Source organism: Caretta caretta, chromosome 5 (genome assembly GCF_965140235.1).
Source record: "Caretta caretta isolate rCarCar2 chromosome 5, rCarCar1.hap1, whole genome shotgun sequence".
Classification (NCBI taxonomy): domain Eukaryota; kingdom Metazoa; phylum Chordata; order Testudines; family Cheloniidae; genus Caretta; species Caretta caretta.
The window spans coordinates 125,960,993-126,188,101 of record NC_134210.1 but is presented as its reverse complement, the minus strand read 5'-3'; the positions used below and the strand labels follow the sequence as shown (position 1 = coordinate 126,188,101).

Genomic DNA, 227,109 nt, shown 5'->3' with positions numbered 1-227,109 from the left:
TAACCCGGTTTGCCATCCTTTGGTCTGTGAGCTGTAAATCTTCCACTACGGTTCATTTCAAGAGCACAATTTATATCTAGGAGTTCTGCCACCCAAACACAGATAACAGCAGATTCCTGTTCCTCTGTAAACTGTTTTTTTTAAATATAAAGCCTAATCTAAAAACTGTTTCCAAATTAGAGAGACAGTCTCCACAGGAGTTTAACTTCTTTGCAGATCAGAAGCTTGCATCCTGGTCATGCACAGTAGTACATTGGGTATTTAATGTAATTTGTAGTCCCTTGCATCATAAAGAAGGAAAATACCTTGAAAGCAGACCTACCCTCATTCAACAAATCCAAATTGACTGAGAATTAAATTTTCAGACTATTGAACAGTACAAAATAGATACATAACAAAGGCAGGTGAAGACTGAAGGGATTTTTCATTTCAATAATTTGCATTTTGGACAAGTCATTTTATAGGATGAGTAAAACTGGCATGTAGGACCATGTGTCCCACTACAGCCACTCAATCCCCTTTATTTTTCTTTGAGAAAAAACAAGTAAACTTATTTGACTTGATCATTCTGCTTTATGCTGAAAATGGTTTATTTCTAGTGCATATTCTTCTGAGTGGTGTCAAAGTGAATGATTTTGCTCCCACAGCCTAGTATATTTGTTTTAAAACAAGCTTTTAATGCCAAGAGAATACATAATTTGATCACTTACTTGTACATCTCCCATCACTGCTGTTCTGAGCTCCTGGTAGTAGCGCCAGTGATAAAAGAGCTCATGTAGTACCCAGTTTTCACTTCAATAACACACTGAATCTAAGGCATGTCCTTTCATTTTGGGCATAAGTACCTGAGTACATCAGTTGCTGTAAGACGACGAAGGGATAGCCCTAGACTTTGCTCCATTAAACGTAAAAGTATGACTAGGTTAAGAGCCACTGCCCCCTCAAAACGCAAGGCTATTATACAGAGAGTTCATTTAATACAGGAGAAATGGGGGTGGGTAGGGAAGGATTCAACAACTCCGGCTTATTTTGTGCGGAAATAGGGAATTTCGTTTCTCAGTTGCTGCATGTTCAGTCACTTGAACTCAATCCTCAAACAATTAGTTGCTATGGAGTTAAATATAATTTCAAACAGGAGATGACACAGGAGTAGATTAACCTTCCTCCAAAAGCAACAACAATCCAATCTTCATGCAAATACCCTCAGTAGCAAAAAGCAGCTGGGTTCCTAAATCAATTTCTCCAAAGCTTTCCCATGAGGCACCAGCCACTCAGAGTGAGTTCCACTGATCCATTCTGGTACACACACACAGGGCATGACTCATGGAGTGATCCAGTCCATTGGCAGGATTCCAGATCTTCATCTACTGGACCTAATCAGCATTTAATTTTCCACCCTGGACCTGTAGTGCCTTCTGCAGACTGTTTTTTGTTCAAGAGTCAATCTACATTAAAGTATATTTTGTTTAAAATCCCTTCAGATACCACTGCGGACTAAAATCTATATTCTTTCAGGCAAAATTCTCCCATTTCACTGGGTCCAAATCAGGTCAAGTCCCCAGGAGTGTTTCACTTACTAAAGCCTCAGGGATAAGCTAAGTACAATTTAGGTTAGGAAGTCTTTTACTGGCAATTTCTAGTGTAAAGTCTCATTCCTATATATTTAAACTGACTGTGGGTTTTAAAAAAACTTTTTAACCTAGTTAGTACTGTAGCTGAGCAAGTGTCCCTACTAAGAGCATGTAGAAAGGTTTGCTGCCTCCAGAAGGGGACTAGGAGGAAGCCACGTTCATCTCCTCCTTAACGATAGTCTGTGCACTTGTCAAGTCTGGAAAAGTTTAGTTCCTAGTTTCATGCAATAGGAATTCCAAATTTTAAATATGATTAAATTCATTTGCTTTCTACCCATACTATGAAATTATACCTACATCCACTTGCACACTGTTGGGTTTTGAGCCACTAGAGGACAATCTTTTTTTCTGCAGATAAAAATGATATTCAGAACATTATGTTCTTGTGATTACTAGTGAAGCAACTATGTTCAGAAGGGTAAACAGCACTGAGGATAAGTGAAACTGAGTAATTATATCCGTGCATTCTTGCTGCTGAAAAATCCAGTTGAATCCAGATAATTATATATTTAGCCTGTATATACTGTGCTCTGTTCCAGACTGACTGTGGAATCTGAAGGGCTGCTTCGTTTGGCAGAATGACAACAGGCTCTCTGCAGGCTAATTCTTTTGCAAAGGTGGTGGCTAAGATCTGGGCATGTTACAAAAGGGTATTTTATTATGCAGCTCAGCCTTGGTAACACAAAGGGAAACTTAGAGTGTAGCATTTCTTACGTTTCAAAACAAAATGTGATTACGATTTTTTATTAATGTGGAAAGCTTCCTACAACAAGGGCAGCAATTAGAAACCTTAGTGTCTGGGGCACAACTTACTCCGCCGGGGGCATTTTTAACTTGTAATTTTATGTCAAAACATTCCAAACAACAACTTTGCAATGATCAACTCTGGCTTCCCTGCTCAATATGGCAATGTCTTCCTACTGAATTCACGGAGGAAATGCATCTCCACCCTGACCTTCTACCATCTTATAATAAAACACAATGTATGCACATTAAGGAAAACAAGCTAAGAGATTTAACTATAGCAAAACATTACAGAAAGGTGAAAACATTTTTCTAGTCAATCATTATATTGTGAAAGGAAAGTGTTTCTTTGTGGCTAAACTAATCTAGTGTGCAGGAGAACAGCTCCATTACCTAATTGTTGTAGAGAAAAGTTACAGCAATCGGAGGCCAAGTGAGAGTATGTCAGGAAGTCCAGCTCCTTTGTGGCAAGGAAAGATCGTACCAGCAGGAAATGTGTGGGCATTGTTTGGTGTAACAATTCCCTCAGCCCTAGCCAGACATCTTGCAGATAGTCCACCCTAAGTCACGCTGAAAGACCAACAAGTGCTACTGTGAAACCAGAAAGCCTGGAAATCAGTGGCACTGGATCATCAGAAGCAAAGGTTTGCATGGAAGGCTGAAAACAGAATGCACAGAGCCTGACTTGTAGTGTCAGAACACACACAGTGCTGGACTGAGTACTCATTTCATCGCTATGTTCACAGACCATAGTAATTATGATCTTGTCCACATTTACAAGATTTTTGTTAAAAGAACACACTTCAACCAAACTGAAGTAATTATAAAAACAAACATCTGTGAAGTTCCTGTTGATGCAAGATGTGCCTAGAACTTTGGCTGATACAAAGAAACACGTCCACTAAGGCACCCTGAGGCAATCTGACAATGTGTTGGAGAAAACTTGGTCGTCAGTACCACATCGTTGTGTGAATACAGAGAGCGAATTTCCTGCAAGGGACCAGCTTCTTTGGGCAAACAGTCGACAAGTTCACTGCACTGCATGTCAAATCCCAACAAGCGGATCCCGTAGCCATGTGGGGAGGAAATCATTCGACCATCAGGGCTGAAACAAAGTTCTTTGATGTAACCCCGGCCTACATTGGCTTCTTCAATGCAGTGAGTCAATCGGAGGGAACAACGAGGTGAGACGGGGCGCACTGGGGCTCCTTCTTGGAATTCGTACACACAGGTCCACTAGACGGGGAGAGAGAGGAAAGTTATATTTGTCCACATACACGAGGAGCAACCCAGTTATTCATTCACCCCACCTTGTAGGTGAAGGGAGTGAGACACAGGAACTAAAGCCAACACTTTACTTCTCTCCCCTTTGATACCACTGATGGCTGTGAGCTTTTTAAAACAGAACAGCCCTTAGGCCTTTAAACCGAATAGGTAAAACTGACACAGGATTTCTCTCAGTGCAGAAGCAGGTATGTTGTTGCTAAAATAAATCATTCAAAATACAACATCTGATTTAGCTGGAGGAAGTAAAATGCAGGGCTGCTCAATAGAAGAGAAGATGCACCTACTGCAGCATAGGAAACACTCAATGAAATAAGAGGCTCAACTGGAACTGCGATACAGTGACTCATGATTAGACACTGCAATTTCTGCACCCTTTGAACCGCAACACAAATTGGAAAAAACATTTAGAAGAAAACAGAGAAACCTTTTGTAGGAAGATCACTGGCAGTATGTCAATATGTACATTAGTCCCAGCCAACATTAATCCAAATGTTGGCAATCTAGAAACTGTATCCTAGGAAAAGGCATTCATTCATACTGAGTGCTTCTCAAAGTACTGCTGAACAAATAACTAGAGAGAAAACCACTCTGGCACTTTGGGGTTAAAGTTAGGGAGAGGACAAGGTCATACCTTTTGTATTTGTTGGCCTACTAAACAGGTCGTTGCAATTCACATTTAAGGCACTGATTCTGAAAAGAGGTGCACACGTGACTTTACTCACATGAGCAATCTCACTGAACTCAATGGCACTACTTGTGGTTAAAGTGAAGCATGTACTTACATTTTTGCAGGATTGGGGTTTAAATTGTGAATGTAAATCAGATGTTAATGCAAAACACTGAATTTTACCAGTGCTCTGAAATCACTATTCAAATGCAAATTTGTAGCACACAACATAGAAGTCTTTACATTTAAAATGTGAATTTCACTTTTTGCAACAATTCATTGAAGTGCTGTATGACTGGAAAACACAATGCAAGACGCTAGCTTTAGAGACTCCAATATTTGTAAAAAACCAACTATTAGCAACATTATTATGTCTTAATCTGGCAAAGTTTTGTATCCTACTCATGAAACTGTGAGGAAAAGGTTTGGCTTTAACAGAAGGTCAGAACTCGGTATCCCTCTGAAAACAACAAGAAGGGTACTCCATTCATTATCCTCAAGACTAATCTACTGAAGCACTCACAAGACCATTCACAAAGGAAGCTGGTTGTACCCTTGCAGAGAGTGTAGAAGCTGCCTTTAGTTATGTAGCCAACAGATAAGAGGAACAATTCACTATACTGAACTGACCCGAGTCATAAATCTGTCCATGCAGTCTCATTTGAGTTGTATCATTACCAGCTTCTTTTGTAACTAAGCTACCTCCTGCATCATCAAAACCTTTTATAAAAGCCTTTCCATCCTTTATGCTTATCCAATAATCATCCATTTATTTTGGATGTTTCTTTGCCCCTATATAGATGGGGAAAGGCAATCCTGTATCTAGGCACCTCTGACTGCATTGTAACGGAGCTCACTCTTGAAGTTACTAATGCTTGTCCATTATGGGCAGCTCTGTGTTCTGCTTGTCCTGACTAGCCACCAGTAGAGAATTTTAATTTGCAGCATAAGCACCTAAGGGTGGTGAGGTTTTTTGTTTTAAGCTTATGACAAGTTGGAGTTTACACCACTGTGACTTGAGCTTGGACGAATTTTCATGATTTCCAACCGTAATGAGATGTGTGGAGCAAAGCTGGGAAAGCAACCTGTAACAATTTTTCGATCTAAGTCATAATGTATGGACTGGAGTCTAATTCTTTATGTAAATGTGCACAGGAAAGAATGAGGCAGCCACGTGTCCTAGTTAGAAACTGGTTTCTTAGAAGAGAAACATTTAGGCCACTCACATTGAATTAGCCAAGGAAACTCAGTTATCTGCATTTTCGGAAAGTACTTTTTAGTGCGAAGTAACACAATGCATCTTACAATGGTTTGATTGTCAATTCATAGACTAGTCATTATCCATCTCAGTGCAAGTCTGTCAAGCTTCCAGTAATTACTTTGCAAGACACTTGCAGAACGTGGAAGTTGCTTTGGTATGGAACAAAGCCATTCCAATGCAAAACGTGTCAGATGGAGCTAAACAATGTGGTTTATCACTGGCACGTGTTATTAAAAATAAGCCTTTTTGCTCTTAGAAAGTGACCTGAATATATGCCCTTGGTCTCCTAGAGCACTACTCAGGCGAGCTCCAGCACAACTCGCAATGGCAATGAGATTTCAGGGACAATTTTATTTTCACCATTTCAAAGATGGAGAAGGTTGCTAGAGGATGGAATCGGTGGCTCACAAATGATAGCTCGGCATGTTCTGCAGCTGATTATAAACACTGGATGCATTTCTGGAAGATCTGCTTTAGCTAAAGACAAGTGATCAGGCTCAACACAGGGGTAACTGGATAAAAGTTTAATGGCCTGTGATATAATGGAGATCAGACAAGATTATCTAATGCTGCCTTTCTGGCCCTAAACTCTATGACAGTGGTTTTACACCAAGATGCTAACTTCTACCACCAAAGTCTCTCCAGAAGGGTATTCATTGATCCACAGATATTCTGCTAAGGAGCCAGCAGTGTAACATCAGATTTCTTAGAGCAGCGCACACAAGCCTCTCTTTTATAAGCAGATAATTAAACAAGATATCTTGATAACCTCCAACAGGCATATACTATGATATTTAGGAACTGCTGTTGTCAAACGCTTAGGACAGCCAACAAATTCTCTACTGGTAAAGAATCACATTTGCTGCAGACTGTTGGCTTAGCCAAGTATTGTGAATACAAAGTTGTATCACGTACATAAACGCCACACGCTATTATGAACACTCCTTGAGGCTTTAATGTCTGCACAGTTATTCAGAACAATGGTGTAATCTGATGCCTCTCATTATCTGTAGACAAGCTTCTGGATTTGCAGGAGTGGTTTTCTCCACCAAAAGCCTGAAGGCAAAACTTGCATTTAAAAAAAAACCCAAAAAACGCAACAACTTGGTCCTCCTGGTCTTTGGTGTTGAGTTCCTGGGGTCCTGCGTGAAGCACACAGGTAATGTAGGGTCAGTGATTCAACTTGCTAGCACATGCTTCTTCCCTGCAAAACACCAGGAATGGCAAAAGAGGTGGTATGCTATTCTCTGACTAAGAACACTCCATAATTCTGGATCTGCACCCTTGCTCTCTTGCCAAGGGCCACACATTTTCCCCTGGCTGCAAGTGTTTCCATAGTTCACGTTTGCCTGTCTTTAAGGAGCTCCGCTGAAGCCCTCTGGAGCGCTCAGGTGCAGCTTCTGTTTACCTACTGCACACCATGGCAGGCGAGTCAGACGGATGACAGCACAGCCTGAAGTCCTTGTTACCGTGAGAAACTGTACGCTCCTTCTGCCAGATTGTCAGAGTGACAAATTCTCAGCTCAAACGCCTCTTCCTTGATTGTGTCCTTACTGGTCACATTCAGACTGAAATGCAGGCTGCCTACCCAATCCCTGCTCTCACCTGCATGCCATGCGACAAATGGAATGGGACAAACATTCACACTGCAAATCTCCCAGAGAGAGGCATGCTATGGTGGTCAGGAAAAGCAGGTGATTCCCCACATTACTGTTCGCTTCCTATCATTCCTAAATATAGGAATGCAAAGATTAGGAAAATGGCATAAATTGAATACCAACTAGTCACCCCGTTCCTAATTCAATCCAAAACAGTGTATTGTAACCAGAAAAAGTTAATCCGCACTCAATCATGGAGATGCAAAATCCACGTTCACCTACAATTAAGGAATTTGATATGCAGTTCTAGGATTTGACACTTCTTATTCTAAGTGCTAAGTTTTTAAGTATGTGCCATGGTTTTTTTGTTTGTTTTACCTCCTGGTCATCTGTATTACTTGAGCACCGAAGAAGAGTAGCCCATCCTTTGGGATGGAGCTGCAGCGATGTAATGCAATTACCACGGTCCCTTTCTCCAGGAACTTCTGGTGTTAAAACCTCAAGGCTATTTCGTGGAGATCCACCTAGGAGGGAGATACCAACCCACAAGTCACACAGTATCACTACACAACAGTTCATCTCTTTTCACTATTGACCAACACTACATAGCAAAACACAATCAAATGAAAAATAAATTTTTGAAACTTACATCACATTGTAAGAGAGACTAACTGGATTAACACAAACTTAACCACCCTAAAAAGCATTTATACCAGTTCCACAGATAAGTAAACTGAGGCAGAGATTATGTAACTTGCTGAAGGGTACAATTAGTCAGTAGCAGAGCAGCAAGAGACCACCAGAGTCCTGATTCTGCTCTGACAACTTATCTTTTAAGAAGTCTGTGTGAACCCATCTCAGATGACATTAATACGCATGTGCAAAGATAGAGGATATCACACAAACGTTCAGCTTTTCAACATCATTGCAAGATATTTTTAAAGAGCACAGTTCCACAGTAACACTAAAATGGGCGTTGGAAGGAGTGCCTTCCTGTTTCAGCCTTGCTCAGTTCACAAGTAAACAATGTTTATATTATTGCGAGCTGTGCAAACTCACCCTGGGATCTGAATCTCAAGCTGGGTTCTTTCCTTTTTGTTGATCACCACTAAAAGGTTCTGCAGGCAGATTCTGCCCTCACATTTAGGTACTCCTATAACCAACCCTCACATCACCATAACATCTGAGCACTGCACAGTCATTAGTGACTTTATGCTCAACGCTATCCCTATTTTACAGGTGAACTGATATATGGAAAGATAATGGAACAAATTATTAAAACAATCCATTCGTAAACTCCTAAAGGATAACAGGGTAATAAGTAATAGCCAATATGAATTTATCAAAAACAAATCATGCCAAACCAATCTAATTTCCTTTTACGATAGGGTAACTGGCATAGTAGATAGGGATAAGCAGTAGACATGGTATATCTTGATTTCAGCAAGACTTCTGATACCATACCACATGACATTTTCATAAGCAAAACAGGGAAATGTGGTCTAGATGACTTTATAAGGTGCATGCATAACTGCTTGAAAGACCATACTTGACATGAGCCACTGATACCCCCCAACTTGACAGAGCAGTTATGTGTAACTCTAATGGGGTTCCAGAGAGGTCAGTCCTAGGCCTGGTACTATTCAACATTTTCATTAATGACTTGGATAACGGAGTGGAGAGTATGCCTATAAAATCTGCAGATAACGCCGAGCTGGAAGGGGTTGTAAGCACTTTGGAGGACAGGATTAGAATCCAAAACGACCTTGACAAATTCGAGAATTGGTCTGAAATCAACAAGATGAAATTCAATGAAGAAAAAAAATCAAATGCATGAATATAAAATGGGGAATAACTGGCTAGATGGCAGTATCACTGAAAGGGATCAGGGGTTACAGTGGATCACAAAGTGAACATCAGTAAACAATTGATACAGTTGTGAAAAAGGCTACTATCATTCTGGGGTGCAAAAACAGGAGTTTTGTAAGACACAGGAGATGTCCCACTCTCCCTGGCACTGGGGACGCCTCAGTCAGAATAATGCGTCCAATTCTGGGCACCACCCGTTAGGAAAGATATAGGCAAAGTGGAGATAGTTCAGAAGAGAGCAACAGAAATGATCAAAGGTTTAGAAAACCTGACCTATGAGGAAAGAGTAAAAAACAGGGCATGTTTAGTCTTGAGTCAAGAAGACCGAAGGGTGACCTGATAACATTCTTCAAACACATTAAGGGCTATTATAGAGAGAGCAGTGTCAATTGTTCTCCATGTCCACTAAAGGTCGGACAAGAAGTAATGGGTTTAACCCACAGCAAAGATGATTTAGGTTAGATACAGTTAGAAAATTTCTCCTAATACTAAGGATAGTTAAGCATTGGCATAGGTTACCAAGGGAAGCTGTGGAATCCCCATCATGGGAGGTTAAGAGCAGGCTGGACAAACACCTGTCAGGGATGGTCTAGATATACTTGGTTCTGCCTCAGTGTGGGATGGGAGTTGGGAAAGGAGGTTGGACTAGATGACCACTCAAAGCCCCTCCAGCCCTACACACAAAGATTTAGTGACTTGCCCAAGGTCACACAATGTCTCTGGCAGAGCAGTGACTCTCCTGAGTCCCAGTCCAGTCTATGAAGCATGAAGCCACCCTCCGTCTCTCTCACTTTAATAGGTTTTTAGAGGTCTACAACTTGCCCTGTAACTGGAATTTCATGGTCAATTCTGTTGATGCCCAAGGACGAATAGAATCCGTCTCACTCGCCACTGGGTTGGCTCAGAGAAGCAGTAAAATGTTTTTTTCTGTCCCTAGCAAACAGAAGAAACTGAACATATAAGCAGCGGGGAGTAGTTCTACTGAGTAAGAAGGTGTTATTTTTACACAATCACTTTTCCAAGTGTAAACTCTTTCAAAACTGCTTCCATTTACTAAAAGAAGCTGTAGGTCTTCCTCTAGCAATGGTGGCATAAATGCCCCAACTACACCTCTATCCCGATATAATGCGGTCCTCGGGAACCAAAAAAATCTTACTATCTTGTAAGTGAGAATGCATTATATCGGGGTAGGGAGAGGAACCACTCCTCGCCCCAGCTCACCTCCGCTCCACTTCTCCCCCTCCCTTCCAGGCTTCCCACACCAGGTGAGCTGGGGCAGGGAGCGGTTCCTGTGCACCACCCCCATACTTGCTGCGGCCCCCCTGCCCCACCTCACCTCTGCTACGAGCGCACCGCTTCTCTCCCCTCCCAGGCTTGCCACACCAATCAGCTGATTGGCCTGACAAGCCTGGAAGGGGAGAGAAGCGGCGCTGCAGCACGCTCGTGGGAGGAGGCAGAGCAGAGATGAGCTGGGGCGGGGGGGCAGCAAGTAAGGGGGAGGGTGCAGAGGAACCACTTGCGGTAACACGAATTCGGATATAACAAGATAAAGCAGCCCCGCTCCCCAGAGTACTGCTTTATTGTGTTATATCCGAATGCGTGTTATCTCAGACTGCATTATATTGGGGTAGAGGTGTACTCAAATGAATAAGCTGCACTGAGAAATACTACACACAAAAAAAAAACTGATTTCATCATGTGCATAAAGGTGCTTATGTCATAGAATCATAGAAGTGTAGAGCTGGAAGGGACCTTGATCTAGTCCAGTCCAGTCCCCTGCACGGAGGCAGATCATCCCTGACAGGTTTTTGCTAACCTGTTCTTAAAAATCCCCAAGGACCTGAATTCGACAACCTCCCTTGGTTCCAGTGTTTACATATCCTTAGAGTTAGGAAGTTTTTCCTAAATCTTCCTTGCTGCAGATTAAATCGATTACTTCTTGTGTTTCCTTCAGTGGAGAACAACTGATCTTTATAACAGCCTTTTACATACTTGAAGACTTATGTTCTCCCTCAGCCTTTTCTTCTCTAGGCTAAACATACCAATTCTTTCAACCTTTCCTCATACATCATGTTTTCTAAACCCCGTTTTTTTTTCCCAGTCTCTCCCCTCTGGACTCATCCATTTGTCCACATATTATACATTAATGTAAAATGTAAAACAAGTGTCTTGTTTCTTGAATTCTGAAAGCAACAACATTAGAACTCCGGACATCACCATTCTATATACTGTGATGATATATAGTATGGAATTTGTGTAAAGCCTAGTGAGATTTTTAAAATAGCCTAAGCAATAAGAGGTAGGAAAGTATATAAAACTTAAAGTACACACTATTTATTCACGTTTACATTTTGGCTACTCACTGGACCCACTTACACATAAGAACCTATGCATTTTATTCTAGTCTTAACATACCTTCTCGTTGGGAGGGTCGCGACATGTGTTTCTCAGACAACGGACCGGAATCATTTTGGTGACATGGTGAACCCACAGCTCTAGGACCAGATGAACTGGTAGCTGTCGTGTCTGAAACCAGAGTAGCAGCCATGTAAATCTGACAGATGGGATAAGCTCTTTTGCTTTGTATATAACCTCCTGTGAACGTAAACCAGCACAGCCCTAATCAAATGTGGCTCACTAATGAAGACAGTGCTTTCCCAAGAAGTGCCTTAAACCACAAACAATTGAGCACCAAACCACTCCTTCTAACCCCAAATAAGCTAGTGTTCAGTGCACTCTTTTCAATTTAAAGTGTGGCTCTGCTCTGAAAAACAACCCTAGAAGTACCATTATGGATCCATGTTTGCATCTGCTACAAGTAAACTGCCAGCACTACAAACTCAACCTAGGGTCTAAGAGTCAAGAGTTGGGTTCTCTCCTGCTCATGCTTCTGCAGTAACGGATGCCGAAAGGTAAAACGGTCTCTCATTCACACCTGTGCAACTCCATTTAGACCGAGGCTGCACAGGGGTAACTTGGGTCAGGGTCTGACCTGCAGCATCTTTGCCATGGGTGCTGATGAGTCAAACAACAAACTTCAACTTGGATTCAGGGTCTGTATGAACGGCAGACGGCAATTAGAAAAAATCTGCTCCATTCACTAGTAACTACAGAGAATTTGCTAGGAAATAACATGAAGCCCCATTATGCCATTTATAAAGTCCCTTTTCAGAGCAGCACTGCATGTTTAGTAGGTTACCTTGTATTGACCACTGGGCAGCCTATAGTAGCTCTGCTAAGACAAAAGTGACTGACACCAAACAGTAAGGGAGGCACAGAGTACATTGTTAATTTGGGGGACTATTTTGTTAAGTTCTTGCAATGTGGCAAAATGAACCACGAACCACAGAATATCCTGCTGCTGAGTTCTCTGGATCATAGAATATCAGGGTTGGAAGGGACCTCAGGAGAGCATCTAGTCCAACCCCCTGCTCAAAGGGGGACCAATCCCCAATTTTTGCCCCAGATCCCTCAAGGATTGAACTCATAACCCTGGGTTTAGCAGGCCAATGCTCAAACCACTGAGCTATCCCTCCCCCTGCTACTAAGTATCTCACAGCACCCATGTGACAGACCAACAGGAAACAGTCTCCCACATTAGTTATTTCATATTTGATCACTCTCTGGTGGTATCCTATTAAGGCTTATCTACACTTAAAATGCTAGCAAAGCTTCAGAGTAGACATTACCTACACCAACGGGAGGGATTCCCCCGTCAGCACTGGTAGGCCACCTCCGCAAGAGGCAGTAGCTAGGTCAATGGAAGAATTTTGTTGTTTGACTCATCTAGCGCTGTCTATATGGGGACTTAGGTCAGCTTAACTACAGGCCAGAATCACTCCTGAACAAGGTAAAATAGCTATCATAGTGCCACTTTCCTGCTAGAATCTTCTTAGCCACTCCTCTAAGGGAACAGTATACATATACCTCTATCAAATGGATCACAATGTACAGATTTTTACTAACAAGAATTCACCTGAACTTGATGCAGTTCTTCTGGCTCTTAATATTGGATAGCTGCCAACCTCTAAGGACTTGGTTAAATCAAGGTCGTGCAAAATCAGAAGATACCCAGAGGAGGTGGAGATCAACATTTTTGAACAGTCTGGTGTCAGTCTCATCCGCATGAGAAAACGGGTGTGAAAAAACTTCTTGTGAGGACATCCTTCTTCGGTGCACCTGGATAGTGCAAAATGAGAGAGATGATTAGGGCCAAGATTGGCAAAAACAGGAGCCTAAAGTTAGATTCTGAAATCCACAGGTCAATTCATAAACACATGAGCTGATTTTCAAAGTGCTGAGCACTCTGTGTCCCCCACTGACTCATTCACCATTTGTACACTCTTATGGATCTCATTTAAACTGGACTTTAAATAGGGGGTGGGGATCCTCAATGTGCACACTTGTATTTCTAGATTGATACAGCACATTTTCAGCTTTGTTTCAATCTGACCTACATAGCCTCCTTTGAGTTGCTAGATCTTCATCGCAATAAGGCAATCCTAATTCTTGATCATCACCATTGGCTGATGAGCAATCCGTGACAAAATTTAAGAATGTATTAAGTTTCCATTCAGAGCAATAGAGTTTCATCCAAGATGAATGTATCTATTTTAAAAGAGCCCTGTCCCTATCACATTTCATATATTTAATGACCATACATAACCCATATTCACATACCTGTTGGTGTCCCAAATGATCACATTACCATCAAACCCTGATGTTACTAGTAGTCTGGTATTGGTGTCATATTCGATGTTCTTCACCCAGCTTGTGTGACCATGTAAAGTACACACTTTTGTGTTTAGCTTTCTCAGATCCCAAAGTGCTATCGTAGTGTCATCAGAGCAAGTTGCAAACAGTCGATTATCTAGAAACCTGTGAAGTTGACAGACAGTTAAATATTGTAAAGCAAGCACAGTCTTGTCCGCCTTGTGTGTCTAAGATGTTTCAGACTGTTACTCCTGAACTGGGAATTATGATTTATAAAAATAAAGCCACACACAAAGGATGGATAGTTTGCAGTAGCAGACAGTTTAGTGATGTGAATCTTACCACTCTTTTTGAGGCAAAAACATAAGTATCAGTTTCATATTTCATCTCCAGGGACAAACTAAAGAGAGCAGCTAACAAGATCTATGGAAATAGAGCAGGGAGGGCAATATTTTTTCATAGCATGGACACATCTTAAAAACTGTCTCAGGGATGTCCCATTGGTGGTTTTCATAGATTATGAGGCCAGAAGGGACCACTGTGATCACCTAGTCTGACCTCCTGTACAGGACACAAGCCTTTCCTGAATTAATTCCTGTTTGAACCCACCATATATTTTAGAAAAGCATCCAGACTTGATTTTAGAGATTTCCAGTGATGGAGAATCCACCACAACGCTTGATAAGTTGTTCCAATTTTTAATTGCCCTTATTGTTAAAAATGTATGCCTTATATCCAGTCTGAAGTTGTTTAGCTTCAACTTCCAGCCATTGGATCTTGTTATACACCTTTGTGTGCTAAACTGAAGAGCCCATTATCAAATTTCTGTTACCCATGTAGATACTTACAGACTAATCAAGTCACCCCTTAACCTACTCTTTATTAAGCAAAATAGATGGAGCTTTTTGAGTCTCTCACTACAAGATGTTTTCCATTCTATTAATCACTCGTGGCTCTTCTTTGAAACCTCTCCAATTTATCAACAGCCTTCTTGAATTGTGGGCACCAGACCAGGATACAGCATTCCAGTAATGGTCACACCAATGCCAAACACAGATGTATTGCCACCCCCTACTCCTATTTGAGATTGATCGGTTTATCCATCCATTAGCACTTGCGGCCATAGCGCTGTACATGTGCTTTGAATGCAATGATCCCCCCCCCCCCCCCCCGCCCCAAGTCCCTCCATTAGCAGATTGTAGAATAATGGCTGGCCTTTTAATAGATGTATGGAATGACGCCCCTGAAAGCCAAACTGCCATGGAAGATGTGCGGTAAGTGTTTATTGGATTTATAAGGCTTGCCACTAAAATAGAAAAGGGGCCCAAATGTGTCTTAGGTAGCACTGGTGACACTGATCTCCCCCACAAATACTTTTTGGGCAGGGGAATAAAACACATTTCTTAACTGATGGAGAATCAAGCAAATACTATTAAATTAGTCATTTATTTCTCTACAGATCTATATAGGCACCCAACACTGTACTATATATAGCCTGTCATCCCTGTGGCAACTAAAGCAATTGCTCATGAGGAAGATACTAGGGAAGGATTGACTGTATTTTTAACTGCCTTTTAGTACAGTTTAGCAGCTGGACGCTAGAAATTAGCATCACGTGACCAGCCAGCTTTCAGACCACCATTAGCAGAAGACTCCCTTTGGGGAGCCTCTTTATTAGAGGGATATTCTCAAGGCTGTCAGACTTCATTTAGACCTGCAGCCTTCACTTTGGTTTCAGAATCGCTCCACTCTTGTCAACAGGCAGAGTGCTGAAAGATACAGGAATCCTCATCTCCACACTTTAGATAGCACAAGGTTCTAGTAGGTTTCACTGAATTAAGATGACATGGTACTGTTCTTTACGCTTTTTTCCCCTCCCTCCTTACCACATCCTTTGACTCTTCCTCCCAAGCTGTCCCTTCCATCCCTGCTGGACAAAATCACTAGCTTCTCTCCATTCAAATCCCTCCTTTAAGAAAAACAGAACACATTTTCTGTGAAGCCTACCAATATTAGCCCATTATTAAACCCTGTCCCACTGTAAAAAGCTCTCACCTAGCTGGGTTAGCCAGTGCATCTTATGCCTGAAATATTTTCTGCTAAGTCACAAACTCCTTGGGGTTTTATACAGCTGTCACTTAAATATCCAAGGAAATTAGTAAGGGATTTTGACCCGAGCACAAGGAGACCTCACCTCATTGTGACCTATTAATATTATTGACAAAGCAGATTGTTTCAAAGTTTTGGTGACTGAAGAAAGTTAACGGTAGTCAAATTTTCAGACGTGCTGCCACACAACTAACTAAATCTGGACTGGGCCATGTTTGTACTCCACCACCCAGGGTAATTGCATTACTACCTTGAGTACAAGAATTTCTGAAAATATGGCCCCAAACTGACTGAGAAGTGTATAAAGACGCCCTTCAACAATACAGGAGAGTTAGTCCAACGAAGAGCTGACCAGGAGATAGTGAAATATGCATTTTTATCCTCCTAGCTTAGTATTTGCCTTTTTACTGCGACTCATGAAAATGTTTAAAGACACTACTGATGTTTTGGCATTGTTTCTTTTTATTTATCCAGAGCGTTCGTAATATCTCCAGAATCTCAAATGCAAACACTTCAGTCCCTACTGGTTTCGTCTGTAGTTTCCTTCACTGCCTATTGTAGGCACCAGCATGAAGACAGTAAAACTCTGGGAATATTGCTTGCTGTGGCGACAAGAGCCAGCAGAGGGAGCTCTGTACAGGATTGAACACATATCTAAAAAAGCGGTAACAGGAGTAAGACACACCTGTGCAATTTTCTCCTAGGATTTGCCATCACAGGAGGTCAGGTATACCTTCTTCCCACCTTTCTCCAATCACTAACTTCTGCTGCCAGACCTCATTCTTCTAGTTTCTTGGCCTTTCTCCTCATCTTCCTCCAACCTCTCCCTACTTGGTCCTACAGTTTTATTCCCCCCCCCCATCACTTCCCTCTACAAAAATAAATTTAAAATCTTAAATAATTCCATACTAAAAAGTCTGCACTAAAAGATTGAGTTGTGTAGTCACGCACTCAAGAGCCATGGAATGCCTGCATAGCTGGAACTCCACCCCTTTGTGCATCTGGATTATGATACCGCTTTTAATGACAACCACACACTTTTCCTATACAGGACCTCTGCCTTACTCAGTGCACACGCTGGACTGAACAGTGAACATGGCAATTCAATAATTTAGTTATTCTCAGGGTGGAATGATATAAAGTCAAGGTGACTTAAGCCACTGGATTTTTTCTAAGAAGTCACTGATTTAGATCAGGTTGAGGCTTTGTAAAACTAATTTAAAAATGTATGATACTGCAACTTTAGATTAAAATTTAAAATGAACTAATTTATAAGTAAAGGAGTTCTTGTGGCACCTTAGAGACTAAGAAATGTCACATCGATGAAGTGAGCTGTAGCTCACAAAAGCTTATGCTCAAATACATTTGTTAGTCTCTAAGGTGCCACAAGTACTCCTTTTCTTTTTGCGAATACAGACTAACACGGCTGCTACTCTGAAACCTAATTTATAAGTGCTGTTTTTCTAAATGCTACTATTGGTACAGTATCACCGCAATGTTGCAAACTGCTAGAGGCAAAAAACACAGAATATTGGAAGTGAAGGTCTGGATCCTGCAAATGCTTAAGATAACAACTTTACCCACATGATTTGTCCCAATGGCTTCAGTGGGACTATCAATGTAGTTAAAGTTAAGCATGCCCATAAGTGCCCGCAGCATCAGGGATATCATTACTGAAAGCATTAGTGTCAAAATCTGTCACTTAATAACTTTTTCACTGTTAACGTGGAGCAGTTTTTGTTTTCAACTAATACACAGGCCAAAGTTTCCAAAAGCAGGGCCTAGGCTCCTAAACCTATATTTAGGCACGTAAAAGTGGGATTTTTCCAAAAATCCTAAATCCCATTGACTTCAGGTTGCAAACCCTGATGAAAGCATTTCAGCTTTCTTGGCTTATGAAATTTCAATCTATAGGAACGTGGTGTTAGCCTGTGCTATATTTACAGCCATTTGCATATCAGTTTTATGTCTGACAGTAAATATATCAGTGACGCCCCCGATTTTTCTTTTTCAGCACGGACATGGATTTTAAGTGCAAAAGTTCTTAGAAGAAAAAAAGTCTGAAAGGATGCTCACTAAAATGAGTATACCAGCTTCAGTAATTTAAGACTACAAAACAGGAAGTAAAGAACTAACATGTAAATAAAAAAAACTAATGTAAACATATATTTAAAAAAGAAATGATTAACAAAATCTTTAAGAAAACCATGATCTTTATCCATCCTGAGTATTCTGACCGTTCAATATGCTGTCCCCTGACTTCATTCACTCCACACCGACTAACCTATGCATGAAACGAGGCAGATGTACTACACACTTGCATCAGTTTGTACACACCACCCAACGTCTGCCGCAAATGTGCATAGTGGCTCTCCACTATTTAGTGAGGAGACACACTGGGAAAAACAGAAGTCAGGCACTTTACCTTCTGCCAAGTAAGAAGACTTTGAAACGGGAATGGTGCAAGACTATGGATGGTCTAGTCAGATTATTACAGTCATCAAATGAAGCACTTCGGTATCACCTGATAGCATTCTTTATACTGATAATCTCTGGGCTTCAGACAAAAACCCTGGTTCAGACCCATGACTTGACTAGATCACAGTCTACAAGTATACACAGGGAGCCAATACCAGAAGGTTCTTTAATCTAGCAGAACAAGAGCCCGGGGTTGGAAGCTGAAGCTAGAAAAATTCAAACTGGAAATAAGGTGTGATTAAAAAAAACCGAACAGTGAGAGTAATTAGCCAATGGGACAGCTTAAAAAGGGAACTAGCAGATTCTCCATCACTGAAAGTCTTTAAATCAAGATTCTTCCTAAAAATATCCACTCTGCTTCAACCACAAGTTCGTTGGGCTCAATGGGAGAATCACTGGGTGACGTTCTATGACCTACACAATGCAAGTCCACTTAGATGATCACCTCGATCCCTTCTGGCATTAAAATCTATGAGCTTGCTTTGCTTCAGCACAGAGGAAAATGACAAGACTGTTTGTGCAGATGAAAGCGTTGTAAGGGAGGTGCTTGAAATGATTAAACAGATCCAGAATAAATAAAGACAGTGCAGCAGGGATTGGCTTTAAGGGGAGAGGTTGCAGCAAGGCAAGAACCTCAAACCACGGAAAAAGAATGGTGATAACACACCAGAGACGTTGTATTTTTCAAAATAGAAACCAGTTCTACATTGCTCAGTAACTATGTAAAAATGGCACCTTTTCACTCAAGGTGGACATGACCAAATACACTGGAGAGGACCCTGGTTAGCTCTATCGGGCCAACATAGCTAAGGGTGAGAGCTTAATTCTACCCTTCCTTGCAGATCAACTCAGTTCCAGTCAGTTATCTTTACACATTAAAAAAATTACTTCTGTAACATTGTCATCCATAGATCTCTTAGGTATCTGGGTTGTACACTGAGGGCGTACTTGGTCTGGTTTATTGTTGGTGATGCTGCGTGAAGAGGAAAGAATTCAGCTCGACTCCGAGCTCATGTTGCATTTGTAGGGCTTGCAGGTTAAATCACCGCAGGTTTAGTTGTAAACTGAGCACATTTGATAAGAAAAACATTGTGATACAGAACCCAGAACCCCATTAGCCATCTTTACTCTTTCACTTTTCAGGAGTAGAATATTTTAAGAATCCCAGGTTTGGAAATTTACAATATAAAAGAGGGCAGGGTATCAGAATGAGCATTTACAGTGAGTGGGATCTCTAAAAGCAAAAGCGGAGTTGACAATACACCAAATATCTATGAACTAGAGGCAAATAAAAAGACAAGAGTAAAGGGCTCTAGCAGGAAGGTCAATGCCATGTTGAGAAACTCAGTCCCTGCACTCTTCCCACCATATGTCATGCTGGCCTATCTTTTACAGCCACCTCTGGGTGGGAGTTGTCCCATCCCCACCTCTAGGAAGGATGGAAGAAGGTGCTTACTCACAATAAAAACAGACACAGTGTTGAAGGGGAAAAAGGCACAAAGAGGTGAAGTGACTTGCTCAAGATCACATAGTGAAGCAGTGGCAGAGCTGGGACTAGAACCCACATCTCCTAATGCACAGTGCAGGCCCTTATCCACTATACTACATTGCCTCCAGTAACATTCCTTCTTCTAGCTATACTTGCTCCAGCCTGAGACTTAAAGGGACAAAGGTGCGTTGTATGTATATGTTCAATATTGCATTGTGCGCTCTCTTATTTGTAAGATTTTCCATCAACTTTCTCCCCACACCCATACTGCAGTTTGTGAACCGGTATAGTTATACCACATTGTCTGCCGACAAGACAAAAAGCACAGGACTGATCTGTATATCACTACAGCATCATGAACATGTTAACACCTACAGTTAGGAAAAATGTTGGAGTTCTATTTACTGAAAGTTTGGTTTTGTTTCCCATGATACTAACCTGATATTATTCACACAGTCCTCATGAGCTTCAGAGAGAGTTTTGATGTGCTTTGAAGATATGGGGTCAAAAAGCAGGACCTCAGTCTGTTCACAAGCAACAGTCAGCACTGACCTGAAAAGGGAGAGAGGTATCTTGCAGTTAGTAAAGAGAAATGAAGGCTGCAAACACTGACAAGTAACCCTTACAGCTGTTGTCATTGATTCATCTCTGTTTTATTGCTAATGTGCACATTTTACAAATGGATACTGTTCTGATGGGCTTTGTACAGTTACCTTTTCTCAAACCCTTCCTACTTCATGATTGTACAGTGGAAACTGATCTACTGCTTACTCCCTTACCAAGTCAATTCCTCTACTACCTTTTCAGAAAGATTCCATCTCCTCAACAGCCTGGCCGTTGGCATACATTGATGCACAGCTGGTGTGATCACATGATCTTTTTATTCAGAGTGTTTTATAGCTATTGAACGGATGTGTTACTTCATAACATTTGATGACACAATTAGGTATATTTTAGTACAGTTTTTACAGTGATCTTTAAGGACACTTTGCCCTATCAGTGCAGTACTTTATATTCTAACCTAGGGGTTCCTAGGTGGGAAAGTGTGCACTGATTGGTTAAGGATTATTGTCTGTAATAAGGACAGGAAAAGAAGGATGAAGAGTAGTAGTGAAGATGTGGGTTCTATTCCCCACCTCTATCACGGATTTCCCATGCGACCTTGGGCATTTAACCATCTTCCTCTAGCTATACGATGGGAATACATGCCTCTCAGAAGGGTACTGTGAAGCTATATTAATTCATGTGTTGAGATCCTCAGATAGAAACCTCTAAAACACACGCAATGGACAGTAGCAGTACTTAAGTACATTTGGAACACACGTGAGAACTCTAGAATCTGGGTCATGTCTCACCACCCTGCCAGTTGTAATGTATGTGTTTGGATCATTTCAAACTAATACACATGCAGGTATTCTGTAATCAGCAACTGACCAGTAAATATAAACAAAAAAATTTGCAATTTAAAACTATTTGATGTTTACCAATACTAACCAAACCAGATAATTACTTCGTTTCAGGCAGCTGTTTCTGAAAGTCAGATTAGTTTGCACTCAGTCATAATAGCTTATCCCTTTCTTTATAATAATTTTGAGTTAGGTAGCTGCTCACTTGGGTCCTGATCCAAAGCCTACTGAAGTCAGTGGAAAGAAAACATTCAGGATACACTATTTAAAGAGTGCTCTGTCAGAAAGCAGAATTCCTTTAAACTGACTAATTTTAAAAAAATTCAAATAGAGTGCCATTTAAGGATAATCTGACCATTCGAGGAGCTCTGTTAAACTTCTCAATTATTCTGCATGTGAAAAAAAAACCCACGCTTTTGGAGCAGAATTTGGCAATCATTTAGAACTTTAAAATACGTGGCTATTTTAGGACTCAACCATTTATTGTTAAAACTTTAGAAGAAAATAAAGCTGATGTGCGTTACTAAATCTTAAAGATTTAAAACACAGGTAGAAGTAAGAGGAAAGATTTGCAAATGTGTCATTTGTCACTAGCTGTGGCTAAGGGTGTCTTCACAACCGAAAGGTAGTCATTTACAGCAGGATAAAACTAAATGTGGGTTAGCTATCTCACTGTACAATCCTAGAGGAGGTAAGACACAGGTAGCTTTTACCACAATGTACGTAAGCAAGATCAACATCCCGTTCACCTCACTGAGCCCCACCTTGCGATAAAAACTACAAAGCCTTGTCTCCACGAGGGTTTTACAGAGCAATAGCTAGCAGGTGTTAATTATCCTGCTATAAATGCAGTGAAGACTGGCCTAGGTGTACCTGTTCACTGATGTTAACAGTTGTCAAAAGTTGTTTGCAGAATCTGAGAACCTAAGATCCTTTTCGGGGCACGTTCACAGATAATACTAGGAAAGCAAATGGCAGCAAGACAATTTACAAAAATCCCAGAGAGGCACATAGGTATAAGATAGCAGTAATTTTTTGGGGAAGTCTGGTTCTGCATTAATCAAGGGTATCCCATTTCACTACCAAACAACATTTGTTTTTAAAATTAGCTGAGCATCACTGAGCCAGATGAGCAGCATTACTAAGCTCACTTTGCATCCCTAGAGCTACACAAACTGATGTTAGAGCTGCCTTAAATGGGAAGCTAAGGATTTCCCCAGCATAAGAGGATTCTTGAGTAGTGTAGAGTGATGCAATGGGGTATTTCAGCCAAGAAGAAAATGTGCTCCACCAAATCCTCAACCAGTAGAATGATCCCATGGGGAATGTTCTAGCTAGCATAAGTTACAGTAGGCCTGTGCCTGCTAACTTGCGCCAAGTGTCAATTTGGTTCCCAAATCCGCCCAGGATCATCGGATGTGTAAAGGCAGCTTAGGCCTTGTCTACAATGAGTACTTTTGTAGTGAGGTAGCTACGCTGGCACCACTGCAAGTGACTTTTTACATCCGTGCAGCACATGTACACTAGGGGTCTGAAGTGATGCTTCATTGTAGCTATGCCAGTGCAAAAGTCCCAGTGTAAGAAAACTTCTCATCACACAAAACAGCACTTGCTTAATCCTCTATAAATGCTTCCTACTATTGTTACTGCATGCTCACTGTTGGTAATATATCTTCTACTAGAGTCAATGGAAGTGGAAAAAGCAACAAGATAGTAATCAGATCTCGACTACGTAATCCCGTCATAGGACCTGCTGCAGTTATAAGCAAATACTTTATATTGCTGGACAGTGGAGATCCACAGCTTTCCAATGGCTCAAGTCATTTGTTTGTAGTCCAAGTGGGTCTCCCAAGGTACGACCTTAGAACTGACATTGGTCTCCCCCAGCCTAGCACTGTCTTTTTGGCATAAAAGTGAATACAGCAAGTCCCAGATCTTGAACTAGTTTTTGTAACCCAGAGGCCCATTGGCTCAAACATGGCGCAGGTAGTCATTAAAGCGATGGCTCAGTCGAAGAGGTTCAAAGTTGTCTCCAGTAGCTTGTGACCAGCTGTTTTACAACAGAATTGTAACCATTTACATACCATGCCACTCCCTGGGCCAAGCTGTGCTCATCTTACTTATTCTCAAGTCCCATTGACTTCAGTGGTACTATTTGCATATGTAAGGCAAACAGAATTCAGCCTTAACACAAAATCTTTGGTCCCAATACACGGTGTCATTGTATAGTTAAGCCTTGGCAGTGTAGCTTTTTTTTAAATTAACTCTTGAAAGCATTAGACAGATTTATTTCTTTACTGAATTTCCCTACCCGCAACATGAATGCACCCCACTTTATTAGTGTAAAAATCTTTTTAAAAGATTTGGTGAAATTACCACACTGAACGACAAAGACTTTGCAAGCAAGAAGTGATCAAAACTTTTTGGCCTACAAATCTCGACAGCGTCTCTTACGGCATCTGCTCGGTTCCTTATTCTCACACACACATCAATGGGCAGGAGACCTATAGATTCATTCTCTCTTCAGCCAAATAACAAAGCATACACTTTAATAATGCACTCACACACCAACATTGGATTTGTACTGGTTAAACTTTCAGAACAGCAAATGAAACTGGAATGGGTTTGTCAAATCAGGAAACTTGGTTTAACTTTTAACACCTGCCTAGGAGTAGGAATATAGCTATTGTTATTCCAAGACAGGTCAAGAGTCAGTCTTGTCCCAGTATCTACTTTACTACCCCCCGGTCTATGAGAAAGACTTTTTTCCTATCCCAAATCGTTATTAGATTATATAGGCCCTGAAAGGATACTTTGTGCTTTCTGGATATGCTATTTTAAAAGAAATGCTATTGTTTATATACATGTCTAATCACTGTTCAGTCTAATAACCTAACATAGGAAGTTCCACAGAATTAGATATATTTTAAATATATTGGTTTCAGTAGTTGATTTCATAGTTTTAATGAGCACCCTCTTGGTTCCCTTATTATCCAATTGGCCTTTCCCATTCATTGCTTTCGAGAGGTTTAGCAGAGAGACTGAATGCACTATTCAAGGTGAGGACATACCATCAAGTTTACATAATGTTTTCCGTATTATTCTTTATTTTCTCCTAAATACAGCCTAACATCTAAGCCACTTTTTTACCCACCACCGAATACTGAACTGTTTTCTATGACTTGCATCTGCCATCATGCTGCCCAGTTACTCTGTGCTGCTAGGTTGGGTAGGAATTTTTCACAACTCCTTCCTAAATCTTGACTAACAAATCATGTGTCAGCAACTTTTGCCAACTCACCATCTACTCCTCTTTAAGGTCCAGGTATTGACCACTGGTTCTCGTACCTGAGGCACACCCCATTACTAAACATTTTGTTTACAGAGAACTGGTTGTTTATTCCTACTTTTTGCAGCCTGTTAACCATTCACAGGATATCTCCTGTCATCTTGCAGTTGCCAGTTTTAGCAGCTTCTTGTTAGAGACTTTCCCCAAGGATTGTAAGTTGCATCTATCAGCACCTTTATCCTCCGTTATCATATAAGTCCAGCAGATGGGACAGAGGATTAGGAGGTGGAAAACTCAAGTTCTGTTCACAGCTTTATTGTGTGATCTTGTGCAATTCACTCTCCTTCAATTTCCCCAGCAGGGCTAGGGATAGTTACTGACCTCAGTCAAATTCCTTGAGAGCCATAGACTATTAATTGTAATTGTATTAAGCCTCCAACTAGTTAGAGAGACAGTTCAACCTTTGAAAAACATTCTAGTCATCTAAGTGCTGTTTAATGAGTGGATTTTGGCCCTCTATTTCCCCCCTCCAGGCAATTAATGTCCATCCTGTGATCATGATACCTACTGTTGCAGCTGAGTACAACAGTGTTACCCACCCTTCAGTCCTCTGCCATATAGTGTGACCTAAGCATCATCCCAAACCCAATCAGACCCACATGGGGGTGCAGAGACAGGCCCATCAGCACCCAATTCCCCACATGGCAGACACCCTCGATCCCCATCAGAGCCAAAATCCCTCTGTCCCAGGAATGAGAGTTGCATCTGATGAAGTGAGCTGTAGTTCACAAAAGCTCATGCTCAAATAAATTTGTTAGTCTCTAAGGTGCCACAAGTACTCCTTTTCTTTTTGCGAATACAGACTAACACGGCTGCTACTCTGAAACCAGGAATGAGAGTGTCTCTAGGCTTCGCCAGGGAGCAGATCATCTCCACTGGTTGCCCATGGTGGGTAGAAAGCTCTGTTGTACCCCTAGGGATTTCAGGGGGTCCCTCCCCCAGGGAATGTCAGGGTGGGAGTATCTCAGGTGGGTCCCAGCAGTCTCCTACCTGTCCAGGTGAGGGGGTGGGAAGATACTGGACTATGCCCCAGCAGGGCCACCCCTCAGTCCCCCACCTGAATGGGAAGGAGTCTTTCTGCAGAAGGGTACATATCCAGATGGGTCACAGTCTCTTACTGATCTGGAGGTGGGGGCTCCCCAGAGAGGGGAGGTGACAAGGTCCCTGTCATGGTGGAGGTCCAGGCTGGAAAGAGTGGGGGCTCAGCATAGGGAGGTGCAGGGAAGGATTGGGGCGTGGGGGGGTCCAGACTAGGGGTGGGGGAGGGATGGGGCCAGGCACAGGTGTGTGTGTGTGTGTGTGGGGAAGGGGGGGTGGTTCTGGGCAGGGGATTTGAGGATTGGGCTGGACGTGGGTCCGGGCCAGGGGGGAGGGAAAGCTGCGTGTGAAGGAGGAAGAGCTGCAATCCGTGTGTGTATGGAGGAGATGGGGGTAGGGATGGGACCAGGAGGATCGCTGTGGGGAGGGGGTATCTGGGGACGGGAGGATCGAGGCGGCGGGGTAAGGGATGTGGGCCGGGAGGCGCGGGGGGAACTGCGGGGGGGGGCCGGGCCGGGCCGGGGCCGCCGACGGGGGTGGGGGTGGGGGCCGGGCCGGGCCTTACCCGTCCGGCGAGTACTCCAGGTTGAAGACGGCGCCGTGCGTGCGGGTGCTGAGGTACACGGAGTCGGCGGGCTGGATGGAGCTGTACAGCCCGGTCATGGCCCGGAAATTGTCGCGGGCCGGGTCCACGAAGAGCCCCCGGCCCAGGCAGCGGCCCCGCAGCCACCCGAACAGGCCCCCGCCCGCCGCCGCCCCCCCCGGGGCCTGGGGGGAGGCGGGCGGCGGCTCCCCCGGCGGCTCCTTGGCGCTGGGCGGCTCCATGCCGGGCGGCGGCGGCGGGGCGGGGGACGGGCGGCGGGGCGGGCCCGAGGGGCCGGCCGCCTCCCCGCGCGCAGAGCTCATCCCGCGCCGCGCCCGGCCGCTCGCATCACAGCGCGCGGGACGCGTCGGCAGCGGGGCCCGGCCCCCGAGCGCCGCTTCCGCTGCTGCCCGCGCCGCCGGCCGGAAACCGCCCGCGCGCGCCCGGGCCCCGCCCCCCGCCGGAGGCGGGGCCACCCACAGGCCCCGCCCCTTCCTGCCCCCCTCCCCCGCCATCGCCCCGCCCACGTGCCCCCAGGGCCGGGCCCAGCCCGCGCGCGGGATCAGCCCGGCCCCCCCCCGGCATGGGGGAGTCCTGTCTACACACACACTGGAGTGAAGCTGGGGGAGGGGAAGAGGGTGTGAATGGGGTGGGGCTAGGGAGGGAAGTCAGGGATCTTGCCGCGTTACCGCCCCTTTCACCCCTTCTTCATCGATCCCTGAGCACATCCTGCCGGGGGCGGGGGGGCACGCCCTGCGCGGCTGCCCCCCGCTCCCTGGAAGCTCCCCGCCTGCTGTCAGCTGGGGAGAGGGGCGTGGGGGGCAGGGCGGTACCGGCGGGAAGAGCGGCTGCTCCTTTGGCACTCCCTGGCTTCCGTGAATTTTGGATCCAGCCGGAGGCTTCTCACTTACAAACCTTTTATCACTAAAATGGGGGGGGGGGGGGGTTCAGCTAGTCACCGAGAAAGGAGGAAAGATCACATTTCACACAGTCCAACCATTTTCAAAAAGGGCTTATATTTTTTGACCTCTGTGAGTAAAAGTTGAGTCAAGAACCTTAATGTTACAATTTACTTTAAAATACACATAAGGCAAGACAATTGCATTTCACAGACATGGTTTCGTGTTGGAAACAACTCAAGCAAGAAAATCACATTTCCTAACTACTGGGGAGTGAGTGGATGGAGTTTGTCTATGATCCATTTACGGTAGAGACATTTTAGAAAAGTTGTGAGAAACAGATTGGCTCAGGGCCAGCTCTGGCCACCAGCCAAACAAGCAGGTGTTTGGGGTGGCACATTTCTAGGGGTGGGATTCCGGCGCCGGCCATGCCGCCCCTAGAAATGTGCCCCCGGTGCCCCAGCTCCCCTCCGCCTGCTCCCCTGAGCGCGTCGCCGCCACTCCGCTTCTCCCCTCTCCCTCCCAGGCTTGCGGCACGCAAAACAGCTGTTTCGCATGGCAAGCCTGGGAGGGAGGGAAGGAGGGAGGGGGGAGAAGCCGAGGGGCAGCAGCGTTAGGGGGAGGTGGTGGTGGTGGAGCAGAGGTGAGCTGGGGCGGGGAACAGTTTCTCTACCCCCCCGTTACTTCCTGCGCTCCCCCCACCCTCGCTCACCTCCGCTCCGCCTGCTCCCCTGAACGCCCTGCCTCTCCCTCACCTGAGAGGGAGGGGGGAGAAGTGGAGCAGCGGCGTGTTCAGGGGAGCAGGCAGAGCGGAGGTGAGCAAGGATGGGGGGTTGCGGGGGGGGGGAGGCACAGGAAGCAATGGGGGGGGGGGAAATGCAGCACGCCTGGGGGAGAAGGCAGGGCCGGGGATTTGGAGAAGGGGTTGGGAAGGGGCAGAGCCGGGGAAGGGGCATGAAAAAAAAAGTGGCAGGGAAGGCCAACATTTTTTTTGCTTGGGGCGGCAAAAATCCTAGAGCCGGCCCTGGACTGGATAGAGGAAAGTTGCAATGTTGCCAATCCAAAGTGTTCAAAAATCATAGGTCAGGCAGTAAAACATAGAAATCAAGAGATTTGACAAAATAAACTGGGGGGTTCTTTGTCAGGAGGTTTTTAAGCCTTTAGGATGCACATGAGTCATGTTTTCAAGCTTTTCCCTACAATCATGAGGGCTAGAAACTTTCTTTTTTAAACAATGGACTATGAGATTCTCACCCAAATCACCTCACTCCAGCAGCTAGGGCTGCAAGCAGAACACCATATATCACAAGACCTTTGATAAAACTGCGAGAGTTGGCCACACTGTATCATGCACACAAACGCTTCATTCCTTCACCACTCAGCCCAGCAGCATTAGTCAAGAGAATTTCTTCATCTGAGCATTTGAAGAAAAAAACCAATATTTCACTGTCAGGGACTTTCTACGGGCCGTTATTACTGATACGGTACCGTGACTGAGTAAAAACTTCCCACTGTCACACCTGCACTGCACAGCTCTGCTCACTCTGGCACTAAGGACCTGATCTGACTTCCAATGAAGCCAAGCAGAGACTTTCCACTGACACCAGTGGGATGTTTTGGAATGATCGTGCTATTACACCAGCCGCATTATGCCTTCACTGCAGGATCACATAAGAGTAATTAATAGGGCTGAGAAAGCCTTCTCCCAACCCTTATTTATACATTAATCTCTGATAATTAGCAAAAGTGCGATGAGAAATTATTACAGCCCTTCCCTGTCTGACAATGGTACAATACTATACATACAAAAGCTCATCTGGTATTTACTCTGTTACAGATGTGATGACAAAGTTGCTATCAGCTTGTTTATCAATCACTATATGTTACCCAGCAAATTTATCCCAATCTAAACAAGGTTTAAGACAAATGTTTTGATCTTGCAGCTACTTTAGGAATTAAAAGCGTTATGACACTGGCCCATAGCTGAAAACCCTTTCCAGCTTTTTGCATGCTGGAGGAAAGTGTAACCCATTTCCCCATCTGATCTCTTCTGGTAACAATCTGCTATTAGCTTGTGCCTTTTATATATTCAGCAACTAGCAACATTAGCCACAGCATTAAGTGCTTGATATGTCTTCACAAAATTGTGGGCAACATTAGGGAGTTTCTGCCTTTTCCTTGTCCCGAGGTATTCTGCCCATGGTGTAGAATTCTTCGTTTGGACGCAGGTCGGTAAAGTGAGCTATACGATTAGACATGGCAAAAAAGGAGGCAATCATGCCTATGTCCCAGGCATCTTCCCGGTCAAAACCCTGCGCCTCCAGCTTTTGGAAGTGCTCTTCAGTTATGTTATCACTGTGACTGACTGCAAGAGCAAACTCCAGCATTGCCTGCTCCCGATCACTTAGATCAGCCAGTTTCCAATTGACAACAACCTGCAAGAAAGAAAAAAAAGCTACAGAAAAATGTATTCCGCGCCTATAAAACAATGCAGCTGGGTCAAAAACTTAAAAACCTTTCATTCATCAAGGCTATTGTCAAGCTGTCTGGAGTGGCTTACAACTGTGAGTGCTAATCTCAGGTCAGACTGTCAGAAAGCAGGGCAGATACCCCAAATTGATGGTATGTTCTAAAATTAGATTTCACCAAGCCAGTAACAAATGTGCCCTCCTGGTCATTGAACCAGTCTCACTATGGAGTCACAGTCAACTCTCCAGTCTATCTTGCCACCTAGACAAACTGGATTTTGTGATAAAAGGTTATGTAAACCAAAAACCACATTACATTAGGTTACTCCCAATCCCAAAGGATCAGTCACTTACCCCGGATCAATTTGGTACTCTGGATCTCACACCAAAGACAACACTGACAGGCAATTCTCTAGTAAACTAACTAAAGATTTATTAGCTAAGAAAAGAGATCCATTAATGAGAGGTTAAAACAGGTAAAATATGTTAACAGGTGAGTCAAAGTTTGTAATCCAAAATGATAGCAGAGATGTAGTAGTCTGCTAGTTTCCCAAAAGTATTTCAGGGTTACCCAGAATAACTCTGGTATCACTGTCTCCTTGTCCAGAAATTCCACCCTATTAGAATTCAAACTGTCCAGAGATGCAGGATTATTCTTTTGAATCAGTTATTTATAGTTCATGCTCACAAAAGACAATCTGATTAATGTCTTCACCCACAAAGGCCAGTGAATTTCCATTGTTGAATAAAATGGCCCTTGCTTTGAAGGTAGCACTCTTCTTAATTTACATTGCCAAGGCTCCAATCACATTTGATGGGTAATTTAATTACAGGGATATACACAATGTAAAAGGTAATGGAAGAGTAAACAATCCTTCATTAGTTTTCATGAAGTTTACACATCAAGTACATTCTCATCTTAACATTAACACACACTTTTGACCTCGGGGTAAGAAGTTACAGGGATATGCATAATGTAATGCAATAAAAATCAACAGGTTATAGATAAGTGAAGACAATACCATTAACATTTCCTTTGAACCAAACCAATACAAGTGAATTGGCCTGTGTTGCGGGGAAGATACACCCTGTCAGCCCCTTAGGGCAATATGGCTTTGCAGCCCAAGTCAACTAAGGCAGACCTGGGCTTCAGGGCAGTAAGGTCTAGTAGCCAAAGTCTAAGTAGCAACCTTTCTTCCCAGGATAGTATGGCGCAATAGCCAGAGTCTATGTAATGGCATTTGGCAGCCCGATTCACCTCCCTGCCCATTGGCAGTGTCCACAGAAGGTCAGATGGGATAGGGGGACCCGGGCCCACCCTTCTCCACCGGGTCCTGACCCAAGGCCCTAGGGAACCAATACCTCGCTGCTCAGTTTCAGTCACCTGCCCCTACCATCCCATTCTCTGGGTTGCATCCTACCCCTTCTTCCAATGCAGGGGGCCCCCGACAGTCGCTGCCTTGCCTCTGTCAGCATCAGTGGTTTGCTGGAGTTTGGTAGAGGCATCAACCTGGCTGGCATCAGCATCTGGTGGATCCAACAGTCTCCCAGCAGAAGCCTTCCGCACATATCTGCTCCCATCAGCAGCCCACCCAGACTGAGCTGCTCCCTCTTACACTGTGCTCAGCTGGGGTGAGGGGGCGTGGCTTCCTCAGCCTATAGCATGGGGTTAATCCCCTCCACCCCAGCACAGGGTAGGTACACCCCGTCACAGTCTGATTACACTACAATATCTTTTGACACTCCTTTAATTTCTATTAGCATCTGAATGAATTAGCCTGCAGCCCTGCCCTGAACTGGCACCTGGGTAGATGGCTGTTTTGTTTCATGGAAGAACTGAGAGATGTTCACTAGAAAATTTTACCTCCTAGGAGAGAGACAAGTACTGAAAAGACATATGCAATGGCAGCAAAGGAGAAATCAAGGCCAGCATTTTCCCAGACTGGCCACCGATTCTGGGTACCCCAACTTGAGAGACCAGGGGCAGCTGACTGTCAGCTGTGCAGTGTCACAACTCCAGTTGAAGTCCATGGAAGCTGTAGGTTGCTCAGCATATCTGAAAAATCTGGCCTGGCCTAGATCAGGCAAGCCCTCAGCCAGTATCAGATTTTGGGGTAGTGCAATGTGGCTTTGCCCCCTGCCCCTCCATTCTGGCACCAACTGGAGTTCTGACAGAATGGAGAATTCACCCCTGGTAGCTGGGCTGGTCAATTTCTGTGTGACTGCCCTTGGCTGTTGTGATAGAGAAGTATCTCTTTTTCTTTCAAATTCAGTGCCTCCCCCTGCATCTGGCAGGCCCTAGATGCACTGGGTCTGTAGCAGTACTGCTGAGCATATGGGAAGAAGGGAAAAGACACACAGAGGCTATGCAGAGGGGGCCAGACACAGCCAGCACGCTGGAGATCACTGCTTTGTCGCAGGTCTCTCCAAAGCAGAGGTGGGAGCAAGTTAGTGATGTTACTGGCCATTTCCTACACAAATCATCTGATGGAAACCCCCACGCAGGGTGGGAAGAGGAAGATTTAGTTTCCTCTGAACCCCTACCAGAGATGCCATGCACCCAGCCTGTTTACCTGGGCTATGCAGAGGTAATCAGGATTTGGTCCTCACAAAGCAATTTTCAGACCTTCCTGCCACTAAAAATATGAGTGCAAATAAAGTGGTGCACTATCAATTTGAGGAGTGCTTCAATGCTCCTCAGACGTCAAGGATGGGTTAAACAGTCCCCACTAAAGCTTTCTACTAAATTCTGCATTAGCTTATTGTGCTGGCTGTTAACAGAGGATAACCCAGTCATGGGCAGAGAAACAAATGGACGAGCTTGGAGAAAGAGAGCTATTGCATTAGGCCCCAATCCTGCAAACTGTTTCACGCAGTCCCAGTGGGGTCCATCTGCATGGAACAGATTGTAGGATTGGAACCTTAGACATCTTCAGCAGTCAGGAAAAGAAGAGACTTTATTTTGATTATATTTTTTCCCCATCTCAAGACAGCCTACAAAGCAGGCACAGAGTATGCCCTTTTGTTCTGATATTTTCATTACTTAGTTTAAAAACAGACAATCCCACTAACCTGATCAGCCAAAGCTGGCTTTTTAGAATATATCCGATGTAAAGCACCGTGTGCAATTACACAGTAGGGACATCTGTTAACAACGCTTGTAGCCACAACAATAAGTTCTTTGTCAGCCTTGCTGAGTCTTCCTATGGGGGAAAAATAAATAATCTAAGGGGGATTTCTTATTGAAGCTTTTCATTTTATTACAAAAAAATACACAAGGATCAATGGTACTGGGAAATAACAGATGCTGTAGAGCAATGGTTCTCAAACCGTTGTCCTGGTGACCTCTTTCACAGAGCAAGTCTCTGAGTGTGACCCCCCCCCTTATAAATTAAAAACACTTTTTTTATATATTTAACACCATTATAAATGCTGGAGGCAAAGTGGGGTTTGGGGTGGAGACTGGCAGCTCGCGACCCCCCATGTAATAACCTCACGACTCTCTGAGGGGTCCCGACCCCTAGTTTGAGAACCCCTGCTGTAGAGTCAGTAGTCGGCATGTACTGAAGCATGCAAGAAAGTACATAGGAAAGCATACAGAGGGACATCGTGACTACAGGGGTACTGGAACAGTTTGTATAGCGGGGGGCTGAGAGGCATTGAACCAAACTGTAAAGCCTGTTTATGATGGAAACCGCTTCAAGCCAGGGGGTGCTGCCGCACCCCTAGTTCCAGCACCTATGGCTGACCAGTACAGTTATGCCAGTAATTTAATAGATAGAGGGTTGAATCCTGCAGTTCTCACTCAGGCAAAATTCCTATTTAAGTTTTGATGAAATAAAGACTGCACATTTGATCCATAGATAATTAAGGCCCTAACTTTCAAACAAAAGTAATTTTACTCATGTAAGTAGTTAGTGGAGCTGCTAATTAGTCCTATCAACTTCTCACATAAGTAAAAATACTAATGTGCCTAAATGTTTGCAGTATACAGATCCTTAATCAGTACTTTTCTGCGCCTATTTCAGAGTCAAATGATTAATAAGTTTGCATCTTGTTACTTGATTCTTGAACCCTTAATTTTCAATTGGAATTTTGTTCTTATAAGCAAATGCAATGTTGCAGGCCCTATTCGCCAAGGGGATTGGGAGGTTTGCTTTTGTGCAGGAGACAAAATAGAAATAATGAAGTTCTCCTTAAATTGATGAGCTTGAGATCATGTTTTATAACCATCAGGATGGGCAAGGTCACCTAGACCAAGCTTCCAGAGAGTTTGAATTTCTCAATAATTGTTGGTAGGTGTTTGAATACCCTGAGCAGACTAAAGCCCATCATTCTACAAAGAAGTCCTAGGAATGTGACTTGAGCTGTGATAGAGTTAAGTATAAATCTAGGGATTTACATATGCAACATCAAACACCCTCAGGTTCTCAAGACAAGCCATTGATTTTCGCAGCATTTCATTTTTTTAACTTATGTTTCTTGCCCTTATGGTTGGGAAGACAGCCTTCCCCATGAAAACCTATACTATGCTGTGTTCCTGAGCCCACTTCTGCTGCTGCTGCTAGCTTTCCAAGCCTGAGCCAGATGAAATAAAACTCTGGTCAGTTTCATTTTCACTGCTGCTTTCAGAATTCTGTAGGCAGCTGTGACACTGATGAAAATCATGTCAATTTCACACTGCAGGCTTCTGGCTACTGTGCCAAGCAGCAGAGGTAGGTGTGAGGCTACTGGTTTACTTTCTTTTAAACCAGTAGCAGGCAGGCAGGCCTAGGTAAGGCTCTAGGTAGAAGCTCTACAGTGAAACAGAGAAAAGAGAGAACCTTAAGTTCAGTGTTAGAAGAAGGAAACTCTTTTTGTGATTTTTTTTTTTTACAGTAGTCACTGGAGCTGCTGACAGGAGACTTGGGGGTGGAGGGTAGAGAAGAAAGAAAAGGAAAAATCCTTCTAGAATCGAGGGAAGAGGGGCAGGGCTCAAGCTTACTAGGCAGCTACTAGCCAGCCACTTTTGCAAAATATGAAGCCACAAGCAAAGACCAGGGAGAACACCATGGTAGGAGATGCAGCGCCCTCTGAAAGGTGTGGTCACACTCCAGGGCATTGCTCTTGTATCTTAGTGACATCCCCTCCTCTGAAGACACAACTCTTCTGCATCTGCCTCTAGCTAACAGGGGGTTGGATCGTTTTTTTCAAGCCAATAGAGGTTAGGTCAAAATTTTCAAGGCGTCTTAAGAGATTCCGACTTTATGGAAATGTCCTCCAAGGTAAAATAAATGAGGGGACCTCTCCCCTATTGAAAAGGTAACGCATACAGAAATGTTCCTAATACAATGTTTTCTAAAGATTTCCATGTGATTTGAGCAGTTCTTTATGCACACCACACTTGGTCAAAACAGCTCTTCAGTACTGAAAGAGCCAACGGGCACCTCTATTTTCATTACAGAAACACTCAGAGCATATCCTGCAACCTTACTGCTTCCAGTGACTGTTGCAAAAAGCATATCACATTATTACTGCTCCCACAGGATATGAATAACTTTGCTGGCTTAGAAATCCACAAAGCAGAACACTGAGGAACTGTGCAGCCCTGCTTCGCCTGACAGCTGGTTTTGAACCCAGGACTGTCAGCGCTAAATGCATGAGCCTCAAATATTATTTCAGCTGGAAGAAGCAGCAGACTCAAGCCTCTTATGTGGACCAGCCAGACCTCACTGAGTGTGGATTACCATTGCATGCTGGAGCTTGTCGTCTCTGCTGGCCGTAACTCTCTAGGTGAAGATGAGGCTGGCTGCAGGACATACAGAACTCAGAGCCAAGTGCCACATTTTAGCAACTTTTGACCTACAAAGCTAAAGGCAGTTTCAAGGCGGCTGCATCATTTACCTCTCTCTTTGTTCATGATGGCATTGTAATATGCGAAGAACGCTCTGAACTCCGCAGGCCGATGAGACATCACACTGAACACATTGGGCAAAAATCCACTCTGTTCAAGGAGTAAAGAGAAGAGAAGTCAATGGCTGTAACCTGACTCCAGAGAGCACATGCTACAAAAGCTCAAGGTGGAAAATACATACGATGTGGCTGACTGGCCCTATGTTGGTAGTGATGTAGTTAATGAGGCAGGTATGCTCCACATCGGGGACTGGAGGATTGAGGAAAGCCCATGGACCCAGCTGATCCTGCCCACTACGCCTACAGCCAATGTCAGTCATGGAGTGGGGTGATAAAAGGAGGAGGCCTTGGCCAGCTCAGGGCTGGCCAGGGACGAGTGCAGAGTTCATCTCTTTCAAAGAGGGATGCTGGGTTCCAGCCCAAACTTGAGGCAAACTCCTACCTGGTGGAGGTGACAATGGGGCCTAGGGAGACTGTCAGAAGAAACTGGCAACACAAACCCTGAGCGGAAGGGCAGGGTCCTGCTGAGATCCCTAGCATGACCCTGAGTTTTGAGGTCACAGTTGGCCTTTGTTTTCTTGGACTCTAATACCTTGGAAAGGGTTGGACTGCAGTGTGCCCAGGCATGCTACACTGGATTGGAGCAAGGGCGTCAGCTGACTGTCAGAGACCCACAGCTGGGTGGGCTGTGCTTTGATGGGCCACAAGGGGGTACTGCTTAGACAGCCCAGTTACAATACACTTTGGCCTATGCCATGTTTTACTGATATAATGACTTCAGTTGGGGCTTCCAGCACTACTGTAATACAGATAACTACTAGCCAGTCAGGTGCACAGAGGCGGAGTTATTGCTGCTGATTCCTCCTGGCAGTCAGACCCAGTGGGTCTTGTTAGCTCCAATACAGGGGAATAAAAAGGTACACCATGGGCCTGAGGCAGAAGGAACTTGGGGGAGGGATAGAGGGATATTGCAGGGGAAGACTCTACAAACCACCAGGCTCAACAGAAAGTTGTGATGCCTGGAAAAGAGGAACAAGGCTGGCAGACTCCACAAGGGGCCACTGCCATATAACAGGATCAGGGAGCAGAGATTTTAGCCCAACAGGAAAAAGGTAGGAACTGATGGACCAAAGCTCCCAGGAAAGCCTAACCAAGATCTTCCTCGGTGAGGGTGTTCAGGATGGAGAGAGCAGAGAAGGGGGGCTCAGGGCTAGGAGGCAGCGCAGAGACGAACAGGGCAGGGAAGCAGGAAATAGTGCCCGGAGGGGGGTTCTGGGGAGTGGGACAGAAAGGAGCAGAAAGACATTCGGGGGAAGAGAAAAAGGAGACAAGGAGCCTGATTCTCCATGGCCTTGCACCTTGTGGTGTTCCTTAGAATACGTACACCCATTTGGATGCAAAAGCATCTCACACGCACTCTCGCTCTTTAGCTTTGGGAAAAGGAGAAAAAAAAGCAGCAGAAAAATCTTGCCGGCCTTTTCAATGCATCATCAGTAATGAAAAGAATGTTTCGGATCAGGTTTAACTTCATCCCCTTTTCCCCCAGTAAAACGAACAAGGAAGGTGGGGGAATGGCACTTGCTGCCCTTTTGAGCTAGAAGCCATTTGGAACCAACAGTAACCTCCTGGAACAAACAAGGCAAATAATAACCACGCTGAGTTACCCAAGTATTTCCAACAAAGGGCCTGATCCTGCAAGCTGTTCCATGTGGTTGGCCTGCATAGAACTCCAAGGGTGCCGGGGCCATCCCTAATGCTGATCCAGAAACTGTCTCTTGGTATTGGCGAAACTCAGAGGCTGGGTTGTGTCCTCTGGGAAGAGTTTTTCTCAGCAGACTCTACTTACCTTCATCTCGACTTCTTCCATGAGCTCCACTATATCGTACGGCAGGTCCTTCTGGTTGGGTATTGGATAGCGCCCAGTCGGCCTCCTGGTGCTCCCTGCCTGCGTACTGTATGCATGGCTTATGGCTGCCGTTTGCGCTCTTCCCCACAGGCTCCCTGACAGAAGGAGAGGCCAAGGCTAAAGACAGAGAGGGGGAAAGGCTTGTTTAGCCAGCAGGATGGTTATTAGCTCCCTTCTCTGCTTAACTGCTCTGATACTACTTCAGAATTCATGTAAACCACAGGCACTGCTAGATCTCACTTCACCATGACAACCTACACAACTGACCATTGGGAGACAGCATGGTCTAGTGTGCAGGGCACTGGGCCAAATGACCTGGCTTCTATTCCTGACTCTGCCACTGACCTGCTGCATGCTCTTCAGGGCCTCACTTTATGCCTCAGTTTCCCCTTCCACCCTAATTCAACTGTAAGCAGCTCAGGGCAAGGACTGTCTCTCAGGATGTGTTTGTAGAGCTCCTAGCACAATGGAGCCCTGATCTCAGCTGGGACCTCCAGGCACTGTTGCAATAATGCTGCAATGACCATGCTGGTGTATTATCTTCACCCTCTCCACTTCTACATGGTATCCTCTTAAAGCCACAAAGCTGTTTCTCAGAACTAATGCAACACAAGCCCATCACTGCAGTACCCTACAAGAAAAAATACATCAAATCAATTAACCAAAATTAATGGTATCAACAAAGGGCTAAACTTACCACTGGTATAAATGCACCAACCTCTGCTGAATTGCTCTGGGGCATAGGTTTAGCACCTCAGCTTTGGATGCCAGTGCTTGTGGGTTCAAATACTGGTCATACCCTGCCCCTGAGATGTGCATCAACAAAAATCAGTAGAACCATGCCCACTCATGCTTATGACATAGTTAGTGTATGGGCATTTAACTGACATGATGAAAAAAACAGCATTATTTCTAGAGGCTTGCTTTATAAATGTTTGTGCAATGAATTGTCCAGAAACACCTCCCTCAGTAAAGAATGATACTAGGGACTCCTGGATTCAGTTTTTTTAACAAAATCCATCCTAATTCTAAGTACTGTAAAGCGGCACCACCATCCAAAGTACAATCAATTGCTGAAACCTGAGCAATTCCTAGCCCACTGGCATGGGTTTAGTTAACTGGATCACATCCCTTACTTCAGAACTCTGCTGTCATTGGGTTAGCCTAATATGCTTAGCTGTTATGTAGCACTCTTCATCTGTACATCTGAAAGTGTTTTACACAGGAAGGTCAGTATCATTTCCCCATTCTATGAATGGGGAAACTGAAGCACGGGGTGGAAGGAAACTTGGCTAAGGTCAGATAGTGTCAGTAGCAGAGCTAGGAATAGAATTTAGGTCCCCCGACTCTTACCACCAAACATCATTTACTCTGTTCCTTCTTTCTCCCAGAAAGGTGTAATAATCCACACATATCCTGCAGCCTAGAACTTCACATATTACCATCCCAGAACTCAGAATCACTTGTGGAAATGCATTGGCTGTCATCTTACTGCCACTTTTAAATGGAAATTGTACTGCTTAGATTGTAAGCACCAGGGATCTCTTTGTTCGCTGTTTGTACCGCACCTAGCACAATGCAGTCCTGGTCTATGAGTGAGCTGCTTAGACACTGCAGTACAAATTATTGTTATTAATCAGGGAAAGAAGTCTGTCCGAATTTCTTGAAATGGTAACACAGCTATCTCCGGCAGCCAGATCCTGATGTGCAGTTAGAAACCATGCTCTAAAGTGATTTTAAAAGATACTGCAGTATATGTAAATCACAAAGTATCTAAGAAAAACTATTCTAACAATGACAGGATTCAGAGTAACAGCCGTGTTAAATAAATTGGTTAGTCTCTAAGGTGCCACAAGTACTCCTTTTCTTTTTATTCTAACAATATCTGCAGTAGTATCATTGTTAGACAAATACCATAGTCAACCAAACATGAGTATTATCACCAAGTCCAACTGCACATATATTAAAAAAATGGAATAAGCACATCTGAGGCAATAAAAATAATAAGATTTATGGGTCTAATTGCTCATTCTAAAAGGAAAATTCAAAAATCTGAAGAGATGAAAATCTAAGAAACATCCTTGACTTGTCCTGAGTGAAAGGAAGTAACAGTTAGTAAAATAAACGTGCCCTTTGTTCACCAGATTTTTGTATTTTTCTGGTGAGGGAAAAAGCAAACAAGGAAGAGAGAGAATTGCTATCTGAACAAGTTGTTTCAGAGGAACAGCCGTGTTAGTCTGTATTTGCAAAAAGAAAAGGAGTACTTGTGGCACCTTAGAGACTAACCAATTTATTTGAGCATGAGCTTTCGTGAGCTACAGCTCACTTCATCAGATGTATACCGTGGAAACTGCAGCAGACTTTATATACACACAGAGAATATGAAACAATACCTCCTCCCACCCCACTGTCCTGCTGGTAATAGCTTATCTAAAGTGATCAACAGGTGGGCCATTTCCAGCACAAATCCAGGTTTTCTCACCCTCCACCCCCCCCACACAAATTCACTCTCCTGCTGGTGATAGCCCATCCAAAGTGACAACTCTTTACAAGTTGTGTAATTCTCTAAAGGTATGGGGTTTTTTTTAAATCACTTAAATAAATCTGTAACTGAACTTGCCTTCAACCATTTCACCTTACAGAATAAAGCCAAACTAAACCATGTGAGTTACTGGGCCCAGGCTTGTAAACTTGGACACTGGTGATGGGGACACTACAGCTGTTTTAACAGTGGAGGTGCTGAAGGCAGAAACCACGTATTTGGGCTGCTATTACTATTTCAAGCCAGGAGTGCAGCAACACCCCCCCATACCGCTAGTTCCAGCACCGATGACCAGTGACAAAAAGACAAAAGTTTTGCTGACGCAAGTGGCGGTGTGAAACCCCCCCATTTACATTAATTCTGATGGAGAAACTGAATTCACTTAACATCGTTTCGCTTAAAGTAGCATTTTTCAGGAACGTTAAGTGAGGAGTTACTGTAATATCCCTGCCATATTGGAAAGGGTAAGAAACTGAATGGAAAATAAAGCATAAATTGAACAAAGTCCTTTAAAATCTAAATTTCTCATGGTGTCGGACAATATACCCGTCTTGTGTTAGTCCAACGTGCTCATCTCAGTCTCAGGCAGTGTCTGCCAGCCAGCAGCTGTGGGCCCCCTGCTCCCATCCCGCAGGAGCAGGAAGAGGCTTGGGGCGGGGGAAGCTGCACAATAGCTAAATGGGATTTCAAGTAGGGGAGGGGCAGGTGGGTGAAGGAGGGAGCAGGCCTGGCACAAAGTTGATGGGCTCTTTCTGCTCCCTCCTTCCCACTGCCCTCTGATGAACACTATCAGCTGCTCCCACCTTCCTCACCCCTCCGCTGCTGAAGTCCCTGGAGGGGAGGGGGTTACTGGAGGCACGGGAGGAGTAGGGAGCTGAATTGGGGAGGGCACCATGGCATCGGGGTAGTATTAATTGTTGGAAGTTGGGCAGCATTAACTGAATTTGGTGCCACCACACATAGGCCTCAAATGTGTCATTGTGTGTCATGCTATAATCAACACACTTAGACTCAGTGGTGACCTGGAGCCGGTTCGCACCGGTTCGCGAGAACCGGTTGTTAAATTTAGAAGCCCTTTTAGAACCGGCTGTTCCATGAGGGACAACCGGTTCTAAAAGGGCTTCTAAATTTAACAACCGGCCAAAAGTGGCACCTTAGGCACTGACTTGAAAACTTTGGTAGCTCCTCACCCCACCCCCGGCCCATGCTGACCTCCGCTCCGCCTCCTCCCCTGAACACGCCGTCCCACCCTGCTTCTCCGCCCCCTCCAGGCTTCCCGCGAATCAGCTGTTCGCGCGGGAAGCCGGGGCGGGCTGAGAAGCAGGTGGCGGCTTCGCACTCAGGCCCAGGGAGGCGGAGGTGAGCTGGGGCGGGGAGCGGGCGCAAGGAGGGCCACCCGCGCCGCAGCAGGTAACCCGGGGGGGGGGGGTGCGCAGGGGAACCGCTCCCCGCCCCAGCTCACCTCCGCCACCCTGGGCCTGAGCGGGAAGCCGCCACCCGCTTCTCAGCCCGCCCCGGCTTCCCGCCGAACAGCTGATTCATGGGAAGCGGGGGGGGGGAGGGGCGGAAGCGCAGAGAAGCAGGGCAGGGCGGTGAGTTCAGGGGAGGAGGTGGAGCGGAGGTGAGGTGAGCTGGGGCTGGGCGGGGAGCTGCCGGTGGGGGCTCTGCACCCACAAAATTTCCCTGTGGGTGCTCCAGCCCTGGCGCACCCATGGCGTCTGCCTAAGGCGCCACTTTTGATGTGATCAGTGGGGGGAGCGGCCACTCCCCCTGCTCCCCCCCAGCTACGCTCCCCCGCCCCTAGGAGCCAGAGGGACCTGCCGGATGCTTCCTGGGAGCTGGCCCAGGTAAGCACTGCCAGGACTCCCCACCTCGCCCCCTGGCGGGTGCCTCTGGCTCTTAGAGGCGGGCTGGGCACCCACTATGGTGGCCCACGAGACCCTCCTGCCCGGTTCTGGGGGCAGTCAGGGGACAGGGGAGGGGGTTGGATGGGGAAGGAGTCCCGGGGGGGGCGGGGGGGGGCAATGACCCCCTCATGGAGTGAGAAGGGAACCGGTTGTTAAGATTTTGGCAGCTCATCGCTGCTTAGAATGGTATTAAGTATACTACCTGGCGTCGACTAAATCAAATCCACTGGTGGTGTGGCATGCAGCCTACCGTGCATGCAATTAGCCTGGCACTGATTGCAAGAGACCTTGCCCGCACACTGTATCTTGGCCCGGTTGGAAGATGCGTGTTCCAGTGAGCCTGAGGGTTAGGCCAGCAGGAGGCTGAACTCCTGGTAGAGCCGTTCCTGCTGGCCAGGTCAAAGGATGGGGACTAGCCAAACAGCCCACTGCTTTGCCAGCGTGGTGGGGCTGAGCAATAGCCCAGCCCTGCCTTGCAAAGAAGTGAAGTTACGGAAACCCAGCAAAGCAGCCATTCCAGCAAACAGTGGGGCAGGCAGGGCTAGGGTCTTGCTTGTACCCTCAACGATGCCTGACTCTGGCAGCTGGGGAAAGCTTCCCATTCCCAGACGCAGATTGCAAGAGCGGTTTATTTGAGTCACACCGTGAAGACGAAATCCTTAAGAACAGCTGTATACACCACAACTCTGAGCAGTGCGCAATGCCTGAAGGCACAGGTGCCCCACAGCTGTGGCTCACACTGGCTCTCAGGGAACTGCAGACTGCTGACCCAAAGGCCCAGAGCACACCCTGTGAAGTCTGAGGCCCTGGTAGCATCGTAGGACTGGAAGGGACCTCGACAGGCCATCTAGTTCTGTTTCCTGCACTCATGGCAGGACAAAGCGTCGACCATCCCTGACCGGTGTTGTGCCAGCCGCTAAAGGCTGGATGCATAGGGCAGCCCCGAGCGGGTCTGGGGGGTGGGTCTGGCCCCACGGGGCGGAGGGGATCCGGCAGCGGGAGGGGAATCCAGCCCCATGGGGCAGAGGGGATCCAGCAGCGGGAGGAGGGGGGGTCTGGCCCCGTGGGGCGGAGGGGATCCAGCAGCAGGAGAGGGGGGGCCTGGCCCTGCGGGGCGGAGGGGATCCAGCAGCAGGAGAGGGGGGGCCTGGCCCTGCGGGGCGGAGGGGATCCGGCAGCAGGAGGAGGGGGGATCTGGCCCCGCGGGGCGGAGGGGATCCGGCAGCGGGAGGAGGGGGGGATCTGGCCCCGCAGGGCGGAGGGGATCCGGCAGTGGGAGGGGGGGGTCGGGCCCAGCGGGGCGGAGGGGATCTGGAGCGGGGGGGGGATCCGGCAGCGGGAGGAGGGGGGATCGGGCCCCGCGGGGCGGAGGGGATCCGGCAGCGGGAGGAGGGGGGGATCCGGCAGCGGGAGGAGGGGGGGTCGGGCCCCGCGGGGCGGAGGGGATCCGGCAGCGGGAGGAGGGGGGGTCGGGCCCCGCGGGGCGGAGGGGATCCGGCAGCGGGAGGGGGGGGGTCGGGCCCCGCGGGGCGGAGGGGATCCGGAGCGGGGGGGGGATCCGGCAGCGGGAGGGGGGGTCGGGCCCCGCGGGGCGGAGGGGATCCGGCAGCGGGAGGGGGGGTCGGGCCCCGCGGGGCGGAGGGGATCCGGCAGCGGGAGGGGGGGTCGGGCCCCGCGGGGCGGAGGGGATCCGGAGCGGGGGGGGGGATCCGGCAGCGAGAGGGGGGGTCGGGCCCCGCGGGGCGGAGGGGATCCGGAGCGGGGGGGGGATCCGGCAGCGGGAGGGGGGGTCGGGCCCCGCGGGGTGGAGAGGATCCGGAGCGGGGGGGGGGATCCGGCAGCGAGAGGGGGGGTCGGGCCCCGCGGGGCGGAGGGGATCCGGAGCGGGGGGGGGATCCGGCAGCGGGAGGGGGGGTCGGGCCCCGCGGGGTGGAGAGGATCCGGAGCGGGGGGGGGGATCCGGCAGCGGGAGGGGGGGTCGGGCCCCGCGGGGCGGATCCGGCAGTGGGAGGGGGAGGGTCGGGCCCCGCGGGGCGGAGGGGATCCGGAGCGGGGGGGGATCCGGCAGCGGGAGGGGGGGGTTCGGGCCCCGCGGGGCGGAGGGGATCCGGAGCGGGGGGGGGATCCGGCAGCGGGAGGGGGGGGGTCGGGCCCCGCGGGGCGGAGGGGATCTGGCAGTGGGAGAGGGGGGGTCGGGCCCAGCGGGGCGGAGGGGATCCGGAGCGGGGGGGGGATCCGGCAGCGGGAGGAGGGGGGATCGGGCCCTGCGGGGCGGGGGGGATCCGGCAGCGGGAGGAGGGGGGATCGGGCCCCGCGGGGCGGAGGGGATCCGGCAGCGGGAGGAGGGGGGGTCGGGCCCCGCGGGGCGGAGGGGATCCGGCAGCGGGAGGAGGGGGGGTCGGGCCCCGCGGGGCGGAGGGGATCCGGCAGCGGGAGGAGGGGGGATCGGGCCCCGCGGGGCGGAGGGGATCCGGCAGCGGGAGGAGGGGGGATCGGGCCCCGCGGGGCGGAGGGGATCCGGCAGCGGGAGGGGGGGGTCGGGCCCCGCGGGGCGGAGGGGATCCGGCAGCGGGGGGTGGGGGTCGGGCCCCGCGGGGCGGGGGGGATCCGGCAGCGGGAGGAGGGGGGATCGGGCCCCGCGGGGCGGAGGGGATCCGGCAGCGGGAGGAGGGGGGGTCGGGCCCCGCGGGGCGGAGGGGATCCGGCAGCGGGAGGAGGGGGGATCGGGCCCCGCGGGGCGGAGGGGATCCGGCAGCGGGGGGGGGTGTCGGGCCCCGCGGGGCGGAGGGGATCCGGCAGCGGGAGGAGGGGGTGTCGGGCCCCGCGGGGTGGAGGGGATCCGGAGCGGGGGGGGGATCCGGCAGCGGGAGGGGGTGTCGGGCCCCGCGGGGCGGAGAGGATCCGGAGCGGGGGGGGGGGATCCGGCAGCGGGAGGGGGGGTCGGGCCCCGCGGGGCGGAGGGGATCCGGCAGCGGGAGGAGGGGGGGTCGGGCCCCGCGGGGCGGAGGGGATCCGGCAGCGGGAGGAGGGGGGTGTCGGGCCCCGCGGGGTGGAGAGGATCCGGAGCGGGGGGGGGGGATCCGGCAGCGGGAGGGGGGGTCGGGCCCCGCGGGGCGGAGGGGATCCGGCAGCGGGAGGAGGGGGGGTCGGGCCCCGCGGGGCGGAGGGGATCCGGCAGCGGGAGGAGGGGGGTGTCGGGCCCCGCGGGGTGGAGAGGATCCGGAGCGGGGGGGGGGGGATCCGGCAGCGGGAGGGGGGGTCGGGCCCCGCGGGGCGGAGGGGATCCGGCAGCGGGAGGAGGGGGGGTCGGGCCCCGCGGGGCGGAGGGGATCCGGCAGCGGGAGGAGGGGGGTGTCGGGCCCCGCGGGGTGGAGAGGATCCGGAGCGGGGGGGGGGGATCCGGCAGCGGGAGGGGGGGTCGGGCCCCGCGGGGCGGAGGGGATCCGGCAGCGGGAGAGGGGGGATGCGGCCCCGCGGGGAGACCGGGCCTGCGGCGGAGCCGGGGAGACCCGGCTCCAGCCCCCCGCGGGCCCCGGCCGCGACCAGCGCAGCGCCCCGGGCCCGGCTCCCCGGCTCGGGCCGGGCCAGGCGGGTGCCCGGGGCCGCACTCACCGAGGCGCGGCGCGGCAGCAGCAGGCGCAGGAGCGGCCCCTTCATGGCGCGGGCGGGCGGGAAGTGCCCGGGCTGCCGGCAGCGGCGCTGGGCGGCGGGGGCCGGCCCGGCCTGCCCCGCCGCGCCCGGAGGGTGTGACAGCGCCGCACACAGGAGGCCCGTGTCTTCATCCGCGCTGCACGGAGGGGGGAAACTGAGGCACGGAGACTTGCCTGCCGTCAGTCACCCAGAGCCAGGAGTAGTCCCCCAGGGTGCCCAGCCCAAGGACAAGGGACTCTTCTTGCCCTGCTTTTCCTGGCTGGAGCCACAGGACGAGGGGCTAGTCGTAGCTGGGTCCCAAGGTGGCTGGCAGGATCTCCAAGCACCCTGGAAACTCTGCAGAAGAAATCAGTGAGTGGTAAACGGCCCTGCCCGGGGCAGGGTGAATGAATCGGGGCTTTAGTCTCATGGAGTTTAAGGCCAGAGGGGATCACTAGATCATCTAATCTGACCCCTCTGCCCATATATCACAGGCCACCAACATCACCCGGCACCACACACTAAACCCAACAACGGAAGTGAGACCAAAGTCAATGAGAGCCCCAGGAGGCTATTACCTGTCACAGGCAGAGAAGAGGAGGGCCCGAGGTGCACCAGTGCCAGAGGCTCCTGCAATGGCAGGGAAATGATTATATGAGATATACCCAGATGATTCTGCCAGTCACCCATACCCTGCAGAGGAAGATGACCACCCCTTCCCCCCCCCCCCCCCCCAACCCCGTCACTGCCAGTCTGACCTGGGTGAAAATGGTGGTCAGTTAGACCCTGAGCATGTGAGGAAGAAGCAGCCAGCCAACACCTAAGAGAGAGAGAATACTCAGTGCCACCTCAGAGCCCTGGCCCCCCTGTCCAGTATCCCATCTTCAGCCTTGACCATCCTGATGCTTCAAAGGAAGCATATAAACCCTCCCAGAATACAAGGGGGGGATTCCTTCCTGACCCTTGCCAGTGGCTGGCTGAAACCCTGAAGCATGAATTTTAGGAACATAAGATGTAAACTCACAGTGAGCCCCATCATCATCATGAGCAACCATGTCATATAATCTCACTCAAATTGTCCAACTCTCTCTTAAAACTAGTTAAGTCATTTGCTCCATTGGCTCCTATTGGGAGGCTGTTCTAGAACCTCACTCCTCTGATGGTTAGATACCTTTTAATTTCCAGCCTGAATTTGTTCATGGGCAGTTTATTTGTTCTTGTGTCAGCCTTGTCCTTTAGCTTCAATAGCTCTTCATCCTCATTGGTATTTATCTCCCTTCCCCCAGTGTATTTAGAGAGCATCATATCCCCCTTGGCCTTCTTTTGTGCAAGACTAAACAAGAGAACAGCATATTAGAAATACTTATCACTGCCTCTTTCCTGAAAGTTGACAAGATAGTGGGACAGCAGGAGAGTCTGGGGGCAGCCAGGGCCTAAGGAATCTCCCCTCCATCCCCCTCTAACGCCCAGAGTGCCAGAAACCACAATCAGCCTGGAGTGGCTCAGCTCCTGGAGTCTTGGGATTAGGGGAAAATTCAGCTTTCAGTTCAAACTGCTCAGTTGCTAGCCCTGCTCGTTGAGAATGTGATTGGAGTCAGCACCCAGGGCTCAGAAACCAGAGGCCAAAGAGGCCCCAGGGCACAGTTGAAATCTCACTGATTCTTTGAGGCCCTTCAGAAGAGATCACTTTATTCCAAGTCAAATAATAAGATGGTTTAGTGGCTCAGTGACTTTCCTGAGGCCATGCAGCGACTCACTAACAGATCATGATTAGAACGCAAGCGTTCCTGCTTCCCGTCTCATGGCCAGTCCAGTAGGCCAGTCGTATCCTGGTCATATCCATTTAGCACCAGGGACAGGCGGAGTGATTGGAAACCCCCCACCCTCGGTGCCTATTTTTGACCGACCCTCTCCCCTCACTGTTTCAGAACCCCAGAATTAGCCCACGCACTCTCTTGTCAGATTGAGAAGCCAAGCCCAGCAAATAGTTTGGATGAGTTTCCCAGGAGCATTTTAAAGAATCTCAAGAAATCCTGATGATCGCTTCCTTATCCTGACACAGACAATTTTAGATGCATCATTTCCAAGCCTTTGGAGAGAAAACACCCAGGATAACATCTGTTTACACTGTGTGCTAATCCAGTTAAATCCATTCCTGGTAACATACCCTACAAATCCAGATACGTCCTTTGAGATAACCCCGTTTGATGTGAGTTTGTCAAGAGGAGTGAGTTATGGGTAGAAAAGTGTACACTAAAGAGTTTCTAATGGTGTATGGGAAAATCATTGTGTATTGGCTTGTTATAATGTGTGCCGGGTAGTTAATGGGCAACGACTGTTTTTGCTTCTGTTATGGACATCAAAGAAAATGTGCTATGACCTGTAGGCTTTTATCTTAGTCAAATACATTAATTAAACAGAAGGAGTAGTTCAGTGTGGCCAGCTAGATCAATGCTTGCCTGTCCTCTCCAGAGCTGCTGTTCAAATGTACAGAAAAGGTAGGCATATCATTCGTTTGGGGGTTTTATGTAACATGGTGACTTGGGCCCAGATCCTCCAAGGAGCCAGCAATACCAGTAACTGCCATTTCACCGCTGCATGGTGTCAGCTTTTTAGTTTACTGTTTCTCTGTATTTTCCCCCCTATTTGCTTGCTGAGTCGACCTGCAGTTCACTCATCAAAGAATGCTGATGAGGATTCACAGAGCTACCTTAATAACATTTCAGAGGAAGGAATCACCCAGAAAACAATTGATTTATGACAAGAATGAGAAGGAACCTGTATGACTTCATGACATGATGTGTGTCAGGGCTCTAAAGACAGTTATGCTGACTTGTATGCATGCATATATCAGCCCATTACAGCTAAATCAATCGAATGATTGTTGTGAGATCTATTCGTAGGTAGGGCAACATCCTAAACTGCTTAGCAAAATCAGGATAGTAACCACCTGTCATCTCAGGTCCCTCTAGGCCTGTGGTTGGAGTTGCTATGTGGCTCCTACTCTGCAGACTGTCAAGCTGTTCTTCTGAGCTTGCATGAAAAGCATTCCTTGGTGGGACTTGGTGGGAGTCAGTCAGTCAGTCAGTCAGTCAGCTGCACCTGTGGAGAACCTAACTGCCTTGTCACTTAACTGCTGTCTGTCTTCAGCTTACTCGCTGTAAAATGGGTATATTTCCCTGCTGTGAAGATAACTTAACACATATTAACTTAAAAGATATGCTCCTCTTTGAAACAGAACTAGCTCAAAGCCCTCAGACAAATTTCTTAACATGTGTCAGCAGCGTGTACATGGACAGTTAGCTGCTGTGTTCTAGTTGTTTGTGTAGACAAGCCCTTATTTGCTCTGTGCCTCAGTTTCCCCATCTGTAAAATGGGGATAATAATGCTGCTTTTGTTTTGTCCCCTTAGCCTGTAGGCTCTTCAGTGACATGGACAGTCTCACGATGTGTTTGTATAATATCTAGTGCAACATGGTCCTGATCTCAGTTTAAGCCTCTATGAACCACCATAATACAAAGATGACACAGTTACATTTAAATGACCGTCTATGTTAAAAGAACACTTAGGTTACAAAGTCAAATGCTCAAAAGCTAAGAAATGCCAGAATTAAGTTTTGCCCATATAGTTCCAGGAAAAGTCCTGCTCAGCCCCTGCAGGCCCAGGATGGAACGTGCTCAGTTGCTCTGTCGGGATGGCACATGGTGTGAGTCACAGGTGCGAATTCTGTGGGGATGGAGCATGTTCGGTCCAAATGGAATCTTTGGAAAATTTAGCTCAAACAAGTCTATATTGAGCATGTGTGAACTGCAATTTTTCAGAAGCTTATAATTTGGCAAAATTTGGGCGGATTTTCATAGTGACAACAAATGGCAACTCTCTGACACTATAGGGCAAAATTTCCCTGCTAGATTTCAAGTCCTTGCTCCAAAACATGGATGCACTAGAGCTTCTCAGAGAAACAACTCTAAGAATTATTTTAATATGGGCTAAACAATGTCTTTAATCTCATTCTTGGAAACAATTGAATCAGTTTAGCTGACACTTTCCAAAAAATTCAGCATGAGGCAGACACCTGGCATGGAAGATTTCAGCACAAACATTTAAAGTTTGGCAAAGTTATAGGCAACTGAGAACAGGGGCTTACAGTGGGAAGCGTCAGACAACCTGAACTAAGGATAGATACCAAGAAATATGAACTATGGAAATAAAATGTAAGCAAAAGCCCTCTAACCCCAAGTTTCCCAAAGGAAAAGAGGGTTTAGACCATTACTAAAGGGGCGAAAGGTTTGCTTTCAGGTTAAAAAAGAAGCCAGAGAGGAGCAAGAGCAGCTCTTTCTGTCTTCTTTCACATGGCTTAAAACCAGCAATGTTAGATGTCCAAGGTGCTCGTTCTCTTAGCTATTCAGAGTAGTAGGACTACAACTCCTAGAATGCAATTGGCTCAGCAGAGGAAGTGACCTTGAGGGTGAGCCACATGACTGTGTCTAGCCATCACTCTGGAAGTTTGGTGCCTACAAGCTTCTTAAAGCTGCAGGTGCTGTTACAGCCTGGCCGTGTCCTAGGCGCTGGCCATTGTCGCTAGGGGACCAAGCGTGCCTGGTGAGTAGCAAACATGCAGACTTGTAAAGAATGAAATCGTGTGAAATATTGGTGTCCCTGCCTCCACATGGCTGGTTCTGGATAGCCTGTTACTAGAACGAAGGAATTGCTGAAGGCCAGATGTGTATTTTTATTTTAAAGCCATGGGGCCAAATTCTGATTTCCTACACCAGTGAATATGTCCAGTAACTCCCTTACTCCTTTGGCTGTGGTGGTGTTACTCTGGATTTAAACCAGTTTAGCTGAGACTGCAAAATCTATATGTAATAGAGAAGGGAATGCTGGGAATTTTATGGGCTTGTCTATGTTCAGCAGGCATTATTATTACAGCAGTGCCTAGAGGTCACACCCAGATCACAGCCCTAGGCACTGTATAGACATACAATAAAAGACAATGCTTGCCTTCAAAAGCTTAGTTTTAGGATAGCAGTAGATGGTTGAACCAAGAGAACAGGGAAGGGTGGATGGGGTAACAGTAATATGGGTTAAAAAGAACAGGAGTACTCGTGGCACCTTAGAGACTAACAAATTTATTAGCGCATAAGCATAATAAGGGTTGTTGTGTGTTTTTTTTTCTCTTCTTTTTGGCCTACAGAGTGTGTGCTGTTTGTAGTTTGCAGTGTAGTTGTAGCCGTGTTGGTCCCAGGATGTTAGCGAGACAAGGTGAATGAGTTAATAGTCCAATAAAAGGTAACTTCTGTTGGTGAAAAAGAAAATCTTTTGAGCTACACAGAGCTCTTTTTCAGGTGCAGTTTGTAGCATGGAGAGTTTGGAGTTCTTTTGCCAAATAGAGACAAGTGTAATTAAGCCATCTTCACTTTGGTTTCTGTCACAGTCCTGCCCCAAAGGGATAAGATATACCTAAGCACTAGGGAACAATCAAGTACCATCACCCTTCCAAAGAAGGGTCGGTTCAGTTTTGAAAAAGCTTTGGGGTAAAAAATGTCAGAACTTTATTTTTAATATTTTTTATGCTTTATTATAAAAATGTGGAAGATGAAGATGTAGCTGAGAAGGGTTGTGTGTGTCATGAGTTTGTCCCTCTGGATTATGGGGTGCTATATTTTATCTGCTAGTCAATTGCAATCTGCTGCCCTGCTTACTCACTTCCTCTCCAAAGAGAAATGTCCCAGTGCCAGAAGGCTGATTCCTTCCACGCCTACATTCTAATAATCCCATCCTGCTGCAGCCTGTCTGCATCTGACTCTGTCCCTTGGGAGAGCCCCACATTGTTAGTGACTCAGCAGGCTCATTAATCATGAAGTGTACAAAACCTCTTCTTGCTTTCTTCCCCGCTCAGTGGGTATTTATGTCACTGCCTGCACTTTCACCTAGCAGGGTTTAAAGATGTATGGGGCCAGATTTGCTCCAGGATCTGTGTACACCGGACCAGGGAATCCCCTAGTGGTTCAAGGTTCCTACAACCTCCCTTTTTCTGGAGGAGCCTTTGAGAGCTGGTGCAGCCTGAATGGGCTGCAGCCCCATACCCTGTTGCAGCCTTCCCTGGCAGGCTCCTGGGGGTCAAACCAAAGCTGCTTTCCCCCAGTAGAAGCCCTGGAGGAGGGCAGCAGTGGAAATGCTGCTTGATATTCTCTGCCTCCTGGTGCCGGGTGCCGTGAGCCAAGCAGGTGTGAGTTGTGCCTAGGAAGTATCGATCTGGTCCGTTGAATTAAATGTGCAAAGTCTCCATTAGACTCTGATCACCTTCCCGTTCTATGCAGTGCCACCACTCCGCACCGTGCCGGAGCACAGGGCAATGATGAAACATGCAGAGCATGACACAGAGGAGAGTGACCCTGTGGGGGGAGCAGATCGACAATGGAAATGCGACGTCCCCTGGCAGGATGATGGAGGGGACAGGGAAAGCATCTGTGAAAGCTTCCAGCTCCTGCAGATTGACACGGGCTGTGACAGCCCAAAGGACCTTCCTGTGGGGAGCGAGAAGTGGTACTCGGTACGTACAGTATAAGGTAAGGCCCCGATCCTGCCAGTGGGTCCGTATGGGCAGCCCCTTGCAGCCAGGGGGTTTGCATGGGCACACAGCACTGCCCATACAGATCCAGTGGCAGGATCGGGGCCTAACAGCATTCCACACAAGGTCAGAGCTAGATGCTGGATCTATTAAAAGTAATGACTAAAACTAGAAATTATATTCTTTAACAGACCCATGTAAACATTCCCTGCTAGTGGAACTGGGAACCCAAACACAGCTGCATCCTGCTAGAGACTGGTTCCCAGGCCGTGAAACTGACCAGTCTGTTTGCATCATCCAGGCTGAGAGACACATACAAACTAGGGGAGAAATAGCACAAATGTGGGAGAGTGGGCAAGCATAGTGGATCTTTTAAAGCTCTGTTTTAATGATCTGAGCCATTAGTGACTCAGGTAAGGAAGGTGGTTTTTTAGCTGTATGGTGTTTATTTTGACAGTGTTCCTTTGGTAAATTCATGACAGAGCTAGATGTAAACAAGAACTGTCACTCAGCAGCAATCTTGGAAAAAGAAAATATTTGTAGAGGCTTGATCTTGCAGCCTGGAAGTCAAGTGAGTTTAGTTGAAACGGGCTCTTATCAAGAGAAAGAGACTTGATTGGTGGCTTTGTTTCCTTGACTTTTATTGCGTAGTTTGAAAGACAAAAATGCTTTTCAAAACAATTTTTTTTTTAAGTCCACCCCTAAATTTTGTTGTTTAGGCCCAAACGTTTAATGGCGCTTCAGTCCAGCCTATTGATTTGCCCCCATGATTTTGCACAAGCAAAAACTAAATTTGTGCACACAAGTTGGGTAGGTAGGGATCTGCTCAACTTGTGTGCACACGTTCAGGGCTATGGCTGCACAAAGCTGCAGCCGAAAACTTGGTGTCCTTTTGTGAAAGGTGACTCAAACTTACGTCTGGGTTTTAGAAAACCTGGTTAGGTCAGCACTTTAAATCTTTTGCATCTTTATGAGCTTCTCAGATCCTTTTGCTCTCTTTGTGTTAAAAGAGGAATGTTTTGAGGAAACAGAGGCATTGGGAGAAAATAGTTACGGCAAAGAAGAAGAAGAGAAAACAGGAAAAAGAGAGGAGAAAAGCTAAACATGCTGAAGATAAAGGTACAAGCAAACTGAAAAGTATGGGGTTAGCTCTTCAGTTGGTGGACAATGGCCATCTTACAGCACCTGTGAATCTGGCTCTGTGGTTTAATGACTTTGATTCTTAGCCTATGGCATGGCCTACGCTACAGGGACTATGGGCATAGCAACAGCACTGTACTGTCGTGGTGTAGATGCAGCATACACCGATGGAAGGGGTTTTTCCACCACTATAGGAACACCACCTTCCCAAGAACACCGGGGGTGAGGTCGCAGAGCTCTGCCGCTCAGGGGTGTGGATTTTTCACACCCCTGAGGGATGTAGCTATGTCAACCTAAATTTCAAGTGTAGACCAGGGCAATGTTTTATTTTTACTGTGGAGTTAAGTCAAACGATCTACACTTGAGTTCAGTCCTCTCCAGTTAGCCTAGCTCTAGTGAAAGCGGCTACACTGCAGAATAACACTGGAGCTGCACAGAGTGACTGTGTTAACTTGACTTGTTGCCTATCCCTCTGGTCCTGCTGGCCATTGCAAATGAAAGCACCACCATGCTCACAGCTTTGTGTGTGTGGCTGAGACTTGAGATAGCCCTGCGGTGAAGACAAGCCCATCGACGCTCACAGAGAGTCCTCCTCCAAGATTCTGCTGCTTATTGACAACAGAGTATCAAGCTTTTAATACGGGGGGTGGGGGAATCCATTTTAAAACTGCTTCAAAATAAGCAGCCACCAAACACGGTGTCCAGAAATACCTCTGGAGTTTGGCATATTCATAAAGAGCCCAACCCCCTTGTAATATAGAATTAAATCCAACAATACAAAAGTGAGCAATCTACACAAGACAATGATATTGCCTTTTTACAAACCCATCTTATATGAGCTGCTAGAACATTAGCTGGTTTGATTTTTGAGGCTCGTGCTTTATTAAAACGTAAATTTTACCTGGAGTTGTTTGTTCAACGTCAGAATGAAACGTCCTGCCAGTTAAGGCCTACAAAGACTTATACACACACATTTTTAATGTTGTGCAGGCAGGTACTTCATGTTGCTGCGTTCCCATGTACATCCGTGGGAATCCTTATCTGCGTGAAGTTACTCCCACGTGTGAGTGAGTGCAGGGTAACACCTTTAATATCTTCAGGTATAAGTGTCTAGGAATGGGACACCTCGTCATGCCTTTCCCATCTGAGAAATTTCTCCTAGGGAGGAATCTGTATGTGGTCCTTCTTCAGAGGCTTCTTTCCATGCAGTTACTGCAGCAAGAATCCTCTGTGAGGCCAGCAGCTCCTCATGGAAAAACTGAAACTTACAATCATTTAGAGTGGCTGCCACCAAGAAATTGGTGTGAAAATTTACCTGCCAATGACCTAAATCTGTTTCAATCCCTGAGATCGAAGACCGAGCATGTCCGTATTGAAACCAACAAACCATCCCCTTTGTGTTTCTTTAAGGCAGCGTTTCCCGGCCTGTTCGTGGGGGGTCACAGTAGTTTGGGGGTGTGGAGCAGACATGAGAGGCAGTGAGGATAAGGAAAGCTGCTGCATATCCCTGGATCCTCTCTGTAACTGCAGCCACCACCGCCCTTTTCTGCTCCTTCCGTGGCCCTCAGTGGGAGGAGATCACGTGGTGAGGCAGCCGCTTGCCAGACAAAGCTTCTCTTCCGTTTCCATGGCACGGGGCTCAGCCCTGAGAACACAAGGACTGCAAGGGCCCTTCTGAGTCAGAGAGTCCAGGCCCCTGCTCTCGCAGGCAACCCCACGAGATAATCTTGTTCATGGACTTGTCAAGGCCCATTTTGAAAGCAGTCAGGCTGTCTGCCCCCCTGGCTTCTGCTAGGAGGCTTTTCCAGACCCTCGCCCCACTGGTGGCTAGAAACCTTCTTCTCATTTCCAGCCTGAATTTACTCCTGACCAGTTTATCCCCATTGGCTCTTGTGCCAGCCTTGTCCTTCGGCTTCAATAGCTCTTCTTCCTCCCTGGTGTGTTTAGTCAGATCCCCTCCCGGCCTTCCTTTCGCTGGACGGAGCAAGCCAAACTCTGTGAGCCTCCTCTCATGAGATCGGCCCTCCGTTCCCCTGATCACCCTAGCAGCCCTTCTCGCTACCTCTTCCAGGCTGAATTCCTCTCCCTGGACCACGGTGAGCAGAATTCAGTGTTCTACAAGAGGCCTTGCCAGTGCCTTGGGCAACGGCATTAATATGTCCCTCTCTCTACTGCAAATACCTCACCAGGGGATGTGACCAACGGGAGACCCTGCCGCCCCCCACACCAACATAGATCTGTGGGGGAGGGGCCACTGGGGAGTGAGGGGGTGGGGAACCCAAGCAGGGAAATGGGGCGGTGGGGGGGGGAAGCTCATCTGCCACTGAGGACCCCAACAAGAATGCTGGGGCCTAGGATTTAGGGCAATGTTTCAGGTGCCTGCATAATTTCAGCGATTAAATTCCCTCTCTTCCCCGCCCATCTCTCTCTCTGCTCTGCATTCCAGGTGCTGCTCACCAGCACAGCAAACGTGTTTTAAAAGAGATTGCCAAGGAGCGGCTTCTGGCGGCCAAACAGGCAGCGCCTTGGCTGTGTGTAGATCTGAGTCTGACCAGCCGCATGACGAAGAAGGTATGCTGTGCAACCGCTAACTGTCCCGAGTGCTTGGGAGCCTCTTGGGGAGGAATCTTACAATGAGGTCTGCCAGCAGAGGCATCTCCCTGAGGTCGGTGGGAGGTATTTAGCAGGGATCCGTGCCAGTGGGTCCCATTGCACAGGTCTGAGCCACTGGGTCCCATTGCAGGATTGGGGCCTGGCTGGTAAGAAAGATTCATTTACAGTAACTCCTCACTTAAAGTCGTCCCGGTTAACTTTGTTACATTGCTGATCAATTAGGGAACATGCTCGTTCCGCAATGCTCCCTTATAACGTGTCATTTGGCAGCCACTTGCTTTGTCCACTGCTTGCAGGAATAGCAGCCCGTTGCAGCGAGCTGGTGGGGGGGGCTTGGAACCAGGGTGGGCCAGCAGCCCCCCATCAGCTCCTCGCTCCCCTAAGTTTCCTGTGCGGCAGCAGGCTACCAATTGCTGTCAGTTCAGCTGTCCCTCCCCGCATGGCCATGTGCTGCTCCTGCCCTCTGCCTTGGAGCTGCTCCCAGGAGCCTCCAGCTTGCTGCGGGGGCGGGGAAAGAGGGAGGCTAATGTCAGGCTGTCCCCCTCCCCCCTGCTCCACTTACCCCATCTTCCATAGAGCAGGAAGGGACACACGACAGGGCTCAGGACGGAGGGAGCTTCCTGGCAGCAGCTACCATCTCAGCTTGCTGATTAACTTAACAAGGCAGTGTACTCAGAGTGGGGTCAGTGTACTTAAAGGGGCAATGCGCAGCTCTCTCTCACACACAGGGTGTGTGTCTCTGTCTGCCATGCTGTCTCCCCTCCCTCCATTCGTGCTGTCTTGTACGGTGTGAGGCTATATCAACAACAATGAGTTAGCCCTTGAGGGCTCAGCCAAGTGCTAGGTCATCATTTAGCAGTAAGGTATTCCCTGGGAAATATCCCACCCTCTGACTTCACCGCCTCAACCAAGCTTCACAATCATCGTTGCTGTGTACAGTATTAAATTGTTTGTTTAAAATGTGTGTGTGTGTGTGTGTGTGTGTGTATGACTATTGTTCTTGTGAAAAAAATTTCCCTGGAACCTAACCCCCCCCCCATTTACATTCATTCTTATGGGGAAATTGCATTTGCTGAACATCATTTCGCTTAAAGTCGCATATTTCAGGAACAGAACTACACCGCTAAGCGAGGAGTTACTGTCTAGGCATCCATTTTTTGACGGGTGATTCTTTTTTGTTTCCACTACTGAAGCTCGTCTGCTGCACAAACAGCGTGTTTCCTTTTAAATAACCAATGAGGTCAGAGCTAGATTGGATGGGGGATGGGAGCTGGGGGTAGGGGTGGCTGGTTGGTCCAGCAATGCCAACAATATCCCTCAGCAAGCAGGGTTGCTCTGCAAAGCTTTATCCCAGGGCTGGAATGTCAGGGGCTACTGTAAAAAAACAAAGGCTTTTACATGGGGGAAAATCCCAGCCCTCAACCACTAGCCATAGAGCTCTGCTTCCCAAGAGAGCTTGCTCTCCAATAGCTGCATGTATTTGATTGGCCTTTCTGTCCTCGGCCTGCTTTGTACCCATGCAGTGTGCCCCTGCCCTTGGCATGCTGTCTCTCCAAAACGCAGCACACAGGATGGGAACCCAAAGGCCAAGGGCAGAACAGAGCCTTAGTTACCCCACTCTCCCTGGCCAGCATAAATCTCCACTGTCCCTCATGAATGGCCTTTAAAACACCTGCTAGTCCATGTGTATAAGGTAGGAGCTCAGCCACCTCCTTGGCTTGTGCATGCTAAGCTGGGCTGTGATGGGAGATCTCCAAGCTGGGCTGTGATGGGAGATCTCCAGGCCAGTTGTGTGAAGATGTTTGTCATCTCTTGGAAGGAAATAAGTCGCCTTGCTGCTCAGATAAGGAGGCTGTATGGTTCCAACAAGAAAGCTGGAAAGCCGTTTTGGATTTGCCTTACTGGATTTGTGGCAGGCAGTCCTATTTCTGAAGAGTGCTTCCGAATGAATGATGGGTTTTCCAATTACCTCGTAAGTATCGTAAAAGTAACTGACGTGAGCGAATTCTACAAGACAGTGGCTACTACCCTTTTTTACACAGCAAAACACGTTGCTCCTTTGACTCATATCAATATAATCTAGAAGACTGTTTTTAAAACGCAGTAACACAAGCTAGAATCTTTCCCGTCTTCATTGTACCTTTTCGTATGCTCCTCCTATGAACACAGCCGCTATGTATCTTAGAAAGAAAAGGAGGACTTGTGGCACCTTAGAGACTAACCAGTTTATTTGAGCATAAGCTTTCGTGAGCTACAGCTCACGAAAGCTTATGCTCAAATAAACTGGTTAGTCTCTAAGGTGCCACAAGTCCTCCTTTTCTTTTTGCGAATACAGACTAACACGGCTGTTACTCTGAAATATGTATCTTAGCGTGATCTTCGAGACAAGTGTCTTATTCAAAGTCAATGAAACAAGAGTGAATGACACTCAGTGGGATCATAAAATTGAGTGTAGAACTGCTGCAGAAGAACGGGAAATTCTTATTATTAATTCTTTGCATTGTTGAAGTGCCTAGGACTTGACCAGGGCCCTATTGTGCTTGATGCTGTGTGAACACAGAACAAAAAAACAGCCCCTGGTGCAGTGGAGGGACACTGTTTTTTGGGCAGATGTGTGGGATTTGATGCATCTAGTGCTGGCCACTAGTAGAGACAAGATACTGTGTGAGATGGACCCTGGGTCTGACCCACTGCGTCAATTCACATGTTCCGTTTTCATTGCTAACTGAGGTTTGGCTCCTGGAGGAGGGGTGTTCCGTGATTGTTGGATCTCGGACTTCACATCAGACTTGTCCAGTTTACAAATTAAAAAGATGCTTTTCCTAACTGCCAGCCCTGCAACCTCAGCCTAGAATGGCTGAGTCAAGCTGGGTTTTTTCCTCCACGCCCATGGTCAGCCATAGTTAAGGCTTTGTAGGCCAAACTATGACCTAAGCTAAACCTGTGTAACCCTGTCTTCAGTGGCACCGGAGAAACTCTGTTGCTATCAGTGGAATTGCAGAGGAGCAGTTGATGAGAAATTTTGGCCCACATGGCTTGCCCTACAAGTGGTCGCACAGCCAATCTGTGGGAATAAAACTCAGATTCCCCCAGCCAGCATCTCCATGGGAAAAAAACAGAGTAACCGAGGAATGAATCAAGCCCACTAAGCTCTTTGGGGAAGCGCCCATCTTTTTGTCTTGTGCGTTGTACAGCACCTGGCACCATGGAGTCCTGACCCCTGGATACTATTGAGCTCTATTCCCTCCAATAAATTTCATGAGCTGGGCAGTTAAAGGGGGAAAATGCATGACTTTGTGATAACTAATCATGGAGAACATTCTAATTCTCAACAGAGGCAGTGAAATTAGGTAGGATTATTGCTAATCTCTTTCCCTCAATACATCTCCTAATTTTGCTCAGGAAATAATTTAACAAAACTTGAAAATTACCAGTGGCATTTATAGATACCGAATGTGTGTTAGTTTCTTCTGAAAAATATCATGCCCTTGTGGGTCTGAATGACCCAGCAACCTTACCAATTCTGATATGCTTCATGTCTGACAAGGGTATTCCACCCCGGCAGATGGACTCTAGCTGAAGACACTTCTTGTCTACTTCACATGCGTGTTCCCTTTGCATTTTTCAGATGGATACCACTCCAGAAAGTTATCTTGACCTATTTCCTTTAGAGACAATTGTCTACCTCACTCCTGACTCAGAGAATGGTGAGCCCTTTGCTTGTTTGGGGGAGCTGTGGCGGGAGAGAACTCATGTTGTTAAAATCTAGAATTTATTTTAAAAAACAATTGATCCAAGATTGGTTTGAAAGCCTTTCTTAAACCGTGTTTAAAACTACTTCAGACAGATCAGTTCCGAACTGGTGTAGCTGGGATCTCTATCTGGATCTGATCTACACTAATCAATGCTCAAGATGTCCCAGCAACGAATGAAGGTTTAGCCCCAGATCCTTGAAGGTATTTAGACGCCTAACTCCCATTAATATCAATGGGAATTTGGCATTTCAGTACCTTTGAATGTCTTGACCCATGTGCTGTGTGGTTAGAACCCTGCACGTTGCAGTACTCCAGGGCAGCAGGCTGGAAATTCAGTGGCTGTTTCAGATCTATCTTAAAAAAAGAGGTTTTTACTGAAGTAAACATGAAAATAAAACGGTCCCTCTTGTGGCTTGCTAGTGAATGTATTGTATGCTGCTCCTCTATTTTGAACTGACAGTCTGCTGCAGAATTTCGTAGTGGAAAGGTGCAGCGGGCCTATGGAAGCTGTTCAGGGGTGTGTGCGGCAAGCTTTGTAGATACAGTTGGAGCCTTTGGCATGTGGTGAGGCCTGGCTCTCTGGGGTTGTAGGGTAAGCACACAAGCTGCATGTCAAAATGATCAGCAGTGAAAGAGTTAACACGTGTTGTCATTGCATTGTCATTCCGATTCCGCAGTTTTCGGCCCACCTCGGAGCGGTTGTTTCAGGCTCTCTGCAGGCTCAGGCAGATGTTCAAGTTTTGACGGTTTCCTTTGTAACCATTAGGGTTAGACCCCGTCCTCCAATACAAACTTAGGGTACGCAGCACAATTCTGGGGCACGGGGTGGCTTCTGCAGCACACTGCATGGCCCCAGCTTCCTTTGTGCACGGGGCCCGGCTTGGGCAGAGAGAGCAGTTTGAGCCAACCCCTCCTCTGCAGCAGATCCGCTACTGCTAAGCGGCCTAGTGTTCTGTTTAACCATGGCACTAGCGTGGCCACGTGTGCGCTCTGTTTCCTTTCTAGCTCTGCAGGACATCGACCCCCACAGAGTGTATGTCCTCGGCGGGCTCGTGGATGAAAGCATTCAGAAGGTGAGTGCTCGGTGGAAGCTGCACCAAACACTTGGCACCTTCAGCCAGCACGAGTGGAGCCCCCGGCAGGAAACGATGCCGGCCGTCGTGCAGTTTTCTCCTCTTCACTAGCAGTGCGATCAGGTTATTGCAAACTATTCCTAATGGATGGTCACAAAACTATGTCGTGAATATAAGTTTGGTGACTTCCAACCCTGCCATCTCTCATAGAATCATAGAATCATAGAATATAAGGGTTGGAAGGGACCCCAGAAGGTCATCTAGTCCAACCCCCTGCTCGAAGCAGGACCAATTCCCAGTTAAATCATCCCAGCCAGGGCTTTGTCAAGCCTGACCTTAAAAACCTCTAAGGAAGGAGATTCTACCACCTCCCTAGGTAACGCATTCCAGTGTTTCACCACCCTCTTAGTGAAAAAGTTTTTCCTAATATCCAATCTAAACCTCCCCCACTGCAACTTGAGACCATTACTCCTCGTTCTGTCATCTGATACCATTGAGAACAGTCTAGAGCCATCCTCTTTGGAACCCCCTTTCAGGTAGTTGAAAGCAGCTATCAAATCCCCCCTCATTCTTCTCTTCTGCAGGCTAAACAATCCCAGCTCCCTCAGCCTCTCCTCATCAGTCATGTGTTCCAGACCCCTAATCATTTTTGTTGCCCTTCGCTGGACTCTCTCCAATTTATCCACATCCTTCTTGAAGTGTGGGGCCCAAAACTGGACACAGTACTCCAGATGAGGCCTCACCAATGTCGAATAGAGGGGAACGATCACGTCCCTCGATCTGCTCGCTATGCCCCTACTTATACATCCCAAAATGCCATTGGCCTTCTTGGCAACAAGGGCACACTGCTGACTCATATCCAGCTTCTCGTCCACTGTCACCCCTAGGTCCTTTTCCGCAGAACTGCTGCCTAGCCATTCGGTCCCTAGTCTGTAGCTGTGCACTGGGTTCTTCCGTCCTAAGTGCAGGACCCTGCACTTATCCTTATTGAACCTCATCAGATTTCTTTTGGCCCAATCCTCCAATTTGTCTAGGTCCTTCTGTATCCTATCCCTCCCCTCCAGCGTATCTACCACTCCTCCCAGTTTAGTATCATCTGCAAATTTGCTGAGAGTGCAATCCACACCATCCTCCAGATCATTTATGAAGATATTGAACAAAACCGGCCCCAGGACCGACCCTTGGGGCACTCCACTTGATACCGGCTGCCAACTAGACATGGAGCCATTGATAACTACCCGTTGAGCCCGACAATCTAGCCAGCTTTCTACCCACCTTGTAGTGCATTCATCCAGCCCATACTTCCTTAACTTGCTGACAAGAATACTGTGGGAGACCGTGTCAAAAGCTTTGCTAAAGTCAAGAAACAATACATCCACTGCTTTCCCTTCATCCACAGAACCAGTAATCTCATCATAGAAGGCGATTAGATTAGTCAGGCATGACCTTCCCTTGGTGAATCCATGCTGGCTGTTCCTGATCACTTTCCTCTCATGCAAGTGCTTCAGGATTGATTCTTTGAGGACCTGCTCCATGATTTTTCCAGGGACTGAAGTGAGGCTGACTGGCCTGTAGTTCCCAGGATCCTCCTTCTTCCCTTTTTTAAAGATTGGCACTACATTAGCCTTTTTCCAGTCATCCGGGACTTCCCCGGTTCGCCACGAGTTTTCAAAGATAATGGCCAATGGCTCTGCAATCACAGCCGCCAGTTCCTTCAGCACTCTCGGATGCAACTCGTCCGGCCCCATGGACTTGTGCACGTCCAGCTTTTCTAAATAGTCCCTAACCACCTCTATCTCCACAGAGGGCTGTCCATCTCTTCCCCATTTTGTGATGCCCAGCGTAGCAGTCTGGGAGCTAACCTTGTTAGTGAAAACAGAGGCAAAAAAAGCATTGAGTACATTAGCTTTTTCCACATCCTCTGTCACTAGTTTGCCTCCCTCATTCAGTAAGGGGCCCATACATTCCTTGGCTTTCTTCTTGTTGCCAACATACCTGAAGAAACCCTTCTTGTTACTCTTGACATCTCTGGCTAGCTGCAGCTCCAGGTGCGATTTGGCCCTCCTGATAACATTCCTACATGCCCGAGCAATATTTTTATACTCTTCCCTGGTCATATGTCCAACCTTCCACTTCTTGTAAGCTTCTTTTTTATGTTTAAGATCCGCTAAGATTTCACCATTAAGCCAAGCTGGTCGCCTGCCATATTTACTATTCTTTCGACTCATCGGGATGGTTTGTCCCTGTAACCTCAACAGGGATTCCTTGAAATACAGCCAGCTCTCCTGGACTCCTTTCCCCTTCAAGTTAGTCCCCCAGGGGATCCTGGCCATCCGTTCCCTGAGGGAGTCGAAGTCTGCTTTCCTGAAGTCCAGGGTCCGTATCGTGCTGCTTACCTTTCTTCCCTGTGTCAGGATCCTGAACTCAACCAACTCATGGTCACTGCCTCCCAGATTCCCATCCACTTTTGCTTCCCCCACTAATTCTACCCGGTTTGTGAGCAGCAGGTCAAGAAAAGCGCCCCCCCTAGTTGGCTCCTCTAGCACTTGCGCCAGGAAATTGTCCCCTACGCTTTCCAAAAACTTCCTGGATTGTCTATGCACCGCTGTATTGCTCTCCCAGCAGATATCAGGAAAATTAAAGTCACCCATGAGAATCAGGGCATGCGATCCAGTAGCTTCCGTGAGCTGCCGGAAGAAAGCCTCATCTACCTCACCCCCCTGGTCCGGTGGTCTATAGCAGACTCCCACCACTACATCACTCTTGTTGCTCACACTTCTAAACTTAATCCAGAGACTCTCCTGATCGCTGAGGCCCCCCTCCTGAGTCGGATGCTCTAGCATGGACCCCTGCACCGCAAAGAGTCCCAGTGGGGAACGGCACCATCCCTCTGTGGGTTTGGGGCCACACACGTCCCGCCCTCGGACATGTTTGGAGACGCAAATTACCAGAGGGCAGTTAAGTCAGTGTGTTAGAAAACCGTTGGCTCGCAGTGTTAATCAAAGCGTTTCAAGTGTGTGATGCTGTAAGCTCCATAGCATCTGGCACCAGACCCGAATAGATGTCTCACCTTGTGCCCTGGAGATTGTTAGACGTGGCGCCTTCCAAGGGGCGTGGAGGCCATAGGCAGGGAAAGCATTGCTGCTGACCTGGAGGCACTAACCTCAGGTTCTGACAGCATGAGTCCCCCAGCTGAGGGGCACCCTTGGGCCAGGGTCTGGGTGACAGATACTCGGGGTGTAGGCGACGGGCAAGCTCTTGACTAAGCACAGCCCAGACAAGTCACAATTTAAAGATCGTCAGTGAGGCCCATGCCCTCAGAGTATGGAGGCACCTAACTCCCATTGAAGGCTGTGGGCATTAGGGACTTAACTATTTTTGAGGGCCAAGCCCTGTGTAGAGTGCATGCAGCGGTCTAGCCTGGAGGCGACAAACACGCAGATGCAGGAGCCAGGCTTGGGAGGAACGTCTACAGGCTCCTGGCCTGTGGTAGATGGAGACAGGAACTGCCAGCTACTGCTGCTGTCTGGGAATCCAGGAGCAACGAGGGATCCCCTCGGCTCATGTGTCAGTGGAAAATACACCCTCACTAGCTGGTGCAGACGTCCGCGCTGTCCATTCCTCCGCTGCCGACAAGCAGCGCTTCTGGCCGACTGCCTTCCTTTCCTGTCTGCGAGGCACTGGGAGTGCCAGGAGGCTGCCGATTCCAGGGGGACCGAGGTGAATCCCCCAGCACGTGGCTGTGCAGACTGACTCAGGCTGCGCTTCTGGCTTCGTACAGGCCTTGAGCAGGAGGGCTGGCAGGTTGGGACCCTGCCTGAGGCCGTGCACGGCTGGCCCTCAGGGAGGGAATGAACTGGCTGAGGGGATTTTCCTGAGAGGAAGGAGCCAAACTGAGAGCTACTCAATCCATTCCCAGTAGGTACCACAAACAAGGCAACGGAACTTGTCCCCCCCACGCCAAACCCAGGTCTAACCTCAGCTGGAAACAGATCAAAGAAGTCTGGACTCCAGTGTCCATCTGTTTCCACTCATTCACCTTCTGCCAGGTGCGGAAGGGAGGGTAGAAACGGGCTGGGAACTGGCAGGAGACTATGTCTCGAATGGCCTTCTGGGCAGCAGCCTGCCCATTGCTTGTTACTAAGTGTGGCTGGCAGCTTCCTCACAACATTCTGGGAGGGAGATCAGTGTTCATGCTTCAGGGATGAGCTAACCTCTGCCCCTTGGGGTCTGGGAAGGAACTTCCCCCGGGGGCATGTTTTTCCAGAACTACCTGCTGCAGGCAGCTGGTGCCCCGGTCTGTTCTGGGGTGGCAGTTTCCATGGGGAATGGAGGGACAGGGACAGCTCCAGTCTGTCTTAATTGGCTTTACCCAGCCATGGAGGGCGTGGGTCTGTCTCCCACACTCCTAGCCCCTCCTAAGCAAAGGTGGGTGGGTGTGTGTGTGTGTGTTACAAGGTCATCAGACTGGAAAAGGTCAGGGTGCTGACATGTGCATGCATAATCTCTTACTTTGACTTACAGAAACTGACCTTGCAGAAGGCACAGGAGCACTCCTTGCAGACAGCTCGTCTGCCCATTGCAGAGTACATGGTGAGGAACACCAACGTGAAGAACTATCATTCAGAGACGTTAGCAATCAATCAAGGTATGGCTCCCAGGCTGGTTGTTGCCAGAATGCAGCTACAGGCCAGAGCTCTACACCCTGGTATCAATCATGGGCCAGGGGCTGGGGAGGAAAGTTCAGGCACCAGAGTTAATTGGACTAGAACACCAAAAGAAGGGGGGATATGGCAGCGTGTGTGGTAGGGCCTAGATACCAGTTTGTCTTCTGCACATGTATAGCGGGGGGGAGGGATAGCTCAGTGGTTTGAGCATTGGCCTGCTAAACCCAGGGTTGTGAGTTCAATCCTCAAGGGCGTTGTTTAGGGATCTGGGGCAAAAATTGGGGGTTGGTCCTGCTTTGAGCAGGGGGTTGGACTAGATGACCTCCTGAGGTCCCTTCCAACCCTGGTAATCTATGACGCTTTCCCGAACCTCTGCCTTAACATGGGCACGTGGCCCCTCACTCTGCTGGAAGGCTAGCTCAGTAGGCGATGCCCATTCATGTTAACATTGCCAGCAGAGGAGCCACCGATTGTGGAGGTGCCGTAGCTCGGCAAAGCAACCGCCTGTTTGCTAAGAACTAGTCCGAGGACAAGCTCTGTTAGACCTGGGCCAGCTTGTGTCTACACACTGGTTGCTGCCAATCCATGCGGTATTCTGGCTGGAGAACTGCTCCCTGACTCATGAACATCCTCTTAAGGACTGAGGGCAGTAATTGCAGCGGGGTGGGAAAATGAGTTATCATTATCCCTTGCGACTGAAACTCCACTCCCCATCTTACCAAAACACATGAATTGCTACTGTTCAGATGAGCGGGTGGGTTCAGAGCTGCCTTGTGCATCGCAGTAGGGCTGCTGTATTGGGGAACCCTGCTGGTGCTGTCCATAGAGGTCTTAATGAAGGTGTGGTGTGAGGAGGAAAGGATAATGAAGAGGAGCATTCAAAATACTGCCTAGGATAGGTGTGTGTGTGGCAGGGAGTAGTTACATTCAGCAAATACATGCAGACTCTAGCCACTTTCATGTATCAGAAGAATCAAGTCTAAGCTGCTCTAAGCAGTGAGGAGTAGACCCAGGAACGGGAAGTAGTACTCACATCAGCTTGCCTTAAATGGGAATGCCAAGGTTCTCAAACATGAGTACCAGAAGCTACGCCCACTGTAGGCACCTGCTGAAGGGGGCCTGATTGTTTTTCCTAATGCTCTGGAGTACACAGCTATCTTGAGGCACCCATGTGTGAAAAGTTGGCCCAAGTTTAATAAACGTGAAAGTGTTCACCTTAAAGTTACAAAACATGAAGAGCAGCGTTGGGAAACACAGAAGTGTGACTGGAGAAGCTGTTCTTAGTGGAGAGGCCCTGGGTATGTTCTGCTTTTCCGGGAAGCTGTAGTTGTTCCATGGTGGCTTGTCAAGAGGTCAACATGGCTGTCAGCTAGAAGGCAGAATTTCCTCATGCCATTGATCTTTAGCTACCAATACATAACCTCTGGTCACAAACGAGTTTCCTAGGTTGCCTGCCCATCAGATTGTAACCAACAGCAACGATGCCTGGCTGATGTCAGCTGTCAAATCTTCCAGACTGTGTTGTTCTAATGAGCCCAGATTTCCAGTGATCGCTGTATTTATACTGATCTTGATCACTCTTCTTGACAGTCTTTGATGCCTTATCAACTTACTATGAGACCCAGAGCTGGCCAGAAGCATTGAAAGCTGGAGTTCCTCCTGGAAAAGGCTACGTTCTCCAGGAAACAGCTATATGATGGAAAATGCATCTGCTTAGCAACACGCAAGAAGACTCTTTATTCTGTGATGTTAATGGGCTGTACGGCCAAAGGAAGCAAACTCCTCCCTCATTATTTCAAGCAGAGGCATCAGCGTAGCTTGTGTACAGTGAAATGTGGCTCAAGTGGCATAATGAGCTCATCGGTTTCATACATTCTACCTCATTGGTGTATTGCTGGAAAACAAGGGTCATCCCTGGGATTCAAATACAGACCAACTGGAATTTGTCACTTCTTGCTGATGTTTTTGTTAGTGTTTTGGAAATGTCTGCACCCTGTACTACCAGTTCCTCTTTGGGGCGGGGGAGAAGATGTACAAAAATCTCTTTAAGGTTTTTACTGTCATGTTAATTACAAGTAAGCAATGTGGGTTTATAGTAGTTAATTACACCAGTGTAGCAGTTAACTGCTAACAGTCTTTTCACAGGTAAAACACACCGCTCTTATCTAGTAAAGTTTCTCTTGTAATGCTGTACCCATATTTCTGCTACTTAGTATCTAATTAATGTTATAATAGAATATTTACTCTTGATTTCCCCCACCCCACCACTAACCCCTGATGTCTGTCCTCTTGAAACAAGCAATAGGATGAAAACAGTTCTTGCAGGGAAGATACCCCAAACTGATACTGTCACCCCACGTTACCTATTCCCCCTATACTGCCAGGATATATTCCAGGAACAAAGCATAAATGTTTCTAAGTATAAAGTGCGCATCAAGGGAAGTTCATTAGCTCACCCAGTGCTGTTGCCACCTACCTTTGTTGAACACACTTTTCCCCCCATTTAAATGGGGGAAAAAAACCCACCCAAACTGGATTTCGAAGGCTTGAGTCTCATTGGGGGAGGGCTGTGTGTGCTGCAGCTGGTGGCGTGATTTGCAGCTTGTGGCAATGTACCAGCCCGAGCTGTACTCGACCTAGCTCCTAAAATGAGAAGTGAGGATGCTCCAGCATGAGCGGCTGGGCAGGCCCCGTGTGTGTGTAGACCTGGGCAGGGGGGTGGACAGGCTGGCATGCTTCTGAAACCCACCCTGTGGCATCCTCTCGCTGCTATTTTTCTAAAGTGCAGGCTACGTGAGCGGCAAATGGCACCCACAGCTGCTCTGCAGCCACACCCTAGGACTCCTTCATGCAGCCAGAGTTGTGGATGGGGCCTTAATGTACCTGAGAGTTGGGCCCAAGGTATTTGGAGACCTAGCTAACAAACAGTACAGACCTGCTGCAGGTGCTGTGGCTGGGCTGCAATGTTTACGCCCCGGGGAATTCTGCGCAGGCGCTGCATTTATGGGCCAAGAAGAATTTTCTTTTTCCCTGCAGAAAACAACTTCTGCGGGAAAGTTGCTGAAGTTATGCCTTTTGCCCACCAGGGGCCACTGTGGCACTAGAATAGGACAGCTGCTCCAGCCCCAGCTGCTGCTAGGGCAGAGAAGGCAGCACCCTGCCTGTGGGGCCAGGTCTGGAGACAGGGGATACGGAGGGACAGACAGTGTGGGACATAGGGGTCTGCTGGGGGTTGTCACAGACAGGTTCATAAGGGATACTGAGGGAGGACAGACTGGGGCAGGGGCTGAATGGGAATGGAGGTGCAGGGCCCTGTGGGGACACAGGGGAGAGGGTGCAGGGACACATGGGGGAAGCAGGGTGTATGTGTGGCTGAGTGGGTGCATAGGGACACATGGGAATGAGGGAGGGGGGTAGGGACACATGGGGGTAAGGGGTAGCTGAGTGAGGGCACAGGGACATGGGAATGGGGGTGCAGGGAGACATGGAGGTGTTTGAGAGAGGGTGGAAGGACACATGGGAATGGGGGGTGCATGGCCATATAGGGACAGACAGATGTGCCTGATTGAATGGGAGCAGCTAGGGATCAGCCAGGGTCTGCATGGGGGAGGCTTCCTAACAATCCCCACCCCTCTAAAAAAAAAAAACATGTTCCATACATCCCCCCCCCACATCCAACAACCCTCCAAGTTCCCACTCAGGCTCTTTCCTGGCAATTACTTCCCTCAGCTCCTCTGTTACCCCTAACGCCCCCAAGCCTTTGCACTGTTTCTGGAAGCGGGGGCGGGAGGAGGGGGGGGAATACGGTTCTGTATTGCAGTTTAAATGAATTTTTACTCAGAGTTCTGTATTTATATGCCTAGTAAGGCACCTATTTGTCAAAAAACATTTCCTGAATCTTTTTTATTGTCCGTATGGTTACGGACATTCTCCCTGACAAGTATTTTGAAATAAATTACCAAAATAATTGAAACTGGTGTGTGTGTGTGTTATTTTGACAAATAAAATATGCAGAATTTTGCAGATTTTTAAAGTACTGTGTGCAGAATTTTTAAATTTTTTGGTGCAGAATTCCCCCAGGACACGCTCCTGGGCCCCTGCACCCTTGGGGTGGTTTGTAGGTAGATTATTAATCCAGGGGGAGGCTTTGCTTTTTGAAGTGGTCTCGTGGCTTAGCTTCCAGCCCTGCTGGAGGTGTCATTGCTGTGTGGAATCTGGACGGTGGGGTTGCTGTTAGAGGCTTTTGCTGCAATGTTTAAGGGCCTGAGTCATCTAACGGCGGGCAGCCTTTCAAGCAGAGGCCACAGCCGTGTTAAGTGTTGCCTAATCCTACGCCGAGCTGGTCCATATGACGCAGTGCCGAATGCCCTGTGGTCACACTCCCATTCCACCCCCGCCTAGCCCCAGGAGGCATGGCTACAGGGAGAAGGGGAGGGGATTTTCTGGAAAATGTCCTGCCTTCTACTTAGTAAGTTGCTGCCTTCAGGGGGTTCAAGGCAGCCGCTGCGTTACACTCACTGCTGAACGGGGGCTAGTCTAGCTTCGTTATGATCATGCCTTGAGGTGTGCGGCCAGACTGCTGAATGACTCACGTCGCTTTTCTGTGGGAGATATTTTATTGGGTTAATGGGTTATACAGTAAACGTTTGTTGGGTACTTTCCTGTCAGCGGTACATGAGTATGAGAGTCTGTCCAGCGGAGCGGCCGTCTTCACACCGCCGGCGCTGCCCTGAACTGCTGGGTTAGACAGAACACTGCTGCCGTGAGGGCCGTGCCCTGGCGTGCGAGCAGCGTCACACTTAGATTGTGACCGCCCTTCCCCTCGGTCTGGAGAGCAGCGCGGACAAAGTCATGGTAGGTGCAAACCACGTCCTTCAGATTGACTGTGAGCTCCTTGTGACGTCTCCCGCACAGCCCACAGGCTGTGAACTGGAAACACAGCGCCGTCAGTCGCATGAGGTCCCGGAAGGTCTCCTGCAATGCACCTGGCAGCTCTTCAGAAGGCCTGTCTGGTTGTAGGACCTTCTGGCAGCTGGCCATCAGCTTGCGGGACTCCGCGCAGAGCACGTGCTTGTGTTCAGCGTAATGTTCTGTGCACGTGTCTCGAGAGTGTTTCGTTCGGTTTCCCGAGAACTGCCTCACAAGGGCCTGGAGCTCTGCCACATTCGCCAGGAACTGAGAGAAGTCAGCCGGTGACTTCCCTGCTCTCTCTTGCAACTGACCCAGCGCTTCTGGATGAGATTCTGGCCATGGGCCGTTTTCACTCCCACTAGGCTCAGCGGCCACACAGTTACTCTCGTCCGTGGTCCTGGGAGGGGGCTGGCCTAGGAACAACAAGCTCCCAGCAGCCGGTGGGGTTGTTAAAGGCCTGGAGGAAATGCTATGTGCAGAATCAACACACTCATGATCTAGGTCATTGTCTAGCCCGCGGAAGCAGCTGGCATAAGACAAGTGACAGCTGCACTTGTCCATGCCAGCTTTGAGGAAGAGGGTCCCCTTAACACTGGTCAAACCCAAAGGACGCGTTGTGTTGTAGCTCATAGACACTGGGGCATCTTTTTCATGGGTCACACAAAGCAGCGATTGATCTGCACCAGAGTTTCCCTCTCTGTGGGCTGAGGCGCCATCACTATCTTTGGGGGAAGGAGAACGTAGCCCCGGTGATGTGATTATGTGGCAGCCCTTTCTTTGCTCCGTGGTCTCCTCTGTGAGGAGAGGAGTCAGAGCGGGCTGGGGCTGTTCGTGGCGACCATCCGCATTTAGTGCATCTTCTCTGGGTTCTCTCTCCTCTGGGCGCTGGCCACTAAGCAGCTGCGGAGGAGGGTGCGATTTTGGAGAAGCGGAGGAAAAACGCATTTCCTTCCCGAGGGCACCTGAGTTGGAATGCCCTGCTGTCCAGGGACTTGGGCCAACAGCTTGCGCAGTCTCTGCTGGGGGGGCGTCCTCCACGCCCCCCTGCTGGCAGGGCATTGCTTGGTCTGTCCTGGTTCTAAACGAAAGCCAGGAGAGGCGAGTGATTATTCCCGATGCTCTGTTAAAGCCTGAAAGCAGCTCCGTGGCATTAGAGAAACCCAAATGGTTTTTATCTTCCACTCTTCTTAAGGGTTCTCCATTCAGGTTCTTGCTGGTTCTTTCTCCAGATACCACTTCAGCATCTTGCTTCACTGCCCAGCTAGTGGGATCAACTGTTCCCCTTGCAAAGGGAGATGATGGCACAAGCTGTTCACATGCTTCTCCTTTATCAGCAGTGGACGGAGAATCCAGGTCTGAAGCTGCAGCCTGGGGCAACGGCTGGCCTCTGTAGCACCCCAATGGAGAAGGCCCGGGCTCAGCACAAGCAGGGATCCCTCCTTTGCCCTGATGTGCAGCCGTATTGAGTTCACGGCGGCCTTCCAGAGCCTCCGCGGCACTCTGTGGCATTGGCTGCTCTTGCGGCACCGTGCGGGATATACATCCATCCTCGGTTTCAGAAAACGGGCGACCACAGCCACCGGGGCTGTTCCAGGCGCCTCCTGCTTGTTCTGGGTCTCTGATGTCTCCCAAATGGGAAGATATTTCAGAAGGACTTATGCAGCCACTGTCACATGTGCATGCAGAATCAAGAGGCCCCAGGCTGTTCTCCGCACAGCTGGGCAACGGGGTTAGGTCCGAATTTTCTTTCCCTTCCTGGTCACCCTGGAGCTGACTGGCTGAAAGGGAAGGGATGACTGAGGCGGTTACTGAGTTGGTTTCTGTGGTGTCTGGCTCTGTTTCCATGAAGCTAGATGAAGGGTTTTTACTCTTGGCTTCGCTCTGAGGCTCTAGCTGGGCAAAGGTCCTGGCTTCCAGCAGCGCGGGTTCCCCGGTAGTGTTGTCCAAGGAGGATGTCATGTGAGTGAGAGAGACGGAGGGCAGCTGGGGCTCCTGTTCATAGCAGCATGCAGGATCAGTGCTCTCCAGGGAGGGGGATGGAGCCACCGGGAAGGTAACCTGCGACGTGTAATCCGTCTGTAGGAAAGATCTCCTCTTTCTCAGGCTCTTCGCATGCTTCAGCTCCTTCTCCTTTCTGTGCTTCTCCCTGGTAGCTTGTCTCGACATGCAGCTTTCCCCCAGGTTGTAGCACCTCGACTTCTTCAGGAAGCAGGAATCGCCCTTCCCCTCATGGGACAGTGCCTTAGAGCCTGCCAGGAAAGAAGAGAATACAAGGGTAAGGAGATGGTAGTGTTCCCCACACGTGTGCATAACTGGCTACACACAGAGAGCCATGGGTTGTTCACGGGGTCTCCTGGACTGATGACAAGCATGCATCGGGAACGTCTGCCATCTTGGCTGAGACACCAGGGATTGAACTGGGGAACCTTGAGCACTAAAAGCATGAGCTGCTCTAGCTTGAGCTAAGCTCTGTAAATGGGGGGCTGTGACAAACCTGTGTCCTACGTGGCTCAGCACAGAGGGTGCAGCTTATAGGATGGTTTAGGTTAAGAACCGAGCAGAAGTTAGGTTTGGGGCCTCAGCATACAAGAGTACAGGAGACAGAGAGTGTTATGGGAAAGAAAGAATTAGCAAGGACGCGACCCAGGGTTAAGTTACACTAACTGCTGACCAGGGGCTAGTCTAGCTTCGTTACAAGCTGCTGGTCGTGGTAACTGGTTTTTGCAGGGTTTTTAAGCGAGCGTTTTTGAGAACGGGTTGTTAAAATGCGCTCTACATCGATAGCCTGGGAGGGACAGCTGTTAACTTAAATAGTGTGTAATGTAAAGAGCCCATAAGGCGGTGGTAGAACTAGAATCCTGGGAAAGGGCAGTTTCATGTTAATTATAAAAGGAGCTGATTTTCTAGATGAGCATGAAGAGCGGAGGGTCAGGTTCCAGGACTGTAAGGCTGTAGCTCACTCTGTGGCCCAGGGACTTACACCATTTCATCTCTGAGCGCGAGTATAATCGCAGCGCGGTGTAAGTGCTAATTGCATGCCTGTTTGCGTAACAAATCACTTTTCTTTTGAAAACTTTTCTTCTTCTTGACTTACTCTCGGCCTTAATTGGCAGGGCTGATGGATGGATAGCGTGCCCCTAGCTATGCATTTCTGTATTGTCCAGACTTGGGCTGGTGGGTTGTAAAATGGAATGGTAATTTGTGATCTGTCCGAGGGGAAGAGAGAGGAAGCTGCAGTGTGTTCTCCTGGGGCTTTGGGGCTCAGTTTAAGTGATAAGAGTTTTTCAACTTTTAGTCTGGGGATTTCTTTAGGTTTTAAGAATGGCTAAGAATCATCGCTCGGTGTCAGGGGTCAGGCAAGCCTGGCAGGAATGGGTCCCTGTCTCCTTCCTAGCAGCCTCCCACCATTACACAGCATCCCCTCCCTCCCATTCTCTGGACTGAACCACTTAGTCCCTACACAGCTTTCCCGCTTCCTTTTCTTCTGGCCTGCTCCTGTATCTACACCCCCCGGATTCCTGCCAGCCCATGCCACCCCCGAGCACAGCGGTCAGCCTCTGGGCCAGCTGCACCCCCCACGGCATTTGTGAGGACCACACACACACTTTGCAAAGTGCATCATGTACGCAGCGAACACAACAAACTCACATGGGTACTACTGAGGCTTAAAGACCTTTAAATAACATGCATGTTCCATATATGTCCGTACTCTACTGTGCTTGTGATAGCAGGTGGGGTTTCGAGAATGCCGAACGGTCTGAGGGGCACAGATCCCATGACTTTCACTGGGACTGCTGCTCTGAACTCACCTGGGTGCTACCGACAAATCCCACCCAACCCTATAGCTACGAGATCGATGTGCTCTCTGCACAGCATTTCTGCCTGCGAGGGATTCATTCTTGGAGAAGGGACGTTTAAAATTTGTGTACAAAGCTTGTTTGCGAGTCGAAAGAGCTTCAGGAAAACCTTGGGAAATTGAACAAGGGGGACATGTTCTCGGCATTGTGGATCTGACACATGACCACCCCTAGGTTCATTATTCATCACTCGTCCAGCCGTACCACCAGAGCACCCCAGGAATGATTAGGTCCTGCCGTACTAAGTGTGCTGGGTAAGAGAGCGTCCCTGCCCTACTGAGCTGATTTACTACATAACCTCTTCTCTGAGCACACCTGTCAGGACGTCTGTTGGGGTCAGCCTGTCTGCAGCATCGTAGAATTCATCCTCGGAGCTGGTGTCCCCGTAGCCCGGAGGCGGGTGCAGGATGAGGTCATTCTCCTCCGCTGTTGGATTGACCTTGTAGAGTCCCTCCTGCTGGCCCGACTCGGCCGGCAGGTCCTTCACAGAGCCGTTCCCTGGGCTATGATTGAGGACGCTTCTCTCTCCATTGCTGGCTGGGGATATGCTGGAGCAGAGACTGTAATACTCCATCACGTTCTCCTCCGACAGCTTGGTCTTGAGAGCCGAAGCATCCGCCTCATTCTCCCCTCTTTGCTTGAGGCTTGTCTGCTCAGGCCCAGGGTGGCTTCCTTGGGAGAACTGCAAGAAACAAAGGAAATCTTCAGACTCTGCCCCACCGCTCCCCTCCTTGCTGGCCAGAGCGAAGACGCTCTTGTCTTGGCAGCTGAGTTCCTGAATAGTGGGTGTGAAAAACTGGAGGAACTCTGGCCTGCTGGAGGAGCAGGCCTCCAAGTCGTCCTCCTCCAGAGCGTCCATTGAGTCACTCGAGCCACTGGTCTTGCAGTCTCTGCTCTCGGTATTGGCCAAGTCAGAGGCTTCGGACGCACTGTCCGTCCCGTCGCTCCTCCCTCCAGGGTTTCTGCTCTCTGGCTCCAGCTCAGGCAGCTCCTCGTGCCCTGCCTCCTCCTCACACAGAGGTTGGACGCTGCCGGGGTTCAGCCAGGGGGGGTCCAAAAAGCGCTCCACAGAGGAATCCAGTTCCCAAGAGTCTTCGGAGTCGCTGCAGGCTCTCGACTCGTACCCTGCAATGTAAAGACACCGGGTGAGCACAGGCCAATGCAAACAGCTGGGTACAGCAGCCCAGTAAGCCCAGAACAAGCAGCAATTCAGTCCCCTTGCACTCTTAGAGAGAGACCCACTCCTGTGACTGCTGCTCGGATTCTGAACAAACGAGCACGGCGCACAGTCTGTCCCACAGGACCACGACCTGCAAGCTAGTGCCAGGTCCTACCCTGCGGCTGAAAGCAGAGGCCAGTGCTGGAGCTGGTCACTAATACAGTCTAATGCCTAGATTCCCAGGCCGAAGGGCCCACGGGGCCCACCTAGTCTGACCTGCCTGGTAACACAGAGCTTTCCGACAGGAATTCTGGCCTTGATTTACAAGTTGTGGTGGATTCCCCATCACGGACCACTCTCGGCGAGTTGGTCCAGCGGTTAATTACTCTCACTGTTAAAACGTTACACTCTATTTCCAGTCTGAATTTGTCTGGCTTCAACTTCCTGCCTTTGGGTCGTGTTAGACCTTTCTCTGCTAGATCGAAGAGCCTATTCTGAAATATTAGTTCTCCAGGTAGGTACTATTGACTGATCAGGTCACCCTAACTTAACCTCTTTGTTAAGCTAAATAAATTGAGCTCCTTGAGTCTATCACTATAAGGCAGGTCTTCTAATCCTTTAATCATTCTAGAAAAATTGGAAAGCGTCCAGCGGAGGGCAACAAAAATGATTAGGGGGCTGGGGAACATGACTTATGAGGAGAGGCTGAGGGAACTGGGGTTATTTAGTCTGCAGAAGAGAAGAACGAGGTGGGATTTGATAGTAGCCTTCAACAACCTGAAGGGGGACTCCAAAGAGGATGGATCTAGGCTGTTCTCAGTGGTGGCAGATGACAGAACAAGGAGCAATGGTCTCAAGTTGCAGTGGGGGAGGTTTAGGTTGGATATTAGGAAAAACCTTTTCTCTAGGAGGGTGGTGAAACACTGGAATGGGTTATCTAGGGAGGTGGTGGAATCTCCTTCCTTAGAGGTTTTTAAGGCCCGGCTTGACAAAGCTCTGGCTTGGATGATTTAGTTGGGGTTGGTCCTGCTTTGAGCAGGGGGTTGGACTAGATGACCTCCTGAGGTCCCTTCCAACCTTATCTTCTATGATTCTATGATTCTCGTGGCTATTCTTTGAACCCTCTCCTGTGTGTGGCTTATTATTATTATTATTGTTGTTATTATTATAAAAGTTACTATTATTTCTTTGTATTGCAGTAGTGCCTCGCGTAAGAGCCCTCCTTGAGCCCCCGTCATGGACCAGGTCCCACTATGCCAGGTGCTGTACAGACACCAAACAAAGGGACAGCCCCTGCCCCAAGTAGCTTCCAGTGTAAGCGGAAAGAGAACAGTCTTTCCAATGGCTTCAAGGAGTTGTGAGCCATGAGCTGGGGCTCAAGAGGGCACTAACTTCCTAGCAGAAAACTCTGCACCTGACATGCGTCTGCGGTGACAGATGCTCCTAAGTGATTAGTCAAGGTGGTTCGTCACTCGCCACCCTTTGTTGAAAAAGGCGACTAGTTCTTACCTTCTTCCGTGGAGATGCGGTGGGCCTGCTGCTTAGTCTCACCCCAGATGAATATGGAGACGCCCGAGTCTACACACAGCCTGTAGTAACCGGCAATGAGGCAGGCGAGATCTTTGGCACTGTTTGATTCTAGCATCAGCGTCAGCAACTGCAACGAAAAAAAATGCATTACTCTATTCACACTTGGCCCCCGAAGTGACCGGAAGAGATGTGCACTTAATAAAAGGACATTCCCGATCTCCCATCCTGTCCCAGGTATGGAAAGGCGTATTACAGAGTGGGCCACAAGGAGGAAAGGGAAACAGATTTTTCTTTGATGCCCAGTGTCCTACTGATGAAGGACAGCCAAATATTTTTTAAAGGAATCTCATTTTCCTTGACCGCGTTGCATCTGTTCTAATGGTTCTCCTGTCTTTGCATTAACATAACAGAAGAATGGCCCTACTGGGTCAGATCAAGGCTCCATCTAGCCCAGTGTCCTGTCTTCCGACAGTGGCCAGTGCCAGGTGCCCCAGAGGGAATGAACAGAACAGGTAATCATCAAGTGATCCATCCCATCACCCATTCCCAGCTTCTGGCAAACAGAGGCTAGGGACACTATTCCTGCCTATTCTGGCTAATAGCCATTGATGGAACTAGCCTCCATGAATTTATCTAGTTCTTTTTTGAACCCTGTTATGGTCTTGGCCTTCACAACATCCTCTGGCAAGGAGTTCCACAGGTTGATTGTGCATTGTGTGAAAAATACTTCCTTTTGTTTGATTTAAACGTGCTGCCTATTAATTTCATTTGGTGACCCATAGTTCTCCTGTTACGAAAAGGAGTAAATGACACTTCCTTATCTACTTTCTCTACATCAGTCATGATTTTATAGACCTCAATCATATCTCCCCTTAGCTGTCTCTTTTCCAAGCTGAAAAGTCTCAGTCTTATTAATCTCTCCTCATACGGAAGCTGTTCCATCCCCCTAATAATTTTTGTTGCCCTTTTCTGAACCTTTTCCAATTCCAATATATCTTTTTTGAGATGGGGCGACCACATCTGCACGCAGTATTCAAGGTGCAGGCGTACTATGGATTTATAGAGAGGCAACATGATATTTTCTCCCCTATTATCTATCCCTTTCTTAATGATTCCCAGCATTCTGTTCGTTTTTTTGACCGCCACTGCACATTGAGTGGATGTTTTCAGAGAACTATCCACAATGACTCCAAGATCTTTTCCTTGAGTGGTAACAGCTAATTTAGTCTATTTTATCCAATGCAAAATATTTTCCTTTAAAAGAATTGTCAAGTGATAGAAACTCTGATAAATACAGTCTGCTAGTGTGTCGACTGGTTAGGCACTAGGGAGACATGCTGCCTTTTGAGCACAGTGTTAATGCACATTGGTCATGATAGCCAGCGATATACTACAAAGTAACTAGGAAAAAAAAGGTCCCACCACTGCATTTATTAAAATAACAGAAACAGCAAAACAAACACATCGCTGTCTTTACTAGCATTAGGAATTCAATTAGACGGTTAGATCACTGAGAAGATCGAGGAACAACTCTCCCAACACATGCACCATCTGAAGCTGCAATTACCTTCACATCCTGAAGGTAGATCTTTACCATGCTCACTTTCTCAGACTCTTCGGTAAGCTCTAGCCTGCTGATGTTAGCAAACTCCGCCAGGGGTGTTATGATGTTGAGCTTGTTATTGATAATCTGGCTGATCCCATACTTCGCTCCGACCAGCAAGGCGACATACGATTCCCTGTCCTGTAGCTACCGGAGAAAGGTGGGTTAGAATCCAGCCTTCGTAGAAATCTAAACAGGAACCTCGTGACAAAGCGGGACGCAGAATCCAGAGTTGTGCATTACGGCTTGGCACGTTTCAATTAGGGGAAGCAGTCAACTTCTACTGGCCCCCAAATGTGAATAGTGGGTAGCTCCAGTTTGGGGACTTCAGCGACAGCAGAGCAGAGATTAAAGTGAGATGGAGGCTGCCTGCCTCACCGGGTACATCTACACGGTTGCTGGGAGGGTGCTTCCCTGCACGGCTGGACAGAGGCGAGCTAGCGTGCTAGAAAGGGCAGCGTGGCTGTGGTGGCTCAGGCTAGCTGCCCACGCACGTACCCACAGGATCAGGCAGCATTGTACTTGGGCAGCTGGCCACGCTGCTATTCCTAGCGCGCTGGCTGCCGACCCGTGCTGGGAGGCTCCTCCCAGCTGCCAGGCCGGTTCTCAGGTTCTAGGGGGGTAGGTGTTTGCATGCTCCTGGCAGTTGCTTTGCAAACAACAAGCCACCTTCCAGGAGGCCGAAGGCTCGTTCGACTCCTGGAAAATCTGGGATTTTAAGAGTTTAAACCAATAAGATGTGGCGGGTGGGTCAGTATTTTGTGGAGATTTAGAATTTCTAGAACAGACGAAGACTCTCCAAGCTCCTGTTCCACCGGCTAACTCTGGACACCTTTGCACGTAGTTTGGCCTTCCTGACAATAATTCGGGACCCCCCAAAGATCGTTTTGGGGGCAAGGGGGGAATGTCCCCTTTTCTGCCCCTCCCTCTGCCAGTGCCAGGCCTGCCCCCCTGCGGTTGAGAGAGATACGGAGCTGGTGGGAGATGGCCAGGGCTCGGGGTTGCCAGGGCCTCCATTGAGCTGAAGGAGAGTTGTTGGTCTCCCAGGAAGGGACACCTGCCTGTCACATGGAGCTCCAGCCCCACTGCCCACGCTTTGGCAGGTGTGGGGCTCTTTCATTATATTGATTGGGTTGGTGGGATGTTAGGGGTTGTTGCAAGATCATGTGTTTAACACCCTTGCTTCCTTGGCCTGCTCCTGTCCCCATCTTTTAATTTACCCCTGTCCCTCATGGGTCTAAAATGCTGGTCATCTTTCTGCAGGTCCTTCATTTACCGTATCTGTGAATTGCACTAGCCTAGCTGTCAGATGGGCTGCTCCGGATGGGCACTCAGCGCTGTGAACCCAGGGCTCACCGGCCCCAGGGTGGCACACCGAGGAGAGAGGATTAATGGGATCTCCCTTCCATGGGCATCTGGGTGCCCCCTGATGGGGCTGCATTTACATCCTTTTAAGTGACCTCCCCAGATTCTAAATGATCCATTTGTAAGACATTCCACTGCTCGAGAACCAGGACGTAGCCCCCTTCCGCCCAGCGTAGCTGCCCCGTCAATCTCATGGCAGATGCACACGCTGGGGTGATCAGTGCCCAGGCACATCGCCACACCCGCCGCTGTCCCTCGGCTGGCATCGTGGGGGGGAGGGGAACAGGAGTTCTGTGCTCTGAAACGTTTTAGCCCCACTACTGCCCAAGAAAATATATCTATATATTATGAAATATTGACCTTTCCCCTCAGAAAACAGACACTGTTCTGGAAAAAATTAATTTAATCAAAAACCCAATTTTCCCCTGACAGCCTAGAGATGGAAAATTTTCAACTAGTACTACTCAGTGTGAATAAGGCTAAGGCAATAGTAATCCACTGGTGAGCAGAGCTGTCCCTTGGGTACAGCAAATCAGGGCAGCCGCCCCAGGCCCTGCGCTTTGGGGGGCCCTGCAAGAGGCAGGTGGGGAGGTGAGGCGGGTGGGCGAGCTGGGTGAGGAGGTGGACAGGGAGGCAAGCAGCAGTCGGGCAGGCGGGGTGAGGAGGAGCAGATTAGAAACTTGGCATCTATGTCCTGGGTCACCAAAACCCCTAGGGATGGCCCTGCTGGTGAGTGTGCATTCCAGGCCCCCGTCTCTGCCTCGTCCTCAGAGGACATGAACGTCTCAGCTGCCAGCTCTAGAACCTGACTCTCTAGCATAAACTGAGACAGTTCCTGCTGTTAGCTGCAGAGGTCCTTGGTTCAATCCTATGTGTCAGCCAAGATTGTGTGATGCCTTATGTCAGGAGACCTTCTTTCAAAGGGAAAACATCATAGAAGATTAGGGTTGGAAGAGACCTCAGGAGGTCATCTAGTCCAACCCCCTGCTCAAAGCAGGACCAACCCCAACTAAATCATCCCAGCCAGGGCTTTGTCAAGTTGGGCCTTAAAAACCTCTAACGATGGAGATTCTACCACCTCCCTAGATAACCCATTCCAGTGCTTCACCACCCTCTTAGTGAAAGAGTTTTTCCTAATATCCACCCTAGACCTCTCCCAATGCAACTTGAGACTATTGCTTCTCGTTCTGTCATCTGCCACCACTGAGAACAGCTGAGCTCCATCCTCTTTGGAACCCTCTTTCAGGCAATTGAAGGCTGCTATCGAATCCCCCCTCACTCTTCTCTTTTGCAGACTAAATAATCCCAGTTCCCTCAGCCTCTCCTCATAAGTAATGTGCCCCAGCCCCCTAATCATTTTTGTTGCCCTCCGCTGGACTCTCCCCAATTTGTCCACATCTTTTCTGTGGTGGGGGGGGGGCCCAAAACTGGACGCAATACTCCAGGTGTGGCCTCACCAGTGCCGAATAGAGGGAAATAATCACGTCCCTCGATCTGCTGGCAATGCTCCTACTAATGCAGCCCAAAATGCCGTTAGCCTTCTTGGCAACAAGGGCACACTGCTGACTTAACCTCCCCTGAAAATGGATGGCTCTTGACCCAAATCAACGTCAGGGTATTTTTTTAATGGCATTTAAAATATTCTCAGATCTTTGAAGGGCATTAGAACCTGCCCATGGAACAATGGACCAATCACATCTGAAGATCCACAAGACCAACACTGAATGCCACACCTGCGCTTCTTAACAACACATAAATAAAAGGATCCTCAAAACCTGGTTTTATGATCTTGACTTCAAAGGAGCTATGCTGGTTTGCACTGGCTAAGGATTTAGAATGCGACTGCTGGAAAGGGCCAAGAGAAATGTGCCCGTTTAGTTGACGCAGCAATGCCAACACACCTGATGGTGAGCGTCCCGTAGGCAGCATGGCAGAGGGGAGGGAAGGGGAGGGATGTGAAGGAAGACACGGGAAAGCTTTACGGATTTTTCCAGGGAGCTGATCTGAGGCAGAACTGGGAGAAAGCGTGAAGGTGGTTGAGGGCAACTACGACTAATGGGTGATGAAGCTGGTGTTGCTGGCAGAACAAATCTGGGGGAAGATGCCCCAGCAGCAGGTTAACAGGTTGTTTTTGATTCTCAGCTGTTAATAAAAAAAAAAAAAAAGACATCCTGCTTCACAGAAAGTGCGCTTTAATCAAGGCGAGGCGTGGTCAGTTTCAGCGTAGTGCTAAAAATGACCCCCATTGCACGCGTTTGTTTCCCACAGCATGGTAACACAACATACGCAGAAAGGATGGCCAGAGAAAAACACAAAGATTTGCTAAAATCACAGACAAACAAATGCACATACCATTAGGGTGGCATTAAAGATTTTCCCGCTGTACATTTTCAGGTCTCCAAGTATCTGCAGGTAGCTCAGACGCACCTGTGTGGCCGAGAGGACGTGCTTGGATTTTAAAGAAAAGAAATATTTCTGAGAAAGTTACAAACCAACCACTGGGAAAAGTCGGGCGTGTGGGTAAAGGGGTTTCTAAATTTTTCATTTGGATGAAAGCAGCCGTGTACAATTCACAGGACTGGATGGATCACACGCACAAACACACGCCTCTAACTAGATGACTGCCCTCCTCCTATACACAGCAGGCAAGAAGTAAGTTCCAGGGCCCACTAAGGCAAAGGTGGCAGCCCAGGGGGTCACTGGGAATAGTCTGCTTATGAGGAGACCCAACTTTGTGACTTCTGGCTCCCATCTCTGACTGCCCTCTTGACAAGGGCTTGTCTATACCTGCAGAAGCAGCGCACAAGCAATGCTAATGCTGGGAGAAATAGCTGTACCAAAGGAGAGGGGACAGAGAGAAGAGTAAAGAGAGGTGCAATGCAGCCCCTATGAAAACAAAATAAAATGCAGTAGCAAGGCTGTGAGGACCCCAGCTGGAGAAGGCTGGTGTAGAACATGGTGCTAAAACCATCTCGGCTCAGTCCCACTGAGGCTGGGCTCAGTGGCCGAGCCGGCTGGCTTTCATTGAGCGATCTCACACACATGCATAGGTTCTACCTTTTGTCTTGGGTCCAGTAAGATTTGGTTCCTCTTCATGTGAAAGCTGATGGCTTTCTTGATGTCTTTGCCTTTCATGTTTCGGAGTAAAGTTGGAGATATAAAGTTTTCTATTCCCCAGTCCTTCCTGCCATGAAGACAGAGCAGATGGGTATAGCTCCAAGAGAAATTATGGGTTTGTTGCACAAATTCCTGGGTGAGTTTTCTCTGGCCTGTATCATACAGGAGGTCAGACTAGGTGATTATAATGGTCCCTTCTGGCCTCAACCTATGGACTGAGGATTCCGTTTGTAAAGTGCGCTTGGCTTTGCTTAAAAGAGGATATTTTGGTGACTTTTGGGTTAATGGTTCCTGCCAGTCTAAGATTATAGGCCAGTTGTTCCCATGGAGAATTTTTCTAATGTAATAAGTATTACTTGCTAATTAAGCCCATCATGGAGCTTTCTGTTGATGTGTCTGTCTATTCCTTTATTCGTTGGGGCATGGCGTATCTGACTATAAAGACTAATTCAGTGGCAGAGGTGAACACATAGCCCAGCTGGGGCTGCAGGTATTAGGCTACAAACGTCCGAACAACCCATGCAATAAGGTGCCGCACAGCGTGTCTGCCTAGGAAGGGGAGATGCGCGCTATAGATTTGCTGGGGGCCATTCCTGGGCAGTCGTAAAGGATACGGCCTTCGGCCACTGCACTCAGAACTCCCAACAAACACGCCCGCAACAGGCAGCCTTGATTTAAATAAAATCCTGCCCAGTGCAACAATAACTACCTAACACATTACAGGTGCTGCTGTAGAGACAGAGCTCAGCCCAGCCTCCGGCTGACATTTCGAGCCAGTACGCCATGCGGGCGGTTTAGAAGGGAGATAGGAGAGGGCTGGTTTTGTGCAGCCATCTCAACCTGCTGCTCCTCTCTCTCTAAAAGGATTCGCGTAACTAATATATAGACTCAGCATTAATGGATAAGGACAGAGCACGATCCAATCTACTACCACCGCCCTGACCGAGCCATCTTCCATTTCTCTGGTGCCTATCACAGCCACAGCACAAAAGATATATGGGACTTGGGTCAGCTAGAACGGCAGAGGACTTTCCACTTACTCTATATATTTGAAAGACACTTTCTGCGGCTGGGCGCAAGCATAGATCCGCTCTTGTATATGCAGTGCGGCCAGGCGCAGGGCCACGCTGCACTTCATTTCGACAGCAAATCGCTCCTGGAGCACATCGCTGCAGCTCTGGAAGGGACACAGCCAGGTTAACACACGCAGGCAGCACGGCAGAGAGGAAGAAGCCCAAATGACCCGCTATTTGTTATAGTACCTTCAGCAGCACGGGCCACGGGCCAAAGGAATGACTTTGCTTGGGCACCCCCTTTTGCCTGGCTCAACCATTTTTGATCCATATGTGAAAGGCGCCACAGGTGCCGACTTCCCCGCTTTCCCCTGGGTGCTCAATGCCCCCTCTGCCCCGTCCCCACTCCACCCCTTCCCACTCCTGCCCCAAAGTCCCCGCCCCAACGCCACCCCCTCCCTGCCCCCTCTTCCAACTCCTTCCCCAAATCCCCGCCCCGGCCCCGCCTCCTCCCCTGAGCATGCCAGGTTCCCGCTCCTCCTGCTCCCTCCCAGCGCGCTGCCAAACAGCTGTTTGGCAGCGGCGGGGGGGGGGGGGAACCACTGGGAGGTAGGCGGAGGAGCAGGGACACGGCGCGCTTGGGTTGGGGGGAAAAGAGGAGCGGGGGGGAGGGGAGCTTGGATGCCAGTGGGTGCAGAGCACCCACTAAATTTTTCCCCATGGGTGCTCCAGCCCTAGAGCACCCATGGAGTCGGCACCTATGAAGGGCATAAGTAATTAACAAATCAAGGCTCAGATTAGGAATCACTAAGCCACTCAGAGCCAGATAATATCCACTCAGCTTTTGGCCCCAGTTTAACAACACTTATTTAAATATCACACTTTAATCCTAAATGGGAGGCAAGGCCTTAGGACGGAAAGAGTTATCAATACAGTATCGGATGTTCTGTTTTCACCTGCAAATAAAGGTATTCAAAGGTAACTGGATCTTCTTGTAGGAGGTCCAATGGATCCTTCGGGATAAAGCAGATTCTGAAGAGACACCGGTAATCATGGGAATCTTTCCTTTGGACCACCTGGAACGAACAAAATAAAATAGTATCAAATAATAGAAGCTCTGCGAATTCCAGCAGGTGCAATGAATTTGCACAGGGCAGCCCTTCACACCCTGCAGAACAAAAATCACACGGCATCTGGTTTGGGGGCAAGTGGGCCACTTTCTCTAGTGACAAGGAGGCATGAGTGACTCTTTGAGAGGGAAGCAATGTGAGAATTAAAGTCAGATGAAGTGGACGCTACTTCCTTTGCAGAACTTCATTAAAGACTCCACAATCTCCGAGAAAAGCCAGGAAGATGATTGATTTGTACTGGGCTATGCCCAGAGGCCCTGTTGGGCCTGGTGCTGCACAGAGATAGGCTCTGCCCCATCGAGGTTATAGTGTAATTGGGATCCAGGTACAACAGGGGTACAACAACTAGACCAAATCCAGTCACACTATTTTAGCTGGGATGACAACAAGTTGGGGCAAAGGACCTGCACCCCGGTCTCAATGTCATAAATATAAATCTTTTGTGAATACGTAATGCTACAAACCCTACACCAGAGACTGATCACATGGCCCTACTAGGACAACAGAGGAAAGCATTTAAAAAAAAAAAAAAGACAGAAGATTGAAGTGCTGTTTGTCCTACCGAAATGTCAGTTAAACCTTCTGAAAGTCGCTGGATTATACTAGCATATTTTATTTTGGATAAATCCAGAACTGGCTCATCAACTGGATGGAAAGAGAAGTTCCCAAAGAGACACATGCCTGGTATTTAGTAATGGGACCTTAACGAGTGAGCCTCAACATCTTGCGCCTGTCTCACTGACTGGTGAGATGTCAGGGAGTGAGGAAGGGCTGCTCAGAGTCTTAGCTCAAAGTTAGGAACATAAAAGTACCCAGGAAATAAAGACAAGAATGAGAAATGTTAGGGGTGGGATTTGCAAATAGCACTCAGGGTTGGCCTAACTCTGCCGAAGCAAAACTCCCATGGACTTCAAAGGGGAGCCCAGCCAGGCCGCCCCTCGCCGACTGCTTTGGAAAACCCCAGCCTTGATTTCTTTTTATATAGTCCCAGATCAGAGGTGCCCTTTTCTGGAGGACCATTTAAGGAGCAGGAATTGGCCACAGCTGGAGAGGAGACACTGGACAGGGCAGGCCAGCGGTCAGAGGTGGTCAAGGGAATCCTCTTTCTAGATGCCCAGCTGGTGGGTCTTGCTCACATGCCCAGGGTCAAGATGATCACTGGGCCTGGGGTTGAGGAGGAATTTTCCGCCAGGTCAGATTAGCAGGGACCTTGGGGGCTTTTCACCTCCCTCTGCAGCAAGCACCATGGGCCACTTGCTGGGATCAGCTGGGCATGCCATACACAATGCATTCCCTGCCATTGCTAGCGCTTGGCCTCTCCTCTTCTCTGCCTGGGGCACGTGATGGTTTAGTCGCCTGGAGCCTGAAATTCTTTAGTCTAACTGAAGCTTTTGGGCTCAATTTAGGGGGATCTTGGTGACACTTAACAGCCTGTGATATGCAGGGGTTCAGATTAGATGGCCTCATTGCTATGAAACGAGGACAGCAGGAAGAAGCGTCGGCAAAACAAGCCGGCCACGAGCGCTACCGTCTGCAGGAAGGGAGCGAGGCGCTACGAACGTTTACGCTCTCGGTTCCGTCACAGAGCAGGAAGGCCAGGCTGCAGTGCCGTCACTAGCCAGTGTACGTGGGACAGGCAGAGCTAGGATGGCGGCGTCTCTGGGGAGGCACAGCCGCTCAGAATCCCCCCTTTGACGCGGGAGCTCGTGATCGGGTCTCGCACTCAGCTACTGAGCTCCCCCTTCCCACCAAGTCCCCATCCTGCCACCCAACACTCCCTCCTCCGTCCCCGTTTAGTCTGCACTGCACTGCACATCCCCGTTTACTCTACACTTTACTCCCTCCTCAATCCCCCTTTATTCTGGGTGTCCATGGAGATGCGCCCAGGAAAACGCCAGCAGCTGGGCAAGGGCTCTTTTCTAAGCGGCTTGCAGGACAAACGCTGCCTTGCTCAGACAGGCATGGCAGGAGCTCTGCAGGCAGCACTGACCTGCTCAATGAGCTCGTCCTCATGCAGCAGATAGAGCTTAGAAATGTTGTACTGTTCTTCCAAGGCCAGGGCGAAGTGCTCAATGCTCTGGATGGAGAGCTTCTCTTTCAAGGTGAGGATTATGTCCTGCCAATGAAAGACACAAGGGACAATCTGATTTCAGGCGTTTTGAACACAATGGTCGGGCATCACTAGGATGCTTAACGGGATTGGATGTTAACAAAGAGGCTCTAGGTTCCAGCATGCTAACGACAGTTCTGCAAGGTAATCATGGACTTTTCAGCTGGAAGGGCTGCATTTGATATCAGAGAGACACTCTTCCCAGGAGCTCCCTCACTCTTCCCGCACACTCCCTCCCCCTTCCTGGGCACTTCCTCCCCCTTCCTGGGCACAGTGGTGACGGTTTTCCCACAACCCATTATAGAGAAGATGGGGCAACAGGCTCATTTTACTACCACTGTTTGGATACTTCCTTTGACAGGCTCTTCGGGATCCTGGCATCTTCGCCAGCTCTTCAAGTCTAAGTTCTCGTGGTACCCGATCCAGGCCATTAACCCTGTCTCTTCTCTCGCTCCAAGATTCCTCATTAGTTCCTTCTGGACTTCTCGTTTCCTGACCCCTCTATACCTCCCAGACCCCTTTGCCTCTGCCCTTCCAGTCAGGCCGAGTTCAGCAACCCGCCTTCGGCTGAGGGGAGCAAGCAATACCCCTGCTGCTCAGCGGAGGACGGGATGAACTGCAGTTGGTCTCCCCTGCTTATCGCTCCATTGCCCCGCTGAAGGCGAAGTCCCAGGGTGTTCCCAGGCCTGCAGATCTTCCATACCCGCTGCACCACTAGACCTTATCATAAGCAATTTTAAAAGGTAACGGCTTCATTTGCCAACGGCGGAGCCCCTGCAGCTCCATGTCAATCTGGGTGTTGAGCTGCTCCAAAAAAATAGAGGGCTGTAGAAGCCCAGAGCCTATTGCCGTTCTCCACTCCCTGCCCCCCAAATCCGGGGAGCTTTGTATCTACCCATCTGGGGTCCACATTCACTAGATCATCTCGGACAATCAATTCCTGGTATATTTCTACCTTTTGTGAAGTAGCAGAGATTAAATGGCGGAATAAAGGTAACCACACAAGCCACAATACCTTCACTGTCGTGGTGGTGTCAAATTTGAAAGCCTTCGTCTGTCCATTTTCCAAGTATACCTTGAGAACGTTCGGCACGCACAGAAGAGCATTCCCCTGCACAACAAAACAAGCTGGGAGCTCAAGTGTCACAGCGCAGCAAGGCAAGGGTTTTTGGTATTCTGGGACTGACTCAAGGGCTCATCTTTAGTAATGCAACACATACAGATTTAAATGCAAAACTTTCTCCGCCTTTAAACAAAGCCCCTTCACGACATATTAGCATTATGTCCTGCTATGAGACAGAGGACAAAGAAGAGGCATCAAGTGACAAATTCACCCCTGATAAAAATCCCACTCAACTCAGCAGGTCCCACCAAAAATGAATTTGGTCCAGTTCCTATTGGGGGACCCAAGAATGATTATTTATTACAGAGAAAGGTAACACATTTATGCTGTTGTAATCGAGCCAAGTTCTGTTGGTCTCACATTAGTAGCCTCAAGAGACCAGACCCTTAGCTGGGTAAATCGGACCCACTGGGTTACATTTCTCCATTGATTTCAGTGAAACGATGCCAGTTTATACCAGATGAGGATCTAACCCAATGTGTCCGGTGAGGCTACTGGCATAAATAAGATGTTGCTGTTGTTTTGTAACATCAGCTCAAAAGTCATCTTGGAATCTCTATACAGAGCTTAGGGACAAATTAAAAACCACACATTGTTGCTGATGCTACATTCAACATAGGTAATGATTATGTTCCAGTCGACAATTATCGTAGGCTGTCTTTCTGCTAGTTCAGCCAAGTTGATAATTTTGCTCTTTCTTGGCAGGATCTTGTAGACTATTTAAAAATTAATTCTAAAAATGTAGGCCCAGCTCCTCAGTTGGCATAAACATAGCTCCATTGACTACAACGGCACGACACCGATTTACGGCAAATTAGGATTGGTCTACAGCTTCCAAGTATATCTAAAACATCTAATGATGTTCAGCCTGGCATGACCTGTCCCCCACACAGAGCTCTGCTCTGAGGATATAACCCAGATCTACCCTGGAAAATGAAGGCTTGAAAGCTTTTGGTCTCATCAATAATTCCTGCTCTAGAACTGGAGTTTCAGATTTCAGCGGCATTAGGGAGCGTTTGGGCTATTTCCAAATGAGGTTTAGCTCAGTTAGCAACGTTCCGTTAAGAGGACAACGGTACTGTTCCTGAAGCAGAAGGCTATGCAGTTGTTGGAATTACACTAACCATTATGGATGCTATGCTCTTTCAGCCCAGTTTCTATCAGAAAGGGGTGGCAGCTTTTGGAAACATGACATGATTTCCCTTTAACAGCCAGGAACGGCTCCCCAAGTGTTGCAGCTTGGTATCCTTTTCTGCCACGTTTCCCTGGCCTGAGCTGCAGAGAGACGGAGATGCAGACATGCTGCACACTCTGTATGTATCAAGTTGCCTGAAATTGTACAGTTACTGTACGTTGTTGTACGACTGAGCTACCCAAGTGCATTTCATATTGCAAGCCAGGATAGGACAACTGGATACTTCTGTAAATGAGAGATCAGGAAGGCAGACGTCGGAGTCCTGCAGACATCTTAGGACTGGTCCACACTGGGAACTTACTTCAGCATAGCTACACGTGCCTCGGGGGTGTGAAAAATCCACCCCCCTGAGAGATGTAGCTATACAGCCCTAACCCCAGTGTAGACAGCGCTAGGTGGATGGAAGAATTCTTCCACTGACCGACCTACCGCCTCTGGGAGATGTGGATCACGTAGGCCGATGGGAGACCCTCTCCTATAGGCGGAGGTAGCATCGACACTGAAGCCCTAGGCTGCTGTAGCAGTCTAAACATAGACATGCCCTGAGGCAAGTTACAGCAGAGAAACAAAGCACAATTCAGTTACATCAGGTCACTTAACACACCTTTAAGGAAACATATGATGCCAAATTCAATAGACAATACAACTCATTAAACTTGATTGCCATGGGAACCGGAGGAGGTACTGAGGTTACCTCCTCAGCATGGAAGAACTACAGGACTAAGCACCCGTTTCCAGTGCATTCAAGGTAGCAACATATAGCCACGTGAATCCTGGGCCTTTCCTTGGCCACTCGCTGTGTAGACAAACGACCAAACACAACAAAGGGAGTGCCAGGTCGAACGAGCTCACTCTATTCTGTAATTCAGCAGCATCTGCGCCATCCTAACTGCGTTTAATGGTATTGCTCATTTAGCTCAATATAGTTCAAGCCGGTCAGCATTGCCACTGAGCAGGCTCTTGTGAACGATTTCATACAGCACCGCACTGACCTGAGTGTGTCCATTCACCAGCACCTCCTCGGCAAACCGCACTTTGACGGGGTTGGTTTTCAGCCGTGCCCTTTTCTCGGCCGTAAGAAATGACGATTTAGGGCCACCCTGAAAAACACCAGCACTGCATTTGTAATGTGACCTGCCGCTGCTGAACGGGAGAACAAGACACATGTGCGGGAGGTCTCCATGACCTGAAATGGTGGTTCGCAGTCCTTTGGGGAACCCGGGCCAGACTAACCAGTGGAAAGACCCAGGGGTGCCAGCCACTGCCCGCCGACTCCCATGTCACTAGGCATGCTGCACCCTGCAATTGACTTTGGGCTGCCCCCTAATCCAGGCTCACCCTGCGGGGCATCCAGTGTCTCCCACTGAGGCTCATCTTTAAAGCCCTGGTGCCTGGAAGAGGGTTTTATAAGCCTAGTGTTACTGGCACACTTAGAGGTGACCGGCCACCGCTGATCTAGAAAGGTTTTGTCAAAGGTGTCACATGACCGCAAAGGTGTCCTGTTACTCGACAACAGCCAATCAGCAGACTGTAGATTTACATGGGTGTTTACATATTTGCATACATTTAGGAACACGCCCCCAGCAGTGCCTACGTTTCCATGTTCAAGATACCCCAGGGCGAGGCGATTGTTTATGCTTATGGAAAGCCTAGAGAGCTTGTTAGGTGCCACATATGATCTCTGATAAACAATTAACTTGCAGGCTGAATCACCAGTACTGACCTTATTTGCTTTCACATGGTAACAATTCCTAAGAAGACTGGGGTGTGTAGAAGGGCGGGGGGGGGCTGTTAGCATCCCCCTAACCGATCTGATCTGGCACAGCACTCTCTCAGGGTGCTGCTGTGTTCCTGTGAGACTCCCACTACATGGAAGCGCTTTACAGAATGATCTTGTTTATTGGAGAAAAGCTATTCACAGTTAGGGGAGAAAAGTCTCTTCTCCAAGCGAACACAGTACAGGTCCCATTGGGATAGAGAATTATAGCACCCTGCCAGGGAACGAGAACAGACACACTGCAGGGTGCATTTGTGGAGCCCCATCACTGAGCCATCACTTCTAGCATGCCTAGAGCAGGCGAAAGACGAGGCCCCAGCAGAGCTGTTACGTAGCTGGTGATGGGGGGCAGTACCTCTCCGCTCAGTAGGCGGCAGGGCTTTTAGGGGCAAGTGCCTGCCCCAACTAGCCAAGGCTGATCTTGGGTATTTGCAGGAGTCCTTAAAGTGACCTACAAAGGAAAAAACAAAAACAGGTTTGTGCCTGAGTTGCGTCTTTATGATGCATGAAGGCCTGCGCGACTTTCCTGTCCCTTTCTCCGCACCTCCCTCATTCAAAAGGCATTTTTTCCTCTTTGCTTGGTTTCACAAGTTAAGCGCTAAGGTCTTGTCTGCCTCACTTTTCTTGCAAGATGCTACGGCCAGTCAAAGCCCTGGAAGCATTTTAACACCCCACACAGGGGAAGCCAGATTAACGGAGAGGGGAGTGACTGTGTACTCAACCTGCTTAAAGCTGTGTTAATGCCTGTGTAATTCAACCACCTGAGAAACACTTGGGAGAAAAAAAGTCTGTTAAAAGACTCCGTCCCCGTCACATCTTCAGGAGAGGCCTGAGAAACCTCCCATTCTGAGTCCGAGCACTCTCGTGACTCCTCCAGCAAATCCGGGGAAAAGGAGACCTGACATTCTTTATACTCCTAAGATTTTTTTTAAAAACGTAACTCCCGCCTCCCCCAACGCTTCAGGCCGTCTTCATACATCACAGGAAGCCATAGAAGGCACAATCCCAATTTTGTCCTTACTTTGCAGCTCTGCTTTAGCACACCTGTCAATCCGTTCGGATAAACACATCCTGGGAGGCATTCCGGCCTTTCCAGATTTCCTCATCATAAACGAATCAGCAAAAAGCGCTAAGGTTGCATCTGATGAAGTGAGCTGTAGCTCACGAAAGCTCATGCTCAAATAAATTGGTTAGTCTCTAAGGTGCCACAAGTACTCCTTTTCTTTTTAAGGTTTTAACAGAACACTTCAGGTCTCTTCCTAAGGCCTCGGTACATACACAGCTTCAACCTTAATGGAAGGAGGACACAGTGAGTGAGAGCCAACTTCCTGATTCGGGGGGGAGGAGTGAGTCACAGAACCACCCAGTGGGAAGGGAAAACAAGGTAGGAGGTTTAGCAGCTGAAAGCAGCGAGATCTGAGATTGGCCAGACAACCAACGGCAACATACACTTCTGGAATTCACCTTTCCAAGGAGACGTCTCCTTAGGCAGCGATGGACGATCACACAGAGCCCAGACAGCAAGGATGAACCCTTAAATTGAACCAATAGGTTCAAAAAAGCAGCTTGACCACCGCAAGAGCTTTAAAGTAGCATTCGGTGACCCGGCCACAGGGTCCCCCTACGGAGCTCCCTAATTGCATAGCTGAGCACTCGCTGTAGAGGACAGCAGGACCTCCCCTGGCTACCAGGGACTGGGACATAGCAAGAAGAAGCGATCAAGTCCCAGGGAGATCTGAGTTTAGGCTTATCCCAGGTGTTAAAAAAAAAAAAAAGTAATAATCAGGCTCTTCTCAGAAGTGCCAGGATCTTCAGACAGAGGTTTTTCTCTGCCCGTTGGATGCAGGGAGATCTCGAGACCTCGGCAGCCTTTGCTGGTTCAGGAACATTATTGTGAGTGCACAAGTGCTGGCCTGCTATTCAAGACAACAAACACGGCCCCAGCTCCTAACTCCAGGACAAGCACGTGGAGCATCAGTTCTAAGGCACGCCCGTGTCCCCTGCACCAACTCTCTCCAACACACGTCTCCGTGGCTCTTGGGGGCCTGCAGCATCCCACCCCCACAAATCCATGCGACTCCCCAGTGCATGTTAACGTTGCCCTGGGACCCCCGTCACCTGCATGGGAGCTCTGGGGCAGTCTCTAGGCAGAGAGCCCATGACGTCACAGCCCCGTTGCCAAGGAGCCGGGAAGTTGGACTGCGGGGCCTCAGGGATGGGGGAGGATCCCCCGACACTGCCTCCAAACAGAAGAATTGTGAGGCAATGCTGCTGGAAAAATTCACCAAGGGCAGCGCCAGGCCCCAGAGAGATGCGTGTACAACTGTGTGCATTGGAATGAGTAACAGCTCCTTTACAGCTTCTGATGTACCACTCCACATTACACACCCAGCCTTGCTGTGCTCTGAAACGGGCCAGTCATTCTCGAGGGGCCCCTGCACAGTCTCCCACTTGTGGGCCCAGCCCTGTTACCCATCCTAGGGTTAATGTCCTGTCGCAAAGGAGCAGTTCTAGCGAAAGGGTTAGAGAAATGCAATTTACCGAAGTGCATCGCAGAACAGTAAGGAGGAGCGAGTCTTCGGGTTCCCTGTAACAGACAAATACAATTAGCCGAGCGTAGCAGTAAACACAATGTTGCCTTCTGACTAAGAACCAATTCCAGTAATGTATAGCATATGCTGCCCCCCCGGGGGTGCTTCTGTTTTACCAGCTCTTGGGGGGAGCACTGGCTTGGCAATGGTCACAGAGAAGGCTGATGGGGTTTCCACTCTGTTCCACCCAGCACAAGCTACCTTAAATAGAAAGATGTTTTCGCTGCTAGGAGTAGAGCTGGTTGACAAATGTTGGGTGGAAGACTTTTCCGTCGGATCAGAAGATGGAATTTCGCCAAAATTGAAATGCATCAACTTTGCAATCCTGGGAATGCGTCAACTTTGACAAACCTGTAACTTTCTCATTTCCTTGTGACAATTCAGAAACATTCCGTTTCAGGAAGGTAAGAACATTTCATCTCGACTTTGTTTTGATCAATTTCATTTGAACTTTGATTTATATTAAATCGAATCTATCACATATGCATTCAGTATAGTAAATTATATTTAATATTTTACATATTATAAAGTTTGGACATTGTCAAAATGAAACATTTCTATGGTCCGGAATCAATGTTTTGGGGAATTTTTGTTCCATGGGAAAGGTCAGCTCTTTGTTTCAATTTGGAACTATTTTTCACCCCTCCCCACAAATGTCAATTTCTCAGGGAATGGAAATTCTATTTTCCGACCAGCTCTGTTGAGGAGTTTGTGTTAACATTAGCTGGCATACCAGGGACATTTACCATTAACGGGGTTTTTAAAATCAAGCGTGTAATCCACGCCCGCTCAGTGTGGAGCCCTGTCCCCCTTCGTGGCGGCTGGGCCACAGGGAAAGGTTGATGAGCCTGTTTTACAGCCTTGGCTAACGTAACCGGTCCTCCAGCGCGGGCAGCAGCAGCTCATATTTTTAGAGCCAGAGGCCCCATGTTCAATCTCTGAAGCCAACGAGCCACCCAGGCAGGAGCACCAAGCAGTTTCCACAGCCAAAGGCAACTGTGACTGCGCAGGGGGCCGGGGGGGTACCTTAACACATTCCAACTTCACAGACTGATGGTGTGACTGCATGAAGCAGAACAAGGCTCGGGGTGGGGCACTCAGCACTATCATAACCCACATAACATGAGAGAGAGATTCGCAGGAAACAAGAGAGTTTCTCTTGCACATCTGTGTTCAGACTCTCAGAGAAAACAGCCCACACTTGGGTCTGATGCACTCGCTATGAAACAACCAGTGGAATTTCCACTGTGAAAAGCCAGGATTGCAACTGCAATTGCCAGGCAGCCCCGGGATTGGAATTCTAGAACTTTGCTCTTAAATCTTTATCCGCCCTTTTAGTTTCCAGGAGTGGCCAGTACCATCCACACGATCCTACCTCAACAGGTCAGCTGCCTGCTCAATAGAAATGTCCTCCACAGCTTTGTTGTTTATCATGAGGATATGATCGCCGGGCAGCAGCTTCCCATCGGCTGTGCTTCCTAGCGGAGATCAGCAGCAGGTCAGCTACTTGCTCAAAACAGCTTCCCTATGGCTTCTGCAGATCACAGCTGTAGGCACTGCTACTCAGTGAAGCATCTATATTTGGTTTTCCAGACCCAGATGGTGAGAACAAACTCTCTCTCCATCCCTCCCACAGCTGAAGACTTATGCTCCTGACTGGGTTGAGTGGTGACTCAAAACTGAGTCACCACTCAACCCAGTCAGTAGCCCCAACTACAGTTAACAGCCAGAGTTAATAACCCTAGTAAACAATTCACAATGGTCCCTTCTGGTCTCAGAGTCTATGACTGGTCGCTGAAATCAAAGGGCAGAATCCAAGGTCCACTGAGGTCAGCAGCACAGCTCCCAGTGACTTCCGGGGGCTTTGGCTCAGGCCCAGAACGTGCATGTGCATTGTACAGGAACCAGGGGAAGGGAGCTAACGTGGGTTGGTGCTGTTGGCAGGGAAGGGTGGGTGGGGCAGGAGAGAGGTCACCCAAGGAAATGGGTGGCAAAGAAGGGATTGGAGGTGTGGCATGAATTTGTGAGGGCAAGGCAGGGAGGCAGAGATGGGGCACAGGCAGAGGAGGGGAATGCAGATGGAGCGGGGAGGAGATGAGGCAGGGGTAAGTGTCATGGAGCGGCACAGCCTGGGGCATGATCAACGAGGTGGAAAGGAACGAATGCTATTAGAACAAACCCAGCCTGGTACCACTGGTGCCAAACCCAGCTCAGCTCTGCGCCCAGGGCGGTTGGACACCAGGCTCCATGAAAGCTGGGACTATGTCCCTGTGTGGCGTCCTCTGGCTTCAGGGGGGATGCTAAGGGTAGGGGCTCACTCACCCTTCCCAGCCTTGGCTGCTCCTGGCCGAGGCCTCTGGAGAAGGGGGACTCAAGGTGACAGTGACTCCAACACCCGACTTTGCTCAGTTGGACAAGCTACCCAGCCCCTGACAAAGGCTGATCCAGCACCCATGGGTCCTTCCAGCCCTGGGAGACCGTGCCTGGGATGAATGCCAGCAGGAGAAGGAGCAGGGCTGGGCTGGGGAAAACGGCGGAGGGAAGCGTTAGTGAAAAGCGGTGTTGCCGCGACAAGGCCCTTCCCCATGAACACCGGACCAGAGCAGGAAGGGTGGGAGAGGTGAAAGAAAGGACAAAGAGGGACATTCCACTGATTCACCCTCAAAGCAAACCCAGCAGGACCCAGTCTGTTTAGTTTTAAGAGGTATTTCTTACGATTGTATATGATTCACAGTTAAACTTAGGAGAACTCCAAGCTTGCTAAAGTCTGCAGTGCACCAAATAACCTTAACTCTGCCCTCTGATGACACCACACAAGGGCCACAGAATTACGACTACAGCATTTGTGTGTTTGTGGGCCCATATTAGACAAAACAGTTTTAAAGACACTGTTTGTTTCCCCCTCAGGATGGCCCTCCAGGGCAAAATTAAAGCTATGTGGGTGCCGCAACTGTGTACTTCCATCCCTTAACAAGCACAGATTTCTTTTAAGTTTTGCTTTAACTCTGAATTCATTATGCCTGTGGTTTAGGATAATTATAGTACCCTGTCAATGAATCTGCTTTAAAGTGCTGATGGTTTAAGGTGAGAAATTGCTAATTCAGCCAGTCCAAGCAGCGGATTAGCAGAACATGCTCCTGAGTCGCTGGTTTGAAGGGGGGAGAGGCCTCTTCACAGCAGCAGACCATTCCGCACTAAGCTCTGCCAAGGGGCAGAGGGTTTGGTGTGCGGGTGCTGGGTAGCGTTAGTGGTGTCTCAGAGACGGGTCAGACTGGATAATCTGGTTGTCCCTCCTGGCCTTAAACTCTCTGACTCTAGGAAGCATGGGGCTACACATTCCGGAGCTCTCCTGGGAACACCGCTTCTACCGCCATTATAAAGAGAGAAAGGCTCGAGCCAAAGCCCGCTAAGTCCTGGAAAAAAATTCAGATCCAGATCCAAGCTTCTCATCTCAGGCCGGTTCCTTGCTAGAAATGGACATAACCCGATCAGCCTTACTTGGGGGTGCGTCAGCGTGGAATCCTGCCAGCTGTTCATGGCCCCCAGGCAGCTTCCCCCAGGCACTTATGCAGGGGGGCCAGGAGGGGAAGGGGAGAGGACGATTCCTACCTGCAGCAACTGATGTGATAGCAAGAGGTGGGTTTGGTGAAATCTCAAAGCCATAGTGACCGAGAAGCAAATCCTTGTGTACGGTGACTGTGAGCTTCACCCGCGTTACTGGCTGATTAAGGCCGTCAGATGGGACGTCCACTACTGAAGATCTGCCCCTGAGCATTTGGATAGGGGGAAAGAAAAGGCTGAGGATTAGCAGACATTGACGCAGTGATGATTTCTATGAGGACATGGAACCCTGTCCATGCGGTTACCGCAGCTTTTTTAAAGGGCGGTGGGGCTTTCACAAATATTGAACCGGTACAAGACGAATTGAAAATAAAAGTCTGCGTTGCTCTGTCCACACATCATCAACCAGACTGAGAATAATGGCCCCCCACCAAAGCAGAAGCAGCCCTGTCTCAGACTGGCTCCCATCTCTCCTCCAAGGAAAGCCCAAGAAAACAGACTTGCCCAGTAGCCCATCCTACCCCTTGCTAGATCCATCTCCCTGTCAGATCAGGCTTTGTGGCTGATCACACAGCAGTGTCCTACAGAGAGAGGGGAGGCAACCATGTCTCAAACCGCGTAGGGCTATACAGGACAAAGACAACATCTGAAACTCCACCACCCCGAATCCAGCTGGAGCCAGTGTAGACTGAGTGCTGGTGTGACATGCTCTCGCCACAAAGCATCGCTTACACTAAGTGGATTCACATTCCGAAGATGTGTTAGGCCAGGTCAACACTACAAACTTCTCCAGCATACCTGCGTCTGGTGTGATGCCTGCCTGACAGAGCTATGCTGGCAGGAGCCCCAGGGTACACACCGTTATAAAGAGAGTCCTCCTGCTGGTACAGCTTATTTTGTTCAGGGAACTGGTATAAACTAGACTGGCAAAAGAACACCTTTGCTGGCATAAGCTGCTTCTCCGCTAGGGAGTACAGCGCCACTGGCAAACTCTCTCTTGTGTAGACAAAGCCCCAACCTTAAAAAGGCTTGGAGGGGTGCCCCATGCAGGATGCACCACCAAAGCCTGGTCTGTGGGTGACCAAGGTGTGCATACGGGTAGCAAAGTCCACGTCCAAACCCAAAGGATGCACACTCCTCAACAAGGAGAGACGGAAACAACAATGCGGCCTTGGCCACAGCCTCCACCCAAGCACCCAGGAGTAAGTAGGGACCTAGCACAGAGTTAAGGGCAAAGCTGAGTCACATGCCACAGGTGCTCTGACCTCTCCTGGAGTAGCTTTGCCCACTTTGCCAGTGTTGCTGGTCTGATCTGGGATGAGCCCTGGCCAGCCGGCCAGCCCCCAGCTCCGTCACTGGCGAGGGTGTTTCTACACGCTAGCTGGCTCTGATGAGATAGAGACAGTGAACGGGCTGACATCAGCATACCGATCAAACCACAGCTCCTATCACCTCGCCAGCCTTCCTAGCACCCACATGCAGAACATGGAGTTGAGGAGTGAGCCCTCAAGACAAACCAACGACCTTCTGGGACCTCTTGCAAAATTGGAATGGGGCAACTCAAGACTGACTCCTCCTAGCCCTGCTGGCACTGCAGATGTGCTAGTGAAGCTTCATGCCTGGAAGGCACTGATGGATCTCAGACAGTCTGTCGGGAAAGCTGCTCTTCATCCATTGCCAGGAGATCAGAGGTGTGACACTACACCCCATATTCATCATAGTGGTACGATTATGACATAATTATGATGCATTTTGTACAAGATGTGTCATGTGAGGTGTCACTGGAAAAGTTATGATTTGCTGAATATGATTATCCTATTGTATGCACGTATCATTTTGGTATCTGAAGTTATGAATATTGTCTATGTATCTGTATTTCAAATGTGCCTACTCTAGGTAACACCCAAAACTAGCCTATCCAGTACAACAATGAAGAAGCTGAACCGTGCTGATGGCCCATCAGTAGGGTCCTATCAAATTCACAGCCATGAAAAACACGTCACAGACCATGAAATCTGGTCTTCTACCGTGAAATCTGGTCTTTTGTCTGCTTTTACCCTACGCTATACAGATTTAATGGAGGAGACCAGTATTTTTCTAACTGGGGGGCCTGACCCAAAAGGGAGTTGCAGGGGGGTCACCAGGTTATTTTAGGGGGGGTCATGGTATTGACACCCTTACTTCTGTGCTGCCTTCAGAGCTGGGTGGCTGGAGAGCGGTGGCTGTTGGCCGGGTGCCCAGGTCTGAAGGCAGCGCCCTGCAAGCAGCAGCGCAGAAGCAAGGGTGGCAATACCAGACCATACCACCCTTATTTCTGCGGTGTGGCCTTCCGACCTGGGCAGCCAGACAGTGGTGACTTGAGGGCCCAGCTCTGCAGACAGCAGTGTAGAAATAAGGGTAGCCGTAACTGCATCCCCCCCTATAATAACCTCATGCCCCCCCCCTTGTTGGGTCAGGACCCCCACAATTACAACACTGTGAAATTTCAGATTTAAATATCTGAAATCATGAAATTTACGATTTTTAAAATCCTATGGCTGTGAAACTGACCCAAATGGACCATGAATTTGGTAGGGCCCTATCTATCAGCAAAGACAATGGACCATGGAACAGATTTGTCTTCCTGTGAATGTTTCACCCAGCCTATGGGTAATGACTGCTATGACTCAGCAAGGCATGCAAGGGCATGTGACCAGACCACATGACACTGAACTCCATTTTGATACCTGTATTTTTCCCACAAACTGGACTGGGAACTGAGCTTGGAACAAAGGGGTCCCGCCCTATGGAAAAGCTATATAAGGTGGGGAGTGACATCATCTCTTGGCCTCACTCCCCACACAAGACGACTCCTGGAAACACTTGAGGAACAAAGATTGAATTGTGGGAAGTGCTGGTCCCAGGCTAAAGGGATTTCTAGCCTGTGTATGGAAACTTGGTGAGCTGCTTGTATCATCAGTTAGGGTGAGAAATTGCTAATTCAAACGCTATCTAGTATGTTAGTCTTAGTTTGCGTTTTTGTTTATTTGCGAGGTAATCTGCTTTGATCTGTTTTCTATCACTTAAAATCTATCTTTCTGTAGTTAATAAACTTGTTTTATGTTTTATATTAACCAGTGTGTTTTGAGTGAAGTGTCTGGGAAAATCTCAGCTCTGAAAACAAAAGGCTGTTGCAGATCTTCCCCACATCAAGGGAAAAGTGAACTATATTAATGAGCTTGCATTGTACAAATCCCTGTGCAGTGTAAGACGGTATAATACTGGGTTTATACTTCAGCAAGGCTGGGGAGCTGGGAAATTGGTTGTTGTCTTCTGTCTGTCCTTGAGTGGCCTAGGTAAAGTACTCAGGTAGCTCAGTTGAGTGTGTGGTGCCACCTGCTGTCCTGCGGGGTGAAAACAGGGCCTGGAGAGGCTGGCTGAATCACCAGCAGAGCAGTGAGAGACAGACCAACCCAGCTGTATGGTTAGGGGGCAAAGCAGTTCTCACGGCTCCCAGACTGCACCCCGGGGATGACAACGCATCACAAGAGGTACGTCCTAAAGAGGTTTGCTATGCACATGGGAGCGCATACTTTGTCTGGAGGGTGGCAGCGACCAATACAGATGGAAGGGAAAGCTTGGGAGGAAACTTCTCAGTCATCTATGTCCAGGAGCTGCATCTCAGTCACTCCCTTTTCCTGGTTCTCCTCCTCCTCCCCTAGCAGGAGAATCCCATCCGGGGAGCAGAGGCCCTAGCTCGGCCCTGCCTGGCCAGCCAAAGAAAGCTCTGGTGAATGGGAGCCATTTCAGACCAGTGCCTCTAGCCATTCACATCCTGCTCCATGCCAGGGGCAGAAGGAACCAGACATGCTAAGGGGGGCCTCAGCTCTGCCCCAGCTCCAGACCCTCATAGCCTGGAACTTGGAGGATGAAGAGTCCGGCCCGCTCAGCTGTAGCTGTTCGCTCTGTGGTTGGCTCAGCTCTAGGCCAGTGAGTGAAAGAGTCCCCATCCCCAGAGCGGACACAGAACATCCCCTCCATCCACCCAGTGGTGGGGAAAGGGAGGAGGCAATAAGGGGACCCACACTCAAGAGGGACTTGGGGGCAGATGAGGGAATGAGATTAACAAAGGGGCACTAGGTTCACGCCACCTGCTGAACAGCTGTTGGATGGAAACTACTCGTGGCCACTCGTGACGTGGATCAGACTGGAAGCAGTGACCTAGAAGACAGACACTTGAGGTCCCAGCCTCCTGAACACAGGCTGAAGAGGGGGTCTTAGCCAAAATGGTCTGGAAGGTTAGCTTCAGTTAAATACTCTACTACATTCCCTAATGCATCCCCACGCAGGCATAACTGTGGCAGGGATACACGCTGGGGAGAGCTTCCAGAAGTCATTCTGCGCAGTGTGAATGGACAGCCCATGCAGTGCTGCGTCCCAGCACAGCCGAGAGATCCAGAATATGCCATCTTCTCACCTGCATGCTCCACCTGACAACCTCGTTCTCTACTGAACGGGTAGAGTTTTGCTGATGGCACCCTTTCGAGTGTTGTGGGAGCAGCGGAGAGAGTGAAACCCAGCGAGCTAGAGCAGATTTTCCAGACAGAAAGGACACACTGATACTTATAATAATACTTAATACTGATACTGACAAATAATACTTAATGGACAAGCTATAATAGTGTTAAGTGACATCACATGGTTTACTGGTCCATTGCTGCACATTCCATGAGGGTTGGGAATATGGAGACAGAACAAATTCTGTTATGTTTTAATGCTGTATTAGTACGGTAAGTGGGAAATTTTAAGATAAGATTCCTCCCCTCAGGTTTAGGACATTTAAAACTAGACAGGCCAAAGAGCTGGAAAAATGTACTGCAAGGAGCAGTTCTGTATTGCTAAGGGATTGAGAGATTTCTTCTTATCTTGATGGTAAAGTTTTCGGGATTCAGTCTGATAGGGTATACCCCACATCAGAATGACCTCTTATGTCAAATGCTGGGTATGTTACACATTATGGCATGACTAATCTAGAAAACAACTTCCTTTAAAGGCAGAATACATCCGTCGTTATTGGAATTTTATAGCACTCAACATATGTGCCAGGCACTTTACAGACAGACAGAGAAGGAGAGACAAGGCCCCAGACTCAAAGAGCTGGGCACATTTTTCTGCTGGAAACTTTTTTTGGAGAAAAATACGGATCGACACAGAAATGTTTTGCGAACATGTGTCTGTTTCACCAATGTTTGTGTCAAATCCTCTCTGCCCCCCAAATTCTGAAAAATCAAAACAGTTTGGTTTGAAATAACTTGGTTTTCAAATTTCCATCAATTTTATTAAAAACATTTAATAATGCTCAAACTTCGAAATGAAGCATTTTGTTTCAGAGCAAATCAAACATTTAGTTTGACCCCTAAATTCCTTTGTTTTTCAACTTTTTGAGTCACCGAAAATCCCTGAGCAACATTTTCATTTTCAGTTTGATGCAAAACAATTCTCCCTCCCCCACCTCCCCCCAATTTTTCAGTGAACCAAAAAATTCCATTATTGGCCCATCACTATTAATAATCTCATGTTAGATATGACACATCATGTTAGCAGCTAGGGAACGTATAAGAAAGCTCAGGTGAGATCAAAGACGCTATAGGCCAGGCTGCTCACTGCATACAATGCTACTCCAGTAAGAGTGCCATAATCGGACCCTAAAATAGACACAGAAATGGCACATGGCAAAGAGAAATAGAAATCAGTTGATACAGGGCCAAACCTGGCCACCCTCATTCCAGGCTGGGTAGCTCATTATTCCACACATAATCCTACTGATTACAGTGAGATGGATTGTGTAGCAAGGCCCTGCCTACCATTTAAATGTAGCAGCATCTGGCCCACAGTAAATAGCTTTGGGCTGCTTAAAAATGTAATGCATGTTACGTTCTAGAACATATGGAATTCATGTTCCCTGAAATGAATGGAGGAGTCAGACCCGAGATCTCAGACTTTCCCTAGCTTGTTGGAAACCAGTTTGTTCAGCAGCCGACTAGTAAAGATCCTGTTCATGAAAATGTATTTACCTGGATATGCTATCCCGAGATCGACGGAGCCATCTTGCTACCATTTGTTCTATTCTACAGGCTTTGCGTGCTTGGAATAAGTTAGTCTCCAGATCTTCCATTTACCTGAAGAAGACAGAGGTTATTACAAACTTAGGGACATGGGAATCATCAGACTGGATCAGACCAGCGGTCCAGTGCCTGTCTCAGACAGAAGCCAGTACCAGATGCAAGGGGCAACAAACCTGCAGTAGACAGTTAGGGGATTACCTGCCCATACAGGGAGGTGTATTCCTAGGCCCAGGCTGCTAGGGGAGCCCTGAAGCACGGGTGTCGACATCCCTTCTAAAATGTAGGGAAGTTTCTTGTCAAGGCATTTCCATTGAATGGGCCAGAACCTGGGAACAGTTGCTCAGGACCTGGGGTGGGGTGTTCCAGCCAGCAGCATGAGAATCAGGGGCACGGGCTGCATGTTTGGCCATATTCGGCACTGACCAAGTCACCCTGTGCACAGTGTGTGCTACTAGCAGGAACAATTTGCACAAGGGTCTGTCTGAATGCAGGAAGCTTAGCCTAGTGCATATCATGTGCGCCCATTCTTGAGTCCCGTATTCTGGGAGGCAGGATTTGGCCTGAGGCAGTTGCTAACTCCCATGGTTTTAATCACAAATCTCATCTCCCCTGGATTTGTGTGAATACATGAGACTCTCAACTTTTATTTTGTTTTAAATTAAGTTTCTAGCCCTCGTTGCAAAGAAAAACAGATAAAACTGCCAGATAAAACATACAGTGTTACCAACAGAAAGAGTTAATACATCTAGAACTTCCTACCATTCTATCCCCTGCACCTTGTGTGAATGTTATTAGTACAGTAATTGGATGCCACCTGCGGCACAAGTGCCTCGTTACAGAAACTGATTCTGGCTAGTCACTGCTGATTCCAGAGAAGATTTAGACAATCATGATGCGCAAAAGAGCATCCTTATTTCAGAGCACTGAAGCAGCTCTATGGCCTAGTTCTGGAAGAGCGCTCCCCCATCTCTGTAGCAATGATTCCACATTATTACCATCCGAGGTACCTGCAAATCCACATTCTAAATGTTAAGTTCAGCCAGCGCTCCTGTGAGTTGCAGAAATATGTAGGTCCAACCTGACAGTTTTAACAGTTGATGTTCAAAGAAATCCTGATACATAGGCAGCAACACTGGGGAGGATGAGCCCACCTGGCCAAGGGATGCAGGGGAACACCCTTCGGGTTATTCTTCATCGTTGGCTGGGCTTTTGCCTTTGACCACCTGATTGTGCTGGTCATTACCCCCATCGACTTCAGCTAGTGCTAAGGAGAACGGAGTCATTCTTCAGGCTGGAGGAATGTTTCTGGCTGGAAGAGGAGGTTCCAGATATCTTGGGGAGAGGAATGTCCACTGCAGAGAGCAGTTCCATGCCCTGTCTGTGACAGAATTTTGTCTCATTTTAAATATGTATACCGGCTGGGTAGCCACAGAAATTCTATGGAGATTAACAGCTAAACAAGGAACTGGGCTGGCAAGCTCATTCACACAGGGAGGAATGGTGTTAAAACTAGTGGCTGAAAACTAAATGCTATACTAATAATTAATCGTACCAAGGTTGCTAATTCTTGGACTACAGAACTGTGTTTGGTTAGATTAATCTCTCCTAACGACTAAAGTAGAACCTCATTGTAGTGAAGGGGCGTGGCTTCCCTTTGAGACTCACAGGGAGGGACCACCGCCCGCCGCCTGGTGGGCGGAACCAGGAAGGCCACACCCACCCTGCCAGAAGCAGAGGGGCGGGACAGGAATAGGAAGTACAAAAGGCAGGCCTGGCAGCTCAGTTGTGCTGGAGCTGCTGAGGGAGACAGACAGTTCTCCACTGCGGCCGGAGTGGGACGCCGAGGAGGACCTCCGAGGACTTGCCTGAGCTTCCAGAGAGTCCTGCCATTCCAGACACCGAGGAGCTGCTGGGACTACCATTGGTGGTGTACCCCGGGAAGATGGAGGATGACCCCTGGATCCAGGTACCTCCCGAGGGGAGGGGAGGAAGTGGCCCAGGGACAGCCGACTGTAGTCTGGCCGCGTTGCGGCTGGATCCCTGCTGACCCAGTGGCAGAATGCTCCGCCACCGATAGGGCTCTGGGCTGGCACTTGGAGGAGCAGCATGGGCCCAGGTCCCCCTACCACTCCATCCCCGGGGTGGCAGCCTCCCCCACCTTCGGTCAGGAGGCCTGTGTTAATCTACCGTCCACCAGAGCTAGGACACTAGATCCTGTACAGCGCTGCCCTGCCTGAGGGCTGGAGCTTGGTGCCCCGTCATGCCTAGGGTCTAGGATCTGGGCCCTAGACTATTCACTGCTCTGCCCTGCCTGAAGGCCAGAGCCCCCTAGCCTATTGGGTGCTCTGCCTTGCCTGAGGGCCTGAGCTCCTAGACTGTTTACTGCCCTCCCTGCTTGAGAGCCAGAGACCTCTAGACTGTTTGGGGCTCTATCCTGCCTGAGGGCTTGTGCCCCAGAGACTGCTTATTGCCCAACCCAGCTCAGAGGGCCTGGGCGCCAAAGATAGCTAATCCCCACCCCCTTTTCCAGACTGCCTTTTGTGGAACAAGACAGCGAGGGGATGTGGCCTCCCTCCAAGATTGACAGGGAGGGACGGCCACACACTCTTACTCTCCTCCAAAACATTCGAGTCAAATCACTGAACATTGGTATTCTGGGTGTAGAAGCTTTCGAACAAGAACGACTAACCTCTAAAGACAATGCTAACCCTCTAGATTTCATTACCCTGTGTCTCTGGGCAAACACTTTACATTAAGATCTTTTATGATCTTAATAGTTTATGGCAGTATTGAAAAATGGCCATGAGAGCCCATGATACAACCTAGCCATGCAGCTGTATCACTTTACCGTACAACTACAATAAATTGCATCAACAGCCAGACTGCATTAGCAATTTCAAGCAATAAAAGAATAATCCATACATGTATATTTTTGTTTGACGAACTGGTGCCTTGAAGATTGATTTTGCTATGGCCCTAGAAAGGGTCAGGGGGACTGTGCTCCAATTCTTACCAAATCAGTTCTCTGGAGTTTTCTTTTTGATGATGTAGAGATTTTGGTGTAGAAAAACAAGACTTCCAGAAAGCTGCCTGCACACAAATCATTCTTATTTGTCAGTTATTTAAGCAATATTTATTTACATTATTATAATTCCTTCCAAGAGCTTCGGTCCCCATCTCTAGAGTAGGACTACATACCACAGATGCTTTTTCAGCTCCATTTACTGTAATTTCATTTATGTCCTTTGAAGGTTCTGGTCAGATATGATTACATCAAAATGGCTACTTTCTTAACAGATCCATTCTCTTGTCTATTCAGAGTTACAGGGGCTGATTTTTACAGGCAGAAATAAGATTTTTTTTTTAGTCCAGTTAGCCCTGCAGATCTAATTAGCTATGAGAGCAGGAGCTAGATGAATTCTGTAAATTACTTTTATTAGCCAGAACTTCAGCTACAAAATCTCTGTCTAGTGATGAGACAGAAAGGGCTCAGCTTGACTTTCAGATCCCAAGTTGAACTTACAAGTCTACAGTTACCACAACGTCCATAGTCAGTTAATTTACAGGTAAAAATGCATTTTTCGAAGAGAAATCCAGCATACCACTATGCCATGTTTAGAGTCACTTTTCACACACTAGAAGATCAGAAAAAGTTGTACGCTACCACTGAATCCACAATACACAAAAATAAAAGGGGACACCGTAAAAATATTTTAATCTAAAAAGCCGAAGACTGGTATTAAGCTATAGAAAGAACCAGAATATAGCTGTTGCATCCACCTGTTGTGTCTCACTTTATACTCTGATTATAAGCCCTTGTGGGGTGGGGCCATCTTTTTGTTCTGTCTGTACAGCTCCTAGCGCAATAGGGTCCGGCTCCGTGACTGGGGCACCTAGGGGCTATGCAATACAAATAATAAATAATAATATTTAGCATCACTCCAGCTACAGAAGAGATGTATGAAACTTCTGTGCTGGAACCATGCAAATTCAGCTGGTTTTTAGACCCAAACATGAAATCCATGGAGGTTTAGTGAATCTGGGGCTGACCCAGGACCCCTCCCAACAGAACCCCTCCCCCGCACCAGACCAAAGTTCTCCCCCCCACTTTTAGCTCAAGTTTTCTTCTGGGGGAGAGGGGCCAGGCCCAGTGATCTGCTTTGGCTTCTCTTCAGCCCTCAGGGAGCGGCTGTGTAATTTATTTCACTTCCTGCTCCATTTGGGGTAGACAGAAGGAAAGGCGTAGAATCCATTCCCCAGGAGATCCTTGGTGTAGGGTGACCACATTTCCCAAAGGGAAAATGGGACATTACATGGGCCTAGCCTGAGGGCTCCCCCCTGCCCAACACGGGGCTGGCCAAAGCCCTCCGCCCAAGCCCTGCCCCCGTTCCCCGCATGGGCTGGCCTGAGTTGCCCTCCCAAGCCCTGCTTGCCTCCCAGATGCAAGGCTGGAGTTGGCATCACTGCTCGCTCGAGCCCTGTCTGCCCCTCGCCTGAGCCGTGCCTCCTGCCCTGCATGCGGCGGGCATCGCCGCTCACCTTCCTCTTTGACAAAATGGGCATTTGCCCCATTTGCTCTTTCCAACTTGATCAGTTGGCGAGAGCAAATGGGACAAATGCCCACTTTTGCCAGAAGAGGCTGCACGGCTGGGACAAGGGTTAAAAAAGGGACTGTCCCAGCCAAAACGGGATGTATGGTCACCCTACCTCAGTGAAGCCTCTAGGCCTGCCTGACTGTCTGATAAAATTCCAGATCCTGCAGTCATGTTGTTGTTGCATCTGTCTCTGAAAGATGGCCAAGAATCCTCTAGAGGAACAGGGCATTCCTAATGCAGTCACCTTTATGATGCAGACACCTGGAAAACAAACTAGGACTGATGGGATGGATGCTTATGAACTTTCCAAAAGGAAAGAGGAGAAATTTCAGCTCAAACAGGAACTTGAAAAGAAACCAAGGCTGCAGCGCTATGCCAGAGCAGGTTAATGGATGCTTACAGTGCCCTGCAGGTGGGTATTTAAGAAAACCACATGCCTAGGGAGCAGTTCAAAACAAGGAAGCAGTGCTGTTGATTAAGGCACATGGTGCGTCAGTTCCCTGCATACGGAGAGTTAATTCCCTTTCAACGTGAATACTTTATGCTTCCTGTCGGCCCACTCCCAGCCCGCAAACTTCCTGCACATGATACCTTGTGAGATAGACACGCTACTGCGAGAGCCACTTTCCCAGCATGTCGCTTTGACCACATTGCCCTTCTCTGTCCATCACATCCCATGCAAACTTCTTGCCTTCTTAGCCTGTCCCCGCCCCACGGATCATCTCTCACGCACTGCCGAGATGTCGACTCCTGCCGCTGCCCAGCCCACGACGTCTGGTCCAATCGCCTGCTTGTTACATGTCCCAACAAACACCTTTGCACTTTCTCTCATGCTGATGCTTACACTAGGGAGGATCTTCTGTGAGCCCCTCCAAAGCCACCTCATTGTCTCTTTCACACCTCTCCTTAAAACCCTCTGCCACAATGCCTCACAACACTCGACAACAGTTAGGCTGCTGGCGTGCTGAGAACAGGCTGACCAGTAGTGGCTCGATATTTCCTTATGCTGCCCCGTCTGTCTGTATCCATCAGTGGTCTCTTGTCTTAGACGGTCAGCTCTTTGGGGCAGGGGCTGTCTGTGTTCTGTGTCTGTACAGTGCCTAGCACAATGGGGCCCTGATTTAGGGCGGAGTCTCCTGGGTGCTATTGCAAACAAACAAACAAGTAAGGATAATAATACGGTAAGTTCTGCAAATGCATGTTTAGCTCTGACGGCCCCATTTCTAGCTTTCCTGGGACACACAGGTCCGAACCCATACTGTAATAGAAGCAGCAGAGAAAACAGCCTTTTTGAAACCTGTCTACTGATGCAATAGTTCAGCTAATGGGAACAAGGTTCTGTTCCTAAATTCCACTCCTGATGGATGCACAACCCATTTTACAGCAGTCAGAAAAGCTTGACCACGTGAACCCAATGGCAAATAAAAAAAAAAACACTTAAGAAATCTCATGCATTTTAAGATGGTGTTCAAAAATCATGAGTTGAGAGAGTGGCAGTAGTGTAGGGATTCCTGCCTCTAGTCCAATAACATGGGGCTGCAGGATTCCCGCGTGCCCTCTCCGAGGAGGCTACTTGAGCAAATCCTAGGTTTCTCCTTCCTTAATTAGGAAAGTTACCTTACATCACCAAGAAACAGGTGCAGAAGACCCTCCCCCAGATGAAGACAGCAGCCTGAGGTGTGGATTCTCATGGTGTCACGGACAGAGAACACACAACATAGGACTCTGTGATACTTACAAACCAAATTGCTGCCCGCCTCCCAGCAGGCACATGGGCTAGCATGTGCCACAGAACTGCTCATACCACTGCGCTCTAAGGGGGACCCGACCTGGAAGAGTGAGCCCCACCCCACCGCACCCCCCTGCTCTGCAGCAGCCAGGGAGGTCTGGGGGGCGCGGAGAACTGACGAGCATGCTGCAGCCAGAGGGGACGGGGAGGGGTTTCACGTCCATCCTTGGCAAGTAGGTGCCCAGGTTCGAAGGACGGAGCCCCCCCAAGAGATGGGTAGGGAGGAGGTAGGGAGAATGGACTTCCTCCTGGTTGGAGCACCCAGCTGTCAGCTCAGATTCTGAAGGCTTGTATAATTCCATCCCTGACACTGAAAGAGACTTGACTGGGGGACAGTGGGAGACAGACAGATACCCAGGCCAGTAGGGCCCTCACGAATTTTGAGGCAGGTCTAGCGGGGTGAAGGGATCAAAGCAGGCGGAGAGGAGGCTGGAGAGTATCCCTGTATGCCAGGCTCACCTCTGAGCTCTACTCACTCCCCAGGCACAGGGGGCCATGTGCCCAGCTCAGACTAGTGGGGACAGCTCACTGTCTGCACCCCCGCTTTCCCTTGATTGCACCAGGGCTAGCCCCTAGGGCAGATGTGCACTGCTGCAGCTTCTCCGGGGCATTAACGAGGGTCAGACACATGGGTGACAGTCACATTGACACTGGGGTTTGCACAGAGGCACCGATCTCGGTGGCTGAACTCCCAGTAACACCAGGCGTGGCCGCGATGGGCAGTTTGAGCTGGTCTCCCCTGCTTAAGGCTTGAAGTTGCAGGGTAGATAGGAAGGTAGGGCCAGATTGCCTCTGATTGCCAGAACCCGGGAGTGGACGACAAGAGATGGATCGCACTCGATAATTGACTGTTCTGTTTCTTCCCCTTTAAGCATTTGGCACTGGCCACTGGCGGAAGACAAGACACTGGGCTAGATGGACCATTGGTTTGGCCCAGTACGGCCATTCTTATGTTCTTATTGCGTCCTGCCTCTTAAGGAGGTGCCCAAAAGGCGAGGAGAGACCCCAGCACAGGGGCCAGCCACACAGTGACTCACCAGGACTGGTCCTAGGCAGCACTGCTACCAACCGCAAAGGAGTCTGGGTCATAGCCCAAATCCTCCTCCACACCAGGCTGCAGAACGGGCTGGCTGCAGCGGGAGTGTAATAGGCACCTGGAGCCCTGTGCAGATATGCAAGCCCAGCCAGAACGCCACGGTCTAGCCGTGCCTGCAGGTATTCCCTCCCAGAGCACACACACAGCTAGTGCACACAATAGAGCGGGCTTTCTGCCTCGAAACGCTGCTGGGGGTGCCCAGGGAGCCCGAGAGCTCTTGGCCCTGCATTCTTCTTGGACTAAAGTAGGTTTCAGAGGAACAGCCGTGTTAGTCTGTATTCGCAAAAAGAAAAGGAGTACTTGTGGCACCTTAGAGACTAACGAATTTATTGGACTAAAGTAGGTTTTCAGATTTGGGCCCCACTTACCCCAGCACAACCCCATCACACTGGTGTAACTGGGAGCAGAATTTACTCCGTTGCATCTAATTTTATAGCCCAGCACATCACCAAGGAACCGTGGCTCTCCCAGGAGCCAAATACTCAAGAGGGGCTTAAACTCCGTGAAGAGGACGGACCCTGACCTCTCGTGGTGTGTCTGTGTCATTACACAGGCCTCAGGCTGGGCGGCTACACAGAGCCAATGTAAGAAGTGACAGATGTCTCATGGGAAACCCTGAGACTTCATTCTCTTTCGAAGCAATGCTGCTGTTGAACCAGATAGCAGCGCTTGAGCAATGCCAGCCAGAGAGCTGTAACTAACAATGCCAGGTATCTGCAGGCCAGAGGCACTTCCTGGAGAGAAGCCCTATTGCCCTCAACCTCCAAAATGGTGGTGCAGGAGTGGAGAATGCTAGGATGCCCGCCAGGGTGGAACGTTTTTATCAGCCTCTGGCTGGCAGGTCTCTGATAGGTTTGAAGTGCTCCGACCCCTTCTGGCTATTGGCAATGAGGAGCATCCTATCCCCCTCTCTGGCTGCTGGTGGGGATCAGAAAAATGTTCAATATTCTACCCACTCCAGCCTCTTGGTTGCTGTGATGGCGAAGGAGGTTTCAAATACTCTACCACTAGCACAAGCAGCTCCTTCAATGGGGGAGTCTCCCTCACCTCAGCTTTGAGTCCTTTTTCTCCTCCCCACTGAATAGTGTCAGCGTGTGCCTGCACCGCAAGTTGAGAAAGCTATGGGCAGCTGCAAAGGCACTGGTGCTTTCTGCAGACTCAGACACAACGCTGCACAGCTGAATATTCACAACTGGAACTGGTCCAAAATTTTTCAGATCGAACATTTTTCCCCTCAGAGGGTTAAAGGAACATGTTGATATCAACAACATTTATTTGATGTTTTGGTAATATCAAAACATTTTGTATCCATTCTGACTTCTTCTGAACATTTGATTTGCTGGGAAATGTTAATTTTGTTTTGTTTTTGCTCCAATTGGGAAAATACATTTTGAAATGTCAGAATTTCCGACCGGATGGAAATTCTGTGTTTCAGCCAGCTTTGTGCACAACCACAAGGGCTAGATGCAGTTTTTAAAAGAGCTTGGATTCTGCACCAGTCTTTGCTTGCCAGTGGCAAGTGAGGGAGTGGAATTTCCAAACCCTGGCTTACAGTGTATTTTCTACTGCATGATGGAATTCTTTGATTCATTTTCGATATTCCTGAGAACTAGAAAATAGAACCGCTCTCTTTTGAGAAAAGGAGGACTTGTGGCACCTTAGAGACTAACCAATTTATTTGAGCATGAGCTTTCATGGGCTACAGCTCACTTCATCAGATGCATTCAGTGGAAAATACAGTGGGGAGATTTTATGTACACAGAGAACATGAAACAATGGGTGTTACCATACAGACCATAACAAGAGTGATCAGGTAAGGTGAGCTATTACCAGCAGGAGAGCCGGGTGGGGGGGGGGGGGGGGGAAGAGGGGAAACCGAGTTAGTTCCTGGGTTAGTGTTTTTGTTGTGCGGTGTGTGGTTGCTGGTGAGTATTTGCTTCAGGTTGGGGGGCTGTCTGTAAGCAAGGACTGGCCTGTCTCCCAAGATCTGTGAGAGTGATGGCTTGTCCTTCAGGATAGGTCGTAGATCCTTGATGATGCGTTGGAGAGGTTTTAGTTGGGGGCTGAAGGTGATGGCTAGTGGCGTTCTGTTACTTTCTTTGTTGGGCCTGTCCTGTAGTAGGTAACTTCTGGGTACTCTTCTGGCTCTGTCAATCTGTTTCTTCACTTCAGTAGGTGGGTATTGTAGTTGTAAGAATGCTTGATAGAGATCTTGTAGGTGTTTGTCTCTGTCTGAGGGGTTGGAGCAAATACGGTTGTATCGTAGAGCTTGGCTGTAGACAATGGATCATGTGGTGTGGTCTGGATGAAAGCTGGAGGCATGTAGGTAGGAATAGCGGTCAGTAGGTTTCCAGTATAGGGTGGGGTTTATGTGACCATCGCTTATTAGCACTGTAGTGTCCAGGAAGTGGATGCGAAATGTGAAATAGTTATGGGTGAGGACAAAGTCAAAGTTCAGCCACCAGGTTTGCTGTGACATTATCGGGGATACTGTTCCTGACGGCTTGTAGTCCATCTTTGTGTGGAATGTTGGTGTACAGAGCTTCTACATCCATAGTGGCTAGGATGGTGTTTTCAGGAAGATCACCAATGGATTGTAGTTTCCTCAGGAAGTCAGTGGTGTCTCTAAGATAGCTGGGAGTGCTGGTAGCGTAGGGCCTGAGGAGGGAGTCTGCATAGCCAGACAATCCTGCTGTCACCATGCCAAACAAACAAACAAAAAACTACAAGAACAAATCTGCACAGACACACCCCTAAAACCCAGACGAGGTATTCTATCTGATACCCAAGATCCATAAACCTGGAAATCCTGGATGCCCCTTCATCTCAGGCATTGGCACCCTGACAGCAGGATTGTCTGGATCTACAACCTATCCTGAAGGACAACCCATCACTCTCACAGATCTTGGGAGACAGGCCAGTCCTTGCTTACAGAAAGTCCCCCAGCCTGAAGCAAATACTCACCAGCCACTACACAAACACACACACTAACCCAGGAACCTATCCTTGCAACAAAGCCGTTGCCAACTGTGCCCACATATCTATTCAGGGGACGCCATCATAGGGCCTAATCACATCAGCCACACTATTAGAGGCTCATTCACCTGCGCATCTACCAATGTGATACATGCCATCATGTGCCAGCAATGCCCCTCTGCCATGTACATTGGCCAAACAGGACAGTCTCTACGTAAAAGAATAAATGGACACAAATCAGACATCAAGAATTATAACATTCAAAAACGAGTCAGAGAACACTTCAATCTCTCTGGTCACTCGATTACAGACCTAAAAGTGGCAATTCTTCAACAAAAAAACTTCAGAAACAGACTCCAATGAGAGACTGCTGAATTGGAATTAATTTGCAAACTGGATACAATTAACTTAGGCTTGAATAAAGACTGGGAGTGGATGGGTCATTACACAAAGAAACTATATCCCCATGTTTATTCCCCCCGCCCCGTTCCTCACATGTTCTTGTTAACTGCTGGAAATGGCCCACCTTGATTATCACTACAAAAGGTTTCCCCCCTTCTGCTGGTAATAGCTCACCTTACCTGATCACTCTCGTTACAGTGTGTACGGTAACACCCATTGTTTCATGTTCTTTGTGTATATAAAATCTCCCCTCTGTATTTTCCACTACATGCATCCGATGAAGTGAGCTGTAGCCCACGAAAGCTTATGCTCAAATAAATGTGTTAGTCTCTAAAGTGCCACAAGTCCTCCTTTTCGTTTTGCGGATACAGACTAACACAGCTGCTACTCTGAAACCTCTCTTTTGAGAGTCTGTCACATGTCTTTGATCTGTGTTTGTACAGTGCTCCCACAATGGGGTCCTGCTCCACAACTGGGGCTCCTTTGCAATAGGATATACAAATACTAAGTATTTAAATAAGTCCAAGTTAATTGCTTCCTGTTGCTCCTATAGACTCCAGGCATTAAAATATATGCACACGCCTAGCTTAACACACATGGGTAAAGTAAAGTACGTGTGTATTTGCAGGCTCAGCGCCACAGATTTTTGTACCTAATGACTTGAAATGACATGCAGAGGCAGAATGACGCCCGACACTCCAGCAACGTATCTTCTGGAGAATGGGAGGAAGGAATGAAATACAGGAGGGTTCTGGGAGATGTTGTGCAGCTTGTGACTCTGAAGATTCCTTAGTCACATCTAGCTTGTGTCAGATGGAACTGCAGGGTGAGATTTTGTTGTCATGTATGGCTGCAGTGAAGTGAGATTCTTTCCACGTGCGCAGGAGACAAGGGTTTTGAATAAGTCTGGGGAGTATTTTGGGCTGTGTTTTATTTCTTGAAACACTTTGCAAAGCTTAAATTTAAGATCAGCAGTTGCTTCTTGATTAGGACCCTATCTGGCCCATTGTTACAGGATCAAGCCAATAGTTGCTAAAGAAGGGAGATGGCCTAGTGGATAGAGCTCGACCGCCACTCCAGAGAGCTGGCCTCCGATCCTGGCTCTGCTACTGGCCTCCAGCAAGTCACTTCCATGTGCCTCAGTTTCCCCATCAGTAAAATGGGGATAATGACACCAACCTCCTTTGTGAGGCATTTTGACAGGTGCTGAGGAAAGGTGCTAGCATAGACGTAGGATTATTAGAAGTGTTTGAAGCTGAATGAATACAAACTTTCCACTCCCTTTTAGGAGTCCTTGGAGTTGGATTTATTTTCTAGCACTGAGATGTTCAAAGCTGACTAGGGGATTTGGACATACATCAGGGAATTGTGTCTACATCCCATAATGAGCTGTCAGACCACCACCTAGAATTCCAAGCTCTCTTTCCCCACAGCAGAATTTGTTCACACCCAAGGCAACTTTGAATTTTTCCATTTCCATCCTGTAGGCTTCATGTTCTTTACTTTAGTTTACAGACGCTCTTGAGGCTATTCAGCTTCCTGCATTCTCTTGGAGAGAGTGCTGAGGGGCTGGTCCAGTTCTCGCTGAAGTCAACAGGCTTTTGCCATTGACTTCAATGGAAAGAGGAGCCAGCTCCAAGTTTGTCCTCCTCATTCTTCAGGGGTAGTGGGGTCTAGTGGATAGATCACTGGCCTGGGACTCAGGAAACCTGGATTCTACTCCTCACTCTGCCACTGGCCTGCTGGGTGACCTTGGGCAAGCCATGTCCTGTGCCTCAGTTTCCCCCATCTGTATAATGGGGATAATGATACTGACCTCCTTCGTAAAGCTCTTTGAGAGCTACTGATGTAAAGTGCTATAAGAGAGTGAGGGATTGTTAGGATGTTGTTTTTGAAGGACTAGCCTGCTCTGATACCTTCTAATGGGAGATCGTCCAACATAACTTCCTCGGCATATAAAATAATAGCTATTAATTTTTGCCCCTGCCTACCCAGGACTCCTTGTCTGTGCACAACGGGTAGCGTCCAAACTCCTTGTGTTTAGCCACAGCCTGAAATCCTGCTTAGCTGAAGCCTGAACTGTGGTTTCCTGGTCCCCAAAAGAATGTCACAGGCCCATATGGTCAACCGATATTGGGCTGTTTTCCTTCTGCTGTTATTACTGCCACTTCCTACTGTGCTCTCCCTGCCTTCCTATAAATAACAAACCCTTGACAAATAATTAAAAACAATTTAACCCCCCCCAACCTTGTTGCAGGGTGAGAGTGGGGGAGGGGGCCTTAGGAACCTTTCAAGAGCAGCAGTGTAATTAACAGTCACTCCTTGGGGTTCTCATTCTATTACTTGGATTACGTTTGTTCAGCGAAGTGAACGAAGAACTGGGACCATGGCAGCTTTTTGGTAACTTCTGAATGGTTAAAATTAGCACAAAATTAACCCCCTCTTTACCCAGATTCACCTTCCTGGAAATGAGAACTGCAGCAGTTTAATAGCTGGCTCTTGTTAGATCCCAGATTATAGGGAAAACTTTTAGATTTAAGAGGCAAAAAGCCCCCATGGCGTATAACGGACAGTCGGGGACTCTATTAACAAAATAAAGGTTAACAGAGTTATTGATTGCACCCCGTATCCGCAGCTGCTGGCCAGAAAACTGAACCAAGCTCCTACAGGGTGTGGAGTCACCTGTCATGGGAGCAACACCAGAGCAGAGGTTGTGCAAAACCTTGAGAATCACCACACTTCAATGGAAATTTTCCACACACTGAAAGGTCATCACAGCAACCTCATCTTCAAAGAAAGCATCATACTCGAGATGGGCTCATGCAAACGTGAGACCAGTTTTTAATCTGCCCTTCCGGGGCTTTCATACATGATCATCAATCTCCGACCTAACAGCAGCGAGCGGAAGTTCAGGGTGCATGTTGTGACTTGTCTCTCTCATTCAGTAATTAGCAGTAACGTTTTAACGTACATGATGTGGTGCAAGTTTCACGGCAGGGGACCTGTGTGCCGTGGCATAAATCAAATCCTATTATGCGTGTTCTCTCCTGATGGGTGGACGGGCTTGAGGTATAGAAGGCAAGGTGTATAGAGTTATAGACGGCACCGTGACTTTCAGCAAACCGTCTTCCTCTGGATTGTTCTATCCCCACATGCAGTGACCTGTGTAGAACCTGGGACAGATGCTACAGGGACCTTCTCTGCCTCACATGGTCCAACTGAAGCTCAGGAACCCGAGGGGGACCATAACTGCTGCAGCCTCTGCTGTCTCGTCCGATAGCAAGATGCCACAAGAATCACAGCAGCTCTCCCCACGCTTGCTACAGAAACAGCATGAGAGGAGGACTCTTCTCCTCAGTCCCCTCGCTCTCGCAGGGGCGAAAGATCAGGGTTGTCAAACAAATTCTGCCGCATCTTAGAGCTAGCCCCCTCGACTGGGACCCCCACAGATCCCTCAATGAAAGTGCAGACTGAAGAGACTTGTGAAACCATCCCTGCTCTGAAACCTTCCATGCCAGGGCTGCTAATTGGCCATCTCTGGCGTAAATGCTTGTGGTTATTTTCCTCCATCACTATGGATATTGCACACCGTGGCCATTATTTTCCCATGACATGATTAAATGCGTTGGCATCTGAAAACAAGACTGCAGAGAGAATGCACAGCAAGCAATTGTAGCCTAGTCTGCTTCGGTCTCATCGCAACTGCTACCCCAGGGCTTTTGATACAGGAGACGCATTTCCATGGAAGAAAGGATGGTTTGGTAGTTGGGGCACCAGCCGGAGATCTGGGTTCAAGTTCTTCTTTTGCCACAGACCTGTGACCTTGGGCAAGTCATTTAACCTCTCTGCACCTCAGTTTCCCACTGTAAAAGGGACCCTGCCCCTATTCCAGGGTGTGGGAAGGATAAATGCACTATAGATTGTGAGGCACTCAGATACTACCATAATGGGACCATATATGTACACAGAGGATAGATTTTTAAGGCCAGAAGGGATCATTATGACAGGCTAATCTGATCTTCTGCTCAACATGGGCCAGGGAATTGCACAAATACAAAAGCTGTTCCAACATGACTACGAATATGGTATTTCATTGCCTCTCCCAAAGCAGAGCTCTCAGATCTTCTCGGCATTTCTCTGGGCTGCTATGAGCCACCAGAATGTATCCCTGGAGGGAAAAATCCCCAAATCAAAACGCTGCGTTAAGTGCATGCTGCTGCAGAGAACTGCCTGTTATTAATGGATATTAATCTGCAGTCTCCATCCTCCCAAGAGGCAGAGTGACCGCTACTTGTTTTCTTGCCTTCAGAGCAGAAGGCTTTAGGCTCAGATCCTGCCAGGTTACACGTGTGAGTAACTGTACTCATGTTGAGTAATCCCCTAGCGTTAAGTGGGGCCGCTCACATGTTGGCAGGACAGAGCCGCTTCTCTTTTAACACAGGGGTCCCTGTGACGGCCTCAGAAGACTCTGCATTACTAGTGAAGGGTTACAAGCATCACCCCGAGTGACCACTCTGTCCTTTGGTTAGAAGAACCATGCAAACAACTAAGGAGTGGCGGCACTGTACAGAACTCTTCAGATGGTAGCAGGACGTTCGTTCCTCTCCGTTTGCCACAATACATCCTCAGAGGCCAGGCAAGTCCGGTAAGAAAAGCAGCCCAACGGAAGCGTCTGCAAGCTCGGAAGACCCAGCCTTGCAGTGACAGGGCTGGGGGGAGGAGGTACGTTGACAGACAAGCCAGTATTGGCAGTGCCCACTCCCATCTCTGGGATTTAAACTGAACAACAAACTCGCATCCCTTAACTGCCAGGAACAGACCATCAAGGGTTCCTCACTCCCAGAGCCCTGCTGTAAATACTTCGCAACATTTCCTCCAGCGCTCTGCTCCTCAGGTCAGGAACCAGGCCCTCCTCCACGCGAGTACAGCACCAGGCACACCACGCACGGGTAGCCACGCTGAGATTCGCCACAGCCTGCTCCGCTCCCGCTGACCAGACCGAGGTGGGGAAGTAGTGCCGTGGGTTTATCCTTTCGACTTCAAACGCTTGAGGTTGGGCTCAGAGTTGATCCAGGTCTCAGTCTAGTCCTGAGGAAACATTTATCCATGTCAAAAGCATCCCACACAGATAGCCGGCGCTTTGGATTCACGAGGGCGATGCAGAGGACACCACGGGACCACGCAGCGTGCTGGGTTCTAGGTAATGCAAACAGGACCGCGCTGTGTGGCACGCACGGCGGACCTCGGCGTGGCCTCTCAGCCCCGTCGTCGCATGCTCAGGGAAGAGGCTCCTGGAATTCATGGGGCTGTCTCGCAGATGCTGCTCGTACCTGTGCTCCAGCAGACTTAGCCCTTCAAGCTGTAAGTGCTCAGATGTAGCCTCAGGAGGGCTGGGTGCCACGCGGGGCCTTGACGATCAAGGCTGCCCATAAACAGAAGAGTCAAAGGTTCCAACTCAGCCCTTTGCACCAGGGGAGGGAAGCATGGCCCGTGAGGCTTGCCTCTCCTGCCTCTCCAGGCATGTTCCCCTGGCAGCGGGCAGCCATGCGTTGTGAGCCTGTCCACTGGAAGGGAAAAGCCTCCGCTTTTCATGTGACAGGGTCCCAGCGCCGGCAGCCCAAAATCAGGACTTTGAAACAAGCGGCCAAAAGCTGCACTTGGGGGTGTGCGCGTGCGCGGGGCTCAGCCGGGCACAGAAACACTCAACTTCCCCCCGCTCTCCACAGGCGTAGATAGCTCAGAACTAGGCATCAGTCACGGAGATGTCCACTCCCACCTCCAGCACCCACGTGTAACATGTTCAAACGAGCACCCTCCCGCTGTCCCTCACACTGGGGAGGAGGCTCCCTATAGCCATTAGAACTTAAGAACAGCCAGACTTATGGTCCAGCCAGCCCAGTGTCCCATCTTCCGGCACTGGCCAATGCCGGATGGCCCAGAGGGAATGAGCAGAATAGGCAATCAGCGAGTGATCTATTTTCTGTCATCCCAGCTTCTGGCAGTCAGAGGTTTAGGGACCCCACAGAGCACAGGGTAGTATCCCTGACCACTTTGGCTAATAGCCATCGATGGACCCACCCTCCATGAACTTATCTAGCTCTTTTTTTAACCCTGTTATGCTTTTGGCCTTCACAACATCTCCTGGCAAGGAGTTCCACAGGTTGACTGTACGTTGTGGGAAGAAGTACTTCCTTTTGTTTGTTTTAAACCTGTTGCCTATACAAGTTCTGCCACCTACAGTCACCTTACTAGTCTCCTTTGCCATGATGCCTACAGAATAGGGTTAGGCCACAGGTGTGCCGAGACCACTGCCCACCATGCGGACCAGAATGGTCTCATTGTTTCTTGTGGTCCCTCATCTATCTGTATTCACCTGTTGCCTCTTGTCTGATGCAGAGATAGCCAGCTCTGTGGGGCCAGGACTGTCTGTTTGTACAGCACCTAGCCCAATGGGGTCCTGCTCCGTGCCTGGGCTCTTAGGTGCTAACACACATAATAATTAGGAGAATTTCAGTTTTTGCAGCAGTGCCAGAAACTCCCGTCACTGAGACCTAGCGCATTAAGAATCCTGGGATCTCTGGCGGTGAAGGCCACTTCCGAGAAGGAGCGAAAGCACTCCCTTGTCGGACAAGAGATCTTTTCATTGCATCCCACTCGCTCTTCCCCGTGACACCACAGAGCCATTAAACCCAGGGCATCAAAGCAAAGAGACGTAAACAAACCCAGACCTGCTTGGGTCCCAACTGCTGCACCCCGCTTAAAAGCTTCCCACGCTCTCTCGAGACACCACACTGCCTGTGATAATGACTGTCTGATGGCCTGTGACGAACCGCATCGGGCCTGGGGCGGGTGGGCCTCTCAGCGCTGTTAGAGCTGCGACAAGCCATCTGGCGGTGGCCGTGCCAGTCACCAGAGAGACGCAGCTTATCACTTGGAAACAGTCGTAAGGCGGCCAGGGTGGGAGCAGCAGCAGGCAGATTCCTGCAGCATCCGCTTGGGCTTTCACTTGGCAACCCTGGGAAAGCCAACAGCTCGCACCGAGTGCCTTTGTTGTCACCTGGCTGCCTCTGGGGATAGGAGCACATGTACACAGAGAGCAGACAAAGAGTTTTGGTTTGCCTCCCTGGCTGCCCCAAACCCCCACCTGCTGATGGACAGCTCCCTCCTTGCCGGCCAGGAGCAAAAGGAAGAACCAGTGAGGGTGTGTCTATATGAACAGTTGGTGCGTGGCAGACGAGCGTACTGTAGAGTACGGCCTGGCTTGCCACGCACTAACTGTCCATGTGGACCCTGCCAGCATGCTCTATAAATTTCCTAGTGCCCACTGGCCTACTTCTGTTTCACAGCCAGCTAGATCAAAGCACACGAGGGAACTGGTAGCACACGGCAGCAGGGTCCACACGGCCAGTTAGTGCTGGGTAGATTCACACGCCAGCTTGCCACGAATGACCTGTTCATGTAGACATGCCCTGGCACTCACCATTGAGGATCCCAGAGAACAAAGCATGAGGCAGCTAGGCAGACGCAGCAACACCTGGGATGTTTAAATCCAAGGCTGTCTGTCACCTACAATCATGAGGTTACACTGGGGTCCCCAGGCCAATGACACCCATCCTTGCTGATGAGTTGCACCAATTTAACCTATCAATGGAATGCGCTTCTCTGCCCCCATCGCTGCAGTGTTGTGAGGCCTCACGCTCTTTACTGTATTTCTCCTTGCAGCACCCTGGGGGCAGGGCATGGCTGGTATCCCCACTGGACAGCTGGGACCTGAGGCACAGAGAGGCCAAGTGACTTGCCCAAGGTAACACAGGGAGCCTGTGGCAGAGCAGAGACTTGAACCCAGGTCTCCCGAGCCCTATGCTAGTGCCCTGACCACTAGTCCATCCTGCCTCCTACTTGCACGCACTTCAGAACACTTTCCACCGCTCCACTAGACGGACTAAAGCCCTCAGCTGTGCCAGCCAGTGCCCCAGCATCTCACTTCCTGAAAGCGGATTGACAACGGACCCTGCCTGTCTTGCAGTTCCAGGCAAGAGCAGACGTGGCTCACGGGCGGTGGCCAGCGGCGGCAGGTTAAGGCATGGCAACACGGCTCACTGACTACTAGTTACAATTTCAAACCATCCCCTTTGTGCTCTCTCTTGTGCTGGGGAGGAGGCTCCATAATCATCTGTAAAACTACCCCCTCTCGTCCTCCTTCAAACCCCTCCTTCGCTGGGACAGCTACCAAAAGCTTGGCAACGGTTTGGCTGCCGGTGTGCAGAGAGCGCTGCCCATCAGCCCGACCAGTATTGTCTCATAGGATGCTTGTGCTCCCCCATCCGTCTGCAGCCACCCATTGCCTCTTCTCTTCTGCTTCGATTGGCAGCCCTTTAGGGCAGGCCCATCCTTTTGTTCTGTGGCTGTACAGCGCCTGGCACAGCGGGGTCCTGGCCCACGTAGGTGCTATGATCACACAAACTGTAAACAACGACAACGGACGAGAAACCCAGCCCTCACGAGAGTCCACCCTGGGGTCGTCTTTGAAAAGATCAGATCAAGTTTCTTTCACAGTTACTCTGCCCACAGTCCCCTGCTGAGGGCAGAGCCGTTAACCCCGAGCTCAGGGCCAAGGGGCCAGCAGCTGTTGGGGTCTTGGAAGGCTGGAGCAGCTGGGATGAAGGGTCCCTCCTGAGTTCCAGCAGCTGGGCAGGGTGATGAGGCCACCAGCCAGCACGCTGCCCAAGGGAGACTAATGGAGTGGGGAGGATTAAAGGGATGGGGCAGGTGTTGTCACTTGTGCGGCTCAAAGTACAGAAACTCAGCCCTCTGCCCAGGGGCATGTTGAGCCTGCAATGCCCCCAGAAGAGCTGTTGCTAGCTGGGAGCCCATCACCACCTGTCTCCTTCCCCGGCAAAGCTGGCCAAAGGGTGGGAGATGCTGCGACCAGCAGGAGAACCTGCGCTCCCATAGTGACACCTACCTCTTTGCCCTGCTGCTTAACTCTCCAGCTGGCAGGTCTGCCCTCAAGCAGCCAAGAGTCACAGATTGTCTCCTACACAGCCAGCTGCAGCCTGGGGAAGGGGACTGGTACGTGCAGGCAGGAAAATCCCCTCTCTCTGTGTCTTCTGCCCTTGTTAAGTGAAAGCCTGCCTGGCCCAGCAAAACATAGGGAGATTTTCAATAATATGACTGATGTGTCTGAGTATAGCTTGATATACCTCCAAAGCTGGGGCCCATGTCTGCAATTCACCGACACCGGGGTGGGAACCAGCCTGCAGAAAAGAGATCTTCCGGACTATGTTATGGACCGCCCCGGCAGCCTGCCATTCTCTGACTGACACCACCCACTGCTCAGAGACATCGTGGGCTAACGGATAAAGCTAGGCCAGCCCTTCCCAATGGCCTTCCTTACTGACTTCACCCTGCGGGGGACTCTTCTGTTCTCCATTGGCCAGGAGGGACTAAGGAAGCAGGATGAGGATGGCTCAGAAAACTCAGTGATCCTGCAGTCTGGGCTGTAGCACCAAGCGTTACAGTCCAATGGCAGCCCTGGGCTCATGCTTTACCGAGCAATCTTCGGCGTAGCTGAGCTTTAGAAGATCGGCTCCATGTTGCCAGCCTCCTGGGGGAGGAGTCGTTCGGCTATGGGCCTTTCCGCGAAGGGGCTGTAAGAGCACTTCAGGCACTGCCCAGGGGATGGCATGAACCTGGCACAGTTCCTGCTAACCCACTCTGACTGCCACCAGAATGGAGACAGCCTGTGCTCGGATATGTAACCTTATCAACCCCTTACACCACTGTCTGGGTTAAGTGCCAGGCTGACACAGGCGTGCCTTTAATTCTTCCGAGGAGGAAACCTAACTTAGGAGACTTCACACCTGCCCACACTTCCCACGTGACGCAGCCAGTACCCTGGGTTTACAGCTATGTGAGTGAAAGGATTAAATGGTGTCCATGAACATGCTAGTACGAGAAACGCTTCAGCTCCAGCATCCATCTGTAGCAGGCTGGGGCAAAATGTGAGCTAGTCGGTTCAGGAAATACAACCCTTTGTTGTTCTGCACTGGGAAACCAGCATTCCCATCAATCCTAGCCACAAACAGCTGAGGTATCTCATCATTAATTGTATGCAGGCCCCAGCTGAGATCGGGGCCCATTACACTAAGCCTGGTACATGGTAAGGGAGACACCCTGGCTCCAGACAACTTACAGTCTAATAGACAAGGGCTGGGAGAAAGGAATGATTACCCTCGTGTTGCAGCTGGGAAATGGAGACTGAGTGCCTTGCCCCAGTCATACAGGGGGTCTGTGGCAGACGCAAGAACGGAACTCAACTCCTGAGCCCAACCCAAGTGCTCTCACCACAAGACCACCCTTCCTCCCACAGCATCTTAGTTCAGAGCTGGCAATTTCCCTACGCGTTACCAAATGAGTGTAACGCGGCCTGAAGCAGCACTGCGCTCTGTCCCCCGCTGGGGGCTTGCCCACGTGTAGAGATTTCTGACCATGCAACAGCCCTGGAGCTAAGATAGCTGGTTCCTTTTAGCTCAGCTGGTAAAGTCTCTTGGTTTTACATCTAGATCTCCGGGGTTCAGTCCCCACTGCTTGACAACTCATCCTAGGGGTGTTACATGAGGAATGAGAAGAGTCTGCAGAACAAATATACAAAACAGTAAGGAAACAGACTGCCAAAGCCAGATGCTGGTCAGATAGGGAGTGACATTACTTTGAAGATCAGGAGCTATTTGAACTATGCCTGCATTGTTAATGTTTTTACATTTCAGATGATTATAAACCAACACATACAAGAGCGGGAGTTTAAAAATATATCCCATCCTCCCCCGCCTCCCCTCATCACAGCAGATCTCACTCCAATACCAAATATGATTTGGGGTGGGGGGTGCAAATGGTAATAAGATCTTATTTTTTCCAGAGCCTTGAGAAGGAACTAAAAGTCATGGGGCAAGAGTCTGACCTCAGTTCCACCCGAATAAATCCAGAATCGCTCCCATTGACTTCAGCGGAGTTCCACCATGTTTTCACTGGCATCACTAGGATCAGAGGCCAGCCTGGCAAGCTGAAACAGAAATTACTTCCCAAGGAAAAGGCGTCCGGTGCTCATTTGATCAGGCGTCACACAGAGAAGGAACTGCTCTTTCCACCTTCTTTTTTCTCTCCACTCATTACAAAAAAAAAAAAAAATCTGTCTCTTGAACTCCATTGACCAAGGTGAAGAAATTGGAATAAAATCCAGTCCCCATGTGAAAATCAGAAACAGCTGCTACCTTCCACTCTATCAGTCTCTTACCTTCTACAGGTGCACCGATTCTCACCCCACAAGAAAAATAACCCCTGGAACACAGGGCATAGCATTTCCAAATCTCCCTAATAGGATTAGAGTCTATTTAGCATAGTTTAACCTCTGTGTTATTACGTCAGGCACTTATCTGATCACTGCTGATGGCCTTGTTTCAATCACTTTGGTACCAGAGGACAAGCCTTTTGGAAAGAAAGGAAGCCACAGCTGTGATATCCTGTACTTCAAACTGGCTAATCATCACCGGTCCTCCAGCCCACGTCATTTAATTGAGAAGCCAAGCAGCTGAGGATGAAAAGCTTCTGCTCATTAGGTCACAGGGACAAGAAAGCTGTGAATTGCAGAGCAGGGGGTTATGAAGCTGTTAGCTTAATTGTGAGACTAGTTAATGTAGCCTCCTTATGGCTGTCAAAACCAACAGCCTGAAATCCAAACACACTCCTGTTTATTAAGGCCATCTGTTAAGGAGGCCATGGCAGATCTATGAAACATCTGCACAGAAACTCACTGCACACACAAACACACCCCTGTCCTGAGCCACCGCTCAAAGACAGCAGCCTTTGAAAAACAGCAGCTGCTGGGTGTTGAACAATTGTGGCATTTGTACGTGAATTGCCGTTCCCGTAGATCCTGTTAGACCGCATACCCTTCAAAGGGCACGCGGAACTCTCTGGGGCAAGGAGAGAGACCCACAGTTGCTGATTTGTGCACCTGCCAAGACAACTATAACCTCATTGTTGTCCCCTGGGACTATGGGAGTGGTCTAAGTGCACAGGTGCTGATTCTGGAGGGAGCCCAAATGCATGAGCGCTGATAACGGGCGGGGAAGAGCAGGGACACAATCCCTCTCCCCCACTGTTTATAATATGGTTGTGCCATTCACTGAATCTACAAACCAAAGCATCAGAAGGGAACTGGCTTCAGGCAGTTAAGAGGAATCTCACTACAGACCACTACCACAATCAGCACATGGATGAAGGGCAGCTGGCAAAAGCTGAGCCCAGGCCAGGCTGCAGGAAATGCCACGTAGAACTCAGCTCTCCCATAACATCCCCAAGTGCCAACGGTAACTGGCCTCAGATCACTAAGTAGCTCCACAACATGGGGACCTCACCACTGCTACTGGATACCCATTAGCCTATGCTAATGCAGCCTATGCACCTTCCCATCAGACACAGACTTGGCCACAGTGAGCCACACTGGTTATGTCCCGGCTTGATTACTGCAGCTCGTATGTTGGAAAGAAGCCTCATGCCCTGGGAAGCTTCGCCTAGTAGAAAGTGGCCACCTATTCAAGCAACCAAAGCCTCCATGAGCCCACCAACAGGTGCTCCCTGTGCCGGCCCCCCACTGAACACAGCCCAGTTATATATTCAGTCCATTTTATTTTGGCTTTGCAACTAGTGCCAATTTAGCACCCTGGTTGGGATCCTCAGCATGGTCCTATTGACTTAAATGGCGCTACATCAGTTCACACCAGCTGAAGATCTGGCTCCGTATCGTTAACCCACTGACTGCACTGTATTCTAAGAGGATCTAGCTCTCTGGGCACCTCGGAAGGTTACCCAGCCACGCCCATTCTGGGCAGCACTGTTCATCTGCACTAGCCGCAAGGAGCGGGCGAGCGTCTGGATCACAGCCCAGTGCAGAAACAATGTCCTTGTTTTCAGCACAAGACAAACCAGAGGGAGTTTTGCCCCTAGGAGCTGGTCAGGTTGCGTGCTCCGGCACCCCATAAGTCTTTCACTTCCATCTCCAACAGATACCCAGAACCAATACAGACGCCAACTTTAAACTCATGCTCCAACACCAGACCTTCACTGTGATCTCCTCTGCTTTTTCAGTATCCATTATATCAACAGATCAACATATCTGACTGTCACACGTTCTGCACGCGGGGGAAGTTATTCTGTCTTAATGCTGCTGTTATCACTTGTCAGGTTTTGGGTTAGAGTGCAGGGCTGATAAAGTTGTTCTTGCTGAATTAATTCATCTTTCACCAGCCCACCTTGAACAATTCAAACCCTACTCACAGTTCATATTCCATGTCTTGGGTTTTTCCATTTCAGGAGATGTTTACAGAATAAAGGTTTAAAACACATATGAAACTGAAAAGGTTAGAGTCACCCTTCGCTGTTTTATTGTCAATTATTAGGAGTAGCAGTATTGCAACAGCACCTCCGAGCCCCAACCACAGATCTGGGCGTTATTGTGCTAGGCGCTGTACAAACAGTAAACAAAAAGAGTCTCCTGCTGGGTCCAGCCCTTTCTTGTGAGTGGGGCGGCTGGAAAGTGAAGGGCAGGAACTTCCTGTAGTCCTTTCTCTATACAATAAAGGGTAATGCTTTCTCCACCAGCTACGGGCTGGGCGCAGACCCTGCTGTGCAGCATCAGAAGGGGGAGTGCTGAACAGACTTGGGGTTCAGAAGCCTGTAGCATCAAACAATGATGCTTTAATCAAAGGACAAGAGCAGGGTTTGACGTACACTAAATAGAACTGGTCAGAAAACAGGGTCGTTTCCCACACCCTGGAAAATATTGTTTTTTCTGACTTCTGCAAAAAATTGAAATCCAAAATATTATGGCTGATCATTGAAATATTTTGATTTGGAAATGCTGTTGTAGTGTCTCACGGGAGCTGTATTCTGGGTGATTCATGCTGCTATTCTCCTCTATGGACATCTCCCATGATGAACCATAGTTTCCCCTCTTGAACTGGGAAAGTGGTGCATCATGGCAGTGGCATGGCCAGAGTGCATCATGGGAGATGAAGTGCAGCTGGGGAGTCAGACCAATAGCTGAGAATGGGAACGAGGCACCCAAACTACAATTCCCATGGGACACTGCAGCAGCATAGCCAAATCCAGATATTTTGGTTTCTAGTTGAAATCCAAAAGCTTTTCGGGGGGGGGGGGGGGGGGGGTTGACCTCCCCCATCACAATTTTCTGTGGAAAGCAGCCATGTTACATGAAAACTTTAATTTAATTGAAAGCCCAGTTTCCATAAATCCAGTTCTGATGGAAAATTTTCACCTGGACTGAATGCTAAATCTCTCCAATTAAAGGGGTTTTGAATCATTTGAACAAGCATAAGGGGGATGCGAAACAGATGGCTCTAGCGTCCTGTTCTGCAGCCCTTACTCAGGCAAAACTCCAAGTCCCTCATTTTGCTGAGTAAGGATTACAGGATTGGTGCCTAGGACTAGCAACTCTGTGCATATAGATTACAGTGCATGTGTAACTACAGTAAAGAGATTCCAGAATCTTCAGGCCATCCTCGCCTCCGGGCACAGTCGTTTAAGGACTGATACAGGTTTTATTTTTACAAGTCCACCCCGGGGCTCTGACAGGCAAGCTGAGATCTTTCCATCTCATGCTTCTCCACCATGAACCCAGGCTGCAGGGTGGCCTCAGAGGCACCGGTGTAACCTGTCTAGCCTTGGATGGATTTGCACGTGTCACCGGCAACATGAACTGAAGGCAATGGGGCTGCACAGGTGTAGCAGGAGGCCTAGCCTGCCATGCAGAACCTCTCCCACACTGAAGGGGAGGTCCCAGCTTCACTTTCAGCGCTCACGGCTAATTTGTGGGGCTGCCAGCTAGAAAAACACCTTTTTAACTTGCAAACCCAGGAAATCAGACAGCGTAATTCATGACCATTTATAGTGAACCCCACCACGCCATTTAGGTAAGGGCATTTATAGGGCAGCACCACACTTCATACTCACATTTACTTGGAGACCCCCCATGAATCCACTGTGCATGAAAAGCTAGACTGCTACAGATCCCTGCCCAGAACGGTCACACACTTGCAAACAGTGAAACATGCACATGTTACTACGGCGGGCTGTCCCCAAATACTGAATTACTGAGCGTGAACTGGCTGGAAGCTGGAGTCCAAGGTCAAACTGGAAATGAGGCACACACTTATTTTTTTAAAAAACAGGGAGGGTAAGTAATAGGGCCCTACAAATTCGTGGCCATGAAAAACGTGTCATGGACCATGAAATCTGGTCTTGTGTGCTTTTACCCTATACTAAACCAATTTCATGAAGAGACCAGAGTTTCTCATATTCAGCGTCCTGACCCAAAAGGGAGTTTCAGGGGGTCACAAGGTTATGTTAAGGAGGATTGTGGTATTGGCACCCTTACTTCTGTGCTGCCTTCAGAGCTGGGCGACCGGAAAGCAGCAGCTGCTGACTAAAGGCCCAGCTCTTGCTTCTTACATCCTTACTTCTGTGCTGCGGCTGGCGGGGGCTCTGCCTTCAGAGCTGGGCTCCCAGCCAGCAGCCACCGCTCTTCCGCTGCCCAGCTCTGAAGGCTGCCAGCAGCAGTGCAGAAGTAAGGGTAGCAGTACTGCAACCCCCCCCCCCAACTCCTTTTTGGGTTAGGACCCCTACAATTACAACATGGTGACATTTCAGATTTAAATAGATGAAATCATGAAATTTACTATTTTTAAAACCCTATGACCATGAAATTGACCAAAATGGACTGTGAATTTGATAGGGCCCTAGTAATTAACCATTGGAACAACCCACAGACTCACCTAGGGATGTAATGGATTCTCCATCACTTGGTACCTTTCAATCAAGACTGGTCATCTAGGCTTTTTGCAGGAAACTACTAGGTGAAATTCTCTGTTCTAATGCAAGAGGTCAGAAGACTCATGTCTGGCCCTAAAAGTCTACAGAACTAGAAGTGGAAATGTGAAAAGCACAGTATAAACCCAGAAAAAAAAAGTCCTTACAACTGATGGGATTGAAGAGAAATTGACAGCATTTGAAAAGTGCATCTCTTTCTCAAAGTCTCAGTAAAATTAAATTAAACTGAATTAGCCTATTCCTGTCCAAGTCTGTCTGCAGGTACCTCCTAGCCTTTGCTCTGCTTTTCATATGTCTGACCCATCCCATCAGACCTTTCACTCTGACACAACAGAGTCAAGACTTGAGGTATTTAATGACTAAAGTAGTTTTACAATACAAGGCTAGGGACACAGTGTGCTAAGAATTCTGGAACCGAGTAATCACTTCAGCAAAAGCCACATCCTAGGCTAGCTAATATATTTAGACCCCAAAGAGAACACGAGAACGGGTGACTTGAGAATAGCTGCACTCAGGGCCCATTACAGACAAAATGTAGAAAATTATAAACAAAATGGTCAAGGTGGGGGAGGAGAGGGGAATCAATAAGTTTCCTTCTAAATAGCTTTCACTTCTAAAAATATCCCAGTGCGCAAATGTGATGGAAACCTGAATTCCTGCAACAATATCTGTCTGGACAAGAACAGTGAGTGTATAGTACAGAGCATTCTGGAGTTTTTCCCCTTCCTAACTCACCTTTCCTTAATAACCGTCCTTGCTGAGACATGCTAGCAATCTTCCCTGGCTGCAGTTGGTTCTCTCCCTCATGCCTCCCTTGCATAACACAGCAATGCCAGGCAGCACCTGCTCAGTACAGGGTCTATCAGCAGCATTTCCAGGCCACTTTCCATTTGTGCAGCACAAATGGATGCTATGCAAAGCCCCACTCATTTCTGCCGCCCTTTGTGTGCTGGTAGAGGCCCCGATCCTGCATGCACTTTCACACATGAGTAGCTTTACTCGCGTGAGTAGTCCCGTTCAGTTTCAGAGGATGAGTCAATTTGCTCACATGCATGAGTGTGTACAGGATTGGGGGCATACATTGTAACAGGTTCCACCAGGCCTCTGAAAGATTTTGATCTTTTGCTGGGATTTCACTGAGTGGGAAAATTATGCCTGTTGTAATTTCTCACCACACAAACTCTTGTCAAATGTAATTGCTTGTCAACAAGAAAAGCAAACACGGCAAGGAAAATTAAACACACCTGAAAAGCATTGTCATTGCAGTTCCACGTGGAGCCATTTCACGGACAGCCTCCTGGCTCCTCTGGAGCTTTGAAAATGTCACCCTCTTTTCAGCATTACGGTATGTCATTTTCTAGCCCTGCATTTACACTCCTCTTGCTAGAAGATTGCTTAGTAAGAATTCCAGCAGATAGTTTGCTAGAATCCCTGGGGTGCAAAATCCTGGACAAATTCAACAGTACGCAACTTGGAACCATTACCTAGACCCCGACTCACCAGAGGCTGAAACATGCAGGATGGGACATCCCTACCAGCTAGCTCCAAGTGAGAAGTTCAGCTTCCCCCAGCTGTGGTGGCTTCTGCTCAAGGGCACCTCTCTCTGATAAGGTGTAAATTGTTTTTACATGTTGAGAATAATTAGGCACGGGAACAATGTACCAAGGGCCAAGGTGGTCAGTGGTGGAGAATCCATTTTAAAATCAAGGCTGGAAGTTTTTCTAACAGACCTGCTGTGGGAATGATTGTGGGGCAGTTCCCTGGCCTGCATTCTACAAGCGCTCAGACTAGATGATCGCCCAGGTTCCAAGGCCAGAAGGGACCAATGAATATCGGCCTCTGGCTGACACAGTTTGTGACTGTGCAATCTGACCTTTCCCCACCAGCCCAAATGTCCTGTGGCTGCTAGAAGGTCTTCTGCCTTCTTTCACCCCCCACCAGACCCTCCCAGCTCATGTGAGAATGGACGCATCCTCTCCTCTTCTCCCAGCCTCCTTGCTGCTGGGACACTGGGTGTGGAGACATCCGCTCTTAGCTTGAGTCTTCCCCACACACCGACAAATCCCTCCATTGTCTGCCTCTGCTCATCACTTTACCACAGGATCCTGGTCAGTTTCAGTACCACCAGGGGTGCTAAGTGCAGGGGTTAATCTGCTCCCTGTCAGGTCAGTTTCACAGTGGGGCTGCTGGCTTGGGAAAGGGAAGGTGGAGTAGGCATTAGTCCCCGTTTGGGTACGGCCACCACTGATGTCAATGAGGATGTTATGTAAGTGAAGACTGCAGCATCAGGACCCCTCTCGTTTTGGCACAGAAGCCTTTTCACAGGGATTGGAGCCTGCTGCCAGGGAACGGGCAGAGCTGGGGAGGAAGAGAACCTGTTGCCGAAGCATTGCCCTTCTGCTAACCCCAGAGGGATGCGCTGCCTTAGGTAGCACTGACTGACCCTGCTGCTGCAGCCACTCACTGCAATGGAACGGCTCATGCGCACCAAGTTACGCACATGCCAGGGTCACCCACAGAGGATGCGACTAGGAAGCTCTGGCTCCTCACCTCAAGCTGCAGCAGCTCATGCTTTTAGCTCTGGAAATCCCCAATTCAATCCCCAGGCTGTAGCCACAAGCGCGGCGGTCACAGGATCAGGCCCTCCGTCAGCAATAGCCTGAGAGCTTTCCTTCCCAGTGCAGTGAGCCCCCATTCCCAACAAGGGAGTCATGGACCAGTGGCTGTCAGGAAGCAGCGCTGAGCCATACGCAACTGCCCATCATGATTCCCCCAAGACCCCCTGCTCATTCCGTGTGCATGGGAAGGGAGATGCAAACCCTGCTACTCAAGGGGAACCTCCGGGAGGTTTTCATTGCCATCACAAACTGAACAGATACCACCATCCCCATTATAGAGCTCTGTGTCCTTGCTAACCATTGCGACTCAAGTACTATAAACCTTATTCATGACCATTCCTGCAGACCTCACCTTCCCGCTTCACCTTCTTTAACCCGCAGGGAGTCTCAGGCCTGGAGCCAACAACCATCCCAGCTGAGGTGGCCTAGTCTAGCAATCTTCAGTCCAGAGCACACATCATCCAAATGCCAACAGTCACTCCAACCTCCATGTACAAGAACTTGCGGAGATTTTTCTCCATCTCCTATTTTTCCTTTAAATCATGTAAGTCCCTCTCCTGGAGTTCGTTGGTCTCTTGTAGGCTTTTCCCTAGGCAGGGCTCAGTGTGGCCCAGTGACATCAGAGAGAAATCATGCCAGGAGCCATCTCACTGAAAAGAAAGCTTCTCACATTCAAGGTCAATAACATTTCACTCAGACATAGCAGAAGGAGGCTGCTGTGTAGCCAGGGGCTATTTTTGGATGAGACGTGACGATGGGATCAAAACCCAAATATCTGGGAACGTTGGACTCTTGTTAGACAGTTGGATCTTACTGCAAAATCTCAGTCTTTACCCTTTCACTGTTTGTGGGGCTCAGAGAGGTTAAGGCCAGAAGGCCCCACCGGATCATCCAGCCACCAACACCATCCAGCACCTGCACACTAAATCCAACAAACAAAATTAGACCAAAGTCATACAGCCCCGCGGATACTAGACTATTATGTGCCACAAACAGAGACTAGGAGGGTCTGAGGTGCACCAGTGCCCAAGGCCCTGCCATGGCAGAGAAATTAGGTGAGATATACTGAGATAATCCCAGCAAGTGGCCCGCACCCCATGCTTTAGAGGAAGGTGAAAAAAACCCAATCTAACCCCAGAGAAAATTCCTGCCCGACCCCATATATGGCGATCAGTTAGACCCTGGAAAACCAGCCAGACACCTGAGAGAGAGAGAGAGAGAATGTTTTGTGCCCCCTCAGAGCCCTGTCCCGTGTCCCCTCTCCAGCCACGATGCTTCAGAGGGACACAGACCCCCTGCCCTCAAGCCCCAGAATACACTGAGAGCAAAAAAAGTTCTTGCAGGTGCCTATCTGAAGCCCTAAAGCATGAGATTTTCAGAACATAAGACACAAACTAGCAGAGGGCCCCAAAGCTGCCAAGCCCTGCCTGCACCATCATAAGCAACCCCGTCATACATCCCATTCATAAATGCATCCAGCTTTCTCTGACCCAAAGCTCACTAATATCGAGGGGGTGGGGTTGGGGGAAGGAGTTCTTTCCCCTGACTTACAGAAGCTTGGTGTAGCAGGATTAGCAAAGCAATTTGCTAGATGTTTTTCAAGAAGCGTTAGCAGGTTTTGCTCAGAATTGACTGAAGCGACTCCAAAATGCCTTCCATAGCCAGAAATAATCACTTTGGAAACTCTAAATACATACATAAGCCACCGTTTATCCACTGGAAAGCTGAATACAACCAGCTCCCTCTTTGAGACCAGCCTCCTGCATGTCAGGAGTGGTTGTTTGCCAAGATGCTGAACCAGACGAGGTCAATACATGAGGAGATCATTGTAATGAGCAGGAGGGAGGGATCTACAGCAAAATCGGGTCTGAACAGAAACTGGGTAGGAGCGAACTCTAGAAGTTTCACAAGATGCAAGAGCCAAACAAGCAACATGGGCACCACTATGCAGGCAACTGTTCTCCGCTCTTGTCCAAATTATGTGTCCTCTGATTTCAATGGGAGTTAGGCACACAAATACCTTTGAGGCTCTGGACCCCTCAGGATTGGGCCCTGCGTCCTGTCTGCACAGTGATTACACACACCCTGCTACTTACACACAGACCTCTTCAGAGGGGAAATAACTTTTTTTCAGCAGCTCTCTCTCACATTGGCATGGGTCTGATACCAGGAGGCTAGTGGAGACGCTGCTCTACCGGAAGGGAGTCCATTTAGAAAGATTTATACATCCCATTGCAGTCCTGCTGAACGCTGGCAAAAGAGGGTATGGATTATTGGATTGTCCCGGAGCCAGAAGAGGGCTGCTCTGTAGACGGCGAGACATGCACCTTATTCTTTACCATCCTGTGCCGAAACGCACAGCCAGAATGATGCTGCCACCAAGTTCCTGAGGGGGGAGGGTAAAAAACCCCCTTTGGGAATAGGGCGAGAGCCACATGGTCACCTCCAGGAGTTGCCCCCGGCCCCTGTCTTTGAGGGCAGAAGCGGGCCCCGAGAAGGGGAGTTAAGGATCAGGCCGAAAGGCAGGGCGACAGCTAACAACGCGGTCTGTTTGCTCCAGTCGCCCAGCGGAGTCTGGAGGAGGGAAAACCAACCCCGCGGGGCGACCGTGTCCCGATTCACCCACTGCCCCACCGAGAGGCCGGCGGACCGGCCAGCCCACCCCGGCATTTCCCTTGGGGCGTCTCCCTTGGCTCTTCTCCCCCCCGGCGGCGCTCCCGGGCGGAGACCCCCCTGGGGCTGGCTGCTGGCGGGGCGGAGGACAAGGACCGCGCCGGACACCCGGAGCCGCCTTCCGAAGGGAAGCCCGGGAGACGGGATCGCCCCCCAGCGCATGCGGCGCAGCTCGCCCCGGCTGATCCGAGCCCCCCGGCCCCGAGCCGGCATCCCCTGCCCGCGCAGGGCGCGCCTTACCCGGGGGGCCGGCAGCGCGGCGGCGGCGAGCGGAGCCTGCGGGCGGCGGCGGCGGCGGGGCAGGTGCAGCCTGTGCCCCGGGCAGGCGGAGCTCGGCCCGGGGGCGGGGCTCCCAGCGGGCCCCGCCCAGTCTGGCACAGCCCCCCCCCCCCAGCCCCACCCAGCTCCCTCCCGCCTGGAGAACCCCCCCCGCCCCGGGACAGCCCCCCAGCCTGGCACAGGCCCCCCCCCGGCCCCACCCCGCTCCCTCTCGCCTGGAGAACCCCCCCCGCCCCGGGACAGCCTCCCAGCCTGGCACAGCCCCCCCCGGCCCCACCCCGCTCCCTCTCGCCTGGAGAACCCCCCCCCGGCCCGGGACAGCCCCCCAGCCTGGCACAGCCCCCCCCGGCCCCACCCCGCTCCCTCTCGCCTGGAGAACCCCCCCCCCGGCCCGGGACAGCCCCCCAGCCTGGCACAGCCCCCCCCCGGCCCCACCCCGCTCCCTCTCGCCTGGAGACCCCCCCCCCGCCCCGGGACAGCCCCACCCCGCTCCCTCTCGCCTGGAGAACCCCCCCCCGCCCCGGGACAGCCCCCCAGCCTGGCACAGCCCCACCCCGGCCCCACCCAGCTCCCTGCCGACTGGAGAACCCCCCCCCCCCGCCCCGGGACAGCCCCACCCAGCTCCCTCTCGCCTGGAGAACCCCCCCCCGCCTCGGGACAGCCCCCCAGCCTGGCACAGCCCCCCCCGGCCCCACCCCGCTCCCTGCCGACTGGAGAACCCCCCCCCCCGCCCCGGGACAGCTCCCTAGTCTGGTACAGCCTCCCCCCTGTTCCCTCCTGCCTGGAGAACCCCCCCAACCCCGCTCCAAGACAGCCCCTCAGCCTGGTACAGCCCCCCCCGCGGCCCCACCCCGCTCCCTCCCGCCTGGAGAACCCCCCCATCCTGCTCCCCCACCTCGGGACAGCCCCCCAGCCTGGTACAGCCCCTCCCCCCCCCGGCTGCACCCTGTTCCCTCGAGCCTGGAGAACTCCCCAACCCCGCTGCCCTGCCCCGGGACAGCCCCCCACAGCCTGGTACAGCCCCTCCCTTCGGCTGCACCCCATTCCCTCCTGGAGCCCTCCCAACCCTGCTGCCCTGCCCCGGGAAAGCCCCCCCCAGCCTGGTACAGCCCCTTGGCCCTGACCTCCCAGCCTGGGATTGGGACACCCCCCCAGGGCAGCCTCCCGGGTCCCCCCCCCAGCCTGGGAGTGGGACAGCACCCCCCCAGTGCAGCCTCCCGGGTCCCCCCCCCAGCCTGGGAGTGGGACAGCACCCCCCAGGGCAGCCTCCCAACCCCGGTGTCATCCCTCCCCCAGCCTGGGAGTGGGACAGCCCCCCAGGGCAGCCTCCCAACCGGGGTGTCCCCCCATCCTGGGAGTGGGACAGCCCCCTAGGGCAGCCTCCCAACCCGGGTCCTCCCCCCAGCCTGGGGAGGTGTCCCCAACCTCCCTGGGGCACATCCCCGGCCGTCCCAAACCTGCTATCCTGAGTCTGGGGCAGCCACCCCATCCCTAAACCAGTCCCACCCCCCTCCGGCTGGGTCAGCCCCAACCCTGCTCCCTGAACCTGGGGCAGCCACCCCCTCTCTAAACCCGCCCCCCCCCGGCTGGGTCAGCCCCAACCCCACTCCCTGAACCTGGGGCAGCCACCCCCTCCCTAAACCCGCCCCCCCCCCGGCTGGGTCAGCCCCAACCCCACTCCCTGAACCTGGGGCAGCCACCCCCTCCCTAAACCCGTCCCCCCCTCTCTGGCTGGGTCAGCCCCAACCCCGCTCCCTGAGCCTGGGGCAGCCACTCCATCCCTAAACCCTTCCCCCCCTCTCCCCCGGCTGGGTCAGCCCCAACCCCGCTCCCTGAGCCTGGGGCAGTCCGAACAGGCCCCAAGCTGGGAGCCATGGTTAACCCAGTCTCAACCCCAACTTCCTAGGGTAGGCCCCCTCTCCCCCCACAAGCCTGGGCAGCTGGGTGCCTCCCCCATCCCATGCCCCCAAGCCTGGGGTGGCCCACTCCTCCGGTCCCCAACCTGACCCTTTCCCAAGATTGGTGCAGCCACACCCCCACAAAACCCAACTCCTCTGTAAGCCAGGGGCACCCTCCTACCCCTCCCCCATGCTTCTTCCAACTCAGAGCCCATCAGAGCCTGGGGTACCCTCCTATCTCCCCTACCCAGACCACTCTCTGAGCCTGGGTCAACCTCCTATCCCCCCCTCCCCATGCTCCTTCCAACCCAGACCCCCACCCCAGAGCCTGGAGCACCCTCCTATCCTCCAACCCTAATTTGTCACCAACCCCTCTCTGCTCCCCATCCTTCCCTGAGTGTAGTGCAGCCAACTGCCCCCCTCCACTCCATACTGACCCCCACACCCCTCCTAGGAACCCTAAACTTTTACTCCCTCTCCCCTTGCAGCTGCCACCCCAGTCCTGGGCTCCTCTGAGGTCCACAGCCCCTCACCTTCACTCCAAACTCTCACCTGCTCCTGAGCCTTCGCTCTGTCCCCCCAGCCCCTGGGCAGTGCCAGCCTTACCAGCCCTTGCAGTTTTATCACAAATCTCCCACTGTTTGGTAGTTTCTGTAAAGCCCCAGCTGCTGGAGTCCTGGGGATTTCAGCTGTCACTTATACAAAAATCAGTCCCCACCCTTCCTGTTTGGGGTGAAAACCTCAGATATGTGACCCAGGCACCCTGGAAAGGCCCAGGACCTGGAAGAAAACAACCAGAGAGATAATTAATCCCCCCCACTCCATGATTTTTAAGCAAATCTCATGATATTTGAGTGTTGGGGCTGGCAATGCTGCAGTGACGCCCAGTGCCCTTAGCTCCTCTGCCCCCTTTCACCGACTCCCCCTACATTCTTCTCCTCCCTTGCCCCACAGCTCCCTGCTGTGAAGGGTGCCCCCTACCCCGTGTAAGTCATGCCAATCTTCTTACCTATCTCACCCTCCAGGGCTGCTCTCTCATACGCTATCCCTTTCCCCATCATCCCCTTTTCCTCCTATTCAGCCCCCTCCCTTACCTCTTCCCCCTCCACTTTCCCACCTCCCTGACCTTCCTGGACCTCTGTGGGCTTGTGTCAGGCCCTTTCTGAGGTGATTTTTCCCCCCTCCCCCCATTTCCCGGCAGAGCTCTTGCTTCGTGGCTGGTTGGATGAGGCAGGGCTGGGTTCACTTGTAACTACATACAAGTTAGACACCAGCCCCTGTGCCTGGCCCCCACTGGTCATCTACAGCAGTGGGAGATAGTTATCAAAAGTGCAACAGAAGTTACATCCCTTCAGGGACATTTCATTTTGTCTACATGGGGCAACTGGCCAGTGTAACTTTTCTGGAATAACTAGCCTGCTATGGCTATTCCAGAATAATTCCCCACGTGGATGCGCTTTTCTGGACCAGTGGTAGCACTTTAACTTCACAGCAGCCTTATTCCAGAATAACTTCCTCATGTAGACAAGCTCAAAGGCCCTGATCCTGAGAGCCGGGCCTGCAGCAAGCCCCCGTGAAGTCAACAGGAGGTTCCCCCTGTGGAACAAGATGTTTAAGGAACATGGCCCTTGGAATGGAAACACTTAGGTGAGCCAACTCACTTCCACGGCAGGGCACTGGCATTTACTTAAAAAGGGAAAATAAATAAAGATTGGACTTTTGCATATAAAGAGCTATTTTAAGAAAGCAGAGAACAAAAAGGCAGCCAGGAAGGTAGAAAGAAGGAATGGGAGGTTAAGGAAAGGCGAAGAGTATCTCAATTTTCATCCACCAGGGAGCAATCAAAGTTTTCTAAAGTCTTTTCAATTTTGTCGGAGGTCCCTCTTCTCCAAAACATTACTGTAACCAGGGAGGGCTTCTCCCCCCCAACCCATGGCCAAGTATGTGCTGGCACAGCCAGTCTCCTTTGGCCTGTCTACACTGCAGTTAGACACCCGCAGCTGGCCTGTGCCGGCTGTAGACAGGCGCAGGCTGCAGCCCGAGCTCTGGAACCCTGGCACCTTGCAGGGTTCTAGCATCCAGGTGCCAGCCCAGACCTCTACACCACAGCTAAACAGCCCCTTAGCCCGAGTCAACTGGCACAGATCAGCCCCGGGTGTCCAACTCCAGCATAGGCAGACCCTTTCCAAGCAGGTGTATTCTCTTTCACCCGGTAAGAGAACAACATGGCTGTAATGCTGTAAGCGTGGGATTGCCCTTGCTCTGTGCCCTCAGGGGTCTCTGGCACCTGCTTCTGGCAGCTTGCCAGTTCTAGGCAGCTCTGCTCTGTTCCTGGAGCAGTAATCCCAGTGCTGCCGTCCTGACCCCTTAGCCCTTTGCTTTAGGGGCTCACCATGGGCATTAACTCCATTCCACCAGGGCTTGCCTTCCCCAAGCACAGCCTGCCCCGTTCCTCTCTCCCTCTGCCTGGCCTCTAGCAGCCCCTTATAGGCCCAAATGTAGCCCAGCCCCTTTTAATTGGCTGTTTTAGGCTCACCTGTTCTCTGATGCAGGCAAGCTGGGCCCTGTAGAGACCTGCTCCCCTGTGACACTTACCTGCTCTTCAAGTGGCTGTGCCAAGCTTCTACCCCTAGAGGCTGTCTGCTCTGCCATCTAAGCTATGTAAGGTTAAGGCCCAATCTTGCAGCACAGATTGTCATTCCCTTCGGGTGTGTCTCGACTGTAGCTGGAACGAGCAGCCCAGCCCGGGCAGACAGGCTCATGCTAGCGGGGCTAATCATAGCAATGTCGACATTCCACCTCCGGCTGGAGTTTGGGCTCTGCCGCCTAGGGGTCAGGTGGGCTTGAGTGCTTGGTGTCTGCCCATGCCAGACTGTCCACATTGCTAGTTTTGGCACCAACCCCGCTAACACAAGTCTGTGTGCCTGGGCTGGGAGGCTTGCTCTCAGCTGCAGGGCAGACACACCCTTGGCCTAGCCCTTCCCAAAGGGAAAGGTGTCGGTTTCAACTCTGGAAAATCAGTATTTTGTACAGAAAGCTGAATGCTAAGGTGAGGTGCAGGGATCTGGGAAATGAGACTGTGACAGGTGGTTGGGGGATGGCAAAGTGGGAAATAACCTTATGTTAATAATCATTTCAACCCCCTTCACCTCGGAAGACTCAGAAGCAGTGTTTCTCTCTTTAAACTGCTTTGACTTTCTTGCCTAGATGATGGAGTGATTGATGGGAACAGGAGAAGAAATGGGCTAAAAAAGAAACCCTTGATTAAAGGATCACCTGTAGCTGCCTTTGGCAGGTGTAACGGACAGACTGTTTCAGTCGAATGTAGCCTATAGGTCTAGGTATTCACTAGGTAAGGCACAGATATAAGTTAAGGCAGAAATGGAATGAAATTGAACAATAGGCCTATAAAACAATAGCTTAGTTAAACAAGGGGTAAGCCTTGGCATAAGCAGCTAACTAGGAGTAGCCCTAGATCATAAAATGCCACACGATAGAACACCAGGATGACAAAACTGCTGCCAGGTAACCACAACATGCTAGTTTATGCCAGCGGGGGTTATTTTAAGTTAGGAACATCCGCAGCTGTCTGACCACAAGAGTGCCATGGTAACTAATTGATGTATATGCTAGTCAACTTGAGGCAAACAGACTAGTAACCTGTGGGAGAAGGGCACCCCCACATTAGTAGGGTGAGGAAATACAAATAAGGAAGAGGGGAGAAACCCCTATGGCACATGCATTAGGCATAGTGGCATCCGCGTAACACGTGATAACAGTTGTACCCCAGCCTGCGTGCTGTGGGGAGATGTAACTCTTGAGAGACGCCAGGCTGCCAACCGCTGGAGGTGGTGTTGAGGAAGAGGATGAGGAAAACAACGCTTCTGGTGTGAGCATATGGATGCTCAGATGCGCATTCTGTCTGATCCCCCATCCCCCTTGCAGGGCTGGACTGTTTGTAACTTTACTAAGTGTGTTAAAAGTTAAAATTCCAAATACAGAAGGTTTCTCCTAAGTGTGAGTGTTGCAGCTGTGCACAATGGGGTTCTGCTTGGAACTTCAATTTTAATAATACTGAGCCTGATCTTGGGACCAGAACCTACCAAACCTCACCGTGTTAACTGGGTATTCCTAAGTAATCAATATAACGAATACACGATCAACAGATCAGGCGACACTAATAATGTTGGGATGATAGTGCACTCCTCCTGACATAGGCACTTGTCTAAGTGTTTGTGGGATCGGGGCCTTGATGCAGGAATCAGCAGGTGAAATCTTCTGGCCTGTGCTATGCAGGGTCAGATGAGATGGTGCCTTGCCTTCAGACCTTAGAATCTATGAGTGAGGGTCAAAACATGGACCTACAGCCTCCAAGGAGGCTGTCCTTGCCCCCCCCCACCATACACGGTCTGTGCTAAGATGCAGAGGATGCACAGACACTCCTGCACGGCTCTTCAGCCTCTGTTTTAAGCTCCTGGCATCTGCCCTTCAGCGAGAATAAACATGGAGTTAAAGCTCAACATTAGCAGTTCAAATGAAGGTCTCCACCTGCATCCCCGCTGGTGCTGAGTAGGGTTTTCAGTCTAGTTAAGCTAGGTCCACTGAGCTACCTTGACTGGTAAAGCACCTTTTCCTCTAGTCTAGGCAAGGTCCAAGTTGTGTTGCAAACCCCCAGAGGTTAGCCAATATTCAGGGCCTTGTACAGTTGTTTCCATTTGGAGGAGAAATCAGGGATATGAGACAAGTATATTCTTGGTGTTGAGTCTGGCTTGTTTACAAAGAATGTGCACACAACCCTGTTCCTCTGAACGCAGCAGAAACAAACAGCAGTAGGCAGTTTCCTGGCTCAGAAATCCCCACATCTGCCGCTCCCACAGGCTCTGTGCCCAAGAAGCCCTGTCTCTCTGCTTCCTCTCAGAGTCATGCTCACAACTCCTGCTGGCTGTCTCTCCCCCCCCACCACGCACAACCTGCAACCAACCTCCTAGCCTTTGCTTTTGCCACCAAGGAAACCCCTCAGTCCACACAGCTTAGCTTTGATCTGTCACGCAACCTTGGTTTGGGCAGACACCCCAGTTATCTGCAGCTGTCTTTGTTCCATAAATGGCCTTGGTTGCTCCTTCTATTGAGGCGGAGAGTGCTCGGCACATCCACTGGCTTTCACAAGGTCTGGGATTAGCTTTGCAGCTGAGACTGCCCGGCTGGCAGCTATTAGCATCTTTCAGCATAACAGCATCAAGAAAACGATTACAACCCTCCGTGGGACTGAGTCCCCGGTGTCCTGCATCTTGTGCAGCCATTGACCCCAGAGCAAAGTGCGGGTCTCACGGCAGGAACTCCAATGGGCAGGGTGTTGCACTCCACTGCACTGGGGCGGATGATGGCCAAGGGAACCCGACCCACAGCCTCCGGTTTCCTCCCTCTCTCTCTCTCTCTCTCTCTTTTTTAAATGAATAACATTTGTCAGGGTGCAAAAGCACTGAGGTGTGTTTAAAATGTGCTGGGTGACAATCTGCAGCCCCTTTGTTTAGCATGGGGTATGTCACGAAGAGAAGACAATTGCCTAGCAAGGCAGCTATTGGCTTTTCTATTTTGTGCCTCTGTTTTCACCCTTCCAGGCTCACTAACCACGGGGTGTCTACACTGTGAATCCCTCTCCCTTCACCTGTTAACTCTCCCCGATCCTTCCTGGAGATGGCTGTGCCCGGATGAGCTGTTTCCTGTAATATGGTAGTCATGGGCCTGTCCCGAGAGGTGCTGAGCCCTCTCTATCCCAACTGAAACGAAAGCCGAGGGGGACCTTCCGCCAGTGCTGCTGGGAGGGGCCCTCCCCACCCCACCATCCCTGCTGCCCCACCCCCGCCCTACAATGTGAGTGGATGCGGGAAGGGCTCCCTCCCCTCCTTCTGCCCAGAGAGCAGCTGCTGAAGTGGCAGGTGCGTCCATACTACAGCAGCAGCCTGGGTGAAGAGCAGAGGTCAGGCCCAGTGCTAGCCGCGGGCAGTGATGACCGTCTGAACAAGCAGGTCTGGCTTTAACTCTTGCGGGGGGCTCTGATAGCCAGTTCCAGCCCCCGTTACCACGGTATCTGCCTGCAGTGGGGACGTGCAGAGCCTGAGATGTTCCTCGTGGCTCATCCCTGCACCCCTTTGATGATGATGGTGAATCATGTTCATTACAGCAGTGCCTAGGACCAACCAAGAACGGGGCCCCTTCTGCGAGGTGCTGCACCAGCGAGCAGCTCACGGTCCCCAGCACAGACCCCGTCTCCCGAGAATGTCTGCCTACGATAAAAGAAACGGATGGCTTTTGCTCCAGAGACCAACATATTCCCAACTCCCTGTGACTCTGGCAATGGGGTATCTCGCAGTGCTCTAGAGCTGTCTTCTTCACAGCCGGCCTAAACAGGCGCCACGTTTGCAGCTCTCCTCTGCTTGGCTAACTGCCGCTCTCACAGCTGCAGCCCTGGAAACCCCGCAGTTTTGGAGGCAAGCCCAAGAAATGCCACAAAAGCCTGAGCCCGCGGCTAAACTCCTGGGGTTTGACCGTAACGCGTTATGCTCAGCAACATGCTACGCCTGAGAAATCGGGGGAAACAAGGTGTATCCCCCGCGAGAGGGCTCTGCTGGAATCCAGACCCAATAAGTCAAAGTCATGGGTAATGAAGAATGACAAGAATGCTGCAGAGAGAAGAAATATCTTATAATGTACATACCGCAGGGCTTAATTGGTAATGAAAGAGGTGCCGGGGCTCAAGCCATTTTTTACTTTTCATAATGGCTGCTGCAAGCCCACAGGTGCCGGGGCTATGAACTGCCAAGCCTAGCGGTGCCAGGGCTCATCCCTGCAAACTCTGGCACAAATTAAGCACTGACAAACAGCATACGTTTGGAGTGGCATCTTTAAGTCCCCAGCCTCCTGCTGCAGAAACAGATCACAGCTGTTTTGTTCCAGGCCTCACATAGGTTGTCATCAGTTTACATTTCCACAGCTGCACACGGCCCACCTGCACAAGGGATATTAGAAACTTCAGTTTAGAAAATTAAAAGGATTCTCTTTCTGGGGGCCCAAAAGCTGGCTCTGTTAGAAAGGGGCCATCTGCACGCCCTCCACACGGTCAGATATATTGAACATGTGCCAGCATGCACAGGGTCCAGAGGGAGAACTGGGGTAGATGTTGTGGGGGTGATCTCTTCTTTGGTTGTTCTACATTCCTGCTCAAGAATCTGGAGGAGATACTTCCAGGACATTACCAGATATTCCTTGTCCTTCATTAGCTGCAATTTTGTCATCTTGAGATTGGGCTGTAGGGACATGCTTTAAAACTAGCCACACACATCAGCTAGCGCTTGTTCAGTGGTACTTCCAGCAGTGAGCCTAGAACGTCGGAACTCTGACATCTGCTCTTGTTACCAACTGGTCTCTTGATGGATTTCTTCAAGATGCTGCCTTTGACCTATAACAGACCCCCCCAGAAGAAATCTGGAACCACTTGGCTTGGGCCACTGACAGAGCTTGCTGGAAAACAGTGACAACTTTTAATGAAAAGAGTTATGTTGGAATTTTGAAAACTTTTAGCAGCTCTGCTTATAGGCACTGTCAGCCTCCCCATCAGACCATGTAAGGCACTTGATCTGGACCTCTTCAACCCGTGGCGCTTATGTGCACCGTTGCTGGCAGAGCTTGTAGATTGCCATAGTGCTAGTTACTCTACGGAGTTTACAGCCCTCTGAGCTGTTGTGCCCTGAAGATTCCTCCTCAAAAGGCTGTGGGAGGGAGGGGGGAAGGAATAGAAATAGAAACCTGCTCGAGTGATGTTCTTCAGACAGGGATTACCTTTCAAAACTCAACGAGATCTAGAAAATCAACCTAGTTTCTAGCTTCATCACACATTTCTGAGTGGAACGTAGGGGGGAAACGGGCCTTTTCGATCTCTGATCACTCAAAAATGGCGCAGCTCAGCGGGTGTGTACTTTGAAACAAAAAATGGGAGAAAACAGAAAATGTCAGCCCAAAAGAAATGCGCATGCTCCCCGCTATGAGCAACGGAGCGAGAGAGGGGCTTCTGTTGGAAGCTGGCATTCCACTCTCACTGGAGGGGGAGCCCTTAATTAAAGTGAGCAATCTGCAGTGTAATCGTAGTGAAAACCTTGATCTTCGCCGTGGCAATCTTTCTAGAAGCAGTCCAGGTTTGTTTTCATAGTAAAGGTTGGGACCGTTACACGTCACTAAAATGTGACTGGATCAGCTTGGACAACACATATTGTGACCATGTCAAAGGAAAATCCCATATTTTTTTATGACCACATTGCCTTACATTTCTTTTGTCCTATGCCACATTATTGACTGAGTACAAGATCCTATTCCACATGGATCTGTTTTCTGTAAGGTTCTTCAAGACACCAGTGCTATTCAGCAATGGATTGTGTTTAAAGATCTCCGGGGCCGGAAGTTCCATTTCAAGCTTTTATTGATGGAAACAAATTTGCATCATCTGACCACGTGAACCAACACAAACTGTCAGGGCAGCAGCTTTTGTGGCTTGGAAGTGGCAGAACAAGTCAGCATAAATCAGTGGTTCTCAAATGTTTGAACTGGTGACCCCTTTCACACAGCAAGCATCTGAGTGCAACCCCCCTTATAAATTAAAAACGCTTTTTTATATTTAGCACTATTATAAATGCTGAAGGCAAAGTGGGGTTTGGGGGTGGAGGCTGACAGGTCACAACCCCCCATGTAATAACCTCACGACCCCATGAGGGCTCACGACCCCCAGTTTGAGAACACCTGGCATAAATAGACTAGGTCAGGTTCTGCTCCCATTGACGTTAATTGGAGTTTTGTATTCAGTTCTATGGCAGCATGATGAGTCATGCCTCATGGAAGATCATGCTCAGTGTAGTGTGAATCTAAGTAGCTCCCCAACGTTGGGTGGAGGTGGGCCCAGGGCCACCCAAATCTCAAGGCCCATCTCCTCAACTGAGGGAGGAGACACAGAACACAACTAACTGCCGGGGACAACAAATGAGAAAACAGGGACAGGACTGATGGTCAAAGGCTCAAAACAAGGGCACCAGATGAGGACACTGAGCAAAGAACCCCAGACAGTGCCCACAGCTCTGTGAAGAGTTCAAGGAGTCAGTGGATGCTGCTCAGAGAAACTCTGCCTGGAGACAGGAAACTAGTCGGGAATGGAAATAGGTCCCACCGTCACCGAGCCCCTCCCTGCTGACTTTCCTCCTCCCGTCTGGTGGGCGGCCATCTTGGCTGGTGCTGGGAGGAGGTCGATGAGGATGTCTTGTGACTTTGTGGCGCCATGGATGGTGTAAGTGCAATTGAGGAGATGTGGGGAAAAGTGCGGACAGGCCCACAGCACACTCCGGAGGAGCTAGAAAAGTACACAGAATGGGCAAGCAGCAACAGGAGACTGTGAACCCATCAGCCAGGCACCTTTGCTCATGGCTCCATGAGGAGCTGCCAACATATGTCCCTGGTGGGCTGTGGGACCAGGGTGAAGTACAGGCTGGCCCATCGAGGCTCCCCACCCTCCACGGGTGGCAGCAAGTCCTGCCACTTGGTATCAGGGTGGGACATGAGGGCGAGGAAGTGGCTGGTGTGGGAGTGAATGAGCACAGGGAGGTACTTGCGAAGCCTGGTTCAGAGAGGGGCTGGCTGGGTGGCATTCAGCCTCCTTGGGTAGTGCATTGGAGGTGCCTGTGAGGGGGCTTGTGAGGCAGCAGCTCAATGACCAGAGGGCCGGGGTGTGGGGCTAATGGGAAGGATGGACCCACTTGGGAGGCAATGCTGTCCTCGCCTCCTGCAGCACAGGGCCGACAACATGGACCAGCCAGGCTAGCACCATGCATCCACCCAGTCCCACTACCTGAAGCCCAGGAGGTCTTGGACTCTGGTGACACCATCCACGGTCGGCCTCCGCCACCTGTTCAACAGGGTGTGGCTTGCGCAGCAAGGGGCTGGCAGGGAGATCTATCCCACCCAGCACTAAGCAGTTGCCCTGACATGGTCCTACATTCACTGGACACCAATTCAGCAGGACCACAGGCCTGACGTAAGTCAGTGTTTGAGTCCGTGTTTGGCGGGTCTGGACTAAGAACTGCTAGTTGCTAATTTACAACTGTCTAATCTCACACCACTCACAGCTCTTCACTCCACTATTGCCTTTTATGGGATCCTTTGCAGAGTACGGGTATCAGAATCAGGCCAGATACGTTTTATGGGGTTGCTGGAGGGATGATGAATGCCATCTGCGATAGCTCAGCACAAGGGCTCTGCATCTGAAGGATGTTGTATGTTTGCTTCCAGACACCTGGCCTGACATGGGTATGTGAATCTAGTCTCGACCCAGTGGAGTGGGGGCCCTCTGAGCTATCTCCACAGCAATGGGATTTGAACTCTGGTCACCCTAGCCAAGGGATCCAAGCCCCTGACCCCACAGCAGGTCACAGAGCCCCAGGATGGGCCAACCAGCCCGCCCAACTGGAAGCTCAAACATGGCTCATGACAGGCTGCACTGAGCCCACTGGACGTTTTCAGTGACTCTGCTAAGTGGTTTCAGCTGGGCAGCTAATTTTCTGCCCAGCTCTTACTAATTGTGAGGCCGATAGGGCGCAACTGTGCTTCTCTTTATTAGGGGTGATTCTGTCTGCCAATGGCAAGAACCATTGTACAAAATATATTGAATCACCTAATGCCCAGGGATCAGAGCTTTTATTTAGCAATCAGTGTTTGTCATAGCGGACCTGGCTGTTTAAGAGGGTTCATTGTCGCCATCATGGCAAATTCCAAAGGGTTGTAGCCTCCAGATCGATCTGTACCTAGGTCTGGCTGGATGTTCAGTCTATGTCCAGCCAAAGGGGCAGGGTGGGTTTGTGGTGAAGTCACTGGACTGGCACATAGGGGATCTGGGTTCTGTTCCCTGCTCTGCTCTGGGTGACCAGGGTAAATCAATCCTTTCTTCTCCACACCTTGCTTCCTTCCCCATCTCTTGACGATCCTTCCCTTTCACACGAGTGTGTTGTGGGAATTCATGGTGCCTGAGTGAGGGCTGGTGTGCTAATGCAACAGCGCCCTCTTTGGTCGGACGGAGCAGTGCACAGAGTCCGCAGCATCTGGCAGGGTAGTCAGTCAGCTTCTCTTACCCGGGTCTCTAGGGCAGTCCCATTCTGGGCTGTGAAGGGGGTTAGTTTCAGTCCTGCTGGGGTGTGCAGGTTTCCCCTTATAATTGGTGAATCAGCTGGGCCTGGTCCTCAGGGTGTCTGGAAACCTCTTTGGTTCTTCAGTCACTGTTAAGGGGTCGGCAGGGGAACCCAGGCCCACCCACTCTGCTGGGTTCCAGCTCAGGGCCCTGAAACCAGGAAGGTGGAATCAGGCCTCCACAACTCCTCCTTCTGGCCCTGAACCTGCTCCTACCTCCCTGGGTTTCTGTGGGCTTCTCCAGCCCATAGATCCAGTCGGATCCCTGCTCTGGGCTGTCTCTGGGTGGCTTCTCATCAGCTTGCTACAGGACTTTCCATCTCCAGCCTGCCTGCTCCTCTGGCAGCTGCCCTGACCCTCGCGTCCCAGCTATTTTAATCTCCTGGCTGCTCTGAGGCTGCCCATCGGCCTGGCAGGCAGTTCCTGCATCAGCCCCTTGGTTGTCAGGCCAGCACGGGGTAGAGACACCCCATAACAGTGAGGTGCTGGGAGGCCGTGGTGGGGAATAGCAGGGAGCAGCTGTGGTGCCCAAGCCCAGCAGGTACAGACAGGTCCCTTTGTAGGGGCTCCTGGGCTCAGTTCCCCACCTGTGTAACAGCCGCAATCTGCCCCTGACGGTCAGGCAGCTCAGTGCACAAGCTGCCACCGACTGCTGCCAGTTACCACGTGCAGGCTGAGCAGGGAGTGACTGCTGAGGAATGCACCACACACCAGTTACGTCCACCGAGACTAGCCTTCTCGGTCAGTCCTCTCTGAAGGAAGGCCTGTGTGTGTAGGTGTCACCACTGGCCTTGGCTTTAACCAAGTGACATTAGAGAGAGAGACAGGAAAGGATGAGAGAACACCCTCTTCCAAGGCGAAGACATTAATGGCACTCGCTCCATTACACGTCCTGGAGCTAATTGCGGCTAAAAGGATTTCGAGAGGGGGGTGAAGCATTACAGTGGGGTGGAAATAAGCTCTTCCTCACCATGACAGTGTACAAACATCCAGTGAAATACAGCAGCATTATTAGCCTGAGCTGTTAGGGAAACCACGGGCTCTTCTTTTTAATTACATTGTGCTCGACTGTTACAGAGCAGACGAGGTCCCCGCGAGGCGTGAAGTTCAGTGAACGCTGTAACTCTGATGACTGCCTCTCAGGGTACGTTTGCACTGCAGTCACAGGGCGCGGTTGGAGTGCCAGTAGATCTACCCAAGCTAGCTCTCCTCTAGCTAGCTCAGGTCCCGGGGGAGCGAAGCCGCCCTAATCCCAGGGTAATTACTCATGGAGCAAGCTGTTCCTGCTGCAGCTTCAGTGCTTTGGGGCCTGTATGCATATGGCTACAGGAGCTGCAATCACACCCTCTGATCGCAGTCCAGTCACACCTCAGTCACACCCTCTGATTGCAGTACAGTCACACCCTCTGATTGCAGTACAGTCACACCTCAGTCACACCCTCTGATCGCAGTACAGTCACACCTCAGTCACACCCTCTGATTGCAGTACAGTCACACCTCAGTCACACACACTCTGATTGCAGTAAAATCACACCTCAGTCACACACCCTCTGATTGCAGTAAAATCACACCTCAGTCACACACACTCTGATTGCAGTACAGTCACACATGAGTCACACCCTCTGATAGCAGTAAAATTACACCTCAGTCACACCCTCTGATTGAAGTACAGTCACATCTCAGTCACACTCTGATTGCAGTACAGTCACACCTCAGTCACACCCCCTGATTGCAGTACAGTCACACCTTCATAACTGCTGGACTGGGCAGAGCCAAGAGCCCATGAATACAACAGGGTCTCACGATTGAACTGATTAGTTACTTGTCATGTCTCTCCAAATCTCATGCCACTATAACATTTTTTTCTCCTTACTCTTCAGTACCCACTAAAATCCATTCTTATCTTTCTGCGCATTCTCTGGATCCAAAGGACATTCAAGGGGAACATCAGCACTGACTGAAGTGATAATACGAGGCTAGGTCCCCAGCTGGTACAAACTGGTGTCGCTCCACTGATGTTCCTGAAGTTATGCCAGTTTAAACCAACTGAGGATCTGCCCCACCATGTTTATCTTCCTTTTTTTCATTTGGATGATACAACTTCAGCTTTTTAAGACCAAATAGCCCCGGGTTTTTATCTGGACCATTGAAGTGATAGCAAATGTTTATAGAAAATATTGCCGAATACCATTATGCAAATTTGTTCAAACTTTATCATTTTCAAAGTGGGTCTATCAACCATACAGGCATTAATGCTTTAAATGTTATCTTCAGCTTCTCTGCTTTCTCTAATAACTTGGATTACTCAGGTTTCTATATAATTTCCCCAGATGTACTGCTAAGAAATATAACAATAATAGTAATCCCTAGCTCTTAGATAGCATTTCATCAGTAGATCTCAAAGTACTTTACAAAGGAGGCCAGTATCTTTATCCCCATTTTACAGATGGGGAAACTGAGGCATGGAACTCTTAAAGTGATTGCCCCAGGTCTCCTGAGTCCCAGTTGAGTGCTCTAGCCACTAGGTAACACTACTTTCCCTTTAATCGCTTGTCCCTGCATTTCGATATGTACATTTGAAAGTTATTGCAATCCACTGCCTTTTTGTTAAAAGGGTTTAGCAGATACTTACATTATACTATCTACCTGCTAACATCCTCTGACCAAAAAAAAAAAAGGACAATATATTGTCAACCCATTCTGCTTATTCATAAGGGAAGGAAAAATAATCTTATAGTTAAATTAAGTCACAGGACTGGGAGTCAGGAGAGGTAGCTTCTGTTCCAGCTTCTACCACTGAGTGATGGAGTATCTACAGTATTTCCCCACTGTTGCCACCATCAGGGGGACCTCTACCATAGACAAGGCACATCAGCCACTATCTTATTGTCTACCCTACCCTTAGATGGTATAAACCTGTGGTTGCCAGCACCTTGTCTACACTAGAGCTCCCAGGATGGGACATATTAGGGCGATTTTAAGTCTCCCACTATAAGGTCTTTTCTTGCAAATTATTTTTGGGGCTCATGCGTTTAACTTGGTGAGAGTTTGCCAGTGAAATCCTTGAAGCTCGAGCTTCTACGCTCTAGCATCGTCACTACTTGGGCTGCATGGGAGAATTGCACTGATTTAGCCTGCAAATCCACCCGTCAATTCAAGTGCAATCTAAATCAATACAACTAGCCTGAAACTGGTACAAGTGCATCCCCACAGGGGTTTGCACTGGTTTAACAGATTCCATATTTAGACCAATGGGCCGTTTCCATAGAAAATCCTTTAGTGGCAGACATTGCTCTATGCAACTGCTTTGCATGCTCCCCAAATACCAATCGCTGCTATTTGATATTCAGATGAATAACTCAAAAGAAGCTTTGTCACATCTACACTGCAACCACGTCTTCCGGGTTAAATTGTGAAAGCTGGGAGCAGCAGGTGCTGTGGCAAAAATGCACACACAGTCACTATACCCACCATTTATATATGGAAACATGCATGTGGAGGGGCAGTCCGCATGACCTGGGGTTTGTGCATGCAGCTCTGATAAAGGGCTATTAGACAAAGAGGCTGCTAAGCCTTTAGCTGAATGTCATGACCAAGTGTCAATGCGTGTGCACAAAATGAATGTTTGCATACACAATGCACATACAATTATTGTGGCATACATGACGGTTGGCCTCTGGACCTAGAAAATGGCTAGGGTGACCAGATAGCAAGTGTAAAAAATCGGGACAGAGGGTGGGAGGTAATAGGTGCCTATATAAGAAAAAGCCCTCAAAAGTGAGACTGTCCCTATAAAATCGGGACATCCGGTCACCCTAAAAAAGGGGCATGGAACTTGCTGAAGTGCCTGGGGCCAGAGGGCTGGTGGGTATCTTTTTGTGTAGTTTAAATAGGCAGGAATACTAGTTTAATTTTGGGGCATTTTTATTAACCCCAGGAAATGCACCATTTTGTTATGCCCTTGCTGGAACTTAGTGCCTGATCCATCACACCAGAGCTCACGGTGAAAGTTCTTAGAGTGACAAGCCAGAATAGCCAGCTAGGGAGAGAGCGTGCTTTATGGTTTGTACAGCAGGAGAAAACTGCTGTTAACGTCTGTATCACTATTGATTGTTCTAATGGGATTGAAGGGTCAATATGTCACTCATCTGCAGGTGTTTTATAAGACAGGCATCTGTAAAAGCTATGTGGCGGTTGAGTAGAATCCAGAAATCTTGAAGATTGTAGATTGGTAAGAATCAAGTCTGTACTTTTTCAGCTGGCTTAACAAACACTTCTTGTCTTCTTCACTTAAGGAGTCAATATAAGTGCCTTCATTAAGAAGTCAACTTCTGGACTGAAGTCTTTGCTTCTTCCAGTACATTTTCAATGGATAGCTCTGATTGATCCAAGGGGAGAAAGAGATCAAATACTGTTGTGGCAGATGCCTGGATGACATTGTTTAATGACCCAAGTGGTTTCAACAGTAGACTTACAAGAGAGAGAATGGTGATAGTCTTCTCTGAAATTAGTAACAAAAGTAGTCCACCAGCCTCCCTGCTTAGATCTGTCCTATCTTGGTAGATACTTTCCAAAGCCAATAATAACAGTTGCAGTAATTTTAAGACAACAGCCAAGAATCGCTCATGAGAAAGCCAGCAGGTTTTCCCAGTTTGGACTAATTTGAACTTCAATCCCAGTGTATTTTCTATTTGTTTTTGACCCTTGCTGGAAAAAATAGAGTATAAAAAAGCCATTACATTTATGGCTTTTTAATGTCTTTTCATTCTGCAGCTTGTACTAGCAATAGCTGGAGTAGATGGCCTCCGCAGTGTGTATAGGAGAGAGTAGGGTTACACTTTTCTCTGAACAAAGCTTGTGCTCCATTATATCTTCCAGAGAAGTTTGTAGCTCCATCAAATGCACAAGCAGCCGTCTCTTTGGGGTTCAATTTTCAAGCATTTAACTCTTTTAAGATGTCACAGATGCAGCCGATGTGTCTTCTATAACCTGAACATCTAAAACATCTCTACTGGCCTACCACGGACATCGAGATAACATATGCAGTGACTTAATACTTGATGCCTATTTGCATCGGTGCATTCATCAGCCACGTATGCACATATTTTGAATATGGTGAGAGAGTTCTTCACTTTTTCAACTGCTGAGTCTTTCACTGTTGCACTGCATGCTTCTGGAGAGTCAGCTGAGTTTTTTCAGAAAGATAGTGAGCATTTGCCAGTCTTGTTCAAAATCAGTGTCCAACTTCAGGATTAACAAGTGACAATGCACTTAACATTGGCCTCCCGTTTGTGGTGTATGGTATCTCTTGCTTAAATAGAAAGTATGATGCAACAGCCATGTTGGTTCACATAAACTGAGTTGTGTCCCCAGCGTTCTTAACAGCCTCATTAAGTTCTTCTAAAATTGGTTTTGACAGTGACTGGCTTATAAGGCTTTCTGCATGTTGATGCAGTCCAGAGGCATGGTGTTTTGCAGCCTTTTCATATAGGTTGTCAGTATTGGCTTATCCGATCAGTCTGGCAAACCAAGCTCCTCCACTTTTACTATATAAATCCATGGTACGTGCACACCTTGAATACTGCGTGCAGTTCTGGTCACCCCATCTCAAAAAAGATATATTGGAATTGGAAAAGATACAGAGAAGGGGAACAAAAATGACGAGGGGGATGGAACAGATTCCAGATGAGGAGAGATTAATAAGACTGGGACTTTTCAGCTTGGAAAAGAGACGACTAAGAGGGGATATGACAGAGGTTTATAAAATCATGACTGGTGTGGAGAAAGTGAACAAGGAAGTGTTATTTACCCCTTCACTTAACACAAGAACCAGGGGTCACCCAATGAAATTAATAGGCAGCAAGTTTAAAACAAACAAAAGGAAGTATTTCTTCACACATCACACAGTCAATCTGTGGAACTTGTTGCCAGGGATGTTGTGAAGGCCAAAATTATAACTGAGTTCAAAAAATAACTAGGTTAGGTCCCTCAATGGCTATTAGCCAGGATTGGCAGGGATGCAACACCATGCTCTGAGCGTCCCTAGCCTCTGTTCGCCAGAAGCTGGGAGTGGACGACAGGGGATGGATCACTCAATGATTCCCTGTTCTGTTCATTCCCTCTGAAGCACTCTCTGAATAGTTACTGTTGGAAGACAGGATCCTGGGATAGATGGACCATTTGTCTGACCCAGTATGGCCATTCTTACATAAAAAATAATTATAATAAAAACATTTAGTACAGAAACTCCCCAGGATAATGACCTCTTGAGATAGCGATGATGTGAGATAATGACCTTGGCAAATAATACATTTAAAAAATCTTGGCCTACTAGGAAATGTATATTTATATAAGTTTCCCAGTCACAAACCTAGCATTCTGGAGTGAAGTCACTAAAACATAGTCCAATGCTCTGGCTGCTGTTGTCTGTCGTGCCCCTGTTCACTCTATTGCTCCGTCCCAATGGCCCTGCACTGTCACCTTCTTCTGCCACCTGTCACTGTGACCTCTGTGTGAGTCGGTCTCTCGAGGGTCTGCCAGCTCTCAGTCGGGGAACCTCGCTGCTAGTGCAGGCTGGGCTGTCTCCTCCACAGAAATGCTGTCCCACGGCAGGTCTAAGCACTTAGACCTGATTATCAGTGATTTCAACTCCAGTGGCCACTTAACAAACCAATGCATCTGACGAAGTGGGTTTTAGCCCATGAAAGCTTATGCTCAAATAAATTTGTTCGTCTCTAAGGTGCCACAAGTACTCCTTTTCTTTTTGCGAATACTGACTAACATGGCTGCTACTCTGAAACTTAACAAACCAAGACTCTCTATGGAGCCTAATCAGCTCTCTTTTTAAACAGGAGAGAGGGGCAGGTCAACTAGTGCCTCTGACTCACAGGCAAAGCCCACCCCGCCAAGCAAAACACATGTGCCCCACCCTCTCTCTCTGCACCAGGCGATGGCATCCAAACCTCCTGCTTGGGGATTGCCATTCAGCGGAGGGTGACCAGGGCTTACTTTGTAACCAAACAGGTGCCGGGACTCAAGCAAGTTTGTTACTTTCATAACTGACGTGACAAGCCCAGAGGTCCCAGGGCTCTGAATGGCCGAGCCTAGAGGTGCTGGAGCCTAGAGTAAGCACGGAGGGAGACCCCCTCATTCAGGTAGGCTAAGCACAGTTCTGCTGCCCTTTAGTCAGACAATAAGGAGAACAACATTTCAGTGATTCGTAACCCAGCACCAGCCAAAATTGATCTCTTGGGCAGCACAGCTCCGTCTGCTGGACAGCGAGGCAGAGTAGGTGTGTTCCCGTAAATACAGTCTGGTCCTGATGCCTTTCCACCCACCCCAGCTCATCATGAGCTGTCAAGGGAGAGCTCCTTCAGACCTTGCTTACAAATAATCATTTGAAAGGATTAGGTAGTCCAATATCGCCAAAACGAATGTGCCGACACTGGCATAAATAACAGCTGTGTGAGGAAGCTAGTCTTTGTTCAGACTTTTCAAACCCATTCTGCTTTCTTAGGTACAAGTATTTTCTCCTATACTGTGTATGCTTTTAAAGTGTGTATTCATGTTTCCATTTCAATTCAAATGTCCAACCGACTAAATCGGCACACTGCATGTACCTGGTGGGGGGGGAGGGGTGTTGGGGAAATTCAGGGGGAGTCTAGGGAAATCCCCGGAGGCACCCACCACCACTCCTCACCTTTGGAAATACTGGCCCAGAGGTTTGCTCTTTCTTTCCCCTCCTAGCTGTTGCCTTTTTTAGCAGCAGTGTTTGATTCTCAAAGGCATTCGGATAACTCCCGCTGCCCCGAGTCACATTAGCTTCTTGCTCTGCCATGGAGTCGTGTCCCACTGGAGACCGTCACTTCTGCTTACAGGGAAAAGCATGTCCCACTGGGTCGGTTAGCTAGAAATACTGGTTCAGATTCACAGACTCTAAGGCCAGAAGGGGCCAGGGTGAGCATCAAGACTGGCCTCCTGTCCTACAGAGGTCGTAGAACTTGTCCCAGTAACCTACGCTCGAGCAAATCAGTGTAGCTCTCTGGACATCAATGGAGCAATGCTGGCTTACAGGGGCGTGCACGAGGGGGGGCAAGCAGGGGCACATCCCCCCAATAATTGGCAGGGGGCATAACTTCTCCGGCCCCAGCAGGAGCTGACAGCTCCTCCCGCTCCAGGGTTGTGATGGGAGATGAGGAGCTATGGTGGGGTCACAGAGCTCCTCTGGTCCTGGGGCCGCAGCGGGGGCATACAACGTGCCCCTCCATAACCGTCCAATTTAAATTCTTGCTGGCTTACATGAGCTGAACATGCAGCCGGTTATTGTTTTAATTTCCTCCAGAGCACCCCTACATACTCTGCCCACTTCAAGATGGAGAATCTAACATTTTCCTTAACAAACAAAATGTTTTGTGCCGATTTCTCCTTAAGTTGTTGCTGAGGCTCAACAGCTAAGGCCCCTGTCAGCATAACTGATGAATCGTTGGGAACCATCATGCTGCAGGGAATATCAGCAGGTTGGAAACGCCTCCCTTTGTCCAGCTCTCGCCTCCTGAAGAAGCAACGGAAGGTGAGAGAGCTGGATGCCCGCGCAGACCAACGATGATGCAATTAGCGTCAATAAGCAAAAGAAACATGATTCCAGCTGCTCTGTAATTGGCTTTGTTTCAGGTCACAGGAGGTTAAGTTGAATGAAATCCTTTTTCTGACTCCTCTGGCCTGTTTCTGTACGCCCACCATAAAAATCTTTGCCCACTCCCGAGGAAGGCCGTGATTCCAGCGCTCCCTTTGACATGGAGAGGCTGGGCCAGCGGGCCCAGACTACAATGGTGGCTGTGCAGTGTTAGCAGTTTTATCACACAATCCTTTTGGCCTAACCCTGCGCCCCTTTAACCCTTTCGCCTCCTTGTGCGGCTACTGTATCCCCTGTCCCCGTCATGCCACTGAACTGGGTCATTAGGAGTTTGTATTTAATCCAGACAATTAAGTGTCCCTTACCTAGATTTTCCTAGTGGCTTGTTCCCAAAGCTACATGAGAAAGACAGGAAAGGTCCAGGTCCAGCCCTCATCCCTCTGCACTCCAACCCTCTGCCCCAGCCCTGAGCCCCCTCCCACACTCCAAACCCCTCAGCCCCACCCCCACCACATGAATTTTGTTATGTGCACCAATATGGAGGTGATGTGTCCTGGGGCCACTCCCCTGCTTAAGGGCGTGGCTGGCTCAGGCCTGCATCCACGGAAAATTAGAAAGGGTTTTTTTTGGGGGGGTTCGGGGGAGGGGAGGCAGTTTGTCATTTTTTTTTTATTATCCAAACACTTAATTTTTTCTTTCATTCCTCAAAACACCATTATTTCCCCCCTTCAGACAACACACAAATGGCCCTAATTAAATTTATTAAACTAAGCTAACCCAACAAACACAAATCTCCTTTTGCTCTGAGATTGTTCTGAATCTGGCCAAAGGGGGATTTGGCAGACAGTTATCAGTACCCCAAAAGCCAGGGCTTCTAGGGAAAATGCCTCCTGCACAGTAAGGGTGAGAAGTTGATGTGTTGCAACCACTCCTTGTCATGCTGACCAATATTGCCTTGTACTCCCCCATCTGTTGGTCTGAATTCAACTGTTCTCTCTTGTCTTATACTGAGATTGTCAGTGGTTTGAGGCAGAGATTGTTTTTTTAGTCTGTGTCTATACAGCATCTAGCGCATTGGGTCCAGGTCTGCGGCTGTGCTCTGTTGCAATAATTGGATCCACAAATTAACTCTAATCATGAGCTCGCCTGTAAAAAATAGGTGAAAGTTCATCAGAGATGTCACAATAACTTAGAAAACGTCCGAGGGATAAATACCAGGGAGGGAACGGAGTTATTTAAGTTAAGCACCAATGTGGATACAAGAACAAATGGGTGTAAACTGGCGCTCAAGAAGTTTAGGCTTGAAATCAGACAAAGGTTTCTAGCCATTAGAGGAGTGAAGTTCTGGAACAGCCTTCCCAGGGGAGCGGCAGGGGGGTAAAAATCTAATTGGTTTCAAGACTGAACTTGATAAGTTTATGGTAGGGATGGTATGAAGAGATTTCCTACAATGGCATGTGGCCCATCAGTGACTGCTAGCAGCAAATATCTCCAATGGCTGGTGATGGGACACTAGGTGGGGAGGGCTCTGAGTTACTATAAAGAATTCTTTCCCAGGTGTCTGGCTGGTGGGTCTTGCCCACATGCTCAGGGTCTAACTGATCACCATATTTGGGGTCGAGAAGGAATTTCCCCCCGGGTCAGATTGGCAGAGACCTGGGGGATTTTTCGCCTTCCTCGCAGCATGGGTCACGGGTCACTTTCAGGTTTAAATTAGTGTAAATGGTGGATTCTTTGGAACTTGAAGTCTTTCAATGATGATTTGAGGATGTCAGTAACTCAGCCAGAGGTCAGGGGTCTGTTACAGGAGAGATGGGTGAGGTTCTGTGGCCTGAAATGTGCAGGAGGTCAGACTATATGATCGTGATGGTCCCCTCTGACCGTAAAGTCTGTAAGGAGTCTAATAACAAATGTTGATGGGGAGACAGAAAAACTGAATTAGTCTAAACAAAAAGGTCTCTGAATATAACTCAAGGCTGTGTTAAGATCATGCATGGTAACCAAGAAAATGTGGGTCTGGAAATCAATGAACCAAAATCAGTGTGTCAGAAACTCGGCCTAAGTTGTCAACAAAACAACAAGGGGTTGGGCAGTTCCACCCATCGCTCCTGTTTTAGGCTCTTATGGAAGAACAGACAGAGGCTACTGGAGCAAGCTTCACCAACATGGCTGCCATCCCCGCCATCTCCTGGGACCATCGGCCTTCACCTAAATTCCCTGTAAGCGGCGCAGCCATGTGGCCGCCTATTTAGCACTGCGCAGGTGCTCAGGGAACCTGCCCGGACCAGCCAGGGGAGGGGTGCCCCTCCCCGGCCCGAACCCAATGCTGGCCTGCACCCAGGCGTGGCCCCCGCCCTAGCCCCAGAGCTCCCCTGGTGGGGACAGGCTCCTATCCCCCTCAGTCCAAGTGCTGCTGCGAGGAGAGAGTGCTGGAGGGAGTTCTCTCTCTCCGCCGTAGCCCCAGAGCAACCTCCTGGACCCCAAACCCCACATCCCCGGCCCCATCCCTGAGCTCGTACCCCCAGCCGGAGCCCTCACCCCCTGCATCTAACCCATTGCCCCAGCTCTGAGCCCCCTCCCACACTCTGAACCCCTCAGCCCCACCCCCACCACATGAATTTTGTTATGTGCACCAATATGGAGATGATGTGTCACACGTCACCTCCATATTGGTGCACATCACAAAAATTCATTCCGCACATGGGTGGGAAAAATTAGAGGGAACACTGACCTTCACTGTCCTCATTCGGAGAGCTGTCCTGACAAGATCGGGCCAGAGAGAGGGATCCAGATAATGCCACATCCCTACCAGCTCCAGCTGGATCCCAAACATGACGTGAGTTTAAACAGGCTTGGACTGTAACCACAGCAGCCCATCTCAACTCACTTCCCACAAAGGACGGTTATTACCAGCTTTGATACCATTTAAGAGACTTTGCCAACGAGAGAGCTTTTCCTTCTAAAACTCTCCAGCTAAAGGGAAAGGGAACAAGCTGGGATGCTGTTAAAATGGAAGCTTTATTTAACACTTTACATTTCAAATGCTTTAACGGGTTTTCCTTCTTTGATCTTTAATAAAATGTTAAAAGGACGCTTAATGATGTGTTTGTTTGCCACGGCACTATACAAACACATACCAAACCCTGAACCTCATTTAAACCTGTTTAATGTTGGACATTGACTGGGTTATATTAACACCTTTGGCCCATATAGTCCATCTAAATTAATACATCAGCTCCTAGGCACTGCCATAATACTAATGAATGAATGAATTAATAACAAACACCAGCATTGCTGGTACAATGCTATAATAGCAGTGCCAAGGACAAATGTATCATTCAGGAAGGGACAGGAGGCATAACAAAGCCATACGCCAGCCATCCGGTGTGCCGACTCATGCAGCAACTAATGTAATTAGACAATGACAGGCATTTTCTAGGTACTGTAGTAAACTGATTTACATATTTTTCACCCTGGCCAAAGGAGCTGATGGAGATTAGCTGGCTTGAGCTCAGAATGGAGGAGACAGGTTCTGGCAGAGGAAGATACTTGGAGGAACCAGGACGGGATGTAACTGTGCCCTCAGCTGAGGAATTTTGCCTCTTGGTTGTTGATAGAGATTAATCCAAGACCCAAGACATCAAACTGCTCTGTTCCTGGACTCTCAGGTAGAGCCAGTGGCCAGACAAGCCAATTCTCATCTTCAGATGGCCAAGAGATTGAGCCCTTTCCTCTTGGATCAGATATGTACCTTGCCAAGGTTACCTGTGCCTGGTCATCTAGAGGGTGTCCTACAAGAGGTCTGAAGCTCAGTTGTTTCAGAGATCATCCCAATCTCTTTGGTCTAAAATCTGGGCATCAAATCTCACAGGAACAGGTCTTTCCACAGCAGTGATTTCCCTACACACTCCCTAGGGGGGGGTGTACACCCCCCCTGAATTTCCCCCATCCCCCCACCCCCAGTTTTGTGAACTAGTTCCACGTCAATTTAGTAACTGTTTGGAACTTTGAATTGAAATTGAAACATTAATACACATTTTAAAGCATATACAGTGTATGATGAAATACGTGTATCTGAAAAAGTATAATAGATTTGAAAAGTATGAACATAAACTAGCTTCCTTATACAGCTGTTGTTTTTTATGTTCCAAACAACCTGGTCCTTTCTGCCTGGGAGCATGTTGGAATGGCCTGGCCTATGAGACTGTTGTTTACAAACTCAACCAACACCAGGAAATGAAGGAACATGGGGAAATTTGTGGCAACTCCAAGTGATTTGGGTTCAGTTTGAGCAAATCCAGTTTGCTCAGCCCCAGTCCCTCGGAGTTTGTGCTATGGCAGCTCATCCTTCTCATTCCGTGTCCTGGAGCTGGGCTCATGCTGGCGTGTCCTGTCCCCACTTCTCCTTGTCAGAATGGCTAAGCCAGTTACGGCCTACCTGGAATTCAGAAGGTTGGGGTTTAAGGTCCACACAAGGACCGAGGCTCAGAACCAGGGCCGACACTCCTGGGAGTTGTATGGGGCTGGGGTAGCTGTCACAGATATAGGTTTCAGGCCCCATCTGCCCACCTCAGGAGTAAGATACACAGTGGTTTTCAAAATGAGTAGCTGATGTCCTTGTGTAGTCTTCCTTCTGTCAGTGAAACGGATGCTGAAAGTCAGTGGGCCAAAGTTTCCTCTCAGTTATGACGTAAGTCTGCTGACATCAATGGAGCTCTGTAAATGAGAAGCTAGAACAAGCAGAGCCAAATGATCATTGAGCGCATGATAATTGTTCCCTTTGTCCATGCAGCACCTAATTCTCCCTGCTGTGCCACTCAGATCAGGATGTCAATGGGGCAGCAGGTATGTACATCTGAGGGAAGATCTTGAGCTGCAGTAGCTGTTGCATTGTAAAACACACTAAAACACCTTCAAGATGAAGTCCTGGGAAGAACCAGATTCTATTTTATCTGGGGTTACACTTTCCACCCAATGTCTCTTGGAGCTATTATTATTTATAATGTGTATTGCCATCGCATCTAGGAGCCCTAGTCCTGGAGCAGGACCCCACTGTGCTAGGCGCAGTACAGACCCAGAACAAAAAGACAGTCCTTGCCCTAAAGAGCTGACAACCACAGTATGCTCCAAATTTACTGTCAGACGCTCTGTCCCTCATTTGTAGCGGAGTATTTTCTACTTTTAATGAATGATGTTTTGCATGTAACATTGTGCCATTTTGGTTGTTTGCCTTTGCAATGAAGCTGCTGAATTCTAGCCCCGCGATTGTGTTTCCATATCAGTGCCGATTGCAAGGTTCATCTGCAGATCCTTTCTCTCTTTGTTTTTCTATGCCATTTGCCTTAAGCTGATTCCCAAATGACTCGTATGTGCATAAGTTCTCTTCTGTCCTGAGTCCAAATGTTTCCTTCAAGTTTTCCAGTAATTCCACCTCTGGGTACTGCTATAGCTTTGCGCCTCACTCCCCATGATATTCAATAAGAGTTCACAAAGGGATACATGTTAATGTGATGATTACATAAAGTATTGCATTCTCCTCCCAGAAGCAACATGAAATTCACCAGGAGTGGTTGTAATGCCACGGCAGGGAAAGTTTCATTATGTCCGAAAAATGGGGCATTTCAGGCATAAAATACATTTGACCTCTGAAAGCAAAAAGGTAACAGAAAAATATATACTAGAGAGTGTTACAACAGTGTCTGCCACTCCTACCTTTGTTAAGAGCTAATCCATGTTTCTCTTTTACACTAGAAATTTCAGGGGTTCTCTAGAATTCAGTCATACAAATTTACTCCTGATAAGCATCTGGGCTGGAACATATAGAGTCACAGCCTAACAGACATTTTCTTTACTCAAATTGGGGATTTTTCCATTTTTAACACATGCACACGCACAACACACCCCAGCAGGGAACCTGCATTCACATTTGAACTGTCCTTCAGTGAGATCGTGGGCAAATCACCTCTCACTTTGGTGGTCAGCACCAGGCCTTCCAGACAGCAGCCATCCCATGATCGTGCTGCTGGTGAGCCCAAGATCAGCAGGGCTCTGGGACGACAACAAGCGCTAGCCTGAGCTGAACTCCATTGTGAGGAGGCCTAGCACCCAGCAGGGCCTTGGAAAGTGCTGGGCAATTGGGCTGTGCCACCTAGCAAGAAACAAGGCCAAAATGTCAATTTTCCCTCACAGCTCCACAGGATTTTGGAACCAGACAGAGGAAAGTAATGTAAGCTGGGGGAGCAAATGCAGCTAGGGAGCATGGATTTACCAGCTGGGGCTCAGGGACTTTTTTGAGTAATGCTTTTGATGCAGTCCCGCATGATGTTCTCATAAACAAACTAGGGAAGTGAGGTCTAGATGAAATTACTCCCTGGTGGGTGCACAACTGGTTGAAAGACCATACTCAAAGAGTGGTTATCCATGATTTGCTGTCAAATTGGGAGGGTGTCTCTAGTGGGGTCCTGCAGGGGTCAGTCTAGGGTTTGGTACTACTCAATATTTTCATTAATGACTTGGATAATGGAGAGGAAGCTTATAAAATTTGCAGACAACACTGTCACACTGTCTGGCGTGGTTCACAACCATGAGTGCCAACCTCAGGGCAGATTGTCAAAAAGCAGGGCAGACACCGCAAACTGGTGGTATGCTTTGTGATTAGATATCACCAATCCAGTAACAAATGTGGACTCCTGAAACACTACAGCTGTCTGACCACGGAGTCCCAGGCAGCCCCCTTGGGCATTCCAGTCTGCCTTGCCACCTAGGCGAGCTGGATTTAGTGATAGTTGGTTGCTATACACCAAAGATCACAAAATATTCAGGTTACTCCCAGTCCCAAGAGACCAGTCACTTAACCCAGGTCAATTTGCACCTTAGATCTCATGCCAAAGACAACGCCTGCAGCCAATCCTGTAATAAGCTAATTAAAGGTTTATTAACTAGGAAAAAGAAATAAGAGGGTTATTTACAGGTTAAAGCAGGCAAACATATACACACAAATGAGTTACAGTCTGTGGTTCCAAAGGGTGACGGATACATACTAATCTGTCAGCTCTTAATGTCTTTTAGGACTAACCCAGGTTGACCCTGGGGATCTCTGCTTCTGTTTCATAGCTCCGGCCCCCGTGAGAGTTCAAACAGCAAAACAGACAAAAAAATTTCTTGATCACTATCTTTTTTACCTTCTTGAAAGAATTCCAGCTGATGGGATGAGCCCTTTTACAGCTAGCCTCTTCATAGGTGTGCAGGGGGACAATTAGCAAAGTCTTTGTATTGTCATGTCCCACAATGGTCCATTTAGTTTTGATAGGCCTTCCTTATGAGCAGGAGATGATCCCTTCTGACAGGTTGACAGTTTCAGGGCAAACACTTGTTACAGTTATAAAGCAAAAACTTAAATGTTACGATATAGTATGTGATAAAGATATTACAAGTAAGCAGCAATGTACAAGCGTTTCATAAAGTCTAAATGCTAAACACATTGTTATAAGTCAATACTGATCTTAGCCAGACTAAACACAGAGAGGAAACAGACTGGTTCCAGCAATGAAATGATCAGTGCTTGGCTGAGGCCTAAAAGCTTGGCAAGGGCTGGCACCTGGTCTGCCAGCGTCACAGACACCAACCCGGGAGGGGTTTTAAACACTTTAGGAGACAGGATTAGAATTCCAAATGACTTTGGCAAATTGGAGAATTGGTCTGAAATCAACAAGATGAAATTCAATAAAGATAAGTGTAGTACTTTGCACTTAGGGAGGAAACAGTGAATGCACAATGACAAAATGGGGAATAACTGGCTTGGTGGCAATGCTGCTGAAAAGGATCTGGGGTTGTGGTGGATCACAGATGCGTCAATCTGATGCAGCTGTGAAAAAGGCTAACATCGTGCTGGGGTGTAGTATCGGAAGTGTCCTGTGTAAGACACAGGAGGTCATTGTCCTGCTCTACTCAGCACTGGTGAGGCCTCAGCTGGAGTCCTGTGTCCAGTTATGGGCACACACTTTAGGAAAGATGTGGACAAATTGGAGAGAGTCCAGAGGAAAGCAACACAAATGACGAAAGAGTTAGAAAACCTGACCTATGAAGAAAGGTTAAAAAAAACCCTGGGCATATTTAGTCATGAGAAGACAAGTTGGATGGGGGACCTGATAGTCTTCAAATATGTTAAGGGCTGTTATACAGAAAATTGAGATCAACTGTTCTCCATGTCCACTGAAGGTAGGAGAAGAAGTAATGGGCTTAATCTGTAGCAAGGGAGATTTAGGTTAGATATTAGGAAAACTTTCTAACTCTAAGGGTGGTTAAGCTCTGGAACAGGCTTCCAGGGGAGGTTGTGGAATCCCGGTCACTGGAGGTTTTTAAGAACAGTATGAAATTCAATAAATCCTGCCAGGGAAGGTCCAGGTTTACTTGGCCCCGCCTCAGCGGAGGGAGCTGGACTCAATAATCTCCTGAGGTCCCTTCCAGCCTGACATTTCTCTGATTTTATGACTTATCAAGACCAGCTGACTGTAGAAGGGACACCGCCATCTCACGAGCATCCCTTGCAGCTGTGTTGCCTGCCTCAGGTTCCCCCACCCAATGAAGTAACAATGATGTCACTTAGCCCAATCAATACGGTTGCCAACCCTCCAGGACTGGCCTGGAATATCCAGCAATTAAAGATTAATCTTTAATTAAAGATTATGTCATGGATTAAATCTCCAGGAACATGTCCGACCAAAATTGGCAACTCTCCAGTCAAGGAGAAGACAACTTTACAGCAGTGTAACCCCCTTTAAAACACACTTTGGAAAGAAGCACAAGGGTTTGCAGGCTCTTCCCTCAGAGCCCAGATAAAACTTAAAAGACCCAAAACAAGTTTCTGAGTTCCAGTGGCAGCTCCCTCTGCCTGGAGAGCTCTGCCCCCTTTCCCCTGTTCTCCCAGGGCCTCTCCCAGGTCTCCCCACCTGGAGAGCTCTGCCCCCTTTCCCCTGTTCTCCCGGGGTCTCTCCCGGGTCTCCCCGCCTGGAGAGCTCTGCCCCCTTTCCCCTGTTCTCCCGGGGTCTCTCCCGGGTCTCCCCGCCTGGAGAGCTCTGCCCCCTTTCCCCTGTTCTCCCAGGGCCTCTCCCAGGTCTCCCCACCTGGAGAGCTCTGCCCCCTTTCCCCTGTTCTCCCAGGGCCTCTCCCAGGTCTCCCCACCTGGAGAGCTCTGCCCCCTTTCCTCTGTTCTCCCAGGGCCTCTCCCAGGTCTCCCCACCTGGAGAGCTCTGCCCCCTTTCCTCTGTTCTCCCAGGGCCTCTCCCAGGTCTCCCCACCTGGAGAGCTCTGCCCCCTTTCCTCTGTTCTCCCAGGGCCTCTCCCAGGTCTCCCCACCTGGAGAGCTCTGCCCCCTTTCCCCTGTTCTCCCAGGGCCTCTCCCAGGTCTCCCCACCTGGAGAGCTCTGCCCCCTTTCCTCTGTTCTCCCAGGGCCTCTCCCAGGTCTCCCCACCTGGAGAGCTCTGCCCCCTTTCCTCTGTTCTCCCAGGGCCTCTCCCAGGTCTCCCCACCTGGAGAGCTCTGCCCCCTTTCCCCTGTTCTCCCAGGGCCTCTCCCAGGTCTCCCCACCTGGAGAGCTCTGCCCCCTTTCCTCTGTTCTCCCAGGGCCTCTCCCAGGTCTCCCCACCTGGAGAGCTCTGCCCCCTTTCCCCTGTTCTCCCAGGGCCTCTCCCAGGTCTCCCCACCTGGAGAGCTCTGCCCCCTTTCCTCTGTTCTCCCAGGGCCTCTCCCGGGTCTCCCCACCTGGAGAGCTCTGCCCCCTTTCCCCTGTTCTCCCAGGGCCTCTCCCAGGTCTCCCCACCTGGAGAGCTCTGCCCCCTTTCCTCTGTTCTCCCAGGGCCTCTCCCAGGTCTCCCCGCCTGGAGAGCTCTGCCCCCTTTCCTCTGTTCTCCCGGGGCCTCTCCCAGGTCTCCCCACCTGGAGAGATCTGCCCCCTTTCCTCTGTTCTCCCAGGGCCTCTCCCAGGTCTCCCCGCCTGGAGAGCTCTGCCCCCTTTCCCCTGTTCTCCCAGGGCCTCTCCCAGGTCTCCCCACCTGGAGAGCTCTGCCCCCTTTCCTCTGTTCTCCCGGGGCCTCTCCCAGGTCTCCCCACCTGGAGAGATCTGCCCCCTTTCCTCTGTTCTCCCAGGGCCTCTCCCAGGTCTCCCCGCCTGGAGAGCTCTGCCCCCTTTCCTCTGTTCTCCCAGGGCCTCTCCCAGGTCTCCCCGCCTGGAGAGCTCTGCCCCCTTTCCTCTGTACTCCCAGGGCCTCTCCCGGGTCTCCCCGCCTGGAGAGCTCTGCCCCCTTTCCTCTGTTCTCCTGGGGCCTCTCCCAGGTCTCCCCACCTGGAGAGCTCTGCCCCCTTTCCCCTGTTCTCCCGGGGTCTCTCCCGGGTCTCCCCACCTGGAGAGATCTGCCCCCTTTCCTCTGTTCTCCCGGGGTCTCTCCCGGGTCTCCCCGCCTGGAGAGCTCTGCCCCCTTTCCTCTGTTCTCCCAGGGCCTCTCCCAGGTCTCCCCACCTGGAGAGCTCTGCCCCCTTTCCTCTGTTCTCCCGGGGTCTCTCCCGGGTCTCCCCACCTGGAGAGCTCTGCCCCCTTTCCTCTGTTCTCCCGGGGTCTCTCCCGGGTCTCCCCACCTGGAGAGCTCTGCCCCCTTTCCCCTGTTCTCCTGGGGCCTCTCCCAGGTCTCCCCGCCTGGAGAGCTCTGCCCCCTTTCCTCTGTTCTCCCGGGGCCTCTCCCAGGTCTCCCTACCTGGAGAGCTCTGCCCCCTTTCCTCTGTTCTCCCGGGGTCTCTCCCGGGTCTCCCCGCCTGGAGAGCTCTGCCCCCTTTCCTCTGTTCTCCCAGGGCCTCTCCCAGGTCTCCCCGCCTGGAGAGCTCTGCCCCCTTTCCTCTGTTCTCCCAGGGCCTCTCCCGGGTCTCCCCACCTGGAGAGATCTGTCCCCTTTCCTCTGTTCTCCTGGGGTCTCCCCCGGGTCTCCCCGCCTGGAGAGCTCTGCCCCCTTTCCTCTGTTCTCCTGGGGCCTCTCCCAGGTCTCCCCACCTGGAGAGATCTGCTCCCTTTCCTCTGTTCTCCTGGGGCCTCTCCCAGGTCTCCCCACCTGGAGAGATCTGCTCCCTTTCCTCTGTTCTCCCGGGGTCTCTCCCGGGTCTCCCCGCCTGGAGAGCTCTGCCCCCTTTCCTCTGTTCTCCTGGAGCCTCTCCCAGGTCTCCCCACCTGGAGAGCTCTGCCCCCTTTCCTCCGTTCTCCCGGGGTCTCTCCCGGGTCTCCCCGCCTGGAGAGCTCTGCCCCCTTTCCTCTGTTCTCCCAGGGCCTCTCCCAGGTCTCCCCGCCTGGAGAGCTCTGCCCTCTTTCCCCTGTTCTCCCAGGGCCTCTCCCAGGTCTCCCCACCTGGAGAGCTCTGCCCCCTTTCCCCTGTTCTCCCGGGGTCTCTCCCGGGTCTCCCCGCCTGGAGAGCTCTGCCCCCTTTCCTCTGTTCTCCCAGGGCCTCTCCCAGGTCTCCCCGCCTGGAGAGCTCTGCCCCGTTTCCTCTGTTCTCCCAGGGCCTCTCCCAGGTCTCCCCACCTGGAGAGCTCTGCCCCCTTTCCTCTGTTCTCCCAGGGCCTCTCCCAGGTCTCCCCACCTGGAGAGCTCTGCCCCCTTTCCTCTGTTCTCCCGGGGCCTCTCCCGGGTCTCCCCGCCTGGAGAGCTCTGCCCCCTTTCCTCTGTTCTCCCAGGGCCTCTCCCAGGTCTCCCCGCCTGGAGAGCTCTGCCCCGTTTCCTCTGTTCTCCCAGGGCCTCTCCCAGGTCTCCCCACCTGGAGAGCTCTGCCCCCTTTCCTCTGTTCTCCCAGGGCCTCTCCCAGGTCTCCCCACCTGGAGAGCTCTGCCCCCTTTCCTCTGTTCTCCCGGGGCCTCTCCCGGGTCTCCCCGCCTGGAGAGCTCTGCCCCCTTTCCTCTGTTCTCCCAGGGCCTCTCCCAGATCTCCCCACCTGGAGAGCTCTGCCCCCTTTCCTCTGTTCTCCTGGGGCCTCTCCCAGGTCTCCCCACCTGGAGAGCTCTGCCCCCTTTCCTCTGTTCTCCCAGGGCCTCTCCCAGGTCTCCCCACCTGGAGAGCTCTGCCCCCTTTCCCCTGTTCTCCCGGGGCCTCTCCCAGGTCTCCCCACCCGGAGAGCTCTGCCCCCTTTCCCCTGTTCTCCCGGGGTCTCTCCCGGGTCTCCCCACCTGGAGAGCTCTGCCCCCTTTCCCCTGTTCTCCCAGGGCCTCTCCCAGGTCTCCCCACCTGGAGAGCTCTGCCTCCTTTCCCCTGTTCTCCCAGGGCCTCTCCCAGGTCTCCCCGCCTGGAGAGCTCTGCCCCCTTTCCCCTGTTCTCCCGGGGTCTCTCCCGGGTCTCCCCGCCTGGAGAGCTCTGCCCCCTTTCCTCTGTTCTCCCAGGGCCTCTCCTGGGTCTCCCCACCTGGAGAGCTCTGCCCCCTTTCCCCTGTTCTCCCGGGGTCTCTCCCGGGTCTCCCCGCCTGGAGAGCTCTGCCCCCTTTCCTCTGTTCTCCCAGGGCCTCTCCCAGGTCTCCCCGCCTGGAGAGCTCTGCCCCCTTTCCCCTGTTCTCCCAGGGTCTCTCCCAGGTCTCCCCGCCTGGAGAGCTCTGCCCCCTTTCCCCTGTTCTCCCGGGGTCTCTCCTGGGTCTCCCCACCTGGAGAGCTCTGCCCCCTTTCCCCTGTTCTCCCGGGGTCTCTCCCAGGTCTCCCCGCCTGGAGAGCTCTGCCCCCTTTCCCCTGTTCTCCCGGGGTCTCTCCCGGGTCTCCCCGCCTGGAGAGCTCTGCCCCCTTTCCTCTGTTCTCCCAGGGCCTCTCCCAGGTCTCCCCACCTGGAGAGCTCTGCCCCCTTTCCCCTGTTCTCCCAGGGCCTCTCCCAGGTCTCCCCACCTGGAGAGCTCTGCCCCCTTTCCCCTGTTCTCCCAGGGCCTCTCCCAGGTCTCCCCGCCTGGAGAGCTCTGCCCCCTTTCCCCTGTTCTCCTGGGGCCTCTCCCAGGTCTCCCCGCCTGGAGAGCTCTGCCCCCTTTCCTCTGTTCTCCCGGGGTCTCTCCCGGGTCTCCCCGCCTGGAGAGCTCTGCCCCCTTTCCCCTGTTCTCCCGGGGTCTCTCCCGGGTCTCCCCGCCTGGAGAGCTCTGCCCCCTTTCCTCTGTTCTCCCAGGGCCTCTCCCAGGTCTCCCCACCTGGAGAGCTCTGCCCCCTTTCCCCTGTTCTCCCAGGGCCTCTCCCAGGTCTCCCCACCTGGAGAGCTCTGCCCCCTTTCCCCTGTTCTCCCAGGGCCTCTCCCAGGTCTCCCCGCCTGGAGAGCTCTGCCCCCTTTCCCCTGTTCTCCTGGGGCCTCTCCCAGGTCTCCCCACCTGGAGAGCTCTGCCCCCTTTCCTCTGTTCTCCTGGGGCCTCTCCCAGGTCTCCCCACCTGGAGAGCTCTGCCCCCTTTCCCCTGTTCTCCCAGGGCCTCTCCCAGGTCTCCCCGCCTGGAGAGCTCTGCCCCCTTTCCCCTGTTCTCCCGGGGTCTCTCCCGGGTCTCCCCGCCTGGAGAGCTCTGCCCCCTTTCCTCTGTTCTCCCAGGGCCTCTCCCAGGTCTCCCCACCTGGAGAGCTCTGCCCCCTTTCCCCTGTTCTCCTGGGGCCTCTCCCAGGTCTCCCCACCCGGAGAGCTCTGCCCCCTTTCCCCTGTTCTCCCGGGGTCTCTCCCGGGTCTCCCCACCTGGAGAGCTCTGCCCCCTTTCCCCTGTTCTCCCAGGGCCTCTCCCAGGTCTCCCCACCTGGAGAGCTCTGCCTCCTTTCCCCTGTTCTCCCAGGGCCTCTCCCAGGTCTCCCCGCCTGGAGAGCTCTGCCCCCTTTCCCCTGTTCTCCCGGGGTCTCTCCCGGGTCTCCCCGCCTGGAGAGCTCTGCCCCCTTTCCTCTGTTCTCCCAGGGCCTCTCCTGGGTCTCCCCACCTGGAGAGCTCTGCCCCCTTTCCCCTGTTCTCCCGGGGTCTCTCCCGGGTCTCCCCGCCTGGAGAGCTCTGCCCCCTTTCCTCTGTTCTCCCAGGGCCTCTCCCGGGTCTCCCCGCCTGGAGAGCTCTGCCCCCTTTCCCCTGTTCTCCCAGGGTCTCTCCCAGGTCTCCCCGCCTGGAGAGCTCTGCCCCCTTTCCCCTGTTCTCCCGGGGTCTCTCCTGGGTCTCCCCACCTGGAGAGCTCTGCCCCCTTTCCCCTGTTCTCCCGGGGTCTCTCCCAGGTCTCCCCGCCTGGAGAGCTCTGCCCCCTTTCCTCTGTTCTCCCGGGGTCTCTCCCGGGTCTCCCCGCCTGGAGAGCTCTGCCCCCTTTCCCCTGTTCTCCCGGGGTCTCTCCCGGGTCTCCCCGCCTGGAGAGCTCTGCCCCCTTTCCTCTGTTCTCCCAGGGCCTCTCCCAGGTCTCCCCACCTGGAGAGCTCTGCCCCCTTTCCCCTGTTCTCCCAGGGCCTCTCCCAGGTCTCCCCACCTGGAGAGCTCTGCCCCCTTTCCCCTGTTCTCCCAGGGCCTCTCCCAGGTCTCCCCGCCTGGAGAGCTCTGCCCCCTTTCCCCTGTTCTCCTGGGGCCTCTCCCAGGTCTCCCCGCCTGGAGAGCTCTGCCCCCTTTCCTCTGTTCTCCCGGGGTCTCTCCCGGGTCTCCCCGCCTGGAGAGCTCTGCCCCCTTTCCCCTGTTCTCCCGGGGTCTCTCCCGGGTCTCCCCGCCTGGAGAGCTCTGCCCCCTTTCCTCTGTTCTCCCAGGGCCTCTCCCAGGTCTCCCCACCTGGAGAGCTCTGCCCCCTTTCCCCTGTTCTCCCAGGGCCTCTCCCAGGTCTCCCCACCTGGAGAGCTCTGCCCCCTTTCCCCTGTTCTCCCAGGGCCTCTCCCAGGTCTCCCCGCCTGGAGAGCTCTGCCCCCTTTCCCCTGTTCTCCTGGGGCCTCTCCCAGGTCTCCCCACCTGGAGAGCTCTGCCCCCTTTCCTCTGTTCTCCTGGGGCCTCTCCCAGGTCTCCCCACCTGGAGAGCTCTGCCCCCTTTCCCCTGTTCTCCCGGGGCCTCTCCCAGGTCTCCCCGCCTGGAGAGCTCTGCCCCCTTTCCCCTGTTCTCCCAGGGCCTCTCCCAGGTCTCCCCACCTGGAGAGCTCTGCCCCCTTTCCCCTGTTCTCCCAGGGCCTCTCCCAGGTCTCCCCGCCTGGAGAGCTCTGCCCCCTTTCCCCTGTTCTCCTGGGGCCTCTCCCAGGTCTCCCCACCTGGAGAGCTCTGCCCCCTTTCCTCTGTTCTCCTGGGGCCTCTCCCAGGTCTCCCCACCTGGAGAGATCTGCCCCCTTTCCTCTGTTCTCCCAGGGCCTCTCCCAGGTCTCCCCACCTGGAGAGCTCTGCCCCGTTTCCTCTGTTCTCTTGGGGCCTCTCCCAGATCTCCCCACCTGGAGAGCTCTGCTCCCTTTCCTCTGTTCTTCCGGGGCCTCTCCCGGGTCTCCCCACCTGGAGAGCTCTGCCCCCTTTCCCCTGTTCTCCCAGGGCCTCTCCCAGGTCTCCCCGCCTGGAGAGCTCTGCCCCCTTTCCCCTGTTCTCCCAGGGCCTCTCCCAGGTCTCCCCACCTGGAGAGCTCTGCCCCCTTTCCCCTGTTCTCCCAGGGCCTCTCCCAGGTCTCCCCGCCTGGAGAGCTCTGCCCCCTTTCCCCTGTTCTCCTGGGGCCTCTCCCAGGTCTCCCCACCTGGAGAGCTCTGCCCCCTTTCCTCTGTTCTCCTGGGGCCTCTCCCAGGTCTCCCCACCTGGAGAGATCTGCCCCCTTTCCTCTGTTCTCCCAGGGCCTCTCCCAGGTCTCCCCACCTGGAGAGCTCTGCCCCGTTTCCTCTGTTCTCTTGGGGCCTCTCCCAGATCTCCCCACCTGGAGAGCTCTGCTCCCTTTCCTCTGTTCTTCCGGGGCCTCTCCCGGGTCTCCCCACCTGGAGAGCTCTGCCCCCTTTCCCCTGTTCTCCCGGGGTCTCCCTGCCTGGAGATCTTCGGCCTAGCTCAGGCTCCCTGTGAGCTCCTTTCCCGGAGCTTCCTTTCTCCTCCAGAACTTTTTCCAGCGGAGCTCTCCTAAGCCTTTCATTAGGCCCAGGTGCACCTGCCTTGATTAAGTGCCTACCAAGTGCTTAGTGGGTCACTCTCCCCATGGGCCTGGGCTGGCTCCTTCCCTTCAGTGAAGCCTGGCACAGGTCAGCTGGGCCTCTGCCTCCCTGGCAGGTCCAGCCCCGTGACACTGACTCCCATCAGAGGAAAGGAGTGCCTGGGCAGGGGGACAGTTTAGATTCAGGCTGCCTTGGCCTGGTCTGTCTGAGGGAGCTACAGGACCCCAGCTAGCTCTCTGAGGGGGAGGCAGACCTGCTCTGTTCTTCAATCCCCCCCACCATTGGTCCTGATGTGACTTTGGACAGCACAGAGATGCCTGGGAATGATGTGGAGGTGAGGCAGGAGAGGGACAGGGCCGGGGACCGACTCTGAGACCAGAACTCCAGAGGCCTGTTCACGGCAGCCCACAGCTGGAGAAGAGGGATGGTCTGTCCAAGGTCTTTTATCCAGCGCTCTGGGAGCTTGGGCGGGGGGTGAGGCTGGCCAAGCGGCAGGGTGTGCTGGTGCAGGGTAATTCATGGACCCAACATCGAAAAATTCAGGTGTTTCTTTTTCTTGCAAAACTATATCTCCTGTGTGGCTCTGTGCTCTCTGCCTGGCCAGGGGAGGGAAAGGGAACGATGTATGATTGGGTCGGGGTGGGGAGAATAAAGGTATGTAGGTCCAGGTCCTGTTACGGGAGCACCCTGGCCTTCATACAGGGCATGATTGAAACACACAGGAAGGAAATCAAATGCACTTTACATGTCCATTAACGCTTGCTGCTTTCCTTTGCTTATTGTGATGCTGATACTAGAATAGGAGAAAGGGCAGCCTCAGGGCTAACGCACCGAAGTGGGCCTCAAGAGAGCTGGGGTCAATCCCTGACATTCCCACCATCTCCCTGTTTGACTTGGGGCAAGTCACTTAAACTCTCTGTGCCTCAGTTTCCTACGTGTAAAATAATGATTCTTCCCTCCCTCCCGTGGCTGTGGTCAGTCCATTTGTGCTTGGATGGGAATGTCCCTGGCTGGACGGTATGGGGCAGGCTAGTCCACCGGACAGGAGCGCAAAGGAGGGTGCCTGCGGCCAGGAGACCCATGCAAGGAGAAGAACACTGAGGGCATGGGAACAAAGTCTGACCTGGTGGGGGTGAGAGTGGCACTGGGATGCCTACGCAGGAGAAGCAGAGAATGTGGGTGCCAATGGGAGATGACATGGGAGCGTGCTGGAAATGGAGCCACGTTCCAGAGCCATGGATCAGAAGATGAAGGGGCTCCCTTAAACTGAATCCCCTCTGGAGAGGGTGGGCCAATGCTGCTGGCACTGCTGGCCAGCACCATCACTCCCCTTGAGTGACTCCTCCTCCATGGCTTGTCACCAGCGGCGAATGTCCCCTCCCGTGCGCCATCCCCCGCACAGCTGTACCCTCATCAGTCAGTGCCTGCCTTCCAGGGAGAGCCCAGATCCCAACAACATACCCCTTCCCCCCACTTCCGATCTGCAGCCTGCGCATACCCATGCTCCCCTTCTTGGCGTCTGTGACCAGTGGTGTCTGACAAATGGTGCATGGCTTGGACGGGCTGTCCATGATGCTGCTTTCGGACTCAATAAACACAACCTCGGCTTTGATTTAAAAAATCCCCCAATCCTTTTGAGTCGAATGTTCACTGTGCTGCTCTGACCAGTTCCAGGAACACCCGTGCTCCCCAGCGGCACCACACAGGGGACTACAGCACCACCGACCAGCATCAAGACAGGACTGTGCATTGGGGTCATCCACCCCACCCTCACACACACAGTGCAGAGGCACCCATCCCCCTCTCCGCCAGCATTCTCTTGGCCAGGATTAGTCTCCACGAGAGGGTGTCTTGCAAAGCACTGACAGATGGCCCCCCTAATTCTATTAATATGCCTGTCAGCACCAGCTGTTGTGGGCTCCTCATTCAGGCTCTGGCCGGGGAAAGGCCATTGCCTGGCCTGGCCATTCATTATTTAATCCTTCCCCTCTGTTTCCACACACGCTGCATCGTATGCAGCAGGCAGGAGTCATAAAGGCAACCTAGCCAACAGCAGCCCTGCTCAGCCAGCGACGGGAATTCCACCTAGCTGGGAGCCTTGAAGGGCACTAGGCCATTCTGCTCGTGCCGACTGGCACAGGTGCTGACAGTTTAATCAGGGTAGGGCTTCGTAAACCAGGGATGCAGTACCCCCAACCTGAAGCAAATACTCACCAGCAATCACATACCACACAACAGAACCACTAACCCAGGAACCTATCCTTGCAACAAAGCCCGTTGCCAACTGTGCCCACATATCTATTCAGGGGACACCATCACAGGGACTAATCACATCAGCCACACTATCAGAGGCTCGTTCACCTGCACATCTACCAATGTGATATATGCCATCATGTGCCAGCAATGCCCCTCTGCCATGTACATTGGTCAAACTGGACAGTCTATACATAAAAGAATAAATGGACACAAATCAGATGTCAAGAATTATAACATTCATAAACCAGTCGGAGAACACTTCAATCTCTCTGGTCACATGATTACAGACATGAAAGTTGCGATATTACAACAGAAAAACTTCAAAACCAGACTCCAGCAAGAGACTGTTGAATTGGAATTCATTTGCAAATTGGATACAATTAACTTAGGCTTGAATAGAGACTGGGAGTGGCTAAGTCACTATGCAAGGTAACCTATTTCCCCTTGTTTTTTCCTACCCCCCCCTCAGACGTTCTTGTTAAACCCTGGATTTGTGCTGGAAATGGCCCACCTTGATTATCGTACACATTGTAAGGAGAGTGATCACTTTAGATAAGCTATTACCAACAGGAGAGTGGGTTTGTGGGCGGGCGGGGGGGTGGGGAGAAAACCTGGATTTGTGCTGGAAATGGCCCACCTTGATTATCGTACACATTGTAAGGAGAGTGATCACTTTAGATAAGCTATTACCAGCAGGAGAGTGGGGTGTGGGGAGAGAAAACCTTTTGTAGTGGTGAACACCCATTTTTTCATGGTTTGTGTGTATAAAAAGATCTTCTATACTTTCCACAGTATGCATCCGATGAAGTGAGCTGTAGCTCACGAAAGCTTATGCTCAAATAAATTGGTTAGTCTCTAAGCCCTGGTCTACATTAGGACTTTAGGTCGAATTTAGCAGCGTTAAATCGAAGTAAACCTGCACCCGTCCACACAATGAAGTCCTTTATTTCGACTTAAAGGGCTCTTAAAATCGATTTCCTTACTCCACCCCTGACAAGTGGATTAGCGCTTAAATCGACGTTGCCGGCTCGAATTTGGGGTACTGTGGACACAATTCGATGGTATTGGCCTCCGGGAGCTATCCCAGAGTGCTCCATTGTGACCGCTCTGGACAGCACTCTCAACTCAGATGCACTGGCCAGGTAGACAGGAAAAGAACCGCGAACTTTTGAATCTCATTTCCTGTTTGGCCAGCGTGGCAAGCTGCAGGTGACCATGCAGAGCTCATCAGCACAGGTGACCATGATGGAGTCCCAGAATCGCAAAAGAGCTCCAGCATGGACCGAACGGGAGGTACGGGATCTGATCGCTGTTTGGGGAGAGGAATCCGTGCTATCAGAACTCCGTTCCAGTTTGCGAAATGCCAAAACCTTTGTGAAAATCTCCCAGGGCATGAAGGACAGAGGCCATAACAGGGACCCGAAGCAGTGCCGCGTGAAACTGAAGGAGCTGAGGCAAGCCTACCAGAAAACCAGAGAGGCGAACAGCCGCTCTGGGTCAGAGCCCCAAACATGCCGCTTCTATGATGAGCTGCATGCCATTTTAGGGGGTTCAGCCACCACTACCCCAGCCGTGCTGTTTGACTCCTTCAATGGAGATGGAGGCAATACGGAAGCAGGTTTTGGGGACGAAGATGATGATGATGATGAGGAGGTTGTAGATAGCTCACAGCAAGCAAGCGGAGAAACCGGTTTTCCCGACAGCCAGGAACTGTTTCTCACCCTAGACCTGGAGCCAGTACCCCCCGAACCCACCCAAGGCTGCCTCCTGGACCCAGCAGGCAGAGAAGGGACCTCTGGTGAGTGTACCTTTTAAAATACTATACATGGTTTAAAAGCAAGCATGTGAAAGGATTACTTTGCCCTGGCATTTGCGGTTCTCCTAGATGTAGTCCTAAAGCCTTTGCAAAAGGTTTCTGGGGAGGGCAGCCTTATTGTGTCCTTCATGGTAGGACACTTTACCACTCCAGGCCAGTAACACGTACTTCTTTATCTCTCTGTGTTATCCTCAGGAGAGTGAGATATAATTCATGGTCACCTGGTTGAAATAGAGTGGTTTTCTTCAGGGGACACTCAGAGGAGCCCATTCCTGCTGGGCTGTTTGCCTGTGGCTAAACAGAAATGTTCCCCGCTGTTAGCCACAGGGAGGGGGGAAGGTTGAGGGGGTAGTCACGTGGTGGGAGGAGGCAAAATGCGACCTTGTAACGAAAGCACATGTGCTATGTATGTAATGTTAACAGCAAGGTTTACCCTGAAAGAGTGTAGCCACTGTTTTATAAAATTTGTCTTTTTAAATACCGCTGTCCCTTTTTTTTTCTCCACCAGCTGCATGTGTTTCAATGATCACAGGATCTTCTCCTTCCCAGAGGCTAGTGAAGCTTAGAAAGAAAAAAAACGCACTCGCGATGAAATGTTCTCCGAGCTCATGCTGTCCTCCCACACTGACAGAGCACAGACGAATGCGTGGAGGCAAATAATGTCAGAGTGCAGGAAAGCACAAAATGACCGGGACGAGAGGTGGCGGGCTGAAGAGAGTAAGTGGCAGGCTGAAGAGAGTAAGTGGCGGGCTGAAGACAGGGCTGAAGCTCAAATGTGGCGGCAGCGTGATGAGAGGAGGCAGGATTCAATGCTGAGGCTGCTGCAGGACCAAACCAGTATGCTCCAGTGTATGGTTGAGCTGCAGCAAAGGCAGCTGGAGCACAGACTGCCACTGCAGCCCCTCTGTAACCAACCGCCCTCCTCCCCAAGTTCCATAGCCTCCACACCCAGACGCCCAAGAACGTGGTGGGGGGGCCTCCGGCCAACCAGCCACTCCACCACAGAGGATTGCCCAAAAAAAAGAAGGCTGTCATTCAATAAATTTTAAAGTTGTAAACTTTTAAAGTGCTGTGCTTAAAGTGCTGTGTGGCATTTTCCTTCCCTCCTCCACCACCCCTCCTGGGCTACCTTGGTAGTCATCCCCCTATTTGTGTGATGAATGAATAAAGAATGCATGAATGTGAAGCAACAATGACTTTATTGCCTCTGCAAGCAGTGATTGAAGGGAGGAGGGGCGGGTGGTTAGCTTACAGGGAAGTAGAGTGAACCAAGGGGCGGGGGGTTTCATCAAGGAGAAACAAACAGAACTTTCACACCGTAGCCTGGCCAGTCATGAAACTGGTTTTCAAAGCTTCTCTGATGCGTACCGCGCCCTCCTGTGCTCTTCTAACCGCCCTGGTGTCTGGCTGCGCGTAACCAGCAGCCAGGCGATTTGCCTCAACCTCCCACCCCGCCATAAACATCTCCCCCTTACTCTCACAGATATTGTGGAGCACACAGCAAGCAGTAATAACAGTGGGAATATTGGTTTCGCTGAGGTCTAAGCGAGTCAGTAAACTGCGCCAGCGCGCCTTTAAACGTCCAAATGCACATTCTACCACCATTCTGCACTTGCTCAGCCTGTAGTTGAACAGCTCCTGACTACTGTCCAGGCTGCCTGTGTACGGCTTCATGAGCCATGGCATTAAGGGGTAGGCTGGGTCCCCAAGGATACATATAGGCATTTCAACATCCCCAACAGTTATTTTCTGGTCTGGGAATAAAGTCCCTTCCTGCAGCTTTTGAAACAGACCAGAGTTCCTGAAGATGCGAGCATCATGCACCTTTCCCGGCCATCCCACGTTGATGTTGGTGAAACGTCCCTTGTGATCCACCAGAGCTTGCAGCACTATCGAAAAGTACCCCTTGCGGTTTATGTACTCGGCGGCTTGGTGCTCCGGTGCCAAGATAGGGATATGGGTTCCATCTATAGCCCCACCACAGTTAGGGAATCCCATTGCAGCAAAGCCATCCACTATGACCTGCACATTTCCCAGGGTCACTACCCTTGATATCAGCAGATATTTGATTGCGTGGGCTACTTGCATCACAGCAGCCCCCACAGTAGATTTGCCCACTCCAAATTGATTCCCAACTGACCGGTAGCTGTCTGGCGTTGCAAGCTTCCACAGGGCTATCACCACTCGCTTCTCAACTGTGAGGGCTGCTCTCATCTTGGTATTCATGCGCCTCAGGGCAGGAGAAAGCAAGTCACAAAGTTCCATGAAAGTGCCCTTACGCATGCGAAAGTTTCGCAGCCACTGGGAATCGTCCCAGACCTGCAACACTATGCAGTCCCACCAGTCTGTGCTTGTTTCCCGAGCCCAGAATCGGCGTTCCACAGCATGAACCTGCCCCATTAGCACCATGATGCATGCATTGGCAGGGCCCATGCTTTCAGAGAAATCTGTGTCCATGTCCTGATCACTCATGTGACCGCGCTGACGTCGCCTCCTCGCCCGGTATCGCTTTGCCAGGTTCTGGTGCTGCATATACTGCTGGATAATGCGTGTGGTGTTTAATGTGCTCCTAATTGCCAAAGTGAGCTGAGCGGCCTCCATGCTTGCCTTGGTATGGCGTCCGCACAGAAAAAAGGCGCGGAACGATTGTCTGCCGTTGCTCTGACGGAGGGAGGGGCGACTGACGACACGGCTTACAGGGTTGGCTTCAGGGAGCTAAAATCAACAAAGGGGGTGCCTGTACATCAAGGAGTATTTCAGGCAGGACTTCACGGAGGGTTCCAATAAGAAATGGTGCACCTAAGTTATCGTTCTTATTGGAACAAGGAGGTTAGCCTGGCCTCTGATTGATACATGGCTAGATTTACCTCGCTGCACCTTCTCTGTGAGTGACTGCAGTGTTACCTAGAGGAATGAGTCCCCTAGACAGGGGAGGAGGCAAATGAGTACAAAACAAATCTGGTCTATTTCTTGTTTTGACCCACTCCATCTATCTTTTACATCTTTGGCTGGCAGCAGACGGTGCAGAAGGACTGCATGCCATCCACATCTCATGGCTGCTTGGCAGAAGATGGTACAGTACGACTGCTAGCCATCCTCATCTCTTACCTGCCTGGCAGAAGATGGTACAATACGACTGCTAGCAATCCTCATCTCTTGCCTGCCTGGCAGAAGATGGTACAGTACGACTGCTAGCAGTCCGTATCGCCTGCCCGCTCACCATAAGACGGTTCAATAGGACTGACTGCAGGAGTAAAGAGAATGACCTGGTCAAGTCACTCCAAATTTAGTCCCTGCGCCCATGTCTGCCCAGGCGCTCCCAGACGACGTGGCCAGGAGCACCTCGGACACGACGAGGACGACTACCAGTCGTATTGCACCGTCTGCTGCCAGAAGGCAATGGGTTGCTGCTACTGTGCAGCAAAGCCGTACCGCGTCTGCCAGCACCCAGGAGACATAGGGTGACGGTTACCTGAGCTGGCTCCATGCTTGCCGTGGTATGGCGTCTGCACAGGTAACTCAGGAAAAAAGGTGCGAAATGATTGTCTGCCCTTGCTTTCACAGAGGGAGGGAGGGAACGGGGGCCTGACGATACGTACCCAGAACCACCCGCGACAATGTTTTAGCCCCATCAGAGTGCTCCATTGTGACTGCTCTGGACAGCACTCTCAGATGCCCGATTGTTTGCCGTTGCTCTGACGCCGGGAGGGGCGACTGAGGACACGGCTTACAGGGTTGGCTTCAGGGAGCTAAAATCAACAAAGGGGGTGGCTTTACATCAAGGAGTATTTCAGGCAGGACTTCACGGAGGGTTCCAATAAGAAATGGTGCACCTAAGTTATTGTCCTTATTGGAACAAGAAGGTTAGCCTGGCCTCTGATTGATACATGGCTAGATTTACCTCGCTGCACCTTCTCTGTGAGTGACTGCAGTGTGACCTAGAAGAATTAGTCCTCTAGACGGGGAGGGGGGGGAAAGCAAATGAGTACAAAACAAATCTGGTCTATTTCTTGTTTTGATCCACTCCATCTATCTTTTACATCTTTGGCTGGCAGCAGACGGTGCAGAAGGACTGCATGCCATCCACATCTCATGGCTGCTCGGCAGAAGATGGTACAGTACGACTGCTAGCAGTCCGTATCGCCTGCCCGCTCACCATAAGACAGTTCAATAGGACTGACTGCAGGACTAAAGAGAATGACCTGGTCAAGTCACTCCAAATTTAGTCCCTGCGCCCATGTCTGCCCAGGCGCTCCCAGCCGACGTGGCCAGGAGCACCTCGGACATGACGATGACGGCTACCAGTTGTACTGTACCATCTGCTGCCACAAGGCAAGGGGTTGCTGCTACTGTGTAGCAATGCCGTACCGCGTCTGCCAGCACCCAGGAGACATAGGGTGACGGTTACCTGAGCGGGCTCCATGCTTGCCGTGGTATGGCGTCTGCACAGGTAACTCAGGAAAAAAGGCGCGAAATGATTGTCTGCCCTTGCTTTCACGGAGGGAGGGAGGGAACGGGGGCCTGACGATATGTACCCAGAACCACCCGCGACAATGTTTTAGGCCCATCAGGCATTGGGATCTCAACCCAGAATTCCAATGGGCAGCGGAGACTGCGAGAACTGTGGGATAGCTACCCACAGTGCAACGCTCCGGAAGTCGACTCTAGCCTCGGTACTGTGGAAGCACTCTGCCGAGTTAATGCACTTAATGCACTTAGAGCATTTTCTGTGGGGACACACACACTCGAATATATAAAACCGATTTCTAAAAAACCGACTTCTATAAATTCGACCTTATTCCGTAGTGTAGACATACCCTAAGGTGCCACAAGTACTCCTTTTCTTTTTGCGAATACAGACTAACACGGCTTTTACTCTGTAACTGGGCAAAGCCTACCAGAATGGCAGCGGGGAGAGAGGACCTATGAATGGTGGTCAGGATGTGGCTCTGGGTTGGGCCATTCTGACCCTGCTCATCAGCCCAGGGATCTGCCTGAATCCAGGCATTTTGCCAGGCCAGTCTATGCAGATTGAGGAATCTGCTGTTCTGATTCACCAGGGTTCGCAGCACCACAGAGCGGCCACTTTCCCCGCTGACGTAGCCGGATGGCTCTAAAATGGCAATGTGGGTAAACCTCAGCACAGACTGACAAATCTAGGTGTGGAAAAGCTCCAGCAACTCTGGGGCATTGTGCACTTTGATCACACGCCTGCATGGCTTGGATTGCCAAATGCAGATCCAGGATAGTAGCATTCAGGATTGCCACCTCCCATAAAGCAATCCCTGCTTTCTTGCATAAGGTGCGCAGAGCTGTTGTAGGCGGCTTGCATCCCAGTGAGAGCACAAGCTCCCCCAAGAGATGGGAAAGGTCTTGCTTATTCAGAAACATGCTCCGGTTCACCCACACATGCTGTTCATGGATGTGCTTCTGCAGCTGGTGATGGTCCATTTCTAGCCAACACCAGGGATGGTTCAGAATAATCAGATGGCAGTCTGTGCTTTTCTTACTCGCTTGCAGCAAGGACTCCGTGGCTACTGATTCTTGCACCCCCTCAGGGGGTCTTTGTGCCCTGCTGGAATACCTCACCCCCCCACCCCTGAGATGGAGGCAGTCACCAGACACTTCAGTGTGGTCCAGTGGACAGGCCACTAGACTATGACTCAGGACACCTGGGTTCTAGCCATAGCTCTGCCACTGAGCTGTTGGATGACCTTGGTCAAGTCACTTCCCTGCCCTGGGCCTCAGTTTCCCCAGCTGCAAAACAAGCTGCTGAAAAGCACAAACTAAGAGCTGGGTAGTATTTCCAGTCAGAAGCTGGCCTTACTACAGCTTCTCCAAAATGTGGCTAAAAATGAAATAGCCCTGTCATAAATATAAAGGGAAGGGTAAACCCCTTTGAAATCCCTCCTGGCCAGGGGAAAGCTCCTCTCACCTGTAAAGGGTTAAGAAGCTAAAGGTAACCTCGCTGGCACCTGACCAAAATGACCAGTGAGGAGACAAGATACTTTCAAAAGCTGGGAGGAGGGAGAGAAACAAAGGGTCTGTGTGTCTGTCTACATTCTGTCTTGGCTGGGGATAGACCAGGAATGGAGTCTTAGAACTTTTAGTAAGTAATCTAGCTAGGTACGTGTTAGATTATGATCTCTTTAAATGGCTGAGAAAAGAACTGTGCTGAATAGAATAACTATTTCTGTCTGTGTATCTTTTTTGTAACTTAAGGTTTTGCCTAGAGGGGTTCTCTATGTTTTTGAATCTAGTTACCCTGTAAGGTATCTACCATCCTGATTTTACAGGGGGGATTTCTTTATTTCTATTTACTTCTATTTTTATTAAAAGTCTTCTTGTAAGAAAACTGAATGCTTTTTCATTGTTCTCAGATCCAAGGGTTTGGGTCTGTGGTCACCTATGCAAATTGGTGAGGCTTTTTATCCAACATATCCCAGGAAAGGGGGGTGCAAGTGTTGGGAGGATTGTTCATTGTTCTTAAGATCCAAGGGTCTGGGTCTGTAGTCACCTAGGCAAATTGGTGAGGCTTTTTACCAAACCCTGTCCAGGAAGTGGGGTGCAAGGTTTTGGGAAGTATTTTGGGGGGGAAGACGCATCCAAACAGCTCTTCCCCAGTAACCAGTATTAGTTTGGTGGTGGTAGCGGCCAATCCAAGGACAAAGGGTGGAATATTTTGTACCTTGGGGAAGTTTTGACCTAAGCTGGTAAAGATAAGCTTAGGAGGTTTTTCATGCAGGTCCCCACATCTGTACCCTAGAGTTCAGAGTGGGGGAGGAACCTTGACAAGCCCATTGCTTATTTCAGGCACTTTCTATGAACAACATGTGCTATAAATTAATATATGTGGCTGTGGGTATTTGTTGTAAAACTGGATTAGGACCCACAGAGGCTATATACAGCATGATCTAAATTCAGCACTGAAGCAGATGCAACTCTTATTGAAGTCACTGGGAGTTGTACCTTTCATTAGGGCTAAAACTGGTCCATGCTTCAGGGCCTGCAACTCTGTAGCAGTTGTACTGCTTGTCTAGCAATGAAATGGACCACAAAGTGCTCTTTAGGGACTGCACTGGTAACAGAGCACTTTGCGACATCAGTATCTATTTCCTCTAGCAACAAACTACGTTACAACATAATTTTATATTAAATTAGACAGAAGAAAAAAAATCCCCGGAATCTTTCCCCCCCTTGCTTATACAAGATCCGTTCATAGCTGAGACCAGTGACGGGAAGGAAATGTAAGGTAATTCTTTACAGCAGTTATTCATTAGATGGTGAAAATCTGCAGCCTTTAAGTATAAAAATAGCATTGCAAGACTTTGCTCTTGAAGAAGCCGGATGTAGATCACTTTCCAGCACAACAATAGCAGCCTTTCACCAATCTCACCTGAAAGGTATAGCGGATAAAGCTAGCTTTTGCATTTTATTCTGCTTGGCAGTGATGCAAGGAACCTACAGGCCTGTGTCCTGTAAAACATTTGCTTAAGGAGTTAGCATACATTAGCATAAGGCTTTGAGGCTTGTGAACTATGGCATAGATAAATGGCTCAACTGTTATACCTTGACTTTTGGGGAACTGGGAACAGTGTGCTTAAGGGGGCAGTTTGCCCATAATGATTCCAGGTAATGGCAGTGTCATAAATATAAAGAGAAGGGTAATCACCTTTCTGTATACAGTGCTATAAAATCCCTCCTGGCCAGAGGCAAAACCCTTTCACCTGTAAAGGGTGAAGAAGCAAAGGTAACCTCGCTGGCACCTGATCCAAAATGACCAATGAAGGGACAAGATACTTTCAAATCGGGGTGGGGGTGGAGGGAACAAAGGGTTCGGTCTGTCTGTGTGATTCTTTTGCTGGGAACAGATCAGAAATGCAAGCCTTCCAACTCCTGTAAAGTTAGTAAGTAATCTATCTAGAAAATGTGTTAGATTTTCTTTTGTTTAATGGCTGGTAAAATAAGTTGTGCTGGAGGGAATGTATATTCCTGTTTTTGTGTCTTTTTTGTAACTTAAGGGTTTGCCTAGAGAGATTCTCTATGTTTTGAATCTGATTACCCTGTAAGGTATTTACCATCCTGATTTTACAAAGGTGATTCTTTTACCTTTTCTTTAATTAAAATTCTTCTTTTAAGAACCTGATTGCTTTTTCATTGTTCTTAAGATCCAAGGGTTTGGGTCTGTGTTCACCTGTACCAATTGGTAAGGATTCTTATCAAGCCTTCCCCAGGAAAGGGGGGGTAGGGCTTGGGGGGATATTCTGGGGGAAGACATCTCCAAGGGGTCTCTTTCCCTCTTCTTTGTTTAAGACGCTTGGTGGTGGCAGCATATGGTTCAATGACAAGGCAAAGTTTGTACCTTGGGGAAGTTTTTAACCTAAGCTGGTAAGAATAAACTTAGGGGGTCTTTCATGCAGGTCCCCACATCTGTACCCTAGAGTTCAGAGTGGGGAAGGAACCTTGACAGGCAGGAACACTGAACTGATACTAGGCTTGGATATTTTAGGATAGATTGTGGGCAGATGCTTAACCACGAATTTGCCCTGGCAACAAATTGACGTATGTGGTAATAAGCTAAAATCATTAATATACTAACCTATGGGATAAAAGGCACCCCAACGTTATTAGGGTGAGGAAGTTGGATATGGACAAGGGAGGCTGAATGAATATTCATGACAGCCCGTAAGCCCGTAAGCCAATAGGCCAGACCACCATGTAAAGGGGATCGTTGTTGGTCGATCTGGATCTGGAACATCATAGTCGTCAGCATGCCAGGGACAGAGCAGCTATTTTGTCTATGACTTCCAGATCCCTAAGGTAGGGTGTGAGTATCTGGGTGAGGAAGAGTACGAGACATCTCCTGAACTCTGTTTTTTCTCTTTTTATGTGATTTGGTGCTTTGGTGTCTTTTCTAATTGTGTTAATAAAAGTTGCTTTGCCCTCAGTGTGTCTTTGTTGTATACATCGGAGTTCCCAACCAGATATTGAACTAGATCACCTTGGTTTTTGTTGTGCCTGATTCTTGGACTAGAATCCTACAATCTCCCAGCTCTTTAAATTAGTATCAATTGGAAATCAATGATCAATAACCACTAAAAGATTGGGCTACAAAGGGAAACAGAATAAATAATATCCTTAGCTGTTCTATAGCACTTTCATCAGTAGATCTCAAAGCATTTCCCAAAGGAGGTATCATTATTCCCATTTTACAGAGGGGGAAACTGAGGCTGCGACAGGTGAAGTGATTTGTGCAAGGTCACCCAGCTGGCCAGTAGCAGAGCTGGGAAGAGTCCTCAGGCCTCCTGTGTGACAATCTAGTGCCCTGACTACTAGGCCATAATAAAGGTTAAGGAGTTTAAAAATGAAATATTAAAATGTCATATTTAGTCCAAAGAAAAGGACCCCCAAACCCATTTGCCCACTTCTCGAACAGCTCAATGCCATGTTGACCCACACTTCCAATTAAGCAGAAGAGGCAGCCTCCTCTGAATATGATTTGATGCATCCACCGGAGAAGTGATATGTTCCCCTAACTCCCTGGGGCTCAGTGCTCTGCCTCTGCAGCATTCCCAGGCCCTGCCAGCCCCAGGAGTGAGAATGAATAATAGATAACAACTAATTGCACCGGTGTGAACATGCAGCTGAATTTACTCTCTAGGCTCTGTGAAAACTGCTGATATCATAAGCAATGAGAAAGCTGCTTGAGCCCCTGAGGTGAATTACTGCCTTGAATCCACTCCAGAGCTGATTGTGATCCTCCATGGGATGGAACACAGAGCTAATTAGAAAGAAGAAACCACCACCTCTATTGATTTCATCTTAAGAATGAAGACGAATATTGAATTTAGTATGACAGTGCTGCTGCCTTTAGGCCAGAACCCACACATGACGAACGATTAATTAATCATGTTAGTGCACCCTTCCAAGACAGGCTGCCTTGGTGAGGTAACGCCCAGGCCTTCTGCCACACTGCTCAGCCATGCCATACAGTCCCAAGGCCCATATCTGATGAGTGGCCCTGGGGTGGGTCCTGGTGATGTCCACATTCTGACAGCTAAAGAAGTAGTTACTAGGATCACCAAGGGACAAGTGGCTCCCAGCTGATTATTGTTGGAGCCTCCTAGGTAATGGAGTCGCCCAACCTTGTATGCCTGTTTTCCCTCCTGTCCTTTTCCACGTCTTTTATTCACCTTCTCTCACTCATGTTTTCTATTTGATAGTGTGATGCTTCCTGGTGGTACCCAGGTTTGTGAGTCGCGTCACTACAACCTGCCCTTAGCATGAGGGAGCCTTGTGTGTGCCTGCCAGGAGTCAGCTCCCCAACTCCACCGGCCACGGGCAACATAAGCCCTGTCCTCTAGGCCTTGCAGGCCCTGTTGTCACTCTGCAGGCTAGTGATAGGCCCACTCCAACCCTCAAGCATCTCCCTGAGTGTCCAGCCCCTGGCCCACTGCACACCCAAAGTATTCACAGATTTGCTGCTCCCAAAGAAACAGGGCATCCCAGCTTAGCTGGTCCACCTCAGATCATCGTTCTTAGATATGTTTATGGTGAGATTAGCACTTAGATATGTTTATAGTGAGATCAGCGTAAGTTCATTTTACAAAGCACAAGAATTTGAGTAGTAGCAAGTGGAAGTATCGGAAGCAAATGGTTACATATAAAATAAAATCATAACACTCACTCCAGAGTCTTAATTCACAAGATACTCTCATGTCTTGTAGACTCTAGAGTACTGTTCACCCTGAATGCTTGCCACACATTACAGCTAGGTTGGCTGCGACTCTCTTTTCACTTATCTTGTGACTTTGTTGGTTTATGGAGGACACAGAAGCAGATGTCAAAACCTGGTCTGTTACTTGTCATCGTCCCTGAAAAGTACTTGTGCTCCACTTTGCTAGCTAGCGCTTCTTATTGCTGTTCCTATTTCTCAAGGTGGGCAGGGAAGCTGCCATGGCCTCACGGATGAGCTTAATACAATGGGAATAGGAACGAAACACTTGGACTATCAGAAAGGCAAGGTCCAATAAAAAATATTACCTCGCCCACCAACTTCTGTTGATGAAAGAGACAAGCTTTTGAGTTTACACAGAGCTCTTCTTCAGGTCTGGGAAAGGCACTCCAAGCATCACAGCTGAATATAGCGTGGAACAGATTGTTTAGCATAAGTCTGATTTGTCTTGCATACCCCAAGTTTCACCTCACTTAAAAACTACTTCCTTACAAAATCAGACATAAAAATACAAAAGTGTCACAGCACGCTAATTCTGAAAAATTGCTTACTTTCTAATTTGTATCATATAATTATAAAATAAATCGATCGGAATATAAATATTGTACTTATATTTCAGTGGATAGTATATAGAGCAGGATAAACAAGTCACTGTCTGTATGAAATTTTAATTTGTACTGACTTTGCTAGTGCTTTTTATGTACCCTGTTGTAAAAGTAGGCAAATATCTTGATGAGTTGACGTACCCCCTGGAAGACCTCTGAGTACCCCCAGGGGTATGTGTACCCCTGGCTGAGAACCACTGCTATAAGAGACCATTCAAGGTAGAGTGGCCTGTTAACACCTCTGCAGTCATAGGACAAAAGGGGGAGACAAAAGGGGGGTTAGTGGGTTACAGGTTGTTGCAATAAGCCACAAATCCAGTTACTTTGTTAAGACCATGATTTTCTGTGCCTAGCAAAGTTCTGAATTTAAGCTTCCAGGCTCGTCTTTTGTTGTGCAGGTTTCCTCTGGGGATGAGGACTGAGGGGTCAGATACTGTGAAAAGTGTTCTCCCACAGGTGACAGGGTGTCTTTGTCTTCTATCACTTTCCTGTGTGAGTTCCTTCCAGAGTGTAGCGATTGTCTGGTTTTATCGCGGACGAGGTCCTGAAAGCACCACGTGTGGTGTTTAGATGTTGCTTGTAATAATTAGAATTGGGAGCACTGGCTGTTGGGAGTCTGAAAGGACAGGAAACAGGAAGGAGGGGGAGGAGTTGAGAGGCTGGGAGAAAGTTACAGAGGGTGCAGCAGCAGCTTGGTAAAGAGGTTTCCACTTAGAAAATAAAGTCCTGTTGAAGCTTGTTAGTACTTTGCCTGGTTGATACAACATTTTGGCGACGAGGATGGATCTTCTGCCTCTGAACCCACCTGCACCCTTTCTGCAAATCCCAGGTGAGCCTCCAATTGCTTTTCTGCCTGGATCACAAGTATGTTTGAGACTTATCTGCTTGCAATCAGTGCTACAGAGATTTCTGAAGTAAGAAAGCATGCTCTGCTAATCCACTGCCTTGGAGCAGAAGGGCAGCGTATATTTTACACTTTTCCCCTTGCCGATGATAAATATGAGACTGCACTCACTGCAATAAAAAAATGTTTGTGCCAAAAGTGAATGTAGTAGCTAATCACTACAGATTTCGCCAGCGTGAGCAGAAACCAGGGGAAACTATAATGCAGTATATTGCTTCCCTGAGGAGTCTGATTGTAATTTGCAACTTTAGGAGTATGGCAGATGAGATGATTAGAGACCAGCTCATTGAGAAAACCATGCTTCATGTAAGAGAACGCTTACTTCTAGAACCACAACTTACACTAGAAAAAGCAATAACCATTGCTACTCAGATTAAGTCAGTTACTGCTGAAGCCAAAATAATGAGTATGGATACAGGTGGCACAGTCCAGGCTGTGACTCCTTTGCAGAAAAGTTCTCTACCACAGCAGACACACAATTGCAAGAGGAAAACTAATGAAAAACCACTGAATCAGCAAATTCAAAATACAGTAAAAGCATGTTTTCACTGTGGATCCCCACAACATCTTGCAAGCTACACAGGATGTACAGCAAAAGTAGCTCAGTGCAGTCATTGCAAAAAGTTTGGACATTTTGCTAAAGTATGTCGCAGCATCCAGTTCAATCAACAGGTGCATGCAGTTACAATACCAGATGTTACTGTGCTGAGCGTGGACAAAATCACTACTGCACATATTCCAGAACAGATAAAGTGCACTGTAAATGTTTCCGCCATACCCTCAGTCAAACCACACTCTATTCAGCTAATGTCGGCTCAGCAGTATCTATACTACCTGATTCCATCTATCTGCATTTCTTTAAAGATGTGCCTCTTACTGAACTCAAACTTCACTTGTTGTGCTATTTGAAAAACCATATTCCAGTACATGGCTGCCTGCCATTTGTGACTTTGTCCTCACCCATAACTATTTCACATTTGGGGACAATGTATACCTTCAAATCAGCGGTACTACTATGGGTACCCGCATGGCCCCACAGCATGCCAACGTGTTCATGGCTGACTTAGAACAACGCTTCCTCAGCTCTCGTCCCCTAAAGCCCCTACTCTACTTGCGCTACATTGATGACATCATCATCATCTGGACCCATGGAAAAGAAGCCCTTGATGAATTCCACCATGATTTCAACAATTTCCATCCCACCATCAACCTCAGCCTGGACCAGTCCACACAAGAGATCTACTTCCTGGACACTACAGTGCTAATAAGCGATGGTCACATAAACACCACCCTATACCAGAAACCTACTCACCGCTATACTTACCTACATGCCTCTAGCTTTCATCCAGACCACACCACATGATCCATTGTCTACAGCCAAGCTCTACGATACAACCACATTTGCTCCAACCCCTCAGACAGAGACAAACACCTACAAGATCTCTATCAAGCATTCTTACAACTACAATACCCACCTGCTAAAGTGAAGAAACAGATTGATAAAGCCAGAAGAGTACCCAGAAGTTACCTACTACAGGACAGGCCCAACAAAGAAAATAACAGAACGCCACTAGCCATTACCTTCAGCTCCCAACTAAAACCTCTCCAACACATCATCAAGGATTTACAACCTATCCTGAAGGATAACCCATCACTCTCACAGATCTTGGGAGACAGGCCAGTCCTTGCTTACAGACAGTCCCCCAGCCTGAAGCAAATACTCACCAGCAACCACGCACCACACAACAGAACCACTACCCCAGGAACCTATCCTTGCAACAAAGCTCGTTGCCAACTGTGTCCACATATCTATTCAGGGGACACCATCATAGGGCCTAATCACATCAGCCACACTATCAGAGGCTCATTCACCTGCACATCTGCCAATGTGATATATGCCATCATGTGCCAGCAATGCCCCTCTGCCATGTACATTGGCCAAACTGGATAGTCTCTACGTAAAAGAATAAATGGACACAAATCAGATGTCAAGAATTATAACATTCAAAAACCAGTCAGAGAACACTTCAATCTCTCTGGTCACTCGCTTACAGACCTAAAAGTGGCAATTCTTCAACAAAAAAACTTCAAAAACAGACTCCAATGAGAGACTGCTGAATTGGAATTAATTTGCAAACTGGACACCATTAACTTAGGCTTGAATAAAGTCTGGGAGTGGATGTGTCATTACACAAAGTAAAGCTATTTCCCCATGTTTATTCCCCCCCCTACTGTTCCTCACACGTTCTTGTCAACTGCTGGAAATGGCCCACCTTGATTATCACTACAAAAGGTTTTTTTTCTCTCCTGCTGGTAATAGCTCACCTTACCTGATCACTCTCCTTACAGTGTGTATGATAACACCCATTGTTTCATGTTCTCTGTGTATATAAATCTCCCCACTGTATTTTCCACTGAATGCATCTGATGAAGTGAGCTGTAGCCCACGAAAGCTTATGCTCAGATAAATGTCTTAGTCTCTAAGGTGCCGCAAGTACTCCTTTTCTTTTTGCGGATACAGACTAACACAGCTGCTACTCTGAAACCTGCCAGTAATAGTTACTTTTGGTGATTGCTGTGTAACTGCAGAGTTCTACATTGTCCACAAAGGCACTCCTATCCTTGACAGAGATTTATTGGCTGCTTTAAATCTCAGGATAGTTAATGGATGAATTGATCTTCCTCAGCAAAGCACTCTTGCGGTACACACAACAGTTTCAGCTGGGACCCAACACCAGGTTGAGGAGAAACTTGGCTGTGCTTATGGGTTTCTGTATAAAGTTAAAATGCGGAATAACATGATGCCTGTAGGACAGAAGTTACGGCACTTACCATTTTCAGTCAGGGAAGCTGTTTCAGAGGAATTTAGAAAACTTGTTTAAAAGGACATTATTGAAGAGATCGACTCCTCGGATTGGGTTTCACCTATTGTAGTGACGCAGAAGAAGGGTGGAGGCATTCACTTTTGTGTGGACTTAAGGGAACCAAATCAAACTATTGTGATTTACTGCCATCCTCTTCCTCACATAGAAGAAGTATTTGCAGAACTCCACGGAGCAAAGATGTTTTCTATTCTTGATTTGCAGAGCGCATACCACCAGGTTACGTTGCATGAAGATAGCAGAGAACTCACAGCATTTATTACACACGAGGGACTATTTCGTTTTAAACGTGTTCCATACGGTCTCGCATCTGCCCCAAGTGCCTTCCAAAAAATGATGTCATTGATTCTGAAGAATCAACATGGAGTTCAGTGCTATCTGGATGATATTATCGTGTTTGGAAATATGTCTGAAGAGCATGACAATAACCTGCAGTCTGTACTAAACTGCATCAGCACAGCAGGCCTCCAGCTTAATAGGTCCAAATGCAAATTTAGACAAACTGAACTCTCCTTTCTAGGGCATACAATTTCACAGGCTGTACTAAAACCTGATCCAGATCATATCCTGGCAATTTCAAATGCTCCTCCTCCAACAGATTTGCAAACCTTACGTACCTTCTTGGGTCTTACCTCCTGGTATGCAAAATTCATTCCCAATTATGCTTCTGTGATTGAACCGTTACAGGAATTACTATGGAGAAGTTCAACCTTAGTGTGGACAACAGATGCACAAGCTAGTTTTGAAACGGTGAAAGACTTGATTGTACATAATCCAGTACTTGCACTATTCAGTCCTGCATTGCCCACAATTGTAACTACTGATGCTTCTGATTATGGACTTGGGGCTGTTCTCACACAACTGCATGAGGACAACACAGAGAGGACTGTTGCATTTGCTTCAAGGACACTAAGTAATGCTGAGAGAAAATATTCTACAGTCGAAACAGAAGCACTTGCTTGTGTCTGGGCTACTGAAAAATGGAGAACTTACCTGTGGGGCTGCACGTTCAAGTTGCTCACAGACCACAGCCCTTTGACGACATTGCTCACCACGAAAGGCCTGGGAAGAGCAGGATACTGTACTGCTCGATGGTCTGCAAGACTACTCTCTTTCAATTATGAACTGGAATATAAACCTGGAAACTTTCTCGCCTGCCTTTGCTTTCACCAGATGGTCCACTGGAGGATGAGGATGTAGTGGTTGTGCTTATTACAAGCACTCTCACTGCAGTTACAAGAGAACAATTTCAAGCTGCTTGTTCAGCGTGTCCAATTCAATAAAAACTACGGGAATTTCTGACAAAGAGATGGCCCAGTCACCCTAAAAACCTTGACCCAGTTTTGCTGCCTTATTTTAGAGTTCAGGATGAACTTTCTTTGTTTGATGGCTGTGTGCTACAAGGTACACACCGGCTCCTTGTGCCAGAAGAATTACAGTCAAAACTCATACACCTGGCACACGATTCTCATCAAGGAATTGTCCGAACCAAACGACGACACGGGATCTGTATTGGTGGCCAGGGATGGACTCTCAAACTGAAGCACTCATAAAATCCTGTGTCACTTGCCAAATGCATGATAAGACAGCAGTGACATGTACCCCTCCATTACAGCCCGTTTCTCTTCTTGAATCTGCATGGGAAAAAGTGGCGATTGACATTGTAGAACCCTTTGATACTGCTCCAATTGACTGCCGTTATGCCATCACTTTAATAGACTATTTCAGTAAATGGCCTTAGGTAGCGTTTACATCACAAATCTCTTCTGCTACAGTAATTAAGTTCCTCTCTTCAGTTTTTAACAGGGAAGGTAACCCCAAAGAACTGGTTTCAGATAATGGTAGTCAATTTACTTCCCTGGAGTTTGAAACTTTTCTAGCACAGAGGAACATTTTACACAGAAGGTCATCCCTATATTACCCTCAAGCCAATGGGGAAATCGAATGATTTAACAGAAGTTTGAAAGAGAGTTTGCAAACGGCTAAACTGCAAGGGCGATTGTGGATACCCTTCACTACTGATTTCTTGCAAGCATACTGGGCTCCACGACATGCCACAACACAAAGATCACCCGCAGAGTTACTGCATGGGAAACAGATGAATACTAAACTGAACATTGCTGGATTGTTAAATGCATGACCTGGTGCCCCAAATGAGGATGATGTGGGAAAAACAGTTGAACAGAACCAAGCAAAGTCTAAGGCTTTCACAGATAAGCGGTGGGGTGCTAAGGAACCAAAGTTTGAGTGGTTCCTTCGTTAGAATACGAAAACCTGGAATTTTACGCAAATTCACAGAGACCATAAATTCACAGCTCCTCTTAAAATCATAGAGAAGAAGGGACCTATCGACTTTCGGATGGGCGGGTATGGAATGCTTCTTATCTTGCACCTGCCTATGAGGAGATGATGCCAACACCCAGTCTGCATTGGATGACTTCACCGTAGCACCAACACAAGACATCGCACTGGAACCGGGGCTTGAGAGACGGTCTGTCAGACCCAGACGGCCACCTGTCTGGACTAGAGGCTACGTTATGTAGTATCGACACCATTTTCAGTGTAATAGTTCTGCCAACAGTATAGCGTCTTCTTTCATATTTGTTCCTGTGGTGAGAACAATAATGTTTATTTTAATTGGGAGGGTTTCTTAAGCGAGGCGGGAACGTGGTGTTTAGATGTTGCTTGTAATTATTAGCCTTGGGAGCCCCGGCTGTCGGGAGCCTGAAAGGCCTGGAAACAGGAAGAGGAGCTGAGCGGCCGGGAGAGAGCTACCGGCGGTGCAGCAGCAGCTTGGTAAGGAGGTTTCCACTTCGCAAATAAAGGCCCGTTGAAGCCGGTTAGTGCCTTGGCTGGCACAACGCCCCGCTAGGCGCGACTGTGGGGCCTGCGCTGGGCCGGGGCTCAGACGAGAGGCTCACAGCGGTCCCCTCTGGCTTTGAACCCACACAGCCGCCGGCCGGCCAGACCCGCCCCCGCTCTGCGGCGCCCACAGAGCCGCTCGGTGCACAGCGCCTCCTGCCCCACCCCCACCCAGGCTTCAGTGCGGCTCCCGCGCATGCTCCCGCGACGGCTCCATGGGCGCCACGCCGCTCCGTCGTCACGTGACTCGCTCCCGGCCTTTCCTCCGCCCCTGCGCGGAGTGACGGCGAAGGGGTTGTGACCGGGAAGGTCCCTGCTGAGGCGCCGTAGCGCGGGCGGGGCCAGAGGGCGGAGCGGGGCAGCAGCGCCCGCCGCAGTCCCGGCCACCACAAAGCCCGAGCTGCCCGGCCGCCGCCGCCATGTTCCGGATCGAGGGGCTGGGGCCCAAGATGGACCCGGAGGAGCTGAAGCGGAAGATGCGGCAGGATGTTCTCAGCTCGGTCCGCACCTTCCTCATCTACGTGGCGCTGCTGCGGATCAGTGAGTGGCGGGCGGGGCGCGCGCTGCCCCTTCCCCTCCCCCAGGGCCTCGCCACCAGCCGCCCGCCCCACGTGGGCGCGCGCTGTCCCCTCCTCCCCCCCGCCCCCCCCGCCCGTGACCCGGCCGGCGCTCGGGGCGCGCTCCGCACGTGCCGTGCCCGCCCGTGGGGCGCAGCGCGGAGCCGGCAGGCGCGGGGAACCCTCGGGCTCGGGCGGGCGGGCAGCGGGCAGCGGCAGCAGCGCCGGGGGCGGGGCGCGGGGCCGGGGCGCTGGGCTGCTCGCCGGGGCCCGTGCTGGTGCCGCGGCCCCTGCTGATGGCCGTGCAGGCACCCCGCGGCCAGCTGCACCCCAGCGGGGGACGCTGCGGGGACGCTGGGGTGCAGCCGGCTGTGCAGCCCGCCGCAAAAGCCCCAAGCTGCCTTGGGCCGGCCGGAGACCTCCTGCCCCCGGCGAAGGGCGCGCCTGGCGGTAGCGAAAACAGGGCGTCGGGGAGAGTCTCCCGGCTTTTCGCATGTGCAGATCAGGAGTCAAGTTTTAAAGCCTGGAAAGACAGAAAAAACTAAGGGCCTCAGTGTACGGCCCCGGGGCCGCGCTGCCCCGCGGGGCTTGGAGCCTGTCGCTGCAGCGAATCGTTCGCCGGGCCCGACACGGACGGGGAGCGGCTCACGTTCGTTTTACAAGGGTCGTTCTCCTGGATCTCTCTGCCCCACGGCTCTCTCAGTAAACGTGCCCGGGGTGACTGTCTCCTGGTGCAGCTCTTTGGCTGTCAGACCTCAGAATAGCTTCTTAAATTCTGGGTTCTCTAACACTAGTTCTGTCTTCAAAGTAAACCTTCTACTCAGCTCCTTAAAATGTGACGTTATTAGTTGTAACACTGAACTTGTACTTCTGCAGGCCCTCAAGCCATTAAGGTATCGATCACCCTTAAAAAAGAAAAAAGCTAAGAGTAAGAGGGAGGCACACCAAAAGAGGGCATTCCTGTCCATTATAAGAAAAGGAGTACTTGTGGCACCTTAGAGACTAACCAATTTATTTGAGCATGAGCTTTCGTGAGCTACAGCTCAGCTCACGAAAGCTCATGCTCAAATAAATTGGTTAGTCTCTAAGGTGCCACAAGTACTCCTTTTCTTTTTGCGAATACAGACTAACACGGCTGTTCCTCTGAAACATGTCCATTATAGTGTGTTGCATTTGTCAAGTAATGGAATAATTACCCCTTGTCAGCAAAGCAAAGTGAGACTGACATATAGTTTACTACAAAGGCAAGAAAACGCAGCAACATAATACTGTTTTGCTGTGTGCATTGTATGTTCATGTAAAAGCATTGGTGTGTACGAGTAATTCATTGAGTTAGGATCCTTTAAATATTCACCATACATGTAATTAGATGGGTAAAGGAACATTCTTACAGGAAGACACGCTACTATCCTCTTTACAGATGACTTGCAAAGGGAAAACTGGGTTGATCCTGGTGTCTGCTGCTTTATCATGTACAAGAGCCTGAATGGATTGATGTTTTTGCTTGTTGGGTTTTTTTAAGCCCTAAAAATAACATGTCAATTAGAGCAATGTTGAAACTGACAGATTTCCTCCAAACTAAGTTAAACAGGTGTTAACAAATCTACTAACAATCTCAATAAAAATTATTCTTCATGCAGGTCTGATCTGCACTAGAAACTTGCTTTGTGGGTTTTTTATGACCTTTTTATACTGCAAAAATTGCGTTTGCTGGTGTGGTTTATTTTGTTCATGGAACTGGTATGAGCTAGACAAGCAAAAGCACATTTTTGCTAGTGTAAACTGCATCTGCACTAGGAGGGTTTGCCAGTATAGCTGTACTTCCAGACCCTTTCTAATGTACAGAAGGCCCAAGTCTAACTTCCTTGGCACTCTAATTTCTTCATCCTGCCAACTCTTCCAGAAAGCAGTCTAGTTAGTGTAGTAGATCTGAATTTATAATGTAAAAAGCAAGCAAAATCCTCCTAACTTCTGAGCCTCCTTCATACACCCCCCATAGGAAGCCAGCTGGGGGGGGAGGGAGGATGGGGTGCAAGCACCCATTTTGTTTTCTTTGCAGGTCACTTTTCAAGACCTTGCTTGAGGTTCTTGCTCAGGTGTTGCTCAGGTTCTTGCTTTGCTCAATGGGAGATCATCAATTTGTGGACAAACAGCAAGTTTAGTTTTTTCCTTGAGATAGGCAGAGTAAATTGTATGCCTAAAACAACTTGTAATCCTGTGTAGTTGAACTAAAAATCTATATCTTGCTTGTACATTCTTTTTCAGCTCCATATATCTTAAAGAAATTGGATAATATATGAATACAGAAGAGCTACAAAGACTGGATACATGGAAACACAAAGGATTGTGGCTGCCTTTCTGTTAATAAACAAGATGCAAAAGGCAGACTTCACATACCGAATGGATCTAAAAATTTCATTTAAGCATATTTGACTTTGTGAGAGCAATGGCCTAGCTGGAAGTATGGAAAATGGTTATTGTCCTTCTGATTGATTTCAAGTCATGTAATGCTCCCATGTGGCGGCATATCTCTATTTGTGCTGGTACAGCCCTTGTCTTGTGTCCAGAAATTGCATCATACTCCATTTTTGTAAGAAGTATTAAGTGCAAACAGATTTCTTTGTTCTGGAGCTACCTCTAAAATAACACAGTGCTATGGCTGTCAATCTTACTGAACCTGTCTGTGTGAAAAATGAACTTGTTTGGATCCCTAAACTCCATCTAGGAAGCTGTTAACTTGAATCCAGTTAGTTGATTTTTTTATTTTTTGTTGAAATAAAATGGAATAACAAGTCTGTGATTTCAGGCACAGTTCTATTGCTTTATTTTTAATAAAATCAGTTACAGTAGAAGGCTCGTGGGATCTTTTTTACTCCCATCTCCTCACCAAAGTCGTCTTTCCCAAAAGTGTTTCTCATGTATGGAGTTGAGGGAGGGAGGTGTGTGTGGGGATTGGGAAAAGCAGAGATGATAGCAAGAATGAGGAAGGGGATAGGAAATGCAGTGCTTGTACCTTTTTAAGTAGGAGACTGTTCATGCCCTGAAAAGCTTACAGTCAAAATAGACAGGACAGATAAAAGGTAGATGGGGAAATAGTGACACAAAGAAGGGAAGTCACCCGGAAAGTGAGTGGCACAGCAGGAGTTAAACTCACGTCTCCTGTGCTCCAGTCTTGTGCTCTGTTCATTAGACCGTGCAGCCTCTGGTTCGAGTTAAGATTTCCTCAAATGTATTTTGTTGTTCCAAATTATTCAGTAAAGCTTACAAATGCCCTTTGCTCATCTCTTGCCGTGACATAGCTTCTCCATCATCATAATAGCTGATGCGTCCTAGTCTTCTGCCCCTTCCTAAAACCAAACTCTGCCCACCTGTCTCTCGTGGGGGGGGGAGGGTGGGTCCCTTGCTGTTGGGTCTTTTTCTAGCACAAAAGAAATTGCTGAATCCTAGGAGAAAGAAAATGTAGCTTAGCAAACTGGATTTCCTTGGGTACTTCCTTGTAGCAGGGCGACTTCTTCCAAGTCTAGCCTTGAGTGGGTTCCTGCAGTTGGACCAGATTAGCAACAGCCATGTTATACCATCTATTAGCTCACAGTGCTGAGTTGAGCTGTTACTGGGCCCAGAAAGCTGAGTCAGGAATTTTGACTCAGTGTCCTGAGACCCACTGGGCCAGATTTTTATGAAAATCCCACTAGAGTCTACATACATTTGAGAATCTGACCCTCGGGGACTCTAAGAGAAGTCCCTGCACAACCATGTCCTGCTACCTGGGTAACTATAGGCCTATTAACCCGATAGCAATCCTGGGTGAACTAATGGAAAAGCTGATATTGATAGCGAAAGGATAGAAATCCTGTTAATGCCAGTCAACATAATTTTATGGAAAATAGGACTTGTCAAACAAACCTGATTTCATTCTTTGCTGAGATTGAGTTTGGCTGATACAGGTAACTATAGATATAACGCAGATTACGGTAAAATGAGTTTGTAGTGTAGGAGATTCTGATTAAAATGGGTGCTATACCATATTAAAGCCTATGTTATACGGATTAAGAGCTGGCTAGCTGACTGATCTCAACAAGTAGTCATCAGTGGGGTCACAACTGGGGTGCTCTTAGTGGGGTTCTGCAGGAATCAGTACGAGGCCCAACACTTCAGCATTTCATCCGTTATCTCAAAGTAAATAAAATCACTGCTGATAAAATTTTCAGATGACAGAGTAGCAGAGTGATAAATGATGAGGACAGGGCAGTCGTACAGAGCCAAAGGCAGAGTGATAGATCTAGTAATAAGGGATACAGGCCATCAGTAGAGAATGGGGGACTGTCCTGGGAAGCAGTGACTCGGAAAAGGTTTAGGTTGTAGGGGGTTGGGGCAAAAAGGGCTGATCTGCCATCCTTGGATGTGATACAGGAGAGTGGTAAGTCAGAAGGTGATTTTTTACCTGTGTGTATGGCATTGGTGAGACTGATGCTGGAATACTGGGTACAGTTCTGGTGTGTGCATTTTAAAAAGGAAGCTGAAGAATTGGAAAGGATGCAGAGAAGAGGTACAAAAATAATTTGGGGCTGGAGACAATGCTGGCAGCAGGACGCACAAACATCATGGTCAATGTCCTCTGGGCCAGGGGGCAGAATCTGTGTTCCATTGCAACTGGCCACTGGCTGCAGGCATGCTGACGCGTCCGTGGGTTCAGACTGCACAGGCACAGCGGTGTAGCTCCCTCCTGGAGCACTCTGATTCCCCAGTATGGTACAGTCTATTTTCTCCTCCCTCCCATGTGGCTGTCTCACCAGGGCCATTCTTCCTGCTCCTGGGCTGATGGCCCGTGGTGCCTTAGATTACTGGTCAAAGAGCAAAACTGGATTCTCAGTGCACAGTGCCTCCACCTTGCAGAGGAGTGAATAACAATGTGCCACCCCTATGACCTCTAGAACAGGGGTTCTCAAACTGGGTCCCCTCGGGGACATGAGGTTATTACCTGGGGGCTCTTGAGCTGTCAGCCTCCACCCCAAACACCGCTTTGCCTCCAGCATGTATAATGGTGTTAAATACATTAAAAAGTGTTTTTAATTTATTAGGGGGGTTGCACTCAGAGGCTTGCTATGAGAAAGGGGTCACCAGTATAAAAGTTTGAGAACCACTGCTCTAGAACATCACCAATGAAGGGCTAACTGCATTTTAAAAGAAACTAACACACAAGGCTGAAGTCATTTGCCTTGTCCCAGTTCCTTATTCACAGACCAAACATTTTAAAGAAGTCATTAGTGTAAGACTTTTTTAGAAATTTCACCAGAATAAGCGTGGTTGATTTGTTACAATTTTATTACTAATTCATTATTTAAATGAACACTAGCTGTGAGAACAAAATTCTTCTTGGTCAAAATTCTTCTTGACACATCCCTGCAGCCTCTCCCCTATTCTGAAATAGCTGAGACGTGTCATTTCCTGACCTGAAGTATTTTTCTTTGCATAAAATAGCGGCCCATGTCCCTCTTCCCCCTTTCCCCACCAAACACACACACACAGTTGTATTTTGCAAATTATCCTGGAATAAGGAACTGGGGTTTCAACCCCCATAAATGACAAAACACTTCCTGAGTTGCCCCCAGGTTAAAGTCCTTTTAAGCAGTAAACCATTTTGAAGATCATCCCGACGACAGTGTCTTTTACTGGGGTAAGAGGTGGGGTTGCGACTGGAAGAGCACCACCCATTTTATAGTGAACAACCAGGGCTGGTCAAATATTACCTGTGGAAACTTTTTTTTTTTTTTTTTTTACCCAAAAAATGGGGTGTTGACTAAAAAATGTTCATGAAAAGTATTTGCTTTCCACAGAAAATGTCGATGACTTGTCCAAAAACCTAATGCCTGAAAACAGAGAAATTCAGTTGACAATTTGGAGATGCTACCATCGTCCTTCTTGGGAATTGTAGTTTGGATTAGGGTTGCCAACCATCCAGGATTGTCTTGAAGACTCCGGGAATTAAAGATTATGTCATGTGAGGAGACCTCCAGGAATATGTCCAACCAAAACTGACAACCCTAGTTTGGATATATGGTGGCCCAGTTCTCTACCTGCTGGGCTCTTAAGCCAGACTACTTCTCCCATGGTGCCCCATGGCCATGGGACTCATCATACACTGTCATGGCTCAGGAAGAGCATTATGGTGCATTGTAGCTGTGAAGCCTAGGGGACAAAATTAAAAATAACTACCATTCTGATGTCATCACTTGACTCCAGGAGCCAAAACCCCAGGCACACGCCTCTGTTGCCTGTTCCTAATTCCGCCTTCGTGGCTGCTGCTTGCAATGTTCTCTAGTTCTAATGGATCTAGTTCACCTTTATGCTGCTGTCCTGTTTCTTCTTCGCTGCACATGGTCCTGCCCTACTCCTAGTTATCTACAGTTTGAAAAGGTGAGAGAAATGCTGGGAAAAGATGTGAGCACTGACATCTTGACTCCTACCAACCTTAAAGATCACCAAAGGGTGACACCAACACGCCCAGTCCCAGATTTCCCTCCAGAAACGTATGTCCTGTAATGCCCAGCCCTCTTCCGGACAGTGTGAACATATTGAGTCCCTTATTCCTTTAAGGGAATAATATACCAGTTTATTATTTTAAATAGCATTACCCAGACACTCCAGCTTAAACACACTGGAATTGATAAAACGGTAAAACAAGGTTATTAACTACAAAGAGAGATTTTAAGTGAGTACAAGCCAGGAGGCATAAAATAAAAAAAAAATGGTTAAAAGAAAACAAAAGATAAATCACTTACTAGTGCCTAACTTAACAAACTATTAGATTTAAACAAAATTCCTCACCACCTATTTCCAGCAAGGTTACTGAACAAACTCTTCAGGTCAGGAGTCCCCCACCCCCAGTCCAACACCCGCTTTCCTTTTTCTTCTTAGGTGTGATGCCAGCGACAGGGAGAGAGAGGCAGGTACTTTGGGGTGTCTGCCCTTCTTTTTATAGTCCTGTCCCCCCTTTGAGAAGCATGTCCCGCTGGGAGGAAGATGACAGACAGCCTGGTGAAAAGGGAAACTCCCATGTTGTTTCTTTGCTAAGATGTAATTTTGGTCCCGCACCCCCATCCTTGTCAAAGAGTGACCATTGAGCAGGTATTGGTCCTTCAGCCTTGTTGACACCTGGCTGAGGTGTCAGCTTACCCTTTGTCTATGAGGTACCGGTTTAGCCACTCCCCAGACTTATCTAGGAAACATACTTCAGTCATGATTTCAGCTTATGCTCATAACTTTACCTTTTGTGTTGTGTGGCAAATTGCCAGCACTACTATGATAGGTCTCGTGCTTTCTCTTGTGGGGGGGGGGTGTGTGTTTCAGGGCACCGTTTCTTGCCCCTGAACTGGGGTATTAACTGCCCCACTAGTGTCCTAGAGGAGGGGAGTGAAGAGGGAGGGTCCCAGGACCGCCCCCTACTCCGGGTCCCAGCCCAGGGGCCCTAGGGATAGCGGTAAACCACTAGAACTAGCGGTTCCTTCCCCTGGGCTACTTCCCTCTCCTGCCCTTTAGTTTGTGGGGCTTCCTGCCCTCCCTCTGCACAAACCAGGTGTCTCTTTACTTAGGGTCTTGGTCTTCTTAGCCCACTGCAGCACTTCTCGAAACTCCCCTCTGCTTCCCTCCAAACTGCTCTCTGCTCCAACACCAATCCACTCGGCTTCAACTCCTCCTCTTGTCTGATTGAAGCAGGGAGTTTTTATCATGTGACTGGCTTCAGGTGCTTTAATTAATTTATAGAAAACTTTCTTCCCTCTACAGGGAATAAGGCTCCCTTCTAACACTCTCCTGCTGACCTCTGGCCATGCTGTATCACAGTTGCTGTGTGCCTTTTGCCATGGTATTACTGATCAGCCAGTTATGGGATTTTAAATGACCCCTCACAAGGCGTACTTTGTACAAACATTATTACAATTGTGTGTAGGGTGTGAACACAGAGATATATTCTGTCAAGCACAAACACAGAACCCAGTGTCTTTTTTATTACTTTCACTGGCAATTTGGCCCAAGAGACTTACCCTTTCAAGGGGCTCAGTAATCTTTGGCATGAGGATAAAAAGGGTTTGAAAACACAAAACTGGAACCCAGCCTTTGCTACCTGCCACACCCCTGTCCTGCACTGAACATCTGTTATTCCCCAAAGGAGAATACCTTTTTTCATTTGTTGTACGTATTTATTTGTTGTTCAGTAGGTGGGAGAATTTGTAACCGATGGTCTGTCACTCTCTGGTGTTCCGTTATTTATTTATTTCTCTCCGGAAAGCTTGTATGATGAGAAACACATTCCTTTAAGAACCTCTCTCTCTCGGGGAGTTCCTGGGTGTTACCTCAGACTTGAGGCTACATGGGGGGCATATTTCTATGGAAAAATTACTATCTAAGGGCAAGGAGGAAGAATTCTTATTATCGTATAATATAGGAAGAATCCTTATTCTAACTGAATACTTTCTAGAGCTCCTAAGTATGCTAAGCACTTCACAGGTTCCACTGAAGCATCTAGAAGATAGACTTGACAGGCCCCGAGACGTAAAAGAGGCAGGAGGAGGAGAAAGGACATGGATTATGCAGTTACTTTGTTCATGTCCCCGTGTCTGCAAGTGTCAGTGCTAGAGTGAAGAGTTGGTAGGAGAAAGAGTTCTACGGTTAAATTACAGAACAAATTTCAACTTAAATAACCAATGGAGAGTGGTGAGGATAATGGGTAATACCTACACCAGAGGTCCCATGCCTCTTGAGAGGACACACTTCAGACACTGCACATTTGAAGAAAATACGTTAACGCTTGCAGACTTTAAAGCCTGGCCAGCTAAATGGGATAAAACTAATGCCAGCGGCAGAATTTGTTATTGCATGTTTACAGTAAAATATGCTGGTGTTAATCCTGTTTAACACCATTTTACCGGGGGAAAGCACCAGTTCACTGTTCAGAATGCAAAACAGAACATCTGTATTACACATTTGTAATCACTGAAAAACGCAAAAACGGTGGACATTGTCACTGCAACTGAATTGGTCTGTCTGTCATGGGGTGAAGCTTCGTACAGTTGTTTGTCAGTGAACTGTGCCCAGGGGTGCTGGAACTAGGGATGCCGGGGGAGCAGTAGCACCCCCTGTCTTGAAGTAGTAATAACCAAATTCATGGTTTCTGCTTTCAGTACCCCTACTATAAAAACAACCCTCACTGTGGCAGCAAACTATCAGTGTGCCTACAGTGAGATTCCTCTTTGGCAAGCAAGATAAAGCTGGCAAAAACAAAAATAGAAAGTCTGGTGGAATATGCAGTAGGGTCATTCTCTGTGGAAAGTGCTGCGGAAAAACTGAAGGCAAGACATTCTTCCTTGGCTGTTGCTACAGATGCTTCAAATTAAGGAAACTAAATTTTTTTCCGTTTGGCTGCTTGTTTTTCTTTTTATGGTGAAAGTGGCCTGAACAATGTCCTTTTGGATTTTTACGAGGAGGCAGATGAATCATCTGAATCTGCTACAAAATGTATAATTGATGCTGTGAAGAACTGTCAAGGTTCCTCCCCCACTCTGAACTCTAGGGTACAGATGTGGGGACCTGCATGAAAAACCTCCTAAGCTTATCTTTACCAGCTTAGGTCAAAACTTCCCCAAGGTACAAAATATTACACCCGTTATCCTTGGAATGGCCGCTACCACCACCAAACTAATACTGGTTACTGGGGAAGAGCTGTTTGGACGCGTCTTTCCCCCCAAAATACTTCCCAAAACCTTGCACCCCACTTCCTGGACAAGGTTTGGTAAAAAGCCTCACCAATTTGCCTAGGTGACTACAGACCCAGACCCTTGGATCTTAAGAACAATGAACAATCCTCCCAACACTTGCACCCCCCCTTTCCTGGGAAATGTTGGATAAAAAGCCTCACCAATTTGCATAGGTGACCACAGACCCAAACCCTTGGATCTGAGAACAATGAAAAAGCATTCAGTTTTTACAAGAAGACTTTTAATAAAAAATAGAAGTAAATAGAAATAAAGAAATCCCCCCTGTAAAATCAGGATGGTAGATATCTTACAGGGTAATTAGATTCAAAAACATAGAGAACCCCTCTAGGCAAAACCTTAAGTTACAAAAAAGATATACAGACAGAAATAGTTATTCTATTCAGCACAATTCTTTTCTCAGCCATTTAAAGAAATCATAATCTAACACATACCTAGCTAGATTACTTACTAAAAGTTCTAAGCCTCCATTCCTGTTCTGTCCCTGGCCAAGACGACTACAGACAGACCCAGACCCTTTGTTCCTCTCCCTCCTCCCAGCTTTTGAAAGTATCTTGTCTCCTCATTGGTCATTTTGGTCAGGTGCCAGCGAGGTTACCTTTAGCTTCTTAACCCTTTACAGGTGAGAGGAGCTTTCCCCTGGCCAGGAGGGATTTCAAAGGGGTTTACCCTTCCCTTTATATTTATGACAAGAACTTTGGTTTGGCCCTGAAAGAAGTAATTGCACATGGACCAGAGAATGCATCAGTGAATTATGGTAAGAACTGCTCTGTTTTTGTTAAAGTGAAAGCAATACAAACAAAGATAATACAGACTAATTGTAACTGCAATGACCTGCACAACCCAGCACACATTTTCAGGAAAGCACTCCGCTTTGAAGTGGGAGGTTTGGTTTTAAAAGTTCTTAATGGGTTTTCACGCAGTGCAAAAAAGTTGGATGCCTCAAGTCCTGTTTGGATTTTCCACAGCAAAATATTTCAGAGTGCTTCTGCATGTCCCCCACCTGCTGGTTAAGCCTCTTTCATGCAGTTGAAAGGCTTCTGCTGAACTGAGAGGCCATTACATTGTATTTGTTGCAGCCTTGAGAATCAGACTGCTACAATCCAGTTTGGAGATTCATCTGAGTTCAGAAGCGCGAGTTAAGTGACATGTTGACACTCCCCTAAGAGCTACATGTATTTTGTACCTTTGGTCACGGCCAGCTCTCAGAAGCCTGGCTGTATTCTTGAAATGGATGCTAGGAATGCTGCAGAACTTTATGGTGTTACGTCAGAAGTCAGCTGATTGACAGGAAAAATGTTGAGTTCTTTGGTTAGCATGTGAACAGAGCTTTACCGCACCTGCCCAGGGAAGCTCAACAAAAGTTCAGAATTGAAGCCAAGGCAGTTTAGAAGGGTGGCCTATCTGGAGAAATGGTTTTCTTTTGAGAATTCTTCCTCTTATTCGTTTTTCTGGCTGGAGCCTTAACAAGACGCCTTCATTTGATGAGAGGATGAAACTGAGTGTGGATGGAGATGCTTTGTATAAGGAGGTCTGTCTATTACACATTGCTGCACCTGCTAGAATGGAAGATAAAAGTCTCAGTGGACCAGCTCAGACACAGTTTACATTTTTCAGGGTGGTTCAAGCCCCAGGTTTCTTAAAAAATAATTCAGTATTTTTTCTGTGCCATGCAGCATTTCATTAGGGGGGTGTGATTAGTTTTCAATGTGATTGGAGACCTGTGGACTGATGAGAGCAATCACCTAAGCGTAGACTTAGTCAAAAGTGAACTTTGCATTAGATGCGACCGTGGGTTTCATGTATGGAATTCCATGACATCTGCATTCAAAACAACAACTTGCTGGCTTCAGCAAAATTAAACAGCAAATACAAATTCAAAAAGTGGACATAAGAGATGGTATGTGGTACTAAGTGTGAAAACATCTATCTTAGGATAAAGTAAGAAAAATGATAAAATAACAAAAATGCGTGTGTGTGTGTGTGTCTGTGTGTGTGAGTGAGACAGAGATTCCCCAGGGTACATGCTGGACTGTTGAACTGCTGTGTCCCCTTCACTCTCCAGTCCAGCATGGCTTTTACACGGCTCTGTTAGTAAAAAGCAGCCTCTCCAGGACTTGCTCACTCGCAGCCATTAGTATGTAAAGGCACACCCAGCAAAGTTACATGAATGTTCTCCCAGCCATGTATGAACTACATATAGGGTGACACCCACAAATTCTTAGCCCTAGCCTTGCACCCCAGAAATGTGTGTCTTGCATGGAGCAGGGAGGGTTGGGTAGGGGGTGGAATCTCGGGGGGTGGTGGTCAGGGGACAAGGAGCAGGATAGGTTGGAGATTCTGAGGGGGGCAGGAAGTGGGTGGGGGGCGGGGACAGGCTTCTTTGGGGAGGCACAGCCTTCCCTACCTGACCTTTCATACAATTTTGGAACCCCGGTGTTGCCCTTGGGCCAAAAAGTTTGCCCATGCCTGCCCTAATGTCTCAAAAAAAAGTGGCTTTGAGTTTTAATTTAATTGCATGATACGCTCTATCCAGAAAGCCCGCGTTCGCTCGCCGCATGCATCCCCACTACTGCGGCGCCACATTACCATTGGTCCTCCCCTCCTTCTCCGACTACTATTCTAGAAAGTTCTTTGACCTATATAAGCAGCCGCATGAGGCATGCCCAGCGCAATGTCTACAGTGTTTGTAATCTTTGTCACGTGTACTCTACTGAAATAGCATAACAAGCCCGTGGCTTTACGTTTGAATTCAATCCTATGATACCGCCTTTTAATTTTACAATATGGATCGGTTCGTTGTTAAGGTAAGAAAAGAAGCAGACAAGCTGTTCATGTGAAAGAGCCTTTTCGAAGCTAGCACACGTAAAAAACAACCTAAGAAGTACAATGTCCCAACAGCACCTCGACTCACTCGTGACTTTGTACGTTGAACAAGGATTGGCTTCGTCAGTTAATTACAATGATGTGATTGAGGAATTTAAGTCCATAACACCTGGTGAGTGACGTCTCATTCTCTAGGACAGGTAGATGAGGAAATCTTAATCTGTTTTGGTCAATGTGGGTTAGTTCATTATCTGGTTAAAGATAAAGATCATGAAAATTGACTGTATCTTTGTATACGCCTGGTTATAGTGTAGTGTTTTGTGTCTCATTTTTTAAGTAAAGTTTAGTTGTTAATTTAAAAAAAATTACGTTTAGTTAAGCTTTAGTTTCTTTGATGAATAAAAATAACGTCCTTTATGATTGAGTATTCAATAAATGTTCGCCTTAAAAAAATAAATAATATTCCCTGGGCGCACACCCTAATAAAATGTGTGCACGCCTATGAACAGCATCACATTGCTGACTCGTTGCGGGTGCAATGAGTCACAAGAAAGCAGCATAAAATGGCATAAACAAAGTGTGGTGGACATACTCTTTCTTCAGTAAAGTTATAAACATAAAAAACCATTGTCCTCTGTTGACAAGGGCTTAATCCAATAGGGAAACTTGACTTTTGCAGACAACAGCGGCCTTGAAAGATTCTGTTAGCCTGGAGGCTCAGCCCAGGTGAATCTTGCTGTACTCAAGAGAGTCTTACTTTAGCCTGGAGCTATATTACGAAGTTGTTATGGGAATCTCTGTAATCAAAGAGATTTCAGTTCTTATGGGACCTTACATTAAAAAAATATCTTTTTTATACTCTTGAGTTTTTTCTGCTCTTTCCCCTCATGGTATTTGAGTCTAAAACCCATAGTTCATCCACCTCAGGTGCTGTGGGACAGGTACAATTGTCTGAAAAAGGTAAATGGGAGGGGAGAGGTGAAAGACATCTCACTGTCCAGTTACAGGAAACGTGTATTGCCTAAGGGAATCTCCTGATTCAGCAAGCTTCATGTACGCCATTATTTAGGTGATGGAAGTTTGTGCCACTCTTCAAGATATGGTAACCTGAATGTTCAAAGCAGGTTTTTGTTGCTACCATGGAAATGGAAGCTGCTCTGCTATCACTTAAAGATCCAACGAAAGCTTATGAACATTAGCAAAGTGCACAGGCTCTGGCTGGTTCCTCTAGGCACACTCCATGGATCCTCAAACGGGGGCAAGATATGTCCCAAGAAGGAGGGCACCCTTGGAATAATGAAATCTTTAGCCTCTTGGAACAGTCTGTGCATCCTGACTCGTACATAACTAAGCTCACATGCTGCTCAATCTCCGTTTTGTTTGGCCATGACAAAATATTGTTGTACTTCTTTACAGCTCATGTCACATGGTACTACTTGGATTTGCCTCCCTTCGTGATGAGAAATGCCTCTTTGAAAGGTGAACCAATATTTCCAGTGGTTGTTTATCTTCATAAAAGAACAGGAGGACTTGTGGCACCTTAGAGACTAACAAATTTATTTGAGCATAAGCTTTCGTGAGCTACAGCTCACTTCATCGGATGCACCACCAGGAATTTGTGTCTGAAACACTAGAAAAGTGGCACAGAAGACAAAATGAGATATGTACCCATTTCCTCAAGCAGGGAAACAAGCAAGTTTCTCTTGGATCTCGGGAGTACTGCACAAGTCATCTTATGACTGCTGGGGCCACTTAGGTTAGAGGCATGGGGGGTTAGGGGAATGTTGACCTAATGGTTTTGAAAGACCTTTGTGTCACAGCTAATCAGTTGAGAATCAGTGGAAGAATTTCAGAGCAAATATGAAGAATTCTGTGTATTGTGAAGTCAAACCCTTCAGACACATCTGTGAAGATTATTCTAAGGACAGAGTCCCAAACCACGCAGCCGAATTTAACTTTAAAAAGGATGAAACAGCAACTGACAATACGCTAGGAAGCATGAACAAGGTCACAGCGGGTTAGATGGCTTGGAAAGAAATGCCAGTGTACACAGTGGTCCTTTTAAAAAGTGATATATGCAGTGCTACGTTCTTTACAAATTTCATCAGGCTTAGTTTGGACTCCGAAATTAAACACTTGAGAGCAATTTTTAACCCTAAGAAAGTCAATAGCAGAGCCACAACATCTGATGTTTCTTTAATCAGTTGAGAGCATCAAATCAAGCAGTTTTCAGAGTAGCAGCTGTGTTAGTCTGTATCCGCAAAAAGAAAAGGAGGACTTGTGGCACCTTAGAAACTAACACCTCAAGAAGTGACTTTCAGTTTCCCCCTCCTTGTGAAAGGTGTGGGAAAAGGTAACTGTTACTGAATTAATCAGACTTCTCTTACAAGAATTCGCAAAATCTTGGGTGATGTTTTTCTCTGTTCACAATCATTTACATTGAGGTGTTGATAGCTCCAAAATGCATGCTAGGCAACTTCTAGCAAAGCCTGTCGTTTGATCCTGGGCCAGCACAAGGCAGTTTTATATTACACCTCCCCAAATGGCAACTGTAGACAAGGAGGCTGCCAGTAAAGCAAACTAATTGTCTGTGTTCTGCAAAAGAAAGTGTGGCAGGTCTGTAGAAGAAAGGCGTGGGCAATAGGATTACAATGTTATCTCTGCACCAGGTTCTAGTTTTTATGCTACACAGAGAACAAAGCCTTGTACAGAATATTTGCACTACCCACTTACAATAGTTTGGTATATCTTGGAGACACAGAAATCTGCTTGTTCTGTTTCTGGCAGAATATGGAGTGAAACGTCAGACCCTAAATTTTATCAGCAGTGATTTGAAAGTTACTTCCAGATCACTGATGAAAATATTTAATCGCATCAGGTCTAGTACTGATTTCTGCAGAACTCCATTAGAAACACCTCCATCTGATGATTCCCCATTGACAGCTACTTCGAGATTTGTCAGTTAGTCAGCTCTTAATCCATGTAATGTGTGCTTTATTGATATTGTCTAGTGCTAATTTTTCAATCAGAATGTTGTGCAGCAAAGTCAAATGCCTTACAAAAGTCTAGACTTATTACATCTATATAGTTACTTTCATCAACCAAACTTGTGATCACAAAGAATGAAATCAGATTTGTTTGACATGAGCAATTTTCCATAAAACCATATTGACTGGCAGTCATTATGTTCCTTTCTTTCAGTTCTTTAGCAGTTGAGTTCCACATCAGCTTTTCTGTTGTTTTGACTGGGATTGATGTAACAATCAGCCAGACATCCTGACCTGCGTCAATTTACTTGCATTTTAAAATACTGGCACATTAGCAATCTTCCAGTCTTCTGGAATTTCCCCAATATTCTAAGGTTTATTAAAAATTTACATTAGCAGGCCAGAAATCTCCTCACTCAACTCTGTTAGGTGCAAGTTATCAGAATCTGCCGATTTAAAAATGTTTATCCCTAGCAGATGCTGTTTAATATCCTCACTTACTACTGGACTAGAAAATACTTCATCATCCTCACATGATGCTAGTACATTACTCTGCTGCTTTCCAGAAATAGGCAGAAGTGTTCAATAAATATTTCTGTTCTGTTGACAACATCAACAATTCTACCATCTCTAGCTGGTAATGGGCCTGTACCCAACGTACTTTAAGAAATTCTCACTGTTCTTAGACCTGCCAGCCATAGATTTTTCTTTCTGATGTCTATCTCCTCTTATCAATTTTCTTCATTTTATAACATCTAGTTTAAATTAATTTGTGTCTGCTTTCCCTTTTTTCTAAGTTATAGGTTGCTTTTTTGTTTCTAATTGCTGCCTTCACTGTGCTACTGAACCAGTTTGGGGTTTTAGCCAAAGTTGGCTTCTTGATTGTGGAATCGTGGCTTTTGGCCATTTAATAATGCCGTCTTAAAGAACACACAATTTTCACTCATATCTCTAAGTTTTCCCTCTTGATCAATTTCACTCAAATTTTCCTCAGATCTGGGAAATTTGTCTGGTTGAAGTTCCAAGTATACTTATTACTGGCTGGGGCTGTCCTCTGTTTGCCAATATTGAATGTAATCAGATTTGATCACCAGTTCCTAGGCAATGGTTTATTCATCTTTATCCATCACAGTGATGTCCAGAATAGAATTCTTGTGTTAGAAAATGGTCTGTAATTTTTAGAAACTAACGACGTTCTACGACTGGCTGCATATGAAGACTTACCTGAACAAGGCTAGTGTCAGCAACCAGTGGGGGTATCCAGGTCATTGGGGAGGCTTGGAAGGTGGCACAAAGTCCTTATACTCTGATAACTGTTTAAAGAGGTCAGCCTGGATTAGTGTCTTTCAGCTTTCTTATAGACTGCCCAATGCTCTTGAGTTGCAGATATAACTGTAAACACAGGGAGCTCGGTATCTTATATGCAAAGGGCTGAAAATTAGTTTAATGCTTTAGAGAGACTTGAGTCTCATCTGCAATCCCACCTTTTATTCCCTTCTCCCTTGACATTTAGAGGTGTTGTATTCCCATGAAAGGTCTGAGACCACAGGGAATCATTTCTATTTACATCTTTCCATAGACAAGACTGTGCCCCGTAGTTTCCCAGTTTTGGAGGACATTACTCTTGCCTGTTAATTGGGTACCATATCAGAGATTTTATTTTCTGCATCAGCAGAATGTGGCCAGAATACTACACAAACATCACTTCTCCTGCTTTGATTAATCCATCTTTGCTTCCATATAACACCCCTCCATGCAAATGTAGCATTCCAGCAAATTGAAAAGCAAGTGTGCAGGAGAACAGTTTGCAATTACCCCTGCAGACTATAGAAGGTTGTTTTTTTTTAAAAGTGAATTAATGTTGGTATTTTTGTCTATAAAATGCTTTGAGTTCTGCACCTTTTCACAGAGATGCTCATCATAACCTGTGCCAGTTTAAATTTGAGCATAGGATGCAGTGTGTTTGGCAGCCATTTTCATTGTCCTAGGGTGGCTGCAGGGGAGTGAGAGGTAGCTAGCTAGCTGTTTTATATGTTACCTCATGCTTTGAAATTGGTTATGTTTTATAGCTCTGGTGTGCCTGGGAAGTGGTGTTGGCATAGGATTGAATTAGAAAAAAACAGCTGTATTTTCCCATAGTTACTCAAGGTGGAGGGAACTTCCGCATGCCTTTTAATTTCATGATGTTCCTGTGGGAGTGCTGTAACTGTGTATTTGCTGACATCTGGTGGCTCTTTCGAAGTCTGGTACTAAACTGCAGTGTAGACACTGGCATTTCGAGAGTTCTGCAGCATCTAACTCAGGGTTAGTCAATTATTTTTTGTCAAGGTCCAAATGTCCTGGTCAAGGTCCAGACTCCTGAGAAAATAATAAAAAATAATGATAAGTAAATAAAAAGATTTCGGGGTCTGTTCAAAAGCATCTGGAGGTCTGGATTTGGCTCGTGGTCCACCTATCGACTACCCCTGATCTAGCTGGAGGTCATGTGGCTAAAGCTCTTACTATGGCAGCATCGTGGTGTACATTTTTGGTGACCAGATTATTGTGCAGTCAGTTTATACGACCTAGAAATGTGCGTCAGTAGTTCAAATTATTCCTTGCAACATGCACTACTTTGCACTTGTCAACACAACTTCATCTGCCTCTGTGTTCTTCAGAGACACAAAGTGGGTCAGAGACACAAGGTATTAATGGAGCAGATAGAGGCAAATCAAACGAGAATAGTGTCATCTCCACCACAGTTACATAGCTTATAAAATTACCCAATACTAACAGGTCTGACTTGGAGATCATGAATCGTTTGTCAACATAGGGACACTACATGCTCAGATGATGCAGTATCTCACTACAGGTTCCTGAACTCTTAGCCTTTAGACATGTAGCCCCAAGAATGTTTTAACCTTCTATAGGGCCCATCAACAGATTATTTAATTGAGTATCCATACCATTGGGAGTGGAGATAAACTTTTAACAAGATAGCCCCATAAGAACTGTTCTTGTGGAGATGCAAATTTCTCTCTATTACAAGAATGAGTTTAAATAATTTATGGGGATACTGTGACAACAGAGAGGAGGGACTAGGTAAGAGTAAAAAAACAATACTGCCCTTGAACTCAGAGGACACCAAGTTTAGGGCACACTGACAGTCATCAGCGTAGGCACTGCATTGAGGTATGGTGTAAAAGCTGGAAAAGCCTGGAATGGCATTTTAATAAGTAGAATTCTTGCAAAAAAAAAAAGCAGATACTGTTACACAGTTTGGAGCAACATTTTAGTAATGAGAACAGACTAAAGCCACATTGTTAAGTGGTTATGGGCCAGAATTGGTTAATGGAAGTGTGCTACTAATTGGTTTTCATTACTAAAATTTTGTCCTCAGGGTAATGAAAATCGATTAGGAGCACAGTCATTTACTCCACCTGCCCCAGAACCATTTTTTGAACAGCAATAATGACCCAGAACATAGTTACGAGGCGGCACAGGGGACCAAAATGATACACAGCTTCCAAGGAACTAAGAATAACTCTATACCACAGAAAACCTCTTCCAAAGCACCTTCTAGGGCCTCTTCTGGGCACTCAGTTCTGAGGCAGCACAAGGAACAAAAATATTCCAGAACATCCCAGAAAGACACTGTAATAAATTAAGTTGTTGTCAAACACAGCTGATATTGGTAAAAACACTTAACAATATTTTTTGAATGAGAACGAACTAATAACATTGTTATTACCCTGTTCCAGCTCAGAACCATTTTTGACACCATAAAGAACCAGGAACATGGACTTCTGAGGTGGCACAGGGGACAAAAATGATATACAGAATACACTTGACTGAGAACAACACAGTACTACAGAAAACCTTGTCTGAACCCACCTTCAAGTGCCTGTTTCAGGCAATAAATACCTTTATGAGTAGAACCACCAAAAAACACACAGTTCCAGGGCAGCACAGGGGACCAAAATTATACACATAATACAACTAACTGAGCACAACACTGTACGGCAAAAAACCTGTTTCAAACCCACCTCCAAGTGCCAGTTTGGGGTTCTAAACAACGTTATTAAAACCACATGGAACACTCCCAAAGCAGCACAGAGAACAAAAATATGCTGGAACAAGCTGAAGTGGCCTTGGGAATGGCATTTTAACACTAAAACTCTTAAAAATCCAACAGACAGAGTTAGACAAACTCAAGAACGATACTATAGTCATGAGACTGGATTACTTGCATGGAGACAGTAACCTGTTTTGGGGGCATCCTGGTGTGGATTGTCTGCACTCAGAGACGAGGGAACAAGAAGCTCTCTCTCAAAGTTTTTGTGCCTCAATTGTTTTGAAACACACATCCCTGGAGATTTCATGGGCGCTTTGCCCATCCCATGCCTTGTTGAACTCAACATCAGGAAAAAAATCGGGATCAACATTCCCAAGAGAAATGGGCAACAGTAGTTTGTGGCAGAAAGACTGTCATTTTGGCAGGCCTATTTAGACCCCAAATGCATGCATGTGGAGGTTCCCCCTGACTCCCTGCCCCATCTACTGGTGATTTTCCTTCAGTCCTTAGGAACAGCAAAACATAAGCATCATCCTAAATTTCCTCCTGGGTTTAACTGGATGGCGAAGGGTAGCGTCTCCCTGCTGGACCCCTTTGCACCTGTCTCTAGTTCCTGAGGGTGACTTAGCAAATATACCTGCACTTCTGTGCAGTGTCCTGGCCCCTGACAACCCTGGGAATCAACAGAAGATGTGTGTGATGGGTGGTAGGACCACCGGGATCTGTGTAAATCAGGAACCTGTCTGCAGCCTTCTATACTGGCTCCTGTCCCCCAGCAGCCCCACCCCCACCATGGATTGCATGTAAATGGTGCTGAAGGTTTTGCATGGGCCTCCATGCCTGGGTGAATTTCACACATATACCAAGAGTGAAATCCACTGAAGTCAATAGGTTTCAGAGTAGCAGCCGTGTTAGTCAAGTACTCCTTTTGTTTTTGAAGTCAATAGGAGGTTTCAGCAGGGCCAGAACTTCACCTTCTAACGGTAAGCTGCTTATCTCAGGCCGCTGCTACAACCTAAAGAAAGTATGAAAACCGGTTACTTTGTACAGTCAGTAGGTATTTAAAAAATGACTTTTGATATTAGAAAGCTTTCCCAATCATAACACCCAAAGCAAATCCACTGGGCAGATTGTTTGCAAAAGATTATTTTTCAAACTTAATGTTTTATCCCCAAAAAAGTAGTTAACATGTCAAATATACATGTGCTAGCATGGGGCACGGGAAGTTTTGCAACAAACCAAACTGATTTAAATATCTGACAAAACATATCACCTTGCGACGTGATCTGATTTTAAGTCGTAATGACTAAAAGCCCGTTACAAGCCTCCTTTCTGGAAACTGAAATATCCTTAACTGCACACAGCTATGCTGCTTCCTGCGTGCACACACATTGGTGGAACTACATGTGAACACCAAAGGATTCTCACTTCTGCACACAAACGCAGCCACGTTCAGCTCCATGCACTTACAACAGCCGTCACTGAAAATGCGTAACCATTCACGTCATCTCAAATCGAACTCCCCTACAGACCTGATATGTCAAAGATGGCACCCGAATATTTTTCAGCCTGATTCTGATCTCATTCACTACCGCTTTAAACCCGTGTAATGCCACTGATGTCAATTCAACTACTGTAGGTTTACACCAGTGTGTCGGAAAGCAGAACCTGGCCTTTTCTGCCCAGTGGCTCTGCAGGCTAGAGCTAACCCCCTCCCCCTCCTGCCCTGCCCCAGGCTCTTCTTATTCAGGCTAAACAAATACTGATTTAAGTCTTTGCGCTGCCAGTTACATTGATGCAAATCTGGAGTAACTCCATCCAAGCATTTACACTGCTGCTGCACCTGAAAGCGGAATCTGACCCCGTGATTGAAATCATCAGGAATTTTGGCTGAGAAAAGACTGCTGGCTCATCAGAACATAAGAATGGCCATCGTGGGTCAGAGCAATGATCCATCCAGCCCAGGATCCTGTCTCCAACAGTGGCCAAATACCAGAACTTCAGAGAGCGTGAGTACAGAACAGGGCAATTCTGGAGTGACCCGCCCATTTTCCATTCCCAGCTTCTGACACTCAGAGGCTTAGGGTTGTCCTGAACATGGGGCTGTGTCCCTGACCATCTTGGCTAATAGCCATTGATAGACTTATCCTCTATGAATGTATCTAGTTCCTTTTTTAACCCAATTATACTTTTTGCCATCACAATGACATATGGCAATGAGTTCCACAGGTTAATTATGTGTTGTGTGAAAAAGTACTTCCTTTTGTTTGTATTTAACCTGCTGGTTTATTAGTTTCAGTGGGTGACCTCTGGCTTTTATATTGTGGGAAAGGGGAAATAACACTTCTCTATTCACTTTTTCCACACCATTCATGATTTTATAGATCTCTATCACATCCCCCATATATTGTCTCTTTTCTAAAATGAACAGCCCTAATCTTTTTAGTCTGTCTTTGTATGGAAGCTGTTCCATACCCTTGATCATCTTTGTCACCCTTCTCTGACCCTTTTCCAGGTCCACTAGATACTGAGATGAGGCGACCAGAACTGGACACATTATTCAAGGTCTGGGTGCACCCTGGACTTATGTAGTGGCATTATGATATTTTCTGTCATATTTTCTATCTTTTTCCTAATAGTTCCTAACATTCTGTTAGACCTTTTGACTGCTGCTGTGTACTGAGCTGAAGTTTTCAGAGAACTATCCACGGTGTTTCCAAGATTTCTTGCTTGAGTGGTGGCATCTTATTTAGAACTCATCGTTATATATGTATAGTTGGGATTATTTTTTCCAATGTGCATTAATTTGCACTTATCAACATTGAATTTCATCTGCCATTTTGTTGCCCAGTCACCCAGTTTTGTGAGATCCCTTTGCAACTCTTCATAATCAGCTTTGGACTTAACTATCTTGGATAATTTTGTATCATCTGCAAACTTTGCCCCTTCATTGTTCACTCCCTTTTCCAGATCACTTATTAATATATTGAATAGCCCTGGTCTCAGTACAGATCCTTTGGGTGACCTTGCTATTTACCTCTCTCCATTGTGAAAACTGACTGTTTATTCCTATCGTTTGTTTACTATTTTTTATCCAGTTACTACTGATCCATGAGAGGACCTTTCCTCTTGTCCCGTGGCTACTTAGTTTCCTTAAGAGCCTTTGGTGAGGGACCTTGTCAAGAGCTTTCTGAAAGTCCAAGCACACTATATCCACTGGATCCCCCTCAAAGAATTCTAGTAGATTGGTGAGGCATGATTTCCCTTTATAAAAGCCATGTTGACTCTTCCCCAATAAATCATGTTCATCTCTGTGTCTGATAATTCTGTTCTTTACTACAGTTTCTACCAATTTGCTGTGGGTAAATTAGGCTTACTAGCCTGTAATTGCCAGGATCATCTCTAGGGGTCTTTTTAAAAATCAGCATTACATTAGCTACCTTCCAGTCATCTGGTACAGAGGCTAATTTCAGCAATAAGTCATATACATAGGTCTGTAATTTCATATTTGAGTTCTGTTTTATGAATTTAGATGGAATAAATGGGCCTGTCACCGGGTGCTCTCCTCTCCGCTGGGGCACCTCCTTCTGTCCGTGTCTGGGGATTAGCTCTTACAGTTGCTCACTGCAGCACTCTCCCTGTCTTGCTCACTTGAGATTTGACTGCTCCCGCTTCGTGGCTTGGCCCTCCAGCCAGGTCACTGTAGTTCTCCCCTTCCGGGGTATCAAACTCTCTAGGGACCCACTGACCTAGGCAGTCCTTCCTCTTGCTGCCCTTTAACAGCCACGCTGCCCAGTGGCTGGTAGGGGAACCCGGGCCTGCCCTCTACACTGGGTTGCAGCCCAGGGACCCTACCACAAGCAGTCAAGGTCTGCACAGTCCCAATCCTTAATGCTGTCTGTATCCCTGGGCTACTTCTTATCTTGCCTTCTCTCACCTTGTGAGTGATGGCGGTTTCTCTCTCTGAAGCCCCTTTCTGTTGTCAACTTCCAGTCTTTATAGCAGCCTCACCCATTCCATCTCAGCTGGGCTCCATCTTCACTCAGCCTTTCCAGCCTGGCTCTCCCTCCGGTGCAGCCTTTCAGGTTAATTGGCCCCCTTCTCAACCTCATGAACCCTTTCAATGGTGGTATGGGGAGAACAGCCCAACACAGGGCCAGCAGTGTTAACATAACGCAGTCACTGTCTAACACTGAACAGTGTTAAACAAGGCTCAGGGCTTGGTGTACAGAGACCTCAGCCTGCTTACCACTATGGCAAACACACCATTAACAATCTTTTTAACTTTTTTATTAAAGATACAGAAAAAGAAAAAACATTTTTGAAAAGTTAAAACATTTGAAAGCTGAAGTATTAAATAAGGCTTTCATTTTAACAGCATCCCCTGTTCCCTTTCCTGTTAGCTGGAGAGAGTTTTAGAAAGACAAACACCCTTGTCTGACAGTCTCTGAGATGGTAAAAACGGTCATTTTTAGAAAAAGAGAAGAAGTGAGTTGAGATGAGCGGTTGTTATTGCAGCTGTTGTCGAAGTCCTTTCAACTCGGGAGTGGGGGGGCCTTGGGACTCAGCTGGAGCCAGGAAAGGTGATGATGTCGCCTGGGCCCCTCTGTCTGGTGTGGTCAGGATATTTCTCAAGATGGGGATGATGAAGGCCCAAAGTCCCAGCTTGGGGTGGCAGCCATGATGGTGCCTCCCTCCATTCTTTTGAATGTTCTTTCTTCATTTTCTGTTCTTTCATACTTTCCCCACAAAAGAGCCCATCACCTCGTTATATTGTCCAGCTATTAGGCCTAATAGCCAACCTACCAATTTTGGCTCATTAACTTCTGACTCCACATCTCCTGTTTTTAATAAGCATTGTTTCAACACGGTTCTTGAAGCATATCAACTTGGCCTTTTTGTTCAGACGCATTTAGTAATTCTGGCTCCCTTTCTTGCCTTTCCCCCATCAGCACTGGTTATTATAGGTTATTGTAACATCTTCTGAACTTTTACGTACTATTTAGAGTTGAGCTCACTATTTGGGTAGATTAGTAGGCTCAATTATCACAACAGCTCCTACAGAACTCTTGGGTGAATACCATCTGGTCCTAGTGATGTGTTATTGTTTTATTTATCAATTTGTTCCAATACCTCTTCTATTGACACATCAAGGGGTGACAGTACTTTGGATTTGTCACCCAAAAGACTAGCTCTGATGTGGGTATCTTCCCCACTTCCTCTGCAGTGAATTTATTTAGCTTCCCTGCAATGGCCTGGTCTTCCTTTATGTAAGTGGGGGAATGGTCCCGCTATTGTGGGGAACTTTCCTGGCTTCTGCACTACCCCGATGGAATGGGCTAGCAGAAGGATCTGAGTCCTCACTCCCACTTCCTTTACCTGGAGGCCTTCCTGCCCACTCTCCTGTCTGGCAGGGTCCTTGTAACCCCAATAAGGCTGGGCCCAGGATTCCTGGGGGGCTCGACCCCCAACCTTGCTGTGGTCACCTAGGACAGGGGCTAGGGTGTCCCCACTCCGGGGTACTCTCTCTGCTCTGGGCACTTCCCTGATGCACTGATCATTACATATGATTTAAAGCCCTGACATTCCAGAGACACTGGTTGTGATGTTCCCTGCCACAGAGCGGGGTGATGTGTTTTCCTTTAACCTTTCCCATTTTTCCTTATTCCTTTTTAAGCTAATTGTTGATTAAATAAATTGTATTTGCTTTAAATCGTATGTAATGGTCAGTGGGTCAGAGAAGTGCCCAGTGCAGAGAGAGTACCCCGGAGTTGGGACACCCTAGCCCCTGTCCTAGGTGACCACAGCAGGGTTGGGGGTCAAGCCCCTTGTGGATTCCAGGACTAACTGTTCCAAAAAGCCGTCATTACTGGTGTGTAGAAATTCTCTCTCTGCATCATGCGCCGAGGTTACATTTACTCAGCCAATATGAGGATAGTTGCAATCAACCATTATTATTGTGCTTCCTGCTTTTGTAGCCTCACTAATTCCCTGAGCATTCACAAACACCATCATCATCCTGCTCAGGTGATCAGTAGGAGATTCCTACTGCTCTTCTTTTTTTGTTCAAGCATGGTATATCCATCCACAGAGATTCTATGGTACAGTTTAATTCATTTAAGATTTTTACTGTATTTAACTCTGCTCTCTTTCACATATAGTGCCACTCCCCCACCAGTGGGACCTACCCTGTCCTTCCAATATATTTTGTACCTTGGGTGACCATAATAGTATCCCAATGCAAGAAGTTCACTGGTATCTGCTAATGGGTGTCAGCTGGCCTGACCCGTTCAGTGTATCCCAACTCACTAATGTACTAACCTGTATTAAAAGGTGTCATGCAAGATAACAATAGAAAGCTAACAACACCCTGACCATTAATATGATTGTGTGGGGTATGTATGGAGGACAAATTCAAAATGACAAACATACCAGGAAAATTGGGGCTGGGGCTGCTGGGATCATCTTACAGGTGTAACCAAGGCTGGTGGAGGCCAGAGCGGTGGTGTGGTGTTACAAGCAGGCTGCTTATCACCCAGACACTCCGTGCAGGTTTGTCAGCTGGCTAGGAGCATCCAGACAAGGGCCCCACAGCAGCAGAGCCTTTTAAGGCACTCTGGGTTACAGGGCAGGCAAGGGCACAACCCCTCACGGGTCTTGATTGCACCCCATGAGATGCTGGTACTAATATCCTCCATTATCATCATTCCACCAAGTGTCCATGATGCCTATGGTGTCAATATCCTCATTCAATGCCAGGCGCTCATTTTAGTATTAGTATTTAGACCCATAGTATTCAGGCCCATAATCCTCATTCAGGGCATAATATTCTGAACTATACATTAACGACTCTGAAGGAGCTGCTTGTCTGAGATGCCTAGTAAGAGTTCTAGGCTTTATGTGCAGGGGAGCCTGTCAAACCATGTCTGAGTTTTAAGGACATTATTGTGAAAAAAAAAAAAAACAAGTACACACTGTGTTGCGTTCGAAGACAAATTTTGGGATGGGGTGGAGGGGTGTTTAATTCAGAGTGTGTGTACACTCAGAAGAGCAGTATTATTAGGGACTTGTTAAATAATCTGCCCACTGAAATTGGCAGAACAGTTAGGATTGTGATCGATATATTTCCCCTGCCAATCCAGGTCGAACAATTCTGCAAAAAGCAGCTACTTTGTGCTGGAGTCACTTTACTGACATGAACTGCCTGATATTATCTTCATACCAAGAAAGCATACCCGACCCAGCGCATTAAGATTCTGCATATTGGAATGGTAAACTTTCTCATCGTTGCTTTAGTTAGTAGTCACCTAAAGCACGCAAATTAATGTCTCCAACCACTTTAGTAATATATATATATACACACACACATATATAACCCTTCTGCCTGTCAGAGTTGGCAGCAACAAGGGCCGGGTTCAGTATCTAGGGGTTGCGTTCCAATAACACAATGCAAAACTGGCTCGAGCCCCCACCCAGTGACCTGGGACAAAAAATACCCCCCCCCCCGGGTGCCTCCAAGAGGCAATACTTCCCCTCTCGCAAGCACAGAGTTGGAGTGTAGCAAAAGCCTTTTAATAACAGAGAGAAACAATGTGGCATTATGTTGGGGAAATATCACCAACAGGATTCATAACACAACCCATGAGCAAAAAACCCACCCCAAGCAAATTGGGCTGTGTCCTTTCCCTTTGGTTCTTGAGTCCAGCAACCCAAAAGTCACTCAAAGTCCCAAAAGTCCAGCAACCCAAAAGTCTCTGTCTCTGTCCTTGGTGAGTCGAGAGTTCCAAAGGTCATCTGCAGAGCTTTAACCCCCACAGCCTGTGCGGAAATGGGTGGCGGGGGGGGGGGGGGGGTTAGTAAAGGGGCACCTTACGTGCTCTGACGACCGACTGCCCCGCCTCTCCGTGGATTTCTGCTGCAGCCTTCACCACCGGCCACTCTTCTCCACCAGCTGCTCCTCTCCAGTAGTCATCCAGTGAGCCCCTCTGACAGCTGCTCCTCCCCAGTAGCTGTCCTGGGAGCCGCTCTGACAGCTGCTCCCCACTGGTAGCCGTCCTGCAAGCTGCTCACCAATATATCTTCAGGCCCCCTACTACTTGACACAGTACTCCGTGATTGCAGCTCATAGTAGGGGAGCCCTAATGCTTGTGCACTATTAGCCCAAAGTGAATTCAGCTCTGCAATCTGTAACCAGACCCCTATTGAAATCAAAATTAGCTCTGCTATTCTATTACACAGTGGAGGAGAAGGTGCAGCTGGCATTTAGGGCCCTCAGAAGGGACCCAGACCACAGAGTACAAATACCCACCCTCTCTCTATTCACTGGGTTTTGGAACCCATGTCCCTTGTCTAATGAGTGCTACTTAGTTGATGGTGAGTCCCTCCGTCATAAAACAGTTTCACTGTCCTTGATTCACATAATCAGGGTAACAACACTTTATTCTTCCTGCCCCAATAATAGAGAAACTGGGACCATTTGAGAAAGTGACCATTTGGGCTGCTGTGGGCTCAAATGGCGGGTGCTCCTCCAAGGAGAGGCACTAGCATGTGCTAGGGAAGCACCATTTACCACTGTTGTTCCTGGCAGCTCAGGGTTTTGGGCTGAGCTCTAGCAGCCGCTGGATGGCACTTTGGTAGCCTCAGCTGCTAGGTCTGGACTGCAGTTCCGGGCAACCTTAACTCTGTGTTAATGAAGATTTTTTTGCCATTTAATTCAATGTTTTTTATTTTCAAAGTTACTAGTTCAGGTTTTTGACCACTTTTGGTTTAATAACAGTTGATGTAAACACTAAGAAATTTATTGTGATTGATCTTATGTATTTGTTCTACAGGCAAGCCTACCCACTTGACCCATTTCAACCTGGAAACATATACTTCTTATGCAACTCAATTCCCAGCTCTCCACTGGCAGCTGTTGACAACTGTCACCCTGAGATGTCTAATAAAAACTGGTTTTTGATGGTATGCAAGGGGTTCTTTGCGGTACTTGTGTTAAGATGTGGATCTGGGTCAGGTTAATGACAGTGTGCTACTAATCAATTCTCATTATTAAAATATCATCCACAAGGTATTGGAGTATAGATACACATTTAATCCTGAGGCACTTCAGAACCTGGTGTTCTGGATCCTCATTGGTCTCAAAAAGTGGGTGAGCTGGAACAGGCTAGTGGATCAGTTTTCATTGCTAAAACATTATCAAGGCAATATGCGATGTGTACAAATTTCATTGTGTGCGCCCCTTTGGAACCGACTGTTCTGGGTTTTTTTGATGTTAAAAAGTGGTTCTGGTTCAGAACAGGATAATGACTGTGTGCTACTAACGTATCAGAGGGGCAGCCGTGCTAGTCTGTATCCACAAAAACAACGAGGAGTCCGGTGGCACCTTAAAGACTAACAGATTGATTTGGGCATAAGCTTTCGTAGGTAAAAACCGCACTTCTTCAGATGCATGGAGTGAAAATTACAGATATAGGCATAAATATCCTGGCACATGAAGAGAAACGAAGGGAGTTATCCTACTAATGGGTTCTCATTGCTAAAACGCTGCTCCTAGGGGAATGCGCTAGAGGCGCACATCTCATCCCCTGGCCCACGCTGGAGCCCACCGGCCCGGGCACTTTTGGGTTGTGCTGATCCCTGGGTGGGAGCCACTGAATGCACTCTCACCCCCTGCAGGGACCCGTGCTGTGGGCCCCAGAGCTATCTGGGTGGTGCGAGGCGGGGTCCGGCCCGGTCCCAATGCTGCGCACCTGGCTTCGGAGCCACATGGCTCAGCCCAGGGGCCGGCAGGATCACCCCACCACGCCTGCACTGCGTGCGGCCGGCACACGGGAACAGGACCGGACCCAAGAATGCAGCACAGTGTACGCTCGCCCACCTACCACCACCACGCCAAGGCCTAGAGCGTGTCCTTCCCCTTGCGCATGGGCACTACCAACGCCCACAGCCCCGAGGCGAGATCGTTCCCTGGGCAGGGCAGCACCCCCGCAGTTTCCAAGGTGCCCGTGGCCTCCCCCACATCCCAACCCGTGTGCCCTGCTCCAGGCAGCCGCTGATGGACCGAGAGCGCCAGGGCCCCTCTGGCCCCTGCCAGTGCCGGCTATTGCCACGGCTGCACGGCCCCTTTTATCGCCTGTGCTGGTCACGTGACACGGATCCTGGTACTTCCGGTGCTGAGTCACTTCCACTGCTGGCTCCGCCCCTCCCCATAGCGGACGTGGTGGGAGGAGCCTCTCCCCCCACCTGTGCCATGCTCACGTGTGGTAGCAGGGAGGGCAGAGCGATCTCATGGCGGGTCCTGCCCCTGGCTCTAGGAGGCGAATCAGCCCGTGGCTGAGGCGGGATGGGGGGTGCGTGGCCCTGGGGGGGGGGTATGGGGAGTGTGTGGCCTAGGATTGCCAACGTTCTAGTTGCACAAAACCGAACACCCTGGCCCCATCCCTTCCCCAGGGCCCCGCCCCCACTCACTCCAGCCCCTCTCCCTCACAGTCACTCGCTCTCCCCCAACCTCACTCACTTTCACTGAAATAGGGCAGGGGGTTGGGGTATGAGAGGGGGGTGAGGGCTCCGGCGGGGGGTGCAGGCTCTGGAGTGGGGCAGGGGATGAGGGGTTTGGGGTGCGGGAGGGGACTCAGGGCTGGGGCATGGGGTTGCGGTGCAGGAGGAGGTTTGGGGTTTGGGCTCCGGCTGGGGTTGTGGGCTCTGGGGTGGTGCCAGGGATGAGGGGTTTGGAGTGGTGGCTCCAGGAGGGAGTTAGGGTGTGGGAGGGGGCTCAGGGCTGGGGTTGGAGTGTGGGGTCTGGGAGGGAGTTAGGATGCAGGAGGGAATTCTGACTTGGGGCAGGGGTTGGTGTGCAGGAGGGGGCAGGTGCCACTACTGCAACTCCCATTGGCCGTGGTTCCCAGCCAATGGGAGCTGCGGAGCTGGTGCTGGGGGCAGCATGCAGCGCTTCCTTGATCACCCCTGCACCTAGGGGCCGCAGGGACATGCCGGTGGCTTCTGGGAGCTGCACGGGGCCAGGGCAGGCAGGGAACCTGCCTTCGCCCTACTGTGCTGCCGACCGGACTTCTAACGGCCTAGTCAGTGGTGCTGACTGGAGCTGCCGTGGTCCCTTTTTGACCAGGCGTTCCTGCTGAAAACCGGATGCCTGGCAACCCTAGTGTGGCCCCATGGCGGAGGCATAGTGGGGGGTGCGTGGCCTCGAGGCAGGGTGCGCGGGGATGCATGGGTGGCCCGGTGGTGGAGGCTGGGCAAAGTAACCCCCTCCCCAG

The 227,109-nt window shown here is 49.0% G+C and overlaps 5 protein-coding genes and 1 long non-coding RNA gene across 12 annotated transcripts; 2 read left to right on the top strand and 4 right to left on the bottom strand.

Annotated features, from left to right (window-relative positions):
- Positions 1–453: 453 nt before the first annotated feature.
- DCAF10 (DDB1 and CUL4 associated factor 10) lies at positions 454–26,560 on the bottom strand. The gene is made up of 7 exons (XM_048849362.2): positions 26,205–26,560; positions 20,285–20,398; positions 13,738–13,935; positions 13,034–13,236; positions 11,473–11,583; positions 7,567–7,712; positions 454–3,611 (listed from the first exon to the last, which is right to left on the bottom strand). The coding sequence occupies exons 1-7, from the start codon at positions 26,543–26,545 to the stop codon at positions 3,243–3,245; spliced, it is 1,482 nt and encodes a 493-aa protein (XP_048705319.2). The 5' UTR covers positions 26,546–26,560; the 3' UTR covers positions 454–3,242.
- A 658-nt stretch (positions 26,561–27,218) lies between these two features.
- On the bottom strand, positions 27,219–45,573 carry LOC125636596 (uncharacterized). Its single transcript, XM_048849973.2, has 5 exons — positions 45,449–45,573; positions 37,328–37,504; positions 35,473–35,572; positions 32,662–32,792; positions 27,219–29,556 (listed from the first exon to the last, which is right to left on the bottom strand). The coding sequence occupies exons 1-5, from the start codon at positions 45,491–45,493 to the stop codon at positions 29,278–29,280; spliced, it is 732 nt and encodes a 243-aa protein (XP_048705930.2). The 5' UTR covers positions 45,494–45,573; the 3' UTR covers positions 27,219–29,277.
- Positions 45,574–45,753: 180 nt separating this feature from the next.
- LOC142072235 (uncharacterized) lies at positions 45,754–46,304 on the bottom strand. Its single transcript, XR_012668667.1, has 3 exons — positions 46,225–46,304; positions 46,045–46,096; positions 45,754–45,823 (listed from the first exon to the last, which is right to left on the bottom strand). It is a non-coding gene; the product is annotated as an uncharacterized LOC142072235 (long non-coding RNA).
- On the top strand, positions 45,757–69,261 carry TRMT10B (tRNA methyltransferase 10B). 3 transcript variants are annotated; one of them, XM_048849970.2, is made up of 10 exons: positions 49,755–50,068; positions 50,664–50,731; positions 51,790–52,022; positions 53,051–53,159; positions 55,627–55,751; positions 57,613–57,765; positions 59,422–59,500; positions 60,554–60,621; positions 65,146–65,269; positions 66,879–69,261. In XM_048849970.2, exons 2-10 carry the CDS (start codon positions 50,716–50,718, stop codon positions 66,983–66,985), a joined length of 1,014 nt encoding a protein of 337 aa, XP_048705927.1. In that variant the 5' UTR covers positions 49,755–50,068; positions 50,664–50,715; the 3' UTR covers positions 66,986–69,261. The 3 variants fall into 3 exon arrangements, with proteins under 3 accessions (XP_048705928.1, XP_048705927.1, XP_048705929.1); XM_048849971.2 differs by lacking the exons at positions 49,755–50,068; positions 50,664–50,731 and adding an exon at positions 45,757–45,838; XM_048849972.2 differs by lacking the exon at positions 50,664–50,731 and having other exon boundaries at positions 49,764–50,068.
- A 624-nt stretch (positions 69,262–69,885) lies between these two features.
- FRMPD1 (FERM and PDZ domain containing 1) lies at positions 69,886–135,818 on the bottom strand. Of its 5 annotated transcripts, none has more exons than XM_048850863.2 (16): positions 135,730–135,818; positions 103,384–103,488; positions 97,379–97,536; positions 95,145–95,247; positions 93,720–93,765; positions 90,394–90,501; positions 88,099–88,194; positions 86,964–87,089; positions 84,800–84,919; positions 83,871–84,007; positions 82,771–82,897; positions 82,066–82,161; positions 78,313–78,495; positions 76,725–76,872; positions 74,372–75,181; positions 69,886–72,448 (listed from the first exon to the last, which is right to left on the bottom strand). In XM_048850863.2, exons 2-16 carry the CDS (start codon positions 103,482–103,484, stop codon positions 69,999–70,001), a joined length of 4,809 nt encoding a protein of 1,602 aa, XP_048706820.2. In that variant the 5' UTR covers positions 103,485–103,488; positions 135,730–135,818; the 3' UTR covers positions 69,886–69,998. The 5 variants fall into 5 exon arrangements, with proteins under 5 accessions (XP_048706820.2, XP_074984972.1, XP_074984973.1 ...); XM_075128871.1 differs by lacking the exon at positions 135,730–135,818 and adding an exon at positions 134,913–135,364; XM_075128872.1 differs by lacking the exon at positions 135,730–135,818 and adding an exon at positions 134,921–135,364.
- A 60,089-nt stretch (positions 135,819–195,907) lies between these two features.
- TOMM5 (translocase of outer mitochondrial membrane 5) lies at positions 195,908–199,057 on the top strand. The gene is made up of 2 exons (XM_048851263.2): positions 195,908–196,188; positions 198,471–199,057. The coding sequence occupies exons 1-2, from the start codon at positions 196,068–196,070 to the stop codon at positions 198,503–198,505; spliced, it is 156 nt and encodes a 51-aa protein (XP_048707220.1). The 5' UTR covers positions 195,908–196,067; the 3' UTR covers positions 198,506–199,057.
- The last annotated feature ends 28,052 nt before the right edge of the window (positions 199,058–227,109 follow it).

Excerpts from the sequence above, each read along its gene's own strand:
- TRMT10B (XM_048849970.2), top strand. Across the intron at positions 57,766-59,421 it reads ATGGGTTTTCCAATTACCTC|ATGGATACCACTCCAGAAAG; the intron begins GTAAGTATCGTA and ends TGCATTTTTCAG. Across the intron at positions 60,622-65,145 it reads TGGATGAAAGCATTCAGAAG|AAACTGACCTTGCAGAAGGC; the intron begins GTGAGTGCTCGG and ends TTTGACTTACAG.
- LOC125636596 (XM_048849973.2), bottom strand. The coding sequence starts at position 45,493 with ATGAAGGGGCCGCTCCTGCGCCTGCTGCTGCCGCGCCGCGCCTCG. Across the intron at positions 37,505-45,448 it reads TGCTGCCGCGCCGCGCCTCG|CCTTGGCCTCTCCTTCTGTC; the intron begins GTGAGTGCGGCC and ends CTCTGTCTTTAG. Across the intron at positions 35,573-37,327 it reads TGGAAGAAGTCGAGATGAAG|AGTGGATTTTTGCCCAATGT; the intron begins GTAAGTAGAGTC and ends CTCCTTGAACAG.
- TOMM5 (XM_048851263.2), top strand. The coding sequence starts at position 196,068 with ATGTTCCGGATCGAGGGGCTGGGGCCCAAGATGGACCCGGAGGAGCTG. Across the intron at positions 196,189-198,470 it reads CGTGGCGCTGCTGCGGATCA|CTCCATATATCTTAAAGAAA; the intron begins GTGAGTGGCGGG and ends ATTCTTTTTCAG.
- DCAF10 (XM_048849362.2), bottom strand. The coding sequence starts at position 26,545 with ATGAGCTCTGCGCGCGGGGAGGCGGCCGGCCCCTCGGGCCCGCCCCGC. Across the intron at positions 13,936-20,284 it reads GACTGTGTGAATAATATCAG|GTTTCTAGATAATCGACTGT; the intron begins GTTAGTATCATG and ends TCAACTTCACAG. Across the intron at positions 3,612-7,566 it reads GTAATACAGATGACCAGGAG|TGGACCTGTGTGTACGAATT; the intron begins GTAAAACAAACA and ends CTCCCCGTCTAG.
- FRMPD1 (XM_048850863.2), bottom strand. The coding sequence starts at position 103,484 with ATGGAAGATCTGGAGACTAACTTATTCCAAGCACGCAAAGCCTGTAGA. Across the intron at positions 82,162-82,770 it reads TACTGGACCCAAGACAAAAG|CACGTCCTCTCGGCCACACA; the intron begins GTAGAACCTATG and ends TTAAAATCCAAG. Across the intron at positions 78,496-82,065 it reads TCTTTAATGCCACCCTAATG|CTACAGGACAGGGAATCGTA; the intron begins GTATGTGCATTT and ends TTTCTCCGGTAG.